Source organism: Vanessa tameamea, chromosome 20 (assembly GCF_037043105.1).
Source record: "Vanessa tameamea isolate UH-Manoa-2023 chromosome 20, ilVanTame1 primary haplotype, whole genome shotgun sequence".
NCBI lineage: Eukaryota > Metazoa > Arthropoda > Insecta > Lepidoptera > Nymphalidae > Vanessa > Vanessa tameamea.
In genome coordinates this window covers 3,642,518-3,900,852 of record NC_087328.1, presented here as the reverse complement: position 1 = coordinate 3,900,852, position 258,335 = coordinate 3,642,518, and the positions used below count along the sequence as shown (strand labels likewise).

Genomic DNA, 258,335 nt, shown 5'->3' with positions numbered 1-258,335 from the left:
CCTATTCATTTTATGGAGGAATTTTTTTTGGAATTATACAAGGTGATTTTTAGTATCGTTCAGATAGTTCTAAGTTTACTAGTCTAAGTATATTACACACAAAAGGAATAACTATATAAATGACCCACTTCTGGGTTAAGTTCTCACTTTGAGAAGGTCATATGTATATAGATATGTTTAATATTAACCTTCACCTATTATACATTTAATAGATTAAAATATATACTTGGTCGCAGGATTTTGGTGGGAACCTCTCATCAGATATTCTACCGTCAAACAGCAATACTTACTATTTGTGGGTTTCGGTTTGAAAGGTAAATGAGCCAATATAACCACAGGTAGGGACATAACATCTTCGTTCTCAAGGTTGATGCTGCTTTGCCGTTGTAAAGTACGATTAATATTTCTTACAGCGCTTATATCTGTGGGCGGTGCCGCGGTGGTGGCTACTCAGGCGGCAAATCAGGTAGCCCATTTGCCCGTATGCCTACCAATACTTTAAAAAAGAAAGAAAAAACTACTGGCATAAGGGATATAACATCTTATTCCCTAACCTCGGTGGTGCATTGGTGGTATGAGGAATGATTAATATTTCTGCCAGTACCAATGTCTATTGTGAAAGAACTCGGTCTTAACTTAGAAATGAAACGATGACATTTTAAATAATGTTTTACTCGATACCGAATGAAAAATATGTACCCGAGAATCAATTTTCCCGCCACGAGGAGTATATGTCAATGTTCATGTTGCCAGATTAAAAATATATTATTATAATGATTAATATACAAAGTGACAGATACTCGTCTGTACTATATAGATAATAGTAATTGGTATAATATTTTACAAAGTTGGTGCTCATTTTGTAATGTAAAAGGTTCTACATTTTACTTCTATTCTATTCTTTTTTTTATTCTATTCAACGTCTAAAATGGAAACATAATCTTATGTTACAAACGTTTATCGAAATCATATAGATCGCTCGTAAGCGTAATGGATATATTTATCTAAAACGTAATTTAAAAAAAAAACCGTCATAATTCTTGATTTTTTAAATGGCATTTGTTTTGTTTGTTTTTTTTTTAAACATGCCAGTTTGAAAAATGCGCAAGGCAAAACAAATAAAATGAAACATACGGTTTGGTTTCGTGCTAACAAAAACTTGATTGGCTTGTAGTAAATTGTTCATAAAAAAACCAGATATTCTAGTCATCATTTAAAACACGATGTTCTGTGGCATATGTGTCAGAATGTTGTCTGATCATAAATGTTATTATTTTTAATCTGTGTAATAATATTTTAAATAGCATTATTATCATATAACTATTAAAATAATCTGAATAAAACATATTCTAATTAATTTTCTTAACTTTTCCATTATTGCCTAAATTTTATATATGTAAACTAAATTATATATAGCAATTAAATTATATATTCTCTTTATACCAACATTCAATAAAAACCCCAATTAAACCATTATTTACTTTTTGGTATCTCTTATAATTTATCTGATACAGTAAATATTTTTAACGGTTTTGGGTTTCTGTTGTAAAAACATATGTATCAGGAAAGCAGACCACCAAATAATCAACCTCAAGGTACGTCTTACTGTCATTCATAGACAAGGACAGCAAGAAGTTTACAACTCCTTGTCTCACCACCTAAGCGCACATATGGGATCTAAGATTCTGAATTTAAACGGCCTCATAGATATGAGCATGATCAATATACATTTTTACATTACATTAGCAGCCTGTAAATTTCCCACTGCTGCGCTAAGGCCTCCTCTCCCGTTGAGGAGAAGGTTTGGAGCATATTCCACCACGCTGCTCCAATGCGGGTTGGTAGAATACATATGTGACAGAATTTCGTTGAAATTAGACACATGCAGATTTCCTTACGATGTTTTCCTTCACCGCCGAGCACGAGATGAATTATAAACACAAATTAAGCACATGAAAATTCAGTGTTGCCTGCCTTGGTTTGAACCCAAAATCATCGGTTAAGATGTACGCGTCCTATCCACTGGGCCAATATACATACATACATAGTATATAACATATTTCGTAGTATAACGTATAATTCTACGAAATAAAGAAGGTACTCACTCAGGTGGGACTAGATACTATACAGCGGGACTATATTATCTGTATATTAACAATGGACTCAATAAAGAGTTACTGACTCAATATCTTAATTAATATGTCTGTATAATAGATTTTTATCGTTTTTCTTACTACTGAAGTATTAAATTCGAGGTTAATCTTATTTGTAGAATCGTTAAAGATGGCCTCGACGTATTTCTTCAGACAAACGAATTTTATTAATGTTACTATAAACAACATTGACTGCACGAGAAACGATACAGACGCATACATCTACGCATGTATGTGTGTGTATCAGTCTTATAGAATAAAGACGCGTCTGAGAGTCTTATGTATGTGTGTGTGATTTATTGTTTTTTTTTGTATATATCTCTTTTTATTAATACTTTCAACTGTTTTTTTTTTGTTGTTAATATTAGTAACGGATGTCTTCCGATATTTTTAATATTCAAATACCAACAATGTTTTAAAAATCTATCATCGTATGGAAAAAGTAAAGAGATACCAGAAAAGTCACAAAATAAAATACAAAATATTTTTTTACAACCATAAATTGAAGTCTCGATGCAAACACGAATATTTCGCATATATTTAAATATTTTTGAAACGGCATTCTCTTCATTTTTTTTTTTCATTTAGTTTCATTCGCTACCAGTATTCAATATTTACTGAATGAATTTTTATTAACAGAACTCTAAGAGGCTTAAAATATACACCATCAGTTCATTTCAGAATAGTAATTACAATTGAATGATTAAATCTAGAATCAAAAAGGATTTATAAAACAATTTTTTTTTCGAAGGCATACGATCTTCTGGGCCGAATATCCGGAATATTTTTTGAACCCTTATGACTTGGGTTTAGATCATAGCAGATAAACAAAATTCTCGGAATGTGTATCAGTATCGGACTTATTAAACATATAAAGTTTTAATTGCATAGCTCTTATACTTTAGCTTTTATTGGCATCTAAAAAACCCTGACTTCGTCACTGAGACACTGATAAAAATCAAAATTCTTAGGGTATTTCCTAATAAGCGAAATGGCTAAGTCAATTTTTCATTAAGATGAAGAGTTTGTTAAGTTAGGCCTTTTAGTGTTAGGGCCTGTAGTTTTTGACAATACGGGTCATATATTCTCGTCGTGGCAAAATTTTAAATGAAAATGTTTTTAGTGAAATATATATATATACACACGCAGCCTATGTACAACAAGAAGTATAAAGATCAAATTATAGCTGTAAGGTGTACTCTGTAGATGGGTACAAAAAGTATAGCCTTTTGCTGGTAGAAGCAATGCGTGGTACGAACCCAGATGGACCTGCTCAAAGCTTTGCCATTAATTTATTAATCCCTCCTTCAATATCCTAAATAAATAGGCACATCGCAGGGAGCAGACATATGTATGTGTATACAGTATAGTATAGTAAGTATTGGAATTTCAAATTGAACTCATGAGCATTTCGAGCTCGTTCAACCAAAAATTTATGGATTCCCCGAAAACATTCCTCATTTAACTCCTGTTCATAAATTGTTGTTTCATTTGTATATATATGTTTTTAATTCAAAGCTTTTATAAAATGCCTGAGTGTTTTCTTATTTAATTGAACCGCCAAACGAGATTTACTTAAAATTTGACAAAGTTGTAAACAAGCCTTCAGTCTGCCCTCTAGGCCTGATCTGGTTTCTTATGACTTAAATTTATCTGCGACCTCATATAGCTAGCGGCTTCTTTCTTTAGACAATTTTTCGGCCAATTTCATAAAATATTTATTAAGATACTACAAGTATTGGTTGTATCTTTTGATTGTATCGAATATATTTAAATAAATATCAAAAAGAGAAATTTATCTTTTCTAATCGTTTTTTAATCTGTTTACATTAAAGCTCAGATCGCTCAGTAAATAAAACACGTTGATCTTTAAGAACTCGAGCATTCATCCAGCTTTGACAACAAACACACAAAGGTATACACAACTTTATGATATGTTTATAATTTGTCTCATGCTAGGCGTTAAGAGCGTAGTTTGTAAGCGTGGGAATTAATTTTAGAACACACACATAGGTACTTTTCAATAATACAGTTGCATTGTGCAGTGTATCGTACGCATCCCCGGAGATAATTAGTTGCTTGTTTTCGGTGCAACGAATAAATTAAATTTTCATTGCGCGTTCATAACGTAGAATTTATAAAAATACATTTAATTACGAGCAATGTATTAGCTATAAGGTTGTCACTCGCAAACGCAATTATAAATTATTTGTTAGCATAGGGTGCGGTCAGAGTGCATTAAGATGCCAAATATTCATTATGATTTTTATTGTTTCAACTGCTTTCGTCTAACTAAATAATAATAATTATTTTCTTGATATTTTAAGGTTAGTAGATATACCGAATTAAATTAAAGTAAAGACACATTAAATAATCACTTCTTAAATTTTATAAATATAAATAACGGAGTTAAATATAATTTTTTTTAATACTCTATTTTTAAGTAAAATATTCGAAATAAATATTTTAAATCAACTTCTCGTCCATTTCGGTACAAATACTATTTTTCATAGTGAGCAATTCGGTTTTACAAGAGGTCGCTCGACAACTGATGCGAGAATAGCACTTCTTAAACATATTTACGATGCTTGACAAAAATCACAGAATGCTATTGGAGTATTCTGTGATTTGTCTAAAGCATTTGATTGTGTAGAACACGAGACGCTTCTTTATAAGCTCAAATACTACGGTATTAAAGGTAAAGCTCTTGATCTCATTGCTTCATATTTAAGTCAAAGAGTCCAGCAAGTTTTCAATAATGGCATTAAGTTTTCTGGATCTACGTTATAAATGAGTGTTCCACAAGGATCAATTTTGGGTCCCTTTCTATTTCTAGTATATATAAATGATCTTCCTTTCTATGTTAAAGGTATTTGTGATATAATGTTGTTTGCTGACGATACTTCACTGATTTTTAAGGTAGACAGGAAAAAACTGACTATGACGATGTGAACGGTGCATTATCACAGATACACGATTGGTTTACAGTAAATAATTTAGTTTTGAATACTCAAAAAACAAAATGTGTAGTTTTTACCCTACCAAATTTTAGAAAGCAAAATTATAATATATCTATAAATAGTGGCCGTCTTGATGTAGCCAATACTACGGTTTTTTTTATAGCATTGGATTCCAAACTTCAGTGGAGTCCTCATTTATCGTCCCTGACAGGAAGACTCAGCTCCGCAACATAAAAATTAACAATTGTGTCCCACGACACTCGCGCCCCACCCTTATGCTAACTTGTCTATGTGTGCGTAGACGTTTTGCGAAATTATAAGAGTCGGCTCGAAATAAAAATTGACGTGCTCTCACCTTGGGCTCTGGGGAGGGACTGAAAATTTATTGACAGCGATGTCGAATAATAAGTCAAAACCGTCAAATTATTTTCTCCATACTAAAATGTATGGACGACGAATGCCAAAAAGTAAGCAATATTTAAATAAAAATTACTATAATATTATGTGATATAATAGAAATTTAACACGGTGAACTTATTATTTACACTTTTGTGTCCCCATTTAACCAAAAATACATGTATAAACTAGCAGCTAAATAGCTTAAAAAACGCTAATAGAAAAGGTCGATTTCAGTGTTTGGAGTGATGTTGACGATGAATTTACTGAGTTATTAATACAAATTTTATAAATATCACGCGGTGAAACTTGAGATCTATCTATTAAGATACTGAATGTCTTTTTTCATCCATAATCAATGCTCCAGTTTTAAGATATTTCGAAAATAGTAAGCGCTATTTAGGCGTTCCGCAAGGACTGTCCTCTTAAAGGAAAATATCGTTATCGAACTACTAGTTAAAAAGTATCTTTCTTCCTTTCTTAACAAGAGACGAGGCCTGTGCCCAATAGTGTACTATTATATGTGTATCTAAAACACACAGCATTGTTTGAAGAAGCATCCATAAATCTTACCATAAACAATTATAAAATAGAAGTTAATCTTACCTCTCTTTCCGTCCTTTGTTACCTTTCTCTTTCACACACAGCAGAGCGCGCCATCTTGTTTAAAATTTGCGCGCCACTGACATTGACAATGTTGTATGTTTTCTCTATCATAGCATCTAAACGATGCTGTGTGTTTTCTCACACACATAATAACTGTTTTGTTATAATGCAAAACAGATTTATATTACATATGCTCTAATATATACACAGTACGAGCAGAACAAAAAACTACAAAATAATTACCGTCCACATCATTAACGCGTGAAATGGTGGCAACAATGCCAGCAGCATTTTACCGTTCAATTGCAGTTCCGATTCATCATGAAAATATTTTTTATTTCGCAAATTGATTGCCGATGTCAAAATTAAAAAATATATTGAAAAAGTTATTGATCTTATCATAAAATTTAAATCAAACTAAAACTACTTCATATTACAACAAAGACTTAAATAGCAATTTCCTAAAACAATTTTCAGTACATTGGCCAATCAAATTGCTAGTTCTTAGACAGTATTAGAAAAATAGAAACGTGTTCAAAGGGATTCTCCTAAGAGGATCTACTTGATTGCTGTTACTGTTTCAGACATATTTTGTTTATAAACTATCTTTGGTTAAGTATTGTTTTGTGGAAACTAGCAATTTAAATATAAAAATATCTAACATACTTTAATACTTTTGTTTGAAATCATCGTGATTAACCTGCATTTATTTATCTTACACGTTTGTATCCACCCAACCAACATTGTCCAAAATCGTAAATACGAGAGGAGTCCTTAGCCCAGGAGTGGGACATTAACAGATTGACCTTTCTGGTCACCACCGCCCAAGCATTGGCACTGTAGCACATATTAACCATTGCTTACTTCACACCAATGCGCCACCAATCTGATCAGATGTTATGTCACTTGTGACTCAGTCACCAACACAATAATACTGTTTTGCGGAAGAATATCTGATAAAGTATCTTTACTTAACTTAATACTATGTAGCCAATTTTATCTATACGGACTAAGCTGTTATGAGAAAGTCACAGATGCGTTTTTGATCCCTTGGACTATTGTCGTACCCCTAGTACAAACGTAAGGTTTAGTTGAAGATAATATAATTCTATAAATGTAATATAAATGTAATTCAACTCAGTTTAAATTTATAATATAAACTGAGTTGAATTGATTAAAACCTAAAAAAAAATATCATCGTTTTCCTTAAGATGAGCCAGCTAATTCATGCTCACAAAACTCACTCAGACGCCATTCTGAATAATGTAGTATCTAACTTTTGAAACAAACAAAAAAATATTTACAGGATTAATTGAAAAACCAAACAGCACCTCCTCACAGGAATACAGTATCCCAATATAGACTGCGCCAATGCAATGTATATTTTAATCATTAAGACCTTAGACGTCTCTTAACATTTTAAAAATCCAAATCAACTTGCATAACCTGCATCCTATGGCTTCTATTTGTGCATGCCAAGACAATCTCTGGTCAAGTAAAACACCAAGGTATTTGATTGAGGTTACTCTACTGACAATAGTTCAGGTATGGCATTTTCTACAAGTAGCTTCGTTACATTGATGTATTTTTATGTTATAGCTGTTCTCTGGCTGAGTCCGATTATAAATAGAAAAAGGTATATATTTAGTTTTAAATAGATTTAATGAATGCAAGTTCGCTCTTAGTCATTGCGCAATTGTAACAAGACCGATTTCAGTTACATTTTTAACTTTATCCCATTTTTTTGCTGTGAAGACACACACACACACTAGTAATCCGCTCACAAAATATGACAACGTACGTCCAAAATATTATATAATATTTTCTTATGTCATAAATATAGATAGAGCTTGTCAGGATTAATAGAATAAGTAGTGTATAATATATATAGCGTCCTATTTGAAGCTCAGAGTCATATAAGTCCACGTTCATTTTATGGGGATCTATTTGCCATCAACACAGGTGATAGTCTATTGAACGTAGGTAATCTTCACGTCCATTCGCTCATGAAATTGTTAATTAACGGACAACGGAACAATCTACACTAGTTCGGACCCACCCTATATTGTTTTATTGGATAACGAACTTATAGGGTTAGTTAAAATTGGCGAAAGTAACACGTTACAACGGAGATCTTTATTGAAAGGATTAATGACCGTTCAATTAGTTTTAACTGCGAACCGGTTTCAACAAAATGGTTATATAGCACAAACTACTCGTATAAAGAAAATTAAACCCAATTACGAATTTACCGATCGATACTTTAGGTTTAGCTTATATGGCAAATAGAATATTTTTACGTAGGAAAAGTTTCAGCTGCTCGTAGTCTGGAAGTTAGAAGTGTCTACATTCCCATGCCTCAGAGAGCACGTAAAGCCGTCTTGTGAGTGAACTAATTCTGATCGTGTTGGATTTACCATCGCATTAGAACAATGGGTAAATAATGCATCTGTTTTACTGATACACGTTTAATTATATTATTATAAATAGCCCTAATATTATGAGAAACTATTGCTTAGACTATGTTTGTGTATATAGTGTACTGTTTATTTTTAATAAGTGTTATGGAAGATCGGAGATTACTATTGGCTTATAATGGTTGTTTGATGCTCGATTACATCCTTGTATATCTATCCTTATCTATCTAGCCACTTAGTTTGTATCTTGGGCCTCATATCTATCGATCAAAACCCCGTTTGGCTCGGCAGATAAAATTTTATTGGGTTTTTCTGACGTCAAATTCTCAGTAACAGTCCTGAGTTTAAGAATTATAAATGTGATCCCAGACTACCATGCATCGGAAAATAAAGCAAAGCTTGATTGGTCCTACACCTGAACTGTGTTCAGTCACATTGCCGTATCATCGGATTATGAGAATACAGGAAAAGATAAGTTATAAGCACTCGCGTTTGCGCTAAAACTGGTGCAATGGATATGTCCTGCGTCATATAAATTCGAGATGAAAGAAGTTATAGATTGCTCTACGTTTGCGTACTTGAGCGTTATAATATCTCCTGCTCAATTGGCTGGTCAACCTAAGATCAAACATCGATTAGAACAACGTTATCATCATCATCATGATGCAGGATGTTATATTAAACTGAAATAAAGTATTTTTGTTTTTATTAATTATTAATGTGTAGTCTTTGAAGCATATGCAATAATAACTATCAATAATCATTTTAATTAAAAAATTATGTATATATGATATTAACTAACTCTTTGTTGTGTCTTTTGATTCTAGTTAAATTGTCGTTCGCAATAATTGTTATTACAATTTTCGCAGTAATTGGTATTGTTAGTCACAACAGGTACCATACATGCCTTTTAGGGTTCCGTAGCCATATGGTAAAAAACGGAACCCTTATATATTCGTCATGTCCGTGTGTATGTCACAGCCACTTTTTTCTGAAACTATAAGAACTATACTGTTGAAACTTGGTAAATAGATGTATTCTGTGAACCGCATTAAGATTTTCACACAAAAATAGAAAAAAAAACAATAAATTTTGGGGGTTCCCTATACTTAGAACTGAAACTCAAAAGTTTTTTTTCATTATACCCATACGTGTGGGGATAAGTCTTCAAAAATGATATTGAGGTTTCTAATATCATTTTTTTCTAAACTTAATAGTTTGGAGAAAAATTATATTAGAAACTTATAAAATAAGAGATTAAAAAAACTAAAAAAAAATATATGGTGTACAATACCAAGCAAACTTCCACCGAAAATTGGTTTGAACGAGATCTAGTAGTTGTTTTTTAATACGTCATGAATCGTAGACCGCAATTTACCTTTCATTCAATCAACTCAAATGTAAAAATTAAAAAAGAAAAAAAAAACATTTTATTTCATAAACAAACCTTACGCATAAACCGTGTAATATTTTCCATACTTGCTGCTACGGAACCCTTCATGGGAGAGTCCGACTCGCACTTGGCCGCTTTTTTATAGTATCTAGTATTCAATGCGCACAATGTGATAATTATTTATTGTGTTTTTAAAAAATATAAAATTTTATATTTTTTATATTTCTTTTTGTATTACTTTTCGCATGTGCAATTTATTATTATAAATCAGCTAAAAAATACTAATTTATTTTAAAATTTCGTTACATATTATAAAACAAAGTCTTCAAAAGTCGTCTGTCTTTCTGAACGCGATAAACGCAAAAACTACTAATAAAATTACTAATGAAATAAAAATAATTTGAATAAAGAATATGAATTTATACAGAGAGATTTAGTTTTTGCTTTAAGAATAAATATTTATTGTTGAATAAGCAAACGCGTTTAAAAATCACGAAGTCGATATCCCGGTTACGCTTACGCAATTCAAATACGAATCCTGGCGTTTTGCCATCAAAGCCGTAAAATTGTAATCGATAACCAACCCTTGGTAGGATTAATCCAGTGATTACAGACCCAAATGGATTAAATGTTACTCAATTTACCAAAAGGGCGGTACGACGAAATTGTTTCCTATCAGTGTCTCTATCAATCTTACGCTATTTGAATTATAAATTGTTATACTAAATTTACATTTTTTTTAATTAAACCTATTAATAATATTAATTGTAATCAGTAATAATTCAATTTAACGAGTATACTATTAAGAATGATTGGACTTTTAGGTTGTAAGCTATCTTGAAATGCTGAGGTGTATATTATTCAGAGGCGGATCCAGGTATGAGGCAAGCCAATACTCAAAGACCGAAGAAATAATATATTTTATTTAGGACACGTCACAATTGTTTAAGTACCCTGTACTGAGTACACTGTGCTGACGACACAGACTGATCATAATCGAAGATTGTGGGTTAAAATCTGGGCTAGCACCTTTTAGTACTGAGATATTGATTAATTTACAAAGTTTACAAAATAATAAATAAAGTTTGTTTTTTATTGCGCTGGGATCATCTCGGTTAACCAACATCAGACATCAATTTTATTTACATAGATCGTTATTGGTCAAGTATTGGCGTATAAAGCCGAGTTTCATTAAAATATGTTATTTATTTTGTTGATTTAAATAAGACGTATCTCTACTACCATAATATGTAGTATTTTTTTAATTTTCTTTAAACATTTGGACAAACGATATACGTATTGATGATAGTCCCATATGTTGGATACTTTAATTTTCTAATTTTACATAAATAATAGTGAAGACGTAGAAAATGCGTTACGTAACGACATTGGCGAGTAATTCAATTTGTAACACAAGGAACTACTGCAAAATAATTGTTTGTTTGTACGTTACAATTCAGAAGATGTATGATGGAGTTGATGAAGATGGTTACTTGGTGGTAAGGCTTCCTGCAAGCTCGTCTCGGTAGGTACACTCAGCATTTTTGTGTTCCGGTTTGAAGGGTTAGTGAGCGAGTAACTACACACAAGATATATAACATCTTAGTTTCCAAGGTTGGTGGCGCATTGGCGATGTAGGAATTGTTAATTTTACAGCACTATTGTCTTTAGGCGGCCCATTCGCAGGTCCGCCTGCATAAAAAAAATTATATTCTTCAACCGACCGATATCGGTAACAGCGGCTACTCTCAACGTAAACCGCCCAAGAAATAGTGTGGTGTTTATGTGACTTTTTCTCTCACTATTCAATGGAATAGCATTAGGAAGACCGGAGAGATAACCTGAAACCTCATTTTTCATACACATGACCTGCGTCTGAGGTAAGGTGGTGTTAGCACTACCAGCTTCCAAACAGACTGCTAGAGATAATTTATAAACAGAAAATGTCATCAACTTTTGACTGACCCCGGGGTTTGAACCCAACTAGACTAATGAGGCAGTTGAATTACAAACGTATGTAACGTATTATATAATATGTTTAATTAATTTGTCTATTAATTTTATTCCTTATATTCTTTGTTATATACTTTATAGAAAGAAAAATAATAAATAACTATATAAATTAAAAGAAAAATCTTTTTTTATACCAGCTTTTATTGAAATGAGATTATATGAGAATAAAAGCTTGTTTTTAGAAATATATTTTGCTTTTCATTTATTTTTACCTTTTTAGTAATAAAACTCGAATTCGTATTCTCAGTAAGTCATTTCGGTACCCATATTATAGGCAAACATTAATAACTTACTCCGCCATATTGGTTTACAGTGACGTCACTTTATTTTTTTAATTAATCTTAGCAAGCCCTTTCATTTGATACTAATATTGTTGAAATGAATTTAAAAAAATATGTATAATTTCAACTGAATCGGTTAAAAACATCTGCTTCTAAATTGTGTCACGTACATACTTACATTGCAAGTTAAATAAAAGCTTGTAATAAAATTAATCAAAATATGATATAATTAGGTATTTCAATACGTTTAACTCTAGCAACGATCATAAGTTTTAATAAATCATCTGGTAAGACTATAGTATATAAAAAGGTAACAATGATAACCCTAAATAATAATATAAATGCGTGAGTATGTTTGTCTGTCTGTTACGCTTAATCTAAACCGATCATTAAATTTTTCATGTTGTAGAAAAGCACAAAAGGTACAAAACACCTTCATCAGTACCACCACCTCCCCACACACCTCTAACCTGAAGCCTCGAGTTGAACTAATTTTATATATAGTACTTTATATGTTAACCTTAGAGTTGTATAGATTTGTTATTTTCCTCAAACACATATAATTTAAACTCGAAGATATGTCTATTTGTATCCAAATCTACGTCACAAGTCACAACCGTCGCTCTACAAATAATTTCATACGCAATACACTTACGCAGTATCGCGTCAGTTGCACTAAAATTTCATCAACTATTTGATATTCCTATTTTAAAACAGCGGTCGTAGGCTGTCATCGTAGAATACACTGCCAAGCAAAGATACGTTTTCATTTAAACTCCTTTGAATGATCACGTTGTTAAATGTAATTTTTTTCTTATTTTTAATCTTTCATTCTACTTCGAATTCCATATTTAAATTAATTTTAGGATTGATGTTCCTTTTTAAAATCAATTATTCATTTGTTTTCATCGCTATTTCATTTAAAAATTAAATTATTCGATTTAAATTAACTAGCAATCAGCAATTACTGTGTGACCGCCTAGAACTAATCGTAAAACCTATCACAATAAATTAACTATCACTTACGGAAACCCATTCCTTAGTAGTGGGAACCTTACCTTGAAAACGTACAAATTCGTTTCAAGACCCCTCCAATGACACGAAATAAAAAATTACAAACATTTTATCATATAAATATCTTAGAGACAAAAGAATCTTTATTCTCTTAATCTTATATATTAGTAGCGTAAGCCGATTTTTGTCCCAGTGATTTCAGGAAATCGGTTATGGTCTAGTACCAAGGTTGGCTAGAGAGCGGTACTACGACTATATATAAGAATACATTGAAAAACGTATCCAAATTTAAAGTAATGTAATATTTACTTACTTACAATAATTTGAAGAGTTCTAGCCGTAGACGTGCAGAAAATTAAAGAGGATTTTTGATTGCTATTTACTAAATTGTTACGATTTAACAAAGAATTAGAGAGCGGAAAAACGATTCTGGCCGGTTAGAGAACGGCTCTATAACGGCCTACGTTGTTCTTTGTTTTGAGTCTTAATAAAAAAAAAAAATAATAACTTTAAATAATATGTCATCAGTCCCTTTCAAATATATAATTATTCTTAATACGAAGAATATTTTGTTATCATGGAATTCTTTTATACTTCTTAATATTTCTTGATTTAAAATAATAACAGAAAAAAAACAAAGACCTCATTGATAAGATAACAATTAAGGCACATATTATTTTACTCGAAATGAACCAGTACAGAACAGAACCTTTCTTATGAGAGAATAATTCTCTAGCTGGCGTTGCTTCTACATATTTTGAAATTCGAAACGCAATATTTACTTACAAATACAATAGTAATTCTTAGTATTACGACAGGTATTAAGCTTGAATGGAGTATATTATATCCCTTTTGGAGTATAGTTGAATACTCGTCTCTCTAATAAGATCTTTGCAAGCAGAGTCTAGTTAAATAAATTGATTTTACGATTCACGTAATTAATAGTAGTTACTTTAACAGTATACGGCATTCTGTTGTTGTACCGATATTAATACGAGCTTAGTGCCGAAGAAGAGGGCAATTCATACATTTATAAGTAGAGCAATAAAATTTGCTTTAAGATATATGTAATAAAATTCTTGAAACTTGCTTCTTAAATAATACATACCGATGAAGATTATATGGAATAATGATTTTGACGTTCTCTTTACATTTTTATGTTTTTTTTTTTTTAATGACGAATGTGCGATCATTAATTGACTCAAATCAGTTTAAAATAAAAACTTTCTTCTCCATTTTAGTTGGTTTAGGTTAGTCTTATTTATTATGTAAATAAAATGTCTTACAATAAGTATCTAAGATATTATTTAATCTTTTAATAACTACGACCTCCCCCCCTTTTGTTTCTTTTTTTATTGACAAATGGTCAGGAGACTCATCACATTGAAAGTGACCACTACCAAACATAGAAATCAGCAATATCAGGCCTTGCTAGTGCGCTGACGGTATTTGGTTCTTGAAAAGTTATTACTAGTATTTCACATTTAATTTCACTAACATTTTCTGACAATAATTAAAAGGATTATTTTACTACGAAGAGTTAGTACCTTTTCACTTAACTTACGACATTATGACAATTATTAATCGTTTAATATCCTTATCTATACTTTATGTAACGAACGAGGTTTTAATCTAAAACCAATAATTTCAATACAATGAATACAATCTGTATCTTAAATGATATTTAATACACAAGGAAGACAATTTCAAGTATAATATCAATCTGTTCGATTTTTAAGTTTATAAAATCAGTCTGAATTGTCTTCTTCTTCTTTATAGTAATCATATATTTGTACGAAACTAATAAAAAAAATTACCAACATTAAATTTACTAAAAAATATTATTATAAATAGAAACAACTTTAAGCATTTATCGACATTTATTAAAAAACTATATCATCCTTACCATCTATGAAATAAAATATTATACATATAACTAAACTTAAATAATACAATAACATAGTAAATTCATATAAAATAAAGAAAATACTTATATAAAGATCACACTGACTAGATTGCCACACCCCTGTCTGTTTGAATTTTACCTACGACCATAACATCTGCTGATTAAAAAAAAAAACTTTTGTACATTTTTAATACTAAAACAAATAATAAAAAATCCTAAGACATTAATATTATTCAGATTTAACGATTTAGAAAAAATATAATATTGTACAAAAAATATTCAATAAAATCATTATTGCCATGATACGTAGGTAAATCACTTTTTTTAATTTTTGTTAATTACAAACAAATTAATTACAAACCAGGTTTATGGGAACTCGTATAATATTGGAAATAATATTGTTATAGAAACTCTTTGGTCGAAACCTTGTTAATTAATTAGTAGGAATATATTTGTTAACATAATTTAAGAAAAAATATTATAGGAATACTGCTTTATATAAATACATACTATATCTACAAAAATAAATGAATAAATAAAATATATATTTATAGTACATATAAATTAAATAATAACCTAATTTATATTAAATAATATATTAATATTAGGGCATCTAAAACAATTAAAGATATAATATTTAAATATATACATTATACATATATAATTTTTATTGTTAATTTATAAAACAAAAATTCGCTATCTAATGGTAACTTGTAATAAGTTAAATATTAAGTATAACTAAACTTATTTAAATAAAACGTTTTATAACGAAATAAAGTTATAAAATATGTTATAATTTAATAAAATCCTAATTAATCTTTGGTATATTAGCCGTATTTATGAGCATTAGTTTTTAATTTATAATCACATAAGCAGCACATAATGTTGTTCGTATATTATGGATTTTTTTTATAACTTAAATTTAAACTAAATTAAATAATTATTAAATTAATTACTAATTTTTATATAGCTCGTTATATTCCCGCGCGTCAATATTTTTTAATATAATATGTTTTTTTTTATATATAGTATATAGTTTTCTAGATAAACATATATCCCTACCGTGTTTACGAAGAAAAACGCATATAAATGTATCAATTATTATGGTTAATCTAAAAAAATAATTTCATAAGCAATTAAAAAACATATGTAAGAAAGACGAACAATGGCTAACTATATATATACTGACGATATTTTTTTAATTGCCAGTCAAAAATATCAAATACAATTGACTTTATTTATCTTTCTTCATATTACATTTTATATAATTAAAAATCAGAGTAACCTTGATGATCTTTCATATTTATTTTAATATTGTCACCCGTTCCGGTTATAACCTGTAGAACTTTAAACGCCTTAGACTGCCGTGGCGAACCATCTTGCGTGAATCTGTGGTAGTACACGCTGAAAACGTATAAAAATTATGATTAATACAATTTAAAAAACGAACGATACACCTTTAATTTTATTCACAAAGCATCTTAAAGTTATCGACTGTAACTATCTAGTTGTTTACGAGGCAATTAGTTAAATAAAGTGACCATATCTCTTAAATATCAAACCAACGATGACTTCCTTCTTATTAAAAAATAAGTGTTTAATTAAACAATTGTTTAGTGAAAACAATATTTATAAATAAAACCTTTTATAACTAATTATGAGTAGGTATATTCATTTTACTTTCAAGCAAAACAATATTAAAATAATAGATACAATAAAACCCTACTTAACATCTTTTTAAAATCTTTGAAATTGTATATTATACAATGTCTACATTCAATACAACGGTGTTAGGTTGAATTAAATATTTTAAATATTACTAGGCTTATATTCACAAAAGTATTAAAAATATATAATATTGTTTTATATTATATATTGTAATTTTACACACAAAACTCATGAGTTAAGTCTAAGGGTTCTTAGCAGCCTTTGACATTCATATCACTACGTCACTGTTAAGCCACTGCCCTTTTTATTGGTCAATATAGAAGTATCGTATCAAATGATTATGTTAAGTATTATATGAAAAGTATGAGATAAAAAAATACTATAAGTAAAACTGATAACAAACAAATCAACACTAAATTACGCTTTGAATCTTGAGTGATTTCGAAACCAAAAATCATAATTCAGATCAAAGAATTTGTACAACGAAGCAGTTGTTAGAAAAGCCAATTAGAAATATTTTGTGCACTACGCTTTGATGAAAAAATTAAGTAGGTACTAATTATCTCTATCGATAGCAGCTAATTACAGAGAGAGCAAATTTGTTAAATGAATGAAGTAAACAGAATTAGAGCGCGTGAAGATGCTAATATCGCTAATTATAGAGCAAGTGCTTGAATCATAGAAGCAGTGCAATAAAAATAAGTTTACTTTGGACAGCGCAAACAGCTCCCTTAATACCGCCCACCGAAGCTGAAAATTATAACATTCAAGTTCTTGAGGATGTATTTCAATTACGTAATATATAAACATTCTAAAACAGAGTATATCCATAAACATGAATATTGAATTTAACACTAAGAATAGATACATCTGTAAATAAATATAAATGAATAGAAAATATTATTTTTCTTTAATAATAATAAAAAATAATATTACCTTTTGTTTGCCCCACCGTTGGTGCCACCTTCAATTTGTATTGGAATTATTCGCGTTTTTGGCTGACTGTCCTGAGTATTCTGGTAAGTTCTATTCAACACTGGCAAATCTGGCTGATTGTATCCGGGCTCGTCCATCCTTACTAGTTGCGGCGATAACACTCTCATAATGCGCTGAGTCGGTTGAGAAAATGGAACTTGAGCGTTATTTTGGTTGTGAGACTCAGGATTTTGTTTCATATCAATAACGATTCTCAACTGAGGCTGGTTGCCTCCTTGTCGACCTTGATTTCTCGTTTCCGCACTCGAGACCTCCATTTGTATTGGAATAATTCTTCCTGTGTGTGTGCTCTGTGTATTTTCCCGTGGTAAACTTTTTCTATTTTCGGAGGGTCTAGTTGACCAATTAGGTTGAACGGGCTGTTGATATTTAGGGGGACTGATGACTTCACGAGCACCCCGTTGCATTTCGTTACTCTTTCTTACCCATTCTGGTTCTTGTTTTGTATCTCTCGGTGGTGTTGCTAACTCCCTGGAAGAACTCTTTCTTCCTTCTAATGGTCTTTGACACCAAGCAGGGGGTGGTGTTTTTGTTTTTTCCTTTTGTGTTTTAACCCAGGGTGGTATTGATTTTGGACTATCGGGACAGTAATAAACAGGTTCCTGATTGACATATACTGCCTCTTTCTGGGTGTTATTATATTCTGGTTGTGAATTTTGTTTTCTTGGTGTCACGGGTATGGATATAGAAGATTGATAACGCGTTTCAGGGGAGATAGGCTGGGTAGTGGATCTTCCTGTGTTATCTTGTGACCTCCAAGGCGCAGTATCTTGTGATCTGTTATTATTAGCCTCTTGTGCAGCCCACGGTGGAGAGTATTGTTGCTGACTAATATTATTGGGAGAACTTTTCTCTTGCTTCCATTGCTGATTATAGTTACCTTCACCTTGATTGTTGTTAGCGTCATTTGCTTTCCAGGGGGGATTATATACCTGCTGTTGATTTGTATTCTGAATATTATTATGAGTAGTTTGATCTTTCGGGTACCTATTAAGTGTATTTGTCCGCCACGGGGGTGTATTTGGTGACTCATTGTTTTGAATCGGTTGAATTTCTTTTACATTACTTGTATTATTATAAATACCCTGATTACTTAGAAAACTATCCTGATTTCTTTGTCCAACTCTCGGCAAAGTATGAAAAACAGAATTGTTAGGCGCTGTTTGGTTATAACTTGGGGAATTTTGCTTAACAGCCGGTGAAAATGGTCCTCGATTTAACTGTGGAGATTGTGGACTATTGTGCACACTTGCCGGAGAATCTCGTCTTTCTGGTTGCCTCCAATGATTTGTGGCATTAGGTGTATATGGTGAACCAGAATTTTGTGGCGATTGGTTGTTAGTCAGTGGCGGCTGATTTCCAAATGGCTGTGGACTCTTATTGAATTGAGAGTCCTGACGTAATAACATGTCTCTAGTTTGTGGTGAACCATTGACATTTGGTGAACCTGATTGTTGATGAGCATATTGCGCTTCTGGCCTGTGCAGCGGACTATCAGGAGCTTGATTTTGATTTCCATAAGCGTAGTTCGGTCTTTGAATGTTGTTTTGAGGAGAATAGTTTTGGTAGGAGTTATTTGAAGGTAGCTTGACAGTCAGAGGACTGGGTACTTTATCAACGAATTTAGGAACAGGGCCGATACGCTGTAACTCTGCTTTTTCAGCCTCCCAATGGTAAGGGCTATTAGTTTTTCTAAGCATACCTATAGGATTTTCAGGTATAACAATTTCAGGTCGCTCTCCAGGTGCTACTGGTTTAGGAGACTTTGACGGAGCTTCAATAACAAGAGGTGGCGGTGGCGGTGGTGCTGGTATTTGTGGTGGAGGTGGTGGTGGCGGCACTGGGCCACCCTGAGGATGGTAGACGCTGTTAGGTGGTGGTTGAGTATAGGCATGTTCTTGCTCTTCTTGAGAGCGTTGACGAGCCATCCTTCTCGCCATACTCGGTGTCTTAATTTGTGATAGATCTAAACCTCCAGGAGTATACGTGAATGGTTTCTTGTCTTTAGTCATCATCGCGTTTTGGATACACGCTGGAGGCTCGACACCACCCATTGGCTAGAATTTAAAAAGAGAAAGAAATAATTAAAAATACATGATTTTAATATATTTTTTATTTGATCACTTTCTTAAAGACAAAATTACCTTTATAGCAATAATATAAATTAATTTTATAGCAATGTAAAACGAATGCAAAATGATCTCTTTTCACCAGTTCCATATATGCGTTAAATTAACTATAACAATTAATAACATATACTTACATTGACCTGAGTCTTGCCATAGTTCGGGATCCGGCCGACGTGTCCAGTGACAGGCGCAGGGCCGTATCTGGAAAATGGCCAAACATCACGTTATTTTTACCCGTATGACAACGCCGATGGACACAAACACTGAAAGCTATTGTTGACCCATTTCGCTTTACCTCTTCGAAATCTCGATAAAATTTGCGTAAAATGAAAACGTCAGTTTTGATTTCAGTCGAAATAAAAGGCAAATATTTTGTTATAGAGAATATTTTTAAAAATAATAGAAGTTAAGTTCAAGGAGGAGCTCACAAAGTATTACTAGTAGAAGGTCACATTAACGAAGGACTCACAAGAAGGTAGTCTGTTAGACCATCTGCTATCCTAAAATAAATACTAAATAGCCGATTTAAACTTTTTACCTTCAGGAAATAATTTTCATTTCTTTCTTATGTTTTGATATACATCGCGTACTATTGCAATCATTGAATCTAATTAAAATATACGTTAAAAACATTTTTTAAGACTGATATTGTTGTTTATTATTCAATTTGTAATCTTTTTTCTTTTATTTGATTTTAATATCATTGGTGACAGACACACAGACTTTATTTTATTTTAGGCTGAATGTTAACATCTCTTGAATTTACTATTGATTAAAATAATTCGCAGCAATTTATTGGCAAAGGGCTCTATGACAAACAAACCACGAAGTACTATTTTAAACTTTGTAAATGAAACGCCAAATGGCGTATGACTCATTGTGGTATATTTGGTTAACACTAATTTCGAGACTCACGCTTGTATGACCTTCATATTAAAATTAGTGATATTATAATAAAATGCACCTAATGCACCATTATGAAGTTCCGTTTTATAATCTATAATACGAACCTTATGTAATCATGTACCCTAATATTTTGAGCAAAATGTTTTAGAAACCATTCGTGACATTATTTCACTCTGCAAATATAATATAGATTTATAACATATCATTACTTCACAAAGACCCCAAGTCACAAATATTGTAATGTGCAAAAAATAATTTTTTTATAGTTGTTTTGTAACAATGGAAATTAAACATTTAGATTTTTTATGATAATAATGAGATAACATAACTACATTTATTGCAATTGACTGATTAATATTTATATTAATCTATTATATTTCTCAACTTCAAGTACATTTTATTATAAATCCACAAGATGTGGAGCATGACCGACATTATTGACCAATACTTTTTCTGTACTTATGCTTAACGATTTAGAAAAAAATATATAATTTAAATAAAGAAGTAATTTTTTATTTTTTAATTATACAAAGCTCAAATATTATTTTGTTCATTTTAATTCATTATAAATGTCACGCCCGTAAAAACAAAATACCAAGTTATTAACTGAAATCTTGAAATCTGATTTTATAAAAGCACTATCGACATAAATTAAAATATAAATTTTAAAATGCTTACCCGTTAGCTGCCATGATGTTATCACGTTGCTGTGGATGCAGCTTCAATGCCAGCTCCAACTGGAAGTGAGATCATGTGTATTAGTGGATGAACATATGTAACGGTGAACGCGGTTTTCCACCTGCTGAAGGTTAAGAATATGCTACGAACTTTTTCTTATTTTTTTTTATAAATCTTATATGTACTTTTGGCTCTAGTTGGCGTACCTTTTACTCTTTTTCACATGACATTTAAAATTATGGGAATATTTTTATCACTAAAAAGATAATAAACATTTTTTTTATTTTATAACATCCCAAAAAAAAATTGTATTAAATTACTTTAAGTCGTTACGTTACGTTCAATTAAAATAAAATTAAACTTTAATATTATCAATAATCCATATAATACATTCCCTGAAAAATGATTCCATAAAATTAAATTTAACTCTCAAGGGTTTTCTGAAAAGGATAGAAAATACTAGTAAAATCTATAAATGCCAGAGATGGAATGCGATGGTAGATTTTGGCACTCTTACGATAATTATAGTTGATGGCTAGACGCCAATACGATTTTAGCTCAACTACGCCTTACGTACCACAGAGTTGGCAATAAATTTCCTTTTTTCCAACGTTCGTTTACCATTCATTTTCAGTGCGAAGAAAAATTTACGACATATTACCGGAAATATTAAATTTGAACACGTTGCACGATAATGTGCATCATCCAAAACCTACACGCCTATTTATATTATTGTAGTTTCATATTCTATAGAAGAGGATATAAACATAGAACAACAAGAAAACATAGAAAACTAATGAACTTTTTCTACATCGACTCTGCCGGGAATCGAACCCGGGACCTCAGAGTAGCGTACCCATGAAAACCGGTGTATACACTACTCGACCACGGAGCTCGTCGTAATGACAACAATGTTCGACAATGTGTTTATTTTTGCTTGCATTAGTATGAGTGAGTAATGCTCTTTATTATAAACTGTCTTAGTCTTATTGTCTCACGCACGTGAGACGACTTATAGAAAAGACAGCAAAAATAACAAATTGGATTATATTTGTTAAGTTTGTTTTATAAAATAACACCGATAAATAATTGAACTTAGAGAGCGCATTCGTGAGTGATTATATCTATACAATCATACAATGCCATTAGACGATCTCTTGAACGACAATAACATAACATCATGTTTGCATAGTTCTATTAATTTACTTTTCTATTGCAAATTTTTTAAGTCCTGAATTTAAAGAATTTTTAGTTGATAAAAATGCCTACCTACGTAGGTAACCTTTTGATGATATTGATTTAAAGGTGACGATCATTTCACTTTTGACTTAATAATTAAAATAATATTAATAATTAAATTCAGTAGATACATACTTCATAGTTCCTTTGTAATATATTAATATAGAAAAAAAAAATTATAATTCTAATAATGTATGATTTAGTTTATAAATAATTGTTGGTTATTTTTAAAAAGGGTTAATAGCGCTGTTTGCTTTAACACATTATACACAGGTCTTGCGAAATGTGCTTTGCAATACAGCTGGTAGCCGTCTATTGTTAGCACGAGGACGACCATTGAAGTCAGAAAAAATATATGTGTGTGAGAATGAGTAACTTCAAAATATATAATTAACTGTAATACTAATATTATAAATGCGAAACTATGCCTGTCTGTCTATCTATTGGTCTTTCACGGGCAAACCACTGAACTGAATTTTATGAAATTTATATAATAAATAGATATAAACCAAACTTGATCTCCATAGAAAGACATAGGCGGCTTTTTATGCCTAGCATGTGACGAACAACTTCTAAAACGCGAGCGAAACCGCGTCTAATAACTAATTATAATTTTTTGAAAATTTTAATAAAGAAATATGTCTGTTGTGCCTTTGTGGTACCCAAACATGGACAACACCCTACTACCGGCAAAATTAAATGAATTAGTAAATGCAAGCAACTCAAAAAAATTGAGAAAACACCAAAATAGGTTTGTAGAGATATTCTGTAAGAATAAACTCGGAACTCACCGCAGAACACGATCCTGAAATGTCAGAATGTGATATGCGACAGTGACCAATATATAGAATACACGTATCAGAATGGCGTATCACTCTCGGTTGTCAACATTCCACGTGTGAGATACGAAGTGAATTCTTACAGAATCGCACTCCTATAAAAGTTATTCCAATATGAATGACATACTTACTATCTATTTCATTACAAAATAACAACCTATTCCTCACGGTATTCCACGATACGTGAAAATTAGTGGTTTACACAATGAGATTATTATAAATAATGAGATATACGCTAATATCACGATATAATCAGTATGAAGCCGAACGATTTATAGTACGTTTTGTACTTACGTACATCATACCTAACGCCTCACAGATTTATGCATTTATTCAAACATTTCTCAAACTATGGTCCGAAATTCATATGCAATTTATGCTTATAGAAAACACTTAAAATTAATTTGTATATTTTGAAATGTCCATATACTTTGTAACAAATAGTTTTTAGCCTAAAAACTTTACACTGTCCTGTATGTAAAAAATAAATATTGCCGTCCTGGACTTTAAGATTCTGTAGTACATTAATTTGGTTAAGTATTAAGTGATTCTTATTGGTAAGTCAGTGTAGAATCCTGAAAGCACTTTTATGAACTTATTTGGTTACCAAACATAAAATCATTCATTCATTTTAATAATTGTGAATCGTACTTTAGCGTTCAGAAAGACGTGAAAAATGACGTTTTTTTAAGGACCTCTCCATAATAAATATTTAGGACCACAATGATAAGACGAGAATTGAAAGTTAAGTTTATGTACTATATATAATATGTATTTTGTTGTACCGTGTATCTATGTGTGTGTGTAATCGAATTGTGGCTAGTTGCCACAACCTTAGCGACGCATTTAAGGAATGTAAGAAGTGCAACACTAAGTTGTTAACAGATTTGTTAATTATATTTATGACAGACACACAAGACATACAGACATTAATATAATAAAAAAACCCGGGTCGTTCTACCATATATATTAGTATGAGACTTCGAGAACGAAACAATAATTACGGTCACAGATAAAAATAAAAAAACTTACCTTAGAACTTTATACACTGTTTAAATATACACAACCTTAACTAAAGTCGAGTAAGTAATGATGAAAACCGACTATGTAAATTATTAAAGATCGATATATAAATATTTAAGGGATGGTTAGTTAGATGATGCTGTCTTTTTCTTTCGAATTCAAAATCAATAAAGAAAGAACGAGAAAGCGGTGTTTGACTAAACACATGTTAAACGATGTTTATAATAAGCCGATAATGATTATCTACCGTTTAATACAGTAAACAATAATTAGCTAATGTGTATCAATACAATAAATTAATTGTATCCTTTAATAATAGTTATAGTAATCCATACTAATTCCATACTTACTAATATTATAAATGCGAAAGTAACTCTGTCTGTCTGTCTGTCTCGCTTTCATGCCAAAACTACTGGACCGATTTAAATGAAATTTGTTACACAAATATTCTAGAGCCTGAGAAAGCACATAGGCTATTTTTTATTTGGAAAAAAGTACTGTAAAGGGTTGAAAAGGGGGATGAAAGGTTGTAAGTTGTTGAAAGTATTGTCATTTTTAGAACTAGAAGCATAAAACTTATATTTTAGGCTGTACACTTATAAACTAACATAACATGACACCCACTAAGGAACGATTTTGGAAATTCTACCCCTAAAGAGGCGAAAAAGGGCTGTAATGTTTGTATGGAAGTCCGTAATTTTTTAAGTTAGAAACATGAAACTTTATTTTTGGGACTGAATAAAAAGGGGTAGATACTTATTTAAGTGATTCTGCATATTCTACCCCCTGCAGGGGCAAAATAAGGGTTGAAAATTATGTATAGAAGTCCGTCATTTTTTAAGATAGAAACATGAAACTTTATTTTTGGGATACTGACAAAAAATGAGTAGATACTAATTTAAGTGTTTCTGCATATTCTACCCCTAAGAGGGTGAAATAAGGGTTGAAAGTTTTTATTTATTTAAATGCTTTATTGACCACCATAAAGTTAATGGGACAAAAGGCGGACTTAATGCCTGAAGGCATTCTCTGCCAGTTAACCTTTAGGTCAAACAGAAAAACCATGAAGGCGGTAATTAAAAATGAATTAACAATATATAACAATATATGCACATACTTATATAAAACTACATAAAAAAAACATATACATATATATCCATATAGTATCTATTTTTATTAGAGTCAATCGTTTTTTAAGTTAAAAACCTGATAATTTATTTTTGTGACACTGATTAAAATTGAGTAAATACGTATTCAAGTGTTTTTTGATATTCTACTACTAAGGGGGGAAATAACTGTTGAAAGTTTTTATGGGAGTTAGTCATTTTTTAATTTAAAAACACGAAACTTTAATTTTGAGATACTGATTAGAAATGAGTAAATACGTATTTAAGTGTTTCTATATATTCTACTTCTAAGGGGCTTAATAGGGGTTGATATTTCTTATATAGGTTAGTCTGGAAGTCCGTCATTTTTGATGTTAGACGCATGAAACTTTATTTATAGGCTACTGATTAAAAATGAGTAGATATGTATTTAAGCGTTTCTTGATATTCTACCTCTGAGGGGGTGCAATAAGGGATGAAAGTTTTTATGGAACTCCGTCATTTTTTCAATTAAAAACATGAAACTTTTTTTTGGGATACTGATTAAAAATAAGTAGATATGTATTTAATAGTCTCTGGATATTTTACGCCTAAGGGGAGAAATAGGTGTTGACATTTTGTATACAGGTTAGTCTGGAAGTCCGTTATTTTGACGTTAGAAGCTCGAAATTTTATTTTTGGGCTACTGATTAAAAATTAGTTGATTCGAATTTAAGCGTTTCTGGATATTCTACCCTAAGGGCTGAAATACACACGATGATAATGAGGTGTTAAATGAACGTAATATTTTAAGTCATTTTTTTAATATATTCATATTCTACGCGGGCAAAGCCGCGGGAAACAGTTAGTTCCAAATAAAAATAAAAATATTAGATTAGATATAGTACGATAAATTTTGAACAATAGACTTGCTATATATATTGTTACCAGTGTTCGCCAATTTATAATATTAGTATCCTCATTTCTACTTTTATTTCAATTTTTAATGTTAAAATTAATAATGTTTAACCTAATGAAGAATAAAAATAATAAAATCGGTTGATAAACAGAGCAGCAAAGGGCATTGAACTATTTTATTTGCCTATTTGTATATAGATTATGACTCGAATTTCTTTTATATACTGATTCTAGCGTCTCTATAATGGACGGACGGAATTATATTCTGTTGTTTACAAAAATACTAACATAACCCTCAAAGACTTATCCGCGAGGCAAAAGTTAAAAATATATTAAAGAAACAATTGTTACCAGTAGAGCCGAAATGGCCTAGTGGCTTCAATTCCTACGTATCTTAAACGATGATTACGGGTTCAAACCTAGACAAACAACATCACTAAAATTTTAAGTGCTTAATTTATATTTATAAAACAAGCAATTCTCTAATATTAAAAATAAATTCCACACCTTCTCAGGAGGAGAAGTGAAACTTGCGTGACTGTGAGATGTTTACAGTTCAAAATTTTAATTTTTGACAAATAATACATTATCCATATATTCTAAATTAATAAATGAGGAAACGTTTTTGTATTCCCTAACTAAAAGAACTTAACCAATATATATTAAACTTATACCAAAAGATGCATCGAGTTTCGGATAAAATTTAAGTCTATGTAGTTGTCGTTCGCGGCTTCCCTCCTGTTTCAAGGGTTGGTCGTAAGGTGTTAGCCATAAAACGCAGCCTGTCCTTCCTTGGAGTTCAAACTTGCTTTGTACAAAATTTCACCAAAGTCAGATCAGTGAATTGGCCGTGAAAGACCAAAAAGGAGACAAACAGAGTTACTTTCACATTTTTAATATTGGTACAGATTAAATAAGCTAATAATAATAATTATCCGCTTTAAATGTTGCCTCTAATTAACACGATAAGAGTCAATTTCATGTTTTTGTTTAATATAAACGTCTCTTTTAATCAATCCACAACAACAACCCATAAAATTTGTTACAAACGTCTTCAATAAATATCTATTGTTAAATTCCAATTAGAATATTAAAATAATCGCAACAACTGTATAAATAATTTATAATGTTCGTATTTATGAAGCATTCAGCGTCTGAATGTCTACGATATATTTACGAGACATAGATGTCATTTTTTGTAGTCGTGAGAAGACCTGTTGGCATGACTAATACCTTACCTGCGCCAAAACTCCGACCTTTTCGTGAAACAAATTGATATCATTCACTGCACAAATATGCTTAAGGCAAACAACTTAATCCTATACAATGTTTATATTTATCGTAATATAAATAATTCATATACGAAATTATGTTTCTAAATTATATTTCGGTAAGCTTATAATTCCGTGTCAAGATAAAAAAGCAAGATTTTTTTTTTTACGTTGCACACATTCGTGTGTCATTCTATATACATACAGCCTATAAATTTCCCACAACTGGGTTGAAGCTTCTTAAACTTTCGATAAGATGACTTGGAGCTTATACCACCAGGCTATTTCAATGCGAGTCGGTAAATACTCACGTAGCAGATAATTAACTTAAAGACCATCGAGTATTAAGTTAACTATAAACACAAATTAAGCACAAGACAATGTAAAAAATATTTTGTTAAACTTAAATTCCGTTTAAAGAAAAATTGAATAAAAAAAACCTGAAATTTAATTTGTTGCTTAATTTACGACTTGCGACTTTACCTGAGAAAGAAATATCTTGTAATGGAATAAATATAAGGACAAATTGCACTGAAATTGTTTACCTAACTGTTAAGTCTACTGTTTTTGAAACGGGCGATAACAAGAATCTTAATAAACATTTATTACTTAATATTATAAACAAATGCTGAGGGTAGTAACAATACGAACGCCAATTTAAATATATTTAAGCATTCCAATATATTAAAATAAAATAAACTTAATTAAACCAGTGCACAGTAATTGCGAGTAAATGATCAGTCAAAATCCCGACAAGAATTGAGTTTTAATAAGTTAAGCGATGAACTAAAGCTTCGCGTAGAAAGTTGTATGTAAAGGATTATAGACACAGTAATAAATCAAGGTTTGAACCTGCGACTTTCACATCGTTACGTGATGCTTTTTAAGTAATGCACTTATTCACGGTACAATTGAGTTACCTGCTGGGTTAGGTGTAGAGTCAACATTAGCGACCGACTGTTGCTTTGCGTTTAATTAACCTTGTAATATAATAATTCCATACTGAGTTCCACAGCTATTTTTTACCTTGCCTAATAGTAAAATTAAATATCAAAATAAAAACATTTGACAGGATATACGTAAATTTAATTGTACGTTATCGACGAAAACTCTGCATTTATAATGGTGGTAAAGAGTAACTACTGAGGTTCTTGCCTGTACGTCTCGGTAAAATCTACTTTCCGAACCGAATAATTCAATACAACGATTCATATGTGCTTTTTTAGCGTACTTAAATAAATAATATTTTGATTTGATTTTAATCGTAGAAGTGTGTGTGCAAAGGAACACACTATAATTTTTAAACTTTAACTAAGACCCATTGTGGCATACGGCATGGAATAGATATTAAAACATGTTTAAGACTCTCTAGTCTACACTTACACTTTCAAACAAAACCGATAACCCGAACAATAGACGGGTACGGTATATAGAATTTTAATTGGCCCTTCTTTGTGCTGTTGATGTACCTGTGAAGTACTCATCTGCCGTATCATCTTCCAAAGTTCGGGCTGCTACAGAGAATTTCTATCGCTAATTTCGATAACTTTTACCCGGAATTTGAGCTACAGACCTCGGGCCTTCAGTCTTGTAACCTAGTCACTAACTCAACGAGGTAGTTGAAAGTATAAAAAGTTGTATTTTTTTACCGCTATATAAATATTGAATAAATACATGATACATAATATATAAAACCATGTAGGTTTTATTCTAGAACATAAAATAACATCGTTATTAAGAAATGTCATGAGTACTTAGTGAATTTACGAATTATTAAAAAATTAAAACAAAGCAGGTTAACTATTACTGCAAGTACTGAAATATATCATTGTCTTTGTCATTTATAGTCATTTTTAGTCGAGTACAGATGGAAGATTCTTATTTATTTCCCTTGAATCAAAGTTGAATGTGTTTATGCATGCGCTAAATCTGAGCTTTGACTCAGTGACGCGATTGCGTGTCATTACTCACGGCTTACGTATGAAACTTGCGCATACGCACGTGTCATTAAGAATCAGTCCCATTATCAGCATAATAAATCGGAAATAAACACCTCGGACCTCAGAAGAACCAACGGAAGAAACTCAGAATATTTTTTACAAGAATTCTGTTCTTAACAATAAAACTTTTATTTTCGTTATTTGAAATAGATTGGAGGCGATCATCTTATTCACAAGGTGTGTCGTCGACTAAGAAATTATTAGTGTCGTAATATCCTTCAGCAAACAAACGCTCTTTAAAATTTATTTTAAATTTTATAATTGAAATATTTTCAATCTTGTCTGGGATTTTTTGTAAAAACGAATACATTGTCCCTACGTAATAAACCCTGTGTAATAGGGTAATTAAAGATTATGCTTTTTCCCAGTGTTAACAGTGTTTACGTCACAATTTTATGATCAATAAAAATATTAATTATATTGTCATGATTATTCCGAACTGGAAAGAAATAACTAAAACTAAACGTTCGATATTAGTAAAAGTATCGTATAAATAATATTATACGCTTACGCATTTTTTTTCCACAAAAATAGCAACACTTAAATCTTATTACAATACAAAATGTCAAAATAATTCGTAAATAGTTCAAGAAATTTTAGTCACAAACCATAACGTACACTATCAAATTTCCGAACGTATGTTCAAAGTAAAATTGAAAACAGCCTTCAAAAAGGAAATATAAAATGACAAAAGACGAAAACGAACTTTCAGTTTAAATTCGATTCCTTTAAAATAAATGTTATAACTCACCTCTCCTATAGGGTCAAATAATCCAAACAGATCACACTGCACTCAAATGATTTGAATAGGTAACGTTCGTAAACACGGTCGCGTGGACTTCGTTCGTTCGGATGCGCTGCCGGGCGCCCGGGCAGTCGGCGATTGCGGGCAGCACACAGGCGTCGTAGTAACGTAGGAATGGGAAACATCGATATCGCTAAATATTATATTTTATACCTTATATCCGAAATATTAAATTCCAATTAAACATCCAGGATAATGTTAATGGTAGTGTGACTACACATTTGGGAAGATTTATCAAAAAACACAAACGAACTACTTTAAAATCTCATTATATATTTTACTAGTTTGCGACCAAGTATTAGGGTGAGGAGGTCGTAGGTTTTAGGTATAAATAATAGCGTATATCCTTCCTTAGGGTTCACTCTTCCTTTATAAAAAAATTCATCAAATTCGGTTCGGAAGTATAGCCATGAAAGCGTAACAGATAGATATATAGACAGACAGACAGACAGAGTTACTTTCACATTTACAATATTTTTATTGTGATAAAGACTGTAATTATTTTTATATTTTAGTTAGTAGTTTAAGTTACACGAATACTTCACTATTTTAAACAATAATCTATATATGTATTTTTTTTATATTATTTATTTCTTATCGATGTAATAGTTGGCAACACTAGATTGGCAAATAGTTTTATTTCGGACGCAGACTCACGATTAGTCTGTCTCACCACTTATTACGAGCCACGGTCTTTTAATTCACAACCTTCAATTTGCTGTAAAAAAAGCTAAAATAGCCTCGCGCTGTCTGTAAGCTTATTTATAGAAAAGCTCTAACATTATCGGTTACTTTAAATATATTAAAAAACTGTTATTCTCTAAAAAATATTATTATATATTATATAAAAATGCCTCTAGTGCTAAAGTTAAAAGCTAACTACTGGACTAAGGCCTCCTCTTCTCGTGAAAACAATGTTTGGAGATAATTCCACCACGCTGCTAGAATGCGGGTTGGTGGATACACATGTGACAGAATTCAGTTAATTGAATTTAGCCGCATGCAAGTTTCCTCACGACGTTTTTCTTCAACGCCGAACATGAAAATTCAGTGTTGATCGCCCAGATTTTAATCCGAATCTTTGGAGAAAATTCGAATATTCTAACCACAGGGTCCACTAATCTTCTATATCTAGTAGGCTTTATTGCAAAGTAACATAAAAATACCATAAAATAAAAATCGAACAAATTATATAAAAAATTTATTGTAATTAATCTACTGACCAGTGAACACATAGCAGTCATAAAGACTTAAAATTCGGACTTTCATTTCATAGTTTAGTTTTATTTAAAATCTAAGGACGATGAATTGTTCAAAGTGAGATTATAACGAACAGAACAAAACACAAATATCGATATGATGTCTGAAATAAAGATATTATTAATTATTATTTGTAGACCAACATATAGTGTTGCAATTACACTGATTCATTTTAATTTTCTCATCTATACACACATAAACACACAAACATTAATAATTAATATTAAATTAATATTCTAAAATAACGATTCCAAAGTGTTTGCTCAGATAAACTTTATTTCGATGCGATTTATTTAACATGTGACAATTAAATTAATATATATGTTACTGTAAAAGCACGGTAAATCTTAAGTTTTTCCAGTAAAACCTAAGATTTACCGATTATGAATTGTAAATGTCAATAAAACTTTGGGATTCGAACTTTACCATCATTCACTTGGTAAATCTTAGGATTTACATGTTTGGTCAAGTTAGGTTGGAATGGTTAAAGTACGAAAAAGTCGTCCCTTTATAATAAATACTTACATTTACCAACTCATGTCGGTAAATCTTAGGTTTTACTGGAAAATCTTAAGATGTACCTTAGTTCGAGCTTTTACAGTAAAATATACATCGTCTACATAAAGAAAATATTATTTACTGATACATATTTTCATAATGAAATATTTGCGCAAGCCCGTCCTCATTCGTCGACCACTGATCATATATCCTACCGCCAAACAGCAGTAGTCATTATTGTTTTTTTCCGGTTTGAATGGTGAGTGAGCCAGTGTAACTAAAAAATCATACTCTTAGAATTGTAATGCTCAATTAGGTTGTTTTATATAAAACTTTACAAATTATAATGGCTTTATTGCTTTTCAAATATTTGATCATCACTCCTCTGCCCGAAGTTTGCTTGAATAAAGTTAATATATACGTATATTCATCTATCATAGAGCTGTACAAGTTGTATCACAGAGGTTTCCTGAATGGAACTGAAAGCTGTCTCCCAGTAGGTAATGTAGAATAGAGCCACCGCACCAACGCACAGGTGACCGACTGTAGACCGATTTTGGCCATGGCGACAATTCTTAACAAAGTCTAGCCAACTACGCAGGATATATTTAAATGCATAACACAGTTGCACTCTCTATTCACTCATTCTAATACGATAGCACGAAAACCCCCAACACGAATAGACCGAGCTCAGGCGCAAGACCTATGCTTTACTGTCTTTTTGAGACCCAGGATTGTACAGACATCCAACTTGAAGACTCCGCGCAAGGTCCTAAGAAGTTTCTGACTAAAAAACTCAATATCTTTAAGTCGACCAACCTGGTACTTAAAACGAACCTTCTATCTACTAACAAGATTGTAAAAGAACTCAAATTTCACGCAAAACTGTACCGTGAAATGACATTAATCGATATACAACACTGATTATAATAATGACAACATTCAAAGGATACACGCGTCAAAATAATGTATCACCTTTAGCCGATATTTCAATCTTTCCCGTGTTGGAAACGAAGTGAGTTCTCACAGAACAGCACTTGTAAGCGTTTAATTCTAATGAACAAATCTTCATTCAAAGTCCAGTTATAAAGAAAACTAACAAAGTGTAAAGCAAATTTTAAATATGGGACAGAATTTTCGTTTGGGAAATTAATTTAGATTTTTTTGTAATATACTTCGGATGTCCGGCGAAAGAGCCACGTTAATTGGTCATAACATTGGCAATGTAAGAAATACTAACCATACCTTACATCGCCAATACACAGCCAACCTTGGGAACTATTATGTCCCTTGTGCCTGTAGTTACATTGGCTCACTGAATGTACAAGCACAACATTACTAAGTATTGCTCTTTGGCGGTAGAAGATGTAATAAATGAATGGTACCTACCCAGACGGGGTTGCACAAAGCCCTAGCAAGTAAACATACTTATATAATTAACGAAGTAACACGATTATTATTTTTTAATTTGTATACCCACTACTTTACTAAAATACCGATCAATAGTATCAACTAGTGGAGTAAAATTCACTAGGTAGGTAGGACATATAGTACATAGTTTGTTGCGAGTTAGTTTGATTACAATGTTACATGATATATATAATATTGTATTAGAATTATACAATTACTTCTCATAACAAATTCTAAGATTGATTTTCTATATTTAATTGTTAGGTAAAATGGCAAACATATCCCCAATCATCATGATCATCAACGCTCACAGATAAGACTATAAGAAATACTAAACATCACCTAAAGCGTCAATACGCCAGCAACCCTAGGAACTAAGATGGTATAACCATTACACAAGGCACCGCCTCAGTCACACTTTCAAACCAGAACTACGATAAGTATTACTGTTTAGCGTTAGAATATTTGAGTAACCTACCCAGACGGGCTTGTACAAGCCCTAGCAACAAAGTTACTGTAATGACATTCATAAAAACATTTACTTAAAAAAAATACTATTTTAATAAAAATTATGACGTTATAAATTTATTTTAGTCCTTGTATATAATATAATATGTAATACTACAAAACATAGTAGATAATCCGAGTTTTATTTCAACGGAAATAGCAGTTGGCAGACAGACAAGGTTCTGTGCGAACGATGAATCACTACACTAGCGTGTGCACACTTACCTATGAATAATCGAAATACCTGTTAACGTAACCCGTTTTGAGTTTGCGAATTGATCCTACAATCATTGAGTAATTAAATCATTTGCAACAAATTTAACGGCCAGCTAAAAGGCCTGTGACCAGAAATTACCAAAATTTAATTGTCAAAAATGACTGTAAATAATAAAGGAATTTTACAAATTTCGTGTTATTTTTACTAACGAATACTTTTTTTTTTATTATGAAAAGGCACAGTCCAAACATTAAACGGGATAAAAAAATATATAATCAATTTCAATATAACGCTGCGGTACCCAAAATTGCTTGAATTCATTTATTGGTACGATATGTTCCTCCCACACATTGGAACGGTTGAAACGAGGTTGGAACAAATGATCTTGAGTTTGCATAAACTACGTGTATTTGCTTTGAAACTATTTTATACTTATCCGCCATCCGGTAATGTATTTGGTGCCAAAGGACAAGATATCAACCATATAATAAAGAATCATTAAATGTTTAAAACGGAAAGAAAAATCTTTGCCACATTAAGTTCCAGGCTAAGTTTCTAATTATTATAAATATTTTATTATGTTTTTATGATTAATTACAAAATATTTTTTATGTTAGTTGATTAATCAGGTATATACACAAGAAGGTATCAAAGTGTTTCAGTCTTAAAAAAATACTAAGAAAAAATGGTGTTACAAAGGCAAGCTTATCTCTATAATAGATTACTTCCAGCCTTTAGTGTAGGTAAAATGAGTTTAAAAACTACAACTTTAGCTTCTTATTTCCATTTAAGAATTAAATAACAGGAATTAGCTAATACTAAGGGGATTAAATTCTCCACGAAATTCTTTACTGTACGTTTTTACTGCTAAAATTATTAAAAAAAACTTCGGTTCGCCGAAAAATAAGACGATCGTCAAGAAGAAACATGTAAACAGGGTCGGCCTCGATGCTAAATATACCCAATATTTCGGAATATTCCCATTGCGCCCGCGCAGATCTGACCTAACTTGTAAATATTTAGCATTTGTATATATAAATTTATGTCTTTCGTTTCTTCTTAGAATTTATCTAAAATAGAAATATTTTAAAAATCCTAAAAAGAATTTTACTATTAATCTGTTATCTTTAAAGGAACCAAAAAAATTTAACAACGTACAAGTTTGCTCGTATTATCTTAATTATTTAAAATTAATAATATAGACGAGCAAAAACATCTATTCCCAATCGAAGTTATTAAATTTCATAATTATTGAAAAAAATATTTTGTAATCTTATCAGGAACATCTTGTTAAGAAATCCTTACGTACCACAATCAAATATAACAAATGTTTAAAACGTTGCTATCAAATAAATTCAACAAGAACTCACAGAGCAATATCACAAATAAATAATAGTCAACTGTGGAAATAGAGCGATAGAAAATCGCGCGTTGGATTTCAGTCGACAGTTGGTGCGCGGGAGTCGCCAAATATTTATACTGGCCATGAGATAGTTTGGCGCAAATCATACGATAACGCTTGTTTGAAACTCAAACAAAATACTCAGACCACACTCTATTTTTCTTGCTTAACAGTACATTTGCCATCAGGATGAGTTGGCTTAAGCCTAGTTCGTCTTCGGATTTGAATAACATAAATGTAGGTATCGATTTTAGTTAATTAAGTTAATAAATAGTATGACACAATATAAATAAAATATATCTTGCAATAAGAAGTTTTGAAAACGTCTTACAAATTTATTTTTTCTTCCTCCGTTCCATTATAAATTTTAAATATATAACCACTTAGTAAAATATGATCTAAATTGCTGAATTACCGTACACTCAAACATTTTAGGCAATTGGCATTGATAGGAAAAATTAGGGTAGGAGTAAAAATTATATTGTGCCTTTACTTGGAATGTGTTTAAATCCATCACTATTGATTACCTCATATAAAACTGCATTACATGGTTAAGAAAATTGAATCTCACGCAAGTGTTACGGACCTTAAAATGCGTAAAAAATACCTATGTGTCGGTAAGAACCGAAGTATAAGTTTAGTTTAGTTATATATATACGTATGTATTATATGCTAGAACTTGAAATTTTTTCCCAATATGAAACTATAATATGGTTTATTTTTCACACTGCAAATGACCAGCTCAGCCCATCTCATTACAAGAGTCATACATGTGTACTCCATTCCAACCATAAGAGGAGAAAAGTCAAATAAACAACATTTGACAGCAAATTGACGCGATATCTAGCTTGATTAATGAATGATATTCACTATGGATTTGCGAAAAAATGGCGTTTTGGACGTCGACGAAACTGTTATCAGAATTTTGGAAATAAAATTAAAGTGGATATAAGTAATTAAATGTAAGAGTGGTATTACAAATAAAGATATATTAATAATAAAATCTAAGTAATTGCACAATATAGCTGAGTTATTAGCAAATCTCGTGAAATACGTAAATCTAAGGTTTGTTTATCTTTATGCCATATCCATTGGAATAGGCTGTAGATAGGTCACTGAATAACATTGTTGGGGAGATCTTTGCGATGTACTTTCAAATGTTAATTATCTAAAAGATATATTTTCTTATTACATAGACCGCTGGTGCTTTAAAATGGGGCTGACAGTAGATGCGCGGGAGTGGTTTGGTATTTTTAGTGCTCTCCGTCGAAGAACTGATCACGGTCATAAGTATCGTATCTTTGTTTCGTATAGGTTTTAGAGTTTATTTACACTATCCGAATATTATTTGGATAAAAATCTAAATATAAATTGCTAAAAGTTGAATGAAACATTTAATTCTTGGTTTTTATGCTGAATCGTAAAAGAAAAAAATGGTCTGCCAGCCAGATTATTCTTGTAATTTCACCGAAAACGAATATATTATTTGTTCTGGTAACTGTACAATGCAAATACGTTTTATTTAAAAGTTTCGTTTTACATATAACAACAAAATATATATGGTTAACAAAACAAGTGTCTTTTGAAGTTACTTAAAGAAAAAAAAGGAATTAAAATAAAATAAAACTACATTTAGAGGAATAACCTTTATATTCATTTCTGTTCCATAGTTTATAGTCACTCTTAAAGTATGCACTTAAGGCTACGTTTCACCGTGTGCGGTAATTCTCCTTACGATATGAGAAAAGAAACATTGAAAACAAAATCACGTACAAAACGTCGTACAAATAATCAAGTTGATACATTAGTCTCTTAAACAGTTATAGAATTTTTTTCGCTTTGCGAATATCCGAAAAATATACCAAATAGCCAAACTGCATTACGTTTCCCAATAGACATTTATAAACATCATTTCATACTTAAACTCCGGATATTTAGTTATTAACGATACCCAACTTACTATATCTATATCCAATAACTGTCACACTGCTCAAAACGATACCCGACCAAAATAAGTAGACAATCTACGCAGACGAGGCTATACACACAACGATCACTTTTCGAAACGGTGATACAATTAATGCATTTCAGCATGTCTAATTACTTTGTTGGGGTAGTACATTGAATGATTTTAGATTAAGTCGAATCGAATCGTTTCATAAAATACATAATATTGTTTAAATATCATGTTAATTCACAACAGTCACAACCTTTACAAGTTTGCTATGCCATCTTCCAAAATGAAATCCTTTGAAGATATAATGACTTATGACATGAAAATCAAGGTGGAATTTCTATTAGTACGTATCTCTCACCATTTACCGAGACGGTATAAATGTATTCACTAGCGAAGGCGCGTTTTATTGCAAGGATACTCATTAATCACACCAGATAATTAATCCGAGTCTGACAGACTATTCGTTACCATACTATCTCGACTTGTCTAGCGAGACATCTTCAGTTGCTAATATTATAAATGTTCAAATATGTGTCTGTCGTACTGAGTCGTTACAAAATTATTACCCAAATAATTATGAAATTTACATTAAAGGATTTTTTTTATGTGAAGTAGGGAGAGGACAGGTAAGCGCTTGTGGAAGATTCTAGAGAATATGTCATTTGTCAACTATCAGCTCATCTCATTTTAAGTATTGAATACCGGGGCAGTCAATTATGAACGCGTTCCAAAATTAAGATATTAATTCTCGTTTATGGTTTATGATAAACAATGAACACTCGGTTAGTCTTTATAGATGATCGCTATGAGTTATAAAGTCCACACGGATTGAAGCAATTACATCACGAAAGCATTCCCAATAATATTGAAACAATGATTAAATTATTCTTTCGTATAATAAAAAATAACTTATATATTCAGACAGTAGCGTATTTTGTTCGTTAGATTTTCAATTACAGAGTAAAAAATCTCTTAGTATTCTACAGATGTATGTATAAGGTAATAATTATTCACGCATGTGTTTCATGAAACGATCGCTTCGACAAAACGAGCGTGATCGACGTCAAGTCCAACTGTGGTATGTAGAATTTGTCAAATATTATTCAAAACATTAACATCATTAAAACCTTACCACTTATTAAAATCTAAAAACCCTTTGAATCCTTTTTTTTGATCACTTTACAGAGGTATTTTCGATTGTCACTTATTTTTTATTTATCCTTCGTGAAAACTCCTTAAGAGAACATTTGAATGGGTATAATTCCTAAGTACCGATACGCGGCCATCGTTCGTCCCAGCCGGCCGACCGCCACACGTCACAATGTTATTAAAAATATCATATTTAGTACTCGTACTATATACACTTGCACATACAAATTTCAAAAATGATTTGGTAACAATATTAATATTGTGAACAACGAATAAACAATAAATAATATAATTTGTGATGATATTCGTCCAGTAGGCGAAATCGTGCAATATTATACGAAATACAAAAAAAAAAAAAAAAAACTGTTACATAAAATGAGACAAAAGTAAAACATTATAAAAAGCTTAAAAGTAGGTGAGACCTACAACATCATACAAATCTTTAAAATAAAATAATCAATATAAAAAAAAAAAAATCGCAACACCTCACTAACAGTATTACAATTCAACACATATAAAACTGAGAAGTATTTAAAAATAAAAATTAAAGCAAATCTACATTACATAGCAAACGAAAAGGAAAATCTCAAATATTTCAAAGTTCCAAAAACACGACATACATTTATATCCTTAAACATTTAACTCTCGTACACAAAATATGTCATTTGGCTTAATATCTAAGTTCATCGAATCGATTACGCGACCTATCCTATTTTTCCTTTTGTTAGCACATCACAGATCATCACTAACGACGAGGTTGCGTGTGTCATTACTAAACATTTCATTTAATCTGTTATAAATCATTTTAATAACCGCAATAATAAATCGAATTCGTCTTATTTTACCATTTCATGGCAACACAAATGTAATTTAATTTATATATATATATATTTTTTTTTTATATGGCAAGTTCTTTAATTATATCATACATTTGTTGACTCGTAACGCTTCACGCAACCCCAGCGTGCAGTTCCTCCCGCTAACAAAATACAGCCTTCCTGCGCCGCGTATATCATATCACTTAAAAATATATCTATACCTAAATATCATAAATTACTGTATAAACTTAACCGCGGTACTTTAGCTTACGTCTATCGAAAGCTAATTACTATTTGGCTTCTTTCAAGTTGAACCATAATCATGTCTTGTTATATTTAATCTAAATTATATAAAAAAAAAAATGCCTTAATTTGGTATCGCTGTTACTAAAATTCGTATAACTTTACAACATATATATGCATATCACTAATATCTTACTTAAGTATTATTAACGATAATTCAATTAGGATTTGTGAAAAATATACTGAGATCAGTTCTATATGTTCTTTAGTCCATTTCATATCAATACTGGTGCTATGTTACATTCTAATCTGATCTACGTTGTAAAATAGATACAAGACATCAAGTATAGTTCACCTTTTTATATAAACGCGAGCGAATGCGCCTTAATACAATGTGCAACGTTTGTTTCCAATCAACAATCCTTACCGTACAAAATATAACCAGACCATTTTATGATAACAATTTAGAAAAAGGAAGACGAAAATGAAAAAAAATATAATAATCTTTTGGAAGACGGTTTTAGCCGAAACGTATCTATACTAAAATACAACGTAAAAATAATTAACAAATATATAAATGCTAATCATATGACAATACTAAACATAAATATCCAGCTCTGTGAACCGTTCAACATTATACTCAATCCTTGACACTTTACTTCACTAAACAAACTTGCACATTTCGCCTGGTTGCGTTCGAGACACCGCTCGAGGGAAAAGCATCTTTAAGATCATAGCACTAAGGTTCATTATGCACTCTCCATTGTGTGCTTTTGCTCTTCGATACATCAAGAGGACAAAGTTAGACTAGGTAGGAAGGATGTGGGACGTACAAAAATATGCTATATAAACTATTAATATATCGTATATATAGCAAATAAGGATTAATAAAAACATTTTAAAATGCAATATTAAGTATTCTGACTTGCATTAATTAATTATACCATGAAAACAAATAGAATCTAATGTCTTGCAGTGTTTCTTCGTTAAAAAAACTATACACTAAATTACTGGAGGGTAATCGATGTTACCATATCACGTGTAACAGATTTACGTCGAAATGATCAGAGGGGGTAAGGTATACAAAGTGGAGGGGTAAAGAGGGTAGTTTGAGCAGTGTACCGGCGAAGGCGCCAGGCTGTGCGGAGTCGCTCGAAGGCCTCAAAAGAAGCCGATCAACTCCTACTCGATGTTCGACCGCGGACCGTCGATCGGCATCGTGTGCAGCACCTCGTCCAACAGTTGCAGCGCTCTGGTAAAAAAACAACAATATTTGTATAATATGTTAGTATTGTTCGAAATTTGACGATAATAATTATTGAAAATTATGGTAAGTAAGAACATTATACAACATATACTAATATTATAAATTCTAATGTAACTTTCTGTCTGACTGAATGTCTGTTGCTCTTTCACGGCCAAACCACTCAACCGAATTGTATGAAATTTGGTATGAAGTAAGCTTGAACTACAAGGAAGGACTTCGCGAAGCGAAAGCGAATAGCGAATACACGGACAACAATTAGTATTATATAAATGTTTCGAACTTTTTATCTACTATTTTCCCAATTTTTACAGATAATATTAAAGCTCGTCAAAAGTTACCAAAAAGTAAAGAAATCCGGTTGACAAACCGCGAAAAAGGATAACCGAACTTCAAAAACTGGTTTTTGTATTCAAAATAACGCTGAATCAAATAATCTTTATTTATCCGAATCCAAATTCAATAAAATAAAATAAATATATTGAGGTAAGTTAGACAAGCTTTTTAGAAATTATTTCTACCAAGTTTCTTGTTAATGAGATATTAAAGACTCGTATAATACAAACCTGTGCAGATGCACCTCAACCCAGCATGGCGTCTCCTTGATGGAGGTACGCGGGTAGTCCGGTCCCCAGCCCTTGACAAACGACAACCTCACGATGCACAGCCGTCGCAGGTCATCAACGCCGATGCCAGCCGCCGCTGATAAACCTACAACAGTTGAAATGGTAAAGTTACGGTATAAAAGAACGGATCCCGAATAAATCCCACTGCTGGGCAAAGGCATCCTCTCCTCTTAAGTAGATGGATTTAAAATATACCGCGAACTGTTTAAATAAAGTTATTACATACACATGTGACAGCCATGTATCCAATACAATAAAGTTTTCATTCGATGCCGAAGACGAGATTAATTATAAATACATATCATGTACAAGAAAATACTGGTTGCATTTATTGCCTCGTTGGTCTAGTGGCCAGATATAAGGCTGCAGATTCCGAAGTATTCCGAAGATTCGAAAGTTATTGGCTTTTGGTATCGAAAAGATCTCAGTAACAGAACGGAGTCGCAGTTCGAACACCGGAGTGCCTCGGAGAGCACGTCTAAAAGTCGTGTCGGACTTGCCGTCCCGTCGGATTATGAGAGGCAGGGAATATAGTGTCCTGCGTAGTAGTCTGGCTGTGTATATGTCCTGAGTAGTGGCTGGTCTGCCTCGAGACTGACCGCCGACTTGGTTCTTACTGGTAGCACGAGAGTAACTCACACTTGTTCATCCCGGGGTGCGCGGGCTGGATGTGTCCGGCGACGGCGGCGGCCTGCGCGGCGGCGGCGGCCTGCGCCGTGGCCGCCTGCGTCTGCATCTGCCGGTGGCACTGCCGCAGGTCGAACACCTGCCACGGAACGGACCATTGCTGTATCATGTCTGATTTTGCATCGGGCAGATGAGAGATGGTTTAGGCCCATAGGTATAAATCTATCTATTTTCACTCACGAAGACACTTTCAAAAGTGCATTGTGTGAGAGATGACTAAAAGCAGAGATAGCAAATGAAATGAATGGATAGATATCTATAGCCTATTGGTAAATAGGGAGTATTTTTTTTATTGGTTAAGATAATTTGTATTTATGTAATAACTATAAGAAGCTTAAGTCCAGAGAGCTCTATGGCGATTTTGTTTGTATCAGATCTTCCGTTACTAAAAGAAGACACTAATCGAGCGTTCGACATACACACAAACTACAATCTTTCAAAATAGTAAAAGATAAATGAAACACTTGGGTTAGGCCAGATCAGTACCGCACCTTGATGCAGGCGGAGGGGTAGATCTTGTGCACGGCGTCGCCGGGCGCGCGGCCCGCCTCGCGGTCCAGGTAGTAGGACTGCACGAACACCGAGTGGTCCGACAGGCAGCGCAGCCACACGTCGCCCTCGCCGCGCAGGTCCAGCTGCACGCCCTTGCCGATGTGCAGTCTGCGGATATACACGGTACAAGGTTAGCGGACTGTTGCGTTAATAAAATTTTTGAGATTTAGAACATCGAGATTTCACCTTTTGTGTCTAAATAATCTATATAGTTTATATAAAAAAAAATTATACTTTTTTTTAAATACCTAATCATACAATAATTGCATAATATTATGCATAATGTGAATGTTCATGTCATCATAACTCACCTTGCACGCTCACTCTGCTCTGTTCTGTGGACATTACTGAGAGCACCTAAACAGAATCTGTTCCCGCCGGAGGGATCCACGTAGCCATCGACCTGAAAACAAAACGTAACCAATGATAAAAATCTGTTTACAATTGGAGTAAAATAAACAAAAAACCATAATGGTCTGATTGATGACCTCTTGCATTTAATTGAAAATACATTTAAATTTATCAAAAAACAAGCTATGATGTGTCACTTGTGACAATGTAAAGCTTAATATAAGCTTATTATTATTACAAATAAAATATACATATATATAATCAAAATAATATTCTTTATTTATATAAAGATATATATATAAGTAGATTTTACTAAGAAGAACTGGCAAGAAAGTCAATAGTTATTGTTTTTCACTCATCAAACTATATGTAGTTTGATGGGTGAAAAATGTTATGACATGACCTTGGAAATTACCGAAACTTCCAAGTTTTTTTATCATCTATCTCTATAATCTTGTACAAAATAATGTCTTGTGTATAAGTAATTATTCAACATAAGCTTAATATAAATTATAAGGTAAATGTAAATTAACCATATAGTAAGAATAGATACAAACTCACAGTAACATTAGGCCGACTGGAGGGCACTTTGAATGTTTCCCCCACTTGAGTGTCCAGCTCAAAGTAAGCAACCGAGCACCAATACTCTGGGGCAGGCTGACTTGATAGAAGACCACCAGGGTTTCCATTGTCTGCAAAGGTTAAATATTGCTATTTTATTTCATGTCTTATACTTACCTTACATTCTTCTCACAAAATATCATATTATATTATTTATTTAAACGTAAAATCATTATACAAATACACATTATACATCCAATAAAAATTTTAAAGTTTATAAAGACTAAATTATTTAATTAATCTTATTATTCATTAAAATAATACTTCTAAGAAAAAAGCGCCTGGATTTAGGCTCGGGGTCCATTCCATTGCAGTTACAATTAAAGAGGACTTTTCCTTCCTAAATCCCTAAACGAATCCAATGCTGGTATTGATTCATGTCTAATATCCCATTTTCACATGCGTGCTCGTGATTCGCCTCGCGTCTTGCTTAGTCACTCAGGCGAATGCGGTATTAGATTTCCTTCAAACGCATACAATGTTTTATGTACAGTGCTGAGAGCTAAGATGAATAAAAACAAACACAGATTTCTTTATATTATAAAGATATAGCCCCGAGTACTCACAGTAGTGGTGGTGGTGCGCGGGCGCGTCCACGGGCGGCGCGGCGGGCGGGGGCGCCAGGCTCTGCGTGTACGTCAGCGTGTTGTTGCCCGTCCACGTACCTGAAACGTGCCCACAGCGTGAAGATCACTCACAACATTACTATGTTTATATAAAATAGCAAACAGTCCGATACTCTAATTAAATTATTATTTTAACCATCTAAAGTGACTGAAAGTTTGTGCTAATACTATACTATATTTATTTACAATTTAATCTATCGAGTGCAGTGAAATTACGATATAACGGAAATTGTCTAATTGAGACAAGTGTCAAAACACCGTACCATATTTACCCATAATTTTGGGGAAGTAATTACCCCGCAATATGTACATATGAAATGTTTTTACTCACTTTCCCTACCTAACTTTCTTAGTCAATAGTGTGCTACATTTGATTTTCAATACTTCTTACCCTGTTGGTGCTGTGTACGATGAGGGACTGGACTCTGCTGAGGAGCAGGACTGCCCGCAGAAAAGCCATTCTGCTGAGGCTCAGTGGGCATAGCCGATACTACTGTCACTGGTACCGCCGACACTGCAGACACTGCTGCTGTTCCGGCTGAAATCAAACTATCTTTAAAAAAAAACAGATAAAAATTATATTAATAAAGTCACATATATAGATTTGATGATTTGATTAAATAATGTGTTATGATCAATATTTTACCTGGTAATGTTTGTGTCATTTGTGTGTCGGTAGCTGTCTGCTCTGTAGTGAAGAATGTGTTGTTTGAACCGTCTAGTAATGGTGTTGTACCACCCGGTGACATACTGACTGGCATAGCAGCTGAAAATGATCAAGAAAAGTACAAAATGGAACAAGGTACAAGAACACCAAACAACATATAAACACAAAAAGAAATCAAATGTGGTCAGCCTTTAAAAATAAAGTGCAAAATAAATACATAAGCTTACAATGATTCATTCTCTTTGGCAGCCACATCGCGCGAGCGTCCATTGTATCGGGTGGTTCCAACTTAGGGGCTATAGCTCTTTGTTGCGCCATTGCCATCTGTTGCGGGCTCGGTATTGACATTCCCTGGCTTATGTTTGGCATTTGTGGGGTTCCTGGGGACATCTGGTTAGGCGCAGATGCTAATCGCGGCGAAGCCATCTGTGGTACGTTTGTCCCCATTTGTGGAGTTCCTGGCCCCATTTGAGGAGTTCCCGGTCCCATTTGAGGAGCTCCCGGCCCCATTTGAGGAGTACCGGGTGCCATTTGGGGTGTACCCGGACCCATTTGTTGAGTACCAGGCATTTGGCCACCAGAATGATTTGTGATCATTTGATTGCCAGGTGAATGTACCATTTGGGGTGGGGCCAACGGTGCTCCGGGTCGTAATGGGGTTCGCGAGCCGTGCGTAGCAGAAAACATATTCGCAACGCCATCGGGCGCTAATGAAATGAAAAATGCAAAAGAAAATTAACATGCATCGCAAATTAAACACACACATGGTAAACAAAATAAAAAAAAATAACACAATGCATTGGTATCTTACTCTGGCCTTGATTTATAATAATATTTGTAGTTTGAAATTGCTGATGATGGTGAGGTATGGTAGAGTGGTGATGTCTCGGGCTTGTAGCATGATGCTGGATGGTCACCAACTCGCCAGTATCCATGTCCATTCCATTACCGCTTAGACCTGCTGTATACTCATCTTTGACTAATCGACTAGGTCCGGACTGAAGTGTGAGTCCTGAGAGATCTAAAACAAATGGTTTTACTCAAAGAGTTTGTTGTTACACACAAAGGAAAGAGGCAATGTTATTAATATATATCAATGCTCTCTATATATAAAGTGACATGTCAAAAATCAAGTCACCAAGAACATATGTGTACATTACAAATATATATAATATTTCAGATTTATATATTGCTTACTACTTAAGTTTAAATTTAGATATTGTATTTTAGATATTAACTTGAAGTTTTATAAAACTTACATCATCTACTAAAATCCATGGGTAATAACATCTGTCAATTGTACTTTAACTTATATAGGTTACTTACCAAGTAAACCAAAGTAAAGTAATGGTGTAAACTACTGCTAGGCTTAATACTAGTTAAATAGTATTTTCATTGGAACTTTTTTTATAGCAAGTAAGATCACAACATTGTAACAAAAAGGGTTTTTGTATACAGGTTTATATGAAAAAAGTGGCCTATTCATACAGTTTCACCTGCATTAAATATAACTACTCCACACCACGGCTTTGATTGCAATTATTTAGTCTTTATACTATTTCAATACATGGAAATTCACACATCATTATATTAAAATTTTATCAGAAATGTACCTTCTGAGATCTACTTTTTCCAACAAACTCTAGTTTTATGTAGGACAAAATATACCAAAAATTACACTTCCATATACACCAATATAATATAAATATATTATATAAGTAAGGGCAATGAGGGCAGTGGTTAGAACACCTGAATATGAATCAAACATTTGCTTCAAAGCTAGGGAAGAACCAATAGCTTGCATGTACAATTTATGTTATCTCATTCTCAGCAGTAAAGAAAATATTGTGAGGAAACACAGGTGTTAGATGAAATCTGCCATATCTGGATTCACAAATACACATTGGAGCAGCATTGTAGAGATAACTCCTAACCTTGTCCTTGAAAAAGAGAAGGTGTTAGCCCAGCCGGCGGATGTTTAATGGTTGTAATTTTTATTATCTCATAAAAAGGTAATTATAAACTATATACTATGTAAAACTCATAGCTATGCCTAAAAATGAAGTGTTATATTTTAAAAGTAAGAACTCACCAATTCCAGGAGATACAACTCGTTCATAATGATAAGGATTAACACAAACTGAATCACATTTAAGGTCAAATGCAAACTGACAGAACTTAACATGTTTAAGTTCATTCTTATGGAGATCCGGCCACCGCCAGATACGAGCATAGATCACATGAGGGAAACCCTTTCTTCCTGCAACCTAAAATAATTCATAAAGAAGTAATGTTACTTATATAATACGCAATAGTAATAATTTATTACGGACAACATACTATATGCCAGATTTGGTTTTTTTTATTGCTATATTTAGTAATTTGTTAATTTTTGTTAAAATTTGACCAAATACATAAATAATAATATTGTTACAAAAAATATCTATAATAATCTCTCAATAGTTTAAGACATCATAACAAATGCAATCACAATTTAAAGACTTTCTTATTATATATATAAGATTGTAGATCTTGACAGAAGTCTGTATTTAAAGGATTACCTGTAAACGTCCATCCAAAGTTCGCTGAATGGTAACACATTTGCTTGGATGGGCACCATTTGTTGTTATAGCTGTGATCAATGAATCTAATTCATCTCGTTTTTCTTTCAATTTCTTGACTAATGACTCGATAGCTCTTTTTGAGAAACCCTCGCTTTCACCCCCTTGCCTGTGGCACATCAGGGAGTGAACTATACTCAGGCAGGCATCAGCCGAAGTTGGGGCTGTAGTATTCATGACTGCAAATATAATCAAAATATATCTATATATTTTGTTTATACCTAGAAATTAATCTAAAATATATATAGTTAAAGACCTGTACATATTTCAAGCGTATTAATGTATTAATTACACAAACGTATTTGTAATAACATTATTGAAATTATCCGTCTATTTATATCAGTTGAATAATTACTAAGTCTTCATACAAAATGCAGTTATTAAACTAATTTACTACAATATCAACAATCACACCGCTTTAAGTATTTAAAAACACATAACACTAAAACCATTATAATTAATAATCTATATAAATTAATAGATCATTAGAAAATATAATAATCATTTCCGTAATATATGCGATACTCGAAACTCAGACAGTTCACACAATTACCTGCTGATTAGATTTAAAATTCTTCAATTTTTCATATGTAAAACGCGTAATGTATAATTTTAAATTCATGGATATATTATGAAAATTGATTTCCTTTATTGCGAGATGATACCAAAACAGAACACGACATTTTAACAATCCATAGTCAATAGAGAAACTAGAAATAGTAGAAACTCAGAAAAACTATGTATAGCAAAGAGCCAAAGAACAATTCGATGCACATAAAAGTGAGTAAGTAGTAAGTGGACGTTTTTAATATTTTTATTTGTAATAAATACTAAAAATTGCTCTTTATTTTATATGATATAGCCATTCGCATTAATTAAGTATTCATTATTATTTTCGATTTAAAAACAAAAACATTTTGATGAATCAAAACATGAAACCAATTAAACTATATTTTGTAAATAATTCGCTCAATTAGTTATAACATAATAAAGACACTTTTCATATTTATATAAAATTAAGAACAACTTTTTTTTAATCATCGATTCAATTTAGTGTTATAAAACATCATATGATTAGAATAATGCGTCGTAAGAAATATACCGTCACAATACAAATTTTTAATTCGTGGAGGTGCTGACATTGACAGTCCAATTTTGTCAAAATTATCTTTTCAATATTTTCTTTTGTAAGTCAAAACAGGGAAAAAAATAAGTAGGTTTTGGAATATTTACGATAGAGCTTAACTGTTTGCATCAATTTATCTATATATGTTTCTTTTTAAAAGGGGTCAAAAAAGTGGGTGGACCTAGGTCGCTAATTAGACAGTGTTTTAGTGTTATGCAGATGAAATTAACTTTTCTGATGATGAAAAATGAAGGGGGTCGATAATTCACCAGCTGATCGTGAAGGGATGACAAACAAACCAATAATAACATGTAAGCTTGAAGTTACTGTATCCATTTTAATTTTATGTAGTTTATGAGATGTTTAAGAGTAATTTTTGATTATCAGGTGCTGGAGATTGGAACTTATTCTGTACTCTCGAAGCGCCATTAGTGGCTGCGATTCCTCAAGATTCGTGTGAATGGCGAAGGTCTTACGGTCGAATCACTAAGTTTGTTTATTTAGAAGCATCCTTTGTAAAATTTAATAAGGACAAAAATCAATCTGAGTTAAATCTTCTGAAGCGACCAATATTCCACGTTTATTGGACGGATTGTGTGGTAAGAAATTACTTCCTACACCTACTTTTTAATAGACAATCTGCATACTATGTTTGTTCTTTCGTTTAAATACCAGGTCAATATAAAGAATATAATAACCAGTTTTGAAATTACTTGACTGATTTTAAGACTATGCTTTTTTTTTATATTATAAAAACTGATATTACAATATGACTCAAAATTACAGGACATAGAGTATTATAAAACAACACTCCGAGAAGACATAGAAGGATGGCTCAAATATTTAGAGAAAAACAATGTAACAGACTGGATGATAGTTTTAGTAGAGACTTACGATATAAGAAAAACAAACAAATTATTGCCAAGGACTACTGTACTAGATAAAATAAAGGGTGATTTTTCAGTTAAACAAACCGAGGATAGATTTATTTCAGTTATTAATCCAATAAAGTCTGAAGCAAGAAGTGCTGAGTCATGGAGAGCATTGGTAGCAAAAGTGAGGCATTTTGTTCTTGTAGCATATAATAAGGCACTCATTAAGTTTGAGGAGCACATGAGAGAACAGAGAGAGAAAAGAAATGATCCAGAATGGGATTTTTGTAAATACTTTATTTTACAAGTAAGTTATATTTACAAAAAAATATCAGGAATGTTATACGAAATGATTCAATATTTTTTTCATTTAATTAATATGACCTACTTTTTTCTTACATGGATAAGTAATAATGTTATGTTTGATTACAGGAGCAATTAGCATTTGTACTTGAAATGCTCTGTCTCTATGAAGAAGCTTTAGTGCAATATGATGAATTGGATGCATTATTTTCGCAATTTGTACTCAATTCGAATGTAGCCGAGAGTCCAAAATGGCTCGACACATTTAAGCAACAAGTGACATCTTGGCAAGCAGTAAGACTGACAGCATTAGTACCACAGAATTTAAGGGAATTAATTATTAAGAAAAAGGCATCTCTATTAGACTTTAGAAGTTATTTATTCCAACGACAAAGTGCCATGTTACTACTTACATTTAAGCCATGGGAGGTAAGGATATAAAACTTATTAACTAATTTACGAAATTAAAATCAATTATAATTAAAAAGCATTGTATATGTAATTTTTTTTAAAGAAATACCATGTCTTCCTGTGGGTCATTGATCAATGATATAATTTTAATTTGAACTAACATCACCATAAACACTTTTCTTAACCTATTTAAAATACAAATTACTTTTTGTTTTTTTAATTGTGTAAATTTGATGTCAAGGGCCACCATTGTTGTTGCTTGCTTGCTAATACACCGTCTGTAAACATTAGCTAAGTTGATGAAATTGTTTCGGTGCCTGTTATTTGTGTTTTGTACAATAAATAACTAAGCCTTAATTGCAATTAGAGAACTATATCTATGATGAGTAATTATTAGTTGTAACTCATAAATTTCACTAACTTCATATAACTTTATTCGCAATTGAAACAAAAAATGTTATATTTCTGCATTTTCATAATTACGTTTCTTACTGAAAACATTATTTCTCTAATGGTCTTCATGCTTTGAATTTTTTTTTTTTTTTTCTTCTTGGTCGCCCATCTGTAAAGCATATTAATGATAATTGGTGCAATTATATATATCAGCCTATTTAGTTGCTTTTAATTGATGTTTGTTTATATCAAACTATTCTATCTGACTTTTAATAATAAATTCTATTTGTGTTATATACAGTACGTCCTAATAGTCAACAATTTTAATTTGGAACTGAATTGTTTTCTTTTATTTTGTAGTAATTGTTATCAAAACAAAACATATTTATTATTGTATTATTTATAATCGTTGATTTGCAAAGTAGATTCTACCGAGAAGAAGTAACAAAAAAATTAGTAGTGATTTTCTCTTCTCAGTTACTTCTTTCTTCTATATGACTTCATACAGTTCATTCATAAGTCATGAACATCCATACAGATTTAACCTTAAACTTAACACCTTCTTGTAATATACATTATTAGTATCCACACCGTGATAATAAATTTCTGTTCAGCTTTTCTTTTACTAAGGGTGTTTTCTTAATTTAAAACATCCAGATCGCGTCCCGTTGTCTAACAACAGTCCACAACACGCTGGTGGAGCTGTCTCTGCTGGGCGCGCAGGCGGTGGAGGGCGCGGCTGCGTGCTGGGCGCACTTGGCCTGCGTGGAGACGTTGCGTGCGTGCGAGCGATTGTCCTCCACCAACACTGCGCTGGAGGCTTGCACCGCTATGCATGCGCCCTTGCTGCATAACGCTAAGGATAAGGTGAGCCGACTGAGGATCATAACGGGTTCAATCTTAAATTTAATTAAAATCATATTCATCGTATTAATTCTGAACGATTGGTCGTTTTATGAGTTTGCATACTATAATGTTTTTAACATAAATTACTTGATACTTTGAGCCAAAAATAGAAACATAAAGGGAAATGGATGAACCTCTAAGAAATAGAGGTAATAAAAAATATAAATGAATCCTGCTTTAATAAGTTTAATAAAAAGCATGGAATTAGGCTTTGTATCACATTTTCGTAAAGTACTTCTGATTTCTTTGTTTGTGTGTTATTTTTTTTCTATTTTAAATTTAAAGATATGCAATTTTTTCCCAGTTGCACGAGCTCGGTAAACTCTGTGGCTTATTGCCGGGTTCGTCAGACCCATCGTCCGAGCAACTGCATTTGGTGGTGATGTTGTCCGCTGGCATGGGAGACAGCGAGCCCAACAACCAGCAGAGCCCGACAGATAGACTGAAGGAGGCATTGTGCAGCAAGAACAGCTTCCAACAGTACTACTTAGAATTGGCCGAGCTCGCAATGGGAACATACAAGCATATTGGAAGGTTAAGGTAAGTCTGATAAAAAATGTTTTTGAAAATCAAGCGCAATTTAATTTAATTGAATAGAATGTAGTAGAAAAGATAAGACGCCAAATACAAAAATGATTAAAAAATTTATTAATGTTGCCATTATGTCGTATAATTATTTTTTTATAATATGTAATATTGTTTAAGTAAAGATTGTAATTTGTACATGTTCTACTTAGCTATCTACTGTCACAGAATTATTAATAATTCTGTCAAAAGTAAATATTACAGCTACAGTTTATATAAAAATGCCACTTGTAATAAATCATGAACTGAACACGAATAAGGAAGGAGGGATCGTTAGGGGCCGCTAACGCAGTATGTACCCGCCCAGATTCGCGCGGCACATCGGGCGCGACCTGGCGGCGTTCTACTCGGAGCTGGGCGAGTCGGGCAAGGCCGTGGTGTTCCTGACGGACGCGCTGCGCTCGTACGAGGAGCAGGGCTGGCGGGACCTGGCCGCGCACTCGCGCCTCGAGCTGGTGGCCGCCGCGCTCCGCATGCGGGACGGCGACCGGTCGGTCTCGCTTTCGACTTATCAGAACCCTCCCTGTTACTATTGTACTCACCTATAAATCGAATAAACATAATCAATTAATTCGGTACCCTTTTTCCTCTGTTTTTCTTTATATTTTTGGAGCGAAGCTATTTACGAGTTTTAGAGTTGTCAATAAAAAAAAAATGGAAATTAAACTAGAAAAAGCTCTCTCCTGTTCCCCTCGTATTCTCAATAATCATTTTAACGTTCGAATTTCAACCACTGGATCAACATGAGTTATTGTCATTATTAATAGCTGTTACTATTTCACTTACGTTATTTATCGACGATTGCTCGACACGTAAAGACGTCGCAAAAGACAATACAATCTTATATATCCACAACAGATAGATGGGCAAGAGGGTCTCATAATAATTACAATATAATCTGTTATATTTCAGGTACACTAAGCTCTCTGCTAGAATAGCTAGTACAGCCGAATTGGAGATTCTAGTCAGGAATTTTTATTTCGAAGAAATGATGAAATCGCTTAGAGATAATCTCGCGGACAAAAAGGAAACAGTACTGACAGAGCTCAATGACTGCTTTCAAATAGTATCCGCAACGTTACTGCCGTCCGAACGTGATGTTTACATCACAGATAATAAAATACAATGCCGTTTCGTCGTTGAGAGTTATATGCCCAAAGATGTAAATTGTACACGGGCGGCTATCAGCGTAGAAGTATATCAAGACAAACAGACGGAAAAGAGGACGCCCGTGAAGAATAATAAGACTGATTTAAGTGTTAGTGTAGGTTCACAGTCCAACTCCCCGCGGAGATCAACGCCGGATGATACTTCTGAGAATGAATCGAATAACTTAATTACTAGGTAAGATTATTCCAGGCTTTAAGCTCGTGCTCCAATATTCTAGCATTCTTGACTATTTTCTAATCTATACACACCTAAAAAAATTTTGGCACTCACTTGAATAATTCACAAAATATTCTGTTTATTAAAGCTAAACAAGGTTTCCAATAATATTCGATAGATGTAATATGATATTTTAATTATCATTTCATGTCTTCCATGCGTAGTAATATTCTAGATATTTGTTTTCACAATGACTGCTAATAGATTTTTGCAATTAATTTATAATTGCGCTAACCATTCGTTGTCGTTCAGTGTTTTTTTTTTTGTTGTTACAAAATATTTCAGTGAAATCATAACTAGGAATTATGTTAGAATACTATTAAAAAGATTAACCTAGAATATTAATATAAATATTTTTTTATTTCAGTATAAGACTAGATGATTTAAAACCTAAAAACCCGTTATTAAATCCAATGAATATAACGTCTAAGCTACATTACAAAGAGGACAAAACGCTCCAAAAAGCGACGGTAGAATGTCAAAACCCTAAAGTCACTCTGAAGAGATCTGATAGCAGCAAATATAGAAAACCATCCGCTACGGTGAGAAATAACTACGAAACGTGCTTCTCTGCCGACGATATTATAATAAAACCAGGGTTAAATGATGTAACCGTTGAATATATAGCCAAACAGTGCGGTAAATTCAAATTGGGACAAATTTCGTTGATCGTGGAAGGTAAATTGGAGTTTTTGTCTAATGCTCTGGTATCTAGTAAAATGGGATATGAGGTGGAAACCCAAGGAGTCAGTGTGTATTTGAATAAAGTGGAAGCGAAGAAGGATTTGGTAGCGGGTTTGGAACAGGAGATGGAGCTGGTGGTGAACAGTGGGAGTTCGAAGATTGAGGAGGTTAGTGTTTCACGATAAAACTTAAAATGTTATTGTTGGTTTTAAATGTTTTCTCTAACTGATAATATTTTCGTTCATCCATCTTTTAATCAATCAAGTTGTTGTAGTAATTATTGCACTATTAAAAATATTAAAATAATAAAATAGCTGCGTATACTTACGTACGCGTGTGAGAAGTTATATTTCTTCGACATAATCAAAAATAGATATTATTTGCATGCAAATAATTAATTATAATAAAATAATAATTTTTATTATATGTATAAATATTACACTCATTCACTAATTTAAACATTGAGTAAATCACAATTGAAATTTGTAATAAAATAAACACTGTAAAATAAGAAAAGGTATAGAGTTGTCATTCGACTTGACACATAATTGGCGGCTTAGCGAGCAAACTCAAAACTCAAACTCAAATTCCTTTATTCAATATAGAAGCATTACACTTACTTATTGATAGTCAAATTAAACACTACCACCGGTTCGGAAAAGGAAACACCCTGACCTCGGAAGAACCGGCGAAAGAAACTCAGTGAGTTTTTATTTTGTCAAACTAATTAAATACGTATATTGCAACTTCATTACGCAGTTTCATGTCATCCTATGCTCGCACATCATAAAAAATTATTTATAATTTTTTCATAACGCTCCTAAAGAATATAATTTAAAAAAGAAAGATTTCAAGATCAAAGACAAGAGTTTAGTTTAACCTTAAAATTTCAGAATGCGAAGATCGAATTGCGAACTTCAACTGGTCTTCATATGCGTTTCGTGGACGACCAATCAGCGATGTCCCGTGAACTGTCTATTCCTATTGACGCGATTGGACCGTTCCAAACGGCTAAAATACAGCTGCGCCTCTTTGCGATCTTACAACCAAAGAGGGAGAAAAATATTGAACATACAGTGAGTAAAATTGTCTTTTTTATTTACATTCTATCATATTACTTGTCAGCTTTCGTCTCTTGACCTTGACCGAAATCAAAAATCACAATCAAAATGTACTTTATTCAAATATGCTCTTACAACACTTGAAACGTCGTTTATTGCCATGTGAAATGGAAGATCTTGACCGTATTCCATTTTGGGGTCTTTCTGTTGTCAAATAGTATCTTGAATATTTCCATTTCTAACTAGATTCGTGCAAGTAGTAAATTTGATTTCATGGCTTGGTGCGATACTTTACTTTAAATAACTTATTATGTTACTAGCTAAACCTGTGGCTCCCAGTTTAACCCCTTGAGGGGAATTAAAAAAGAGGCCTATGTCATTCTCCGGCACGCATACTATCTCCATACCAAATTTCATCTAAATCGGTACAGTGGTTTAAGAGTCAAGAGGTAACACACAGAGTTATTTCACATTTATAATAATAGTCACGAAAAACTTTGCCCAACATCGAAACAATTTACAGTGTCTCCGGAGTTCCTATTATTAATTCCTAAGTCTTATTCACAATTTCTTATTCAAAATAACCCAAATTAAAAAAGTAAACATGTATCCCAGGTGTGGCTGACCTGTCCATGGTGGGAGTCAGCTACAGAGGTGCCTCTGCACTTCGTGCCGCCCATGTCTGCCTCCTGGCGTCTGCTGACTTCCAACACCAGGAAGCTCGTGCACATCACGCTGAAGTCCACCGTTGCACATCCGCTGCAATTCCTACTCACCGACCCCAGCTTGGACTGTGATGCCAATACCAATGTGTCCGATTTGAACCCGAAAAACGCTGGGGATCTGGTGAGTCCATTATCCCGCTATGTGGCAATCAAATTTGTGTAACGCATTCACACCCTACATCAGACATAAAGATCTATCTCCACTAATTCTAATCAGAAAGGTAGTTGGCCAAATGGGCCTCTTGATGGTAAGGGGTCACCTCCACCAATCATTGACAAGGTAAACCATTCCTAACACCATCATTACGCTGCCAACCAACATCGGAAATGCTTAGGATTCTCGTACCAGTATTCAAACTGCCAGTAGGACACATCAATGAAGTGTTGATATTATAACCGATACCTATCTAGGTGGGTTTATATAAATTTCTGTCCCTAATAAAATCTATACAATAATATTTTCGCCTTTAAAGTAGATTTTTATTATAAGGCGGATTCGAAACATGTTTCTGGTACCAATGATAGTATTACTTACGATATTATAAAATTCCGAACCTAGTATGATCCCTTCAAAAATCCATTAAATAAAGTCAATATTATTTTCAGGTTGTTGCTTCAGATGGTACAACTGCATCATTCATGTGGGAGTTGCTCAAAGACCCGCTTGTGAAAGCTGGGCCGATGAAAGCCACATTTTCAGTAAACTATCGCCTGAAATCGGCCAAAGAAGAAACTTCTAGAAGATTCTCTTGTCCATTTGACATTCAGGATTACACAACGTTGTTCGTTATTAGGACGAAATTGGAGCCGGGGAAAGGTTCGGACTTCTGCAGGGCGTCGCAAGTTTGCTGTTTGCAGTTAAATGTACAAAGGGTGGGTATATACATTAACCCGTATATAATATTATATGGAAATCATACGAATACTGATTTATTATTTTTGGTAACAACTACCATATTTTTTTAAGAAAACTATAGCGATTGGAACTGTAAAATATTTTTTATTTATAGGTAAATGAAACGGAACACACCTCCTTGATGTATGAAGTGCTAGCTGATCAAACTATGTGGGCGGTACTTGGACGTACTGCAGGTTAGAAATATTAATTATTATATAAATACATTAATTATACATTTATGACAGTGGCTAGTTAAGGTAGCGTTTCTGACAGATAATGGTCTTTAACGGGACTATTAAAAAGCAAACACAATCTCCAATACTCCAATACTCACGTCATCAAAGCAATTTATTGAATAATAGTAAAATTATGTGGAACTTTCATAACATAATTTTCACGTAAACTCAGTCGTAATAGTCTGCAAATTTCTGCCTCTGAGTTTTATTACTGCTATCCTATACAGACGAGGTAGTATTACATCAGACGATTTTCTTAAAATATGTTTATCAACAGGCGTGATAACGATGGAATCCAACTCCACGGAGGGTCAGTGCGTGTCGCTGGACGTGATGCCGCTGGGCGCCGGCTACCTGCCGCTGCCCGCCGTCAGGCTGTCCAAGTACATCGCCGCCAACACACGAGGTAAAACGAGATCCCCTGCCATATCAAAGACCTAATATTTCTTACACTGCCGATACAGGTGGAGGTAAAAACTTCAGATCATTTGCTCGTCTAACATCCCATTATAAAAAATAGTACTTATTATTCACAATCAAAGTAAATTATTTATTCAATATCCAAGCATAAAGCTTACTTATTGACGGCCAAAAAATCTACCATCGATTCGAAAATGCCTCACAGCCGTGGAGAACGAGAAAATGTCTGAAAGAAAAAGTAATTATAATTGTAATATCGAAACATTTTACAGATCCAAAGAAAGATATATCAGCTCACCCAAGATTAGAACCCTTTAGTCCAGGTCAAGTGTACCACGCGGGCAAGGCCAAGCAGATACACGTGCTGCCGCCAGTCCCTAAAGAACACGTGGATATTACCGTTTGAATTGTCGAATATATGTACATTGTATTTCCAATGTTAATAGAAATACTTGTAATTCTGTAAAAGGGCATGGTGCTAGAGCTGTGTCTCCGCAAAAACAAAAATTGGAAATGTTGTGTTGACCACACATGATGGTAACAAATGTTTGTGTAATAACCTTAAGTTGACAACGAAAAGGGTCGCAATATTGAGTAATTGCTTGTGACTTTCTGAAGTAAACAGTTGCTAACACTTATTTCCAACTAATACAGTGGAATACACTTCATGATATTGAAGTTTATAATCAGATGTTGTAAACATTTTCTTTCTAGATAATGCTGCAATTTGTGCTACATTTTTTATTGGGTTTAAGGTTAATATACATAGGATGAAAAAATTATGCTTAATTGCTTGCTCTCTGAATATATCTACGGACAGCTTGTTAGCCGTGCTAAAACTTATGTGGTAATGTCAATTAAAACGCACATTCTGATATAAAAAAGTATTTATTTAAGCTTCATTCAGATTTGATACTATTTCATTAAAAAATTAATTAAAAAACGATGTTGATCATGAATAAGTAATGTAAAAAATATAACTATTTATACTTCTTACAATGATGTATTAGTTCTACACAACATATTACTTCGAAATGTCTCGTATTCATGGAAAGGACAGTCCATTTTTTCCCTGTTAGGATGTTTTAGGATAAAAATGAGATCTCTTTTTAATAAGCAAGCTCTTATAATTTGGGTGAAATTTCTGTCATTCGTGGTAAAATTATTTATTAGTAGGAATATAATGAACATAAATATCATTAAATGGAACATAATTACTGTAATGTCAACTGTTTAATGAAAAGATACAAATTTATTTAGTAGTATGTAAAAACACTATAGCGTCTGACGAATTCAAGCTTAATTTTGAGCTTCAAATATCATACTTCAAGACAAAGATTGTCTTAGCAATCAAAAAATGGCATTGCAATTTGCAATCTGATTTGTATGTATAATAATAAAAAATATCAACGAAACTTGTACAAATTATTGTGTCAATAAAGTGTACCTATAAAGGTACATAGCACAATGCTTGTGGGAACCAAAAAGTGGCATATTCAAGTACTATCGTCAATATCTTAAATAAAAATGTCGCTGAAACAAGAAAAACCTTTGGGGTTATTAAAAGAAAATATTTGTGCAGTTTGTGCAGATTCTATTGAATTGTATCTGACAACATATGTCAAAAAGAAAGTTTATACTAAAAACCCTTTTAGTATTTTATCATCCATCCGAAATAAATAAAAAAAAATTGAAAAAGAAATTTGTGTGCAAAGTATTTTAAGATCAAGCGATGTGTTCTAAAGTTCTATCTTCAATCTGATTTATGTGAAGTCTTGGACCATACAATATATGTGATAAATGTATTTATGGAGATCTTTGTATATTGTGCAGTTATGAAAATTACACTTAAGGCTATTTAAGAGCATTCATAATATATATATACTTTTACATACTGGTAAATTCGTATGAGTCATTTCAAATCTTATCGTAATATATCCCTTCAACAAATGCTCGGTGAATGCATAAGAGCAGATTGTTTTGTCTTCTAAAGCTTAAAATATATTCATTATAGATTGGCATGAAAATTGTAATTATAGTTTTAGCTCGAGATGTAAAGGTTTCTTTTCAAAATTATTTCAATTTACTACAAATTCCAATCTTTAGAGTGTAAATATTTTCGGTGTTTTTTAGTAGTAATCAATAGCTATGTTAATTGTTAAATACAAAAACATGTTATGCTGATATTTGTGTAATAAAGAAAAACATTAGCAAATGTAATCACATTAGCTATTGATATTATTTTTATTTTCTCAATATTTTCATTAGATATTATTAAATGTTTGTTATATAAAACCTAGTACATAAATAGTGTTAAAAGTGGAGCTTTCGCAATATTACAGTTGTCTGTTGTAACTGTATTAGTTGTAGCTTTTAAAAAATATTCATGTAAGTAAAGCCATACGTTAATTCATTTTTCGCAATTATTATTTATTAAACAACGATTTAATATGCATAGTCATGTGTTATTGTTTATCTTCATATATAAATTTCAACTTAATTTTCATGTTATTGGAGTACAAAATCGTCTGGTATTTGATTTTAATACATCGACGCCATGTTTTCATAGATTAATAATAACTAGTCTTTGTTCTTGTCTATTATTTATCTATGACATTCGAATTATGTTTAGGTGCTAAAATGATTTTCACCGATACATTTAATGTATGTATATTATGTATTCGATTGTGCTCCGTTTTTAGATTCTATATGTCATGTACTGCGTCGTATTAATATAATTTAATTGTTTACTCAGTTGTTTTTAAGAAATGTAATAATTTATGTTTATAGAATTTTTTACTTAACGATAAAGTCATATTATAACATCTAGTGCCGGATTTGTAATATTAAAAATAACATCACTCTTTGGATGTTAATTCTAACGATTGTGGAAATCATATATATAATATCACATGCTACCAAGAAAACAAAAAGCATTTTCTTTTTTTTTTACTTGGAATGCTAAGAAATATTTTATCAGGCTTAATTGGTAACATTACATGTTACTATGATGTATAAAAATATTAGTTATTATAATTATCATATTATTGAATGTACAAGACAAGATTTTTTTTTCTTATAAAATAATTGTTTTTTTTTTCATTATTAAAAATAAATATATGGCTTAGCACAAGATATCACTAATTTGTTTTAGAATATGGAATCGCCAAAAACCAAAGGTAAATCAATTTAATTTAACCATCATAAAAGTTTTTTCTTTATATGTGAACAATAAGTTTCATATAATATTGGCTGGATATAATTTAAAGATTTATTTGTAATCTAAAATTGTATACATAGATATAAGTATTGTCATAATAAATGTCGTGGTAGACTCTTAAATACACTAATATATTATTTTTTTGTAACAAGCAAACTATATCTGAAAAATACATAATTGTTATTGTAAATATTATTCAAACTGTATAACTGAAAAATGTATTTATATGCAATTACATACATAATACCTCTATGGCTATCAATATAATGTTTATTGTTACGATGTATGTTTTATTTTTGTTTAAATTAAATTCTTTATAGTGGAAGCTAAAAATCTAATAAAGCTCGATTTCAGAGCGACGTTGAATATTAGAACAATTTATCATTATCATCACTGTCCAGTGTTGGACCAAAGTGAGCTAAAGTTCCAGTTCTCCGTCTTCTGCGACTCATTCTTTAAATCGTGAGCTATTTAATAAAATATACGAATCAGATAAATAATTAATTATAGATCTTTTATTTGCATGCTTTTTTTAATATAATCACTAAACGAAAAATTCTATAAAAATCCATTAAAATAAATAGGTAAACAAAAGACTAATGAAGCATTATCCGCAACGTTGTGGGTGTTTATCTTGTGTCCCATACACTTAGTATGCATCTGTTAAACAAAAAAATGTTGCCACTAAATGCTGTTTACACCATATCTTTGTTGGCTTCTTGTTAAATAAATATTTATTAGGGAAACAAAATATTGCACTAAGTAGTAATGTTAAAGCCTGGCTAATTAACGTTAAACCTATGTTAAAAAATATATTACTTACAATGGTACTATGCAGCAAAGCATTTTTTTTAATAGAAATATATCTTTTTTTGAAAATTTATAAATATTAATTTGAGTTAAATTTTATTTTTTATAAAATAAAAATGAATATTTTTAAACTCATTCAACTATCAACTATCACATATGAAATAATCACATATAAAAATATACATACATTAATTGTTAATGTTCTCTAATTTATTTTGATTTACTTTGAATAATTTATATTTAAAAGGAGCATAAAGAAGACACATGTCAATTTTAAAATTTCGTGAAACTATTTCACGTGTTTGGTGTCAGTCACATCGATCCAATTTTTTTATTTAGTAAAGCATTTAATCTTTACCTACTGTCATTTTAAAATTTGTAGGAAATAATTATTCATATTTAGATATTTTTTATTAATTATATGCCAACAATATAAGCCTATTTTAATACGAATCATTTTATAATTTTAAATACAAATAACGTTTTTATTAATACTAAGGCAACACTGTTTATTAGCTATTAGTGTGTGTCAGTGTGTGATTGTGATGTGAACAGTCGTCGAATAAAATTGATAAAGTTTGTTTTGTCTGAGAAGTATGAATATCATTTTACAAAATTTCTAGTCGTCATGAGATAATATATTATTAAAATTAAAAAAGTATCATAGTTATAGATGAAACCTAAATATTCGATGTAATCGGGTCGTGTCCGATATTAAAAATGAGAAGTGTTCTTGGATTACTGATTGTCACACGCGATTCTATCTCCAAGTAGAAAAATTGTATTTTCTTGAAAGAATCGTTATATGTACGCAGCGGGAATGACAATAATGGCAGTGTCTGTTGGCGAAATTTGCGAGAACACCAAGCTGGCTCGGGAAATGGCATTGATGGGAAACTATGAATCGGCTTTGGTGTATTACGAAGGGACAGTGCAGATGATCCACAGACTCCTGATTACGATCGCGGACCCCACACGAAAGTCCAAGTGGCAATTGGTAAGTACAACATTAACTACCAGTATGCGGCTACTATATACCTAAATTATATTTTGATACATAATGTTAACCTTGTATATAGTGTCATTTCCTTATATGATACCTCAGTTAATTAGTTTCGCATAATACGGAAGGCCACCCGCGTTCTATAATGGTATTCTTAGATGGTTTGTTTACAGTTGATTTGTAGCATTTTACCTACCTTAGCACCAATATGAATAAGTAAACAATGAGGTTCTGTGTAAGTTTTCTATACTTGGCATTTAACTCCATATAAGAAAACTGTTTTACTTAAATTGATAGAATACTATATATGAATTGTATGACAAGTTTATATTTATGTAATTTGTCCCATAGTGCATAAGCAATTTTATAGAAACACAATTTTTTATCACATAAATATAGAAAAATATTAATTAACAGATATTACTTTTAAAAAACACATTATAGAATTACCAAATAATATTAAATAGAATAATTTGAATATAACAGGCATATAAAATCATATAAAATTATTTATATAATTGACCTTTTGCTCTCCCAAGTTTAACAGTCGCTAAGTTCATTGTATCGTTGATTCATCGCAATTGTAACTATTTAACTCAACTGAGGTCAATGCTACTAGAACTGAGTCAGTCAGACACAAATACTTCTTACAATTGAGTAAGTTAGAGAATATACAATAGAACCCTCACCAAGCATATCCTCACCTCTTTCTTTGCAGATAAATAAAATATATATATATGTCATTGACCCGTGTTTCATAAGCCTGTAATGTCAATGTTTATGTAAATATTTTCTGAACATAGTTTTAAAACATTATTAAATTTAACTAAACATGTTAAATCAACTTAATTTATTCTTTTGTTTTAAACAAACTTGCTCAATGTGGGATTTAATTATAATAAAAAATAAACAGTTACCTAAATAAATGTGAATTACATACATAATTAGTTGACTCCACCCACAAATAAATAAGTAGAGTATATATTTATACTATATATGTGTAAATTAATAAATGTAATGATTCTATCATTGAAGCGTGAACTCAAGGGCAGCAGGACCTTGAGTAAGTTTGACTTAATACCATGCACTTTTCAGTTAATTCTATTGCTACATACACAGCTAAATACTTAGTATTGCTGTGTTCCAGTTTCAGGTGTGAATAAGCAGACTAAGAAAATATATACAATCGCTTACTGATATTAATAATTATTACTGTAAACATGGAAGTGCAATTGTAATCAGTCATACATATTGACTTATCGACAAATACTATGCTTAAATACTTTAAAATTAAATTAATGGACATAACAACCTTAAAAAGTAAAAAATAAAACATACTACATATTACAAATTTGTCAATTCAATTACTTTATGGAATGCTTTATGCTTCAGTTATATTAAAAAGTATTGTCAAAATCTATGATAATTTTTATAAATTTATCTTGAAGAAATTGATTAGATGTTACTGCTTAGGTATGTCTGTTAATTTCAAGTTCAAGAGTTGTGGTTGTAAGCTAATTTCACATGAAAAGGTTACAAGTATGTGTTAGTGTTGTTAGTGATGGATAATAATTAATAGTGGAACAACACTGGCTAATGTAGAACAAAGTGTCTATGAATTTGACAGGATTCAAAGTTTTGCCATATTCTTCAAGTAAAAGATTGTTTTAAATGGAAGTCATTGATAACATTCAAATTAGATAAATCTCTTTATTGTGTACCACAGAATTACACCATTTTACATTTAAGCATTTAAAACCCAATATAATCTAAATACAAAGGTAATTTTATACCTTACCTTCTTCTTTTATCTCCTTTCTATAGTAAGAAATGACCAGTACAATTATATGTCATAAAACCCTATAGCGCACACATACAAAGCATGTCATGGGATTACACTTGCATGTCCCACATGCACCTCTGGAAGATATATTATTGTTAGTTCTAGTTATTGTTAGTCCTTCATTTAATGATAACCACAATCGATATCAAGAAGTATTAATAACGTGACAAAAAAAAAACACAGAGGCGCCACATGTTATCATTACGTAATTATAAGTAGATTGAAGTGTGTTACTTTGGTTTTAGTATCAGTTAAGTTCTCGAGATAACTCTACCGTCGTTGGTTAGAACTCGATGTATCCACGATTAGACTATTAGGAGATAATGATAATTTCCTGATAACTCTTTTACTTCCGGTGATAAGAATTATATTTAAATCTATTATAGAATCGTAATATCGACCACTAAACGAGGCGTGTCACCTGTAAAAAAATCTGTACCCTTTTGGTAAAACTGGGATGTGTACAGAATAAATATATGATGAATATTCTCTAAGATATGTTTTATAGGAAAATAGTATCAGTAATTAAGCCTTTTTTATAATAAATAATAAATGATTAGGTCATTCTAATTACTCTTCCAATCAAGTATAAAGCTTGTACTAGGATTAAAAACAACAAGTGCGGCTTAGGAACGAACCTGCGACTATCACATCGCTACCCGTAACTCGTTACGCTACTAAAACTTTTATTATAATAATGTATTCAAACGATACCTTACCTAATAAATAAATATTTGTCTCAACTTCATTAATCATCATTGAATTTTAATTAACATTGCGTAAATAAAACAAGTTACTGGTACGCCTACATACATATTTGTGACATATTATCTTAGGTGAATAAATTAACACGCAAAATCTAATATATTTTAACTAATGTATATTTTGACTAAGGTGTAGAGTTTGTGAAATTGGTCTGCAGAAGAATAGAGAGTGTGTAGAGCGTGTGCTTGGCTTCAAGTGAGGTCTGATAAATTTTTGACAGTGCGAGTCATATGGTCTCGTCTTGGTAACATTTTACATGAAAATGTGTTCTCTTCTACTTTTCCCTGCCCGTGTCCCAATCTATTTGGGGTATTTTCTTTCCATTCTCCTCTATTATTCGTCTTCTGATATTCCCCCTCAAACACGACATCCATGTTTTCTTAGGTCGTCCACTTCCCCAACCTCCCTGTACGTTCATCACTCTTAGTAACGTATGTGTCCTCTCTGCGCCTCAAATTTTACATGATAATGTTTTTCGTGGGATATTAAATTTGGAAAAATATTATGCCTAAACTTCTGAAAAGAGATTGGTTAATTTTTTGCTAAGACAATCAAAAATTCCACAAAGTCATATTTGTAAAATATTTATTTACATAATAATTACATTAAATATAAATAGTCATTAATGTATATAATTCTTCTTACGTAAAAAATATCCTTTTTTATACGTGTATACATATATATTTATATTCAAGAAAAACATGACATAAAATTGTATGAGTATTTGTTCCGCCTACGTAAATTAACCAACTTAAAGAAATTTAAAGTCGTTATGTTCATGAGGTTTCATCACTATTCTCTAAGAACTTAACTTCGTACCTTGCTGGTGAAACGTTTAAAATCGACATACAGTGATACGCTATTTTATACGGTTTTTCTTCATATTTTATGATCATATTGCATATCACTCTCTGACATTTTACGTTTGTGTTGTGAGTTTCGAGTTCGTTATTTCAGAATAGCCTTTCGTATACGAGTTCTTGCCCTAAACTTGTTTTCGCGTTTAATAGTGTCGTTAACATTACGTTTCAGTTGTATTTTTTAAGGATTATTATTATTTGAATATTTTTATCAGTGCTAAGTATTATTTAAATATTTAGTCGTAGACGTATGAATATGGAATAAATATATTTAACGGTTCTTTTATGCATAGGCTACGTGTAATCCTGTGATTAAACACATATCTTAAAAATAAATCTACGTGTAATCAATTATTAATTAAAATACAAAGACAATAAGTAATTGTGGCTGAGATATTTGACTCAAATTTAATAGAAGGTCTGGCACCAACTTTCTTTATTGAACAAGTCAATATAAACGTTCATTCCTTTAACAAGCAAGCCCTTCTCTCTTGTTTAAGATAATAAATGATCTTAATCTCACTAATTCCTTATTAACTCAATACTGTCTTATTATTCTATCACGCTTACCAACGAATTGTAGACATAGAATAATTTCTGATACATACATCAACCATTGAGTATGTTAAAGATTGTTTTCAATAGTAGCCTTTATGTTGCAGCAATAAAAGAACCAATTTCAATATGTGGGTTGTATTGTCACCATTACCAGAAATTCGAAGTATCAGCTCAGTTATGTACAACTGGTTTAAAAATCAATTGCAAGGTTTGACCCACGCTTACTCACATGTTAAGTTAAATAAAAAAAATAACGTATAAACAGAGCACCTTGAACTACAACCAGGAAAAACTTATCTCGTATCGTAACTCACGTACGGTTACAATAATTACTGTCGACTTCGAAACACTTTGAACGTTTGCTTTTTAAACATCGTCAAAGTAATAAAAACATAAGTTCTATTCGTCATAAATGTGTCACTGTGTGTAGCACTAAATTTTGAACGTAAAAATGATTGGATTTTTGTATTTAACCGGTTTAATAGGTGAATAATATAAAATTAATCTTATTTTATTTCATTATTATGAATATAAATCGTGAAAACCAACCACCAGGCACCAATGTGCCTTATAATTTACGAAGTTTTTTTCAATTTTATCAATCATTTCGTCGATTAAAATATGAACTTTATAAATAGGTATGTTTTTACAGAACACTTGTTTAAATGTCCTTGTCATTGCACGATATTTACAGAGTTTTTTTCCGAGTGAAACCAAACAAAAGCGTTTTACACCTGACTGATTTTACTGTAACGTAACACTATAAATCCACTCGTGAAACCTTCAGGGTTATTGGTCTATTAATTAAAATATATCTGTGTCAATCTTTTAACGTTCAATTAGGTAATCTAATTCACTTAATAAATACTCTTATTAAAAAAAGTTAAGCTTCAATGGATAGTTTGCTAATAGTTTTATGTTTTAACTAGCCCTACAACATTGAATACTATATAGATATAAATAAGTTGAGATAAAGCTAGTGAAGGTAGAAGTGGTGAATATGTATTTTTTTAATTAAAAGGTAATTAAAGATAATTCCAACTGTATATACGCCTTTCTGATATTTACACACTTGCCATAAAAATTTGTGTTGTTTAATGTTAGAAGCTAACCATAAAACGCTTAGCTGATTTTCTCTTGAATAACGTTGCCACATTTAGCTATATCTTATAAACATACAATACAGTATCATTATACTCATATTGCCAATATTCATCTTAATAGAACAGGCTATCATGTGAAAGTTCTGACAAGCTGGTCAATAGTTTTTGCGTGAATTCAGATAAAACTGACACAAAACTTTCTTCTCGAAGTAATGATGGCTTTTTTAACGAAGTGGGAAGTTATTTCCGATGAGCTATAAGAATTACGCGACCTAAAATGATCGAATAGCGTGGATAATTTCTTATTAGAGATGGTTTTTATTAAACGAAATCGTAAAGCGTCCGTCGTTGTGTCGTAGACCCAGTTAATGTTCTTCGAAATAGATTAAAACAGTTAATGCTATGAGTCGCATTAAAACTCTGCATATTTTAGTTATTGATTGAAGAACTATTATTAAATACAATATATCATAATATAATTAATTTTATCTAAATTTAGATACTTTACGATTCAGATGAAATGGCTATTTGAAGACGTAAAAAGGACGGAATTGAGAAATATATTTATAATATCTTACATATCAAATAAGAATCGAAAAAGCGTGGTATTAATATATATATTTCTACAGATACAATATTTGTAAATCCAAAACGGGTTTTATTATTAAGTTCCATATAAAATACCTATAGAATAATTGCTAAAAATAACCCTGAGCTGAGACTGGTTCACTGAATCATGACCTATAGTCAGATCATTTAAATTGTTAAAATTATTAAAACCTCATCAAAACCACCACAATTTATTTTATTTAAGGATTACCATTCGTAAAATTTATCATACTTCAATGAGACGTAGAAAAATCATACTGAATCATCATTTTGTAGTTGTCGCCTGTGGTTTATGGCAATTTAACCTTCATACGAAATTTCATCAAATTCGGTTCAGTTGCTTGGTCCTGAGCAACAGACAAACAGTCAGAGTTACTTTCACATTTACAATATTAGTATAGATAATGGTTTCAAATAATGGGCCTTATAAATTTAATCACTTGAATGTAAAATGCTCATTCTACTATTAGAAGTTCTATTCTTTGTCATCTTATTTTCCGGCAGCGGAACATCAAAGGCTAGAAAGTTAATAGTAGTTCATCAGTTCACATTGTGTTGTTTTATTTTGTTACTATACATCTATACTATGGTTTTACCCGTGTTCGTTCTTCTTTACTTCAAATAAACTTCTAAGATCAAAGAAATAATCAAGAGTATAGTTTTATCATTGCCTATTAACGAACTTCAAAAAAGTAGGAAGTTTTAATTCGTCTGTGTATGTTATATGTTTATATTTATGTGTGTTCGCCTAAAACTTTTATTATTTTCGTTTAGTCAGTACAGATCCATGGTGTTCTCATCCTAATTACCTAGGTATTTAATATTGTTCATTTTGCATATGAAGCGGACAACCAGGCAATTTTTTGATGTCTGACATTTTTTTTGAATTATATATTTTTTATACTTTAATTAATATAGCATGTAATCAAATAATACTATGTTGTATGTGTGTGTTTTAGTAAAAAGCCCATTGTCTTTTAATTCGACTTTCACCCCCCTCGGGAACGAAAGGAATACTACGTGGACATGCCCCCGGGACGAAATAGAAAACGAAATTGTATTGTTTCAATTTGCACTTGTGACTCTCTTCAATATTGTTCTATGAAAAGATGATCTCATATAATGAATTAATTATATACTTTTACTGCATAAGTCCGCTGTGTTCGATATCGGCGTGCAATTTTTCTCTTTCCATGAATTTGCATATTATCACGTAATGTTGTACACTTGAACAGGCACAACTTAATCGTATGATCAACTTAATATTTGATTATGCTTTAATAATCTAAGCGTCGTAAATGACGTCAGATTATGTAAATATAATAATTAATGCATCATGCCGTTCGTAGTCTGCGGTTACTTATCATCAATGTATCCGATAGAGTTGAATCATTATACAGTTGTTTTTGGACATTGAAGATATCTGGCATAATTTAATCAACATACAATAGGTGGCGCACGGGTCGTAATTAAAAGAGACATTACATTGGACTTGGCGGTAGGGCTCTGTGCAAGTCTGTCTGGGTAGATACCACCCACTCATCATATATTTGGTAGCTATTAAGCAGCAATACTTAGTATTGAAGTGTTCCTATTTCAAGGCTGAGTGACCAAGTGTATCAGGCACAAGTGACATAACACCTTAGTCCCAAACGTTGGTGAAGCATTGTTGATGTAAGGAATGTTTAAAATTTCTTACGACTCCACTATCTTTAGGCAGGGGCGACCACTTACTATCAAGTGTTCCATGCTATCGTCAGCCTACCTATGACATAAAAAGTAAAAAACCGAAAAGACCCACTGTTAGACAAAAAAATCCTCACAAAAAAGGTTGGAGCCTCTTCAATATATTATACAATATTTATGATTATATAATCTTTGCCAAGGAAGCAAAGATTATAATCATCAAGTCACGTAAAATATAGATACGGACAATATCTTCCTGTAATTTACATAATAATGATAAAAAATATAGCTACTTTTTTATATTTCTTTCTTAGTTATCATTTAAGAATTACTTCAGTTAATAATTAACTCTGTACTGGACTCTGTAGGCTTAGCGCTAATCAGTAATCAATTCCGCAGTGATATTCTGTAAGATCTTATTTCGTATCTCACTATGCTATTTTGACATGTTTCCTTTAAATTTTATCGATATTAGAGTCAATTTTGCACATTTTCTGAAATTTCTCGAATCGATTTCTATGTAATTGCGCGATGAGTTTGAATTTTGTTTTCACAGAAGAGCTTTACCATTCTCGACGACATATTTGTATTGCATTTGTTTAATGAATGAATGTAAATTTTATTTCTCAATAAATATGCAAATGTTATGTTCTGTCCTCTTTGATCATTACTTATAACGTATTATTATGCGTCCATTGTAACTATTCGCATTTGTACACCGTATTTGTCTAGGAATATATATTTTTAAAGAATTTCCTCGTAGTTTAAGTAGTCTTTTTTTTTTTAAATATTTATATAATTGTCTCTATGAGATTATTTGAGTTGCAAAACCTGTTTCTAAATGGTATTGGATATTTTTACAACCGAGATGGCCCAGTGGTTAGAACGCGTACATCTTAACCGATGATTTCGGGTTCAAATCCAGGCATGCACCACTGAATTTTCATGTGCTTAATTTGTGTTTATAATTCATCTTGTGCTCGGCGGTGAAGGAAAACATCGTGAGGAAACCTGCATGTATCTAATTTCAATGAAATTCTGCCTCATGTGTATTCCACCAACCCGCATTGGAGCAGCGTGGTGGAATATGCTCCAAACCTTCTCCTCAAAGGGAGAGGAGGCCTTAGCCCAGCAGTGGGAAATTTATAGGCCGTTAATGTAATGTAATGTAATTTTTACAACGGTGCAGAGTTCTTGCGTCATTTTCACGCACGTCATTTACTGAGTGTATTTTGTATTGTTCGCTCTATTACTTTGTTTTAAAATGATAAGATTTAAACTAAACTTGTCAATTCATCACATTTTACCTCCCTAGGATTTTTTTCAAGCCTAGGTAGGTGGGTAGGTAACACTATCTATCACAAAATAGCATTAATTGAATGAATTTGTACGGTCCTATTCCGTTTCAAATGGGAGTGTAATTTCAGGTCACAAGGGACATAACATATTTGTTACCGAGGTTGGTTTGTCTGTATAAAACATAAGTTTAGTTCTTACATACGTCACGAAAACTATTAAAACTTGAACTGTACTGGGAAGTAGTATGTATATACATAAGTGAACTCTCTAATAGCAGATTCGCCATTGTTCTATTATTACGACATCATTATGCATTGCATATTATGCAATAAACTTTATTCAGTTTAGGTTTTTTTTTTGCTTACTCAATCAAGATGTAGCTGTGGCCGACTACGAGCGTAGTGTAGTATTACTAGTGCGAGTCTCTAGCTTTTTGTAGTTTAATGTCGCCTCGGTTGCATCGTTTGTTATTCCTTTTATAACGCATCTGTGTAGAGTAGTACAGAGTTATTTTTTAAAGGGAAGGACGAACGTGACATAATTATAGGGATACTAATTCGTTACGACTGACATTGGAATGTTGGAGTGGTATTTCCTGAGAGGAAACCAACGTAACAACATAAATAAAGATACTCAACGGATATACTGGAATATGTCGACGAAAATAAAAAAAAATTCTGACACAAACGACTCTGTAACCTATTCCAGTCGATGTAGGAGTAAAGATAAACAAACGTTTGATTTACAATTACGCGATTCGCTAATAACTCTGCCTTATTAAGTAACACAAACAGTTCTTGATTTTAATATGGTTTTATTTATAGTACAAAACTATTCCACTTAAATAGATTCACACACCGAAGTTCCGATAACAACTTCGCCGACATTCAAAACGCGATTTTTTCGAGACTATGAATACCGTAGATTATTCAAAATCTTGATCAACGAACGAATTGACGAAGTTTTTTATAATTTGACTTCAATCCTTCTGTGATCGGAATAGGCTCACTTAACTTACGTTCAAACTTATTGTATCGACAGAAAATAAAATGGTTCTTTGTGTTTTGAATCACGAACTCCGATTATGGATTTTATGATACGCACTGCGTCTGTTTAAAGGTTCAATGACCTGTAACATTAGAAAAGTTATCGATGTTATTATATAGTCTAAATCTAACTAAATTTATAACACTCTGCTCAATTGTAAATATTCACAAATGTTTTGCTTCAGTTCCATATCTGCTCATATTATCATAAAGTGTTAAAGTAATGACACTTAATGCCCAATGTGCACTCGTCTTTAGCTTCACTTGCCATTATTGTGAATGATATACGATTAAGACTAACGATTAGTGTTAATACTGATTTTAAAATCGAAGTTTATTTTAGAATTAGCGCAATACATTACATCTTTTATAACGAGTAGTTTTGACTTCGTTTATAAATATTGTTTCGTAAATAAACTTCGCTGTTGTTGCTTCGGTTTCTCTGTTTCGTCGGAACTATCATCCGGGAACTATTGCTTTGTATAAATATACATATTAATTTGTATGCCGAATAAAGTACGTGTTTATGTACGAAATATGTCTGTGAGAGGTAAAGGGGTGGCTCAGAAGGATAGGCTTTGAGTCACAGTTTAGGTCACCTAGTCTAATTCGGTGTCTGGATTGTCGCCAAGCATTTGTTCTATTGTGGCGTCCGTTCGTCATGGATGTTCGTATAGTCACGCATGTTGATAGCATTCGGCTGTCGGTCTGCAGGCTAGGTCGTTGAACCTGTATAATTTATGTCGGTCGCATATCGTCCGGGGGTGTATCTTATCTTGCAGTGTGCATTTAATAATATGCAGTTCATAGATTAATATTATAATCTGTGCCTAGGTAATAGTTGACGTCGCTGTTGTGTTTGACCTCAGTGCCTATTTTTGGTAAATATATATATAAATGTTAAGTGCAAATTGATATATGTTATATTAATTTAAACATTTCCGTTACGTTCATAATTAACTTGTGGACGAAATGAACAAAAATATCTTCCATCAACTTTAATTATTTTTATTGTCCAATGAATATGTGAATAAATCACTCATTTTTACCAACATAATAGACTAAACTAAATACCTAGAAACAAATTGAACTATACTATACTATACTTTGGGACTGAACAGCGACGTTCAACGCCGAAGCAATTTAGTTACACGCTCGCCTTAAGCGAAGCAGTCAATCTTTAACCAAAGTTACAAACTATGTGGGTAGTTTTAATCGTCGCATATTAAACAGTAAACACCCTCTTAACATAACAATTTCTTGAAGAAACTCGGTCAAGGCGGTCGGAATAAGATTTAACATTTATATATTTTAATGTTTCAACTCGAATGAATTGAACATTCTGTGTGGGAAGTGTTTTTTATTATTTTCTGTGTTAATCATGTGAGATATTAAATTTCGCTTTTGTGTATCAAGGAAATTACTCATGTCTGCATTGTTTCTTGTCGTCCATTGTGTGCTATTTGACACTGTACTTTCTGTGAAATGTGCTGGAAATTCGCGCAACAATCGACAGAAGCGCGGTTTGTTGTGACTATGAATAATTGAATATTATTTTCAAGAATATAACCATTTTTGTTGTTATGTTTTTATAAGAAAATTACCTTGAAGAAATTAAAATTCTAGAAGCGACGGTATTTTATAATTTAAATCATCGCGCTCATTATAACAATGTAACCTACAAAGACTTTTTTGACATTTAAGCGGTAATTATAATTTATATTAAGTGATTTCAAAGAAACCAGTTGTTTCTTTATATGGTTTATTTTATAAGGCCTTGGCTTACTTTTTCATAACCGACCTTCTTAAATAATTAACATATAATATTAAGAAATTAATCACGTTGAATGAATACATAAACGTGTAGTTTATTCAGTGTCGTGCGTTCAACTACCTAGGTACATTAAACCTAGCTTTTATCTATACCTACCTAGATATTCTATGATAAAGAGCTACTTTTTAGTTTTCATCCAGTGGTTAGCTCATGTAAAATATTTCTGAAAATCAAATCTATTTAAAACTAATGGATAAAATTATCATTTTGATACATTTTTAAATTGTATTTTCTGTAACTAAGTTTTATTTTAATATTCGTACATTTTATATAAATTAGTTTTATATAAAATACAATACTCCTTTACTTCAAAGACAATAATTGTAATGTAAAAATACGTATAAATGTGTGCGTTTTGCTTAAGTATATCTTATTCAATGAAAAATGCTGCTCATTTTTATGACAAATAAATATGCTATAAAATAATTCTGACTGGATATTTCAATGAATAATAAAAATTCAATACACTTTTGTCTCATCATAATCCACGCGAGTGTATTGACGGTCATTGCTCGTAATAATAATAGGAAAAATATCGATTTGTACAACACTTAAAACTAAAGTAACAAATGCTTTTAAAAGTCCTTCTATTGGACAAAGACCTCTTCAGCTCCGTCGAGGAGAAACCTTGAAGTTTAACACGTGGCAGAATTTCGCTGCAACTTGCATATTTCCTTTATTTAAAACTCAAGCACGTATTACTCAGTGATATCCTCTGGATTCGAAATTGTTTAGGATTTACTAATGACGTGTTATAATCGAGATTTTTGATAACAGGTTCAAAAGCAGATGGCGCGGGAATACGAACAGCTGAAAGCGACAGTAGCGACCCTACAGATGTTCCAGCATGAAGGCGAGAAGGCCATCACACCACTGACCACTGGTGAGTGTCATTAGTTTGAATGATTATTTCGTCTTATCATAAATTCCTTATATCGCGATCAATCAATGCCGCTTATTTCAAATCCTACTTAATATCTAACAGAACGATTTGATAACAAGCTTTTGTTTTTTTAAGAAGTGATCGTTAGAATATGGTGATAACTATCGTCATGAATGATACGCGTCGAATTCATGACCCTTGCAATTCATATAAGACCGGTTAGTATATTCCAAAAACGAGTAGTACTTCTAATGTTATTACATTAGCTGTAAACAGAAGTTGTGTTCGATTTATTTTTCTAAAAGTATTTATCTAATGAAATATTAGGGGAGGATGGGGGAATTGCGGACGCTGAAGGGAAATAACGCACAACATTCGTACTATTAGTAATAATCAGTCTGTCTTTATTAATTATTAATCTTTAGTTATACATCTACAAAAACAATTATACTTATTAAACGAGATCAATCAACAAATAGAATATTTTTAGCAAAAACAAAACCTTGTCTGTCCGTAATTACCCGTAACGCTCGGGGTAAATTCGGACTGACCCTGGGTTAATTACGGACAGCATGGGGTATTTACGGACTAGGTCCAAATCATAGACAAAAATCACAAGTAAAGCCTTTAGAAGAACTTCCTGCAGTGCAGTTCTCATGAGCCCACTTGTTACACTTTGAACACATAATCCAGTCTTCGGCGGGTGGATCACTGTACTTGTCAAACGAGCAGGAGGCTCACCTGATGGAAAGTGACTACCACCGCCCATGGACATCTGCAACACCGGGGGGCTTGCAGGTGCGTTGCCGGCCTTTCAGGAAAGAGTACGCTCTTTTCTTGAAGGTTCCCAAGTCGTATCGGTTCGGAAAAACCATCGGCGAAAGCTGGTTCCACAGAGTGGTTGTGCGAGGCAGAAAATGTCTTAAAAATCGCGCTGTTGTGGATTTTCGGACTTCTAGGTGATGCGGCTGATATTTGGAATTTTGACGAGATGTCCGAAGGTGAAATTCAGCAGCCGGGATTAATTCGAACAATTCCTCGGAACATTGCCCGTGATAAATTCTGTAGAAGATGCAGAGCGATCCAACATCTCTACGCAAAGCCAAAGGATCAAGCAGATCGGAAAGGGCTTGATCGTCGATAATTCGAGCCGCTCTACGTTGGATACGGTCAAATGGAAGGAGTTGGTACTGGGGAGCACCCGCCCAGAGGTGAGAGCAGTATTCCACGTGAGGCCGAATTTGCGCCTTGAATAGTCTTAGACGATGGGCCGACGTGAAATACTGTCTTGCCTTGCTGAGCACACCGAGCTTTTTTGATGCCAATTTGGCTTTGCCTTCCAATTGACCGCGGAACTGAACGAGGTTCGAAACATCGACGCCAAGTATTCCGATACTAGCTGTGGCGGCTAACGGAATGTTCTCGAATCGTGGAGATACGACAAATGGTGTTTTTTTAGCAGTTAACGCGCAAACTTGGGTCTTTTTGGGGTTGAAATGGACTAAGTTTAGCCGACCCCAGTTCGAGACTTTGTTTAACGAAGACTCGATTTCAGACACAAGTTTGTTCCGGTTTTCTTCGACGTTTTCCCGAGAAATATTAACACGGCCGGTGTATGAGGTGTCTACGGCGCTGTCGTCTGCATAGCAGTGAATGTTACTGATTTGCAACAAGTTATTGATATGCAGAAGAAACAGAGTGGGTGATAGAACGCAGCCTTGTGGAACACCAGCATTGACGAATTTTAAGTCGGAGCATGCACCGTCGACAACGACCTTGATGCTCCGATCTGCCAAAAAACTGGTAATCCAATTGAGTAATTTCCCGGGAAGTCCATAGGAAGGAAGCTTCGAAAGAAGCGCTTTGTGCCACACGCGATCGAAGCCTTGGCTATGTCCAGACTGGCTGCTAATGCCTCCCCCTTGCTCTCAACTGCTTCCGCCCACCTATGAGTAAGGTAAACTAGAAGATCACTGGCTGAGCGACCCCGACGGAAACCGTACTGGCGGTCGCTAATCAGCTGGTACTCCTGTAGGTACCGCAGGAGCTGGCAGTTTATAATGGACTCCATTACCTTGGAGAACAAGGAGGTGATGGCTATAGGCCTATAATTGGACGGGTCTGAGCGGTTGCCCTTTTTAGGGATCGGATGCACCAAAGCAGTCTTCCAGGAGTTCGGGACGACGCCTAATGCGTAGGATTGCCGGAAAAGACGCGTTAAAACCGGCGCCAACTCGGGAGCACAAGTCCGTAGCACGATTGGAGGGATGCCATCGGGTCCACTCGACTTATGACTTATCTTTTATTTCTTGTACAGCTTTTTGTAATGATTCGATGGTGTATGATTGTTCTGTTTTTCTTATATATTTCCGAGGCATCTAAAAATGAGCAGTTATTGATTCATTTCATAATAGTTTATCGAATTAGGGGTAATTGCGGACGTCCGTATTTACCCACAAGCCGTGTCCGCAATTAACCCAACTGGGTATTTTTAAATCAAAGAGAGAAATTTGTAGGTTATGAAAACGTTCCATAAAAACAAACCTTGGCGATTCAAACTTCATTGACAAAGCTATCCATAGAAAATATCACTTTTTAGCATCACTTAGTATACAGACCTGTCCCTCAAATTAAAAAACACTAAAAATTAGATCAATACACACTTTTTTTTTTTATTTTACCTACCTTCCAAACTGTGCGCAGCCGGCTGTCGTAAGTTTTTGTGTGACACTAAAATAGCGGAATGAAACAGACGACAGCACCGGGCTGCCGCAGGGGGGAGGGAATGAGTAGATACTTGCTAGTCCGTATTTACCCCGCGTCCGCAATTCCCCCATCCTCCCCTATAAATAAATAACCTTTTCACATCGATAGAAGAACCATGTTTGATTGTTCAATAAAAAAAATATAACATCTATCTCGAACGTATATAGAAAACAAGAATTCCCTACACCATTAGTAGGAGACCTCTAAATACCTTTAGAAGGACGATTTTTATTTCCCGTTCGCCTATAACATAATAGTTTATTCTGTGAAATTCTCAGTGGGATATAATTAATGCAAAGAACTCAACCTCGGTAAAGCGAACAATCGGACCTAACGCATTCAACTACAGCGCGGAACAATTGTTAGCCAAAACGATGGTTTCCATTCTAGGGCTCGTTGCGATTGTGATCGTAACTCGTTAAACTCTGACGTATTTTATTAACACCCACTTGTATAATGTTTTATTAATGTTTTGCTTTCGTTATTTGGGTCATTGATTTTTAATTTGTATACAGATTATTAAAATTTTATATATCATTTAACATAGCTGAGCGGTTAGCTGATGGTAAGAGGTCATCAACCCCCCATAGACTTTGGTAGTGTTAAAAAAATATTAATCATTTCCACAAATCTTTATTTCAATATAGAGGTATTCCATATATCTACTTATTGATTGTCAAAAACAAAATAATATTTACCACCGGTTCGGAAAGAAACACCTCACACCTGAGAAAAACTGTCGAAAGAAACTCTGTGGGACTTATATTTTTTTATATCGTTTTCAATTTCATTGCGACATCGACAATGCTCCTCATAGGTTCTAAAATCTGGCTCATTCGCCCTTAGTACCGGAACACAGTGTACAAATTATGTCTGTTTGGCTATAGAATAACAGCATATGAGTGTATGGTGCCAACCCATGCGAGCTTGCTAAGAATCTTACCAAGTGATACGAATAACACTATCAATCATGAATGATGATCGAATATTTGAAAATCGTGTATAGGTTCCAGTCCTTAGATACCTGGACGTATGGCCCTTATCTGTATCGTATATCTGAATCGCTATAAACGATTGTAATGAAAACTGCAACTACTCCAACCATAAAATACAAGTACAGTCTTATCTATTTGACCCTATTTAATTACTAGCCGCGCTCTGCAATACGTGCAATGTTGTATGACATTTATGATTACTGCTCCACTCCTAAAAGTCGTAAGGTTAAGTAATATACCCCCAAAACCTGCCGCAATAAAAGGACTATCGAACGCAACAATGAGAAATCAAATCGAACCGGTATGTAGTTGCAGAGAACAGTACTCTCAACCACGTTAGATGTACAAGATGTCGTTGATTTTCAAGGACATGCTTTAGAATTAAATATAAATAGATGTAGTTTATACGTGTTTATGTTATAGTGATTTAAAATTAAAATAAATTACGCAGTGCAGATAGTAAATGTTTAATTCTTTTTACAAGCTTTTGAACTTAGCTAATGAATAGCTAAGTGAATATTATGAATATACTGCGGTATCTATGCGGGTATGGCTTATGACGGTATGTTTGCGTCAGCGTCTTGCTTTATATGTTGAACGTATCTATACTCTATGTTTTAGATATACATATATAACGAATGGCTACTGTATTCTGCATGAACAAACTTGAAACTCACCGCAAAATACGATCGTGGTGAATCCAGTATTATAAGCGACATTGATATTAAAAATTTAAGGTTTCCACCCGAATTAGTTTCGTTGAGACACGGAGTGGGTTCATCCAGAAATGCAGACAAATTTGCTACTATTAAGTAATAAAAAGAAGACTATGGAATGACAACATTTCTAGATACTTCTGTAATAATCTAGAAGTTACTATTCGTTGACAAGTCATATAAAGTTTATTGTAAATATGATTATTAATACGTATAAATTTATAAGAGCGACAACTGATTTGATTGCTATTTATTTTCGGTAGAAACTAAATTCACTACTCCCCTACTAGTAGTAACTTTTCATATGAACGCTATTGTAAAATGAAATCTACTTGATTAAATAAAGTATATTTTTGATATTTATTTCGGAGCTATTTTTTTCTGTGACGTAATGAAAATTTAATACCGTCGAACATTTCAAATTTTGTATGATCGAATATTTTATAAGTTTCTCAATAACTAGACTTATATCGGTCGGCATTTCTTTTCTTCCATCTGCTTTAGAACTAGCTGATATTCTATCGGTAAACGCCTTTGGTTTCAATGCTCTGTTATCAAGAATATACCAAACATACCGCCTTAGATACGAGTACGAAGTGAGGCCTCGATGCTCGTAATCGAGCGTGGCGATCTGATAAAACTACTTTCCAATCTGCATGTTCTGCGATAGTCCATACTCCTACAGCAATAATCTACTCTTCTGTGAACTATAACCTCTATTAGTATACAACTAAAGCCTACTTTTCGTTGTACATTTGATTTATGAGTTATTATAACTATATATATACATGTCTTCTATTTTTTCTTTTCATTATAATCTCTGTTTCTATGGGGTTAAGGACTAGTTTTGAATATGCGTTCGGTGTATTCTGCTCTTCAGGTTGTGTTGTTAATTTTTCACTGTTTTAACCTTTACGTCCTTGTGTCAACAAATCCCAGTGTTTGCATTTGTGTTTAAAACTCGAATGAAGAAATTACATCCGATATATTGTTTGTTTATCATTTTAATATGTAGGAGCTTTAAAAAAGACAGTAACATATTATTGCCACACACTACAAAACTAAATAAACAAAGTCAATTTAGCATAACATGTTTTGTGAGAAATGAACTAGCTTAGCATAAATATAAAATGTGTGTGTCAAAAGAATGCGAGTGCACTTGCATTAAAGAATAGCGGAATCGAATCACAGTAATAGTCAAAAAATAGGCAAAAAAATTCTATGCCGTGTTCATAGTAAATTATACATCAAATGATAATAATATTTTCAATTAAATAACACGTTTACTGGTAATATGGACACAAAAACGGGAGAGAAAATCGATTTATAAATTAAATTTAAAGTGACAACCTCAGAAATAATATAAATTTAAAATGGAACTTTATAGAGCGTCTTTATAATTTTGCGTAAATAATTATCCTATATGGCGAGCCACTTGTGTGTTGATGGAACTATGCCAGAAGCCTTCTATCGTAGTTCTATTTCAAGTGTCAACAAAAACAATTCCACAAAAAAAAATTCTACATAAAATCGAATGTTCGAACCTAAAGATTACTTACAAAACAAACTTAACTTTGAAACATAAGCTTTTGTTTTTAAATATTCTAATCGTATTAATATTTGAACACATGTATCAAGTATATATATAATCTGATTTGATTTATGGCTGTATGTAAATAACGCGAAATGCTGGTATCTATTATTTGCTTCGATTTACCTTAGCGTTATTTTCCAAGTGTTTTGTAGAAGCGTTTATACAAAGTCCTGTTTATTTTGATGATAAGATATTAAGTAGTCTAATTGTAATTTGTTCAGCTTTATTCGATGTTTGTCCTAAGATTTGTAGTAACGTTTATTGTTATTAGACTATTCGCATTAATGCAATTATGTTTTCATTAAATTTTGTGATACCGGTAGGAGCTCTAATCCTTAGGCTGCAATAAGAAAATAGATTACACAGTGTGATTTTTAAATAAGAAAATAAACGATCCATCAAAGAGAAAAAAAATCTTAAACGGTTACTAATCAAATATAATTTGTACATTAATTTTAATTTTTATTAGTTAAAGAAAAACTAATAAAATTTATCAAAGCGACTTGATTAAATAATATTCAGCCTTCTAAATCTGGTTCTGAAAGTTGACTTTGAAAGTCTGTTTTTGACGTAATTTTTTTTTTAATAGTATTGCGTTGAATCTGTTTATAAATATAGATTCACCTTGAACTCTTAATACAACAACTACTCTATGTGATGCCTTTCACCCCTACGAACACCATAGATACATAAATATTAATAAAACCGTACTCGGGCATTGGATATGAAGACGGGAATGAATTTCCAATCTTCACGGCGAAGTGCAAGCACTTATCAAGATTGACTTGAGATGCTGCGGCTACACTATTGCGGAGATTCGATGCGGCAATTTTCTCATACTCGACCGGTCATTTTATCGGTTCAGTCTGAAAGGACAATGTTATATATTTTTTGATTCGAATCATAACAGCCAATATAGATTTTTATCTTATATATTTGGAATTTGATCGTAATTATACCTTTTACAATTATTTGCCCTACGTTTCGACATATTGACACCTGTCATAGTTATTAGCTAGCTGCCAGTTTCGCGTTCTACGTTTTATTTGTCTACCTGTTCCCGGGCAGAATTGTTTAGAATACATACATAGCGCGAAGATTAAAAATGTACAATTCTTAATATGCTATTAAAGGAGTGGATTGCGGTATCAACTAAGGCTTTGAGTGCACACCGATTGCTTTGTTGACTTCTCAACTATATACTTTTAGTTACTTACTTAGTATTGTTGTTATGCGGTTTAAAGGGTGAGTGGGCCAGTGTAACTGCAGCTACAAGGAACATAACATCTTAACTCCCGCATTGGCGATGTAAGAAATAGTTATTATTTCTTACAAGCGAAAATATCTATAGGTAATCGTGACGACTTACCATCAGTTGTTTCATTTAACAGCCTACTTATTTCATAAAAAATATATATCTATAATACATATATACATATTTAATTTATTTATTTAATTATTAGGTTTGCTAGCAGTTGTTACATTTTGATGATACAATTTATTAATTTACATACTAATTACTTTCTAAATGTACAACTATATTAAAGCAAACACGACATGTACGATTAATATAAACATCCTGTTTAAGTGGTTCTAATTTGACAAAAATGTAAAAAACATAAGTACAAAAGTTACATAAGTGGTAGATACTTAGATACTACATCGTATTAATTCAAACGGTGACCTTAAATCTCATAGCGCTTTGCATAATGAAGAAGCGCTCTTTAAAGCCACGCCAAGCAGCGTTCACGTACTAGTCATTAATTTAATACATTTTCTAAGCTATAAAATAAATCGTTGTAATATTTTCTGATTATTAATTTAAATACCTGTATATAAAAAGCAGTTTTTGTCTTATTTTTATTGTTTGAATAATTTGTATATCCATAAACATATATTAAAGCTGAGATTTTGTTTCTCATCCCTATTTTTGTTACTTATCTAACCATAAAAATGTTCGAAACAAGTTAGCTCATTTCTCCTCTTAACCTTCCACGAGATGTGCTGAGGTCAACACAGGCATCCTAAATAATATATGAGATTACGTAACTGTAATAAATATTTTAATCGTTTTATAAATTTATATCCACATAAAGATATAGTGCAAAATTTGCATCTATGAAATGAAAAAATCTTTGGAATATTAACGGAAGCAAAATAACGCTTGGTATTTTATCCCGGGGAATTTTAATTTGTGGAAATAGTTTTTATATAAAATAGCGGTAAGCAGATATCATTCATCTTTATGTTGTTATAACTTTGTATACGTTTAACCAATATTAATTAAATAACCTTAATGGTTGCCATGGAGTTAAATGGTACCGTGGGATATTTACTGTAATTATAGAGATTTTTAGATAGAAACAAATAGGAATAACAATATTGTTCTTGTTTTGGAAACTTTTTTTTATTATTTATAAAGGTACATTTATCGTTCATAAATGTGAAAAGTTTTATAATCATAATTGCGTAGTTAATAGGTAGTGTTAGTGGTCTATTGAATCGCTAACGTTTTGTATTATCAAATACCATAAGTTTAAATATAAATTTGAATAAATAAATCCTAACAAAATTTTAACACAGTCTCTCACAAATGTTCTAAGTAGGTACCACGTTTTGGGATAAGCATCATATCATCCTCCAGCCCTTATCCCAATTTTTACTTGGGGTCGGCGCAGCATGTCTTCTTCTTCCATACTTCTCTGTCGGACGTCATCTCACAAGTAACATTCTTTCTAAACATATCGTCTTTCACACAATCCATCCATCGTTTCTTTGGTCGTCCCCTACCTCTATATCCATCCATATCCTGCTTTGGAATAAGCAGTGAGTATTAAATTTCTACACATGTAAAGTAAATTTTAAGATATTTTGTAATCAGAGAAAAAACAAAAGTAAACACAAAAAATATATTTACTATAACTAATAACTTAATCAGAATCGGAAAATCCTTAACGACACTAACTAAAAAAGGCAGTTATGACGAAGTTAAACGGAATAAAAATGTTTGGTCAAGAATAAAAACGGACTAAGTGACTACCCTAAGTGATCTCATGAATCAACACCTAAGGACCCCATTAAAGTTAATTAAAGGATGCGACGTGGTATGTCTTGAAGAAATCTAAAGAACTGAGACATCCCTTTAAGGTGGCGTTCATCCGGTGCACGGTATTTACGTGCATTTTTTAGCAGCTATCGGGATAACGTTTCGAGTAATTTGGTGAGTCAATACGATAGTCGTTATACTCGGAAACGCGTCGGTGCCAGCCCTCGGTTTGAACGACTTTTTAATTTGGGCTCGGCCTAATTTTGCGTTCTAGATGCCGTTTTAATTATTTTTAAAGAATCGCATTAACTATAAAATTCGTTGTTTCTGTGTGAAGGAGTCGTTGATATTCTCATTTTCTGATCCTTTCAAGTTTGCGTTAGAGGCGTTTAAATAATTTATGGTTACTATGAAACCATAAAAGCAACCATATCTTCATAGCATCTTCATAGATATTTTACTTTGATAATTAGAGTCAAATTTTGGCTAAGAAACTACAATAGTAGGTTAAGGGGTTAAGATCCTGCGATGTTTAGATCGCTTGTCGACCTGTATACTATTCGATCGATTGAGAATATAATACTTACTTGAAATGTGTGTTCTTAATACAAGATTGGTATTACGCATACATACAGGAAAGTAGTAAGTAAGTTTCTCGAGTAAAAATACCCTATAATATTGTACCTTGGTTTGAAGAGAGAAAAAAAAATAAAGAAGTTATTTAGTAATTAAATTGAATAATAATTCTCTCGTGATATATTGTTTGTGATTCAGTCTATCATTATAATTCTAACTTTGCAAATGGAAGAGAATTTAAAAACGATTTGAGAATCTTGTCCTGCAGTTTATATGGATAAGTGAAAGTTGAATTGAAGTAGGTAATTATTGTACTTTAGTAACCAAATCTCTATTAGCGGCAATAGCGATTTCATAAGATGTTGAAAAACTGGTTGACATTTGTAATTTATTTTCATTGATATGAATTATTCATATTTCATATTGAATGTAATATAATATACTTCCGTCAATTTTGGTTGAAAATTTTATCAATGAAAAGCGATAACACAACATTATTAATGCGATTACCTATTCCATACAAAATAGTAACCCTTGTTTTCCTTGGTCTGATTTGTCTCGGGAAATGTTCTGCTGGGTAAATATGTCAAGAGTTAATCCTCTCAGTCACGAGTGCGGTGTGCATGTAAATGTAGCTGAATATCGTTCGAAACGTGCAGTTTTTCCATATGATTTCGTTTCCTCCTAAACAAAAAAAATATTTGTAAAAGCAAATTCAATATGGTAAATCTCGGCTGTGTTTATCCAGATTTTAACGAGTGATTTTCAATTAAGATCAACGTGTTGTTCATGGGGTTATTCCGTTCAACTGTTTTATTACATCCGTATAACTTTTTATTCTACTGTGGAAAAAGTTACTACTGAGTTACTTACCCTCTTCTTCTAGGTAGAGTTTTCGTTCCGAACCGGTGATAACTTTTCATTTAATACAGACTGGTCGTACTAATTTACTCGAGTAGAGTTTATTCGCTTATTTTCAGATAAATGAAGTTAACGATGTATTTTCTTTCAGCTTTTGAAGATCTGCCAACCCGTGATCAGATGTGGGGCCCGGCGCCGCATGAGATAGATCCGGACATCTGGCCTCCGCCGCCCGACCGCGACCCCACAGCCTGGCCCTCGCCTACCAGCGTCGAACACAAGTTAGTTCATTATGAATGCTCCTTACAATTATAAAGTTTTAAATATGGAACGATTTTTTTTTAAATTGAAACGTTAAAAATTATCGTATATATGTTTTCCTCGAATTTACAGTTTCACTAGCTTATTTGAATTCGAATAAAAAGTCCTGTTTTTTTTTATAATGTTACCTTCTATGACATCATAGCCCTAAGTAATGTTAACTTACTTAAATTTCTCCTCAAGAAAATAACTTAAACTAGTTTCTCAGATCGATGTCTAGATTCACAATACGTATATGGATGAAACAACTACCGACGCAAGTTCAGTGCCGGCTACGGTCAACTTTTTTATTAAAGTAGCACGTACAGTTAGCCTCATTGATATATTTAAAAAAAAAAATATCGAAAAAACAATTAAATTCTTTAAATTAAATTTTGAAGTGAACGTGTGCGATATCGTTTTTAAAGCTAAACGGAAGAATACCGAGGACGTTATGAAAAATGCTATGTGTTAATCTTCTGTTGGTATTGATGTTTCCAGAATATTCATAATAAACTTCCGTTGTTTAGAGGACATCCAGCAATGAAATCGGCAAGAAACAATCCCCGTAACAACCGAACAGCGGACAACAAGAAGACGACCGGCCCTCGCAACGCGACCACATCACAACGTAAGACGTCAGACGTCAGGAATCCTCGGATAAATACGAGCAAAGGGCACAGCGGTAAGAGAGACAGTTCACGTATTATACATAAACATAACATAATCAGCCTGTAAATTTCCCACTGCTGGGCTAAGGCCTCATCTCCCGTTGAGGAGAAGGTTTGGAGCATATTCCACCACGCTGCTCCAATGCGGGTTGGTGGAATACACATGTGGCAGAATTTCGTTGAAATTAGACACATGCAGGTTTCCTCGCGATGTTTTTCCTTCAGCGCCGAGCACGAGATGAATTATAAACACAAATTAAGCACATGAAAATTCAGTGGTGCCTGCCTGGGTTTGAACCCGAAATCATCGGTTAAGATGCACGCGTTCTAACCACTGGGCCATCTCGGCTCACGTATTATAGTCATACTGCAATCAGCTATAGATAAAGTCTTAGCATTCGACTTATAAAAGCGGTTATGTATCGCTACACTTCACCTGGTGGTAGGGCTTTGTTAGAACAAAGCCCTTTTGGCATCACCCACTTAGTATATTCTACGCTCAAACAGAGATTTACTTAGTTTGAAGTGTAAGTGAGCCAGGGTAACGGAGCATTAGCGATGTATGGAATGGTTAATATCTCTTACTGCGCCAATGTATAAGAGCGTTGGTGACCACTTACCATCAGTTGGTCCATTTATCCTATAAAAAATTCCAATAACTAGCGTAGTGTCAAAACTTACATTTGAAAATTGTGATAAATAAAATAATATGTATATTATGTCAGATATGGTTAATGTTAATGAATAGAGATAATATTTTGTCAAAACTTTTATGTATTAAAACTTTTGAGTTCGGTTGTACCAAATTTAAAACAAAAGAGTCACTAGAATCGGAAAATTAATTGATGGAACACGTTTGTGCAATCAAGCGCAGCCTTAGCGCCCGCCGGAATCGTCTTTAAAGCAATCGCCACAATGTAAAAATCCAAATTAGTCATCAAAAGTTTGGTCTGGTTATATATACAAATCTTAACATAATATAACGTGAAAATTATTATAAAACATTCAACATATAAATATGAATAGATCAATATGACATAATATAAGTCAACTAGCTGCTCGTCCCGGTTTCGCTCGGCTATATAACATATTCTGACGTACATGATTTTTGCGAAATTTTGGTTCATTTTTGCGACATTTTTCATGTATGTTCCGCCTCTAATAGACGTACGCTACATTGAAATATTTTTTCAAACCCAACTAGTAATTCATAATATTATCGCATTCAAACGAACAAACAAACTCTTCAGCTTTGTAATGTTATAAGCCAATAGCTGAGAACCTCGTGCTAGCGAGTAACCCTAGCCTCCAAAACGGTCTGTGTGGGATACTGTAATAAATAAATAAATATTGGACAACATCACATACATTACTCTGATCCCAATGTAAGTGGCTAAAGCACTTGTGTTATGGAAAATCAGTATGGAAAATCAGAAGTGACGACGGTACCACATACACCCAAACCCAAGACAACATAGAAAACTAATGAACTTTTTCTAAATCGACTCGGCCGGGAATCGAACCCGGGTCCTCGGAGTGGCGTACCCATGAAAACCGGTGTACACACTACTCGACCACGGAGGTCGTCGTACTGACAACAATGTACGACAATGTGTTTATTTTTCTTGTAAGTACATACATATTTAGGTCACTTCCTGCAGTTATTGTCCTTAGTTCATTAATCACTCAGGAGTACTTGATGACGTGAATTTTAAAAGGATGATATTCATTGGACGGTGTTGTGCCACTTCTTGGCCTTCTTTCTTGATAAGAACTACCTATACGAGTGTTTATCTAAGGAGTCTCTATCTTTTCAGAATTTGAGCCAAATATCTCAGTCACAATTACTTAGTTTCTTTGTGTTTTAATTAACAATTGATTATACGTAGATTTATTTTATTTTACACGTAATCTGTCCATAAAAGTACCGTTAAATACATTAATTTAAATTCATACGACTACGACATAATATTTAAATAATACTTATCACTGATAAAAGTATTCAAATAATAATCCTTAAAAAATGCAACTGAAACGTAATGTTAACGACACTATAAAACTCAAAAACGAGTTTAGGGCAAGAACTCGTATACGAAAGGCTATTCTGTAATAATGAACTCGAAACTCACCGCAGAACACGATCGCGATATGTCAGAGAATATGCGACATTGACTATAAAAATCTTAACATTTAAAGAACATTCACGCTAAATAAAATATCGTATCACATTATAGCGATACGAACCGACTTAAGTGTCAGTTTTCAACGTTCATGAGTGAGATACAAAGTGAGTTCTTACAGAATAGCCCTGCTGTTACACTTTTTTTTTATTTTATACGTAACAACGCACTTAAACCTGTTCGTATAACTTTTATAACGGTTTATTCTGAAAGTTATTACAATGTACTATAATTATGCTTTACGTCTGTCGTTTCCAAATAATTCCTTATTTTTTTTTTGGTAACATTGATATTGGGATCTAAGTTTTATATTAACGAAATATGTATAAAGAAGTCGCTATGAATTGTTCGAAATTCGAGTTAAGTTGTTTTTTTTTTTCGAAAATTAAAAACTATTTGTTGCTGTGTCATAAATAGGTACTAAAGATTTTAACAACCAATTTCGTTGTTCACGTATTAATAACTAAAGATATTATAAACACATAAAATTCGATATAAACAAATTTATGATACTTAACATAATAAGAAGTAAGAGAAAATCCATAATAAGTTACCTTTAAATACGATTTGTATACTGTATATAAAGTTCGTCATACATCGATAAATTCGTAGATAGTAGGCACGTTAGGAAGTCATTACTAGATAATTCGGTTGGGTGTGACCGTATGAATGACATTTTGAAATGAAGTCACAACTCTATACGAAGATGTCTTATTGTATTTGTAATAACATACGCGCGAACTCACGTCAAGATAAGCACAGGGCTTATGCGTGACATTATTGTAAATCGTAATGAACTTATTAACACTTAAAATAATAACTACAATAAAATATTATAAATGCGAAAGTAACTCTGTCTGTTTTTCATGGCGAAACTACTGAACCGAATTTGATGAAATTAAGCATGAAGTATGCTTGAAGCTAAGGAAGGACGCTGGCTTTTATGTACGTAATACTTGACGACAAATCTCTGAGACGCGAGCGAAGCCGAGGGGCGATAACTAGTTCCTGATATATTCATAGTGTGTTCTACCCGCGTAGGATGTTCTAGTTCCGCCCCCGGTGGGCCTTAACGTTAAAAAGCCGTATATTATTTTCCAAGATAGGTTTATGAAATGAAAAACAATTTTTTCAAAGCTGCCTCGTAAATCCAAGGATTGATGAAACAAGAGAAACAATTTGATACATAAAGAAACAAAAAAATTACGCTAATGAACTGGCTTAACAAAAAATAAAATAAAAAAATATACAATCTACATCTAAAAATACTAAACTTAGTATAAACCATATACCGGTGATAGGTCTCTATGCAGGCCCGCCTAAGCTGGGTACCATATCTACTGTATAAGACCGTCAAAAATTAATACTTTGTAATGTTTTGTTCCGGCTTGAAGAGCGTGTGAGTCACTCTATACAAGTGACACATCGTAGATCGTTATCTGACTTCATTAATTTGCTAAACTGTAATCATAATCCTAACAAATTTTGTGAGAGTATTATTCAAATTATACTTTTTTTTAACCGCCATTTTGTCACCATTTTTTCGTTGGCGGATAACATACAATGTTTATATATGTACTACATATATTAAAAAACATCATAAAATAATGTATCGACTATCTTTGAAATCGTCATGTAGTCATGAAGATTAACCACAATTACAAAATGTAGAATCTTCAGAGCCGAACCGGCTAGAAAATCACTCCCCTCAATTTTATTGTATTAGAAGTATTAGTCCAGTAGTGGGTCATTTGACTATAACCGCGAGATGATTGATAATTATTTAAGAACAATAGAGATGAAATTTGACTACAATTTCGTTATTTTTTTCGGAATAATCGATACACTGATTATTATCTAATTGGTGGGGGAGGGATTTAGATACGGTTTGTTTCGACCTTGACTTTTCATTTCACATCTACTTGAGATATTTACTTATCTATTTATATCTGTTGATAAGTTTAATTAATTTATCATAGCGTTACAAAAAAAAAATTATATAATTTTTGACGTATTTTACCTTATTTTATCGATTCAATGTATTTTTATCTCTCTCGTTGAATAATTAATAATGTCGCTTTATTTATAACTAGCAACTTTTAGATTGAAGTACAAACATTAAAAAAAAAAACATTTTTTATATTGGCTAGGTATGTCGAAATTCTCGGCTTGTCTCTACTAAAACATGGATATAAATAAACCTTCCTCTTGCATCGCTCTGTCTATTGATGAAAACCGCATTAAAATCCGTTGCGTAGTTTTAGTTCTAAGCGTACAGACGGCGGGAAGCGACTTTGTTTTATAGTATGAAGAGAGATAAATACGAACATCTTTCCGGTCCGGTTAGGAGTTTATTCGGCGCTACTCTAATGCGGATTTTACTCGAACACATGAGGTTACCTCACGTTGTTTCCTTCACTGCCATATCAATCATCGTAATCAAAATATACTTTCAATCGAGTCAGCTTTTACAAGCACTTTTGAAGCATTTCCAACAACTGTATTAAACGTAAAGCTACTACTGACTGGGAATGTAGATTATATCGAGAAAAACCGGCAAGAAACTCAGTAGTTACTCTATGATACATTATATGAAAGCATAATACTAAATATAAACACAAGTTAAGCAAATGAAAATTCAGTGTTACCAGCCCGGGTTTTAACCGCTGGGCTGTCTATGCTTCGTACTATTATTATTATTAACGAGCGCTGCTTCGCTAGCGTTTTAGGGGTTCATCGTCAGGTGTTAAAATTCAGTTTAGCGGCTCGACCGTAAAAGAGAAACAGACAAGCAGACAGGCAGAGTTACTTTCGTATTTATAATATTAGTATACATTAGTCATCTCTTCCAGACAACTCAATCTGGGAGAGATTTCATAAAAACATAATCTGGATAGGTGGTGCTGCCATAAACATACGTATAGATATTTACAAACTAATACTTATATTTAGTACATATATAAAAAAATAAAACATACATTACTTTTATGTTTTAATAAATACGTTATGATACTTTTTTCTTTGTAAAATGTAAATTTACAAAGAAATTAAAAATTAATGAAAAATCACGAATATTTTGTCTGTTTATACGCGTTGTGTTTAAGCAAAACGTAATTATAATTTATATTAGGCGTAAACTTATCGTATCACATATGCAAGTAACAATATAATAAAACTGACAGTCGAACCCACAGTAACTAATGACATGAAATTTTAATTGACATTACTCATGTTCCCATCGTTTTTATGGTGTGTAATAGGTTGCTGTTGGTTGTATTGTGTTAATTAATTGCAGATACACGCACGGCGCCATTTTTTCTTTGTTCAACTAATATAATCACGAAATGCCTACTAGGGTTGGAATCGAATCTAAACAAATAAATGAGGAAATCACTCGTCTCAATTTATGTGTAATTTTTGTAATAATTAATGTAAATATTTAAACATCAAAATCTTTCTTCAGCTAAAGCCAAGGACACGAGTAACAAAGAGAACAGCAATGCAAAGGATAAGCAAGACAGAGACAACAATAACGGAGACACGGACGACGAGAAGCACAAGGAGGAGGAGCGGAGGTTCGAACCACCTTCGGCTGTTGATGGCGACCTGGTGGATATGTTAGGTGAGTCTTTGATTTGTGGTCAAAACCTGGTTAACAATTCGAGAATAACGTTACTACTCAACAGTAATATTCTATAATAACTACTTCGTAAACTCACTTTTGAAAAGTTGAAAACCGACTTATGTTTATATATATATACCGTTAATTGATTCCTTTTGAAAATTTTAATTTTTACAATGAACGTCGTTAACTTTCCAACATTTCACGACCGTATTCTGCAGTTTAATAGAGAGAGAAATAAGCTTTACAGCCCTCGTTCCGATAGCTATAGTCGTGTTAAAAGTATTGTATTGGTTGGAAAAAGACTATAAATAACTGTATTCAATAAGACAGTACGCTTTGAAGACAAATATTCGTATTCTAATTCAACTGATCGTCCATCATTTATGAATAAACGGTTCGAATATTTATTTTGATAGTGCCATAGTTATAGATCTGTTCGGTCTCGAAGGCGCGCCCGCCACGTTAAATTATCGGCTCTGTGAGTGTGTGTGTCTGTGACTGTGTGTGCGTGAGACGATTAACATAAGAGTAAAGGCAGCAAAAAAAAATACATATAACATAATATTTGTAATAATTAGATGATAATTTATTATAGAGTTGCGCGCCTTCGTGAGTAAATAGATGTATAGATTTTTTATATACGTACATATATTGTTTTATTGCCATTTAATAAATAGTGTACTTTTTCTTATATTATGTGTTAAGTAGTCATGCATGTATATTTATTTGACGAAAATATATTTATAATTGTTTATTTAAACCACCCACCGAATTTCACATCACACCTAGTTGAACGAAAGTACCACAGTGTTTACGTTGTTGTGGGCGTGACATGTCAAGTGATGGTACCAACACCGTAGCATTTTTTTTGTGTTTTCTCTTCTGTAGTGTTTGAATAGAAATGTTTGTATAGTTATAAACTATTCTATTTTACATTTTGATTTTACGGACAATACATTATTTACTTTGAATTTTATACTCTGTAACAATATTAAGATATAAATTTTGTTTTGTCAACGGTGTCATTCAAGTGTAGATCTGCGTATATGATTGAAAAATACATACATCTAATTGAATAAAAAGGCTTAATATGTTTATTTTTTTTTTAATTTTATATAAATGTGTACTTTTAAATAAGTTAAGAAGTTTCATTTTGATACGTTCTCTATAAGTTTACTAAAATTCGACTTTGAAGTATGACGCTCGTCTCAATCAGGTTTTTACTTTCAAATCTTACTTAATAAAAAAAAAACAGAATTAATATAGTTAAGGCCTCTTAATGTTAATAGTTCTTATGTAAATAAAACTTAATATAAGTGTATAAATATAATTTTAGTTTTACCGAGAGAGACATAGAGCTAATACCGAGCGTGCAAGTCTTCGGAGCAGCTAAGTTTAAAACAAACAAACCAACGACGCGACTGTTTGTCTTCTTTCTTACTTTCGAAACTAACTGTGTAATTTGTTAGAACTTGTTTTTATAGTTTTATATTAAAAAAAAACGATGTATATATACTATATATATTACAACTACTACTACAACAATAATCTCAGTAATTAATCTTTTGTACAAATTGAAAGTACATAATAATACTATTAGTAGTTGATAAATATTTGATATTCCAATCTATACTCTTAATAATCTTCCATTTATCTTTTATTTCAGAACGAGACATCGTCCAGAAGAATCCGAACATTCGATGGGACGATATCGCCGACCTTACAGAGGCGAAGAGGCTGCTAGAGGAAGCTGTGGTCTTGCCCATGTGGATGCCAGACTTTTTTAAGGTTAGTTTATGATGAAAAATGTGTTTGGATACTTGTACTAACATAATTTATATTTACTTAGCGGTTACTTAACTATTTATTTATGAGAGGTTTACTAAATAAACTTGCCTTGGAAGTTATCAGTTATCTTTATCATATATCTTTAGAAAGAGCCGATATGGACCAGTGGTTAGAACGCGTGCATCTTAACCGATGAATGCGTTTTCAAACCCAGGCAAGTAATGCTGAACTTTCATGTGCTTAATTTGTGTTTATAATTCATCTCGTGTTCAGCGGTGAAGAAAACATTGTGAGGAAACATGTTTAATTCAATGAAATTTGACTACATGTATATGCAGCAATCCGCATTGGAATGGTGGAGTAGCCAACCTTCTCCTCTAAAGGGAAAGGAGGCTTTAGCCCAGCAGTACAACATTTATACAGGCTGTTACTTTGAAACTTAAAAACTTAAACTTAACTTAAAATATATATATATATATATTGTATATTTTTTTTTTATAGTTGAGATGAATAAATTAGAATAGGAAAGTCGCCTGTCATATATCAGAGTATATCACGGTTAATGAATCTGATTGATCTGTAATTATTTTTTAACAATATTTATAATCTATAGAATATTCATTTAAATTTCCCCCTTTATGGAAAATGAAGTTACTAGTGAATTATAATAATAAAACTTAACTATATTATATGAACAATTTTTAGTAAACATCAGAAAATAAAATATGTCTGTTCGACAAATGTCATTCCAAAAAATATAATTATGATATTCTAAAATTCTAAATGTACATTTAGATCCTGTTAAAAGATGAATAACATTCTTGAATAGAACCTCCCAGGTTAAAGTACAGTTTAATTAATTTATTTCAATTATTGGTCATAAGTAAGAAACTTGAGTAACATAATTTATATTTTCATAATGATTTTAGAACTGTTTAACAGAAATTACATATGTTATTTCTGTCGTCAGTCCAGGTTGCTTCAAATTTTTTTGAATAGGTTTTTATAATTTTTTTTTGTTCAGGGTATTCGTCGTCCTTGGAAAGGTGTGCTCATGGTGGGTCCCCCGGGTACGGGGAAGACAATGCTGGCCAAAGCCGTTGCCACGGAGTGCGGGACCACCTTCTTCAACGTGTCCTCGTCCACGCTCACGTCCAAGTACCGCGGGGAGTCGGAGAAGCTGGTCAGGTTGCTGTTCGAAATGGTGAGCCAACTTTTATCTATCATTTAATATTAAATCTAAATAAAACAACAAATTCGCGTATGCACTTAAGCTTATATTCTGTAAACTGAATTATTATTATTGGTAAGGAATGAAATGAAAACAGTTTCGTCGAAGGTCGAAACGCAATTTTTTTCGCTAATTTTTAATGAATATCATAGATTATTCAACCACTATTACATCGCGGCAATTCGATTTCAAATGTCGTTTATTAATCTTTTATCCTCTCGTGGGTGGATAGATAGACTATAGAAGTATATAGTATTCCCGAGTGGCAGCGAGTAGCGACTATAAGCGTGATGTCCGCAGGCGCGGTTCTACGCGCCGAGCACGATCTTCATCGACGAGATCGACTCGCTGTGCTCGCGGCGCGGCTCCGACAGCGAGCACGAGGCCTCGCGCCGCGTCAAGTCCGAGCTGCTCGTGCAGATGGACGGGCTCGGCTCCGCCTCCGACGAGCCCGCCAAGGTAACCTCGTGTGTCCTTAATGAGTCAGAAGTTCATTTTGAACTTACTGCCTATCGTCCGTTGTTGAAATACGTATCGACTTTCATGTTACAAGAAAATATATTTTTTGTAAAACCAGGTGGTGATGGTGTTGGCCGCAACTAACTTTCCATGGGACATCGATGAGGCGCTGAGACGGCGGCTCGAGAAAAGAATTTACATACCCCTCCCCACTCAAGAGGGGCGGGAGGCGTTGCTTCACATAAACCTCAGGGAGGTCAAAGTTAATCCAGAAGTTGATCTGCGAACAATCGCCAAGAAACTCGACGGGTATTCTGGAGCGGACATAACTAATGTCTGCAGGTTAGCTTATTGGCTAGGTTTTAAATAATTTTAGATTAATAAAATATCTACTTATTGGTAGAAAGCGATTTAAATATGAGATTGCTTATAGTATACTAAGTGGCATAGATAAAAGAAAGTTAAAAAAAAATTCAACAATCAGTGTCACAGGACACATGGTACTAAGACATTAAAACTGACCACAGCATGCACTGACAAAAGACATATTAAAAAACATAACTGATAAAATTATAACTAAGCGAAAGTACTAATATATATATAAATATATATATATATATATATATATAACCGAAATTTAATCATTGAACAATTAGTTACAATAAAAAACAAAAAAAAAACACTTGACAGATTAAAAAACTTGATTTATAAAATGTTTAATTAATTATTGTGTTCGTTTCAGAGATGCATCAATGATGTCTATGCGACGAAAAATTGCGGGTCTCAAGCCCGAACAAATAAAACAACTTGCCAAGGAAGAACTAGACTTGCCCGTTACTCATCAGGACTTCATGGAGGCACTCGCTAAGTGCAATAAATCCGTCTCCAAAGGAGACATACAGAAATATCTGACGTGGATGGATGAATTCGGTTCCTCTTGATTCACGTAGAAACATTCAAAAGACAATCAGTGACTATCAAAATGAAAAAATATATTTCAAGTGTCTGATAAGAACTCGTTGCAGAAAAAATTGAACCATTTTGGATATAAACGAAAATATACCAGCAATAGACTATTGACACGATAATGACTTTTCAGTATTAGAAGCGTTTAAATTACGCCTACTTATTTGTAAACCGTGAATAAACATCATATAATTACATTCCCATTCAATAAAATGATGTAAATAAATTCTCAGCTTTGCTTTTTGATAATCGAAAATGTATTGAAGACTATTTTGTGTGATGTATAAATGTGAATAGATTGAGCACAAAATTGTAAAATACGCGGTAGAAATATGCAGCTTACGCGTGTTTAACAAGGCAAGCTACATTCAAAAGATCTGTCATCACATTCTGTCAATATAATTATGTGAATATACCGTGATCTTTGTACTTAAATTAGGATATTACGAGATTTATAGTTGTTTAGAATAATTTTATGCCATAACTAATTTATACCTACTTTTATAGATTTTTATAATTATCCAATTATTATTGTTAATTAAAAATACATACATATATATATATATATATTTGGCATATAAAATCATTCGCTCAATTTGAAATTAACGTTTTTTGTAGTTGGTTATAATTTCGAATAAGTTTCGTTTAGTAAAATATAATTTGAAACCATTAATTTCTTCAGCGATAGATACTCGAGAAAAAGTTAACCGTCAGTATTGAACAGAATTATTCAAAAATGTAAAATAAGACAAATAATAAAAGTGTTTTTAGAAAATAACACAATCATGCATGAACTTAATAAATGTTAACACTATATAAAATTATTAATGCATCATTTGTTAATGTTAATCCTTATGCTAAATTCGTGATAATAATTAAAATTAACACCTTAAATTAAAGAAAAAGTCTACACGGCTTATTATTGAAATTCGAAAGATGATATTTTTGCATCAGTGTTAACGGTAATTTCTATGTACAACAAAATAAAAACCATTTTTAAAAAACTCAACTTTGTTTTATTTAATTATAAGTGTCTTATTAATTATAAGAGTGTTATGACTTTTGGTTCCTAACTTTACTGTTATCCAAAGCGAAAATATTTTTGATCATAGATATCATAGGAATGGGCATGATTAGATTTGTACATTCTCGCCCAAATATTACCAAACAAATGCGTCGTGATACAATCATACATTATCAATAAAATTATGATACATTAAATCTGTTTTTTAAACAACATATTAAATGTAATGTCATGATAATTACATATTAGTATTTGCTAGTAATTAGAATCTCAAACACCTATATATACAGATATAGTTATTACTATACATGCTATACTAGACATGCTTTACTATACATGCTATACTATTCATGCTATACTATACATGCTATACTATACATGCTATACTATACATGCTATACTATACATGCTATACTATACATGCTATACTATACATGCTATACTATACATGCTATACTATACATGCTATACTATACATGCTATACTATACATGCTATACTATACATGCTATACTATACATGCTATACTATACATGCTATACTATACATGCTATACTATACATGCTATACTATACATGCTATACTATACATGCTATACTATACATGCTATACTATACATGCTATACTATACATGCTATACTATACATGCTATACTATACATGCTATACTATACTGAAAAAAATTGAAAGTTAAAAAATATCAATATTCTATTCTTATTTTTATATTTGTATTTCGTTTTGTAAATTATAAATTTGACAACGAATGTGTGTTAATTATGGCAACCCATTCTAACCATATTTTGTTATAAATATTACATGTAGTCAAGGTAATGGAAAGATAATGCCTTTTTTTCTTAGTACAATTAATAAAATATCATTCGAATTTAAGTAAAATATAAAATGAAAGGACATATATAAAATAAAGAAATTTTAAAAGGCGAATAAAGCTATAATCACGACAACGTATCACTACATTTATATACAAATTTTCGACTTTACCAATCCATCCACTATTAACCATATTTTACTTTAATTACAATTATTAACATTTATCACACCAATATTATTTGCTAAAGTTAATCATCAGGCTTAAAGTTACTTCACTATTGATTTGATAATTTTTCATATAAAAATATACATATTTCCAACTAATATTTATGACGAATATTATTGATGAAGAAACTTGCAAAATACTAGAAAAAGCTTTACAATATATTATTGTACATTAGACAAATAAAAACTTATTTTTGATTAAACATTTTTTTTTCATTTTTGGTAAAAGAACACTTTGATGTTTTTAAGTTTAATTACTTTATTGTCTTTGGAGTTGTAAGAAACTTCAAGAAAGTTAACTTCAATGTCGTTAAGTTGGTATTGTAGTCATAAGCGTACTTTCTTTTAAAAATAATACAACAAGAAGAGTTAAAATTAAGATTTCAAATAAATTACTATTTTATTTGACATATGATGCATGCCTAGACGTATTTTTTGGTAATTTTATTTTTTTAAATTACTTTCATATAGTTTGTTAAGAGTGAACATAGGTACAGAAGATCTTGGCGCCAGCGGAACTAGTCATAGACTATTTTGAATGTTGGTAGTATTGTAGTTACTACGTGGTCCCAGTATTACGGAAATGTAAACATGCACAGATAATTTTTGCCTTATTTTCTATATTTGGTGCTTTTAGTCCAAAAATATCTTATAGAAAAATAAAAAATATATTAAATCACTTCTTAAAATTAATAACGTGCCTTTAAATGCTATAATTTCTGTATTTTTATTTTCTGTCACCGAAGTGAAGATAGGCAAAAGCGTCGTCAAGCGCTGTAGAATTTCAAGTCCGCTAATGGCGGACGCCAATAATTTTGGAAGTTTCGTGATTCTATTGTTCTGTTTTTGAGGATTTAATTCATTTTTATAAGCTGGAATGAGTTTAGTTTCAAGTGTTTACGTCCATAGTGCTATAAATGTGCAAGTGATATGAAATGTTCAGTTTGAATATGACAAAAGCGCCCGCTAGATATGTAACCTTTTCCATAACCTCGTTTACGCGAATGGAGTAGATATGTGATCGATGTGTGTGCAACGGTGAACGATTTTTCGTCATATTCGCGTTACTATTAGTGCGAAGTTATTTGGCATATTAGTGATGGAAGTGTCCGCGTCGCGGTTTTGCAATCCGACGCCCGTTTTCGATGTAACGTAAGTGAGCCGGTCGATCGCCAAAGCTAGTGTAAGCAGGGACGGCCGCTACCAGCCGAACATGGCTGCGACGCAGGCTGAGTCTCAGCGAAGCGAAGCGAACGTAGATCAGAGTCCATCGGAACAGCTCAGTGAATCTCGGAACGTTCTATTACAAAACGGCACCGACAAGACCGTCGGGCGCGTTCCGCCCGATGGCGTTGTGAACACAAAGAGTAAATCGCCGATGTCGGCCGATCCGGGCCTGCCACGCGACGGTGGTGAAGCTCCGGGCCACGATCGGAGTGGTGAACGGCCATTGCCGGATCAGTATGGATCGTATCGTTACCCGGAGGGCGCGGATCCTTATTATGCTCAACGGCCCGGTTTTCCCGGCAAACCGCGTCCGCCGCCGCAGCAAAGATATTTCCCGGGGCAGGCGGTGTCACAAGCTCCCGGGCCTACGCCGACGCTTAATTCGTTACTCCAGTCGAGCGGGGCGCCACCGCATCGCTACCCCAACAGCTATGACCAGCCGCCTGGAGGTTATGGGCCCGCGCCCGGCTGGCCACAGCCTAGGCCAATGCCACCATACAATCCTCAACCAAGTCCATATAGAAATTCGACGGTAAGTTATTTTTAGTTTTATAGACTAGTATTAGTATTCAATAAGCACATAACATGTAATTAATAATAAATTATTAAGATTTTTACTTAGTTGGTTGACTAAAATATTTAGAGTAAACTATATCAAGTGTATTGACTTTAATTTACTAAAAATATATTATTTTGAACTAATTATTTATTGAATGTATCCAGTTGTATGATAATAAAAACCAAGATGAAGATTATGATTACTCTGAGTACCTAATTCAAATAATTTTGGTCTAGATATTAACTACTTATTCTGAAAGGTCTACATGTAAAGTAGATAAGTTCAATTTTAGTATAATTTAATAATGGACAATTTGGCATACACATAACATATAATCCCATTGTAACAAACGGAAATTGATACAACAATCTCTATTCATCTTTATTCTTACACCGTCAAAGGTTTGAAATAAACCCAAGACTCACATTGAAAGTTAAAGTTACTGAATAATAAGATATTCAAAACTAGAACTCACTATATGTCCTATTTGGTTCAAAATTATTTTTCATTAGTAATTGAACATTATATTCTATTGCAGTTTGAATTCTACAAGTTGTTTTGTCAATACCTTAAAAAGAGCTACAATACATTCTATTTAAAAATCATAATGAACATTAGGTCTCATACAAATAATATACACTGGAGTTAAACATTTTTCTCAACAATAAGAATAGTATGTTGTACCTTCTTTATTCTTAAACCATCAGAAATTTAAAGTAAAATCTAAAATTATGGGGTGGTAGTGAGGCCACATCGCTCACTTTAAGGTTAATTCTCATGTCTTTTTAAACATTGGCATCAATATTTTAAAAGCGCAGAATTAATTTGTCTCATAACTCTTTTATCTTCATAACAGGCCATTTAATATGTTTAGTTTATATGTAAAGGTCTGTACTTCCTTACTACAATTTTTATTTTGTATTTTTTAATGTTACTATAGTAAAATATTCAACTATTTTTTTAATTACTAGGAATTTTAAAATTGAATTCACACAATAAACTATTTCAATGCATACTCCTTAACTAAAACATGCAAACAGTTTTTAAATTTCTTGTAAATTATTCTCTGGTTATACTTAAGAAATTTAATTAAGCTGCTTGAAACTTATGAAATGAACTTGTACGTAATTGCTATGTTTCTTGTAGTCAGTAGAATCCATATTCAGGACTAATTATATTATATATTATACTGCCTTAAAAAATGATAATACTTTTAATTTAATTTAATTTTCTCATTAAAATTCCTCATATCAAAATGTATCTTATATAGAAAATAACAACAAAGTACACCTTTATTTAAAATGAATGTTCTAGAATGAATTCCCATAGGTACTCAAAATTATATTCAGGTTCTATTGCACAAATAAATGTGTACAAACCAACATGTTAGATACATATTTTAAAAGTAACATATCAATAGCTTGAGGTGTTTGTATGTATCTGTAGGTATAAAAAAAAAGGATCATTAAACATATAAAGAAATTTAAAGCTTCATATATTGTATCATAAAATTAAATTACATATAAGGTAACTTAGTAGGCATAAAATTAAAGTGCATTTTTAGTTAATTAAAGTGAAATATTATAAATGCGATATTAACACTGCCTGTTTACCTTTGTACTTAAGCCACTGAACAGATTTAGATTAAATTTTTGTATCGGGATGGTTAGTTTCACGGAAATCATCCCTTAGGGTGTGAAAAGGATGGTGGAATTTGTATGGGGAATCAATAATTTCTTAGTGGGGAATATAATACTTAAATTATCCTTGTGCATTTTTAACCAATAGGTACTATAAAATTAAATAAGTATCATACGGGTAAAGCAATAGCATCATAAGACATCACTGTCTTTGACACTGACATTCTAAGACAGCTATCAGTTTGAATGGAGAGTGATATCAAAGTTTGATTTCATCAACCAACGGTCAATCTGCATTATGAAATTGAAATTGTTTAAAAAACAAGATGGTACATTAAATACATAATTTTCTGCTCTTTTTTACCACTGCTAAGTAAAATACTATTAACAGTTATTTTTTATTAATACTGTAAAAGCATACACTAATATTAGTTTATAGCTTTAGCACCAGAGTGACTAACCAAAAAATACAAATAATAATCAATCAGCCTTTGTCGGGGGTGTCAGTATGTAGTTTAGATTTACTGTTGTTTGTGTATGTTATAGTTCATGGTTTTTTATGGAAATGTAAACCCACATAGCCTCAATTATTCTATATACTTACCACAAATTGGATTCATATTCATATTGGAGGTGTAATAGTATTCTACTGCATACAAATTTAATAAAATTATATGTAATGTTGTCAAAACTCTTGGGAATGAAGTTTTTAAGTAATTGGAAATTTATATTATAATAGCATAATATGTCTAACACAATCATAATTTAAAATTTTTACCTAATCTTTTAAATACTTGCTTGCAATGTTTTGTGTAGGCACTAAAGTTTCATGCAGTATCATCAATATAAATATGTAACCAACCATGTAGCTATGTAATCTTTTTTTTTTTTTTGGTTATATTAATTACTTATTATTTATCGTATTCATTTGTATTAAATATTTTTCTTTGCCTGTTAAAAATTGAGAGGATAAAAAATATTTAACATCGAAGTCTGCAAAGGTTAGGAAAAATCTTTCCCCCATAATTATTAAAACTTTCTATTTGTACTTAAAATACTTGTTTTGATGGAAGTTATTATATCTTATTATATTTGATGGAACCAGTTCTTGCTAAATTTGTAGTATATACATGCATATTTTTTATATAGATTATTTTAAAATAAGGGTTTCTTTTATCTAGTTCAGGTATGTATTGGTCTGGCTATGAAGTCAAGATGTCTCATAATTTCCCAATAGCCAGGGAAGTAAAGAGATATTTTTTATTTACAGACCAGACTCAATTTAATTAAAATGAACACAATAATTGTACACTTCAAACGGCGGTGTGGTATTCCTCTATTATAGGTGATTAATAAAAATCGCGATTCATTCTAATTAACTAGTTAACAATATTTTGAGGTTTTGAATTATGAATTTATTAGATATTATATTCAATGTTTAATTTTGCCACAAAATCAAATTACCTCTACGCTATCTAAATTCTATATATTGTGCAAAACTCTGCAATAAATTGAAAAATGATATCTATTTTGTTTAACATTTCGTTTTTTTTTTAAACTTCGTAACTTAAGTTTTAGTTTCAAGTAATGAAGTTGAGTTCATTAGTTATAATCTTAATCTATTTAAAATATTTTTTTATTATTATTTTATATTTTACCAAATTTCGGTTCTTACCCTCATTCATCATTTTATTTAATTCTAACGTGTTATGTAGAACCAGCGCCCAATCCGTATTGGTAAGCGAGTTGATATTTACTAATTATTTTACTGTCAACAACAATGTCGTACTCTATCTTTGTTCCGGTCGAAAAGAAAAACAAGTATAATTTCTACTCACAAAAGACATGACGACTTGAATTTCAATTTGTTAGCAATTTGGCTGTGGAATATGTGGTTTGCCTAATTTTAAAATTAGCAATAATTGTAAGTTACTATCAGGTGCAACATTGCTCGTCGTGAAGTAGACTGACTAGTGACTGACCTGACTAGCCAAGTGTAATCAGTGACTATTTAGAATAAATTCGAGTTTAAGTAGAGGTATGGTCTTATAAGTTAGTTTCATAGGATTGACGAATTATCGATGAAATGCAATCACTATTAGAATTAACTAGCTTTCTCGACTTTGTACAAGTAAAATTCATACAAATTTAGCCCATTAAAGTTAATTTCCTAAAATAATAGCGGATTACCTTTTAAAATAACACGTGTTCCTAGTCTCAGCTTACTAGACTCCAGTTTTAGTTTAGTCAGCCATGTCAACCGATTTAAGTAAACAGCATTGATTACGTATAATTTTTTGATTGAAACAAATAATTGTCATATAGTAAAGAATTTTCCCGTGACTTAATAAAAAAATGTAAGATTATCTTTGTATATTTTTATGTTTGTAATGATGATAAGGCGAACTCAAGAGTAGTAAACTAAGAGAGGAATTATGGAGACCGTTAAATAAAAAACTACAAGTTGTAAAACAAAATATTCATTAATGAATGCATCCTACATTTGTATTGTAGAAACTATGTATTTGTATAACACTGGTGATACGTTTTTTATATTTATAAAGAAGAGAACCGAAAAAATACATATTAAATTTGTAGTGTATGTTCTCGCAACGGCATTGAATGTCGGTTGTTGGTCACAAAAAGGAAAAATCGCGGAGGAATAACAAAGCTGGCCCGTTGCTGTTAGCGGATATAAAAACGAAAGCGTACGACGATAGTGAAAGTTTGATGTGTAGGCAAATATTACTCGCTTCCAGGCAGAGATTTGTGCGTTCGTCTCTCAATTACAAAACGGGGTAAAGGCAGCCGCGATGCCAGGCTTCGGCGCCATTCTACCGCTTCCACTTTCCGCACATACATTATGTAAAGGCAGCGGCGTCGGGACGTGTTTGACGGAATCAACGCGAATGGAACTTGACATCTGACACGTGTATCCAGCTTCGCGTGAATTCGAAAGGGTTTCGTTTTACTGTGTGCCCAACATATCATGTGTCTCTCTGTCTTTACTTAGTCTGCAACACAGTGTTTCGAATTGAAATTTTCTTTTTTTTATGCCTTTTGTTGGATTTTAATTTTGTTTATTTTAAATATACACGAATCAGACTATATTTTCTGTGTACATATTGTCTGTTTATTGCTACAAATATGATATTAACGAGTATTCGTTCTTTCAGCTGCTGCTTAGTAAAGTTTAAATATAAGCGCTTAGTGCAGTACTGTGTTTGATACAATACTCCTTCGATTTGCGTTAAAATCTTAGTATGACTGTTGCTGTTTCGAACGAGCCTCCATAAAACAATGCATCGAGCACGTGCTATTTACACTTTGAGTTCACATTCAAGGTCGTACGCATTTGTAAGGATGTACCTGTGTAGGCTGGCCGGCGAACAAATACCGGTTACGTAACACTGTCCCACTTCCCACGATGCGGCTGTTCTTCCGCTCGTCCGTCCGTCAAGACTCCTTGCAATTAGTCCCATTTATTTTAAGGAGTTATGCCTTAGTGTTTTTAATTTTTACGGAACTTTTTGTCATCATGTTATTTTCGGAACGCCTTGTTAAGAGGTTGCTCGTCGAACGTTCAATCTTATTAGGTGATATTGCAGACTACTTTTTGGTCTTATAAAGAACATTGTAAGCACTGAAAGTAATGTTTCTAGACGCTGACGTTACTATACGTAAAGATATCTGATCAGATTTGTACCTACATTGAATGTGCCGTTATCATCGCATCATTGTCATCGAAACTATTTTGACGATATTAAATACATTACTTAATTTATGAATGGCTCAATAAACAAGTGTTGTGGAATTAGTCATTTATCTCGGCATGTTGTTTACCCACAATCGTGTTAGATAGTTGTCGATAAGGAGACACGTGGTTGTGGGGTCGTCGACCCGACATACTTGTGCTCGCCGACAGCTCGGTAATAATAATAAAATGTTTCCGTGCGACTGGTTCAAGGGCGAACCGCTGATATCGGCGCCCGCTATATTTAGATTTAGCTGTTTGATGTGGATATACAATACGTTGCTCTTGTTTCTGGCATCCGATCTAATCTCTTTCACGGAATTTTACAATGTACTATACCAAACAACTAAGATCAAAACGTCTTGTACATTTTTTTCGAGATACACATTTCGTGTTATTCGAATATCTTCACTATATATTTTGGTATATCTCCATTATATAAACAGTATATAACAACGTCGAATGGAACCATTTAGTTGTGTAAAGTAAACCTCATCCAACTAACCGCCTTTGGTAATCAATTAACGGGATAGTGCTCGATATTCTATTCTCTTCGTATTTAGGGCGGTACGTTGCGGTGCGTAGTGCAAGCCCGAGTAAATTTCGCTCTCACTTTCGCATCGCAATAGCGGTGTGTACATGAAAACGAGATGAATGGGCCGACGGAGACCGTTCATTCTGAGTCCGTGATGTGGATTTCGTAAAATCAATGCGAGCCGTCTCGGACCCGCGTGCCCGATAATCGTGTCATTGTGTTGTGCTTGGATAATGGCCGCTCTCGTCTACCGCATCGGGTGGATGACCGCGTAACTACCATCTATTAAAATTTCACTTGACATCAGCTGCTCTCGTTTCAAACAACTGAATTAGTAGCAATAATGATTCATACAAAAATATGACTCGTTTTATTTTTAATGGTTTGTTTAATGTTGCATCAGTGTTCTTTATTACCGTATTGCAACATAGTCATTAATAGTTCTTATCAATAATAAGAATCAACGAGGCATTACTCCGCAACGCGACGTCTTGATTTGCTTAATTATCTCCTTTAATATGAACGTCACGGTCATCTCGATCGATGAAGAGACAATCTTACATCACGATTTGTATTGGCGAACGAAAACGTCACTCGTCACGCGGCTTGCATTCATTCATACTGTATGTTGTAATGGGGTCGTTAAACCACCGTGACGTCATGTAATTGCCGGCCCCTTTGCCCGTCCTCGGTTGGAATCAAAACGTCGGATTAATAACAAAGGAAACCTGTGTAGGTCAAGCCCATTATCTCTTTGCCTTGCCGCTAGACATATCGGTCTACAAAAAGCTAATGAATCACGATTCATCATGTTACAAATCAAATGACTTTTACGTAAATAATACATAGGTCTTCGTAATCGTTGTCAACGTATCAAGCGTAATATACGTTTCTGTTAATAGGTTTATTGTTTTGCTCGTTTATTATATAATATGATAATAGCATTAGCGCTGTAATTGATTTAGTAATGAGATGATTATTATGCTTTGATAAAAGAAATGATAATTATTTATATTTGTATATTAATTTCCATTTTAATTGAATGGTTTAACTCGCGAAGTTAAACAAAGTTTAAACATTGGTTAAAACATTTTAAAATAAAATTTCGCGTGCTTTCGATACTTTATAAACTGTAAATATATTTCACAAAACTTCGTACATTTTATAACCAAAATGCACACGTGCTTCTTGTATGAAGAATTTAATTACAAGCTAGCCTTAATAATGCAAACGATGTGACGTAACTTACATCGATAAATGTATATGAATGCAAAAGGGGCCATTGCCAAGGACCTCTGTCTGAACGCAGTCAGAAAGGTAAATGACTCATTCATATATAATATATATATACCTAAGTTCTGATCTACTGAACGATTTTAAAGACGTCACGGAGTTATGAATACACTTTATGCATCAATACTTGATAGAAAATTTTATATTTTCTTGATATTTCTGTTCTCGTCGATGTGATAGGTTGAACTCGACGGCTTGTGATACTCATAATAGTGTTACAAGTATGAAAGCGTAACGTATATAATACCCTAGACATCTTATTTCTTCTGAGTTTCAAGATTTTAAAATATGCAACAACTTTCTATTTATATAAATAATAAAAAATGTTTCAAAGTAGATTACACAAAAACTAATGAATGATATTGATGTTACGCGACGTAAATTTAAATTGTTGATTCTTTGAAATGCCGCCTCCGTCGAGAGTAAATATTTTTTAATCCTGGGATTGGGTGGGTACATAACGGGCGGGCGTTTATACATTATAGTATATCTACATCAAAGGTCACGACCGCCACTCTTATGTACGCCAGATAGTATGTACCTAAAGGGAGTTCTTTATTGAACCGTCTTGGGTGGAAAAGGGGTCGCTTTATTAGGTCAGTAACACTTGTAATCCCTTTGTTTACACTTGTTGCGTGTGAGATATCGATATGCAGGTTGTCATTTATGATTTATTCGATAACATGAATTATTACATAATCTAATTTAAGCATTGAATTTATTGATTAAATTTAACGTCATTCGATACATAATTGATTACGGTGACGTGGGTTTAGCATTGAAAATACGCTCGTTTTAGTATCTATTTTAGTAAATATTTCAGCTGAAATGGAGTCAATGATAACATTATTGGACTCTAAAATATTTGCGTATTTGTACATGTTTTTAGATTAATAAACGTACAGAAATCATTTAATCGTTCTCACATGGTATATTCTTCATCTCCATTATCTAAGGCGTTACAGTTGTGGCGAGGCTTTAGCCTGGTCAAGTAGATTCTCTCTCGGATTCATCTAACTGATCTTTCTGTATCTCATCATAAATATTACTTGAGAAAAATTGTTACTAATTAATTAAAATCTTCAAAAATGTATGTGTGAATTTTATTAATATTTATAATCAACTAGTTTAATGTGACCCTTGGTACGTAATTAGAGTTCACCGCTTCCAACCTTAACAAGCGGCTCATTAGAAACGTTTGCCCGTATTCATTTTACACGTCACATATGACGGCCGTGCCCTAGAAACAGCCGAGCATTAATAATGCTGCACTATAAATTAAATACAGTTTATTTAGCTTATTTGATATTTAATGAGAATGTATTATATGCCACCTGTTGCTTAACCGCCTGCACCTAGTATCGCGAGCTTGACATTCACGGGGCTCGTGACGCTAGAGACCGAAATAACACGTCGTAACCAACCGCATAACACGACGTAATGTTCTGTCTATTTATAGATCTTTATAATTAAATACACAGACATTTTCTATTTACCTCCAGCTAGTGGATGAGGCAGGAGGTGACGTTAAACGCGTGCGTTTCATTTCGTCATTATTAACGTTAATTGATTAGTTTTCTTTACGTCGTCGCGAATGTTTCATTGTGTATTCAATTCAATCGTCGTTTATGATTCATATGTACTTTAATTATGATACAGTTATGATGTTTATTATTGTTTAAATAGAGAAATCGATTTGTGTGTTCTATGTCTGAAATATTTAATCGACTAGTGTATTCATTAAAACGGTTATTTAAGGCAGCACGTGTCATCCGAGGTCGGCACAGATGTGATGAATACGGTTTACGTTCCATTGTTGATTCTCAAACAAGTACAAAAAGTAAACCGGTCAGCGAGCCTTTTATCGTTTCTCGCAGGAGCTCATTGAAATAAAGTAATAATAGTAATAACAGTCAATCCCATCTCATTCATTTTCTCTTTTTCATCTGACAATACAGTTATGGCTCGGCTTTTTTGTAGATACGCAAAGGGATAGCCCGACGGCGTTTAATATGTAAAGGAAGGCAAGGTTACACTCACACAAGTGTATCGGTGTAAGGTGCGCGTGTAGTTGAGGGAATCCCCAACTTTTTACAAACACAATCAAAGAGTTATGTAATGTTTGCTCGTATCCGCCAGCGTACACAGCTACTGTTGTTTGTACGAATGTCGATATTATACATACATTACCGGCCTCTTGAATTAGTCATAGGTCATTAACATTTCTGTTATACGCTGTTTACTATTTGCACATTTTATATAGCTCTCGCGTCCTTGGCGGTAAATGTATAACGACTGAAATATTTAATGTTGCTCTCAAATGCCTCGTAGGCTTGCTTACGAGCTAACTCTTGTTTTGTAACAGTTTTATTTCATCTCGTCAAATGTTTTATATCACGTAGATTTGAACTATATACTTGTCATCTGACCGCTTCGCTGGCAAAATCAAACTATTGAATATCTTCTAAAAAGTAATGGTTAATATTGGGAAATCGATAGGTCTAGTGGAATCAGCTGAATTTCTTGACCTTAATGTTGATGCCAAGTTCCAATGGACCCCCATTATAAACGTTTCAAGGCTAGACAAAGCTCTGCGGTATTTGTAGTTAATAAAATAAGACTATTTACCGATGATGATACGGTGCGCTCATTATATTTTAGTTACTTTTAGTGTAAAATGTCTTATGTTATTATGCATTGGGGTAACGCACCCGTAATCCATACGATATTCGTGCTGCAAAAAGGGATTTTCGCGCAACCTGGAATCTAAAGAATCATTGAGACATAAGATATAAGAAGCTAAATAAAATTATTGTAAGAAAATGAGTTACTCATACTATTGGCACTCACTTAATACCAAAATCGGTAATCTTCAGTAACGTAAATAAGGACACAGATTTGAAGTAACAAACGATCACATTAATAGTTTTTTTAATGAAATTTAACGTCGTGTATAAAAAATATTATAACACCTAATAAATATGATAAGTTTAAAGTATAAAAAATCTCATTAAACGCAAGCATTACTTTAAAATTCATAAAATTTAGTATACATTAATTATTTTTTTCTCATGTATTATATTGATATTCCTATTTGTATTGTCAGAAACAAAAGTATGTGCAAAATTACAGCTTAATCGATTAGGTGGTTTAATTCAATAGCAAGATAACCATACTAAAAATATAAAATTACATAAAATATTGTAACAAAAATACTCCTGAAGATATAAATTTGTTATCAAATTGATTATAACTTTAATAAGGATCATTAATTAAGATAATTTGGATGTTAATTTATGTAGATGCGTGTTCAAGTTAAGTTTGGAATGGTAGAATTTATTATCGTAACTTTAATTACGCATAGACTTGCTAAATTAATTTGTTAGTTTTCTTATTTAATATATTTACTTGTATGGACTTACAGAAAAAAAAACAAAGTTAATTACCAATTCATATCAAACGAACAACGACCAAATATTTATTCATGAACAGTAATTATAATGCTATATCTTTATAGGAATCATGTGGTAATGAATGTACCACTCATATACCCATAGTTTACATATGATCACCTGATGGTAAGTGGTTATATTTGCTCATTGACAACATTTGATGTTTGAGACTTGATCCATTCATCATATTTGCAATGAACTGTGAGATCAGATATTTAATGATACTTCTACTTATTTAATTATACATCATACGATGCTTGCAACTATTGCGATCTTTAAACTGTCTATTAAAACATTTAATAACAAAGAAATCGTTTTGAATGTAATTTTAAACAATGTTAATCTCATATAAAATGTAAAGATTATTGGTTATATAATGTGTTCCAAAGGACGCTTGCTAGATGAATTTAGTTAAGAAAAAATAGATATACTTATACGTTAAATAAACTTTGAATGAAGTTAGAACACTAAAAGATTGAGATTGCGTCTGGCAACAGCTCAAGTTTAACGCAAACTCTTAAAGTTGGTATCGTTGTACTCATCTAAACACAAGTTGATGCTTGCTGGAAATATTCGCAATTTACGCTTAACATAATCCCAATGTATATTTTGAGTGTAATCTTCCATGCACATATCACTTAACGTAACTCTTATATTGTGAACTTTTATGTGTTGGTTATAAATATATAAATAGTATTTCAACACATCCGCGCCGATAACATTTTTAACAATTCCATACATCGTTAAAGCACGACCAACTTGCGATCTAAGATATTATGTCTCTTGTGTCCGTAACCCTGAGTCACTGACTCTTTAAACCTGAACAAAACAGTACTAAGTATTGGTTAGGTGGTACCTAACCAGACGGATTTGCATAAAGCTTTACCACTATCCTTTGTTAATATGTTGAATACCTTTGACGAAAAGACATATGCAGCTATAACAATACCATGGCTTATTAAAATGGCCAATACTGAACTACACTTTCTATGTAGGTATGTAGGCTTTTTATTATAGGACCAAATTTTAAAACTTGTTTTTTATAAATCCCCCATGCCGTTAGAACCTGAAGTTAGCAACGGATATTGAAAAGAAGCAAAAATTTTTTTTTTATTCACGATTGTTTTAGTTCAATGCGATTACATTAAAATCAAACCTACCTTATTGTAGCAGGTTCTTCAAGCATTTTTTTAATTTAAACGATTGGAAGAGTAAATTTAATATGAAGCTACCGTCGGAATGTAGAATCTATCGTGAAAAATCGACAAAAAAACTCAGGACATGTTTTAGATCTATGTATTCACTTACGGAGGCGAGCCCCTCCACCTTAAATTTTCGGCTTTCATTAGTAATGAGTGACGCTCGTGCCCACAATATGTCTTAGTGTGTAAGACGACTAAGAGTATTGACATAAAAAAAAATATATACAAATTATTTTGGCAGTGAATCGATCTATAATTCTCTATAATACATAACATGCATTTTTTCTCTACAAACATCAACAAATATGTATCTCAAAATTTAAACTATAAAAGAATATGCCTTGTTGATATTTAAATATAGATTGTTTTAATCTTTTTGGTGGCATAATAATAATTATATCGTTTTCCTTGTCATATGTTAACAGAAAGACGATATTAAAAAAAAATGTTTTCAATACTCGTATTGATAAAAGAATCTGCCCGAATTAATTAGGATAGATTTATGGACACGGTCGTGTTACAGATCTATTACACGTATAGTTGTTTAGGTTATTAATGACCTAATAGTGATGCGAGTGACGCGGCCGCGCCCGGTCGGAATCCGGTCACATTCCTAACGGTTTGCTTCGCACTTGCACTCGCGTTTGATGCAATGCAGTTGCTGCCGGCACGGAATATTATATCTAATTAAATATGCCCGCCTCATTCCTACTGACTTCATTCATGTACAGTTATAGTTGGGTAAAGGTCGAAATGTTTATTTAAATGAAGTTATGAATGGTTTCGAGTTTGTTTTATAAATTTAAAGTCACGATTTGAAATAATTTAGCAAATTATCCTATCCGAAATACGTAATAATTAATTTGATAAATCTGTGATTATGTTTTTCGGGATTGTGTCCTTCAATTGGTTGGGGTTGGGGATTTATGAAATACTTTACTAATAACTCTTAAAATATATAAACTATCAGCTACTCCGATTAAAATACCATCTTTCGTTTACTCTTATCCAATTTATTCCATTGCAAAATAATTTGACCATATTTTTCAACCGATTGCCAACTATCCTTAAGAATGCTTTTGCTGTTTATGCGTGGATTTTGCAACTATACGAGTTATTGATCATAAAAAACCCTTAAGTAATCTATGTACTAGAAGGTAAATAAAAATGTAAAATGACAATTTCATAATGCTTACTCACCAAGGCTCTTAAGCAGCTGACTTATATAAATATATATATTATATTTTTTACTTTTTGTCGTAAAAGGTTTCATGAGAAGATTGATCACACTTTCAAATTAATATGTGCATCATCGTTTGAAAAAAGAAAACATAATTGGATGATAGGCTATAAATAACGTTATAAATATGATTATTTATATGTAGAGTTGTTTTTTTGGGAATTATTCCAAAAATTAACTAATTCGAAAGGAATAACATTGCTTTTTTTCCTTTTTATATTATTGACTTACTGAGTCATATAGCAGTATATTTTTAATCTTTTAAAACTATTTGGTAACCATATAAGCAGATTTGAAACACCTATTGCCTTACTATATCCCGATCAAACGGTAATTTTTATAGTTTCCTTAGAACGTATTGTGTAAAAGTTAATTGAAAATGCCTGAAAAGAAGTTAGGCGCCTCTTATTCATCTGGTTTTTTTTTGCTTTATATAGGACTTGTTACATACATTTAAGTAAAGTAAATGTTTTAGCTTTTTAACTAACTAAACTACTCAAATATTATTAAATATATAAATTAAATAATTTTAATGTTTTTGAATTGTGGATTTTATAATCAAAACTTGAACAATATAATAATTATTGAATGAGTTTTTCTTCCAATAATATTATTAAAAATTAAATATAATATTTAAGTAAAATAAGCTTAATACTTATCATTCTTAGTGAAATAACATGTGATTTAAATCGTATGACGAGTCTTGATTTCGATGTTTTAAAATATCATGCACAATATACCGTGTTTAAATACGTAGTACATTTATGTATATAGTCTACTTCATAATTGATACGAGAAACAAGTTGATAAGATATTTGATAAGATGTTTTTACGATATTTGCCATAAAAATTGAATTTAAACTAAAATAGCGGCGATTGTTTCATTTGATGATATGAACTATATATCAATTAGTGCCAGTAATCATTCTTCCATTTGTTAAAAAGTGTGTAACTGGTTGGCCAGGGTGTAAGAGTAGTTGATTTGTTAAGAATGGTAAGAGAAACGATATAAATGGCTATTGATAGTAAAGAGCAAAAATGTAAGCATAGTTTTTATAAGGGCCTACTTACATTGTTTTAAATACCTAACTAAGCAGATAATATTTTAATAAGGTAAGCGACTGTTACTTGGCCCAGCTTGCGTATTCGATATTACGTCCAATTTCGTGTACAGACTTGCAAAGCGCTATCCGCCCGACAGTGCGTAATGCTTGTTCAGACATGAACTTGATCACCACTATAAATACTTGATGCCAAAGGTATCTTTTTTTTTTTTCGTCATCAGTTTGAGAGAATCACTAACAAATTCATAGATTTTAATTGCTGAAATACTCGTAGGGTTACTAAGAATAGAATTAAAAGCACCAATATTAAACAAATTTTATTTTAGCGTTTCTCTCAAACTGTGGTTACGGACACATGCCAATAGGTGGTCAACGAGAAAAATAAGTTTGGGAACTACTGATCTAGCCGAACATCGCACAGTAAAAAAATCCAATTTTAAACTGTACGTTGTTGACTCTCAATATTTTTTTAAATAATAAAATATGAGTAAAATAATATACATAATACGATCGGTACGTGTCACGCCAGGCTTATCATCTATCCGCCTGTTGTACCGTATTTTACCACACGCTCGACTCAAGTTTTTCATGTGTTTATTCAAATAGGTATTTTATATTTACATTTCTACTTGTCCAAATTGCAAGGTGGTAGATGTACACTTTATTTACAGTAAATGTTTAAAATCAATGTTTAGACATTTTGTTATGAATAAATAATGTGTAACAAACACATTTTTAAAGTTGAAGATCAGAAGCAGTTTTTTTTTTCTTTTTTTCTTTTAAATATGTACCAATGTCTTTTCTATTTAAATTAGATATTTGCTCTCGCAGACTTTTGTTGGCATTTTCGAGATATACAAAACTCGCATACAAAGTCTCCAAGTGAATGTTATAGTTTCGACTGTGTTTGCTTTTAAAACACCCGGTTTGATAATAGTGTCTCGGTCTAAGTTGACATAATAAGCCATATCAAAAAATTGTACAACATAAAAATTATCTACGTAACCTTTGATTTTTCTGAAACTGTCATAACGTAAAAGTTTTATAGCAATAAAGATTTGAAAGACTTTCGGTTTGAATTTGAAAAAAAAAAACACAATACTTCTTTATATTATAAGTAAAATTTGTAAATTTTATGAATAAAACAGAAATGTTTGAACAATTTCTTCTTAAAACATTCGTGCTTTTTAAATGAAAAATTATAAAATACTTAAAAAAGGATATTACCTTGTACAAGTTTGTGTAACAAGGTCGCTGCGATTGAACTTTGTAGTTAATTATTACAAGAATTATGAACGAAATACGCAAGTATAATGTAGTAACGAGCCTTATCGTAATATTCATAATGTACGCTAAAATGAATGATTAAATTATTAAAAAACAAGCCCTTATCGTATCTATTGTTTGTGAAAACGTAATGCGCTCGAGTATCTGTACGGATGCGCGTGTTTCAATAAACTATTAATCGTTAATGTACGAAACGTTAAACAAACTTTATACGGTTTTCGAACGAAATGATAATTGTCTTAAATTTGAATATTTTTCGAACTGAAATAGGTCAATATGTTAGTAAACATTAATTTCCGAAATTCGAATAGCGTTATCGAATTACGTAATTACTATTACATATTACTTTCGAGATTGTACATTACGCGTATTACATTTGAATCACGGTTAGAGTTTTGTTTTCATTCTAAAGAGAACCTCCCCACCGGTCTCAAAACCTTACAAAAACCCTCCCTCGCATTAAATGAACTTTTATGAGACTTGAAGAGGCCTCGGCTGTGAGGCAATAGGTCACTGCGACATCGGGCCTATTTTAACCTAAGATTATGATCTCGAGATTTGGGGCGAGTTTTTCCTACATTGAATGTTTATACGTTTTGTTTATGGATTATTCACTTGAAATACATTACGTTTACAAAATAGGTCGATTTGTATAACGTTACATTGAACCAATTGCATTGTTCTCTTTCATATAATAGAGATACGTGCGTGTAGAGGCAGCATAGGTGCGTAGCGGGCGGAGGTATGCGCGGGCTGCGCACCTACCCGCGGGTCAATTACTGCATAAATCAATACGGATGTCGCCCTATGCGGTGGCTCTTTGTTCCAACAGACTGGAGATACGAGGCCCGTCTCAGTGGTTCCAGCTCTGTCCGGAAAACTCGCTGAGGTATCGCGGGGTCGAATGATTACTTATTAACGTAGGTGGAGGCTGGCTGCCGCGGGCGGGCCGCTCTGAGCTCGTCGTGCGATCGATGCAGTGTCCGCCAATAGCGCGCCGCCGCCCCCCGCCTCGCCCCGCCGCCCGCGCCTTGCGCAACCCTCGCACCACCCCTCGCGCGCCGCACCCCGACAACACACCGCCCTCATAAATCATTGAATCCGCCATAAAACACCCCAATGTTCGTAAAAATGTAAGTCTAATTGGCGGACAAACTCCTCATATCTCCTAGTCCCACTAGATCCAGAGCCTCCGGTATGAGACCGTCCTTTCGAGATGTAAAACGTTCGATCAAAGGGTACCGACCGATTCTCGGCGCTCGTTTGCCTCGGAGCGGGGCTCGTACGGAATAATTGAATTTTCATCATAGAACAAAATGAGAGCTGAAAACTGAAACGGGCGGCATTGTTGGCACAGCGAATTACTTTGGACGTCAATTATTTAGATGCGATATCTGTCTGAAAATTGATATTACAGTAAAGGCGTGTTGTTTTTATAGTTACGATGAGCCTGAAACGTGTTAGATAAAGGGTTTCAGTTGAAACATGATTATTGCCTTTTTAGAGGTTTCGACGTTTTAGAATTGCGTTATTAAACTAAAATTATTACAGCATATTTTTACGTATATATATATTATAATAATAATATATATTTATATTACGTATTATATATATATAATACGTAATTCGTAGTAGTAGTAATATGGTATTTTAATATTGAAAAGATACTTTTTTCAATTCCAACCATTTATTATGCGATAACGGCCGTATTGACATATTATAATATTTTGTACAAACTTTTATCTTTGTTTCAACTATTTTATTGTTATTTTTTATCAGATTTTAATGAATGACACAAATAATTCATTTCATGAATTGTTTGTGGTAGGATTTAAGTAGAATGAAAAATAGGAGCTATTTTTCATTCTACTTTGTTCAAAATAGATTTATCTTCAATGAACATTTAGACGAAACCTAATTTATTGAAAACAATCTGAACTAAACATACGACAAATATTGTTTTGTCGAACAGTTTTAAGCTACTATAAAAAAAAAAAAAAAATCTGTTTTATGAACATTTTATCGATATAATTTTATCAACAGAAGCATATTTGAACGATTGTCAATTCGCATGTTTTTTACACGGCGTTGTTTTTACGCGTATCGAGCTATTCACCTTTTATATTAATAATTCTTGTCATCGGCTAAGCAGGATTTATCTTTAAATAAATACAATTAAATCGAACTTATAATAATTTGTCTTATTGATTATGTTAATGATGTTGTTTACTTTTATTATGAGTAATTTATATCGATATAGAATGTGTCTATGGCCGATACCGGATATTCATAATAAGTTGAGGTTTTTATTTGTTTAGGTGGAAATTGTTATATATATATATATATAATATGAGAATGGTTTGGATAAAGAACACTTGTGAAATAGATATTAATGAAAAATGACTAGTTTAATTTATATGAACTAATAATAAATCCTATATATTTTATTTTATGTCAAATCGAATTGTCAGACTTTTTTGTTTATTTTATCAATTTATATGCGAGTTCAATAAAACGGAACATTAATGACTATTGAATTTTTATGAGTATCAATACCGTTTAAGGATTAATTTGTTTTTAAATTTGGTTTAAAATAATATATTATATAGTAAAGTCTAATATCGGATAATTATTTTATCCTATAGGTACAGCTAATACAGATTTTAAGTTGTTATCGATTTGAAGAGATATTGATTATTTATATCTTACTGTATCTCTTTTGTATTAGAATTTACGTTTTAATCTTATGACGAAAGAGTATTGAACAAAATTGAGCCGAAGTTCGTTCGAAGATCGTAAGTTCTAATTGGGGTATGAGTTCTGAGTATTCAAGTGCTTAAACAATGTTACTCACAATCATTTTTGACGGTGAGGGACAAATATCCTGAGGAAACCTTCGGATATATCAAACCGAACTCAAGCTGTGGGTTTTACTTTAATATATAAAATACAAATTAAAACGATTGTGTTGAAAATATATATTTTCTTTCCAGCCACCACGAGGTTACGGTGGTCCGCCATACGGTGCAGGTGCTCCAGGCGGTCCTCAGCAGCCGCCGGGCGCATACGGTCCACCTGGCTCGTATCCGCCACGGTACCCGCCGCCGCCAGGGCCACCGGGCGCACCCAACTCGAGACCACCGTTCTCTCCGCACCAGGTAACGCAAACAAATAGCCTCTCTTCTCGTGACCATACAGATTATAAGTTATCCTTCCACTACAACTAATTGAAATGTGTACAAATTTTTGGTATGCCGTGCTAATGCAATCAAAGTTAACTCTATACAAATTACATATAAGGTAAATATCAAAGGGTAGCTTCACATTTAACTGGTACGTTAGACGTGCGAAATGAAGTTTTAAAGGTGCAGGTGTTTGACTCCACTTGAATATATTTTGTTCAAATGACACGTAATGCTCGCCTTATATATAACTATTAAATATTATATAAGGCTTTAGAATTTTTATACGGTGTTTAGTTTTTTAAATCTAAAATAAATAAATCCTAGTCAGTCGGTAATAGATATTTATATTGAATATGTTTCTTGCCTTATATTGAAAATACGATGATAGTATTTTTTTCTTCATTTTATTAGCTTGTTCGATACTGGGACATTTTCCTTTGACTGCTCGTTTATAGTATGTACCGTTACATAACAAAAAATATTCCAACTGATAGCTTATATAGTTAATAACTTGATCGTTGTTTTGCGGAAGTTTGGACGTCTTTAGTTTATTATCATATATAATTCAATTATTTACTTGTAAGATCATTTTCGTAACAATAGAAACATTGTATTAGCAATCATTGCAAATTTTAAATTATTTATGAATTTATCTTATTTAAATATTTATAAAATGAAATGACGTTTAGCAAATAATAATTTCTTTGCAATGAGTTATTGGACCCCCGATATAAGTTGAATTTGAGGCCACATAATAATATTAATTTTTTATTCATAATTACATTTAGCACATAAAATATTTTCTTTTTATAAGAAAATGCTAAGCAAATTGTTATCGAGGTGCATAATATAAAAACTTAGCCATATAATTTTTTTTTATCAAGCAATTGCATTACGTAATAAAAGGTCAATGATCTATTACGAAACGCTTAAATATTTAAAATTTGCTTTGTATTCACGATAAAATATTCATAAAATATGAATGTATTTATATATTCCACTATAATTTATATTAATTTTTCTTTCATAAATAACGTTTCGATAGTCGGTTGTTATGTCATTTATTGGGTATTCACATACCTATGGGAAACATTATTATGAAAACTAAATAAATACTATTATTATATATTTGTCAGTTTCAACAAACAAATAGTTCATGTTTTATTGAAATATCAAAATTATTATTAAACTTGTCAAATATACCGAATGATAACACGGAATGTACCTAAAGGTTTCTTTTAAGGTATAAAATAAAAGTCTATAAAGAACGCTCAAAATAACCTTCTTAGACGTTCGTATTACACGATTCATATTCAAGTCCGAAACTAGAGAGACTCGACCGTTTCTCAGAATCGTTGAGCCGGCGGCGCGGCGGCGTCGCAGCCTCATCCACTCACGTGAACTTAAACGCTCTATCATACTAGAGCACCCGTCGCGGCAACAACGCCCATATACCTAAAGGCATAGGCTTCATCTTAGCTTGAATCTATCACGCTCGAATGACGTAAGCCGTTCTGCGAGCTAGCTGACGTAAGCTCGTTGTGCAACGAAGCCCGAGGTACGTTTTGAAGCAGGGCTGTTGGAGCGAACTCGTCTAGAAATCGGTGTTAAGAAATGAACCGACAATGCGCAAGGTCGTTTTGAAATCATACCTCGTGGGCAAATAACTAAAAGCACCAACGGTTACCTTAATTCCATAGTATCATTGCTCGTTACCTATATTTTGAAAAGAAACATGCAATTTTTGTGGTTTTGTTGGTAGATAAGTATTGGTAGGCTAGTAATAAGTGCATGGGAATATTAAACAACAGTTTTGTTTGATGCCTAAAGAATTTTTTGAAACGTTATGAGAAGCTATAAATAGTACAATATTATTTTTTCTAGTCGCCAAGAAAAGTATAATTTACTTAAATATAAAATTGAGTATTATGTTAAGGTCTTAATGTTAATAATCCTTTTGTAATTAAAGTTTTTTAATCATCTTAAGTGATATGGTTCATTGTTCCATGATTAAGTTTTGTTATGGCTTGGCTTATATGTATTAAAAGTATTGTTTAAAAAATATGCTCAGAAAAATTATTTTAAAGGATATTTTATAGACGAAAGAAGTTTTTATTAATTCAATAAGTAAAATGTTTAAAGATGTATACTTGTTAATGTCGCACCCGGGTATGGTAACATTCTGTAGTCACTCTTATTAAAAGAAAAGGTTATATTTGAGGTCATCTATAATTACATAGCCTACTTATTGTATGTGTTGTAAAGGTGAAAGTATATAATAAGTAGGCTATGTAAATAAAGGTGATATATAAATGCAAAAGTTTGGATGGATGGTTGTCTGTTAATCAATCACGCCAGAACGGCTGAACCGACCTCAATGAAATTTGGCACAGATATAGATTATGGAATACACCTGCAACATCCCCCTACCCCATCCCTCACATGCGGGCGAAGCTACGGGTAGAAACTAGTAATATGTATGTACATATTTTATAGATAGTTGTTACTTAATTAAACAAAAGCGACGGGACGGTTTTTGATAAAACTGGAATGTATATATCTTATACCAATGACTTAACAACTCCTCTCTCCGTAACACACGCCGGTTTCGTAGGTATCCTGATTTTTAAATCTATGATCAATAAATTCATTGAGTAAATTTAAGCCAAAGGTCTCCATAGCAATTTTCAACGGGAAAAGGTATTTGGAAATATACCATAATCTTAAAATGACTTAATTTTATAAGTAGGGTCGTACGTAAAAATAATGATCGTGTATCCTTTTTATACTTAACTTTTAAAGGAATGGTCTTTTGCAATAGGAAACGTAATCGATTTATTTTATATGATTTGTTTGATATTTATATATGTAATATATTTAACGGTGATTAGTAATACTATAATAACATTGTTTTTAATGTCATGGTTTAGTTTTGAATTATGTTTACGTAACGTAAGTTTTAATATAATATATATTGAAACTAAATTTTATTATTTTAAAACTTCATATTGGTGCTATGAAATTCCCAAAATTCAAGTTCGTAATTAACTTAAAACTAGGAACCCTTCGGTTACTACCTTCAAGGTAATAATATACTGTTTGAAAGCCAATATTGCATTAAAGTATTAAGAGTTTTGCTAGGTATTTTTTTGTAACACTATTTAGAGGCAGCGGCCGTATTCGGTATTAAGTTACATTAGATAGCTGTTGCTGATTCTTAGAGAATAGCTTTAATATAAAATGATTCTGTCTATTAAATCGGGATTTTTGTTCCAAAAACTTAAACGTTTGGTATTCTATTCCTTTCTATAAATTTAATCTATTCTAATATATATTTATATTACATACTAGTTCCCGCTTGCGGTTTCGCTCGTGTTTTATAGGTTGGTCGCCAGGTGTTAGGCATAAAAAATAACCCATGTCCTTCTTTGGAGTTTAAACTTGCTCCAAAACAAATTACATTAATTTCGGTTCAATAATTTGGGCGTGAAAGAGCAACAGATAGATAGAGCTACATTCGCATTTATAATATTAGTAAAGATGAATTATAAGATTACGCCCAACGTGCGTATGAGATAGATAAGGTATTTTTTTTTATTTGTCACTTCAATTAAACACAAGATACAAGTGATTTGAGGAACTATTTAAATAAATTTGTTGTGACCTAAAACCAGTTTGATGAATCTATTCGCTCGTTTTGTATAAAATTTAACATGTAACCTGACCGGTTCTCAGCGGGGTTTTTCTAGAAAATTGTTTTTATTATTTACTAGCGACCCGCCCCGGCTTTTTTTTCGCACGGGTGCAATGCTGATACTAAATATACTATAGAATGTCTTACAACGTTCACAATTTTTTGTGTCTTTTTTATTTTCGTAAAATGAAGAGGCAATTGAAAAATCTATTCAACATAAGTTTTATTATAATAGTAACCGTTTATGAATGTCACATACTTCACGATTATTTTGACGTCCGGTTTCTGTATTCAGTAAATGATTCGTTTTGCTTACGGTTGTGATAATTATCTACGAGGTCTAATTCAAAAGCGTTCTCCTAAAACGATCTCGCAGACAAAATTGCCGTTAGTCTGATAATACCTACTAATTTTAGTGTGTATTTACATCTTAGCTCGTAGTGGTTCTATTAAAATATGAAACGTAAACTTTTGATAGCTCAAAGTTACTAGGACTTAATTGTCATTTATAATTTCGATACTATGTATAGAATTTTGCTAATAGGTAGCTTTTATCAACGACACTGTTCAAGTATTGTTAACACCAAGTGGCTCACCCACTCACTGGCAATTTTACCGTTTAACAGCAATTTTAGTATGAAGAGTTAAACAGCCGTTGTAGAACATTAGTGATACAGTGTAACGTACGGTTCTGCTCTAAGAATATATATATATATATGGCATTTGTTTACCACCAGACTGACGAGATTATCTCTCACTTATAGTGAGAATTATTATATAGTATTTTTATAAATATCTCGTAACGCTATAATTTAATGCAAACGCTCATAATTTACATAAGATACATTAAAGGCAATAAAAGAATGATTAGTAACTTAATCATATCGAATGTATTGTATCAATGCGTTCATTATCGTGATATTTAGAACGAATATATATATTTTTTAAATAATCTATATTCATTTTGTTTTGTTGTCCGACTTGTTTTATGGAGCTTACCAAGTTATATTTTACTAATGAGCAGGTTAGGTTACCTAAACGTCAAATAAATCTGGCAAACTGGGCAACCAACTATCATGAACACTCGTGTGCATCGGTGTATAAACGATATGTGTTGTACACAAAAGTTAAAGCAGGTGAAGCCGGGGGTAACGCTACTTTATATTTGTAAATATGAATGGAACTTAAAGGAAATTGTCATGTCATAATTACAGTTAAATCGCTATAACGTGCTTATAAAGGGAACGTCAATCCATCCGTCGATTTCTACTTGATGCGAAAGCGAAACAAACGGATCGTATTATAAGGTAATTGTAGTCTTTAAACGTCTATCTCGATTAATTTTATTCTTTATAAATATAAGCTTCCACCTATAACACGTTATTTTAATTTATAATTTATAGATCATAATAAAATAAATATATCCCATAAATGATATCAGATACGAACGATTATGAAAAACCCCTTGCGAGGTTTATATGTATATATACGAGATAAATTCGTTTGACTACGTTTGGTTCGTAGAAATGATAAGTTACATATAATACACATTTATAAATACTCTATAGATGCATATGCAATATGCATCTCAAGCTCACACTAGTATAACGGTTTACGCTGAGGATGTATCGTTACAACTCGGCTTATTTCCGTGTACAAAATTTTCATAAATAACAATACGTAAAAAAAAAATGAATAAAGTTTTTAGAGCACCTACAGTTTATAATTCGTCAGTCGTTTTGATAACCATCAAAACTATTGAACAAAAATATACACATTCACACACGGATTAACTCTAGCTCTGAGTGAGATGTAAATTCGTTTCATGATTACAAATGTTAGTGAACATTGATAATTTCCGAATATCAAATAAGATTAAGTAATATTTTTGTGTATCAATTAAAAAGTTATCCTTGCTTTAAAGATTTATTTTGATCACATTTTTCCTAGCTTAAGTTTACACAAAGTTATTTTTAACTTAAGATAAACACTCATTTGAATAAACTTTGTAGAAGTTATAAAAATACTTAAGTGCTTGTGATTTAATACATAAGCAGTTGTTTTACTTCTTGTTACTAATTTGTAATGACTAGTAAATGAAAGTTCTATATTAACACGAACACAGTAACTATTGTATAAATTTAAAATGTTTTAAATTTCTTGCTGTCAACGCTTGAGTCGATGAGCGTTTTGTTCATATGAATTAAATAAATTCCGATTGAAATTATTAATAAAAAAAGTCTATAAAAGTTAGTTCATAATATTCTGTAGTGGATATAAAATAGGTGGAAATGTTTAGGTGTTAATGGTAAGATTAAATGTTTACTGTACTCATAAACAAGTTAGTTTTGTTCACGATTAATCTTAAGATGTAGATGTGACGGTAGTTAGTAGTATCTCGAGAGCGGGTATCGCGGGCCTGGGATCCGGGTCGCATCCGAGTGCAATGAATGCGACGACGGTTTCAAGGGCGCGCCTCAGGTGATGACGTACGATACGCGCACCCCACAACCGCCCACCGCACCCGCGGGTGTTCCGGCACCCACCTAATAATGCACGTCTGCGCCCTGTCTGCCGCGTCCGAACCCGTTGCAACCTTGAGTACTCTCTGGGACAACCCCCCTCGTACCTTGTACCCTTAAACAGCACTAAATCTGTCTTCTTAACGGGACGTAACAAAACGCTAAGTGCGCCAATGTTGCATTGATATACTTTTTAATTTTTCTCTCAGTATCGACAGTAATGAGACCATGTTTACAATTACTGGAATGATCTACTAATTACATTGTACGCTATTATTGTAACGTGAGTTAGTTTCTACGAATTAGCAGGATATAAAGTTAATAACCTTCTAATTATCATAATAATAGTGGCGTTGAATAGGCAGGGTGGCGGCCCCGTCAGCTGAGTGAAAATGAAAGTAAACAGAACTCGGTCAAAGGGTTTGTACTCACCTACCCGCAATATTTATGTGGGTACGGGGGAGACTACCCACACCCGATCCAGTCACCCTCCTTTGATGGATTGGTTGGCGACCGGCGCGGATGGTTCGACTGAAACACAGCCAAACTCTACGACCAAACGTCAGTCCCGATTTCCTGCTGCCTTATAGCGACAAACTTTTACCCCCGAATTATTATTCAGTGAAAGTTCTTGGAATTCTTTGTGTTTTGTTTTGGCCACAGCGATCCACCACCCCCTCCGCCCCTCCTCCTTTAGAGCTATTCCGGTGACGCAATTGTTAAGTAAAACTCGTAAACGTTCAATCCGCGGGTTACTTTTCGACATCAAATTTTACTGTATTCCTACAAGTGTCTGATATCCAAACAAATAATAAACATTATATCCACTATAAGCTTTTACTAGTTACAAAATATTACATCAATAGTTAATATCGACAAGTAATGAAGAGGTCTCAGTTTTACTGACGAATAAGACGCTGAGTATCAAATTACATAGCGAAGGCCCCTCAGGCGGCCCTTCGAGTCTTAACACTCGATCCTCTTTAAGCTGATTATAACATTGCTACGAATCAAATTTCAATATCTCATAATATCTTGGCAGTTTGGCGATTACCGACGTTATTTCATCCAGAAAAAAATAAATGTTGATGAAATATTATAATGTTTTGTATACCTATAATTCGTCTTTATAAGATAATGCAATGCTATTTACTTTTGAATATACGTGTAATATTCACTTATTAGTATTACTACGACGATCTACTAAATAAATTTAACATCGTATGAATTATTTATCAATTTATTTATTAATGAACGCTACGATAAAATGTATACTTCAGTTATTGTATTATTATTCAACTACTACGTAACGTAAGGTCACGAACTCGTAACGTTTTGTAATCAATTATCTTCGTGGAATAAGGGAAAATACAAAAAGTTAATGACTCATCTCGTCCTTGACTTTGACTTGTAAATATCTGGGTGACGTTATCTGAGTTGTTTCTTTAATCTAAATTTGTTGTTGTTCTGCTATCATAGTTGCGATTGATTAACTATATATTTGATTTTTTTTTTATATTACTATTTAATATATTTTATACTTTTAAATCCATACTTATCGCTTATGTACAGAATCTTTTTTCAAATATTTGTTTGAGCTAATGCTCAGTTTCAAAGGCTCATGACCTTTGCACATTCTGATTATACAATTTGATGATGTCTCATATTGATCCGGGTAAGTTATATTTTCGAATTCATAACATAGTTCACTTATATTTAACAAATTATTTATTCATAATTTTATATAATTATAAAAAGGTAGGTGGACGGGCAAATGGGCCACCTGATGGTAAGTGGTCACTACCGCCCATAGACATTGGCGCAGGAAGTAATATTATCCAATCCTTACATCGCTAATGCGCCGCAAACCATGGGAACTAATATGTTATGTTCCTTGTGCCTATTTACACTGGCTAACTCATACTTAAAATCGGAACACAATAACACTAATTATTGCCGTTAGGCTACCGCCAAACATAATATATATTGTTATGTTTTATTATACCAATATGTGATGAGCGGGTATTACTTACTCTGAAGGGCTCGCACAAATCCCTACCAACATATTGTTCAACATGATGCTCAATTTTCAAAATACATGTAGCCTACGACGGGTATCAAAACACTTGCAATCACGCTAGATGCACGTTCCGTAAACATAAAAGTCGAATTTTAGCAACCGTTTAATTGGAAGCAAAAGGCAAAAATATAAATTATACATACCGTCTAATATATCTCACACCTAGCAATTTTAACCAATAAATCACTAACCATATAACTTGGTCGTTGTAAAATATATAGAAGTCGATACGAATTACGGTATATTAAAAGCCTTAAATAACGATCGAGCGTAGTGTTTACATCCTAGAAACGTGACGCAGAAAGTAGTCGCCGAGTGAAAGCATCTAGCGTTTAATGCAATAAGTCTGCGAGAACTATGTCGAGGACGACTCGACGTTGTAATAAATCTATAATGAATGAACCGGCTTCAATTATTATGTCTTCACGGGTTGTTGGTTGAGTGTGATTGAAGCGGCAAATTATATATGACGATATACGATATGACAATTCTATCAGGGGTTAGTTAAATCTCCCGTCTATGCTTACAGTAGTTTTAGTTGATATGCAGATATCTCTTATTTATCTTCGGTCATCTTTAAGTGCTTTTTGAGTTAAATTCTCATGTGGATATTCATTTAAGTATGAAATGTAATTGCCTGTAATATTTGTAAGCACATGATGTAACAACCTCAATAGAGTTTAGTACGCAATCATGTGTAAATATAGTTCGATGTTGGTTATATCGAAACTTCCAAGTATTATAAAACAGATATCGAAACGCATCAACACTCGGAAAATCCAGAGATATGAAACAATGATCTACTCACTGGTTCCGCAGTCAATGAGGCTAGCGGTATAAGCTATTTCAATCACGTGGCTATATGCATAGATGTTGTAATGCACTTATTCGTAAGTAAACTTTGCATAATGGATGCACGGTCAAGGCCTGCGCGCCACGTGCCCGTTTGTTTCGCCCCGTGCATTGTTTGGCTCTTGGAGACTGAAGATTAAATTGATAACAGGCGTGCTTGTTAATCTTCGAGCTGTGCTTGGTGATAGCAATTATTGCTCGTGATTATATTGATAGATTACATTTGTTACAATTGTTGTTCGATTCTCCAGATTTATACAAAAAAATACTAATCTGATTTGTGTGAATATGTGTGATATCTTTATATGAAATATCTAAATTGTTTATTTTAACGCAGACGTAGAGAAAACACTGACACTTGTTTTCGAAAAGAATGCCGCCGACACTATAATAGATACAAGTGTGTAATATTAGTTCTATGATGTTTGCAAAAAGTTTGTACTAACGTGTATAATATATGTACGTATATAAACTTATCTTTAATAGATATGTCACATAGTAAAAATTATATTTCTATAAAAAAAGGTTATATAATTTAAAATTACAGCCTCTAAATGCTCCATTGTTGGGCTAATGATAAGGCTGGGCTCCCCACTTAGGATATGGTTTAGAGCGTATTTCTGCTACTATCAATGCGGGTTATTATTTATTATTATCCTTCACTGTGGAACATGAAGTGAATTAAAAACAGAAATCTGATGAAAACGCTGTGGAGTTTGCCCGGTTTTGAAATTTTTAACTTTCGCTGTAGAATCCACATGTTCTAACTCTTAGGTCTTACGGCTTATCAAAAGCAACATAAGTTCTATTTCTCGATCACATTATTAATCTTTACCAAACTACAACACATTTATACAAAACCTTCCCTGTGAATAAAATACCCTTAAAATTGGGCTTAATAGTTGTGTAGATATAACGTATGATCAGTCTCGAAAGTCGGTCTACGGCGAGCTGTATGAGCACAAAACGAGCCGATAAACACTTTCTGAGTATTATTATGTTTGTTTTTATCTCTTTTAAATAAATAAAATGAAAAGTAATGTAAAATTTTACCCGTCGAAAGTATGGACGGTTAGTTATTTATATACAAAATAGGTATATGATTTGTATGAAGATTAATAGTGCCGTAATAATACCGTTACTAAGAAATTTAACAACACTATAGTGTACAGTGACATATATAATGTAACAAGAATAATACAAGTAGGTAAGTTCTATTGGAATACTTGTTTTCTTACTTGAATATACAATTTACTTTTTTTGATTAATGGTTTCTACCGAGTTGTGGAAAGAGCTCCCAGTTTCTGTCACGTAGGGAAGTACGCGTATCGTGTCAATGTATTTAATATATGTTTAGTCTTTGTATCTCAGAATTTAAAAAGTACGTCTTCTAAAGAACTTGAGCATCTTTAGCTCGTTGAAAGATGTAATAATTCATAAATTAACAAACTTAAAACAATACATTCGTAATATTGTATGAAATTAAATTGAGATTAAGAATTATCTTTGTGATTATATTGTGTTATTTGTTCTATTAATTCATGTTTTTGTTCGTATTCTATGAAACTTTATACGGTTTTGATTGGTATTTGCGTGAAGGTTACTGGCATAGTACCGTCAACGGACAATAGGTGGCGCGCGAGTTAATTAAAGGAGCATTGCAAAGAATAAGCGCATCAGCTAGTATCGTAATAAATGACAGATTTAATTGTATTCAATATACGTGTCATGTTTACACTCCTAAGGATTAAATTTGGCATTACTAATGAGTCAGATTTAAATACATAATCATACCTAATAGAATTAATGGAGTCTTTGTCTGCAGATATAAAATTAAACAATATTTTATGTAAATCTTACGGGTAAAATTAATTATTATCACGACAAAATGTAACTGGATTTATGTAATTAAGAATTAAGGTTGTTCAATGTGTAGGATGGTTTTTTTCATCCAGGTGTATAAGAACTTTTAGAGGATTACAAAAATGTTTACTGTGTTCAACGTTCAACGATCAAGCGAATAAAAACAGTATTGATTTACGATATTATGAATTCGAAAGTAACTCTGTTCGTAACGTATTTACGGCTGATAAATTTTAATGAAAAACTTTACGAAGATAGTTTGAACACTGAGGAAAATGTATACAAATACGGCGTTTTAACTCATTCATAAGTATTAGAGTGAAATTAGCCCGAAAATGTATTCACGACGGAAAGTTTAGTGATAAGCGTTAGGTAGAACAGAAAACATCTAAGGTATTTTATTTTTAATATCGTAAAAATTAATTATTACTTATTTAATACTTAGCGACTTGTCGCCACAGTAAGATTAAAGCTGTGATCTATAAACCCATTTTCTAGGTGATTATCGTAATTATGCATTTCATGTCATCGAATATTTGTCAAGCAGTTTTTTTTTTTAATTATACCTTTTATATATAGTTTTGTTACATTGCTTTTCATCGGTTCATTCTGTACGGGAAATGGTAAAATTATTATGTTTTTGTTCAGTTAAAATAAATTTCATTAACATAAACGAGCTCATGTTATAAATGGGACCTTCAAAAATAAATTAGCTTTGTGTACTTATCAAGAATATTTTTTCGCAGGGTTACGAGCGCGGTGGTTCACCACAGCCACCTACTCATCCCCCTGGTGCACCCAGCCCAGGTACAGCACAGAGTGTGGGAGGCCTCTCGCCGACCCAGGACTCGCAGCATCCGCCGCACTTGCCGCCCGGTTCGCAACCGCCACACCAGGTAAGACTTTCATCTGTTAACCAATGGTACACTACTAAAGGTCACACTGTATTTGTCTCCAATTGGGCCCAACCCAATTGAAGACTAATGTAAGGGATTGCTCAATGGATTGTTTGCTGTATCGTTTATATGTGTGTCCGTTTCGTATCCTTCGTACTTTCGACCATTTAATAGGGTCACACCCAGTGAAGGGATGCTGAGTGTAAATCACAGGTCAATTTATAATATATGCCTACTTACTAATTACCTAATGTATTTTAGACATACGCTCTAGGAATTCAATAATCCCGGCTAAAGAATGAATAATGTAATTATTCGATTTATTTTTATTTTCTGATAAACGATACAAAATTATTGCGACCCTTAATGCTACACATATTATACAAAAGCACAACTATCAGATATTCATACCTAATAGCACCAATTTACTAAACGGTTGTTATCACATCACTATTAACAATAAGATTTAGTGTATATCAATTGGTCATTGTTCCGGAACACAACTACGCGAGATATTGTTATTTGATTGTTATAATATTATTTTATATCGAGTGACGCAATGGGACCGACATTGGAACTTTTATTATCACAGGCTATCGTTTGAATCCCCAAACAATTTCATCACATTTTGAATACTGATATAGTTTATACGTGTCGATTCGATTGAATATATGTATTCTAAATTAGCATGATATTCTAAATTTAACATTAGTTTTTTTTTTATTATTCAAAATGTGACAAAGGTCATCTATATTAATTATGTTATAGTAAACGATATGACAATATTATGACGATAAAAATACTAAGTTAAAGAACTAATTTAAATAATGATCATGTGTAATAAATTGTTCATGATACCAATTTACTTGGGAGTAAAATATTTGTTTTTTTTTTGTTAATTCTTGTTGTTATCTATTTCCATTGAAATTTATTATGTATATTTATAAGAACTCATACTTCCGTATCGTTTTCTCATAATTATGATAAAGTACCTTTTAGGTGTTTTATAACTTTTATCTATGAATATAACTATTAAAGATGATGATGGAGGAATATTATAGAAATGTTGTTGCAGTGTATCAGTTTTCAGTAACGGCCGATACGAGTTCATTTATCATTTCCTATCACACATGATAACGACACGACTTGTCAAAAATACATTAATATTTTATTAATCAAAATTGATCACGTGTAAACATCGCGCTCTGGCTAGACCAAGTTTTTTTAAAAAAAGCATAATTTCATGTCCATGCCGTTGACCATTGAGAAATTCCTTTACCTGGAACCAATCCTGGGCGTAGAGTCAGATCATGCTTACCATTAAAAATGCATTGTAATCCGACCTGAACCAGAATATAAAATATTAACGCCATTTTTAGGCTAAGTCGCAGTGGGGCTAATTTAGCTTCTGAGATTTGACCTAAAGAGACGAAAAATAGTTAAATGAAATCTTGTTAAAATAATATTTAATTGTATGTTCCCGTTAGTTTATCAAATCAAATTACAGAAAGGAGTTTTTGATAAGTCCCCTTAAGTCGCACTATTTCTCACAGACAAGACTTCGTCTGGAGACAGTTTCTCTAAAGCCGAGTGAAGGACCGCTTACATTCAGTGGCCAATAATATTTGCTATTTTCCGACACTTTAGAACTTGAATGGTGGCTTTTAGTAGGGATCGCTTCTATAGTTTAATTAAAACTGGTAAATATTATATGTGTGCTTTGGTTTAGGCATTTCCGATGACAATTCAGGAATTATATATTTATTTTGTCGTAGATATAGAGGTAAGGTACGTAAATAAAGCTAATGTTGAGTATCGGTTGTATGGAGTGTTGGTTACATGTTCCGGAGATATATTTTTTCTTTTACAATCTGAGTGAATTGACAGTATTTTTAAATTAGTAGAATGAATTATTTGAACCGTTTGCCCGAGCGTTTTTTTTTTTTGGGACAAAGTTGAAATACTTAGAATGTTGCCTCGATTAACTGTAAACGTTTTGCAGTTTATATTAAAATACTTAAATAACGTAAATCTTAAAACATTATCGTGCGATAACGACGCCCAGAGCGATGTTATTTTATATGGAAATCTGTAACGTTAACAAAATTGCACCGTCTGTATGGATAGTACGAGTAATCCACGAAACTCGACCGTCGAGCTCCGGCTATGAACTTTACTGTTATCGCAGCCATTAAACTGCTGCCAAATGTAGGCAATTTTTAAAAATTACCTCCCCAACAATAACTATTTCAATAAACCGTCTATGGTCATGCTCATCCTAATGGATAACTTTTACTTTCGCGAACTTTTCACCGTTCTTTTTATTTTTCCTTTGTCGAAGTCGGGCATTTTCGCGGCGCTTAAAATGCTTTTTTGTCGTTTATTTTTATACTTTGTAATATAATTTGATAAAACAAAAAAAATGAATTAAATTAACTTACAATAGTGTTGGGGATTTAATTTTAAATTAATTATTTTTTAAATGTTGAAGCTTAAGAAGCTCCGTAAATCCCATGACGCATATAAACATTTTATGTTTAAGTCATAAAAAAAAATATTTTATCGCACCGAATGCATAAATTGAAATTACTCATTCGAGTTTTATTTGATGAGAAGCATGGCTTTCACTAAACTCAATTTGATAATAAAAAATAATAATTTACAAATTAAAGCACGTGACAAAAGAGTATAATCATAAGTGTTAAACTTTGAAACTTAATATAAAAATCGTTCTTTTGGCTTTCCAAAATCTTAAATAATAACCCATATTTTTCAATGGAAATAATTTATTATTAAAACATCATAACAATTAAATCTTTATTTATGTAGTGGTTGCTTTTATATAAGTTATATAATATGATGACGTTTCTTATTGCATTGAATATTATACGTCGATGTGGAATATGTGTAATAACAGAGTTACAATACCAGTATGACATTTGTGTTTTTTCTTTTCACGACAACATGATCACTGGAAATGGTGTGTCTTCTTTCAGTTGAAACTTTGACCGATAGAATATTAAAGCAAGATATAGGCGTTTATATTTTGACTAAAGTTGGTCGGTTCTTATGCGTGATAAAAAAATAAATTGATCTAGATAAGAATACACCCCAAGAAGTTTGATAATTTCATTTTCGTTTACAGATTATTGTTTGAAAAAGTTATGAATTGAATAATGTAAGATAATGTACAGCTTCGAATGATTGTCGGTCACCCAATTAATATAAATATGCTAATACAATTAATTTCGTTTATCAATATTGATTTAGATTTTCTTATTTTTATTCGTACGATATCATCATTCGTACGATAATTATGAAGCATGAAATAAATGTTTGAAAGATTTACGGTCGACCGACGACAACAATACTAGGGAATGATTTTGCTTTGATAAGTTGGTTTACGCCACCATAGAGGTTGTTTATATATATATATATATATTTTGGTGGTCGATAAATACGTATTACCAAAAATTCACTTGGCTCTTACGAAACCCACGAATTAAGATGAGGTTGCTCTCTCCTACTCTACCGGAACCAGGCTATATATAAATTAGATATCTATAAACTTGTAATTCTGGCTCTTAAACTACCGACGTCTCTATATCTTGATTATTATAATTCTTATATAAAAAGTAACGACATCCGTTCAATGGACGTCGTGTTCTAAAGTCGAGATATTCGAACCGAACGGATATGCAAATTAATTTTAAGACACGATTAATGAGTCGTTCGTCTTGCGAATGCGACCGACTTGTCCGAGCGCTATTTAATGTTATCCGATCCGCTCTGGTTTGTATAATTAGGGAATAATTTCTCACTCATTTAACGCATTTTTTAATTAACATGTTCACATCTATTATAATTCATGTCCCCGATTGACGCAATAATATGTTAAAAATTCAAATATATTTTAGCTTAGTAGACATTTTTACACGCTCTTTTGAATCACCATTATAACTAGCCGCTGACTTCACTCTACTAACAAATGTGTGTGTTAGTCATACGAATCTGCTTTCGCCTTGTGTGTTATTTCCGATCCGATATCCTCGATACTTGAATCGGTTTAATCTGGTAAGTAGTAATCAGTGTGACACGTCTTTATAATAATATAGATAAGACCCGCACGAAACGATTTCCCCGTTAGTACTCGATTCAACCCGCCAGCGCTAGTCTGTCAAATTTGTTCTAACGTCTTCTATTTTTCATCAAGTCTTTTTTTTATTGAGTTCAGATTGTTCTAAAAGTACTCGATACGATTCAGACATATCAGAGTAGGTTACACTTTTTCACAATACATAAAATAATATATACCTACATTGTTTTCTCAAGAAAACCATTTTATATCAGAAACATTGATATATAATACGTAGAGTCAATTGACTCCTTTATTTTATAAAAAGGTAAATAATAACTATAAAAGATTTACAGCAAACATTCCCTCTACGAGTCAAAGTTGTATCTTTTATCAAAAGCACTACGAATCTAAAAATAAACTAGCAAATGTTATAGCCCGTTTGACTGCAACGCAGTACACAGTCGTAAGCATCCCGTCATAACACTGTGATCGGAATTCATTCTGCACGTTAGGTTTGTTTTTGGCACAACTCTCCAGATTAACATACTCCTATGTATGAAACGCACGTGGCCTTCGCTGACATTGTAATGGATTTGAGTACTCTATGTATAAATGTACTCCACATACTGCGAGACATTCGGAACGTGACGCTTCGTTGAAAAGCTTGCATAAATAACTTATCAACAAACAACAGAATACAGCTATAAAAAACCGAACGTTGGGGTAAAGTAATCATACTATATATCTATTTAATTAAATAAATCAATTAAACGAATAATGCTAAAAAAAATATACCTTTATAAGGTAAATAAAGTGTGAAATTTGCGAAAGCTCCTTTAACATCGTCACAGAGTACATTTTTAATATAATCCCCCCTGCGATATTTATTGAAAGCACGTGGCCGACTGCTGCCGACATTATAATACAGACAGCGCACATGCTCCGACATTAATAAGCAGACCCGGCTCTATTACGATGAGCTACAATTTATACCAAGGCTTCATAACGAAGTTCTCGCTTTTCTTAAAATAAATTAACAAATTGATTTATTCGAGCTAAACTTTTCTTTCCAGATACGTCAGTTTCAATTTTTATAAGAAATTATAAAAATTTAAATTGACGTATCTACTAACCTACCAAACCTACCTAACGTACCAAGCAAATGTTATATTTCTTTGACTTTTCTATCTCAATCGAAAAATAAAAGGTGTCAAAACTGAATGGTTACTTTATAAAAATAACTTTAACGTACTAAACTACCGAGTAGTATCCAATAAAATACAACTAAATTGACGTGTGATAAAGGCTTCGTCGCAAGACGCGAGGTCTGTCTCGCGGGGTGCAAAAATTAAACGTCACTCAGCTATCACGAGACCGGCGAAGCAGAACACTCGGTAGGGGTGTTCTCGTTCAATTCCCCGGGCCTCAAATTAAACAATCGATCAACGGTGCAATTTATGCTAACGCAAAACTAACCGGTGCCACTCAACCAGTGCTGAGATGTGACTGTCCCGTTTCATTTAGAACACTCAACCCTACAGCAATTCTCGTTGCCAATCAAAGTAACAAACGTAATTAAAAATTCCGCTCTAAGCTCAAACTCGACGGTGCTGTGGCCGCTGATGTAATTATTGTGTGCGGAAGCAATTCGCTGTTCAGATATGTGCTGCAGAACAATGAAATAAATGTAGCCTAGAATAGAGGACACTAAATCACTATCTAAGTCGAACAGCGACTTCAATCTAAAATTCCATCTATGACTAAACGAAACTTATAGCGACGCGAGGTTAATACTCTACGATGTCAGTAGAGAATTTTGAGAGTCAAGGGCCATTCCAGCATCGTGATCGCTCGAGAGTCGTACGGTCGAAATGAAACGTCGTATCTTATTTTATGATTAGCGGCTCGAAAGCGCTTTGTAATTTTGTTAGTTCCGCCTTTCTGGTGCTGGGGGCGAGCACAGCGAGTAGAGATCGATGCGAGCGTAGCGTGCGAGTGTGAGCAGGAGAGCAATACTCGTTGCCTCTATCCTCTCTATCACTCGAACCGCCTACTAGGCAGCCATGTTGCGCTCGACCTGCGCTCGCCCGACCGCCATTGTAGCATTTGTTGCTAGTGATGTTCAATAGCTTTGCTCGATGATATTTTATAAAACCTTTATGTCTCCTCAAATCGAACATTCTGACAGATTTCTCCTTCCACATTAGTTTCTGAGAAACCAAAATACATTTATAATAAACAATCTTCAATATTCTTATCTCTTATAGATAACATAGTTAAAATTAAAGTAACTTCCAGCTATGTTATCTTTAATGTATGTCAAACGAAGACTCCAGTATCTGGTCTTAATATTATACGAAATGAGTCGATAAAACGTTTATCGATAGATAGGCACGTGGTGGACGTATAGTCGGCTCCGGAATTAAAATGTCAGACGTGCGGCAGCGGCAGCGGCAGCGCGAGCGAGCGTGGGGGCCGGGGGCCGCGGGGCGGGGCGGCCGGTGTTATTAATAACCATAAGCCGGCAGACGCACGAACGTCCAGAGTGGCCATGCCGCGCGGTAATGAGGAATCACTAATTATATTTTACTGGACTCCACTACTGAAACAATATTAATTACATTGCTGCTTTATGGAAAAATATGCTGTCGAGTACTTATTCGTTAATACTTTATTATCAATAAAGCTTCTATATTGTTGTCTATGGACGTACCTCGATTATAAATTCTATATAGATAAAAACCAAATAATCTAACGCCAAAACGTGTTCATAGTAATATATTGAACGGAGACAATGACAAGGAATAATGTTTTGTCTACCGAAGTTCGTTTTGTATTCCACTACAAGAGGGCGCGCCGGTTGCTCGAGGCAGCTCTACGTTCGCTAGTCGGCCATTTATTTTGCGAATATAAACTCGTTATATTTTATTGTTAAAGAGATATATTTGTCACAGGCCTTACGAATAATTGTTCGACTTTTTATCTGAAATGATTTTTTTCTTTTAATTGAATGATTTATTAGTTGTTGTCTAATAAGGTTAGTTACAATAATGACTATCTCATGAGTAAAAGCTAATGAATCATTAGGGTCAGTCAAGTCTTAGTTGTAATCGAACAACTTTTTTCCTTAACGATTTACCTCTTTATGTCAATCATTCGCAGCGATTGCTCATCCATTACATAACTCCTCGATTTAATCTCTCGTTCACTTAAGTCGTCGACGCTACGTTGTAAGTCAGAAGAGATTTTATGTCGTGTCAATATTTTCTTTCTACATTAATAGCGAAATATCGCCGTCGTATGTCTGGTAGGTACGCTCATAACAAACTACAAAATGCTCTAGATTCCCGGAACTTTAGCGCGGCGGTTCTCTCGGTTGGAAACCTATGAAACGCTGACTGTAGCTTACATTCCCTGGTACGGAGTGGCAGTGGCGACGCTGTCGGGAATTGCCGTGTTGGATAAATTATGACGCTCGCTCCCTTTGCCATTCCCGCAAATAATACTCGAAGAATAACCCCCCCCCCCCCTCGCTGCGAGTGACGTGTCTGCTCTCTTTCTTCTATTAATTGGCGGACAATGTTTCTGTTTTATGCGAAACTTGTTTATTATGATAACGTTAACTTTTTCATTATTACATTTAGTTATTTGATTTATAAATTCATGGCGTAGTTTTTTTTGTTTATTATATGGTAGTAAATGTATTGTGACACACTACAAGTAGTTTTTAATTTAATATTTGGAATCTTGTATATTCTAAAAAACGGTAATCGATAAGTTTTCTAAGCACGTAATTATAAAATGAACACTAATAATTATGTAATGAGTACATTAGGAAGGTTTTTTTCTATGTTTTCGGGCTCAAGAAAAGTTTTTTTTTTGCAGTCTATTGTTTTATTTCAGTTTAAATATTATATTATTTTTGTATGTTCCATAATTATATAACTAGTATTGCAATGTGTCATTTATGTCGGTTTATTTCCCTATAAAAATAATTGACTTACTAATGAGTACATTTTCCGTAAATAATAATTGCTTTTAACTTTCTATTTTGTGGTCCAAATTTCGCTATAGTAGGTATAACGTGTTTAAAAAAGAGGGTTAAACGGCCTTCGAGTATTAAGGTTGGATTGTAATATCATTTTTGTTGAAGTCTTAAACGTTAAAATTACAGGGATGTATGTTATAATTTCTTTTCTTATTAATACGATGAATGCGAAAATTTTCATGATTGGATGTTTGTTACTATAAATCACGCCAATGGATGGACGAATTTGAAAGAAATTAGGCTTAGATAAATATTATTGTCTGGAATAGCACATAGGTTACTTTTATCCCTAACGCCTGCATCCCCACCTCTCCCTCCTCTCCCCTCACGCGCGGAGCCGCGGGTGGAAACTAGTATACTATATTTGGGATCTACGGCACATATTATTTTGGAGTACCGTATTAAATTTATTCAAATGTAGGGCAAGGAAAACTTTTGTATTTACTATACAGTTTCGTAACGTGACTAACGGAATAATCCGCAGGGATCGAACGTTAAAAAAAAAAAACTGTTGTAGCGAATGACAGGTAGTTCATTAAATGCCAATTAAAACGGAGTGCAATAACTAGTACGAAATGATTCTTCACCCCGGTCACGATGATCGATAACGACCCAAAAAAACGTAAATACCGTGTACCGGAATAATTATTGTCGTCATCAAACAAATTCAATGTACACAACGTAAACCAAATATGTTCGTTTGTCCATGTTTCCGTATTCACTGAACAAAGGGACCAATCATACAATTTTGAATTGCATTTTTCATTCGCTAAGCACACAGATCTCCCATCCAACATCGGACTCGACAAAGTAAAATTAGTGTATTTTGCGCATTCAACTCTGTAATTGCGGGCTTGTTTCGCCTCTCACTACGTGCGTTGTTTGAAAATTTGTTTATACCATATATTGCTTTCAACGCGCGAAATATAATTTATTTACGTTCTAAACAATACTATTAAAACGATTTCAGTCGTTTTCATATTGATACCAATGTCATTACTGATTAGGTCTGCCGTGGTCTCCAATTAAATGATCTTTAGTATTAATGAAACATAGTTTATACTTGTTGCAATGTATTAAAAATCCGTTACAACCTTTGTTACTTATATCAAGTTTATAAGAGTTAGTTGAAATTTGTATCGGGATTTCTTATCAGCATCTATTTAAAGTCTCTTGATTTTGACTATGAATAAGTATATCGCTTCTATATTGAAGAGTTTAAAGGTAAAGTATAATATCAACCGGTATTGACAATTGAAATATATACCTACATATATATGATTCGACTTAGTCTTCGCGTATAAAAGTTAATAATATAGTTCATATAATTTTGCACGAGCTGAGTGAGATATCTTTCGCGTTAAACGTTTAAGCGTCTTTGCTCTCGGAGTTTCAGCAGGAACAAAGTTTGAAGCGAGCCCGTTCGACTTGTCGACGCGGACCGTTTGTAATTACGTGCATCTACGTTAATACTGTAAAGATGTTCTCAGAACGTCGGATAAACATTAAACGAGGCTGACATTTTGAGATATTATTACTGTTTTATGTCTGTTCGATGAATAATAATACATATAATTTATGTTATTAGATTTAACGTTAAATATCTAATGGCTATTTATCTCGTTCCGCGGTACGAAGTAAATTATAATATGATTATATCAACAGCACATTAGAGCGCACACATGCAGTCATTACATTTTTATTTGTCGTTATAAATACCTATATTACCTACTAAAATATAATTCACTCTTAGTTTATAAAAACTAGCTTTTATTCAATCCTTTCTTAGTTGTCAAAAGTAAAAGAAAAAAAAATGACCCTTACATATTTACAGTTTATTAAAAACCTGAGAAGTAGTGTCGGTGTTATAGATATTAGAGTAAGTTAATTAAAATTAGTCATGGAAATGTTCTTTAATACCATAATTCCTTTAAAGCTACCAAGGTATGATAAGGCATAAAATATCACTAAAATATACAGGTAATTCTGCAAAGGTACAGTGAAGTACGAAATAATTTGATTCAGCGTAAAGGAGATAAGAAAATAATTGTTTAGTATCGCAGACGGCGCCGGCGTCGCTCTCAATTAATATCACGCTACATGGTCAGGCTTGTTTCAGGATCACCGTTAAACCTAGAGTAGGGTCTAGAAGGATTGTTTATTATGAAGCAAAATTATAAAAATGGCCTGAAGGATGAACAGACACTTGAAAAATCTAATCTATAACTATTATTATATAGTTATTTTCTATAATATATTCTTAAATATACATAAGAATAATTAGGAATAATATATTAGTGGATGCATATCTTCAGACTATATTTTACGCTTGATAATAAAATTAAGATAATAATAATTGTTCTCAGGGCTACCCTCCACCGCCCCGGCCAGCTCAGCCGTCCACACCCAACGCTCATGATCAAGACTCCGTAAGTCAATAAAAATACAAGAATAATTTAAAACATTGCTTAGTGTCTAAAAACGTTATAATGTAGTCAAAAATAAAATTTCGCATTCAGAAATACAATGTTGTCAGACAAAGGTATACATGTGAATTATATTCGCAACCCGAATGCATCCGAAATGACGTCGGTAAAAACAACATTAATTATAATCATAAATGTCGTGTCTTCATCAGTGCATAGCTTGCGAAAACAAGTGAGCCTCGCGTGTCTGTTTGTGAAACGACACTCCATACTCCATACACGTAGTTAGCGAGCCGTCCGCCGCGACACTTGACAATAAGCTTGTTTGCTAAATTGTACCGCCAGCCGCCCGACACCCGACGCGCTGGAAAAGCAAAACCTACTCCAATTTGTGTAGGCGTGAATAATTTTATTTATAGTCCACATTGTTTCCACGCTTAAAAAATGAAAGCAATTTCCTATGCAATGACGAAGGAAATCGAAGCGTGTTGTTGTTATTTATATTGAACATATTTCGCAATTGAATTGGACGCCTCCACCTCTACGCAAAGGGTTCGATCGGGATTTATATTTGCTTGTGAAGCGTATATCGTCCTGCTATTTCATTAAGCGTAGATCAAAGCACGCGCCTCTTTATTTGAGAAACACAGCCGCGGGCGTACTTCGACGATAACAGAACTGCATTACAAATGGAACGATAAAAAGAATTGTCAGTGGCAGTTGCAACCCTAACTCATAGGGCTGGCACATGACTAGTCGCCGTGACGCATAAAACGTACACTTTAACATCTTTATTATTCTCGAGGAGTTCTTTGTATGAATTTATTCTTTGGGTCGCAGTTGGTTGGATGCGGGCCGACTGAATAGGAATAGACCCGAGTCTTGTTATTTTAGGATCCCCTATCAGTCACACTGAGCCCTTTTCGAAGTGCTTAATTTTTTTCGGTTCTAGTCGCATAATATTTTAGCTAATAAAATAGAATTTCATTCCCAGCCCTAGCGTACGATATTTGTAAAGATAGAGCGAGTTTGTTTGATGTTGATTGATACAGTTAGCCGAGCGCGTTGTCTCGCGACTCGTTCGGGGGAAACCAAATGAGTAGAATTATAAAACCGGGGCTCGGGCTATGTGTCGCTTTTTGTAATGAATGTACCGAACGTTCTGCCGAAATCGAGGGGACCGCTCCTTTCTACTGTAGCGAGTGAGCGCGGCCCACTGCCGAGTCGTCGACCCTCGCGTTTCTGTTTTGAACGAAATTTCGCCGGAGAATTTTATTAACTTTTTATACTCCTCCATAATTCCAACGTGATTTTACGGTTTGAGAACTTTGCTCAAGATATAATACACATTTTGCGTAATGTAGCTATTTTTTAAGTCTACGTTTATCTAGTTTACTAAGTCGTTGCTTAGTTTGGCTTAAGCTATGAAAAATAAATAAATAATTTATTATTAAAACGATCATATGTTCATATTTGAGGATAAAATAATTCTGCAATGAATATAATTTTCTGTCCGATATACTTTCTGAAATCTTAAGCAAGTCATTCAATTCGAATAACGAGTTAAGGTCGAGAAGGGTCCGATTCGAATTATTTATTTATGCAACTATACGTCGGGCGGTGAATGACAGCTCAAAAGAAATATTATGCATCCTAGAAACGGCGGGGAGGTTTTATAAGAATGTCTTTTTACAATGCTATTCATTAATGTCACGAAGGGTGCAACTACGTCGTGTTGTAATTGCTTTAGATGTGCACGAAGATATATAATAGACGAAAAAGTACACAATAGTTAATTCTACATACAAGACATTAGGGCCATAATAATGTCAGAAAATATTCCTAGCGTAATGTATAGTTAAATGTTAAATAGAGTTTATTAAAAATAATGGTTCCACTAAAGTGCATCGAATGAATTCGGTAGTCAGTATTACGTTCATTATAGCCGTAATTCGTTTAAACATGGCACGGTAATAATGTCTATAAAAACTTACGTAACAGTAACACTAAAAGCATTTTACGTAGCAAAATGTACCAATGTAAAATGCGGGAGACAGGGCCGCTCGCTGCACGTTCATAATAAACGAGATTGAGTAGAGCGGTGTAGACGCAAATGAATGACGGCAGAGTACGTAATAGACCGGGAGATGATGACACAAAATACTAGGTCATTTGTACCAGTATGGCGGTTCTTCAGGGGTCTAATTACGTAAAGGCAAAATGGAAAATGATGGTCATAGCGCTCGCACCGGCGGCCCAATCGCGTGGGCGTTAATCGAACGCGTCGGATAAATAACGAGTGTCGAACGATTTGTTCCACAAAAATGCTTGTATTTTCAGATAGTCGAAAAAAAAGAAGTAGCCGGTAGCGTAATGCCACACTTCCCGGGTGTGACTTACAGCCCGCCATACCGACGCGAATACATTAATTTAAATAAAACAATTCAACCATTTGTACCAGGCTAATTTTTGCATAGCTAATCATCGTCGAGTAGCCATTCACGAAAATCACCTTGCCATACTTTTCCGACTGTTTCCAATGGCCGCCATACCTTACTGCAAAGGAGTAATTTTTTTTTTTCGCCCAATTATTTGTACCAGTATTGCATTTGAATTTTTGGAAAGTATTTGGCAAAATGTGACCGTTATTATTTTTTACCATACTTCTAGTAGGGGGAAAAAGTGCTGCCATACTTGAAATACTTATTTATTTGACACGTTTTAAAAATACGACTGTAAAATACGTAAAATCATTCTCCCGGTCTATAATCAGCCGACAGGCGACCGGCGGCCGCTTCAATGCGAAAACAAAACAAAATTTTTATCCCAAAATTTTTAGATGAAATGTCATCGTGTAGTCGAATGCATTTAGATTATTTGCCGTTGTGAATCAAACGTTCTGTGACACCGATGAAAGATTCCAACGAATGAAACACGTTGCCAGCTGATAGTTATATTGAAAGGTTTCGTTGAAAACATTCTCTTTGTGTTTTAGAATTTATTTTTTCTGTATTAATATACGGCAAATTTATAAATATTATTAATTTTTGTCTTAGCATATCTCTTTTTTTTTATAAAATATAAAAGGTTTTCTATATTTAATTTTATTAAAAACGTTTTTAAAGCCATAACTATAATTTAGTTATATACATTAGTTTTTTTTTAAATTAATTATGGTATTATTATTGCTGAGAACAGAACGACCCGACGAAGTAAGGGCATTTGATATTTATTACGAATTGTTAACATTAAATGAACGGTTGAGTAGGTACTTTGGAAAGAGTTCTTTTTAAAGTGACGAATAATGAATCCCTCGATGATAAAAGTTTATCGCGGGCGTATATTTTATTTGGTCAGTCGCTCGGACATGGATGGAGTGGCCGGCCGCATTCAGCTCGAATGTAATTATTGCGGTCCGATTTCGATAATGCGCCGCGAGGCCGAACGCGAACGAAATGTGGTCGGGCACTCGTTATACTTGCATTTTAATAATTGATACCGCTCCAAAAACAGATAAAGCATTCTCGTGTTGTTTCCCTCCGAAAATACGTCAAAAAGCACTAATGCATTAATTACAAAGTATTGTATTTATGAAATATTCCGAATGATGAATGCATCCAATTATTATTTTGATAGATAATTATTGTTTGTTTCGATTTAAATTTCAATTGTAATTACCTGTTTAATAAGTTTTTGTTTTGAAACTCAGATAGTCGTATAAATGTTTATACGGGATGTAGAGAGTACCTAATAAAAAGATTTACCCCAATTACAGGGTGCGTAGGTCGAGCAAAGTGGGCGGTATAATCGCGTTGTAAAAACCTTGGATCGCCGGTAACGAGGTTGTAAACCGGACCCGTCCCGCAACCGTACGAATCGTTTCTTAATAGCCATCCATATTCACGAAATCGACTCGCTATCTTGATTTACATACAACACTGTATCAAGTCCATTTAAATTAAAACGAACTCTTGGCTGTTCAGTAATTTCCTTTAGCAAGTTAAATAAAAAGTTTGAGTCACAATCGGAACTACAGATCCGAAGTAATTAATTTTCCACAAAGTACTGTCATATACTGTCATAACAAAACATGCTGCGTTTTCCCGACTAACGAGTTGTAGAACCATTACAAGTTATGTAGAACGAAATGTTAAGAGAGCCGCAATGAACCACTGTAAAGTACGTGGCCGAGCCGCCGAGCCGCCGAGCCCGTGTAGAGTAAGCGTGCTCTGTCGCCTCTGCGGTTACTTTGTTAGCTAACTGCACGAGTACACGCTTTAATAATGTCTGCATTACCATATTTCGTTCATACATATACCAACGTTTATCCATCAACCTAAGCTAACTTGCAGATTATTACCGGCTTACGCTAAACTTCATACATTGTTCGCAAAGAGGGGTTATAACGAATACGCGACGTTAAGTTTTATCAGTATATTCATAGAGTTATATTAAACCTTATACGAATTGTAAAGATTATTCAAAACCCTATTGCACGAATGCTCACTTCGGATATATTACGATAACCTCATCTAACAAATGTGCCTACCATTTCCTTCTTAGCAAACAATTCCATGTTAAAGTTGTGCATATAAAACGACTTTAATCCCTCAAGAAAAGCAATGGTCCAATAATAACGCGCGCCAGAAACCTGCAATATGGATTCTCATTAGATAAGAGTCAGTGGGATAGACGGTGAGATATAACTTTTATGGTAGTTAATAACATTAACGTGCGAACAGGTGAGGGTAAATATATTTTCGTGACGGCGTATTGTGTCGACAAGGGCCGTTTATGACATCAAAGAGGATCCTATCGCGGGCCCTCGCTGGATCGTTATTGTTTTAGAATGCCTACTCTAATGTGTATGTGTTCTGTTGCCGTTGTCGTAAAAGGAACCGTTTTATGGCGACCCCACGTATTCGAAATGGGGCCGAACAGTCACCGTTCCGGGTGGTCGTAACCTGAGACCGTCCCACCTTACTTGTTCATGAATTTTCATAAACTAAACAATGTAAGCATCGATTGCGCTGCCATTTCCCAGTAATATTCAAGTATCAATCTCTCTGAAAGACGATTTAAAGGGCGCCATGTTTATGCATAAGTTAGGTTTTTAAAGAAACGGTGCGTGGGTCTTTTATTATGAGCAGAAATGTTTGCTATAATATATGGCACGATAAAGAGTAAATATAAAGAGGAATAAAGATGCAGCTTATTATCTTTTACGTTATGATAATGTAACATTCTGGACATAACTACACACGTACAATATTATACAGTGACAATGAAATAAAAAATATATTATTAATAACTATAAATATATAGTATAATTTAATTGAAATACCTATCTAATTTAATTGGTAGAAAATAGTAACATTTCGAATCGGTTGTACTTACTATTCATTCACGTTAATCCTGTGACATGACCATTCAGAATTACTTCTAAAAGAAAAGCTTTAATATTATTAATATTATTCAATGAATAATATTAATAATATTAAATGTACATGTATGTTTTTGACGACCTCCGTGGTCGAGTAGTGTGTACACCGGTTTTCAAGGGTACGCCACTCCGAGGTCCCGGGTTCGATTCCCGGCTAAGTAGAGATGAGACGTAGAAAAAGTTTATTAGTTTTCTATGTTGTCTTGGATCTGGGTATTTGTGGTACCGTCGTTACTTCTGATTTTCCATAACACAAGTGCTTTAACTACTTACATTGGGATCAGAGTAATGTTTATGATGTTCAATATTTATTTATTATTTATTTTTTTGTACTAGAAACATTTTGTTAAGATACGGCGAATTAAGATTTGATGGCTAATAATTATGTTCTTTTCTCGTGGTTATTATGACAACTCTGGCATTGACCCCGCGACCTCCGTCTGACGCAACGAGTGTCACCGCAGCCATCAATCACGAGCCTGTTTGTGACGTTTTGCGAGCCGCCCGCAATTCCCGGCCGGCACTAACCTGGCCCCTAACTTCATATTGTCTAATTTACGTCATGACAGGTTACAACGTAACGAACGTTCATTCCGGACAATGTAGTTGCTCTAATTAAAGGTTTTGTCAACGTTTCCGACGCTGCCTTTAATGGGACATCGCACGTTTCAACACTAACATTATTGGACACATGACAAATTAAATTGTAAACAAAACGTTTAATTGCTACGTAAGTGAACAACTAAGTGTACAAAGTCAGTTCAGTGAAATAAATTAAAAATGTACACTCATGTAGACACACGACCAGACTAGAATCGTATGCATACTCGACGAGTTTTCAAAAAGAAATTTTCATTTTCTTTCAAAGCTATTATTTTGTTTATAGATTCAGAAAGTCAATAATGTTATTGACTTTCTGAATCTATAAACCGTGTAATAGATTAGGGGTTGATTGTTAGATACGGGATCAATATTCAACAAGTGAATCGTACTATTCACGGCAGGATGATGTCATTTGATTGCGATGAACGAGCACGCCTCGCGTTTGCTTCGTGACCGTCTAACGCATACCTAGTCGCACTTCATGCTGAACAAACGTGTGCATTCTTGAAGCGAACAGCGATGCGCTTTTTATGTTGCATCGTGACAAATATATGCTAACGAAACCTAACACCAATGATGTCAATACACATGAAGAGAGCACAAAGTAACGATCTTCTGAAACTACAATTGAGAACATTTGACATTCGGCTTAGGTTAATTTATACTTGATCAAAATGTCCCTTGAAATTATAGTTAACAATAAATATCATTTCTAATCAAGTGTCTTCAATCCCATGGGTTCGACCAGAGTTTTAACCACATTTAAATCTTACAATGTTTTCAAAACTGTACGCAAGTCAAAGTCGATCTGCTGATCAAGTAATCATCATGGAACAATAGCCTTAAGAACTATATTTGAAACATAAATATTTCATTATATCGGCATTTGATACTGTAACAGTAATCAGATCAAATATATTCTTTTAAATTATTAATGTACTTACGCCGCTGTTTCGCAAATGTTACACTTGGATTATACACGCCTGTTTAGTGTTTCACAGTTCACATTATTTGACTTTTATGAACCTATAGCTCCAGCGTGCAGTCTTTGTCACATATAAACTTTGTACATGATATAACGTAACAAAGCAAAATTCACATCGATCATATATTTTTTCTATCGGAGTTTCTGAGATTGAGCGTTCAAGCATATAGACTTTTAAGTCTTAACTCGTAGCTTTTAAGTCGTAGTTTTAACTAGAAATAGTATGTATTCTGAAGAATTACTTTTATTATTAAGGAAGTATATCACATATAAGTCGGAAATAATTTAAAAAATGCGATGTTAGAATTATAAATTAGACGTAGGCAATTAATTATGTTATGTGAAAGACTGAAAATATCTTGCTACGGAATACCTATTTTAGTTACAGCAAAAAACTTCTTTTACGAAATTTTGTCGTAAATTCAATGATTTATTTTACTTAAATATCGAAAATTTTCCAATTCAAATTATTTCAAACATTTATACTTGATCTCGATTTAATATTAAGTTTTGAAATTTATTATCAATAAGGGAAAATATTTTGTATCCAACTTAAGGCTCTTTCGTCGAAACGATAGTTTTCGATTAATAATGTCTAAGTTCGCTTCTTTAAAGTTTGTGTTAACCCATACATTTGAATAGAAATTATTTTATATAAATAAACATACTTAAAAATATAGCATTCACATCACAACTACTAAACACAAAAAAAAATAACAGAAAGGTTTTCCGTGTTTCTATAAAACTAATAAATGACCATTATTGGGCTAAAAACTCTTCTAACCTTTAGGTTTCAAGATTATTCCACTTCGGTGCTTATTTTAATAACAAATTAAGCATATGAAAACTCAGCCTCGATTGCCCGGATTTGAAATGTGATTTTTGAAGAAGATTGTGCTCTATGCGGATTGGAAAATAGGCCACATGATGGTTGTGATCGTGAAGTGGTCATCATTGCTATACATTGGTACTGTAAGACTCATTACTCAGAATTCCAATGTACCACCAACATAGGGAACTAAGATTTTATGTCCTTTGCACCTGTAGCTACACTGGCTGACTCTCTAGTATTGCTGATGGGCGGTAGAATATAATAAATATTTTTGCAAAACAGAAACAGCTGAGTCTAAAAAAGAATTATTTCATTGGTCGACTTTAAAGAAAATTGGCATCATTACTTTTCATTGGAACTGTATTAATCGAATAAGTGTTTTTGGATTTTATAAAATTCAGAGAATGAAAAGGGGTAGCAGAGATGGTTCAGTAAATTTACATGAAATTTGGCACGAATACTTAAGAATATAAATTAATAATTAAATTCGTAATGTAATATGCAGCGCCAGATTCAGTATGTATCAAAGAGAGACGAGTCCCATATTTATTCATTGTCCAAAAATATATAATCGTATTGTATGAATTTGAATAATGAATAGCACGTTATTTTGTTAATAATTTTATGAATTACTATATGTATCTTGTTTTTGGTAATTTTTGGAGCGGAACTACTGAATCGATTCTTAATATTCTTTCACGAATAGAACATGTACTATATCTGAGTAAGAAGACGATTGTGTATATTTATATGTTGCATACGCATGAGGAAAATTGTTGGTCCGGCCCCTTTCCTGTCACAACTATACCAGACACACAATAACTTTGTGTCTCCCCAACGGCCTATCATATTTGATTTTTAAGAAACGGGTAAAATTCACACAGTATTAAGACTACTCAATTTATATAAAAACAAATAAATTTAAAAATGGAATTTTAGGTATTCAATTTCGGATATATATTAATATTAAGATGATATATACAAAGTAAAAAAAATAATTAAAACGATAATATACCTAAATAATAACTTGGATTTCACGGTATGAACATGACGGAGACACAAAATGTTTAATGTTTAATTTCAAAGAAATGTAGATTATTTTGAACAGAATAATAGAAGTGTGTATAAAACACGCTAGAAATAGGTAAATGTAACCGCACAAATATCACGTAATTTTATCGCAAATAACCTACTCTGTACATATATAATAAGCTGTGTAATTGTTTTGCCTGTGCCAGTTCAGTGTCAGGTGATAAATGGAAAGCTGGGTGGAATAGTTGGATGGATGAATAAGTGAACGCGTGCTTACACGGATGAACGTAAGGTCGATGAGTGTATAGACAGTTAGGTTGATAGTTAAGTGGATATGTGGGTAGTGTGAACGGGAATCCGATGAATGGTTTGAGTAGCAGATGGATGTTTGGAATAATTTTTGTGTAGAAACTTTGGATTTGTGTATGTATGCTGCGTTTATAAAATATTGGTAGATAGTAAATACATTTCTGTGATGTCTTGACGTACAGAATGTATATTTAGACTGCAGAAAGCGTGAATCGTTGAATGCGTTGTGGACATTTTAATTATCGGTCCATCTTTGCAGGGCGATAATTTGATATCGAAAAGTATATTACGATATGCAAATATCATTAAACTATGAAATTGTACTATAAGGAACGGGTCAGTGCATAGTTTTATATTCATATTCAATGACTAAGTCAAGAAGTACGACACAAGAGTACCTACACGGTTCCGTTGATACGTGAGAGGACCCATGGGATACAATATATTGTATACTCCACTTTGATATAATTTTTCGTAACTCAAAAAATCACATTACATAAATATTAAATAATAATCATTGCAAATGTTTGTTACGATATAGTATTTATATTCTCTCTTCGCTGCTAAACTAAACTAATTTAGATTTGGTTTTATAGTTTCTTTGAGTCACCAACATATATGACACATTATTTTCTTAAGCTATTTTTAAGCAGTTCCCGTGGGAGCGCAGTATAATCTAATTTCATGCGGGCGAAGCCGCGGGCGGAAATTATGTTTTTATGTAATTCTGAACTAGAAAATCTATAATTTTACTTACGTTATAGGAATTCTAACTATTAAAAGTTGTTTATACATTAAGTTGAAAATGTATGTTGTAATAGTTTACAATCTGAATTGAAATCTTTAAAATTTTTTACCTATCTCGTCTAAATTTCCGGTTTACAAATAGATATCTTATGTAAACAAATCTGCCAAATATAATCGCGTCATTAACGAATTTTATAATCCGAAATTTATTTTAAGATGCCCCCTTGATTTTGGCAGCTCTCCAACGGGGAAACCCCCAACATTTACCAGACGATTTGATTATTATGGATTTTTGTTTGCATTAAAATATACATTCGCAATTACGTAATTAGTATTTGAAAATTATCAGATGATTAAATTTAGTTTCTCCATTAAGTAGGTCAGTCATATGTCGGTATATGTCGCAATATAACAATTCACACTAACACATGTCCAATTGTAAATAAATATTAAACGAAATCGATAATAAACAAAGTAATTGCACGTCTAGAGTAAAGTAAACACGATGCATGCTCGAAGCATGGCAATTTCTAACCGTTCCCATTAATATAAGCAACAAATAAAGGCCACACTGCTCATCAAAGATTAATCAGTTGACGTACACATGTAGGTATTGTGTTGAAACAACGCCGTATCACGCTGTAGTGGTTGTGAGGGTGAATGTCACGCTACACTCATAGCTGTTTTGTATTAGTTGTTTGTGTATTTATAGTGAACTTGTAAAGGCACAGCCACCAAGCCTTTCTTGTACGAAAGTGAGAGTTCCAAGTTTCTCGGGAGCACGCTTTACGATGCGTCGACCAACGCGCGACGTCGCGAATTTGTTTAGCTCTTTTACATACTATTTAGGTTTGCAAACTTGTCGCATTCAATTCCTATGCCGAGTAACATGAGTCGAATCGACGAATCGCGATCTAAGTAATCGATTGTGACATTCAACTCGATCGTTTACCGTTTTCTGATAGGCGTTATCGCGCCTTTAATTTACATTTATCTACCTCAATGTTCGTAATCAACCGACACTAGCATCGTCATACGTAGAATAGGTCAGGGATGTATTTATTTTATCGCGTCAGCTGTTTCTGGCCCCCGACACAATGCGGCTTTGATAAGAGCGGTCTTTGTAATTGTTTTTTTTATACTTAGGTCTGTAGATTGAGAAGCTTGGTAGCATCTTGAGAGAGGGGGCTGGCTGCCTTTAGATAATAAATAACGAGTTGCAACGATTGCGACCGCCGCCCGGGCCGGGGATAAGGGGGTCTAAGGGAGGGGCCGACCATTTTAATGTCCCGACGCCAGACTTTATATTAAACATTCGACCTTGACAGTGGCCTACATTGACACCGGGACACGCACACACGGCCATTTCTCACGAAAAGAAAAGTTCATTCAGTGTTCACCATTTGACGCTACTATAAATAACAGTCACGTGTTTAAGAGTTGCTACATGATGTGGCTATTTTTATTCTTATCTTGTGCAACCTTGTCAATGCCACAGGTATTTGGCAAATTTGAACGTTAATTTTTGCTATCTTACGCATCTCGTTTAACGTGGACGTGTAACGTAATTGCACTATTATGCGAATGATACCGAATATTTACTCATAATAAGACCACCTATGTATCGTTACGTAGTTTTATACGATCTCATTTTTATTGTTATGTGAAAATTTTGTGCTACGTTCCTTGAAAACCAGATCGCAAATGATCTATGTTTAGTAGTATTTGAAGTATATAGAATATGTTTTCGTTAAAAAAAACACCGTGACCTACCTACCGTTACTTAGAGCATGTGGTTTTGTGTAGACTCCAGATTTTTTTTTTTTTATTTTACAACGTGCATTATTTTGGAAGATATTCGAAAATGTTGAAACTCGTATTAAATCACCAAATACAAAAATAAGAAATGTTAATTATTTCAATTAAATAGGTCATAAAAGTTATGCCAACCTTCAGTGCTGGACAAATGATTTCTCTAAAGGCTGTTTGTTACTATTACAACACCGCTTATGATTCGGCTTAGTAGACACATATGACAGATGGCAGAATTTCAATCCACACATTAACGTTTACTCTAGATGTTTTTCTTCAACCCTAGATGCGAATAACTTATAATTATAAAAATTTAGAAATATATATCCCTGGATTTGAACACGCGGTCTTCAATGAATACCTGCGTGTTTAATACACCGAGTCAACTCGATTCTCATATACGTTTCAACCACCGTATACAATAATACCATTAATATCTGGTATCAAACAAACAATACGTAGCAGTCAGCACGGCAACGGTCGGTAATGATGTAATAACAAATGAACTTATTACACCGGAATTGTGATTGTGTATGTGAGTAATGTGGGTCAGTGACGAGAACGGAGGCAGGGTCGAAATGCCATTGACGCGTCTTGCGCTTTCTTACGTAACGTTTATTGTCTCACCGAAGATGCCCCGATGAATACAAAAGCGTTCGATCACGAACTACGATGAATCTCTTTTACCTCCCAATGTTTTAATGTATTTAATCTTTGCATACGGCGTACATTTATTATTTTTCCTTTTACGTACACGAGCAAGGTTAGTGTCGTGTATGCAACGTTATAAGTTGACGCGATAGTGACTCGGTAGGCGAGTGCTTGCAGGTGTTCGGTGTCATACGAAACTGGTCGAGCATCCGGTCCGAACTGCGCTGGCCGTCCGACAGATGGCGTCACGAGCTCGCTTTATATTTAAATCGTAGAGCTCTATCCAAGTTCGAAAAATTCCAACGTATAGAATTAAACGTTTATTTAAAATTGAATTAAATGTATATAGATACTCTTTCTACTCTCTAGCAACAATTACATGAAGTATCTTAAGAGACAAACAATAGCTATACCATCTGCCTCGGAATAAATCATAATTGCCACATGATCTTATGTTCTTATGTAACTAACAGCAGCATAATCGCATCGAAGGAATCTGCCCGTAAACACGCTCGCTAACCTACTAAAACATATTTCTTTTATTTTGAGAAGCGCCCGCTCTCGCAACACCCTACTGCCTTCCACTCGGCTCTTAGAGAACAGGTTTCTATATTGAAAAATTACGATTAATCCGCCGTGCCAGAGCAGCTTCAATTCTTCTGCATATTTTGTTTCAATTTAACTTCGACATGGGCGAAATTTGTTAGTATTTATCTTTTGGTTTGTTTGCTATAATTTCTTTATATCGAAATTTTAACCTTTGCAAGTAAAGGTTTGGAATTGTTAATATTTATCATACATCTTCAAATGGTCTTTTTATATCTTCCTAGTCTTGTAAATGATACAACATCCGACTCACATAATATATTGTGCATATTACAGATGATTACTGATGTCTGTCATAACATTGTTATATGGATCAGTTATCAATTTTCGACCTTGTTGTAACATTCAAATATTTTATCGATTAATATGGATCAGTATACTCGCGCGCAGACCGTTAGGCGTCTTTTGTTCCATATCCTTAAGGCGCCGCAATGGCGCCGGCCTTTAAGTCTCGCATTATTTAGATTTTTTATCTTTCTTACCTCATTCTTAACTGCGCAAGCTCTTATTTCACGTCTGCTATTTTTATTTTTCTATAATTCACGATATCGTATTATGTGCCCTTAGAATTATAACACGTATTTTTTAAATTTCGAATATATATTTTTTTCTTTTATTATAAGATAATACAGAGTTTTTAGACTAATACAACAGAAGCTTCAGTGCGCAAATGCAAGTGACCCGCATTCCCAATAGGCGATTATTATGTACCGCAACTGTAATGAGATGCATAACATATCAATGGATGTATTTATATGACAACCGCACACAATCCGATCAATATTGCCTAATTAATTTGTTACTAGGCGTTAGTGGCTTATTGATCTCTCACGTTTCCTGTTGAGGCTCATTGCGAACCTTCGGTTATAGAGCTACATTTCTATCTTATTATTATGACTAATTACTCGAGATGGGAGTTTATTTGTATCTACAAACATGATAAGATATTTATCCGATTTGATTAAGTGTCATTGTTTATGCAACAATACTAATGTTAACTGTGTATCATAACTAAATATCGATAAGAAAGACAAACAAGCAAAATAATGTAAATAAAGATAAATATTACAGTTTTGTATTAATTAAATGTATCGTTTAAAGCAAAGCCATAGCAGAACTAAGCTGATTTGCCATGTACGTTGGCATAGAAGGCGAATGTGTGCGCGAACAAATAACTGGTCGAGTAGGAGAGTCGATTGGGTGCGTGCAGTGCTGGCATAGCGCGACCCCCCGCTCGACTCGCCGGCGCGCGGCGTGCCCTCGCTCCGTCATAGCTATACATATGGGCCGGAGTCGAGCGACGTGCCGCCGTCGCAATATCAGCCCGGTGAAATCGCTCGCCCGCCCGCTTCGCCGCACCGCGCGCCTCGCCTGCGCCAGTCGCTGTGCGCCAACTGAAACGCGCGCACCGCTAGTGCAATCGAGCGTACTCCTGTTATATCCACACGACTGTCGCCCGTCGCTCGCACTCCCCTAGACCCCAACCCACCATAAATACTCTTCTCGCTGTGTTCAAATTAAGAGTTCGCTCTACGTTCCGAACTTATCTTACGACTCTACATTGTTGAGTCTTATCGTTTCTCGTCAAGTGTGTGTGTGTAGAGTGCATGTGCGTGCAACTCTAATCTGTGTATCGGTGTCGTTCCAAGAAGGATTCAAGACGGCCGTCATCATAAGGCTGCCCGCGAACACAGTAAGTAATCGCAGCCGCGACTCCTTATTGTAAAATGGGACGATTTTTATCTACTGCCGATTCTCCCATGTGTGCGTGTATACGTACGCAGTATCGCTGGTGTGTGTGTGACATCCGACCGCTTTCTCGCTGGTGTGCGTTAGCTCAATACTCGTGGATTCTATTTTGTGACGGTGTGACTAGATGTTTGTTTTTATTATCATATGACCGGTGACTGCTGGAAAGTTTGAATTGAATACGGTAACACGTACAAAGTAAAATTGACTATTTCTTATATGATATCCTAAATATATTTCAATCTAAATTAAATGATTACCTATCTCACTCAATCTTTTCGATTTATTCCTAATTACAAGGTATAAAGAGATTGCTTTGTAATTTATATTTTACTTTTGATGTATCCGCAGTGGGAATCGTTTCGAACATGACATATTACTTCTGCACGGAGTTTCTGAATTTCTCTTGCCGTCGGTAAAATTATAGGCGTATTTGTGCCCAGTTCTACAGCGAATCGATGTATCGTTTTTCCTTAAAAAAATGGTATGTTTTTATATAAAAATCATAATCCGTTATCTTTTATATTAATGAGTCGCTGATTAGTTTTGTTTTTGTTGAGACGCATTTTTGCATTCACTGATTATAATTTGATGGTATTCACAAAATTTTATGTATTCACAAAAAATGAAAAATGTAAGTTAAGAATTAATTGATGCCATTGCACTTGTTTCATGTTTATGTATTAGCACCTATTTTTATTTCTCAATATAACACCCTAAAGAGTTCTGTTCGCTTTGTTATTAAAAAATAAAATTGATTTATAATTATAAAAAAAAATCTCTAACAAAACAAAATCCATAGCTCCGTCGCTTTTGTTAATTATCCTTACGAACAGAGATAATTAATTGCAAAGTAATTACATTGTTTTAAAAAAACATGATTGAAAACATTGAAGGAAAATAAAAAAAATGGGCACAAAGCAAAATTCGTAAGAATGATTACATTTGAACTTTACGTAATAAATAGTAAACATACATCTGATGTTTTAAAAATATGCTTTTGTAAAAACATTTCAGAATAGACTTTCTTAATGGCATAGTAGAGCATAACAATCGGAGTGTGCGTGTTTATGAGAGTGATTATTTAATGCGATCTCACGCTCGGCGACACCTAATCATAAAATGTCCTAAGTGCCTACATCAAATCGAATAGTTCGCTTTAATTCGAACGTCGTAAAACCTATCGCAGTGAAAACTGGCGTATCGCACATTATTCCGTCGGCCGGCCGTTTATACAAATTATACGATGTTACGTATAGCTATTTAGGTGGGCCGTCATTATTTATGTTCTCTAACAGTAGTCGCTCAGTAGTGTGAGTTAAAATCGGAGCAATCAGCTGATCACGCATGTGTGTGTTACGTTCTTCGGGAAACACCTTTTGATGACGTGAGCGAGCTTTGTTTAATTGGACACTCGCATTGTTCCCGCTTTTTTGCTCCTCCTATATTTTATTCACTTGACGCCTTTGAAGTGGATTGTCGCGTTTTTTTTTTCATTTACTCGTACACATATTCTCTCAATCTAAAAATAAGGGAAATAAATCTTTTCGAGATTCGACATGATTGGCATACCTATATTTGATTGGTATTTCGTTTGTTAAATGCGTTTCATTCACCGTGTAGATGTATGTGTTTAGGGTATTTAATTTAACATAATTATGAAGACAACTGACATGCTGACTATTATTCGCAATTAAAAAAACTCTTGTTTGTCGTTACTGATTATTACGTCATAGAAGAGAGACGTATACTATGCCCAGTATTCGTTTATGTTCCCTCTTTACGTAATGATGTTCAAAACTATCTTTGCTAGTTATTAAAGTTAACGGTAGCCAGTAAATTTTCGCTCATAATCGTAAAACCGTCAAAGTTCTCTACTTGGTACTTTTAAGATGAAAGTTGAACGTCGGTACTTGAAACTACAAAATTGATGGTTAGTTTTAAAAAAATTCAATTGAAACTTGTGGCGTCGCTACGTGCCGAGCAAACATCGTGCTCGAATAATATTGACGGTTTGAAAATAACACTGTCCCGTGAAGCAAAGCAACGGACGTCTCATTTGTAGAAAAAGCATGCAGACCAGTGATTACGAGCGCCTCCCGCCGCCCGCGCCGCCGCCCGCTCCGTCGTCGCCGCACCGTAATTTTACCGGCCTTATTTGCCTCCACTCATCATCGTCCGATGCCTGTTTTTTCAACTGTCAAATGACAACACGCAGCCTTTGAATGATGTTTTAGTTTGACTTTTTTGTATACCTCGCTCACATCACCGTAATTTAGCGAGTCATTATCAATATCTAGTATTTGAATAGATTTAATGACGTAAACACTTGTGTGTACTAGATATCTTTTTATCATTACAACTATGAAAAAATGCGGAATGTGCTTCAATAGTCATGATTTCTGTGTTATGAAAGTTCAGGCAATCTTGCCGAGTTTGGTTCATTAGGTCGGCGTGTCACGTCATCAAACAGGAGTCGTCAAGTTGCGTCCTCCCCCGCTCGCTCATTTACAAATAAATAAGCAAGGGCCATTCGACAATAATAATAATTTGTTCGGGCCCGATCAGCTGTTTCCCCACACCGATCCCGAGTAACAGGTGGCCTATAAAGAGATTCAATAAACTCTACCACTCTACTCGTCTTCACACTTCAATGTCGATTTTATACAAACACAAATGTTATGCTCTCGGCTCGTTCTATTTTTACTTTTGCTACGAAAGATATTGCCAACCGAAAATTGTTGAGTTTATAAATACCTATGATAAAAATATAAATCTTGATACTTAGAATTTATTTGATTGCTAACGATGTTATGATGTTGATTCATGGAGCGTTTAAAGAGAGCTATAAATCAGATTCGGTAACGAAACTTTTAGTTAGTAAATCTAAGACATATTCAAGTTTCATTTTGTTAATAGTAATAGTAAAATTATGTTATTATTGAATTGGAATGTTAACAAGCAATGTTAAGCACGTGAACTCAATAGACCTCTGAAGGTGTCACATTGCATTGCTTCTAACGGACTATTTGAGTTAGGGAAAAGAGAGTGTTTGTACATCAGAGGTCTATTTTCTAATTATTATTATGTAAATAGATAAAGTTCTTAACCCATTCACCCCTTAAGTTCCATGTCATTTTCTCAATAGAGGATTTCAACTTGCAATTCTACATGCAATTTAGATTACGGAACTCACACTCGCCACCATCACCAATTTTGGCTTTATAAGAACTTACCCTATATAAATGTGTCTATATTAATATTTTTCGCCTTGGTAGTTATATATGAAGTACTACTTGTATTTTATTGCACTCCGTATTTTTTTTTTTTTTTTTTGGTTTATTGTGATCAAATGTCAATACGCTTTTATTATTTGATGAGTTCTACAGCGCTAATAAAATATGTAATTTATTTGTCACGTGATAAATTCAATTAAATCTGCCGATTAAAATGAAATACATAATGGAGAAAAATTAAGAATTATAATCTTGCACGTAGCTTGTCCGATATATCGTAGTCTTGTAAGGTATTTTTTAAGCTCTATCGTTTAATTTGTATATGTTGTGTCTAGTGTTGTTAGAGCCGTAGGTTCAATTGGCACGCCTTGGGCAACTGCAGTATCCTAGATAAGAAAGTAGAAACATTAATGATGTATTGATGTTTTTTCTTTAAGTTAAATGAAATATATTTTTTTAAATTTAATTATCAGAACATTTCCGTTACCATAGCCAAAATTACCTTAATCTATTTCGTAAAAAGAATTTTGACTAATCGGATTTGAATGAATGGAATAGTTTTTGTTGATTGACGTCGAGCAATATTCATGCACGAAATACATATGTGTTTTTAAATTCAACTGAGAGAATCGAATTGAGACACATTGAGAAAGTAAGAAAAAAATAAAACGCGACTTTAAAATTCTCAACAGAGAGTGAAACCTATGGTCCTTTGTCCTGTTATCTACGGCGCTGTTTACAGAAACTGGTACAGTCGCGTAGACGAGTGAAATACTAGCGTAGGTAGCACGTCCGCAATAATTGGTCGAGGCCTGCGTTTAGGGCGCACGCCTGAGAGAAGGCAATCGCAATACAGCCAGCATTTCGCTCTCGATACGGCGCGGTCGCCGATGACGAGCCGGTTATGTAATGTAAATGTTTACGTATGTACCTACTACACGTGCCCGCAACCACGTGCTCCGAGAGAATACTAGCCTTGTGAATTATTTATTTACGAGGCAACATTTTCACACGCCGGTCGACGAACTCTCGAATGATCTTGGAACGCTTTTACGCCGATTAATCTCTCCGTGTCCTCGGGTGACATTGCTCACCCTTTTGTAATGTGTCTTCATATGTTTATACGTAACCGTGTAGCGTCTCTACGTCGAAACGTTTCGCTTGTCGCTTTTATGTTTTCATACTGTTGTTGATACACATTTGTTGGACCAAGTGCATTACGTACAAACTACATTTACTGACGCGTTCATTAGATGTAGGAGAGTGCTGATATTCGTATATGACAACTCGCCCCGAACTTTATCATTTTACTCTTTTAAAGTATTCCATAAAAATAAACTATAATTGATTTTAATTCAAAGTCGCACTCATTTAATTGTTTTCTTTTTTTTTGCGTTATTAAAATTGCCTTTCCTCTCTTCGTATAAATTTAATGAATATTTAAGTTTATTTTACATAGTTAATCTTATAAACAAAACTTAAACTGATTAATTTACTTTAAGAATTTTGAATAATGTTTGTTAGCTTTACATCTTAAGTAAAATAATAAGTGAATAAAGCAATCTGAGTATAGTATATATCTTGTCTCAATGTTTAGTATATCTTGAGATCATGGCTATGTGTTGATGACATCAAGACTCCTTCCTTCCTATGTTAATATACAATAAATAATTGCTTCAGGACTATAGTTCCATGCCTTACTTGAAGATAAAACATTTAAAGAATTCGAGAAACATACAAAAATACTATAAGATAAGATTGGATAAGATTGGTTTTTATGACGATACATAAAAACAATTTACATTCTTTTCATTCTAATATTCCAACCGAAGTTTATATTGTGTACGTTATTCTAACGAATTACAGCTTGAACTATTCTACGTTGCCGATACAACGAACACTATTATAAAGTTTGTGAAGCATAGTTGTGTAAAATAGAGCGTACATTACCATTAATAATCGTTGTAGAAATACGGAGGCAAAATGCCGTGCACGTAGCTGTGTAGATCGGATCATCAGGCGGAGTATTTATAGCCACAGCTCAGGGGTAGCTTGTCCCACTGATCTTGTACTACTGGTTATAACTATGACCGACAACTACTTAGGAAATTATAATGAAATGCCGGCGTTGAAACGATCAGGTTCAAATTACATTGTTTCGAGTCTTAAATTTTTTATGAATGTTTTCCGTTCTTTTTTTTTTTGAAACTTACAAATGTATGTAATTTTGAATTGTATGGACATTAGTATCGGTCATTAATATTTATAAATCTAACAACTTCATATAATCCACGTATTACAAAAGTTTCGATTAACAAATTGATTGATCAAATGTGATCTTAAATCCCTAAATCCATCCAATTCATTGATCTTTTGATGATGGTTTTAAAAAATATATATGCATATATATATAATTGATACTAAACATTATTACTTTGACGACCTCTGTGGTCGAGTAGTGTGTACACTGGTTTTCATGGGTACGCCACTCCGAGGTCCCGGGTTCGTTTCCCGGCCGAGTTCATGTAGAAAAAAATCAATAATTTTCTATGTTGTCTTGGGTCTGGGTGTTTATGGCACCGTCGTTACTTCTGACTGTCCATAACATAATTGCTTTAGCTACTTACATTGGGATGAGAGTAATGTATGTGATGTTGTCCAATATTTATTTAATTATATATTATAAAAAAAAAATATTGTAGATAATTAATCTGATCATGATTCCAATTCGTAGTAAGCTAACAGAAGTGAAATAGATAAAACATATTTCAGAAATTAATTTCAGAAACTGAGATGTATTACCACAATAAGTTCTCAATCCAACCAATATCTGAATTTTTTTCTCGCAAAGAGGACGCGGATTTCTTGTAATCAATAACTGAGTAAAGTTGTTCAATTTAACCATAAAAATGTTGACTTTGAAAAAACTAGACTTAAGTTTTGAAGTAGAGGGAAAAGAGTTTCATTTTTCTTGTCAGAACATAGATTACCTATACAAAAAATGGGAATATAAGTTCATATTTTTTAGTTATTTTGTGTTCGTTTTAACAAAAACCTTATCTCTTAATTATACAGTCGATGTATCACGGCTTTAACTGCCCATTGTGTATGTATAATTAGACCGCATTTGTGATTTACTACTCATAGCAAAATAAAACTCTATAGATAGTGTAGTACTAATGTTAGTAGAGATGATTTTTTAATTTAACAGTAAAGCTCTTACACGGACATTTTTCATATTTTTAACAAATATTGTGTTCATATTTGTTGTGAAATATTTACACGTCAATATGTAAAATTAAATAATATTAAAAAAAAATCATACAAGATATTTCGTGTATGTAGAGGATTTTCTTCCTCTGAAGTCAATCCTGGGTAGGTGGGAGAACCATGAAAAGGCATTGTCATCAGAACATAACCAACAACAAAGTAAAATTTTAACTCCGTAGAATAAGACGAAGTGGTTTTCTGCAAGTTTTTATGTAAGCAATGTTACATACATCTAAGCTAATATTATAAATGCAAAAGTAACTTGCTTTTTCATGACTAAACCACCTAACCGAATTTTATAAAATTAGGTATGAAACCATCTTGAACTCCAAGGAAAGACATTAACTATAGACATAGCTTTTTTAAGCCTTATATCTGACGACCAAACCTTAAAAAGCGAGCGAAGCCACGGCCGATATCTAGTAAGCTTAAGTAATGTTCAGACTTGAAACTAAAAAGTTTTTTTAGACTAAAATACATGGACATAGTTATCAGTGTGTTTTTTTTTATTTCAATGCTAAGATTTGTCAATTAAGCCTAAAACGAATAAAATATATTTTACTAATAAAGTAGTGCGTATGTATTATGTATGTATACATATATATATCAACTCATAGAGGAGTTGCGTGGGTTAAGCTTCATACCTACTATTGTGATATTTGAATAATTCGAGGCTTATTAATATTTTTTCAGCACATTTATCTCAATGATCCTGATGATGTATTTTATAAATGAACTTTAAAAGATCATAATTAATTAAAATCGTTAATTTATCGCTGTCTCTATACATCAGTTTTAATCCAAAAATATGCATCTTATCTTTTTAAGGAACAACATACATTATGCTTTAAATAAATATTAACATTTGACATATTTAGCTAAGAATTGAATTGTATAAAAATTTTAAAATCTTGATTAATGTTGTTACGTTTCTCCATACTCGAAGTTATTTCGCTTTCCAAGTTACCTTGAAAGTAAAATAAAAGTGTGTAAAAACCGATATTATGGTTGAATTTGCAATGGCTCGTATGGAGCTGTTTAACTTAACTCGAATCAATTCTGTAATACAAAGTAAAATACACTCGCTTCAGAGAGCACAACACATTCAGTACAGTATCTAGATAGAGCCGCCCAGCACGTTCCGACAGCTTCCAACAATAATAATTAATTGACTCGTCCGTTCGTTATCGTGCTTTTATATTGACGTTCCCGAGCGAGCAAGCGAGCGAGGCGCATTCGGAATGAAATTTCCATAAAAACTTTTGTGCTCCGGACGTTGCGAGCGCACGTTAAAATCGTCGGCTGGCAATAAAACAGCGGCCGGTGCGGCGAGGCGCGACGAGTCGCCCGCGGGTGCGAGCGGGACGGGGCGAGAGATAATGGACTCTGTACTAAATGAAGAACGCGCCGCTGCTTCGAGCGAGCGAGTTGGAGCACGGCAAAAACATCGGCGCGGTTATCGCGTTTCCCTGGCCCGCGCGCCGCGCCCGCACCCCGCCGCGCCGCGGCCGGACTCGTCTGATCGACGCCGGAGCCTCTCGCGGCCGAGCTAACCTCGACAGCGGGGGGTCGAAACTTGCCTCGCCGGAGCTCCTTCGCTCGCTCTCGCAACCAGTGTGTACGCTGTACGAGCTACATCGCTCTACCATTCTCGCCACTTTGTTTTACGATTCAGTTTCTACTCTAAAAAGCTGCAACTTTGCGTTGCTGCTGTTCGCTTCCGACTGTGAACTTTATATTCCATTGGCCGGTACCGTTGTTTATAACGTTGCAATTGAAAGCGACTAACGATTGATTTACGATTCGGCGGACCATTGGTCGCTTGAAACGGTGAGTGCCGCTAACATCACCTCTACTTTCTAGTCTTGTAACTTTTGGAGATAAAAAATAAGAGATAAGTTAATGAATTATATTTAATTGTTGCATGTGCTTTTATCGCCTGATCGATAAGTTACATAATAACATTCGTAATATTATCCGTAGCCCTGATATTGATATAAAAGAGCGGGCTCATTTTTTGTTTTTGTTTTGGCGAGTAGTGGAAAAAATGTGAGTTTTGCTAGTTGTTTTATTGTGCGATGATTATCGCAAGCGGCCATGCTCTATTGACACAGTCGAACTATTGTTGCTTTAGTACTGGTGCATAGGTGGCCAATGTCAAGGCGATTCACTCGGTTTGCTATTATGTATTTAAATCTAATAGCTACGATACTAAGATCTAATAACAGCTACAATATGTAAATATTATGATCTTAGGATCTCATAAATAATTGCATTTTTTTAAACATAATTTGTTCGTTTCGTTCATGATTTGCATAATAGGTGAACATTCACACTTGAAAAAATATTTTTGTTTATTATCATAATATGAATAAATTAAAACTTAATTATAAGTTTTTAACGCTACAACAAATGTTCAGCATTATTGTTAGCATATTGTACTATATTCCTATCCTAACTCCTTACAGAGTGAGTGCTAAATAAAGTTTAGTTTAATAGGGATTGAATTGTGTTTTATTAAAAAATAATCAATCATTCAAAACACATGTTAATTAGACGATCTTGCGTTGCGTACACATTTTTAAAATAAATTAAAAAATAAAACTCGTTTTATTATAAATAGTATACTAGTATTTTCATATCGTTTTATCGATATTTGGACTATAACTTCGCTACATATAATACAAGTATATTTAGGAAAAGGCTGACATACTTTACAATACAGTCTGTAAATAGGGTATGGTGTGATATATCAGCAATATAGTCACTCTTTACAAAAATACGCCAAATAAAAAGATTTGTATTTACAACGATGTTTTAAAACTCAATCAAATTTTAGTTTAATTTTACGGTACAAGACGGTCAACAAGACTGACATAGTTTTTATATTTAACAATTTATTCCAAAATTGATCTTAAATAATTTATCAGAATATAAACATGTGACACAAATCGATGAAATAATATATTTATAATAATAATTTTGTTTCAGGATCTGACCGGTCAGAACAGCAATGACTCGGGCGGCAGCGGCGGCGCGGGGCGCGCTTCCACGCCGCACTTGAGGCCCACGCCGAGCCCGACAGGCTCGAGTGGATCGCGATCCATGTCACCGGCTGTCGGTGAGTACATCGATAATCATCATCATCATCATTCATTATTCGCTGACCCTTTATTTGTGTATATATGTTTATACAGGACGAAAAAGATTTTGACAGATATGAAATTTGAAATGGTTATGCTAGTGGACTGGGTTTCTGCCATGGATTTGACGAGGACACTATATACATGATAGTATGCTGATAATATTGATAGATACGCTTGACGTAACATATCGTTAGGTCGGTTCTTTTGATACTTACATGCTGAAATTAAGTAAATTAAATTGAAATTTCGTCTCTTAATCTATTCTGCAGGAAAGATACTTAGAGTATTTAAGCTAATCTATATAACTACATATAATAATATAAAAGTAGCAAATAATATACTACAGTGCGAAAACAATAGACGTTATACTACGATTACCTATACCAATGTAACATTTTTAAAAATAATTTAACATTGGCGTCACACAATATGTTTCTTCATTAAACAACATTGACACTGATTACAGTTCCAGATGGCCAATTAATAAAATAAAATACGAGTTATATATTTTACAAAAATACGCGACCACATTTTATTTTATTTTTAGCTTATAAACGAAATATACGCGTATTTATAACTTGACTCGAAGAGCACTTACACGGCATCGTTCTCTCAGTCGGGCACTCTTGTCAGATCGTTTGTTGTTTCGATGGAGTACGCGGGAGGTCTTTGAATAGGATGTGCTTAATTTTTCTTACACTGATGTGATATATTATTTGCTACTTTATCGCGGTCGGCGCGTCGTGACCGAGTCACTACCTACCTACTATCGTCTTTTGTATATATGTCATCACTACCGGACTAATTCTATTGGTATTTGTTATTTGTGATTAAAAAATAATAATGATGAAATTGAAAAATCGAAAAACTTTCACTCGTAGATGACACGCCTTTGGTGAAACTACGAAACCGGCGAACTATCGCCGGTTTCGTAGTTTCACCAAAGGCGTGTTGATCAGATTCATTGTGCATACTTCGTCACTAGCAGACGCGGGCTTTCCCGACATTGACCCACATAGAGCGGGCGCCCAGAGTACACCGTATTTTGCCCCTTTTGCGGGCGCGAACCACCCTCCACCCACCTTATGTACGAGTGAGGGGTGGTCGCGGTATATAGGGTCTCGTGAAAAACTTACCCCCACCGGCGGCGAGCACGCAAAACAGGACCTTTCCACCCGCGCCGGGTGTCGACGCGTCACTCTTATGTGCCGGTCACCGGACCAACAGCCTCTGTTTACGATTCTTTGCTTTACATACATACATATATATACAGATAAATTACAGCTAGACTATTCACTACGGTTACGAATCTTTGTTGATACGTCCCAACCCCGAGACTATATAGAGCATCAGCTGATCTTACGAAGATTTTGCGATACGATCACATTGAAATATTAGCTTTTCTTTATTTCATGTTAAACTTTGTCTATAGTACGTTTACATTGTTCTGAAAACATACATATTTATTTAGTTTAATATTAAAATGTTCACTGCATTCAATGTACAACTATCTATTGACAATTAGGCATAATAGATAATAAAGTCACCCGCACACCGAAAGTGTGTGCATACATTCGACTTAAGGTAATAAGGTTAATTGGAATTGGTTTATCTGCAGTTTATTTTTATTTAATTTCGTTTGCAAAATATTAACGGATAAAAAGTTAAACAAAATTAGGATATGAAGTTCTTGTACATCCGAATATTGAGTGCAGCTTATAAGTAAAGTCAATCATTGTATTGTATGTATAATCATTTGGGATACAATGTTTGCTTATAAAACAAACATAGCGTAGTTTGTATAGCGAGTTTATATAGCTAGATACAAACAAACATACAATCAGGTAATTAATCTACTTCTTAACACGAATGACCAAGCATCGAATCTTATACTGAAAAGAATTGTCTGAGTTTTTCCTTGCCCCAGTATGTTTCAGAACAAAAGATAGTTCCCTAAAAATGTTAATACAAAAATAATTTGCGTCCTTGTCGGGCTTCCCTCGGAATGTCCTTGACGAGGTCATTGACTGGGGTTGCTATTATATACCCCCACTTGGATTTGTTTTACAATTGTAAAGACCTAGATATTTGATCTCGAGACTAGGAGAGTTCATTCATAAATTGAAGGGATTAACGCCAATAAAAATGTGTTACGTAAATTATGATTTTGTTATTATAAATCGTCTCGTGCATTTACAGTGTATATATACGGCGTCTAAACGCGATTTCATTGTATGTAGTAAATATGTATGAAGTTTTCATTTTTATGCTACTTTATAAGTCGAGTCTGGTATTAGTTATCTTTACTAATACTATGAAGATTGTTTGGTTGAACGCTCTACTCTAAGAAACTACTGATCCGATTTGAAAAAAAAAAATCAGTTTTAGATAGCCCATTTTCATCCAGGATATATACCATTATGTTATGACCAGTAGAAACAAAATCATGTACGATAGAATCTGTAATACAGCTGAGCGAAGTCAGGACGAGCAGCTAATAAGGGCAATCATCCTCGTAGAAAATTTATTAATATATCGCTACGTTTCAAAGATATGTCGACCAAAATTTCCATTATAATTATAACTCATAACTCCTTTTACTTTCAATACTCATTATATTACTCGGTCGAGTATGCCTTAAAAGTATTCGCTTTATCACACTGGCCTGTAACGAACGGTCGTTGCAATCTTGTTTTGTTAACGTCAACGATTGCCGAACACGGCTTTCTCAAAACATCAGGCCGGAGCATGGACTGGGCGAATGGCGACTGAGCGTTCGAATACCGGTTATGTGACCGCGATACGCCTTCACTCCGAACCTTGTTTATCACAACTGACTATGCAATGTATATGTTCCAATGCGGCCTGCTCGCTGTATATCCAGCGAGGCTTCGAACAAAACCAGCAATGTAGAATATAATAGTGTGCTTGTCGTTCACAAAGTCACTAAGCTAGTAGAAGTTTAACATGACTACATGACGTCAACCTTTCGGCTCGTCGGGCTTCTCGACTCTCGACAAACACCCAGTGAATATGAAGTCTCATTGGAAAATTATACGAAGCGCTTGAGGAAAGAGCCGAGAATATATGCTAACAGAGTTATAAAGACGTAAAATAAAATATAAAAGAATAATTTATTATTATTTTTTTTATTTCTATTACCATTTTAAACATATTTTGTCTTAGTTTAGAAATTAAATGGATAAAAAAGTTATAATAAATATTCTTCTTCCTTATATCGGAAGTATCGTGAAATACGCATCTGTTTGTTTTACGTAATGTACTCCATATAAAATAGCGCTGTTATCACCGTTTATGAATAAAAATAAAGTTCAGTTTATCGGGCGCATTGTGCCCGTTTCCAATCCAAGTTCCATCGTTATTTTAACACAATGAAGCCGCAATACCGCAACCCGACGCGTTCGAAGGTGAATTGCGTATTGTTCGAAACCCGCATGCAACGTGACTTTTGAAACCGACTTTAAATTTTGATGAATAAGGTTTCTTTTGCTCGCTGTTTGTATCGAATTACTATTATACATATTTTGTGTTCTATATCGAAGACATTAAAGTTCATTTTACAATATATAAAAGTTGTTGTGCTAAATACGGGCGCTAAAAGCATTTCGCAGTCCGTTCGCTGCGCCTATCGGTGGTCGAGCTGGAATGTCATCAACAAAGATAATTCAGGCTCGGATTCAGCCAAAATCTAGATACACACTTGGATTTTGTTGGACCTTTCTATATTTCATGAATATGCAATGTTAGATTCTTTCAAATATTTGTTCAAATCCTTCAAAGTATTGTAAATGATAACTTGATTGTCATACAAATTGTTGGAAATTAGAATTTTATAAAATTAGTATTTGCAAATTGTGAATAGAAATAAATGTATTCGAAACAAAACAAAAATAATAAAACCATCGACTGACTTGATAAGTCTTAAGACACGCATTGTATGACTAACAATATTAATCTTTGCAACTTTTAATCTTGCGTTCATTTTCCTTATAAATAATACAAGTGACTATTTTAAGGCAAAGGTCAAGTGGTATCAAAGTGGAGCTTGTAAGGTTTCGACACGCGAAATTGAATTTGTGATCTTTGCGTAAGTCGGTTTCTGGAAAACCAATTACGTTAATAGTTGTCTAGTATTAAATAACTTCTTCAATGATTGTGTTTTCAATGATTGCGAAAGTCGAGACGGGTGTAGACGAGAGTTTGCCTAGGGAATAGAGCACGTGGATTTGATTCGAAAATCGAAGTGCCAGAAATTGATTATGAGCCCAATTCGAATTTTTATTTCATCTCATGTTTATGCGTGTGTCTGATGATATTCTGTCAGAGTTGAACAGTGTGCTGAAACAAGCTCTAAAAAACTTCCTCAAAACGAAAAGAGGGATATTTGGAAGCTAATATTACAAGCACAAGATATAAAAAGTTAAAACCTATTAGAAACAAATTCTCGCAAACTTTACAAGAAGGACAAAGTCGTTAAATGTCCAATTTGTGGTTATCATTAGTAATAATAATAGAGGGAGTTGTTGTCCCCTTGAAACCGAGGGTACACGTATAGGAGCGGGCACCTGCAATGTTTGTCGCACTGCCTATCCGTCGGCCGCCACGTGCCTCGCGTCCTTGGCAAGGCCAACGACCTTTAAATGAGAATGAGAAAAAAAGAAACAAAACGCTTTTTGCCTCGATCCCCGCCATAATGTTTGTTTTGATCGTTTTCACGTAAACGATCCGTAGATTTTGTTTTGGTTTTTTGTTGGTACCGAGATTGATGTTCGTTATTATTATTCATGACGTTTCACGGTCCGGCTGAGTCGTCGATTAATAATTGTGTCAGATATTTTATTTCTTATCTGAATCAGACGTCCGAGTCGAACCCGATCACTTAAGATACTCTTACATTTTCAACGTCAACTTTTTATCTATACACTCGTATTGGCGAGCTTTTTATTAGTCATAAATATTTTGAATGTTAAATGTACTTGTAAAGTGCATCCTTGTTTTAAGAGTGTATATTTTTCTTGATACAAGACATCCGTCCCAGACAGTTCAACGTTTAATCGTATTCAGTATTACCCGGAAAGTAATAAATCTTTCTGTCAAGGTCAACCGGAGCCTCGGTGTTTCATTCACCCCTTTCCACCCTCTGTTAATGGTGTGGGTTTTAACTCCACTCGGTGTGCTAAAAAAATATTCACTGGTTGTTATATAAGAACATTTTCACAGACACTGAAATTAGGAACAAAAAATATTCTAGAGATTCAAACATGAAAAGACAGTTTATGAAAAGATAATTTAGTATTTACCAGGGTGAAATTATTGTAGAGCGCAATATTCACATCAAACTCTTAGAAAAGAGAAATCGAATTGCTTATTCAATAAATTTAGACGAAACTATTATTTATATTAAAGTTGTCGGATAACAAGAATTCATAGAACTCTAGGCATTTCAATCTGTTGGAGAGGTGTGGCAGGCATTGCCTTGTTACAAACTATTTTAGGTATCAGGGCTCTTCTACTTCCAAAAGGTCACCGTGTATCTGAGACAGAGATTATTATTGTAATCTATTGAATAATATTTGTAAATAAATAAATAAATATTGGACAACATCACATACATTACTCTGATCCCAATTTAAGTAGCTAAAGCACTTGTGTTATGGAAATCAGAAGTAACGACGGTACCACAAACACCCAGACCCAAGACAACATAGAAAACTAATGAACTTTTTCTACATCGACTCGGCCGGGAATCGAACCCGGGACCTCGGAGTGGCGTACCCATGAAAACTGGTGTACACACTACTCGACCACGGAGGTCGTCAGTTTGAGTTTATTTTACAGTTTCTCAATCAGAGTTGTTCGTGTTTCCCTATCATATCTATCTGAATTGAATCACAGTTGAAAATCATGTTTTGTATTTGTATCATCCTGTATCAATGAACACAAAATAGGCGGCGAAAGTTAGCCGTGTTTATTAGAAGTCGGCGTCGGTTGCGATCAATTTAAATAGACCACAAACGAGTTCTGGTCATCGTGACGCCAGCGTTTGTCTCAACTAGGCCGCCCTTGTTAGCGCACTCGGTGTACATTGTACATTACGTTCCCATTGTATACACAATCGACTTAGCGCACGTTGTCTAAGAGAAGGTAAACATTTCGTGTCTCTGGAGTACTGTAATAGTCTTGAGCGTACGTCTCTAAGTACGTCTTGAGATATTGTCATAGACATAAATAAAACATTTGATTTAGTTACTTCAATGTGAAATATCAAACACATGTATGTAATTTAGCATTTTAATAGCGGGATTTTAAACTATTACTGATAATTCGTTTCATCTTTATACACAAGAACATGAAATTCACGATGACGCGTCAATAGTATTAAATTTAAACAGCGTGAAAATATTATATAGGTATTAATGTTCTCCGAAACGTGATGCATCTTCTATTATTTGTTAAATGTATATAGTTTAATTATTTTTTTTCAGTTAGTATTACAAAATCTATATATAGATTATCATTTAAATATTTTAACTAAATATCAATAAAATTAAAATCATCCAGTTGCCATTTGTTTACGTAATTGGTTTAATAGGCCAACGTGATGCATACTGAACCAGTTATTCGTAATTCAAGTTTATTTCTAATTTGATATTGAAAGCCGGTCTTCAATGTATTCTGATTTAATAGGAGTAATTTGATTTCTATAGTTTCTATGTAATGTTGTTTTAAATGGTAAAATAATTATGTAAGTAGTTTATATATCTACAAGTACATTATAAAATTTAATCTTGTGATTATTATCAATTTTGTCCGATTTACGGCAATCTCGACGAAATATGATAAAATAGCTTTACGTCGCTAAAAAAAATCCAAAGGATATCGTAATTGTACGTAGCTATAAAACAGGTTTAGTATGGTTACCATCTGCTTTTAAATAGTAGATAGTAGGTACCTAGTGGCTTACATGCATATAACATACTGCTTAAATTCGAAGTATTGATCAACATTTCCAAGATTTTGTTTAAACTGGAATCTAAATCATATCAAACCTAAATGATAGATCTGATTTCTTAAGCATATTCTTGGTGTTGGATATACTCGTGTTATTTTCGTCCTAAATAATGACTCGTCTCTCTATTACTGTAAACGTAAGTAAGAATATTCAAATTTAAATATTAGGCAAAATTAAATTAATAAACTCAGTGTACTCCCAAATTAATTACCAATGAAATTTTTATGTAATTTAGTTACTTCTCACGAAAGATAAAGTGAAAGTTGTTAATTAAATACACAAAAAATGATATCTGCAAAATGTAGCGTGAATATCGACCTACACCATGGAAATGTTTGTCTAAAGAGAGTGGTTACATTTTGGCTCGTTAACTGCATCGTATATTGTGTATGTGATCATTTTCACGGAATGTCGGACTACCGTTGGCGGATTCAGCGGTACGTGGCTCGCCGCACATTACCAGCCCGCAACACCGCATTCTCCACACGTGATATCGATACATGTACACCACTACACCGTAGCACTACACCGACACTAATTAGTTAGCCGCACGACACTAAACGATGCGAAACAAGCCTTATATACCTTAGATTAGGGTTTATTATACTAATTGCTTGTTAATAGTGTAGTTCCTGTTCTCTGTGTAGCGGCATGACTAAGGCACGAAATTCAGAAAATTACAATCGTTTCACCTGTTGCTGAGATGCCTTTAAAACTGCCTATTGTCGGTATGATTCACCTGCGTGCTTATTCTGAAATATAGTTTTTCTATGACGCATATATTACAACGAAGTCTTCGTTATGCGCAAAATTAACATAATTAATTAAATATATTCATATTTGCTTCACATATAAGTAGGAAAGGGGAATACATGAGGTATTTTTGTATGTGGTAAAATGTTTCATAAAAAGAGTACGGTATACGGTACCGAGATGGCCCAGTGGTTAGAACGCGTGGATCTTAACCGATGATTTCGGGTTCAAACCAAGGCAGGCACCACTGAATTTTCATGTGCTTAATTTGTGTTTATAATTCATCTCGTGCTCGGCGGTGAAGGAAAACATCGTGAGGAAACCTGCATGTGTCTAATTTCAATGAAATTCTGCCACATGTGTATTCCACCAACCCGCATTGGAGCAGCGTGGTGGAATATGCTCCATACCTTCTCCTCAAACGGGAGAGGAGGCCTTAGCCCAGCAGTGGGAAATTTACAGGCTGATTATGTTTTATGTTATGTATTAATTATGTAAATAATAGAGTTGTTAACACAATAATTGTAGTCTTTAAAAATAGAACACTGTCACAGTAACATTATAATTGTTTTCTTTTTTTTCATATTACATTTTAAAAATACTTCATAATATGATACATAAGTAGGAAAGGTATATGGTATTTCAAGAAATAAATATCGCTAAAATTAAATAATTTATTTTTATAACAACTTATTTTAATATTTAATGAATTGATAAAATGTTTAAAATTCATTTATTCAGATATTTTTTATTATTATCTTTGACAAATACTAATGAAGTCCAACAAAAGAAGGTAATTCTAAAGAAAGTCAATTCGAACATAAAGCACTTATTACTCTATAAAGAATCGTAGTTTCTGAAATTATAAACATTAACATAACAATGTTCTACCATTAAAAAAATGAATGACTGTTTAATTAATTTAGCTACCGTAAAAGTCGCAGATACATAAACGTTTATTAATTATAAGACTCTGTATATTTTGATCGGTTCGATCACGATCACGTCGAGCCCGCTGTAGGCGGGAAAGTAAAGACCTCGTCGTGGACTGCTGCTGCCCTTGACAGAGCTGGTTATGTATGTGTGCGTTTAGTGCCATTTTACCTCTGTAGAGCACGTTTTGCTCCTGAGTTGCTAACTATTTTATTGAAATGTAAATACATTATTCGTGTTAAGTTTTCGTTGCAAATAATATATATTATGAATTATTGGTGTATGTATATATACTTTATTAAATAATAGCTGTTAGAGACTCGTTTTGCGCTCTTATATAGTTCGAATATAATGTTTAAAATACATAAATAAATCCCTTTTTCCTGATGTAAACTATTTATGAAATTAAAAATTTATTTTCTATGTTTTATACAATCTGGAATTTTTATATAACCTTGTGAATGAATTATTAATTATTATTAATGTTAAATCATACTTCTTATAAAATAAAAATGTTGAAATCGCATTTTATGATATAAAGCACTATACAAAACATACGCATAAATATGTAACATATTATGTTACTTAAGTTCTAATTATTAATTAGAACTTATTTGTCACAAAACTGGTAAACAAATGAACAATAATTTTAACTAATTGAATGAATTATAATAATGAATGGTTTACAAATAAAATAAAACAAGTCATTTAATTACGCTAATTGTTTTAAATAATAGTGGCATCACTATCTATTTAAAGTTTAATTTAATAACTAGATTCAGTAGCTGTAGGTACTAGAATAAAACTGTGCTTCATCCCTGAAAAAACGTATAGATGTGTGTGTTTGTTTTGATGTATGTGTGTACCGTTGCGATAAGGTAGGCTGTGTAAAAGGTAATAACAGCAGGGGTTGAATAAGCTATTAAGACAAATATGCTAACCAGGATGTAATTGTTATTTTAGGAGAATAAATATACTTTCGGTATCTTCATACGATAAACTTTGTAAATATTATATACTTAACTTTTAATTATGTATTATTTTCGTTTAGCGTTTATTTTATTAGCATAGGCTAGTTATGCGTGGTCCCTGGAGACAATCGATTTTTTAATAATCTATTAGATACTATTACTATATACATTATTTAACAATGTTGATAAAATTGTTTGAATAAGTTACTCAATATAAAACATATCCTTATTGAGCGAGCTTCACAGTGCTAAAAGTATGTTAAAAACTTGTACAAAATGATAAAAAAAATATATATTTATCAAAAAAAGATCACGAAAAGTCGAAGCTATTAGAATTGTGCGTTTGGACAACTTCAACTTTTCATAATACGGTTCTTGACAGTTTTCCTTGTAATGATATATATATGTACAATTGTACATATATATGTGTCATTAGGGATGCGCATAGGTCCTATACGCTGTAGAATGTTTGGCTTAACAACATACGTAAGATTTTTGAAACATTTATTTAGTCTACCACTGAGAGAGTAAATATTATGTAATATAATATTTATGAGACAAGTAGGAAAGTTTGTCTGTGGAATAATGTATTATATAAAAGTAAATTACGTTTTAAGATTATTTGTCCTAGTTATATGAATATATTTAATTGATTTTACTGTTCGGGTGCAGGTATTAATTTACAACTTATAAAAACTACTGGCAGATAGTAACACCATGACTGTGGTCAGGTTGATAGTGCGTTAGTTTTACGACTCGGTGGCCCGTTCCGGTCGACCCCATTATTCTGGCTGCAGTCGTTAATGGTCGCTGTAAACAAATAGGTGTATTATAGATGGGCGCATATGCCTCATTCGATATGATTCACCGGCGCCTCGCCGTCTGCCGACCGTCTGATCGCACCAACAATATTATAATGCCCCGATAATTGCTCGCTGACGAGATTAAAGTGTCGTCTCGTGCACGTGATAACGCATTGTTTATATTCGTAATGATAAGTTATAAGCGAATGATAAGTCGATTGCTAAGACATTCGTCGGAGAGTAGGGCGAGTTGTATGATGTAATGTTGACATAACTGCATAAGTTCAAATCGACCTACATAAAAGCTGTAATACCACTTTCGTCGTCGCAAATCACTGCCGTTCGTATCTCGGCCTCGGTCAATGTGTTGCGTGTGTCGTATGCACATATACGGATGCAATAAAGTGCAGCGAGAATTCGCAGGCTAGCGGTGTATGCGGCTCACGTGCCGCCGGAAAACGAAAGTGATCTGGTGCGTCTCTCCGCCCTCGATTGATGCGCCCCGGCTTAGGCGAGCCCTCGTTAACTGTATTATTCAAATTGTGTGTACGACGAGGAACCGTGAGCGTTCGGATCGATCACACACGGAAATGTTTGCCGCTTGCACTCTCGAATACAATTTAATTCAAGTTCTAACCGCAACGTATACGTATAAGTATACGTTTACGTAGTTTGTAGTAGTTTAACAAAAGCTCAGCGCACCTCATACCCGTAGTGGGATATTTACGACCCAATAAAAGTATCCTTCAATTGTTTGTTATCTCAAATGCTATTCTGTTTAATGTGGGGTGATTATCGTAACATTGAATCTTATCATTATTGCCTTGTTTTCGAATGTAAACTAATTTGATAATGACGTTAAAAAACACAACATGTTTATAGTAACAAACAAACAAAAGAATTTTATTTTATTGCGGATTTGGTTTTTGTTCGCAGTAGAGTATAATATTGCCTTAATAGTACATATCATAAAACTTGGGTGTCATAGAATCGATATATGGTATTTTTTGTATACCAGCGTCACTTGACATCGTTGAGATGTTGTAATCTGTATGATGGCGGGAAACTAAAATCAGCCTAAGCATTCCCATGAAGGGTCGGCGTCAGGCCATAAAACTGCCAAATTTTTTTTATGCAGCTTATACACTACGCCGATCACAGGTGCAATAAAATGAAATGAGAACAAGCAAATGATCATGATGATCATAATTCTTCGTATATAATATTCGAATAACAAGTTTTTTATTTAACTTTACTCGCTTTAGTATCTAACGAAACTTATGGTCTATTTTATACAATTCTTCGAGTTATATACATATTTTTTTAGTATTTCTTATAATCGACGCAATGGATAAATTAGTTGATAGTTGTAAATTCAATTTTGTTCTTCAAAATGACTACTGCCATCCGATCTAAATATATATTAAATTTATTTTGTTGTATGCTAAAATATTTAAATGTTTCATTAGGTACTCAGAACGTACCGATGCCACCGCGGCCATCGTCATCGTTATCGGACGGCGGCGGACCGACCGTGAGGGCCGGAGCTGGCGCAGGCAATCCGGGCGCAGGGCCGCCACCGTCGGCGGCGCCCCCACCCGGAGCGATGCTGCCGCAGCCCTATCACCACGGCCCCTACAAGCCGGCGCCCTATCCGCCGCAGCCCTACGCCTACCCGCCACGCAACCACCACCCCTACCCGTATGGCGGCTACCGGCCTACTCCGCCGCCACATCCGTCACAACATTATCCCCCGCTCAAGGTAATCACACTACAGTACAAATAACTCTGTTATAAGAAAGTAAATTAAGATAAAAAAAGCTAAAGCTTCTTCTTTATGACTACCGTTTACAAAATATTAATAATAATTGTTGTCGTTTAAAAGTTTTTTACCTCTGCACAACTCGAAAAATAAGTTATAGACGGCGTTCTTGGGACCTCCAAAGCCAAAAAACAAAAGCATCAAAAGCTGGTCTTATCCTCAAATCTCAAGCTGCTTTTATGTGGAGTTTATATTTTCGTAATTCAAAAGATCTTAGATATAAGTGTTCTTTATTAACTTTGAAGATATTTGCTTTTACATTGGTTCTCGATTTAAAGAATAAAATAATCATACAAATTAATTCGCATTGCAGCAAGCGGGTCGTCACATGGGCCCACCGGGCGAGACCATGCCGCCGCCCAACGCGCCGGGCGAGGCGCACGACAACGGGCCCGCCGCGCCCGCCACCGCGCTCGTCACCACCGGGCCCGACGGCGCGCCGCTCGACGAGGGCAGCCAGCAGAGCACGCTCAGCAACGCCTCCGCCGGTACGCGACACCCGTCCCACGCGCACAAAGATACAGCTCGTGATCGGCAACCCCGACTGCTCGTGATAGTTTCGACCCGATCTCGAATGGGTGTGCTAATCACGACCATGATAGTCGGCCACTCATATCATACGTAGTTCTAACCGTGATCATGACGTCCCGACACTGGCCGAGTCGTTCACCAAAATCAGTCGTAGTGATGTGAGGCTCGTCGACATTCCAGCGTCAGGCGAGGAGCAGTGCGGCACGCCCAAGAGCTCCCGCAAGGAGTACGGCGCGGGCAGCGCGGCGCCGTCGCCGTCGCCGGGCGGCGCGTCGCACTCGTCGGCGCACGAGGACTACGACGCCTCGCCCTCGCCCTGGCCGCGCCCGCCCTCCAGTCCTGTGAGTTGCACATCTCGACCTCACTCGATCGTGTTCTGAACGACTCTGTTCGCTTTGTTATACGACGATGTACATTTTTAAGTTTTGATCGTAAGCCGATTTGTTTAAACTAGTAGATGATTTCGAATACGTATACTGCTACCTTTACTCACCACATTAAATTAATCCTAGTGGTGTCTTTCTTTGTAGGTAATGAGATCCATGTATAATTGTCAATAATAACACCCGCACATTATAATTTCCGATTACACTCTCCATTCGTGTATGTACCCCGTGTCCCCTATGCTAACAATATATACGTAGGAGACGAAGCATTGCATTGTGTTCGTGTATTTCAGGTGTTTAACAGTCACATAGCGCCGGAGTCCTACAGATCAAAGGTTTATATCCAAGTTAAAGCTCACTAAGCATGTGTAGTGCTCGAAACGTAACGTAACGCGTTTACAATTGCATGGCGCCATATTATTATAATTATTATTATTACAGTTAACGTATAAACCATGCAAACAAATTAACGCCCTGTAGATGAATAATTAGATCTCATCTGGAATGTTATGCGAAATTAATCAAAATTATTTTTTATGCTTGAGCTTTAAAAACTACAATCTGTTGTGCTTCCAGCTATTTACTTATTGGTGTTGGTTTTTTTTTTTATCTCATTCAAGTGATATTGAATGTGTACTTAGCATATAAATTTTCCTATTAATTATTAAAATGTAACAATTGTTTCATGATAAATATACATACATTAAAGGTTTTAATAAACTTGTCGGTAGATATAGAAGGCGATCTTTGCCTATTATTTTTTTTTGTAGATTTTGAGTATTGTAATTTGTATGTATAAATCTCTTCTTCGTCATAGTATTTTTTTTTATTTGATGTAGATTTTGGCATGTTTCGTTAATGGAAAAGGTATGCATAGTTATAACCTAAATAATATCAAAAATGTATGATGTAGAAGTACTATAATTCATATAAATCTATTAATATTGGCTTTTACTCTCCTGTTTGCTAAGTATTTAAGGTTCAGTATTCTAATATTCAAATTTGTAATATTTTTTTTTTTTTGGTGATTCAAGAACACGCTAAGGAAATCGTACGATTTCTATATATGGTGTTCTTTCCACCAATAGTAAATGAATATCGTTTATATTATGTTTAATTTCTATTTACATATGTATTTGGAATGTTGCACATTTCGTTGACCCGAATAATATTTGTCGAGTCGACTCCGCATCCGATTGCGCTGTATGTATGATGAGTGTGGTTGCGCCAGAAGTCGGACTCGCTGGGCAAGCTGTACGAGATGGACGACGCCCCGGAGCGGCGCGGCTGGGTGGAGCGCCTGCTGGCCTTCATGGAGGAGCGCCGCACGCCCATCGCCGCCTGCCCCACCATCTCCAAGCAGCCGCTCGACCTCTACCGCCTCTACCTGCTCGTGCGCGACCGCGGCGGGTTCGTCGAGGTGAGCAGAGATACATTTTAGTTAATTCCTTTATAAGTGTCTTGTCGGTTGTCGTTGTCGAGGACTACCTGAACTGGTATAATAACAGTCAGGAGGCTTGAGATCTTGCACCTGTTATCACGTAAGTCCAGCTAGCCCACTGAATATAGAGGCTGTTTTAAAACATATGAAAAATATAATGATGAGTGATCTGAGTGGTAAGCAAGTAATATTAACTAACTTTGGTATCTCATAATTTTGTTTTTATTAAGGAAAAACCATTCGGAAGTTTTTGTTAAATGACTGTTTTCACCAATGGGCGGAGTGATTCAAGAGGCTTACTGGCTTGTGCCGCGTACACCAATAATATTACGATAAAACGGTTTATGTAGATTATTCTATCCCTAATTCTACCCGATGCCAATTTACTAGAGAAACTTTAGGGAAGGAAGGAATTCAATAAAATTTTACGTGCGTTATTTTTATGATAGCTTTGCTGTAGTGAGATGTCAATAGGAAATATTTCATTTTGGTTTGATTTTTATGAGCGCCGCCCTCCTTCGACTAAGTAGTAATACACATTTTTTATCTGTATCACAAGATTTAGTATGAGTTATTCGTTCCAAGTTAAAATAACGACCGTTCGTTATGTCACTTTATAGGCACTTTAATGTTCGACTCACATTAATTAAAAAAGTAAATAGCGGTTAGATTATCGTGTTATTTATATTTTAGCACGATTGCAAACATTCATAACACTTAAACTGACTCAAGCGAGTGGTTTTAAAACCTCACACAGTACTCGATGTAAGAAAGGCTAATACTTCAAGGCGGATTTATGTTAGCGCATGTACCGTCGGTGTTATGTGAATAGCCGCCATAAACCCGCTGGCGTTTTAACGATAGTTAATAAATTTTTATCATTAGAACGTTCGCCGAGAACGCTTCGACTGCACGAACATTGTTATACAGTAGACCGTTGCCCGCCGCACGGAGCGCGCGTCGCCTCGTCGCTTACTTTGCTACTAAGTAGCCGGCTAGAAAAACATGGTGAGGTTCCCGCTCGTTAACAATACGAGTTATCGCCTTTTTCCTTCAGTAAATCTCCGTTATTTATGTTACAAGCGCTCGCGTGTTTGAGTCGTATTACAAGTGGAACATGTATGCTTTTTCAAGGTGACGAAGAATAAAACGTGGAAGGATATCGCCGGTCTGCTCGGGATAGGTGCGTCGTCGTCGGCCGCCTACACGTTGCGGAAGCACTACACGAAGAATCTGCTCGCATACGAGTGCCACTTCGATCGCGGCGGTATCGATCCGCAGCCGATCATAAACCAGGTGGAGGCGTCCACGAAGAAGAAGAGCGGCAAGTCCAACAGCACGACTAGTGCAGGTAATTGTTTATATTGGAATTTAAACGTCGGCAATATATTATCGCACGCCTCGAATCGATTCTCTCTGCGATCGCTCCATTTGCGATCGATCATAAAAGGAATAAAAATATAACAGTTTGTACTTAAAAACATGACCAAAAAAATTATTCTGCTAAAAAAGGAAAATTTAACCACATATTAAACAATATGTATGTCAAACCTGAATATCGTATAGAATTAATTATGCCTTCACAATAAAACTGAGATGAGCCAGAGGAGCACGAAAATATATGTCAGTCGAGTTCGCTCCCGCGTAAGGAGCGTGTAGTAAAACGAGACGTGTCGCCAGCAGGCTCGTCCAACTCGGCCGAGCAGTTTGTGGGCGGCGCGGGGCAGGCCGGCGCGCCCATGGACGGCTACCCCGCGCACTACGCGCCCTACCCGCCGCAGCCCGCGCAGCCGCAAGGTACGCGCCGCTCGCCACACTCGCCACACTTGCCACACTCGCCGCACTCGCCACACTCGCCGCACTCGCCACACTCGCCACACTCGCCACACTCGCCACACTCGCCATTCCGTCACTACACCGTCACCAAGCCGTTACGTCCCATTGTCGTATCGAGCATCGCCCTACATCGACTGCTTATATATTGAAACTTTTAACTAACTACTCTAACTCTCTTACAATTTAAATATAATTCGAGTGATTTTACGGGCAGATGGATTTTTGGAAGAATACTTTGCCATCACCTACTGCGAACTGTACATTGTTTACATTCTGACACTCGTTATGACTGTACAAAGTAATCTGACTCAAAACGGGGAAGTGTAAATATGTTTGCTTTTATCTTGTATAATCATTAACTTAAAATCACTAGTGATTAGTTTAAAACGATTGCACGGACCAAGTTCTATACGCTGTAAATAAGCGCTACATAGATATAGTATTAGAGAACCGCTTTCTTGTGGTTTACAGAGAACAACGCCCGATGCTTGTTTTTATTTGTGCGGTCTGAACTAACCCTTATAAAATAATTTTCATTGGCTGCCCGATCAGAACGAAATATACGTATGCAATGCCTAGTAACACGTTCCCAATGTAATTATAGTTGTTGTTGGTATAAGTCTATTTCGTTTTGATACTGAACAATGGCTAACAAATCATTTGGCTTTAGTTTGCTTGTCACTAACTCCTCACTAATTGAGCACCATAGTTCGACCTTTTAAAGATCTCCATTAAAAATTGTATCGTAAATGTTATATGATTTTTTCTATATTGATATCGTTTATATGACGTATATAATATATAAGACTTGAAAATTTATTTTTTATACAATAATTTTTCATGGCGATCTTACTACGACAAAATAATATATATTTTAGGAAATCTACTGGCGTCATGATCATCTTGCTTTAAGTTTTATTTATTCAATCTTAACATAATTATATTATATCAATAACGTAATCAAATCTAAAGTAAAAGTCAAAATTGAAAATGTTTACGACGAAACCTTCCACGTCCACGTCCACGTCCACGTCCAAAGTATGATAGTCTCCAACCCGGCGGTCAGTAGATTTCCACGTAGCACGTAACGGGTGGTATAACCTCGTGTGGTTGTAGGCGGCGGGCCGGGCGGCGACAACCTCGCCGCCTCCAACCCGTTCGACGAGCCGCCGGGGCCGAGGCGACCCCCAGGTACTTAACCCACGCTTGACCCCGAAACCCCTATCACATCTAACCATTGGCGGAGATGCTGCTTTTTATTTTATTGGTTGAAAAATTGAATGGGTGTTGCAAATTATGTAATCGAAATAATCAATACGTTTAAAGAGAAATATCGATACTTTAATATTCGTTCATTATGAAAAGCAATTAACCTGTTAGATTTATTCATGTTACTATGTTGTGAGATGTACTAAACTTGTTCTAGAAGATATTTTATTATTAATAAAAGTTTTAATTAAATGAGCTGTCCATTAAAGTACCGATGTTAAGGATGCGCTTATTTAAACAAATTAAGCTTGAAACTAGAATCGCCTCTAACTTTTGATTATATAATTATTATGGAATAAAACGTTTTTTTTTTTTTCATTTTCATGACCGCGAGTTTATAAGATAATATTATGATATCGATATACTCTTGATATCTAAGATGAACCAAAAACATAAATGTGTAATTCCAAAATTAAATATTTGATGAGTGTATAAAAACGTTTTATTTCATTATAAAGTTACCAAAATAACGTGCTTATTAATCTTCAATTTAAATATACACAGCGTGCGACATATACATTCTAACAAGAAAAACGATTTGTGCTATTAAATATCTGATCGGACCATACGTTATTAGTAGATAATTGAATTTATCGCGTATAAATATGTTTATATTGCTTTAATGCTTGGGTTTTAGTTTTCGATTATTAGCTTTTGTGAATTAGCTATTGCTTGTTAAATGTTTTTTTGTTCTTTTCAAGTGAAGTTACTATCATTTGCATACTGTTTATTGATTCGCTTAAACAGCTAACTAAGTGTAGGAATGCATAAATGGTTACGTACGAAAAGTAAAATAGATACAAACTTCTCTCTGGAATAAAATGTGTATACATTTGCTGTCGTAAAAGTAAAATATTTTAACACGAGCCATTTTTATTTCCAGGTTACCAACAAGGTTACGGGTACGAATATGGATCTCCTTATCCGTCGAATAGGCCCGTCTACCCGCCGTACGGCCCCGACGGCGACAGGTCAGTCACCCACAGTGTACATTATCAAAAAGTGTAATAATCTACCATGTCTAGGCAGTATGCTGCGAGTTCGTTTCGATCGCTAAGAGCGTATGTGTCGCAGGGGCTACGGCTCGGGTGGCGAGTACCGGTACGGCGGCTACGGCGGCGGGTACCGCGCGGGCGCGCCGGCGGGCGGCGCGGCGGCGGCGCAGCCCGCGCCCGCTCAGCCCGCCGCGCCGCCTCCCGCGCAGCCCGCGCACCCCGCGCACCCGGCGCACCCCGCGCACCCCGCGCAGCCCTACCCCGACTACTACCGCGCGCCGCATCCGCATCCGCACCCGCCGCACCCTCCGCACCCGCAGCACCCGCCGCACCCGCCGCACCCGCCGCACCCGCCGCACTCGCCGCAGCAGCCGCACGAGGTGTGTATCGGCGTGTACCGCGGCGAGCGGGAACGCTTTCATATCCATTACGAACTGTGGCGATCGCTACTGAAGATATATTTGAAAAACGTAATCGGCGAGTCGAACGACGGTTCGCAATGTGTCTTTGTCAGATCGACTTTTAGATTCGAGACTAAGATTACACACAGTATATTATATTTAATTTATTGTCTGGAAACGTATTCGTTACGAGCATGACTAGCATGTAAGCAACAGATTTATATAAATGTTTCTATATTGTAACATGTGCTTTTCTAAATGTTGTTAACTTGCGTTAAATATTTGGCGACAAATAAATTTGAAAGTATTTCATTATATTGTATGCGAGTCTGCCGTTATAAATGTGCAAGGTTGAGTGAAAGATAATTCACAACGTGACCGTTGCCGTACTTCAGAAATGAAAACGTTAGTTTCTACACTAGATAATAGGGAGTGTGCCACGATTTACATTCAGTATTATGTTCTAAACTTTAAAACATTTTATTTTGTAATGAATAAAGAGAACATTTTATGGTAATATAAAAATTGAAACGGGTATCTTAAATAAAGTGAACGAGATAGCTCTCGTAGCACCGGACGTAGCGCTTAGATATGTCGAAGGCGGGGAGAAGGGGGGAGGTAGTAATGAGTCGCGAGTCCCGCTGACGCAGTGTGTTGGTGTAGATGTCCGGCGGGGCGCAGGTCGCGGGCGCGCTCATGAGCTCGCAGCTCGCTCGCCAGCTCGTGGCGCCGCTGCCGTCGCCCGTCCGCCCCTACGTACGGACGCCCCGTTTGTACCACGCACTCAACACCGCTTCCCATATTGGCGATCGGTCTCGGCCCGCCGCATCACCACCGCACCGCTTCGTGATTGGGCACTTACCATCCCTCACATAGACGACATACACGATAGACGATAGACCCTAGCGATACAGTATCCTATATAGTGCACCCCCCTTAGACGAGTTTATCAGGATGTCACCTCTGATCGACCGACTCGTGTTTTACTCTGACTGATTTTTTTAACACTATCTCATCCTCGTTAAACACGTCAGTAAACTCTGCTACCTGTTCGGTAAATCCCAATTATGAAGTGGTGTCGATGTCCTCTGTAAGGCTCGACTCCGATATCTCTGTGTCGAGAATTACAGTTCGACTGTAAAGGTGAAACTCATCCGTGGTTTTGGCTTCATTTAATTTTTTTTTTTTTATATAAATAATACCACTCGCTTAACGAAATTTCAAGCTGTCACTATTAATTTTTCTTCAGTTTTCGTTTAACTAAATTTTGGCTTGCGGTGTGATTAATTGGCTTTTCGATTTTCGGTCGAAGAACCGTAACTATTCGGAAAAAACCCGACTCAAAATTTAACAAAGAAAACAGAACATGGAAGTTAAGGTTTAGAGTGTGTGGTGGTGGCTTTACGTGATAAAAAAATGTCACTGATTCATTTGCATGCTTTCACAGTTATCATGTAAGCTTAGCTATAAGTGGAACATCGTCGTTGTAGCTTTGTAAATTGCGGTACGTTTCAACTCATCTTAACGAGCCCGTTAAATCTGTTGTATAATATGGCATAGTTTGAGATGCGTTCGGAACATTTGACGGTTTATTCATCATTATAATCATATTTGGGTTCACGGCTAGTGTAATTAATGTGTCGTGGAAGCTGAACTATTTGTTTTTAATAAAGTTATTGTCATATTTTCGAGTTGTTGCACTAACATTTAAGTTTTTGAAAACTAAGCTCAGCTTCCCCTACAATCAACTGAATCAATATATTATTTAAGTTGCTCCGCTAAGGTTAACTTTAAAATGTTTTTTTTTCTTTTATAAATACCCGTTATCATAAATACATTCCGTCAAAATTAAATGCAATGTTTATTGGATTTCTTTATGCCGGTCCAGAAGCTAATGAAGGTGAATAAACTACTCAACAAATGCTTTATCGGCATATCAGAGCCGGGTCGCGATCGCGCCTTAGCGGGGCACACAGCTCGAGTATAAATGATATGCATATATAACGCGGACAGTACGGCGTGAAGGGAGGAGCGGGAGCGGTCGGCGCGGCGGCGGCGGCGGCGGGGGCCCCGCGGCGACACCCCGACTTCGCCAAGGCGGAGGGTCCGTACCCGGGCGGCGGCGGCGCGCGCTTCGCGGGCAGCGCGTGGGGCGGCAGCTTCCCGCGCGCCGCGCCCGCGCCCGCCTGGCGCGCGCCCGGCCCGCTGCAGCACGCGCCGCTGCACCAGCACCAGCCCGCCTGGCCGCACCAGCACCAGCATCAGCACCAGCATCAGCCCTACCATCCGCCGGTAAGGCCACTTCCGATATTTACTTCACAGTTTGAGGTCGATAGCGAGCGGGCCAGCTCTACCGGTGGTGAATGTTGAAAAATCATTTAAAATACTGGGTTGTAAGTTGATAGACCTCATAAATGCCACTATGCATATTGAATTAAACAGGAGCTGGTCGAGCCTCTAGGGGCATGAGTGGGAGTGTCGAATTTGAGGACTATTTATTATTTTACTTGTGTAATAAATGTATTAAAAGTAAGATAATATGTAGGTTATTTTAAGGCAAAGTTTAACCTATTCATTCGTTCATTCATTAATTCATATCATGCTTATACTTAGAGCAATTAAAAATGTTTAGATCTAAAATAATGTTACTAATTCTATTTACTACGATTGTTCAGTACCTAAAAAAAAACAAAATTAAATTCTAAATTTTGATTACTTTACTTATGTTGTCACATGTATACTTCTCGATACGGAATTTACTAACGTTATCAATTTGCACGATAATCCCAGATTAGTTTTTAATATTTAATTTTGCTTTCACATTACTGCATTTTTTAGAATGAGTTGCTTATATTTCAACAAACAGTTACAATATTAGCTCCAAAGAAGAAAACAATGTGTGCGGTACAAATAACCTTGTTTTCTTCTGTAAAATCGTAGAACAAAATCTGTTCCGATTTTATATATAAATAATATTAAAAATGCACGTACGCTGATATTCATAAATTAATTTATGACGGTATCTTGGTTCAAAAACGATTATAATGTATTGAAAAAAAAATTGTATGCGAAAAGTAAACAGTAAGGGTATCGCGTTTGAAGGGCTTATCGTGTAGTTTATCGAGAAGGGGGTAGTGATGGTAACGGCGCGCTGTTGGGTGTTGTAGGCGGCGGGCGGCGCGGCGTGGGGCGCGCGGCCGCCGCAGGAACTGCCGCCCACCGCGCACTCGCCTGTGAGTTCACTCGCACTCATCGCTCACTTGCACGCGTGCACTCATCTGCTTTTCTAACTCATTTCGTACATGCTGTTTGAGCGAAATCCAAAACTCGCCTTTCAGTACTTGCGTAGATATCAGTAACTTTGGTTAGGAGTCATTTAAGTTATATTGCTATGTAATTCTATGGTTTTTAAGATTTGATCTACCAGTCATGCATGCATAAAAGGTGTTTTAAATAGAAAATTAAAAGCGTTTTTTATACTGTTTTACCTTTGCTATTATTATATTTTAAATATCCTATACATTTCGTTTTACAGGGAGCAGCTTCGGGCGTCGGTCAGATCAAAAGAGAATTAACGTTTCCCGCGGAGTGTATAGAGGCGACTGTGCCCTCCGCAGAAAAGCGACGTCGACTGACGAAGGCCGATGTGGCCCCGGTCGACGCGTGGCGCATTATGATGGCGCTTAAATCGGGGCTGCTCGCTGAAACCTGTTGGGCGTTAGATATCCTGAATATACTCTTGTTTGATGACAACTGCATAGGCTACTTCGGCCTCCAGCACATGCCAGGTCTGCTCGATCTACTCTTGGAACACTTCCACAAGAGCCTCAGTGACGTGTTTGATGCACCCGCGGCCGAAAGCGAGCCTTGGTACGCGCCGCCCTCCAGCCCTGAACCCGCAGCCAAGACGCGGCGGAGAGCAGAGCCCCCTGACCCCGGCGATCGCGTCCGTCTGCTCTCCTGTGAGAACTATACGCTCGAATCCAGGCGCCGTCTTCCCGTGACGCTTGCGACCCGTTCTGATGAAGACCTGTTTGCACCGGAAGATCCAGAGCCTGACCGCGACGTCGAAGACGTGCTCGAGCCTTGGCAGATCGGCGGTGACTCGGGCGGAGGAGCGCACGTTATGCCCTGCTTCCGCGGAGAATTCGTACACTTGCCCTTCGTGCGCGTGCTGCCCGGCTCGAGGCCGCCGTCGCCGCCCGCCGCGCCCGCGCCCCCCGCTTCCCCGCGCGCCGAGCCCGAACCGGAGCCGGTGCCGCGAGATATCTCCGTGGAACCCGACGGCGATAACCTCGAAGCTGAACCCATGGAACTCGAACCCGAGCGCCGGCCGCCGCTACAGATTCGCGATCCTGCAGGCGTGCTTAAGCGCCGTCGGCTCGAAGACTACGAGGACGAGTGCTACACGCGGGACGAGCCAAGCCTCAACCTGGTTAACGAGTCGAGAGACGCCCTCGCCAAGCGGTGTATAGCCCTTTCTAATATTTTACGCGGACTCACTTTCGTGCCCGGCAATGAAGCGGAATTTTCACGATCGGGCGCCTTTCTCGCTCTAGCGGGCAAGTTGTTGTTGCTGCATCACGAGCACGCCCCAAGAGCGGCCCGAGCGCGCGCCTACGAACGGGCAGCGCGGGACGAGGTAGACGCCGACGCGTGCTGTTCGAGCTTAAAAGGAGAGAACGAGTGGTGGTGGGATACGTTAGCGCAGTTACGCGAAGATGCGCTCGTTTGCTGCGCCAACATCGCCGGCAGCGTCGAGCTCTCTGGACAACCGGAAGCGGTAGCGCGGCCGCTATTGGACGGCCTACTTCACTGGAGTGTATGCCCGGCAGCCGTGGCCGGCGACGCACCGCCAGCGGCCGCTCCCGGGTCGCCTCTGTCGCCGCGGCGGCTAGCGCTCGAGGCGCTGTGCAAGCTGTGCGTGACGGATGCGAACGTCGACCTGGTGTTGGCGACGCCGCCGCGCGGGCGGATCGCAGCGCTGTGCGCGGGGCTCGCGCGCGACCTATGCCGACCCGAGCGACTCGTCGTCCGCGAGTTCGCCGTCAACCTCCTCCACTACCTGGCGGGCGCCGGCGGCGCGGCGGCTCGCGAGGTGGCGCTGCACGCGCCGGCCGTGGCGCAGCTGGTGGCCTTCATCGAGCGCGCCGAGCAGACAGCTCTGGGCGTGGCGAACCAGCACGGCGTGGCGGCGCTCCGGGACAACCCCGACGCGATGGGCACGTCGCTGGACATGCTGCGCCGCGCCGCCGCTACCCTGCTGCGCTTAGCCGAGCACCCGGAGAACCGCCCGCTCATCCGACGCCACGAACGACGCCTGCTTTCACTCGTCATGAGCCAGATCCTCGATCAGAAGGTGGCGCACGAGCTGGCGGATGTGCTATACCACTGTAGCCAGCAGCGAGTAGACGAGCCGCGACAGGAAGACAAGTGAGGACATTCAGTGCCACGTGACGCGGCGACGTGATGCTGTGACGTGACGTGATATCGTGACGCGGTGACGTGACGTTCGTGACATGACGCGTGACGAGCGGCGTGGCGGGCGCGACAGACTGACTACCGTTGGGTACGTGTACATATAGTGATACGGCGCCCGCCGCGACCGCGATCGCTCGATGCGCCGGAGCTTCGAGCGTTAGGCTGTACAATCTGATTTTTGTTATTTATGTCCATGATGATTTATTTACAAGAATGTCAATGTGCTATAATCGATTTCTATTGTTCGATTGAGAAACAGATGTATTATAACTCGTAATTTTGATTTTTATAATAAAATGGGACTTGAATCTGTTTATTGGTTTTATGATGGAGATTTTATACCGAGTACCTTAGCGCCTTGTCTATAAGATAGTAGTGAGTGGAGTGAGGAGCTTATGTGGGCTATAAGTTTTAATTAAGTTTAATGTGAATTATTACAATAATCTATAATATATTGAAATTGAATCTGATTTCATTATTTTCTTTTCTAATTGGCATTTTAAAATTCCACACACCTTGGTTCCAAATTACAATTAAAGATTTTTTTGTTTTATGTATAATAAAAATATAAATGTGCAGCATATCATATTTGTTACTAAAATTAATTGTTATTTTTACACTTGCATAAAAATTTATTTTAAACAATATTATTATTACTGGCTATGAAAAGTCGTAATTTGTTTTAAATGACTAGTACAAAATGTTTTATTTGATTTAAAAATATCAAACCAAAACGTCGTACGAAATCTTTGTAAACAAATTATAAAAAAGAATTATTTAAAACATTTTAAATAATCCTCCTGCAAAATATATGGCATTTTACACAAAAATAACCTATTAAATAACAAACATTTATAATAATATAGTCAAATACCTATATCATATTCTTCACAAAAATGACATTACAATGCATTAAGAGGACAGTCCTTGCGGAACGCCTAAATAGCGCTTACTATTTTCAAAATATCTTAAAACTGGAGCATTGATTATGGATGAAAAAAAAAACATTCACTTAATAGGTATATCTCAAGTTTCACCGGATGATATTTATAAAATATGTATTAATAACTTAGTAAATTCATCGTCAACATCACTCGAAACACTGAATTCGAATTTAATTTAAATACTGCTTACTTTTTGGCATTCGTCCATAGTTTTTAGTATGGAGAAAATAATTTGACGGTTTTGACTTATTATTCGACATTTCTGTCAATAAATTTTCAGTCCCCCCCAGAGCTCAAGGTGGGAGCACGTCAGTTTTTATTTCGAGCCGAGTCTTATATAATTTCGCGAACGTCTATGCACACATAGACAAGTTAGCATAAGGGTGGGGCGCGATTGTCGTGGGACGCAATTGTTTATTTTTACATTTCAAGAAACCAGATGAACTAAGTAAATAAGTAAGTATTAATAACCGATTATTGTTTTCCTCTTTCATCATTGCTTCTATCTATACCACATAAAAAAATAAAGGAAGAATTAAAAAAAACAAAATGTAACAATTAAAAAACATTATCTGTGAAAATTTTAATTGTCTAGGTTCATGAGATACAGCCTGGTGACCGACAGACGTACGCATAGACAGAGGGACGAACAGCGGAGTCTTAATAATAAGGTCCCGTTTTTACCCATTACGTATGAAACCTTAGAACACTACTTACCATTTTTTAAAGTAAATTTTTGACATAAGTTTCGTAATTGTATGTAGAATTGTTGTTTTTGTCAAAATGGTGATGATTGATTAATGTTAACATTGTTTAATTTGAGCTTTCATTAAATTAATTATTTCTGAAACTAATTTAGATTTTGTATATAGTTGTATTTTAATTTTGTGTAAAGGCATGGGGAAATTCGGACAGTTAGACAGGGGGTATATTCGTACGCGTACGAATGTGCCCCCTTAAATTTTATTAACCACCAGTATATCAAAATTATTTTTTATGAAATAAAATGCATAAAAACATATCTTCCCATAACACCAGAAGTCGTAAGACTTTATCCTACATCTGTTAGAAACAGAAAAACCAATGAAGGAAGACAACCGGGTAAATCCATACTAATATTATAAATGCGAAAGTAAATCTGTCTGTCTGTCTCACTTTCATGCCAAAACTACTGAACCGATTTAAATAAAATTTAGTACACAGATAGTCTAGAGCCTGAGAAAGGCCATAGGCAAAAAAGTGTTGTAAATGGCTGAAAAGGGGTAAGAAATGTTGTATGAAAGTAACGTAACTTTCTTTAACTTTTTATGTTAAATTCAAACGCGTGCGAAGTCGCGGGCACAGCTATTCCCGTGTATATACAGATACACCTGAAAACGTTAAACTAGAAGAGAGAAATAGACAGAAAGAATTGAAAAAATAGAACAGGAACGGAAAGCCAGAGCAAGGCAGTGAAACGTAGTTTGAAGGAACTTAATTCAAGACAAAAGAAAAAGAGAGGTAAGCAAATAGAAAGCGATGAAAATTCATAGGAATCTGAAGGATCGCTGAATTATCAAAGACTGTACAACGATGCCATACAAAATTATTGTAAGCATCTCATTTATACTGATTATAAAGTTTAGAATAATCAAAAAATAAACGAAGGATGAACTATTTCATTTTTTGTTATTTTTCTAAAGAAAAATTTATCACTATTAGTCAAGTCACATATTATTAAGTTAGTTCTTTGATAAATAAATATTTTTGTAATAATTCATAAAAATTTAACGATTTTAATTGGCTTTTTAATTACCCTGTATGAATCTACCCCATGGCGTACGAATTTACCGCATTTACTGTACGAACGTACCCTAACCATACCATACCAATACGTGGGGTACATTCGTACAAATATTTTATGTAGAAAAAAGCCTATAATCCTTTAACCTTTTGTACATAAACTAGGTAAATACGACAATTAATCACATAGTAAAAAAATAAAATCTAAAAGTGTACGAAGGGTACATTTTCCCCTAATGTCGAATTAAAAGTACAAAATTGTAAGGATGAACATAATGAATACCTGAATGTATTGTAATTTTTGTACTGTCCTGCTTATTTTTTTCTCATAATCATTCTCCTGCCCTTATCCCACTTTTACTTGGGGTCGGCGCAGCATGTCTTCCTCTTCCATACTTCTCTGTCGGACGTCATCTCACAAGTAACATTCTTTCTAAACATATCGTCTTTCACACAATCCATCCATCGTTTCTTTGGTTGTCCCCTACCTCTATATCCATCCACATCCATTCTCAAAACCTTTCTCACAACATGGTTCTCATTCCTCCGCATAACATGCCCATACCATGACAGCCGGTTTCCAGATAGCTTCTCGGTTACCAGTGCCACTTTCAAACTTCCTCTTATGTACTCATTCCTTACTCTATCCATTCGCGTAACACCACTCATTCCTCTCAGCATTCTCATCTCCGCTACAAGCAATTGTCTTTCAGTCATCCCTTTTATAGCCCAACACTCTGATCCATATAGTACAGTAGGTCTGACCATAGTCTTTAGATCTTCTCCTTAAGTTTAAGGTGAATACGGGGGTCACAAATTGTTCCCGTAACCTGCCGCGATTTCATCAATCGTGTGCTTCACCGTTCGATCTATTTCGCCATCGCCTTGAATGAGTGAACCGAGATACCGGAAATCGGAGCAGACTGGAAGGGCCACGCCATCAAGCGTTATGGCTTCAGGACCGAAGAGACCGCCGAAATCGCAGAACATGTATTCAGTCTTCGTTCTACTGATTTTCAAGTCAACATTCTCCAGTTTCTGTTGCCAATCCTCCAATTTGCTCTGGATCTCAGGTCTATCTTCACCAACCAGTACAATTTCGTCGGCAAAAAGCATGCATTAGGGTGCCTACTCCTGTATGTCCGCCGTTAGAGCGTCCATTATCAGCAGGAAGAGGTAAGGACTTAGAGCCGACCCTTGGTGCAACTCTACAGCCACACTGAACTGGTCGGTGTTGCCGGCAGACGATCGGACGTAGGTACAGGATCCCCTGTACATAGCACGGACTAACTCCACATACTTCCCAAGCAAACCTTTCTCTTTCAATGCCCACCATAACACTTCACGAGGCACCCTATCATAGGCTTTCTCGAGATCAAGGAACACCATGTGCAGGTTCTTGTGAGCACGTCTGTACTTCTCGCACAATTGGCGGAGTGCAAAGATAGCGTCCATTGTCCCTCGACCTGACATAAACCCCAACTGATTTTGGGTAATTTCACTCTCTTCTCGCAATCTTCTCTCTATTACTTTCTCCCATACTTTCATAGTATGTGACATGAGCTGTATCCCTCTATAGTTGTTGCAATCCTGTACATACCCTTTATTTTTGAAGATGGGCACTGGCGAGCTACTGCACCATTCTTGAGGGATGGTTTCTTCACGCAACAACTTGTTGAAGAATAAAGTCAACCACATACATCCGTCACTCTTTAACACCTTCCATACTTCAACTGATATGTCATCTTGACCCAAAGCCTTCCCATTTTTCATGCTTTTGACTGCTGTCATTATCTCATCCATGCTTATTTATCTTACTAATCCCTTATTTGCTTGTGCCTCTTGGAGAATACCATTCCAGTCATTTTTATTTTTTTCTCTTAATACAAAATTTAAAACAAACGCCAACTCATACCATTACTCATGTCGTTTAGTACGTCTGCTTAATTCCTAATTATTTAAATGCTTAATTAAAATAGTGCATAGTGCTAAGCAAAAAGGGTTGATATACATTCCATTTTGTATTGAGGCTATACTTAGTTAGTACCTTTCATGACCAGATACCGTCAACGGCCCGCCCCCTGATTTTTGTGTAATATAAAGTAATTTTAATTGACTTGTTTAACCAAGAAGATTTATGTCTTTAGTTTTTAGTTAATTAAAAAAAACTGATTAATATTTACCTCCATTATTTTTATTTATAAAATTTAGGTAAATGATTATTTAATGTGTCTTTACGCCCTAATTCGGTATACCTACCAACCTTAAAATATCCAGAAAATAATAATTATTTAGTTAGAGGAGAGCAGTAGAATCAATAAAAATCATAATGTATATGAGGCATCTTAATGCACTCTGACCGCACCCTATGCTAATAAATAATTTATAATTATGTTTGCGAGTGACAACCTTATAGCTAATACATTACTCGTAATTAAATGTATTTTTATAAATCCTACGTTATGAACGCGCAATGAAAATTTAATTTATTCGTTGCACCGAAAAAAAGCAACTAATTGTCTCTGAGGATGCGTACGATACACTGTACAATGCAACTGTATTATTGGAAGGTACCTATGTGTGTGTTCTAAAATAAATTCCCACGCTTACAAACTACGCTCTTAAGTGATTATTTTTAATAATATTTGAAGACGGACAAGAGCATGGGCCACTGACGGTAAGTAGTCACCAAGGCCCATAAACATTGGTGCTGCAAGAAATATTAAGCTTTCATTACAAGCTACTGCGGCATCAAACTTGTTAGCTAAGATGTTGTATCCCTTCTGTTTTTTCATACATTGGCTTACTCACCCTTCAAACTGGAACACAACAATACTAAGTATCGCTGTTTGGCGTTGGAATATCTGATGAATGTGTGGTATCTATCCAAACGAGCTTGTACAAAGCCTTATCACCAAGTATGAGTCATGATCAATTGCATTTTTTTTCGATCAAGCCAAGGCTATGTAAGATACTAATTCGTCTTTAATATTATTGTCAAACCTATGCGGAAATGGTTTAGTCACTACTGACGGGGTGCGTCGGTGACGCAACATTTATTTAAAGCAATCAAAAGCAACACTTAAAATAAATACTTTTACATCAAATTACATGACAATAAAAAAAATCGAGAAATTTACACGATATTGTCATTGCGCTGCAGACCCTTTAGCGTCGAGCCGCCGACCCACCCCGTCCGCTGTCTGACCAAAGCTTTACGCCAACAGGCTTTCTTATTCAAGTTGGGCCAACGTTTTCAGTAGGTTTTTATTCCGTAGTGTGGATGTGATAAATTTCGTAAATATAATAAGGGATGAATTCAATGAAAATAGCTGCCATAGATGCATACATGCAACATTTCTTTAAAAACGAACCTGGCATTAAATATTGTCTTTGAAATAGTATTCTTTTTTCAATTACTAGAAATGACACAATAATTTCTGACCGTGTTTTTTTGGTTATCAAACATAAGAAAATTCCGAATTATTTTTAACTATTAAAATTACGTAATATAAGTAACATAATATTTGAAAGCGTTAAGAATAATGTATAAAATTTAGTTAAATTGATCACATGTTTCGCGATCCATTCGAAGATATAAGATGGAATGTCAGCCGAGCGATAGTAAAAAAGTATTTAAAGTTTTCGAGGCATCAAAACGTAAGCGCACCAGAAAAAAACGTGATGGAGATGACAGTAATTCGATGGCTACAGACGAGTCTACTGGCGTAAGTATGGTCGGGGACCAGCGAGATTATACCCCAAGTATACTATTAACTGTCATTCAAAAAATAACATAAAATTGTTAAAATTAAAAAACTATAAGTTCCGTTTACTAAGTATATTACAACATTTTTACAATTAAATGACCCGTAAATTCTCATGTTATAATCAGCGCCATGATTTCGGCGCATTCGTTGTCCGATCACAAGAGCCTTAGTCCTAACAAAAAATGTAGTCTTCTTTATCTCTTGAAATTTTTATTTCTAATTATCTTGCATCTTGTCTATTAAAACGGGGGGTATTTTTTTAATTAATTGACTGCAGAATAAATACCTTTTATATTCATTTTATATGTATTTATAAATGTGTATAAACCATAAGAAAATATTTATAGAGAGCATTTTTAAAAAAATATATCATTATCAAATTAAAATGAAGCAAAAATATATAAATAAATAACGATTATTGTTTATTTTCAATATTTCAACAATTTTGAACTAATGGAAATTTAACTACTATTACGAAAGAAAATATATCATATTATCATATATACATGTATAAGTAATAAGGTTGGTATAGCTTCTGAATCCAAAGATTCCTCTAAATAATTCCTCCAGGGTTGTCAAGGGAACGGGCGTCGGCTGATGTCGGCAAAGACGAGCCTTCAAGACATTTCAACTGGTCAATGTATTGATGGGGATCAAGAATCAAATATCATTAAGAGGTAAGAAAATTTAGATACAATTTTTGTTATGAATATATTCACCAAACTATAATATTTTTTGAGTCATAATAAATTAAACCCAAGATGATTACTGAACCTGGATTTGAATCTTCAAAACCCCCTTAACTGGAACCGTTGTTCAGAAGTTGCTTATAATTGTTAGTAGGATGATATACACATAAAGTTAATTAATTACAATAATATATTATACAGAGACAGCAGTCCTTCAATATCTCGTTCGCCCGACGACGCGCACCGACCTCGCTCACCACGCCGACACCGTCGACTCGGGTATGATTGTATATTAGAAATATAACCCAACACACATTATTGACGTTGTCGAATTATAAAGATTATGATCAATTAAGTAGTACTGTAAATACTTTAGCCTCTCTAGGATTAATATTATTTGTAAAAATACGATTCATCATTTATATTAACATGACGAATATTTTGAGAGCCGGCGAGTGCAATGTTACCGTCCCTTTATTGGGCAGCAGTCTAATCAATTGTGCTGTAGCATTTATGAGGTAGGGAGACGTCGTGGGGGATCGAGGAGTGTGTCTCAATGTCCCGTACAGAATCTACCCTTGACGACATATTCAAGTTTAAAAATACTTCGTTTAATTCATTTAATGACGCGTATTTACACCTTTTTATTTTTTGTCAAAATCTATTTCATTATAAAGTAATAGTTCAAAACGGAAATTCTAATTTCTTCACCAATTGTTGTTTATATTAATATATTTTCATTTTGTAACTATCTGCACATGATTGTTTATCGGTTTAGCAAATAATTCAGGCTTAATGTAATATAATAAGAAGGTATCAAATTTAGTGGCAAACAATACAATTTAATAAAAATGTGTGTAAGAAATTTACCACGTAAATATAGAAACGAATTTATACTAAGTAGACTGTACTATAAATCTGACATCCTTAGTTTTCATTTATTTTGACGCTCTGGCGGTATTTCAATATTTGTAGCCCTAGAAAGTTAGGTAGATAAATTTGATAATTGATTGACCTACTCTATAACTTAACTAATTTATATCAATTAATAATAAAATTAAAAAAAAGTTTCGTTGGACTCATAGATGGACTCATAGAATCGAACTTAATATTTTATTAACCACAGGCGAGATGGAATTTCTCTAGCTCTGAAAGCTGGTCTAGTATCAACGCCACGGTCTATTTCGCCAAACGTGCAGGTGATTTTTCATATTTTTGTTGTATATTAAATTTTTTTTGGACGAAGTTATTGTATGCCCCCCCTTCTCTGCTTTTTCCCCTCTCACTTGTTTCCCTCTCTCTTTGTATTATGGTTTTATATAATATTATTTAAACTTTGTTTGTATTGTTTAATTCCCACGGGGCTTTTAGTCAAATTTTATTTCTTGTCATTGAATTATTCCCAAATACCCAAAAGTCATTGAATAGTTTCTGTCAATAAATATATAATAAGTGTATAGGGAAAGCAACTTCGTTCCAAACAGTTATTTCTTATTTCATTTTACTGTATTCGATCTAATGATCTATTTAGGTTGGTGATGATCTAATATCATCTGTCCCGAAGGACCAAGATTCATTTATTTATGCATTTCTGGAAGAAGCAATCAAAAGAGACAAGAAGAAGTAAGTACATAATAAAAATAACAATATTATTTATTACTGAAGAGGAATCTTATAAATGCAGGCCATTCAATTTTTTTTTTAATTTTTACATGAAAAAAAACAGTTGTTACTAAACTAATTAGGTGTTAATCTATAATAAAATGTAATATTTTGTTGACGTTAGTCATTATGCAAGCAGTATTTATATATAATTTACAATGATTTCTAATTGTTTCATGTGTGTTGTAAATACCTAGTTTGATTAAAAAAGTTATAGCTTCGCTTTTCCTTAAGTATATGACCAGAAAATACCTATATTTTTTTGCTTGTTATATCTAACATATATTCTGTTTTTTATTAGACATCGTCATAGCCGACGCCACGGAGATAGGCGCACGAGTCATGATCGCGATGTTTCAGTTTCGAGAGAACGCCGACACCACCATCGAAGACATCGGGACGATAGGGAACGTGAAAAGTATGTAAAAGTAATATCAATACATATCAATTCAAGGACACGATTTTTATTTTTCTCTACTCCTTCTGCCATTGAAAACTAAAATTAGCTGTGCGTATATGGTGACTTAAAGACCGTTTATAGTTAATCTCTAGCCGCAAACGAGTCGCAATACAATTCGTACGTAGTTGCCATTTAATATTTTTCATATTATATTAACACGACACAATTGCGGTTCGGTGGAAATTAGATCGGAAGAAAATGGCGAAGGTATCATATCCTTTTTAATTAGATCCTAGATCCTTGAATTGGCACCTACTTACGATTCAGCTAAAGTATATTTCTATTAAAATTACAGCACTTTTATACCTATATACTTTTTTATTTCATTTTGTAATATTGAAAATCTCGTTATCCAGACCAACTAAAGAAGAAACTCGTGGACTAGACCAAGCAGCACTTTTCGAAACATTTGCGAAGCTTTGTGCTCAAATGAATGAGAAAACTGCACATTACGCCCCTATAAACCAAGTTGTAAGCTATATATTTGTTTCTTTTTTTTCATTTATTATCTACTTGTTTAGGGATTCGTCAATTTTTAAATAATGTTAAAATGGACAATGACTACAATTTTTACTTATTTCTTTTTCGTTCACAGCCTCGTTCGCAAAGTCATAAGTCATTGCAATGTGAAGTTGCATCGCGTCGTGATTTGCTCGATGAAACACAACGAACAGTACGACATAGCAGTCGTGATTATTCCAGAGACAATTTTTCGCCATCGAGAATACGTAGCCATGAACATTTTCATAGTAGAAACCGAAGTCAGGACAATATACCTGTTCCGATAGACAGCCGGAAGGATAAATGCGTTTGTTGCGATCCATATGAAAAACAACCAGCCAGATATTCGAGCAAAGCTAATGTTGAAACGAAACATTACGAAGGCGAAAGATATAGAAGTTACCCCCCTGAAATTTCTCCCACTAAAAGTTGTATTAACGGTAAATATAGGTCTAGTGTGCCAGAACGAAGGGACAACAGAGAGTTCGATGAGCGAATACATAGAAAATATGACGACAGACGGCGACCATGCGAGCAAAAAGCAAGTAGAAGTTTCGATTTGCAAAGAGAGAGATATATTGACGATAGAGGTTATAGAAGAACAGCTAGAAGTGATGGGATCAAGGACACTCCTTACAATGATCGCGATTATACAGAGAGAAGATATGAAGCTAGTAAAGGCAGAGAAAAATACTACGACAAAGACATTCCAGACAGAAATTTTGCAACGTTGCCGAGTAAAGAACGAAGATCGAGGAGAAATTTGGAAAAGTTTGAACGTGCCTCTGTAGCATCCAGAGATGAGGACTATAGAGACAGATACTCAGAGAGAGAACGAGATTCGGGGCTGAGCGTCGCAGACGGTGAGACCAGTACCATGAGTGGAAAAAGTAATTACTTGCGAGTCGTTAAGGTAAGTTATTGTTACTAGTATGTATTTTAATGAAAAATATGTTAAGTTTTGTTTATATATTTTTTTATTATATTTTAGCAAGAGATATCGGAACAGCGCGAGGCGATGGATAAAATGATGAAATTGTGGAAGGAGTTGATGCGGTGCTTCAAAGGCGTTTCACAAACTCAAAGTCCGAATAAAGTTCAAGTTAGTATTTGTACATTCGGCTTGACATATTAACGATAACTTCAGCGGAAATCAAAAAGAAAACTACTGGTTTCACCTTATAATACAGAAATTCTGTAACCGTACTTGCTTTACATACATGTTTGGACTATAATTGATTTAATAATAATACCTATTATATTATATACGGAGACATCACTTAATATGCACTGAACTCTTATTGCTCGATTTCCATATAGGTAAATTTTCTCTTAATAAATACTTGTTAAACTTCTAATTCAGAAGTTAAAAGAGATGAGAGAATCGTCAGATAATAAGTATGAATTAAAACGAAGTACTATGGTAATTAACGTGAGTGTTCTTTTAGTGTTTTATATAAATTATTCAAATGATTAATTATTGTACTTAGGAATCTGCGGCTAATGTGCGCGACTCTGCCGTCGAACAGCTGCGTCTGTGGCGGGAGTGTATGCGGCGCTATGAGACCGTCGCTCGCGATGTCGGCGACACTGACGCCAGGCTCATGGTACGGGTCGCATCTCGTTTATTGTTCCATAGGTACTCTCTACTGTGCCGTGGATAGAAAACTTGGATTTTTATAGAAGAACGGCGTTTACAAAAATAATTTTAGAAAACCTACACGGGCCGGCTGATCTTGACCATGCTCTTTATCATAGTGACTCGAGTGACTTATTTATGGTATTTGACTAATGGCATAATAAGTAAGATCTTTGATACTGCTTATCACGTTTCTGATAACTCTTAATAGCATTGTTTTGACTGCGTATAGTGTTAGTTCAGTATTCTTTTCATCTTTATTTTAGTGTTCAAATTTATTTTACTTTTCTAGCTGTTCTAGGTAGGTGGACGGGCAAATGTGTTACCCGATATTATGTGGTCACCCATAGACATGGACGTTGTAAGAAATAATAACCATTCCTTACATCACAGAATGCGCACGTCCCTTCTGCTTGTAATTACTCTGACTCACTCACCCTTCAAACCGAAACTCAATATTACCAAGTATTGCTGTTTGGCGGTAGAATATCTGATGAGTGGGTGTTACCTACCCAGACGGACTTCCACAAAGCACTACCCTCAAGTAAACTGTACTCTTTTTTGCTGAGAGTATTGGTGTATTGACAGTTCAACCTAGCGTACTAGATTAAGTTCGTTTTAGCAGTTCAGAAATGAAATAAAGATTAAATTATGATTGCTTTTAAAAAAGTTTGTTGTGTAATATAACATAATCTTATGACCAAAATTATTTCGCAAATGAGATTTTTTCTTATTATACATTTTCTTTTTAGGAGGAAATAAACAAGCAAAGGTCAGAAATGTCAGAAATGGCTAACATGTGGCAGGAATGCCTGCAACGGTACCGTGACATGAGCAACGACTTCAATAACCTCAAGCAACAGGTGATTTGATTTAATCAAACCCGAGTGTCTATAAGTTACATGTTCCCGATCTAAAACAGACTTGTCAGCCGCGACAGCAGCTGGCAGGTCTTGAAAGTCTTGATGTGATAGCATCTACAAGACCCCTATAAACTCTCTCCCACTGGCTCCTCAGTAAAGTCCACGTAATTCAAAATATTTACGAAACCCATATATTTTTTCACCTACATTTTTACCTTCAGCTTTAAAAAAAAATAATTATTTTTTTTCCATAAAAAGTAATTATCCTAAAGTCTTGCCTACATCTACAGTTAAGTTAATTTATATTAATAATTATTACATGAGTTTTTGGCTTATAATTAGTTTACCAATCATTTCGTTTTATTATTTAATAAGTTTAATACTGTACTGTCTGTCTCTGTTATAGACAGTAGTATTTATACAAAATAATATTATAAGATTTGGTAAACCTAATAAATGAAAAAGAAAACATTCTTCAATGGACTAGTCTAGTAATAGTTCATAAGGCTACTGAAGCCAATTAACAGTAGCAACCCAGAATTATTATCTCAGAAAGCACACTAAGCCGTTGTACCTGCACCTGGGCTTTGGTCTAGTCGAGTCAGATTTGCCGTTTCATCGCATTATGAGCGCGAGGGAAGAGATAGTTAACTTTATTGCGCATAAACTTGTACTCTATAACTTAGGTTAGTCTCCTTCGAGGAAGGTTGTGATGTCATCCATGATTTAAGTAGTTTGAGCTTAGATATTTTTGATATAATACGAGCTCTATTTTTCACAGCTGGCAACATCCGAGAGTCCTACTCGAGCGGTTGCACCCCCACTGGTGTGTGCAGAGGGCGAGGGTCCGTCGGCGGCGCCATACAGACTGCCACCCACTTATCCTCCCGTACATATTCTAGATATAAATATATAAATTACAAAGTTTTTTTATTGTGGGACATTTATTTGTATAAAACTTGATTAGATTAATAGTAGCAGCTTTTTAATAGTTAGCTACCCCAATTTGTCAGATGCCTCCGATTCCCCCTGGCTACGTGGGGTCGCCCCTAAGGTCGCGAGCGTCCGCTCCACCGGCGTGGTGGTGGACGGGAGAGCACGCGCCCTCCCCTCGAAGGAGATCCTCACCCGAGTCGCACACTTCTAAAGAGCGTCGACATCGACACAAAGACAGGGATCGAGGTAACTTATGACATCTTAAGGCGAGGTCAGTTCAGGTACCAAAAAAAAGAATTTACGATTATATCTCCAAAGACTTCCGTACCCAATCGTACCTTAAGTTCTATTCTTGGCAGAAATTTATATAAACAAATCGGCAAATAGTTACTTGCACATTGCAAATAGTTGGTCCACATTACCAATTGTATTGAATTGAAAATAAAAACAATAAAAGACACACAAGCACGTAACACGATCAGCACTTTAAAATGCAGATAGTTGTAGTTAGGAAAGTATCAATGTTTCTAAATAATAACAACATTGTGTATATAAGATACCTAGGTACACTACAATAATAACGAATACAAAATGAAAAGCGCTTTCAAATTCCAGTAGGGCGAGTAGTACCTAAATAACAATTTGCTGATACTTCAAATGTTAAAATGACAGAACTTTTTGACATATCAATAGAAAGATGCGTCGTTTCGTACTACGCGGTTTGCATTCGCTTTTGATTGTATTCCCCTTTTGTTTCATCACTATGATGTTCCTGGCATTCCATCTGCCTTTTGTTTTCTAATCTGAGACTATAGATAAAATTTATAAGACAACTTATCGAACTTAACTAAAATTTGGGATTTTACAGATGATACAAGATACAAAGAGAAGCCTAAGGTAGGCGGTGCTCGCTCCGAGCACAGACACAGAAAACGATGATAATAACTCGACTTTACGTCTATTTTAAGAAAACTGTTAGTATAATTTTAGGTTATGTTAAATATTCAAGTGATATTATGAAAATTGTTGTCGATTGACGGATAAACTACAAGCCGTGTCCTTTCAAAATATTGTTGTCTTAAAATAGAACGTAACCAAAATATAACGAAATCTTGTTTTGCTAAAGTTTTATGTTGAAGTGATTATTAAAAGGAAAATGACAATCTTAGTATTTTTATCATTTTTTATCAATATTTATTGCCTTTTTTTCAATTCAAAGGCAAAGGTGTTAATTTATTATTCCTTCTGCCATTTGAATCAGCTTATAAAGGTCATATTTACTGTAACATCACGTTTTTTCCATTGTATTTAGGTATAGATAAATATGTTTAATCGTAAATCATGTTATACTCGGCTTACAGTAGAATGAACTGGCAGAAATAGTAGGGAAAAACGTAATGCCCGCGCGACATTTCCGTTCTCTCTCTATTTACGGTTTTATATAAGATTATTCAAACTTATTCACAATTACACACACATCACATTTCATATTAATTCACACAGGTTTTTAATAGCAATTTTATTTGTCATTTATTTTTTCGCAAATGTTGTTCATTTGTTTTATTGTATCTTTTACTTAATACATAATATAATATACCAAAAAGTATTTAGTTCCACTGGGACACTCAGTTGGAACGAAGTTGCTTTTTTATTTATATTTGTTTGTTGCGCTTTCAAATGTTAGCTCTCAACCAATCTTCATGAAATTGACGATATTTTCTTAAGGGAATATAGAAAATGACATACCTAACCTGCACCCTCACAAATTGGTGTTATATTTATAAATATGTCATACAATGTTGCATACTTCGACCGGAAACATGCATGTATCTTGGTCTATTATTGCCAGAAAATAATAATCGCGATTTAAGTACTTTTTTATGAGGTCATATTATCAAATATTATTTTTAATTAAAGTAACAGATTAAGTAGATTGGTGGAACGTTTAGGTATAATTATAATAATAACTAGATAAGTAAATCGTTAGACTAAGCAATTTTATCAAATACAAAATCGATTTTTTTTTTTTCTAAAAATAACCGGCTTTTTCGGATAAGCGAACATGCCCTGGTTGAGGATTCTTAGGAGGATGCTAAAATAATATATATTAAACTTAAAACTATCTTAATTAATCACAGGTGTATGACTTAATTTGGACAACATTTTTGCGAGATTTGACGTTGGATCTGCCAGAATGACATTGCATTGTCCAACAGACTTTATATCTAAATTAAGTGTAGTTCGAACTGATTCGTTCTGAGCACATACCATCAATACATGCAAAAGATCATCAGGTACATTACAAGTTGGGCAGTTCGGAGATGTTGTTTTCCGCATCAGAAATGCAAACTTATTGCATGGGATATGCCCAGACCGAAGCTGCAGAATTAATTTAGTTCCATTAAAATTGATGTTACTGTTCTCAATCCAAGGATATCTGCATGGATGAGGCTGGATCGTACGGTACCAAATACCTTTCTCCTTAGCTCTTTCGTCAAAGTACTCTTTCCACAAATCATAGTAGTGCACTTTTAACTTTCAAAAGAAGGTGTGAAGAAGACTTCAACACCGTCAGATATAGCTTATTTGGCTAGTACATCTACTTGTTCATTCCCTTCTATGCCTACGTGTTGAAAGAGTCATCTGATTGTAACTGAGAGAGAATCTTTAGAATCGCGTAAGCTACAGGTAACCCTCGATAGATCGAGGTACACCGAGCTAGGTGTTGAAGCGCGCTTTTGGAATCTGACAAGATCACTACTTTACTGTAGCTTGTACACTCAGTATAACCTAAAGCCTCGAAAATAGCTACAAGCTCAGTATCCATGATAGATACCTCTACTTTAATTTGGAATTTAGAATAAAAGTTGAAATAAAAATCTAGAAATGCAGCTTCTATTCCATATTTGTCTTTCGAACCATCTGTAAATATTTTTGACAGTTGGAGTAATTGGAATTTATGTATTTTATACAAGTATTTCGCAAACTAATTGGATGATACTCTCGCTTTGAACCTGTGAATCCTTCTATATTTGTCTTTAGAATGCTTGTCATATCAATACTAGTTACCCATTGATCTAATGAAAACATGCCTAGTCTTGAGAAAGAATTGCATGGTTGAGATTTGTACTTCTCGGAAATTTGTGTAAGTAAAGGTTATTTCTTGTTAGTCCAGAATCTATTTTGTGTCAAGTCTGTTAATGTTAAAGAAGTATTATTATGGAGTGATCTGTTTTTAAGCCAAAATTTTCCTGCCAAATATAATCTTCTTAAATACAAAGCAGGTAAACAAAGTTCACTCTCCATCATATGTATGGGAGTGGTCCTTATAAACCCACCAATGGTTCGCATTGCTTGATTTTGAATTTTGTCCAATTTCGACAAATTTGTTTTACAACAGTTGTCATACAGAAATTAACCATAATCTAATCTACTTCTAAGTAACGTTATATAGCTTACGAATATGTTTTGAATGGACTCCGCAACGTGATCCTGTTAACACCTTAAATATATTTAAAAACTTGAACAAACCCTAGACACAATCTCTTTAGTATGTTTATTCCATCTAAGACTGCGATCCAGCCACATTACCAAGTACTTAACATTATCCACGACTTCTAAAACTACATCATTTAGAGTAATAGTAACATTGTGCAATTTGTGCCCTCTTGAAAAAATACAAATTTTGCTTTTTTAATATCGCGGAATTTTTTTGGCTATACAATCAAAAGCATATTGTAATCGGCTTTGAACGTCAACTAAATTATCAGATGATGTAAATATTACAAAATCATCGGCATATTGCGAAAAACTAATATAATCCATCGAACTAATAGTTTTACATAAATCAATTTCAAAATTGGTTACAGTCCCGGCCAGGCTTAGGAATGAGAAGTATGCGAATGTATCGCCATTGATTAGGAACTATATTACTATCGAGGAACATATTATAAATGTTTAGTAGCGTAGTCTTTCCTATAGTAGGTAAATTAAAAATCATTGAATATGAAACATCGTCTAATCCTGGTGCTTTGTCCTTAGATTTTAAGCACTTTTCTAACTCGTGTGTCGAAATGCTGGATTCTAATTTTAAGTTTCGAGATGTACAGCAAGGATGGCATGGTGTAACAAAATCGGGGTGAGTTTATTTAACATCGATTCGGCTACGGTTTTGCCCACCATTCGCTTAGCAAATTTGTGCCCTTTTATCCATCTCATTCGCATCCAAATTTGATTGACAGAAGTTTCTTCATTTATTGAAGAGCAAAAATCCCACCATCCTTTATTCTTTGCTTTTCTAATCAGCCTTTGAACGTCAGATATTTTAGCTTTCAGTTCTTCTAATTTAATAGGTATTGGGTTGTTCCGAAACTCTGATAATGCCAATCTCCTTTCCGCTACGGCTTTAGTAATTGCCGGTTTCCAGTAGGTTTTTGCGACAAATTTAGAACTAGAATGCATAAATTTGCTGCCCTATGAATTATGTTAACAAAGACATCGTCAGCTTTTTGGGGTTCAACTGGCAAACTTATTTGTACTAGGTCTTCCTCTATCGATTTCCTATATTTTTCCCAATCTGCTAATTTATAATTTCGTTTTTTATTAAAAATCGAGTTATAGTTAGAAGATGTTGATAATTTTATTACGAGGTGGTCGCTGCTTAGACATTCATTAGTAACATTCCAGGAGAACCCCAACGCAATATCCGACGAGACCATAGAGATGTCAGGACTCGAATGTTGTAATACTCCATTTACAAGTTTTATGCGCGTATGTCTACCATCATTAAGCGTAACAAAATCATGGTCCATTAGTGCGTCAAATATCTGCATTCCTCTGACGTCAGTCTTATTTGACCAGTTTGGGTGGTGCCCATTGAAATCCCCAAGTATTAAAGTCTTTCTATGTGAAATTGAAAATATAAAGTCCCAATCTGAGTTTGTTGTATAAGGACTTGGGGGGCAGTATACTGAAAAATTATGTTTTCTAATTTTTCACAGTTTAATACTCTAAACGAAATAACCTCAATCGCTGTATTTTCACTTTGAATTGACAGAGGCTCCGTTTTAAAGGATTTATGAGCCACTATAGCGACACCCACATAAGAGTCATCCCGGTTCAACCTGTAAATATTATAGTTTGTAAGTGTGAATGTATTTACTGAACTAAGCCATGTTTCCCTTAATGATGCAAAATGTATTTTTTCTTGACACAGTAATTGTTCCAACTCAAGTATTTTTGGTTTTAGGCTTTGTGCATTCCATTGCAATATATTGATATTAATACTGTTCATAATTTAATATTAATCCTTGAAGAAAAGGCAAACTTGAGATGTGTTGTAGTATCCAAGAAATAATCCACTCGACACATAATTTACAATTTTATCATTAATTGACATATTGCTTCTACAAAAATATTAATTAATTCTTTAACTAGACGAGTAAAATGTACATCTCTTGAAAGTCTCTTTTCCTCATCCCCTTCATCTTCCCTGATTCTTTTAGCTAGTATTTTTTCGCCGCATTCAATAATCGATGACGGTACTATTATTTTTTCCTCGAATACTTCTCCCACTTCACTCAAGATTGGATCCACGCTCATTGCGATAAGGTCTAAGTATCACTAACCGGTCCAGTCCACTAGAACTGGCCGTTAGCATACAATTCCGAGAACTGATAAGCGATACTCACGATATACAACAAACAATGAAACGCGTCCAAGCAATATAACAATTACTCGCACACCGACAAAATTGATTTATAATAAATTAATATCGATTTTATTAAAATAGGCAATATTTAATCGATTCATTTTATTCGTATTAATATAAATTTTTTTAAGTTATTGAAACTTGAATACTGTAGTTTATTAAAATAAAACAACAAAACATTCTTTCACAATTCATATTTTTTCAAATATAATTACAATGTATATATCACTATATTGAGTTACAGGCAACTTTGTCGTTTTAACAATAAAATGACAAAATTATAACAGATTTGCTAAATATGCGTTTGGCTTGTATCGTCATTGCGTTTGCAAAAACCGAACGAGGAATAACATAAGCGATAAATAGTCTGTGTTCTTTTGAGCATCATACGTATTGTTTTTAAATTATTTTCGCATGTTATACGTGCGAATGAGCTATATGCATCTGCAGTGCAAGAAGTACTTATACCGTCGCCAATGCGTTGCTCAACACGGGATCCTAGATGTTATGTCCCTTCAAACCGGATCACAGCACTACAATTTATTAATATTTGTCGGTGGAAAAATAGACGAGAGTGTGGTACCCACAAAGGCGAGCTTGCGAACTTGGCAGTATGCGCTAGCGATCCCCTGACGCCCCGAAAAGACGTAGTAACCGATGCCGGTGAGACCACTTCACGCGAGGGAAAAAGAAGGCGGGCTTGCACAAGGCCCTATTAAGAATACCTATCATTTTAGTTTTTGCAAATGCAGCAACGACACAGGATGTAAATAGATACAAAACTCTATAGACTATAAATGAACTTCCTTCTATTGTAGTTTTGGGGTGTAATCTCTTCGTCATTCGTATGCCCAAAAACGTTCGGGCATGAAGACAATATACTAAAAATTCACAACAAACTACGACTAATTTCATACGTGGAAGATAATACAGACATCTTATTCTATATATTCATGAGAAAAGTTCTTCTACTTATTAAAACTCACACAGAATGTTTACCTAAGGGATTATAGGAGCTACAATTTGGTATAACTGTTGATGTTTACTCGTTACGAATTCGTTCAAGTTTACAAATACAAATAATTTAATAAGTCATATTCGAACTTCGAATACATTTTACTAATTCGGCAGTGTATTTGTAGTAACTTCTTATAAAAATCATATCCGTATAAAACGTAGATTTATAAACCTAACATTCATTTATTAATAATCGATTTCGTGTACCGTTACTAAGTTATAGTAACAGGTACGAAAATTGGCAATGGTACCAATTTACGAGTAAAATAATATAAAGTGATGTGTAGCATAAAAATACAAAGCTATGTACACATTCTCTTTAGTGGAAAATAAAGATGGTTACTTATACTGTTGGTGCATCACGTCCCATGGTCAACGTCCTTACAATATTACTACATAACCAGCAATCTATATAGTACATATGTTTTTCACGATTGATCTTTTTTAATCAACATACCCAATTAAAGTATTCGTTTTGATACTTTTTTTTTTTAATTTTTGGCTTAGGTAGAAGTATGTAAGGACAAAAATTCTTTATAATTTACGTTTCACAAATGGGGTGATTATACAAATTTTGATAAATTATAAGATTGTGTTAAGACAATTTGCTTTTTCAAATAGTAAATGACTTATTATACTTATTTGGTACAAAATATATAACCGCTATGTGTGTGCATCGTCTAAATTTAGGTAACTCATACATTTTCGTCTCCGGTGTTATTCTCTATACACAACAAAACATAACTATCTAAACTTAAAACTAAAGGTTTCTTTAATAAATACATATTAAGATCATATTAGAATATTTTCACTCTGTTTTGTCACAAACGTCTCTGATAATGACGCCTTCGCTCAATAAACCTGGAAATAAAAAATAAAAAATTAGTTTTTTGAAAAATGTTATTTATTCAAGACTAGCTATGGACCGCGCTATTCCTGCGGTAAATTTGAATTATATACATAATTTGTGATTATTGCTTCACAAATTATGTTTGTAGTCACGTTAACATATGTAGTCAGTACTTCAACAATAAACGCAGATATTACTCTTGCATTTAACTACATAAGTATGCACACTCTAGTTATATAATATGAAAAAATATATATATTTTTATGTTAATCGATAGATTAACACATACATATATACATACATACATCACTGCATATAATACGTACTTAATTTGACATACGAACGTACTTAATTATGATACTAAATGTGATCATTTGTGTTATTATGATTATAGTATAAATATATAGATTTGACGACCTCCGTGGTCGAGTAGTGTGTACACCGGTTTTCATGGGTACGCCACTCCGAGGTCTCGGGTTCGATTCCCGGCCGAGTCGACATAGAAAAAGTTCATTAGTTTTCTATGTTGTCTTAAGTCTGGGTGTTTGTGGTACCGTCGTTACTTCTGATTTTCCATAACACAAGTGCTTTAGCTACTTACATTGGGATCAGAGTAATGTATGTGATGTTGTCCAATTTGTATTTGTATTTATAGTGCAAAGGAAGGAGTGCTTTAATTTTGTTAAATAAATGAAAAGCTCTAGAATAAGAACTTATTATTATATATTGTTTGTTATATGTTATATATAAGATTAATTGTTTAAGGTTTAGGTCAGAGTCAACAACGCTAGCGTCTAAAACAGTTTATATTAGGTTGTAGGGTTTTTGGCAAATCCGTCTTGATACTACTGTCAACACAGTACCTAATGACGAATGGTTGAGTAAACCAGTATTATTACAGGCACAAGGAACAACATCTTAGCTTCCAAGGTTGGTGGTGCATTGGCAATGTAAGGAATGGGTAATATTACTTACAGCATCAATGTGTATGGGCGGTGGTGACCACTTATAATCAGGACAAGGTTTCCAGTCCGCCTACCTTTAAAAAAATAAAATAAGAAAAATAATCGACATTTTGTAGATTATTCCACCGCGCTGTTATAATTCGGGGTTGGATGAATATAATGATGTTCGACCTTTTTCCGATGTAAAAGGGTATCCTCGAGATTTTCGCCTTCGAATAAATATTGTACATCATATTTGCTCACCTTAACACCATATGCCATTTCGTAGCCTCCCTTACTTTGCATCTGGTTCTGTATGGAGTGAAGCAGCGATGAGGGCATGTCCACGTCGGTTGATCCTGGAACGAGACAAAGATCACATTAAATATTATTTTAACATAACACAAGTAAAATAGGAATTTTTTTTTCAATAGAAATAGAGTAAGGTCAAGGTATGTGTGTATAATGCCCAAAGACAAATCACAAAAAGTATACAAATGACATTCTAAAATTAATTTAAATTTTATTGTTAAAACATTGCATCGCAAGTTCCAATTTTGAAATACAAATCTTTGTTTAATTAATTTAAAAAATCGTAATAGTTAATAACCCCAAAAAATATCCGGCTGCACTCAGACGATAGAAAAAGGGTTAAGCATGAAAGCGTGTTTCAAAAATAAATGACAGCCGATGACAACCTTAATCAAACTGTTCATTAATAATAATATTTAACTATAATGAAAATGTATTTATAAGTTTTAATTGAGTTTGAACTAAACGAAAATACAATATAAGTATTAGAAATCAATCGCATTCAATAAGTCTTCGTTTCAATCTAATTAGTTGTAAGATTGCGCGTTCACCAGACAATGAAATTGACACTGATGTTAATTATTGGAATTAATTATATAGGATGGATTAGATTGGTCTGGTCACGCTAGCTTTATAAAAATAGGTCATATTATAAATGATCAGTTACGGCCTTTTTTGTTACTTGACCTATTTTTCTCGAACCGAAGTTTTGTACTGGGTAAAAATAGTATCAAGGTAATTTAGACAAATATTAAAAATATCTATAGTTTGTTTTCTTTTTCAAACATAATTATTGATAGTATCCTTGCTTTATTATCGTACTGTCTCTAGTCTCGTATGTCACTTAATAGTCTATATACGTAGTCATTAAATTGTAATCGCCATAGGCCCTACTTACACATTCTGGCGCCTTCTGGCGTCTAACTGAACTTTTTTTATTTATTACTATTTTTATTAACTAACTAGACATGCTAACATTTCTATTATTCTATTTTTTTGTGAACATAATATTCAAATACCATCAGATATCAAATGAAATAAGGCTGAGAGAATTAGAAAACCTGCTTTGTCAAGTAAATCAATATAAAACAAAATTAAATTTACGACAGAAGAGCGAAGTAATAATCGTTATGTCATTTATTTATTATTATGATTGTATTATAATTCATTTAAAGAGTCAAATGTCTTCATGTAACAGAAAACGACTAAACATTTTTTTATTAATGAAATTTTAAATTATTATCAATGGCAACGACCTAAACGATTACGTCAGAACATATTTTAATTTAAACCTATTTGGCCAAGATTTAATAAAAATATCATCGATACAATTATTAATAATTAAAAATATATATTTGACAACACGAACAAACGTGACCAGAGCTTTCCGTGCAACAATAACGGCCTTGCGCTCGAATAGTCGTCGGTGAAGTTACGGCGCCATTCGGGTCGACTGTGAGAGCCGTCCTTGATTCACCTGACATTCCTTATAATATAAATATACAGATAGTTATGTAATAGGGTTGTCAATCGTCATATTTTAATAAGAAACCGGCTTATCAATTTTCTAAAGAACATTGCTAAGAAATACTCATTTTATTTATATCGGCGAAATAAAAAAAATAATTGAAGAAGTTATTGATATAAGGTTGATATTTATTAAGTAAAATCTATGCTTTAAATATGATTATGTGTATTTGGTCACTTTGTTAAAAGCACTTGGCAGGTTCGAGTCCAGCCAAATATTATTGAATTTCCATGTTTTATAAACAAAACTACCACGTGGATACCAATCTTCTCTAAAGGAGACTAATCTCTACTACTGAGATAAAGTCTCAACTTCATCCCAGTAGTGAGACATTAACATGTTTACTTTTACTTATTTCATTACAATGACGATGTATTTCATATCAATTGACAAGCTACGTTGTCAAATCAATGAAATCAAATCCTTGAATCCTATTCCAAACTTCTACGAAGATTACTTAGCTTTGTATCGTATAATCTGTGCCGAGTTAAATAAACAGTATTTTTATTTGTTTTCTGCATCAAAAGTTGACTTGTAACAAATGAAAGCGATATGAATTAATTTTACAGTTAATACGATTATAAGACAGGTTTTATACCAAGTATAGATTAAATACAGAAAATAGAAAACTAAACGTACCGTTTTAAAATCATAATAATTACCTTATTCGAATATTATATTTATTAAGGGAGAAAATAAGTATTTTCATATCATAATGATGAACTCAGCCACGTTCTATATTTTCATATTTACCAGTTGAGATTAAAGTTCCATCTAGTATGATTTCGAACTGGAAACCATTTCTGTAAAACTCAGAACTTATAAATTGCAAGGCATAATTTACGTGGATAACTTTCTGTATCGGAATTGATTATATATATTTATAAAAAATACATATAATTAACAATTAAATAACTTATTGTAATTAAACTTCTGTTTAAAATAATAAATTGAACTTAATTGTTAAATTAAATGTTTCGCGGGTTAACTATGTTTTTTTAATTATCTACGAACAGCTGTTATTAATAATAAATAATTATGAGTGTTAATTATTATTTCTATTTTCTACATTACGAAGCCAGTGTTATTGGGTTAGAAGTGATATCAGCCGCTCTCTACTTCGACCGCAAGATAAAATTGTTAGTTAACGACTAATATGAGAATTGGAAATTAATTTATGCACAGATAAAATACGGTTTTATAGATGATATAACTATCTTGCTATGAATAATATTTTCTATTAAAAATCAGACCTATAAAATTAAAGTCCCTTAAAAAATTTAAAGAATAAACCTATATGGTCACCACCGCCCAAACATAATGGTGCCTTCAGAAAAATATTATGTCCATTGCGCCTGTAGTTACACTGGCTAACTCACCCTTCAAACCGGAACACTACAACTGAGTAGGTACTCCTGCTTGGCGATAGAATATCTGATAAGTGGGTGGCAACTACCCAGATGGGCTTACACAAAGCCTTGCCACCAAGTAAATGTTTTAAGAATTTCTATACTTACTATAAAAACAATTACATTTACACAAACCCTTTCGTTCAAAGCGAGACGCGTCTTTGTTTCTATTGTAGCAGATTTTACAACCCTGTCAGATGTCCTTCAAACAATTTACAATTAAAGTATAACTACAATAAAATATTTAAAAAAATATTATTTTCTTTAACAGCTCGGATGCGCTTTCACATTGAAGTAACATTTGCATTGATAGAGGTTCAAATAATACATTTTATTTATAGGCCATAACTATATGGAAATATATACATAAAATCATATGAGGTTTGGAAATTATAAAACAACGAAAATTTCTGTTTTCTTTTCTCATACAAAAAAAAGAATAATTGTGCTATTCTAGTAAGCACTCGTCTTTTGTTGTCATAAAACATTTTGTTTAATGTTTAATCATAGTGTTATTATTAACAGGAGAATCTTATGTACTCGTAAATAATTATTAATTTCTCGTACATGTCGTGTTTGCTTTAATATAGTTGTACATTTGGAAAGTAATTAGTATGTAAATAAATAAATTGTGTCATCAAAATGTAACAACTGCTAGCAAACCTAATAATTAAATAAATTAAAAAAATTAATTAGAAAGTTTATGTGATATTTTACGGAGGTCTTTGACCATCAGTAAGACATACATTTTTTTACAATCAATACCTTTATTTCGCTTTCATTTTAATTTCTTTTCCTATTGACAGTTTAAGAGATAGTTCAATATTAACATTATTTTGTAATAAATACTTTAAACGCATGAATTGTATTTTCATACAAAAAAAGTTTATTATGGATTTAAAGGTGAAGGTTTTTCTGGTAAATTGAGATAGCCTTAAGTCATTATGAATTAAGGTCATTATGAGTTTAACTATCTGAAATATCTGGTCAATAAAAAAATTAGTGTAGTTTCATATTTTCACTCAAATAATGTTAGAAGGTTAAAACTAAGAAATCATTAAAATCAGTTCTATTATTAAGAATAGCGTTTATTACTGACGTAAGCATAACAATCAAATTTTTTAAGCGAAACATATAGAAAATTGCCTTCCTATCGTAAGGATATAAGTCAGTCCATTAGTATAATATTTATAGACTGTTACGATTTTTTACTTTAAGCATATACATTAGGGAATTATGAAACATATTATGAAATGAACCGTGCTTATATTTAAACAGTCTACAAACTTTGTATAATGATTGATGAATTTTGAATCATCGATAAACAGCTCGACTGTCAATAATTCCGAGATAATATTGAGATTCGATTGAGCAAATCGATTGTGTCTAACGTTTTATCTATCTATTATAACTAGATACACGGGTACGTTGCCGGAAATCACCAATTTGTTGAATTATATATTTATTAAGACTCGTCACGGCTACTGATTCGGTACTTGGCCGTCCACTAGTCCTCATAGGAGAAGCGTTGGAATATCCATAAACTCCAACCCCTCTGGAAAAAGAAAGGCATTTTTAGCCCTGTACTTGGATATTTAAAAGTCAAACGTTGTTTTAGTGGTAGTTTGAAGTTTTAATGTAATAGGTTGGCGGACGTGGAAATGGGCCACCTGATGGTAAGTGGTCACCACTGCCCAGAGACTGGTGTTGTAAGGAATATTAACCATTCCTCACACCACACCAATGCGCCACCGACCTTGGGAGCTAAAATGTTATGTCTCTTGTATTGGCACTATCTATGCATGTTTATGCAAACAGATTATTTCGCCATTAACATGCAAGCTAATATGTTAGTTATATGTTTAAACGATTAATTACATAGTGTCACGTCATGTTACACGAAAACATATGCGCGATGTCGAAACATCGGCTTGTTAAAAATATAAGCTAACATATTGTATGCTAGTTAGTAATTTGGCGGACGAATTAGGTTAGTGATCTTTATTAGTATCAGAAGTACCTACGTGATTGTTATTATAATCACAATTAGTAAACACTAAGGTTAAAGCTTGCGTCACGATAATAATATTAAAAACACATAGACCAACTGATTGTATATGTATGTGTAAAAAAAAAAACTTATGCGAGGTCAAATGTTTGAATAAAAAAAAGTAAAAAGCAAGCAGTATTTGTGCGCGTTTAGAACGGAGATGAGTCACTCGCCTGCTTACTCGCCTCGGCCGGCGAACTTAGTTTATTTTCAACATTCGAACGTCGGTTGGGAACATTGAATGTGTACTTCGGTATTCTAAATTTAAATTCAAACGACAACAGCGTCATTCCATTTTTTTTATACATAATACTAAAGTATTGAAGGAGTAAGTCGTAAATAATCATCATTCATAAAATATTTCATTATAATGTCCTTATAAATGAAGTAATGAAACGTTTACAGTCTACGTAAACAATTTCTGAAATTAACTTAATATTAACAGCTAGTTTCCGCCCGCGGCTTTACCCGGCTGTGAGGGTGTTAGACTGTCGCCAAAATGTGTATTTCATGATGATCGCTTGTGTATTTAAGACGTTAAAGCGTAACAAACAAACCAATAAAATCTCTTTCGCATTTTTAATATAAATCATATTAGTTAGGATAAGTCGTAAAAAAAATTATATAGCAAGTTCTTCTTTTGTGAAACCAATAAAAGAAATTCACGTTCATTTTAACTTCAAAATTACAAACTTAAATTCTTCGCGTTGATTTGTAACATAATACTCCCGAAATAATTAAATTGAGCGCCAAACAGAGCAGCTGTTTAACAAATCGATTAAAATTCGCTCCTAATTAAAATTCACTGAAGCCAAACGAGCGCGTATTGTCGAGTTCTGACTCATTTTAATTTCTATGTATATATGTAAGACAAATGTACTTACTGGTCTTACATCGATAAATTAGGCACTTTGTATTTGTACCGTCAACACTCCTAATATAATTTACAAAAAAAATACATCACCAACTATAATTGGTGGTAGAGTTTTGAGCAAGCCCGTCTAGGTCGGTACCAGCCATTCATCAGATATTTAGCCAAACAGCAATACAATAATACAATATTGTTGTGTTCCGGTTTGAAGGATGAGTGAGGCACAACAGGCACAAGGTTCATAACATTTTAGTTCCCAAGGTTGGTGGCGCATTGGCTTTGTAAGGAATGGTTAATATTTCTTACAGCGCCAATGTCTATGGGCGGTGAAGTGGTCAACTTCATCACATCAGACGGCCCATTCGGTCGTCCATCGTCCAAAATAAATATGGTACTCTGAAACAGTTTCCGAACAAGTTCATTCAAAATTTGTGCCGTAATTGAAATACTTTCTTAAATATTTCCATTTTGTTTGTTATTAGCTATCATTCATGAATTATAGCTTAGAACCGAATGTTGCTCTTTTTTCTTGTGAGAACAAGCGGTTCAATACGTGATTTTTTTTCGTCCAGTATACAAACGTACATTTCCTTTGTTCTTTGTGAATATGAAAACATAATACTAAATAATACTTCATTGATAATGTTAATAACGATCAATGTTATCACACAAGTACTTTTACAAAGATCAATTGCTATCGATAAGTGAGTGAATTAATTGTATCTAGATAGGTATCTGATAATTTGGACGCATAGGACTGCACGTAACTTTGCGTTTGATTACCATAATCCGTACTATCGGTCATCAAGACGTACCAGTCAGTCGTCACAACAAAATAATTACTGTTTGGGGAGTGGGAGGACTAATCTATCCGCTGGTTGCCGGAAATTTCTTGGTTATATTTAAACGAACTAGTAAAAATACACCACCGCAGTTACATAAAGTCGAATGTGACGTGACTGCTATAAATTAGTATTTCCATGGAATAAACGCAATAATTATTCCAGACTGCAGACGTCGGTCGCATTACATGTAATTTGTATGAATTCATACGTTGTAGCAACGCTGCGACAATTCTTTGCCATATACGGAAGAAGACGTCCAACTGGCTCCTCTGACTCCGAATTTGGAACGCACGTGTATATTCAGCATACCAATGACATAGCTTTTATGTAACTATAATTATAATACGTAACCGTTGATATTCAAATGGTACTTTATGTTCAATGACATAAGACCTGCGTTGCGTTGGATCAGTATTGACTACATATTGTGACGTATGAAAAAGCTACCGCTGACCGTGTTTAATGAGCGATACACTTTAATCGTTTGTTCGTGAAACTTGATTTTAATTTTCCTTTCGGTCAAATACAAACATTTTCTTAAGTTACGTAAACATTTTCTTATAATACCAATAAACGAACGGATATCAGATTAAGTTATTACTTTCTCTTAACATAATAATTGACTAAGTTAATAGCTATAGATGTGTAACTACTTAGTATGCAGTTTCCTAGATGCAGACTAGACATCCTCTGCATTGTGACGACTAAATGACCTAGTATGGAGTCGTGATGAGTACCCATCCCCTAGAGAGAGCTTGGAAAGCATTTTTGTTGGAAACATTCCAACACACTTATTGATTCATTGTGTATCAAGTCCTGTCCCGAGATTATACTTTGTACTATTAGTACCTACTTAATACTGAAAAAGAGAAATTGTTAGTAGCCTTCTTAACTTATAAAATAGTTTGTACGTTACATTCTGTATTTCTTTTAATTTTAAATTTATCTTCAATATATCGTAACGAACTTAGTAAGCGTAACTTGGCCATGTCTAGAACTAGTCCATAGAAGGTAGCATGACGACGCTTGTTTCGTTTTTTATAACGTTTTAAGGACTCTAGAAGTGGTTTGTATGAAGAAAAGCATTTAATATATAAACGTCTAAGTCTATTTACAAATAAAAAGCGTTGGATGATGTTGACTCTATTTGGACATAATTGATCTTTCAAACCATAGTTCATTTTATTTATTTTTTCCTTTATTTCCATTTCTCAGAACCCATAGACAATTAGAATTTTATAACATTTTTTAAAAAGTACTAATTATAAGTCAAATTCTGATAACTACATTTAATTCTATACTATCTAACTCGACGATTAAAAAGTGCTTTTATGAGCCTTTTATTCAAATAAAGAATAATTTGATTTGATATGTAAATCATACGAAAATATTTAAATTATGTAGGAGTGCCTACTGAATTAAAAACGTGCTCAAAATTTAATAGACAATAACCATTCTGTTCAATTTTTAATGATTTGAATAACGGTAACACCAAATACGTACAGACTGTAAGCAATCATAACATGCGATTGAATTGTGTATCGATATCTTGTTAGCAAAATCATTGGGTCGTTCACATCGTTCTTGAAAGCTGTCATTAATCGATTGACAGATATATTCGATTGCAAGGATTATACCGATTCATCGATTGTAAATATTATACTTTAAAATTGTATTAAAAACACATTAAATGCTATTCAAATGTATTTACGGTGTTGATAATAGTTTTTTTTTTTTCCTATTTAAAAGCTGAATAACAACATTATCTTCTGAACGACAAAAGATTGTAATCTTACATAAACACGATTCAACTACGATATAAATTACACAACGAAAAAAATAAATAAAAATGGTTATGGATCTGTCTGTAAAAATAACAGAAGTTGGAGTAAAATGCAAAATGAGCTCAATAGAATTTATGATATGATGGTTTCCAAAAATCGTAACTTTGTTCTAACAAATATAAATTCGGTTTATGGGCTTGTCCAGTCCAATCAATCCAGTCTAGTCCAGGACACCCCTGTTATAGTGAGGTAACCTACCCTGTTTAGGATAGTAAGCGAGAAGTTCCCTTGTGTATCTTCGAAGTCTAGAGATTATTTTGGTGCTATACTTCAAAGTGAGGTAAAAATTAAAAAAGGGAAAAGGAATTAATTAAAAAAAGGTTAGGCATATACACATATACATACATACATACGCATATTGCAAGCCTCCTATTTTTTGCATTAGTTAAGTATAAGTCATTATTTTATTTCATTAATATTATTGAAAGTAGTTAAAAATTGATTTGTATATGAAGCACAATAAAACCAAACATATTATATCAAATTGCAAACAAATAGTTTGAGAAGCGTAAGTAAATAATAAATCTAAATAAAAATGAAAAACATACCGATGTGTCCTGTGTGTTGGAAATTGGTTGGTGCACTTATCATAGATCTGTCTATTCTCCGCCGGGTACGCTGTGCCTGCGCAGCTGGCTGGTAGCAGCAAGCAAACCACTGCAGCCACATCTCACTGCCCGTAGTTGCCATCTTTAAAAGTTTACTACACCACTTCACTTCACTAGTCTTTAAAGTAGCGACGCGTTTAAACGCGGCACGAAATTAACAATGAATCGCTACGATCGGATTATTGTAATTTTTGAAAATCGAACACGAACCACTTCAAGTTTCAATATCACAAAATGGCCGACGAATGTTTCGTCTCTCGTTCGATCTAATTTTCACTTGAACGTTGATTATTTCTTTATCGGATTAGATATCTTAGTTTGAGAGATGCGTTCTCTCCGTTGATCTCGCATGTACTGATAGTGATGTCCGCATGGCTCGCCAATAAACTGTAAACAAAAAAACAATATAAGGGATGTTCCTCGAATCGATCAAGTAGAGTAAATAGTACACGTTTAATGATCTATTAAACTAATGATTATTTGTAAACTATTTCGAAATTCGATATAATGAACTAATATCGGACTAACGGTTAACAAGCAAACGAGTCAATTAGTTATATAAATATTTAATAAATATAAAATAATATTAGCGATATTTAACAACTAAACATTGTTGTAATTGTATATAAATGTGACAAGCTTTTACGTATTTTGTCATTTTATGTCGCTATTTAAGATTATTTAAAATTTATTAAATATTAATAAAAGATTAAATTTTAAATATTTTGTAGTTACAGAAAACATTCAAATTTACATAATAAAATTAACTACTAACATTCATTGTTTAACACTACAATTTTTCGCCGGAACGTGTCGTAGCATTATAAATTGAAACTAAAATAATAATATTATTAAACAGAAAATATTATATGTATGAGGAATAATTCCTGAGATTAGTGCATTCAATTTTAAGGTTATATATAGTCTATATAACGACGCACAGCGGTAACCATAAATGCCAACTAATCTGGCACAGCAAGTCCATACCGTGGCGTTTATGAAACAGGCATGCGTAACACGAGTTTAATGTCGTTACAATCGAGTGGCCCAGCTCTTATATAAAATACTCTATCGATCAAACAGTTACGCTTCAAACTCAAAAGGAGAACTCAACATACAGGGATACAACGATATTTTAGGTCATACTCATTCATGTTTCTTTTAAAAAAAGGTAATTATTAGTTATCTCTTATTATTGGTTTTAATTCTATTTATTATTGTATAATGTCATTATATTATTTCCTAAATGATTAATAATACAAGTATATATTCGGTTGACGCAGATATTTTTCTCAGATACACTCCAGTAGTCAGTTCTCAACCTTCCGCATCCATTAGTGTCCTGTCACCTTGAAGTCATAGACCCAACTGGCTGGAGAGCGCCTAACTCAAGTTATATATTTATTTCAAATTTATTGGATACATTTCTTTATATAATTTACATTATTACGTTTGAATTGTTAATAATACTTTTACGCAGCACGCTTGTCCAATGCATATCTTCATCTTATCATGTCAGTTAGAGGATGAATGTGATCAGTCAGATAAGCTGACGGATGCTGGGCATGTGAAGTTGCTTCAGAGTCGTGATGATCGTTGAGATTAAAAGGATATCGGTATTTGAAAGAGGTGTGGAAAAATAAAAATAAATATTTTTTATTTAAAATAAAAATAATTTTACATTAAAGTAAACATTGAATTGGATTGAAATATTCAACTTAATCTCATAAGGTATATTTAAACCATATTGATATAAAAAAGTAAAAGAGTTTATTTTTTTGTTTTAACGCGCTCATCTCTAAAACTATTGTTAGATGTGAAAAATTGTTTTGCAAGGTAGTTTGAGGAAGGTAATAGGGTCACGTAACGATCCACCGGACTGCAGCAGTAATGGACGAAAACGCGCGGTGCAGCGATTCGATAGTCATATTGGAAACAAAAAACGTCAGATGTAAGACGATTTAAAAGCCATTGGAAACATTGTTTAGTATCATTAACCGTCTTCATAATAAAAAAGACTGTTCCCCGTATGTTTGAATGTGTGCGATTATATAAGAAACCTACACCGATTATAGCGATTCTGTTACTGGGTGTCATTTATACCTTATATTGATGTGAACGTTTTTTGGATATTTTTTTTTTTATAAATGTTATTTATATCTCTATATACTTATATGTTCGTGTGTTTTGATTTTTTTCTTTCCTTAAATTGCGAATTGAATTATTGTATATATATATATATATATATATATATATATATATATAATGACGTCATTTATAGTTACGATTAGTGTTGCGTCTTTGTATTGAAAGCCGTGAAACCGTCGTAGAGAAACTTTAAAGTACCGCAACTCTCGATTACAGTCAGCTTTTCGAACATACATAAAGTATTTATAATATGAATGATATATAAGGTACGATTATTATATTATATAGACTTAAAGACTATTGTGATCAAAACTTTAAATATTTATAATGAAGATAATAAATTGTTTATACTGCTTGCTTGTATTGTAATTATTATTTAATAGTATTCAATTGCGCAATTGTCTAGACATCCAAAGAACTTTAAAAAGTCTTAAAATCCTTTTTCCAAAGAGAAGGAATAGCGCAGTAATAAGAATGGTTGGAATTGAGCCAGACACTTAGCTTAAGTACCTAGTTATTTGCAGAAATATTTGTTTTATAAATTTGATGAGTATTTTTATTGGCGTAATGCAATATTTAATGCGAATTTCGTCGTTCAATTGTAATAAAAATAAATTAATGAATGACAATCTTTATACAAGCTTATTTATATATAGATTTTTTGTTTATGGCATTGATTGGCGGACGAGCATATGGATCACCTGATGGTAAGTGGTCACCACCGCCCATAGACAAAGGCGCTGTAAGAAATATTAACCATTCCTTACATCACCTATGCGCCACCAATCTCGGGAACTAAGACGTTATGTCCCTTGTTCCTGTGATTACACTGGCTCACTCCCTGTACATCTTGTACAGTTGTAATATATTTTGTCTTAAAGTCTTATATTTTATAAATTGCACCTTAAATATATTTTGAGATTTTAATATACATTTATATTGTTTTATTGATTCATTTAAATACTTTATAGGATTATGAGCGTGCCTCAATGGGACACAGCTAGTAATATATTCTTAGATATTATTAAGTTTTTATCTCGTTTGTTTTGTGTCAACTTATTTATAAACGATTAACAAATTAAGCGTTTCAGTTTAGCTTACTCGTATCTAATCGTTCTGCAAAAGGGCTTAATAATTGCCAGCAGTGTTAGCTACTAATTAAATACAATAAATAATGTCCACTACAGTGTACATGCCATCATATATCCATTTGTTCGTTGTATAATTAAGACAGCCGTACAAAGCCGGCTAAAGTTGTCTATGGTGACAAAAGGTAAAAATTCTAAACTCAGAAAAGCGGCAGAGAAGTCGTATTGTCTGAGACAACTTTAGAGCCAGTAGCCACAGGAGTGGATACGTGCTCAAAGTGCTTTAGTTTGTTTGGCGCTGGATAGTACATCACTAGGGTCGTATTTGAACGCACTCAGGCTCTACGTTGATGTGCGTACAGTTTCTACCGACGCACGGCTACGTACTTATTTTTTATTTAGAATGTATACAAGTATATATATGACTGTCTCGTTGGTAAATAAAATAGTATAAAATTATTAGAAAATTAAAAAAAAAACAAATACACATTAACTAAAAAGACAAATAAAACCGTCATAGAAGACACGTTAAATCTTCTTAGGAGCACTATTGTGAGAGAATGGCAAATGTTTTCATGTCATGTTTTCAAATATTAAATGAAAACTTGTTTACCTTTCAATTCCATGTACTTATTTGCGCATCGTTTATTACGATTGAGGAGAAACTTTGTACCAACATGCGTTGATGGCATCTTACGTAAAGACAATCAAGAAGCGGCGAACGAGTTGCATTAGATCAGAGAAAGCTCAGAAGCATTATGAAGCAAAGCTTCGTCATATTGAATATTAAATTAATAATAAGTAAGTATATTAATAATAATATAACATATAATAAAAACATGACATCACAATAGTCATAAGTCACTCTCAATAGTCACAATGACAAGAAAAATTCTAACGTACGATACTCGTTTTAGTACTTATACTGTTAATTGTTACATCACAGAGAAAGAGGGAGAGGGAGAGGGAGAGAGAGAGAAAGATAGGTTCGTAGTTATCGTCTCGAGATAAAAGCTTATCAGTCCACGAGGACCGTTGACATCAGAACGGTGAAAGTTTATGGTTGATCGAACGATCACAAGGGAAGCGAAAGTGATCACTGCACCGGATTACTTGACTATTCTAGACAACTATCCAAGACAAACATGATTATATCATGATTGTCTTGAATTTATTTATACGTCCCTTAACCGTATCGACTAAAACCTTGTTCCTTTATTAAATGAATCGTCAGTGTACATCAGCAACCGATCATTTTGAGACGAGTGGTTATTTATACCAGTGTGATCTATTAAATTTTCACGTGACATCGTACTTAGAAACTTATGTAAAAAAATATATTTGAAGCTCTTGGTTACGCTTTGTAGATAATTCTATTCTCTCTTAGCAAAACGCGTCTCTTTTATGTAATTAATTTATTTTATTAGCAAAACTAGATAAATTTAATGTTAATATGATTGTATCCTCGTGTATGCAGTATCGTATATCGTATTTTTATAACATTGCCAATATTGTTCACTTTAACATAAACATTTTATTCAATCTAGAAATAAAAAAAAACTATTGATTATTATTGCTGTACTAATTTGATTAGTGATTGAGGTAGTAAATAAAGCACTGTACAGTTTCCAAAAGACATAAGCGACGTTATTGGAGTTGAGGAGTAATTTTGACACCCACGACCATACTTTCCTAGATATACAAGTGAGCGCTAAAAGATACTTCAACGTGTTTGTCCCGCTTCAATCATTTGCTTTTAGTGTTTTTGTAAAATGTCGATGCTTTAAAATAGTACCGATTTTTTGAAACGATGATCGCACAATGATTGTACAAAGTTTCTGTTTCCGCTATTTTACTCTCCCTTAGCGCGTGCCTGCGCAAAGTAATTTGCTCAAGTACGTGCTAAGTGACGATTTAATATGAGCTACGGTTAAGCTCGAAGAGAAATCATTATAAACATATTACTGGTAGAAACTAGATTAATAATATGTATGTAATATATTTATACTAATAACCTCTTAACGCTTAAACCGCTGAACTCATTTAGATTAAATTTGGTATTGAGATAGTTTGAGTCCCGGGGTAAGGTTACTATTTTAATTCACTCCTTGCGGAGGTAAAATTGGGATGCCAGTTTGAGTTCTATAGATAAATTTCGGGCGGGTAAAGCCACAGGTTCGGCTGGTCTTTTAATTAATAAATTTGAGAAGACAGTATATTTTATTCACTAATTATTGCATATGAAAAATAATAAGTGTAATGCAGAATATATACTATTTCCTGAACAAGTTAAGATGCAGATGATATACGATGCTTATCGTGAAGTAGAGACGATACACTCGACACACGTTTCTGAAATTGAAGTATCTGCGACAATGGGGTGAGTAATTGCAATTTTTGCAATATCTAAAAGCGTCCTTTATTTCCTTTCACAAAATATGTTCTGAATAAAAAAAAAAGTTCACTATAAATGAGATCTACGTTCAATTAAAATAGAATATACTAAAATATGGAATACCTAATAGTAATTATGAAAAAGTTTTATTGATTCCATAAAATGCATCGCTAACTATGTATGTTTTATCAAGTAAATAAACATCCGTTGGCAATTTGCCGCCATAGGCTTTAGCCTAGAAAGCCTACAATAAATCAACCATTGTCTACAGCCTACAGTTTGAATATAGCCAGCGGAATATATTCGAATAATCCAGCAATAAGTTGATTGTATCCGGCGAAATGTATACAATGTAAAAATATTAGATGTATTTTACAATTAGGCTCGTAATCAACGTTTTGAACCTTCAGATGGAGGAATATTAATTGTTGCCGATATTAAATAGGTTTGGGAGTAAGTGGATGTTATGTTTAATATATGGCGTATGCTTCAGCCATACTAGATATATTCTATCAAGTTTAAAAATCATTATTAGCTAATTGAAGTAAAGTCGAAGCCGGAAAGCAGACAACTCGAGATGAGTTGCATAATTTGTAAGCCCTTTCATCTTACGCAGGGCGTAATTTGATCAGCTTCACGAGTCGCTGCTCGATTACTTCATGATAAAATATTGTTATCACACCATCGGTAATATCTTATTTATTATTTACTGTTATGTAACAATTATGAAATAAGTCAAGAGTTCGTTTCTGTATTTTTATTTATACAGTATCTATCGAGTTAGTATTAAATATATATTATGCTATATAGTCAGGGCCGGATCTACCATATGGCTTTTTGGGCTTCAGCCCAGGGCCCCGTGGATTCAAGGGGGGCTCAGCTAAGTCAAGTCAAAGACAAAAAAGACGATAATGAGAAAGAATGCATAACTTTATTAAATTAAACAGATGGTAAGGTTTGCAGCCCTGCAAGTCCTGCAATTAATCAAACCAATTCAATTAATTTAATTCAAGTCTATGTTCAGATATGTCTTAGGTGGGCCCCTAAGTAGTCTTAGCCCAGGGCTCCCCAAACTTACGGTCCGGCCCTTTATATAGTAGCACAAAAAACAATTGCTTATTGTTTAAATACGAAAATATTCACAACTTCAATGATATGATATTTTGAAGCACTAAAGCAAATTTGCTTGTCGAAAAAGTATAGGAAGATATTAAACGCAACTGAACAAGATTATTTTTTGAGTAAACAACTTATAAGAATGTTTTTTCTTTGTAAAACTGTTTTTTCATTTGTCGTTCCACTGTGAAAAAAATATACTAGTTTGTAGGAAATGACGACTATCCGAATACTTTTTGGTATTTTTGTGAATATTAAATCTGTGATTTTGTCATTATTGCTTTGCTACAGTTTGATTTGCTTAGGGGTTGTGATTTGTTGCATTTAGTTAAAGCATTATATAAGGCAATCAGGTTTTAAGCTTATTCAACACTATTCCAACACGGGTTTCTAGATATCTAGGCAATCTAGGCATATGAATGTCAAAATTGCAGCCAACGCGGTATGCATCCTCTCTATGTTTTACTTGTACGAGAAATAATGTAAAAAAGATTCAATCACATTAAAACACCGAACCAGTAATCTTTGCTTCGTTCACACGTTCTAACCACGGGGCCATCTCGGCCCTTACATATCGAACGTACAAAATATTAAAGAGCACACGATGCATTCTACATTCTGAAGCAATTAATCGGAATTATACACAAGAATGAACAGCGGAGTCAGTAATTCGATACGAATGTCGCAATGCTACAATTTCATTAGTTTTATTCACATTTTGTATTGTTTTTAATACATGCGATGTCCATTAGCAATGACACAATTACGTATTGCACAATCAACGATTAAGCTGACTTTAGTAAAGTTGAAAATATATATGATATTATTGAACATTTCAAAGGCAGAAGGAGTAAACATAAACAAACCTTAATTTTACAAATTCTTTACGATTTTCTAATAGACCTATATCTTTCTATTTTTATTTTATATACTTACAACATTTTTACACTTAACTATTCGTATCCAGTTCAATATGCTATTTTAAATCCAAATTAAATACCATAGATTATTTTAATTTTAGATCTTGACCAATGATATCATACAAGGTTAAAGTAATTTATTTTTATTTACTGCTCCTACGATTGCAATAGGCTTTAGACGGCGATTGTTTTGGATCCAACTTCCTTATACGGAGTATTTTATAAGGAAAACAAAACAACTTCGATAATATGTGATGTGAAATAACAATATTTGAATAATAATTAATTCCTAATTTGAGATCAATTTTCGGAATTGTATATTACTAGCTTAAACTCAATGAATTTATTTGTTAACTATTATCAATAAATACAATATTAATTACAGTATTATTTAAAAACATTTGTAGGTATATAGGGAATATTATAAGGTTCAAATGTTAAGTCAATATTTAATTGTGGTTTTAAAACTTCATAAAGATAATATTGTTCTATTAGCATGTAGTGTGTGTTATGATCCATATTTAAGTATGATTATAAATAGTTGATTGATCCTGTCTCCCGCGTAGTTTTAATTTGAACGGATTTTCATGCGACTGCACTAAGATATTTTTTGTTGATGTGAGGAACTCATATTGAACTTAGTGTCTTGAAAATTGTTGGTATATAATCACGCACATATTTTATTTAAAAAAATAATCCAGAAAGCGTTTAAAACATCTCGTGATACTTTTGCTCGTACTAAATTTAATAGACGAAAAATGCCTAGCTAGATACTTTTAAGAGTATTTGTATAGTCATTATTTAAAACATGATATGGCCACTATTGTCTCTAATTGTCAAATTTATTTATATATCTAAATATTCCCTAAGTTTTTGTAGATTTTTTACTTAGTATATCTTGATTCTTTACGATTCGATTTATATTTAATAAAACTATTTTTTTTAATATGAATGTAATGTACCGTACAGTATAACTTTTCAGCCGTTTTGTTAGTCGTAGCTGTAACGATTTAAGACAATTGCTACGTTCCTGTGTTATTTATAGCACAGCAGCAGGATAAATGCATTTAACCAAAACAATATTAATAGTTCTCACGCTAAAACGAATAAACAACCAAACGATAATACATAACTTCCTCATTTCTAAATAACATTTATATAAGATCCTAAATTAAACATATAAAGATCACGAAGAAACTCGTTCAAAAATATCAAGTCATTACTCGTTTATAAAGTGATAGTTGTGTTGCAATTGGCGCTTCTAACTAGTTCTCAGAGTGTATTAGTGGATCAGTGTAACACTTTTGTGAGTCAAAGCGAGCCGAGGTTAGAAACGAGAACAGATTATACCTTTGTGTTATACAATTTAAACATATTTATCGTCTTAAACAAATAAATATTAATTCAACACAAAATGCTCAATAATTTATGCCTTTTGCCTGAATAAATAATAACAGTAAAAAAAAAACGTAAAAATAACACAATTTTTATTTAGACATAATACTCCTTAAACATAAATGAAAATTTATAACGTTATTTTCAAAAAGATACTTCAAAGTGTAATCGTTGCGTAAAACATATTAAAACTTAAAACGAATGAAACATTTGTTTAAGTCAAGACGAGCTTAAGAATGGGAACGGATGATGTTATCTGTTACACAATGTTATAAACAGTATCTAAAAGAGCCAATTAGGTCACCTGAGCATATAGGTCGGCTTGCTAGTGTTGCCAGGTTCAATAACTAATTGGGACAGGTAAAAGCGAATTGTTAATAATATATTAGATTATAAAAATACTTGAATTTTTAGAACAATCGTCAAGTGTAATGGATATCGGATTTATTTCAAAACTGAATGATTTTAGTTTTTTCGTTGGGAATTAAGCCCCGTATATTTCATGTTTTTGCTCTCGGAAAACGTAAGAAATCTCGGGAAATAATCAATAAATTGTATGCAATATAATCATTATTTACGTAAATAATTACATGTGGCTATTGTTAACATTATACTTAATTAAATACCTTAACATTTTATTGTACAAAATACTCGGCTGTTAAACATGTCGTTTATGGTTACCGTTGCCTTCCTCAGAGCTGCATCGTAAAATTATCTATCCTATAACTTTCATCCATAAACAGGCTATCCAAGGCATAAAAATTAAAATCGGACGAGTATTCTCGAGATACGCACATTTAACCATACATATTATTCACAGTTTCACCTGCAAGATATAGCGGGATGCAATATATGTAGTTCAATAGCCGTCCTCAATAAATGGACTATTTAATGAAAATATATTTTTTCAAATCGGTCTACTATGTTCCTAGATTAACGAGTTCAAAAAAACTCTTCACCTCAAGTTTTAATATAAATTTATGATATAGATGAGTGTTTTAATTAGTTGAAAATGACAATAATTATATCGTACTATTAATATCTTTATAAATTACGAAACAAATGCAATTAAACGTAATGTTTGGCCGGTTCAATAGAAGGGGTTCGATACGTCATAGGAATCCTAAAAATTAGGTCGCGTTGCGTTAATCTTGATACCTGTCTGCTGTCTGTTACGAATCGACGAACCTTTGCGTTTAACACGATATTTATATCATGTTTCGTTATAACCTAACGCCGTATTTGTATCATATGCCCTAAAAACACGGAACCTTCATTGTACTTGACGTCCGTGTCGTTTTTTTTTTATTTCAAAAATTATTGTTGAATTTGTGGTGTGTGTTCGATCTTTGAAAAGAGGTTTACCTATATTTTTTTTTATAATAGCACAACCAATATATGTTATGCAGGTTTGGCTTAGGAAATTTAACCGATACCAAATTCGAAATATTCTCAATTTTTTCATTATTGTTGCTTGGAGTGTTTATTATGCACGTCATGTCCGCCATATTGGATTAATATGACATCACAGCACGCGGCATAAGGCACTCTACGACACATTGAACTTAATATCATGATCAATAAGTACCCGGCATACGGAACCATTTGGAAATAGACGAATACATAAATATATATATATGAATTAGAGATTACTAAAGTCATAACCTCTCTTTTTACCGCAAACGTATAAAAATCTATGCCGAAAGATTATTAAAAAAAGCATAATAAAAATAGGCTTTAACATTTGGACAAACAGATAGACACAAAAGAGATTAATATTTTTTTAATACAAAAATCACTAAAAACACGTAAAAAGTTCCTACGTACATAGAATCTTGTTCAATTATGTACGTACAATACTTTATGCTGCAATAACTTTCGCGTAGTCGTGCAAAAAGAAATCGTACTCACGCAAGCCTTTATGGTTTCTCTTTGAACTTAATCTGTTGTGATATAATTCATCATAAACAGGAATATCACAGACTCGGACCCAACCTTTGGATTATGGTAATGTTAGGAGGCTAGCTAAACGCTAGGTTTCTCAGATCTTTTTCAGATCAGATAAGATGAAGATATAGGAAGTAAGAAGGTAAGTAAAGATAATATTTTGGACCCTTCCTGGTTTGAATAAAATTCCGCAGACATTTTTAACTTTGCCGTTTCATAGATTCAAGTCATTTGTAAAAAATACATTGGTTAAGAAGGCATATTATTCGATACAAGATTGTATTGATGATAAAAAAGCGTGGATTTAATGCTTGTTGACTTCCAGGCAGGAGACATAACATACATATATAATTGTATTTAACTAACATGACTGTATTTTTAGATGTTGAAAAAGAGTAACTACTGAGTTTCTTGCCGGTTCGTCTCGGTAGAATCTATATTCCGAACCGGTGGTAGCTTTACTTTAAATAGTTTGTTAAATGACAATTCAAAAGTGCTTGTAAAAGCCTACTTGAATAAAGTATATTTTGATTTTGATTTTGAACCAGCAATCTTCAGTTAAGATTCACGTATCTACTGGACCATCTGTGTTCTTGATTTTTGTTCGGTTTTCTTAGTATTTCAGTTTATTAATATTATAATCACCTAATCTATCTTGACCGCATTTCAGCCACAGCCCAAACACTAGCCATCTGCGCAGAAGACATAAAAGTGCGTAAATGTGAATGCAAACACAGGTGGACACACAATATATCGAAATATATATGAATAGAATGATTCATAGCTTGGATAATAAATATAAGGTTTTAAACCTCCTTCGAGCTAACATAGCAATGCGTAGTAATTATTATTTTAAAGAATACATATTCGCGCAGTATGTGTTACTTGTTTATGAGGCAGACCCTGACTTTAGCATCATGTGGTATGTCAAACGTTTTATGCCAGATGTTATCTGAGCTCGGATGAGACGAACCGGTTATATAATGTGTTACATTGTTACACTGTGCAATAAAAATGAGCATTTTATATTTTGTCATGAAAGAATGCTGAGGTCTAGATCCTTAGTAATAAACTAACATGTGATTTAGCTCAGAAGGCAAAGTGGCTACATAATTTTTAGTGCACCAGTTCAAAGTTGTCAGTTTATTAACTATTATAATTCTTACAACCGACTACGACAGAGCCAAAATGAGGGTACAATTTTAAATTTAGCCATTATATTCTCTGATAAAGACATCAGCCTGTATTCCTACTTTATAAATTTGGTGGGTTCAACCTTCAAACAATAGTAACCATCAAATAATTGTATTTATAGTAATAAGTGGTTATAACTTATATCTAAGTTTCAAAATCAATCGTAACAGTTTGTTACCACAACAAACATCGTTAACGAGTGCCGCACTACAGAAGAACTAAAATAAACGATCTAATTATTATTTTGCTGTGTGTAACCGCTACGCTTGACGCTCGCGAACCGTCATCCTACTTTACTAGTGCTTAGTGGCCAACTCTCGATTTATTTCTTTCGACGCGATCTCAGCTTTGAAAGTCTATCGAGGCAATCATTAATAATCTAAGATTATTGCATACATTCATAAAAAGTAAATAAAAATTAATGTTACACTCAAAGCATAAAATACTAAAAACCTGCAATCCATGAGAAATGGACAGAAGTTATTTTTTAATGACTCAACTCCTAACATTTTATTGACGACTTACGAAAACATTGTTTTATTTTAGATTTCACAAACATTGCCACAATTTTTTTTTAAGGAAAAAGATATCGGATCTACCAAAAATTATAACTTTTTTTTCTATACTTTGCATTATAAGCAAAGAAAGTGTTCAAGAATATTAAAAAAATACATACCTATTTATATTTGTTATTATTTGACAACAATAAACAAAAATATAACAAAAAGAAAACAAAACAAAACCTTTACTGTGTTTTATATTTGTTTAATTAAAATTTCTCAAACCACAATAATCAATTCGAACAGTTTCTTATTTTTAAATACAAGCACAGATAATCTTAAATTAACTCAAAACGAACAATGAAACAGCAAGGGAGCATCAATCAAACCTTTATATAGCAAAGGAACACGATCATTCCCGAAGAAATGCGAGTGACTCAATGGTCAGGTGTTTTACTTTGCAACTATTTATAGAGGGGTGCAAATATTCCCCCTTTTAGATTGAGTTTATGTTCGTCATGTTTTAGGATATACACACACAGACAACTGTGCAGTTGAAGACGGTTTTTTAATGTGAAAGTATTTACTTATTCCGCTAATTTACTTTACGTAGCATTATATAAGTTGTATTTATGTCATTAGTAAGTACTACTACAATTAAACTTACGTCCACTCCATTAAATAACGGATATTACATATTTAATAATATATAAGAATACTCTAAGCGACAATCTTTAAATGATTACATGTTTTCTAAACTACTAATACAAGTTATGTGGTACCTACTTTCATATTAAGGTAGGTTATAGTGTCAACACGAAATATACATGTATAATCGAAATGTACCAAAACATGCTACTTAAATAATAATGAACTATGGTCCATGAGATTTATAAATCTATAATTTCGACTGAAAAGTATACGACATCATTTTTTTTTACAAATAAGGGTCATAATATTATGATCTACTTTGGTTCAATTCATTTTTGACAATTTTCAAGATGGCAGAGAAGCTGACAATTCCACGAAAAAATCCTTAGCTAAAAGATGTGTGATGTGTGACATATACAAATACAAATTAAAAAGATATTTTGTTTGAAAGAGGATTTGTTTTGTTTTACATAAATATCTTTTTCTGAACTATTAATTAATACGTATAATTTAACTTTATTAAACCTAAAAATTTAAGTTGGTTATGCAATTGATTAATTAAATGATTGTTATTCATTAATTTTAAATCGTGTAAAAGGCGCCGGGAATCCACGCAGTAATGCGCCATGCTCTTAAATAGCGCGTAACGTTGTTTTTTATAATTGTTTATACTTGGCCAGTCGTCCCCGCAATGTCTTTGTCCAATCTCGGTAAATAACGACATATCCGCGTTGCTTGACTCATGTGTTTTATTATTTTAACAAGTAACTCGGAAGTAAATTACCATTAAACTGTTTGCGTCACATTGAAAATGATTTTGGAATACATAAAGATATATTAAATTTAATTAGTATTTCTCTAGTATACAAATTAATTATATTTATAAATATTAATTTTATTTCCGAGGTTTTCTATAAAATCTCTTTTATTGTAATAACTTATAAGATCGATTTAATGTTAAATATATTTTTTTTGTAAATTTTATAAATGCGTGCTGTAAAGTTTTTTTTTTATATAAGAAACTTTTTTTATTTATAGCAGGAAATCAAACTAACTAGAAAATGATGAACCCATAAGTCCGTAAGTTTTTTTTCGAAGATTTTATATTGTAATCGTTATTAATGTTATTATCAACGACTAGGTGATCTGCAAGACGTCCTGTCTTAGATATGAAAAATCTTTGTAATTTTAGTTTACATCACTGATATATAAATATGTATACATGTGTGTATAAATGAATGTATGCATGTGTATTCCTAATAGTGAGTCACTGTTAGATAAACTACTATAAACTGCTAATTAGGTAAATATACGGTCATAAATTTGAAAAATTCCAATTTGTCAGCTCATTTTTCTTTCCGTAAGAACCTACAAGGTATTAGAAAACTAAAATAAATGATGAATAGAATTGTCGTTGTTTTCAAGTTATGGCGAGACCAAGGGAAGTAGTTTTATTTTTTAAATATATAGATTTTTTTAAGTTGTCTATGTGAAGTCAAATATAGGCGTAAAGAGTTATTACTGAATCTCTTATCGATTCCTCTCGATGTAGCCCTCTTTGCGAACCAGTGATTATATCAAAATATGTATCACTTCTTGCTTTGTAATAAATTATTTGTCACTTTCGAATGCATAATACTTGTAAAAAACCGTCCTTTCGCTTAAACTTTTAAATTTTGAGAATAAGGTTAAAAGGTCAAATTGAACACGAAGAATTTTAACCTTCAATAAGTTTCCTGCTTCACCCAGGGTCGGCGCAACCCGTATTACACGTACAATTTAATTGACCCCGAAATTGCATCATTTGACATTAAAATGGAGGGCGATGTTACTTGTCTTCATTGTTGTATTAATTTTGTTATTTCCATGAGTCAAGATGGCTCAGTGGTTCATTTTAACCGATGACCGCGGGTTCAAGTCCGGTATACACTGTTTTTTTATGTGCTTGACTTTTTTAAAGGAAAACATCGTCAAATTTGCATGTGCTGGATCACATATCGACGAATACAAATTTGTGCGACGAATACAGTTTTTCTAACGATGGTCTTCTCTTACAGCGGATTAAAATAAATTTCACACTTTTTTCTTAATAACAAAGGAGGCGTTTATACCAGCAGTGAAACAATTGCAGGCGATTAGGTTGCATTTCGATTTAGTTCCTACATTACATACTAGTTGTCTCGTTTTAGAAGGTGGTCCTCAGGTATTTGGATGAAAAAGATATCCTATCCTTGGAGTCCAAACTTGCTTCAAACCAAAATTCATCAAATTTTGTTATAATAGACCGATAGACGGACAGAGTTAATTTCGCATTTATAAAATTAGTATAGATATAAATACAAAGAACGAAAGATTCGATTTTTTTTTTCAAATTCTGTTTATCATATAGGCAAAGAAGCTCTGCGCATCCACTGTGCAAAGTACATACAAGCCGTTGCACTGCCAAACATCAATATTTTGAATAACTTTGTGCAGTTTACAGGGTGAGTGAGGTAGTAATCACACACACAAGCGATATAGCTTCTTAAACATAACGATACTGGTCTGTTAAACAAGCCCATGCGCACTTTTCTTTAGTAAATTTGAGCTACAATAGAGATTTCAGTTCTCTTCTGTTACAATTCTATGTATCCGGGTTAAATCTAAGATAATATTCAGAATCAATAAACAGCCTTGAAAGTGGGTTGAGCGTCAGTCGTAAAATGGCGATTAATTAAACCTGATCTATCTCACGCCTATATTGAGTTTCTTTATATGTAAATATTTCCGCCTAGATATTATTTTTACTGTTAGGAAGTTGAACCAGTATAGGTATCAGTGGCGTAGCATAGGTCACTAGCACCCGGTGCGGATTCCAAATTTGCCGCTCTTATTTTTGCAATCCATTATAAAAAAATTGTAAATAAATAATAGTTATTGAGAAAGCTTGCGCTTGCATCATCCATGCATAGAACCTGCATAGGAACCTGGGTACTTGGTATTTGGTAACAACAAAAAAAATAACGAAAAAAGCACTGAAAGAAATTAACTTTTTTTTCTCTAACTGCCACCTCCGCAACGCCGCCCCCGGCAAAGTGCCGCTCGGTGCTGACCGCACCCTCGGCCCCCCCCCCCCACTACGCCACTGATAGGTATTTGTTGTTGTGTTCATTAAAAACGTAACTTTCTATAAAGAAGTTTCTACTTAGCCTCTTTAGTCTTTAGTCTTTACTAAAGAGGCTAAGTAAAAACTTCTAAATGAAATTTTGTTATTGTGAACTTCGCTCGTTCAACCTCGAATCGTCATTTCTTTATTTCAAGCACATCTAGACATTCATAAGTTTATAATAACATGATCCGTGGAAAACACACAATATTGTAAGTTTTTATTTAATATAATTATATAAATATATATATTTATATAATTGTTATTCCAAATGTTTTTTACTTAGTGGTATGGCTATAAGCAAATCCGTTTGAGTAGGTATCACCAACTCGTCAGATATTCTACCCCCAAACAATAATACTTAGTATTGTTATGTTCCGATTTGAAAGGTAACTGAGTCAGTGTATCTGCAGGTACAAGGGACATGACATCTTACATAAAGAATAGAATGACAAATATATGGTTTCCAAGGTTGGTGGAGCATTGGCGAAGTAACTAACGGTTAATATTTCATACAGCGCCAATTTACGTATGACCAACAGACGCCATTCGACTATTTTATAAAAAAAAAAATTTGGCGCACATTAGTAAACAAAAAGTTGATTTTTAGAACCTGATTGAAGTTTGAACATCATATTACATAATAACACATTGTTGAGTGCTCTTACGTAAAACTTAGACTTTCAAATGTAATTTATTTTTATTCAGTATCTTTATGTTAATGGTATGAAAAGTTATAGCAGATATCAAAATCATTATTATTTATATACCTATTAATGCCATTAATATTATGAATGTTGAAATATTATTTCGCAAAGAATATTTTGTTCCATTACGTTGGTTTTTTAGTAAAGGAAAATATCAAACTGGACAGCGAATTATTGTCTAAGAGTATTTAATAACCATAAACGATAGCTAAGCTACTCCTGACAAGCTGAATAGCTTAACCAATGTTCTTTACGAGCTGATTTTTTTTGGCCTAAAAGCGATTAAAAACTACTTTTGACAAAGTAGGTTTGAGTTATTTCTGTAATCACGCCGTCTACAAGTATTTATGTACATATACTATGCTTCACGAAAACACGAACCTGTCAGACTTTTCCCAGATAACACGCTTACAGAAGAATAACCCATTGAACTTAAAATAGGTACAGATCTACGTCTGTCAAAAGTATTATTATCCGTATTTCCGATCAAAATAAGTTTTGACTGGAAATTATTTTGTCTGTAACCTATAGACTGAACCCAGTGGAACTAAATACTGCAATCTCTGCAGGTTCAATCCAAACAAACTACCAGTGATAAATCTCGTACTCATTTTGTTTTGAATTACTTAACTTTTGCAAGGCAGTGTAAACATCGTAAAACCAGCATGTTTGGGATTAAATGCTGCCATACTCGTCCAGAAGTCGTTGAGCAGCTTTATGGAAAGCCTCTTTAGCCGAGAATCGTATTGAACAGCAAAGAGAGATTTAAACGGTGTTATAACATTCAAATTTACATTTGTTTACCAGATTTCAATATGAATAATTTTTGCAAAGTTCGAATTTTTTATTCAATAATCTAAAAATCGCGGGCATTTTTTTACATTTTATATTGTTTTATATTTGCATAATTAAATGAAAAATACTTTTTAATACTATGACGTGGTTTGAGAAACAGTGACTATGTCATATATTTTTAACGCTTCCTATTCTTTGTTAAGGCAAGACAAGGGTGACGTCATCGATTGGTTGAATAATGTTTAGTCCGGACGCCTTATAAACTATTCTTATCTCTTCTTAGAACTAAGAGATAATGATAATAAAGACGTCAAGAGAGACGTAAACCTTTAATTCAATGGAATGGCGAAACGATCGGACGATCATTAAACAGTTCCGGGATCTATTTCGGAATGGATTGAGAATCTGTGACCTATTTAGTTAGACGTTCTAAGGTATAAGAGATATTTTATAAGCAGAAATCATTCTTAAATAGGAAAAATATTTGATAAATTATTATTCGTTCATTAATAATACCCACTGGAGCTTTATATACGCAAGTTATTAATAATAAGAGAACTTAAGAATCAATACACGAGTACAAACATAATATTTCGTACATAACTTTACGAGCGGACATCGAAATAGATAGATAGATAGAATTTATTTATTTATTTCTAGTCTAATCTTGAAATTCTGTATTCATTTGTTACATTATATTAAACTAAGTTCGATTAAATAAATTGATCGTCGAAACAGAAACGATAGTGTTGTGACATAACAAATATATTTTCCAATATTTTCGAAATTTGATTAACATAATTAATAACAATAAATATTAAATAATATCATAGGTCAATTTTTATTACATATATTTTTTTCTTTTTGCAATATATGCAATGAATTTAAAATCAACTTTTTATATAATTAATGTTTATTTTAATTCTGATCTGAATAAGGAAGTCGAATGATTTTCTCGGAAGTTATGTATAAGACAAATCAGAACTGTTACATAAATTGAAATATACCTTTTGTTAATTGATATATGTTTGTGTTATGTAAATGTAACATGATATTTATGAAATTAATTATTATTATATATATGTACATATAATTTCAGAGCTTCAATGAAAATTACTTAATAACTATCTTATCTACTTAATAACTGTTAGTAATAGATTGTTAAAGTACTTGTTTTTCTATAAAGAAACAAAACACATTCGTGTTATCTGGTTGACTTCATATTTATGAATATTTCTTTCCTCAAGTAACAACGTTCAGCTGCAGCTCATCGTGGCTTTATGACTGTTCTGTGAAGCTAACATTTAATGTACAATCTAAATCATCAGTCATAAATAAGATTATTCTCTTCTCTAGCGTCAAGTTTATTGCTACAATGAATCAGGATTATGTCTGGAACTTACTTATAAAACTACAGTTGATAAGGCTAACTTTTGTAAACAGTAAAGATATAAAACTAATATTCCTTTTTATTAGTAACTAGCTGAACCTGCCTATAGCACAAACCGTCACCCCCAATATAGGGGGGTACCCCTCCTTGAGGGGTGAACTCGAACTATCTCCCTACCAAAATTCATCTAAATCGGTTAAGCGGTTTAAGCGCGAAGGGGTAACAGACAGAGTTACTTACGCATAATATTAGTACATTATAGATAGATATATTACAATGATATGTTTGTTTTTGTGATTTAAGTGGTCTGCGAAAAATAGCCATAAGATATTTTTCGTGTAAACATTCCTTAGCAGATTCTACAACATAGCAGACACACGAAAATATTTAAATCTAAAAGTTGAAAATATAATATTTTAGTGAATTTTTCAACTCAACGTACATAATATGTCTAATATCAAAAACGTATATCATCGTATTTATTTTCATGTGATTGTAAGCATAGTATATCGAAGGGGAAAATCGGGGGACGTTGGGGATTGAGGGGTTGCAACGTCCCCTTGAGACCAATTTCGCAAAATAGATTTTTAGTTCACATTTACCTTATAAAACGAAAGTCTTCTCAAATTATTTATGTAATTTGTTAATGAAGACATTGCCTTTTTTATATAAGAAGCAAAACCTGGTACGGTGCTTTTATATCAATATATATTTACATATTTATTTACCAATTGTCATGGCAACCGGATTAATTTTATATTGAAGTTGATGTGCTATAGCGACGCCATGGGGCAAATAAAATATTCTTATTTTTAATAGGTTTTAATGTCTAACGCCGAAAAATTAGCAGAATTAGTGCGAACTTTCGAGATTTTTTATTTAATATTTATTTTATTTTAAGTAGGAAAACTAACAGTAGATACAAAGTCACATAAAAAAATACAATTTAAAACATTATCTCAGCAAATGTTTTACTATTTACGAGCAGTCTCGCCATTCAATATCACATTACACAATAATTAATAAAAATATAAAATTAAACATAATCAATGCTTAGAGATGAGAAATTTAATACATTCTTATAACTGAGTTGGCAAATGTATTTATAAAAACAGAAAATGATGACATTGCGAGTATATTGTATATAAATACGTTATTGTGATTATATAATAGAGTTTGTTAGGACACAACATCATTCTTAAACGAGTTTTTTAATCAAATCTATGTATTAATTATTTTACGCTTGAACAATGTTCTTATTGTTTCAACAATTAAATCCAACTCCCACTCCCACGACCCTCGAAAGTAAGCGCGTTGTGTATTTAAAAATTACATTATTGTTTCTCTGAGATCGAAAATAAATATGTATTTTTTTTTCTATTTTGAGACGATTTTTTGTATATCTACATATACTAGTCTATACTAATATTATAAATGTGAAAGTAATCTATCTGTTTGTCTGTTGCTCTTTCACGGTCAAACCACTGAACCGATATTGATTAAATTTGGTATATACCTCACATTAGCAGCCTGTAAATTTTCCACTGCTGGGCTAAGGCCTCCTCTCTCTTTGAGTCTTGAAATTAGACACATGCAGGTTTCCTCAAGATTTTTTCCTTCACCGTCGAGCACGAGATGAATTACAAACACAAATTAAGCACATGAAAATTCAGTGGTGCCTGCCTGAATTTGAACCCAAAATCATCGGTTAAGATGCACGCATTCTAACCACTGGGCCATCTCGGCTCTATATACCTATTTGGATATTTTTTTTATGCCTGATGACCAACCCTTTAATCGCGAACGAAGGCGAGGGCGACAACTAGTATTATAAAGAAAAAGAGAAGTTACTGATTTTCGTACCCAATCTCGATAGAATAGCCTTAAAAATTAATCTTGAAAAAGGGTTACTTTATTTACGTTACTTTTGATATTTTTATTTTCTTTTATATTGTAATTGATAAAGAATAATATTCGTCCATTATGTCCAGTATTTGATGTTTATTGTAGTTGGAGTTAACTGTTTCGTTTTTGATTTAGAGCCGAGTGTGAATTCCTCTTCATGCATATACAAGCGCATCTTATCTGACCCCGTTCTATTTTAACTCTTAGTATGTAATGTCTGGAAGTTACCAGTTTACTCGTTCGATGCACGATGTTCGGAAATTTAATTCAATCAAAACTGCAAAGAAAACTAACTAAGTATTATTTATTTTAATTTGATTATTACAACACGCTTCAAACACGTCAAGTTTCTTTTATTGGTCCTTTTTTTTTTTCATCATGACACGCTTTTTTTTTTACTTTGTGCGGTCGAAATTTGATGTTACAATTTTAGTCCTCGTTTTTCTACAACGTTTTGTTTATGTTTGAATTAAAATAATAAATCATTTTTATGAATATTACTTTTCATATACATTTACTATATTTCAAAATTTGTGTTGCCAGAATGAAATAATTGTATTTTCAATTCAAAGGTAAAAAAAGTCAAATAGCTCATGTCAATGTCTGAAAATCAAAGACCTACTATAATTTAAAGGAGAGGTGTTCTGAAATATATTTACAATTTATATAAATATATAAATATGATACATTATACACAAGAGATGAATATCGTACTTGGCGGTGAAAATAAATATGATGAGGAAACCTACACATTTTAGACAAAAAAATGTGCGACATTTATTTGTCCGCCGACCCGCATAACGATAATGTCGTGGAATAAACTACAACCACTGTTGTGGATTAAACTGGCCCAGTGGTTAGAACGCTATCTTAAACGATGATTGTGGGTTCAAAGCCAGGCAAGCACTCCTGAATTTACATGCTGTAATTCATATCTTGCCTGGCGGTGACGGCAAACGTCATGAAGCCATATATATATCCACCGATCCGCATTCTAGCAGCGTGGTAAAATTAGCTTCAAACCTTTCCATCACAGAGAGAGGAAGCTTTAGCCCAACAGTGGGACATATACGGGCTTACGTTACGGAACTTCGAAAACAAATAATCTTATTTATTCAAGCGCAGGAGACTATAAATTAAGGAAGTTAATTTGGTTAGGCCATCGGTCGATCGCTGTTTACGTCAAACAGAGGTCAGACAGCAGCGCCAGTTGAGTCATTCATGAATGCAAGATAGCGCACGATTCATCGTCCTATCTATGTATAAGAATAGTTCACGAATCAAAATTAAACTATTTAACTGTGTAATATTACGAAATTATAATTTAATTGGTGTTTTTAGTTTTTTAACGAAGTAATTTTATGTTTTTTTTTTCAATTACATTACTCAATGGTATTTTACATATTAATGTTTAAAGCAATCAATATAATACAAATGGTCGCCCGTGTCTTTTAGATGTTGGTTGCCAGTTAGTTAAAAAAAGTCTGTGTCTTTCCCTATACTTCTAGTTTGCTTTGTACCAAATTTCATTAAAGTCTGTTCAGTGTAGACAGACAGACAGATAGAGTTATTTATAATATTAGTATAGATTAATAAAAATGTTAAAAAATATATATAATAAATAAAGTCGTAATAAAGTCGTAATGAACGAACAAAAAGACAGACTAATTTTCGCATTTTATAATAATTATTTAACTTTAAAAACACTAGACATTTCTTACTCTTTAAAAATTAAAATAAAATTCACACGCAAATTTCATTCAAATGATGAGTTCTGTCGAAATGGTTCACGTGCGAGGAATTCTCCGCGTAGCGAGATCAAGGCACGCAACCGAAATAGCACCGTCTAACGTTGTCATGGTAACCTCCCGCTTGCAAGACTCCTGATATGGTTTCGTGTTTTAGCGAGTATATTTTAAACCATGTCTGTAACTTAAATAGCTCACACTATTGAAACAGTTACCTAAATTTTAATAGTTATGTTTTCATATCATCTCTATATAGTATAAAAAAGTCATTACGTCTGTACACTTAGATTTAACTACGCAACGGATTTTAATGCGGTTTTTATCAGAAACAAGTGATTCAAGAGGAAAGTTTATATGTATATTAAGGAAAAGACGAAAATTTTCTAACCCACCAACTTTCATGTCCGTAAAAAACAAGATTATTTAAATGTACCCGTGTGAAGGGGGACCTGTTGCAAGTTCTATCTATAATGGCATATCTCCGTAATACAACAAGAAAAACATCGATATTATAAGTAAAATTGCGTTGTGATAGAAACAATATATTTTAGGAAGTTAGAAAAGGGTAAAGGGGCCCTGAGAAGTCCGTTGCCCGACATGGTTAATCCGGCCTTGTGTGGCGGGACCTTAACAACAATTTCGTCTAATTCAATGAATGACAAAACATCATATAATAGAATTGATGTACATGACCCAAAGTTAGAACTCAATCAGTTTTATTTACATTTCTTTTATTATATGTTATACAGTTGAATGGTATCAGGGATGTGAAGCATCGATACTTTTGATAGGTCAGGTTATAATTTCGGTCTGACAAAATTAGATGTTTTGATGAAACTATGTGGTTGATAACAGCTTAAACATTTAATCACATATTGTCGTGTTTTTAACATGGCTCTGTGTTGTAGTCTACCATGAAAAAGCAATACTTAGTATTCTTGTGTTCCAGCTTAAAGGGTGAGTGTCATAGTTGAAATAGAAAAACATGTTACGTAATATATTAGATCATAAAATTGATACGCGATGTAAGGGATGGTTAGAGTTAGAGATTTCTTAGAGTGGCCATGTCAACTAGTAGTGGTGAACATTTTCAATAGATTCAATCTATTTATCCGTATGCCTACCTAATTAAAAATATATATATATTGCACTCGTTAACAATAATATTCATTGTTTTATTTTTGAAATTTATATTTAAAATGTATTTTAGTACTATAAAATTATTTTAGTAAAAAATATATATTTGTATATTTTACCTTAAAATGCAAGCCGTGGTCGTTTTAGAGTTGCACACTTTATATTAAGTCAAAATTTTTATTATTACAAGTGTAAGCGACGACGAAGTGACTACTGATGGCCCTTAATAAATATAATAAAAATAAAAAAGTAATCTAATGTGATACGAACTAATTTATGATGATGACGCGGAATAGTATCAAGATGCCGGTATTTCCCCGTTCAATCGAATCCCGAAAATGGAAAATTATCCTTTTATTAACAGTAGTAATCCCTCTTGTTTTTCCTGCCTGATACTTAACGTACAGCCAAAACTACTGAGTTTAGAAAGCTGAAATTTGGAACAAAGACTTTTTTTTACAATGTGAGTATCCTTTAAAGGATTTTTAGAAATTTTAAGTTTAATTTTTATGTCTTTTACCAAAACTAAGCTGGAACATATAGTCAATTAGTATCAATTAAAATGTTAAAGTAATCAAATCAATCTTATTAACATACAGTTAAATAACTATAAACTGATAGACGATTTCTCTTGCAATAAATAACATATTAGAATCTTATTCGCGTGGGAAGTGTAGCCAGTTTCTATAATTGTGGACTAGATCCTGTTAGGTATGTAATAAGGGATAAAGAATGTAGATTATTGCAATAATTATTACTTATATCAACATCGCAAGCGGCTTTGGATTATCTTTTTTACTAGCTTCTATAAATGTCCCTCTGTTGGGCTAATTCCTCCTCTCCCTTTGAGGAGAATGTTTATGGAGCTTATTTCACGACGCTACACCAATAGGTTGCTGGATTCAGAAGTGAGCGAATTTCATTGAAATAGAGACATGCAGGTTTAATCTAAATGTTTTTTTTCACCACCGAGCACATGAAAATTAGTGTTTGCTTGGGTTTGGACTCGCGATTTTCGCGTAAGATATACGCTTTCTAACCACTGGACCAGCTGGATTGTACTTGCAATGTTTTTTATTTTTGTAGATCGTTAAAATCTTGCAAGGTTAATTAGAACCACTTACTCTTATTCTGCAGAGATAATTTACGTTTTGGTACAGCTCCGATGACGATGCAAATTTATGATAAGCATCACGTGATCAACGATTCGTTCCGGAAGAAAGGTCTTCTCAACGGTTAACAGCAGACTTTTATTAAAAAATTATTAGTAAATAATTTTGGTGTCATCGATTAATTATATGATTTGATTGTCAGTTTGATCTACTTGATCGCTGATCTCGGTTCATGGCTTCAAATGTTAAGCCAATAAAGTTAAGAAATTAGCAGCGGTACATTCTCGTAATACGCGTACAGCTGTGCTTACGGATCTGTCTCGTGTCAGAGCTGATTGTCATCCAATTGAATTATAATAGCGAGGGAGTAAAGTTCACACCTGGGTTTGAGTACAGATTTAATTAGCTAGTACTTGTTTGTATGTGAAAGTATGTTTGCCGTGCAATCACACTAAAACTAAGAAAAAGTGTCAACCATGCTACTCCAGTAGATTATGTATAGCCATCACTTGCGGTGAAGAATAATTTCATTCAAGACATATTATATAAATAATAACAATAGATATATATGCCATATATTAGGTAATCTTAATATTATTCATAGTAAATGCCACACAGCAAACAAACTTTCACGATATCGGTCCAATGTATTCGTTATATCACTTCGCAAAGATTGGTTTATCTTAGTTTGTTGACAATTGCGACCGTTAACTTTGCGTACGAGGCATGTTGCTATTTCATTTGATTAAATAGTCCTTTTTCGTATTACGATGCCTCAAGGCTTAATTTAGCTCAGCAAAATTTTGCCGTCAACATACATCATTGTATTCTTCTTAACAATGGATCAGAGTACGTACGTCACACAATAAATATGGTTCCATATCTATTGTTGCGGGCGATCTCATAAATGCTCCGCTATTGTTGTAAAATTAAGTGAAGGTAAGAAATTGGATATATTATCGTCGATACAACCTCATTTTCTAAGGTCGTTTCTCTTTTGTTAATTTATATATACAGCTGTAGTTGTGTTAAAATTAATTTATTTTTGAAATATTTAAATATTTTTTTGGACATATTCTACAGTAAATAGAACATAAAGTATATATTTTCAAATAAATAGATTGTTTGTTATACGTTGAGACTATTTTATCAGATTTATACTAAATTGTTCTGACATTTCTATCTAACTAGTAAGTTATAGACATAAAAATATAGAAATATTATAGAAATAAATATATATATATATATTTAGTTTAGAATTGGTCGGTACTGTACTTTAACTTCTAAGTAAATAGTTTTACAAAGCGTAAACCTGGAAATGATTATATAATTATGATAATATTCTAAATAATTAGTTGTCAAAGTTATTTGTCATTTATCGCTGCGACAAAACTTATTTATTGTTTTTTAATTATCTATACTATTAAATTTTATTTGTGTCTGTACTCGAAGAACGATTTAAATAATATTAGACAAAAATATCACGGAATTGCATAAAAATGACAAAAGCGTCTGGTTTCGTCCATTTGTTTCGTAATATTTGATATTATTTAATTGGAAAGTAAACGTTCGTCGAATCGTTTTATTTTGATTATTCAATATGAATTAGCATTATTAACGATTTGAATAACAACGAAAACGATCGTCTATCAAAACAATGTGGTTTATTTTTGATGAAACATCAGAATTGTATAAATGAATAATTTCTCAAATAAACATTTTGAGGTTACAAGACAAAACACTTACATGATTCACGTTTCGAAATAGACATAAAGTAACACTCGTTTCTTCGGTCGACGACCTTGGTGAGGATGCTCGTGACAAACGGACATAAGTTTAGATTTTTTTCCACAAAACACTCTGCACGCAAGATATTATTCCGCAAACGGCTGTATGAATTCATATACGATAATCGGAATTCTCGAGTGTTTTTGTATTTTGTAACCATGGCGCCTTTAAATACAAACCAAAGTGGCGTGTCAAGTGAGAGTATTTGTAAAGTTTCAATATTACTTATTTTACCAAAATGTTTTTTTTTTTTTTTTATCGAGCGATGTCCTCGTAACCGATTTCTGTCACAAAGGCTGATCTGGCAACGCTCGACCGAAAAGAAAACAGGAGCAGAACCAACGGCTTTCCGAGGTATAGCAGTAAATTCTTGACTCTATTTGCTATTGTGAATTTCTCGACGGAAGTACCCAACATTTTAGTGGGGCAAGTTAGGTTACAGGACCGCGGGCCCTTTTAAGCTAGCCACAACGAGCCAGTATTTTTTATAAAAGCAGTTTACATTTTAAAAAGCCAAATAAATAAAAGAAAAAACCAGCCCATTGGGCTGCTCCCCTTTTTAGAAGATTTGATAACCTCTGTTTATTTTTAAGGATGAACATAACGACATAATATACTGTTAAACACACATATATTGAAAGTTTTTCATTATGTGTTTGTGTGTTTAACTTTTGGTACGGCTTATGGTACGGTTACACATTCAAGTGTAAAATTTTTTATTTGTAAGAATCAAACATTTAGTTCTCTTAACGGTCCATATTCGACCTCGGCGTGTCATTATGCTAATATTAAAAGGCACCGTTTCCATAGATATATAGATATTTATCGTTCATTGTTAAGAAAGACTTCCGGCTGCAGCGGTCGCTTTATATTTTTATCTTCTTGCCATTATAACTCTTAGCCGAGTTTCCATTGTTATTCGACCGGCTTCAATCATTGTCAACTTAACAAAATGATCCGTTTTTCCTCATTACATTTAGTTCTATTTAGTTGGAACTATGTATTACTCATACGTTTGTTTTGTATTTTGATTGTAACCAACTCGTTACACGTTACAAGTGACTCGTGATAGATTTTCAATACATAACTTAAATAGACAATTGCTTATGGATTTATCGCTAGTGCTGTGCTATGTAGAGATCTTTTTTTTAAATCAACACTAACAATAAGTTGTTAGATTTTTGTTTTGTAATGCAATGAAAAAAAAAACTTTGCAACCAATATACATTAAACTAGAAGTAGCAGCGTATTTCGGAGAAGTTATTAGTTTATAATATTATATCAGCAGAAGCGCTTCGCAGTTCAACTCGCTCTGAATTTGAATTGAAAAACGAATTTAATATTATTGTATATTATTTAAAAAAATGAATCATTATAAATAAAATCTCGACATAATTATAAAACTTTGTCAAAAGTAGGTCCTCAATGTATTTTGAGAACACCGACGAAATCATTACCCATTGGCCATTACTCCGAATGTGTTACTAATGTAAAAAAGCATTTCTTCAGCTAAAGCCTTTATTTTAGTTAAAATAGAGTCTAAAATACTAAATGTTTTGACGTGGTTAAAATTTTATTAAATGGCATACAGCTTATGACTTCTTGATATCATTTTTTTTTTTAATATTTTTAAGTTTATCAGCATTTAGTGTAAACTCAAGAAGTTTATAATTAAGTAAATAATTAAGTAGTTTATAATTAGCTTAAATATTTAGAACTCTCAATAATATATAACGATGTACTATATTACGATTTAATTCTGCCATGATATATTCTTGGGGTTCTTTGCATTAGCATAATAATAATAGCATATATTGTATACTATTACGAGCGCTTCACCAAAACTATCATAGAGGCAGGAAGGGGGCCCAAAGAGAGTTTGTATTATGTTAATATGTGAACACCAAAAATAGATGTCATTTTTTATGTTATCTATCGTTTACGGAAGGTCAATTACATTATTCGAAAGGAAAAAATCCTTGAGAAATGTCATATATATGCACAATTTTTATTTATCGCAATTCATCCCCAAAAAAAAAGATGGATTTCAATACGTATTTTCTATTATTGCCTAAATGCAAATTTTATACAAATGTCGTATGAATTGGATACTCACAATTATTTTGTCTGTGGAAGTCACGAATGCTTTTAACTCGATGTTTTATGAATACCGGACTTGTTACTGATATCTAAATAAACATATCGCTTATAAATATTTATTATACACATGAGCAACCTCAGATTAGTCATGGCGGTAACCATCCACTTCATAGATCAATATAATTAATATCAGTATAAAACAACCACGAACCACAGTCGCTATACATTTAAAATGCTTAGCTGTGACATTATAAGCTGAGAGAGTTTAAGTTCTCATATATTCTAGAGTTTATCCGAAACAAGAGGAAACGAATTAAACTAATAGTAGTCAGACGAGTTCAAAAGAAGGCAAGTAACGGAATTGCGGACGCAACATGCTTTCCATTAAATGGATCTAATTAATCACATACGATAGCCAAATACACTTATGCATCTCAACAAAACTTTCCAAAAGTTCAGACTCCTGAGGACGTACAATCGATACTTACTTATAAAATAAAATCCTGGACGACAATGTTGCACACATATAATATTAAACACGGTTTAATGTAACACAGATAGCTGGGTGTTTTTTAAGTTAATTGAATATTAATTGAAGTTTTGATAACGTTTTTAATGTAAGCGAAAAAACGCGTACAGTCCAAACGCGGTCTCGTTTATGACTGATGACGTGAAGCAAGCGTGGTGGAGTCGCCGCGCCGGTCGACTTGTCCCTAAGTTTCTGAAAGGTCTAAAAAATACCACATCCTGCTCAATAAAATCACCTTTATTTCATGCATCGTAATAACGAGTTTCCCTTAGCTTATTCTTAAGTTATATTTCTTTAGTTTCGCTCTACATACAAATTGTGTATGCCACGGTCGTTTACACATTTCTTTTAAGTGGAGAGAAAAGGCGAAAGGATATCGCGACTTAATGTTTGTCTGCAGCGTGTGATTGTGATTGCCTCGAGCCGTAAAGTGAAATATTAGATAACTGTGCTTATTTAAATAACGATTTATTTAACTTATCTATATAATCTACTAGATAATAATATATAATATAATCTTGTGAGACATGTATAATAAGATCCGACGTAAACATAATGCAGGTAAATGCTAATTATCTTGCATGCAAAACAATTGTAATATATATAATTATCAAATATATATATGTACTGAACATGTTCAACATTATGACATAAACAGTTGCTGCTTGTAATTCTAGAAATATCAATAAAATCAACTATTTATTTTCAATTTATTTCATGTAATTCTAGGAAATGTTAAGTAAACAAGATGTATTTATATGAACCCTTGTTATAAGTTCGATTGATCGTAACTATTTAATTATAAATTAGTTCACACCCAACTCTGACCTTACCTTAAAATGGCGTGACTCTGCTAAATTACACGGCCTTATTCACACCATGTGAAAACAGCGTTTTGGACGGTGTTGTTGACATTACAAGAGCTCGTTATAAAGCCTTGATACAGACTTGGTATACTGATATACATTTCAATATAGTAGGATCTCCTTAGACTACGGATAAAGACGGTAGAGCCGAAACGGCCCAGTGGACAGAACACGTGGATATTAATTATAGGTCGCGGATTTAAATCAGAGCAAGCTCCAATTCTTCATGTGGGAAAAAATCATAAGTTCATACATATAGTATTCAAGTCTGCCATGTGTGTCACCATCCGCAGCAGTGTAGAGTGGTGGAATAGGCTCCAAAGCTTCTCCTTAAATGGAAGGAAGGCCTTTATAGAACCGTGACACATTTACGTTATTTACTTTACTTACTAAGTCGGCTTAGACTAAGCTAGTCTAATGCTTCTTATAATTAAACTGAAGACTGAAAAGCTGACGAGTCAGTCTATGCCTATGTCTGCAAATAAAAATAAAAAAAATATATTATATTTTATCTGTAATCTTTATTATTTTACCTCTGTAAAAAGTCGCTGCAATTTTAAATTGTTCTAAGTAAAAAATGTCATGTAGGTTATGTTTGCAATGTCTGCCTGTTCGTTCGCCGAGACTGTTGTTGTTGTTTTTTTGCCGATTCTTTTCAGGTCAGTGTGTTTTCTTTTCAGAGCCGTTGGTTGTGTTTAATTTGACAATCAATAAGTAAGACAAATCCTTCTGTATTGAATAAAGAAATTTTATTTAATTTGTTTGATTTTTCAAATGACTTGGATTAAATCTATATGTAACCTTTTATTATGTATTATAATTTCTCCACAGACGTGCTGTCCGTGGAAAATTATTTATATTTTTAATTACGTTTTTTTTAATGTATTATATTGCCAGACAGCATTCAAATATGTAACATTTAAATGTAGAAAGCTGATAGGTCAAATAAAGCTGACTTTAAATAGTAATTTGTTAATAAATAACAATTTGATGACCTCCGTAGTTGAGTAGGATATACACCGGTTTTCATGGGTACGCCACTCCGAGGTCCCGGGTTCGATTCCCGGCCGAGTCGATGTAGAAAAAGTTCATTCATTTTCTATATTGTCTCGGGTCTGGGTGTATGTGGTACCGTCGTTACTTCTGATTTTCCATAACACAAGTGCTTTAGCTACTTACATTGGGGTCAGAGTAATGTATGTGATGTTGTCCAATATTTATTTATTTATATTATTTATTTATTTAAATAAGAATGTTTTGGATGTGTATTTTTAAATATCACGTAAATTTTTCTACCGTACCATGTAGAGCTGATAAAACACAATTTAATACTTATAATTATTTTTTATTTCAAGTTTATAAAGTTAACGTTTCGTACTACAATTACATATGTATAGTCCTTGCATAACAATTTAAAATTTGATAATATTAAATTTAAGATGAAATGGGAAAAAAGTACGTAATTTCAAAAAAAATTTTTTTTTTAAATCTATACTAATATTGTAAATGCGAAAGTAACTCTGTGTGTTAGTTCTTCACGCTTAAGCCGCTGAACCGATTTCGATGAAATTTGCTATGAATGCTTGCTTTGCTTTGCTATGTATTTTGAATACCAGGGAAGGCTTACTTTATTAATTCACCCCTGGAGGGAGTAAAATGAGGACTGATAGTTTGTGTGCAATAGGTAAAGTTTTATAAATTTCGCGCGGGTAAAGCCGCAGGTTTAACTACTAGTTTCAGAAATGGCGGAGTTCTGAGTTAATAAACATTAAAAAATCTAACCTAATTGATAATCTCCTTCCTTTTTTAGAATCTACTCAAAAGTAATAATATCCGATAAAAGGTGATTCGATATTTTTCTTTGTCGCATCGCGCGTGTAATAACTTAATTACTATTTAATTATGGGACATGGACTGGCCAGAACCACTATTTATTATTATTCTAATATCAAATATTAATTTCCTCTGCATAAAAATTGATATTAAATGAATATTTCATTCGTAATCTGTGTACTAATATCATTAATCTGATTGGATTGAATTCGTACTGAACGTGAACGTTTGTCAGAGTACCATCATTGATTGATAGATGGCGTACTATACTACACTATCGGTAAAATGCTTATAACAAAAAAATGCATAGTCATGTCATGTCATGCCGAACATCAGTTACCGCCTTAATCAATAAAAATGAATGTATGTTTGTCTTCTATGTGTTTTTAAGGCATGATGATGATATTGATTTGTTCTGCGGAGATTTCTGGCTCAGACATTAAGATTTTTTTTTTCTTTGCATTTTCATCCTTTAATAAAGGTTCTTTGTTCATCCTTATTCTACGTATGTAAACGGGACGAGTATTTTATAATAGAACTTAATGTGCATAGTAAATATATTACATATACTCTACTTTTTATTTTCATAATCTAAATGAAATTAACATCACTAATTATAATATTATTTATTTTATTTATCGCATAAATATAAATTTAGTTATGACATCACTGTTTATTATATAATTTTATAAGTGAGTATACCGTCAGTATACAGTCTTAGATATTAATATAACATATACTTGGTGGTAAAACTTTGTGCAGGTCGAAGTACGTTACCACCCACGCATCATATGTTCTACCGCCAAATAGCAATGCTCAGTATTGTTGTGTTCCGGTTCGGAGTCAGTATAACCACAGGTGTACAAGGGACGTTGCATCTTAGTTCTCAAGGTCAACGCGCCCGCATTGGCAATTTAAAGAATGCTTATTGGTTAATATTTCTTTCGTCAATGTACATATGTATAGTGTTGACGCTTACCATTTACCAGGCGGCCTATTTTCCTATCAGTCTACCTACTACATAAAAAAATATATGTGAAAAGCCAAAACGTATATAACCCAACTCCGACCAGTAATTTAAAGTACCTTTTTAAGGTCCTATGGGATGTATGTGGTAGCCAGACTAAAACAATTACCATTACTGCCATAATAAATCGTCTGTCGGACAGTCAGCTGTCGAACGGGAATCGAACCGGTTTAGTGGTAACTTAATAACTCAACTAAATTATAGTATCTGTGTATGAAATTAGAACAGTGCTATAATAAGCAAGCAAGGTTTTCATAGTGTTAATGAAGTAAGCACATGGTCCATTGGGGCGAAGAATTTTCTATATGAACGATCGTCACGCAACGTGAGAGGTGCTCGTTCGTCTGTGCATTGTGGGCGCTGCGCAGATGTGCGGTGACATCGATTTTTAATAATAGGAGATGTTTTCTTATCCAGTTGGGTCGTGCGGTTTTTATGTACCTTTCCGAAATATTCCTTGAATTGCAGTTGCGACATTGATTATTATAATTACAACGAGCACCGCGTTACGTAAATGTTAATATTTCACGTGAGATGAATATAGCTCTATCGAATAGTCGTTCAGCTTCAATACTGGTGTATCTCTTGAAGTATCTATTTCAAAATATCTTTTTTTTTTTATCTGTATTTGTGTATTGCTGTTGGCCCTATTAGCCTTTACAGCGTCACCGAACGTTGGGGCGAGTGCTAAGACTCTGCCTTAAGGTGAACCCTTTTGGGCTCGAGAGTGACGTTCGTCCTGAGGGTGTCTCCTATGAGATCGCACCTCGGCTCAGAACGTAGTCGGTGGGGATAACAAAATATCTGAAATATGAAGATATTACATCTAGCGGTATAAATAGAAACTCATTTCAACAAATGGTTGTGATTATAGCCTCTTGACCTTTCAGGTTAATAATGCTAGTAAGACTTTACTAAACCTCAAAGCCCCAGTTCGAGGTGACTATGACCAATCATCAGCTCAAAAGCTAAGATCTTGTAGTTGATGCTCCCTATAAAGAGGCGAGCCGTGGTCTATACCCAGAATGGCAAATACCACTTTGTATTACTAATTGTATTGGTAGATACGTCATAGAGTCCTTGGTATTTTGACATAAAAAGTGATTTATATTTTTGGTGACAGTTTTTATAGGCAACACACTATCAATACTCTGCTGAACATTTAACATATTATATGTATAATTACTGGCATAAGGCATACAAATATTACACTGATCCACTCATACTTAAAATGAAACAAAACAATTCAGAATATTGATCTATGGCGGCATAATATTTGAAGATTGGATGGTGGCGTACGTTTACTACTAGGTTAAAGTTAATAGGTATTTAATTAAATAGTATAAATTAAAGTTACATAAATAAATACCTTAAGAAGAATTCAATCGAGACATTAATACAATAATTGTACTTTGCGATTAAGATAAAGTTTGATATCTAGCAATATATAATGATAAAAATTTAATCATTGAAAATTTAATATTATGTAGCAATAGGCGACCCAGAAACTAACAAAATAGAATCCGGTAATTTGATAAAAAAATTATATACATTGCATTATAAAGAATCAAATACACCGTCGACTTTACAATACTTTGATTAAACTTTAAACTGAGTAAGATTTTTCTCTATAAACGACAATATTATTATTTTTCCGGTACTACCACCCGAAACCGGCTTGTGCTGGCCCGTATAGTTTGATACCACTTACGCACCATTTATTCTAAATAAACAACAATACTTTGTTTTGTTGTGTTCTGATTTAAGGTCAGGGTATACGCACAAGTATATTGTAATATACCTCAAGCGTACTCAATGTCTACACGCAAGAGTAAACCATAAGGTGTCCTATTTGTATTTCATATTCATGAAAATTCTTCATGGAAAACTATTTTTAATTTACAAATACAATTCATTTATAGATAAAAGAAACATGTATCAAAACATGTATACCTACATCATACATTTTAGAGAATATACGGTTAATACAATCAGTGACAATACAATTAACAACAAATTTTTTGTTCGCTACCCTCGGCCTCGCCCACATATTACGACTGTCCAACAGCGGCCAGTGTATCGTAGATAAAGAAATGTTAAACGTAAGTCATGCGGGGTCATTATAGCCTATGTGGCAATACCGATT

The 258,335-nt window shown here is 33.6% G+C and overlaps 7 protein-coding genes across 23 annotated transcripts; 4 read left to right on the top strand and 3 right to left on the bottom strand.

The window, feature by feature from the left end:
* Positions 1-15,094: 15,094 nt before the first annotated feature.
* On the bottom strand, positions 15,095-30,794 carry LOC113392881 (uncharacterized). 2 transcript variants are annotated; one of them, XM_026629490.2, is made up of 6 exons: positions 30,643-30,794; positions 21,517-21,575; positions 20,067-20,133; positions 17,744-19,860; positions 17,516-17,557; positions 15,095-16,543 (listed from the first exon to the last, which is right to left on the bottom strand). In XM_026629490.2, the coding sequence occupies exons 2-5, from the start codon at positions 21,528-21,530 to the stop codon at positions 17,539-17,541; spliced, it is 2,217 nt and encodes a 738-aa protein (XP_026485275.2). In that variant the 5' UTR covers positions 21,531-21,575; positions 30,643-30,794; the 3' UTR covers positions 15,095-16,543; positions 17,516-17,538. The 2 variants fall into 2 exon arrangements, with proteins under 2 accessions (XP_026485275.2, XP_026485274.2); XM_026629489.2 differs by lacking the exon at positions 17,516-17,557.
* Positions 30,795-37,621: 6,827 nt separating this feature from the next.
* Med (Medea) lies at positions 37,622-48,886 on the bottom strand. 4 transcript variants are annotated; one of them, XM_026629491.2, is made up of 14 exons: positions 48,726-48,886; positions 48,113-48,351; positions 47,644-47,818; positions 46,363-46,572; positions 45,779-46,258; positions 45,531-45,650; positions 45,276-45,422; positions 44,825-44,923; positions 44,199-44,329; positions 43,598-43,689; positions 43,226-43,394; positions 42,687-42,813; positions 41,988-42,132; positions 37,622-41,409 (listed from the first exon to the last, which is right to left on the bottom strand). In XM_026629491.2, exons 2-14 carry the CDS (start codon positions 48,347-48,349, stop codon positions 41,340-41,342), a joined length of 2,202 nt encoding a protein of 733 aa, XP_026485276.2. In that variant the 5' UTR covers positions 48,350-48,351; positions 48,726-48,886; the 3' UTR covers positions 37,622-41,339. The 4 variants fall into 4 exon arrangements, with proteins under 4 accessions (XP_026485276.2, XP_026485277.2, XP_064074137.1 ...); XM_026629492.2 differs by having other exon boundaries at positions 45,531-45,638; XM_064218067.1 differs by having other exon boundaries at positions 46,363-46,563.
* A 404-nt stretch (positions 48,887-49,290) lies between these two features.
* LOC113392880 (trafficking protein particle complex subunit 10) lies at positions 49,291-61,677 on the top strand. The gene is made up of 15 exons (XM_026629488.2): positions 49,291-49,609; positions 49,686-49,897; positions 50,085-50,477; positions 50,603-50,902; positions 51,935-52,144; positions 52,488-52,723; positions 53,076-53,258; positions 53,681-54,112; positions 54,522-55,005; positions 55,732-55,914; positions 56,515-56,745; positions 57,231-57,497; positions 57,635-57,716; positions 58,036-58,164; positions 58,451-61,677. Exons 1-15 carry the CDS (start codon positions 49,546-49,548, stop codon positions 58,582-58,584), a joined length of 3,540 nt encoding a protein of 1,179 aa, XP_026485273.2. The 5' UTR covers positions 49,291-49,545; the 3' UTR covers positions 58,585-61,677.
* Positions 61,678-62,721: 1,044 nt separating this feature from the next.
* LOC113392878 (katanin p60 ATPase-containing subunit A-like 1) lies at positions 62,722-97,458 on the top strand. 2 transcript variants are annotated; one of them, XM_026629483.2, is made up of 10 exons: positions 62,722-63,205; positions 75,592-75,697; positions 86,403-86,532; positions 87,082-87,236; positions 92,866-93,024; positions 94,694-94,815; positions 95,840-96,019; positions 96,347-96,505; positions 96,624-96,847; positions 97,248-97,458. In XM_026629483.2, exons 1-10 carry the CDS (start codon positions 63,014-63,016, stop codon positions 97,444-97,446), a joined length of 1,626 nt encoding a protein of 541 aa, XP_026485268.1. In that variant the 5' UTR covers positions 62,722-63,013; the 3' UTR covers positions 97,447-97,458. The 2 variants fall into 2 exon arrangements, with proteins under 2 accessions (XP_026485268.1, XP_064074139.1); XM_064218069.1 differs by lacking the exon at positions 62,722-63,205 and adding an exon at positions 74,664-74,686.
* A 2,631-nt stretch (positions 97,459-100,089) lies between these two features.
* Positions 100,090-191,831, top strand: Osa (osa). Of its 12 annotated transcripts, none has more exons than XM_064218080.1 (19): positions 100,091-101,305; positions 119,793-119,957; positions 131,742-131,891; positions 142,384-142,446; positions 166,710-166,839; positions 178,827-179,119; positions 179,493-179,667; positions 179,891-180,051; positions 180,390-180,431; positions 181,331-181,516; positions 182,672-182,888; positions 183,218-183,334; positions 184,490-184,564; positions 185,526-185,613; positions 185,717-186,017; positions 186,702-186,794; positions 188,052-188,330; positions 189,206-189,271; positions 189,574-191,831. In XM_064218080.1, exons 1-19 carry the CDS (start codon positions 100,760-100,762, stop codon positions 191,473-191,475), a joined length of 5,049 nt encoding a protein of 1,682 aa, XP_064074150.1. In that variant the 5' UTR covers positions 100,091-100,759; the 3' UTR covers positions 191,476-191,831. The 12 variants fall into 12 exon arrangements, with proteins under 12 accessions (XP_064074154.1, XP_064074150.1, XP_064074149.1 ...); XM_064218079.1 differs by having other exon boundaries at positions 181,328-181,516; positions 183,221-183,334; XM_064218081.1 differs by having other exon boundaries at positions 181,328-181,516; positions 188,064-188,330.
* A 5,839-nt stretch (positions 191,832-197,670) lies between these two features.
* Positions 197,671-205,892, top strand: LOC113403748 (zinc finger CCCH domain-containing protein 13-like). The gene is made up of 14 exons (XM_026644335.2): positions 197,671-197,973; positions 198,586-198,692; positions 198,906-198,983; positions 199,831-199,903; positions 200,236-200,327; positions 200,668-200,784; positions 201,183-201,297; positions 201,422-202,240; positions 202,319-202,429; positions 202,818-202,934; positions 203,719-203,829; positions 204,611-204,718; positions 204,843-205,011; positions 205,634-205,892. The coding sequence occupies exons 1-14, from the start codon at positions 197,848-197,850 to the stop codon at positions 205,702-205,704; spliced, it is 2,214 nt and encodes a 737-aa protein (XP_026500120.2). The 5' UTR covers positions 197,671-197,847; the 3' UTR covers positions 205,705-205,892.
* A 4,760-nt stretch (positions 205,893-210,652) lies between these two features.
* Positions 210,653-252,605, bottom strand: LOC113403797 (CDC42 small effector protein homolog). The gene is made up of 4 exons (XM_026644392.2): positions 252,423-252,605; positions 222,694-223,140; positions 213,551-213,645; positions 210,653-212,353 (listed from the first exon to the last, which is right to left on the bottom strand). The coding sequence occupies exons 2-4, from the start codon at positions 222,833-222,835 to the stop codon at positions 212,345-212,347; spliced, it is 246 nt and encodes an 81-aa protein (XP_026500177.1). The 5' UTR covers positions 222,836-223,140; positions 252,423-252,605; the 3' UTR covers positions 210,653-212,344.
* Between the last annotated feature and the right edge of the window lie 5,730 nt (positions 252,606-258,335).

Excerpts from the sequence above, each read along its gene's own strand:
- LOC113392881 (XM_026629489.2), bottom strand. Across the intron at positions 19,861-20,066 it reads ATGGCAAGACTCAGGTCAAT|CCAATGGGTGGTGTCGAGCC; the intron begins GTAAGTATATGT and ends TTTAAATTCTAG. Across the intron at positions 16,544-17,743 it reads AACGGTGGGGCAAACAAAAG|CGTGTACTACCACAGATTCA; the intron begins GTAATATTATTT and ends ATACGTTTTCAG.
- Med (XM_026629491.2), bottom strand. The coding sequence starts at position 48,349 with ATGAATACTACAGCCCCAACTTCGGCTGATGCCTGCCTGAGTATAGTT. Across the intron at positions 46,259-46,362 it reads TATTATAAATCAAGGCCAGA|CGCCCGATGGCGTTGCGAAT; the intron begins GTAAGATACCAA and ends TCATTTCATTAG. Across the intron at positions 41,410-41,987 it reads GTTGAGGTGCATCTGCACAG|AGCGCTGCAACTGTTGGACG; the intron begins GTTTGTATTATA and ends TTTTTTTACCAG.
- LOC113392880 (XM_026629488.2), top strand. The coding sequence starts at position 49,546 with ATGAAGGGGGTCGATAATTCACCAGCTGATCGTGAAGGGATGACAAAC. Across the intron at positions 50,478-50,602 it reads GTAAATACTTTATTTTACAA|GAGCAATTAGCATTTGTACT; the intron begins GTAAGTTATATT and ends GTTTGATTACAG. Across the intron at positions 53,259-53,680 it reads CGCATGCGGGACGGCGACCG|GTACACTAAGCTCTCTGCTA; the intron begins GTCGGTCTCGCT and ends GTTATATTTCAG.
- LOC113392878 (XM_026629483.2), top strand. The coding sequence starts at position 63,014 with ATGTACGCAGCGGGAATGACAATAATGGCAGTGTCTGTTGGCGAAATT. Across the intron at positions 75,698-86,402 it reads CATCACACCACTGACCACTG|CTTTTGAAGATCTGCCAACC; the intron begins GTGAGTGTCATT and ends ATTTTCTTTCAG. Across the intron at positions 96,506-96,623 it reads CCTCCGACGAGCCCGCCAAG|GTGGTGATGGTGTTGGCCGC; the intron begins GTAACCTCGTGT and ends TTGTAAAACCAG.
- Osa (XM_064218078.1), top strand. The coding sequence starts at position 100,760 with ATGGCTGCGACGCAGGCTGAGTCTCAGCGAAGCGAAGCGAACGTAGAT. Across the intron at positions 119,958-131,741 it reads CACCGTTCTCTCCGCACCAG|GGTTACGAGCGCGGTGGTTC; the intron begins GTAACGCAAACA and ends ATTTTTTCGCAG. Across the intron at positions 131,892-142,383 it reads GTTCGCAACCGCCACACCAG|GGCTACCCTCCACCGCCCCG; the intron begins GTAAGACTTTCA and ends AATTGTTCTCAG.
- LOC113403748 (XM_026644335.2), top strand. The coding sequence starts at position 197,848 with ATGGAATGTCAGCCGAGCGATAGTAAAAAAGTATTTAAAGTTTTCGAG. Across the intron at positions 202,241-202,318 it reads ATTACTTGCGAGTCGTTAAG|CAAGAGATATCGGAACAGCG; the intron begins GTAAGTTATTGT and ends ATTATATTTTAG. Across the intron at positions 202,935-203,718 it reads ACACTGACGCCAGGCTCATG|GAGGAAATAAACAAGCAAAG; the intron begins GTACGGGTCGCA and ends TTTTCTTTTTAG.
- LOC113403797 (XM_026644392.2), bottom strand. The coding sequence starts at position 222,835 with ATGGCAACTACGGGCAGTGAGATGTGGCTGCAGTGGTTTGCTTGCTGC. Across the intron at positions 213,646-222,693 it reads CCAACACACAGGACACATCG|GATCAACCGACGTGGACATG; the intron begins GTATGTTTTTCA and ends GTCTCGTTCCAG.